Below are 215000 nucleotides of genomic sequence, written 5' to 3'. Positions count from 1 at the left end.
AGATTGTGGACATGTTGCGTGTGGTGTTTGCTCAGAAAAGTCCGTCCAGGAAGCACTTCTATGTAGAACATGTGGACAAATCTGCCATGCCCAATCGGAGAAAGTCTTCGAAATTCTTTTAAACACCATAATGTGGATAGAGAAAGAACTTTTAGATTAGTTACCAACTTAGAAGCATTTATTGTAAACTAAATAAAAATTCATCAGGTTTTGTTAGTCTAGATTTAAATTTAGAATTTTAGTTGCCTTTAAAACTACTTTTGGAGTACTAGATTAAGACTCTCGATCTATTTGAGAAATTCCTACAGATAGAAAAGAAATTAAGAAAATAGAAAAACACACAGAATAAACTAGTAATGAAAGAAAATATTCAATAATTAAAAGTCAATTAACAATAACAGTATAAATAATGAAACAAAAATTAAATAAATAAATAAGTCTAGTATCCCTCATGAATAATTTATTTACTAAGCCCAAAGGTATCCATATAACATAAATGTGATTTTTTAAATCTAGATTTGGCAGCATGGTAGAGTGGTGTTGATGTTTAAGCCGAACTTCTGGCAAGCAGCAGATAGTTTGTCAATCAGGGAGTGTAGCTGAATAACAGAGCGGATGTCCTGGCATCCTGCTCTTTGTAGCACTTCCTCTTTGGTTATCTTATCTTGCCACCTTATTTTAAAGATCCGACTCAGGCATCGGAGGTGGAAGACATTCAGCTTTTTTTCCTGCCATGAGTAGGTTGACCATGTTTCACTTCCGTACAGCAAGGTGCTCAACACACAGGTCCGGTAGACTAGGGCTTTAGTACTGCTAGTCAGCAATATGTTGTCCCAGACTCTTTGTCTGCAACCGTGTCATGGTGGCCATTTCCTTGGCTATCCTGTTGTTTATGTCTTTATCCAGTAGAGTGTTGTTGGATATGATGGAGCCAAGGCAACAAAAGTGATCAACCATTTCTAGTGGTTGGCCATTAATGCTTACTTGAGGTGCAGTGTTTGTGTGTTTGGACAAGTATCTTAGTCTTGCTTTGACTGATGTTTAAGCCTAACTTCTGGAAAGCAGCAATAGTTTGTCAACCAGTTTTGCAGTAGGAAAAAACTTTAATAAGTACATTTTAAAGTGTACATTCTAGATCCCAATCTAGTAGATATTAAGATTTTTTAAAATTTGTTTATCTATTGGATCTAGAATTCTAGACTATCTATAGTTGCATTAACTTTAGTTTAAATCTAATTAGATTTAAAAATAGATCAGTGGATCAGTAGTTTGAATAAAATAATTAGTAGATCTATTAGACTACAAACTAATGTGAATTAAGATGTAGACCTAGATGTTCTATTTTAAATTGAGATCTAATGAGCTACCGGTAGTTTAGATCTAGACCAGAGTCTAATTATAATACTGAAATGTAACCGTTCTAAGCTACACATATATTACAGAAATTGCGTCCTACACATTCTCAATTTAGTCATGCATGTTAATCAATGACTTAAACCCATTATTCATTAGAAAAAGGATGGACAGGCCAACAAGACCTGCACTCATGGTATCAGCTGCCAAAACAGAGCAAACTGTGACAACGGTTTTTTTTCTATACCCATATTTCCTTTTGGCTCGCTCCTTCACTTCTTGAAGTTGTACTGGCTCTGGCTCCTAGCCATCAGCAATGATTGCCAGAGACAGACGGGTACCAAAACTCTCATATTTCAGAATAGATAGAAGAGTGCCATCTTTGAAATTTCATCTTAATTGACACACTTTAAATATATTGTAACATGTATCGTTTTCTATGCCTTCAATCATTATATATTCATATAAATATATTTTTTTTTATTTCTTTACATTAACATAAACCTATAAATTAAATAGGGGGAAAAAATGGATTCAATTTTTTTTTTTAATTTGTTGAATGCTGTTGTTTTTTGTTTGTTTTTGTTTGTATTGTAAGTTTTTGATGGCCCACACGTTGTAAACCCTATGATGGCCCACACACTGTTTACTCTACCATGGCCATCACACTGTTTACCCTATGATGGCCCGCACACTGTTTACCCTATGAAGGCCCACATTCTGGTGACCCTATAATGGCCCACACACTGGTAACCCTATGATGGCTCACACACTGTTAACCCTATGATGGTCAAACACTGTTTACCCTATGAAGGCCCACATTCTGGTTACCCTATAATGGCCCACACACTGGTAACCCTATGATGGCCAACACAATGTTTACCATATAATAGTCAAACACTGTTTACCCTATGATGGCCCACTCACTGATAACCTATGATGGCCCATACACTGTTTTTCCTGTGATGGACCACTCACTATTTCCTCTATGATGGCCCACACACTCTTTACCCTATGTTGGCCTACACATCGTTTACCCTATGATGGCTTACACACTCTTTACCCTATGTTGGCCTACACACTATTTACTCTATGATGGCCCACACACTCTTTACCCTATGTTGGCCTACACACTGTTTACCCTATGTTGGCCTACACACTGTTTACCCTTGATGGCTCACACACTGTTTACCCTATGATGACTCACAAACTGTTATCCCTCTGAAGGCCCACACACTGTTTACCCTATGATGGCCAACACTGTTTACCTTATGATGGCTCACACTGTTTTCCTTATGATGGCTCACACACTCTTTATCCTATGATGGCTCACTCACTATTTACCCTATGATGGCTCACACACTCTTTACTCTATGATTGCTCACCCCTCACACACTCTTTACTCTATGATGGCCTATACACTGTTAACCCGATGATGGCCCACTCACTGTTTACCCCATGATGGCCCACACACTCTTTACTCTATGATTGCCCATACACTGTTTACCGGATGATGGCCCACTCATTGTTTACCCCATGATGGCCCACACTGTTTACCTTATGATGGCTCACACACTCTTTCTCCTGTGATGGCTCACAAACTGTTATCCCTCTGAAGGCCCACACACTGTTTACCCTATGATGACCGACACACTATTTACCCTATGATGGCTTACAAACTGTTATCCCTCTGAAGGCTCACACACTGTTTACCTTATGATGGCCCACAATGTTTACCTTATGATGGCTCACACACTCTTTATCCTGTGATGGCTCACACAGTATTTACCCTATGATGGTACACACACTATTTACCCTATGATGGCTCACAAACTGTTATCCCTCTGAAGGCCCACACACTGTTTACCCTATGATGGCTCAAACACTATTTACCCTATGATGGCTCACAAACTGTTATCTCTCTGAAGGCCCACACACTGTTTACCCTATGATGGCTCAAACACTGTTTACCCTATGATGGCTAAAACACTGTTTACCCTATGAAGGCTCACAAACTGTTATCCCTCTGAATGCCCACACACTGTTTACACTATGATGGCTCACACACTATTTACCCACTGAATGCCCACACACTGTTAACCCTATGATGGCACACACACTATTTACCCTATGATGGTACACACACTATTTACCCTATGATGGTACACACACTATTTACCCTATGATGGTACTCACACTATTTACCCTATGATGGCTCACACACTATTTACCCTATGATGGCTCACACACTATTTACCCTCTGAATGCCCACACACTGTTTACCTTATGATGGCTCACACACTATTTACCCTCTGAATGCCCACACACTATTTACCCTATGATGGTACACACACTGTTTACCCTATGATGGCTCACACACTATTTACCCTATGATGGCCCACACACTATTTACCCTATGATGGCCCACACACTATTTACCCTATGATGGCTCACTCACTATTTACCCTATGATGGCTCACACACTATTTACCCTATGATGGCTCACACACTATTTACCCTATGATGGCTCACACACTATTTACCCTATGATGGCTCACACACTATTTACCCTATGGAGGCTCACACACTATTTACCCTATGATGGCTCACACACTATTTACCCTATGATGGCTCACACACTATTTACCCTACGATGGCTCACACACTATTTACCCTATGATGGCTCACACACTATTTACCCTATGATGGCCCACACACTATTTACCCTATGATGGCCCACACACTATTTACCCTATGATGGCTCACTCACCATTTACCCTATGATGGCTCACACACTATTTACCCTATGATGGCCCACACAATGTTTACCATATGATGACCGTTAAGATTATACTCAAAATCTTTCATCTGCCACCTTAAAATGTCATCTGTTGAATATCTTGGTTATCTATAATCTATGCACATTATGAGGTCATCTACTGATAACCCAAGATGTGTTACCAAATGTATAGATGAATGAGGAACTGACCATTTAAAGTATTACATTTACACATGCGTTGCGTGTGATTAACATAAATGGCTCTGTAAGTGTAGCATTCTTTAGTAAGCTATATCACCATGAAGGAAATGTCACTTTCCTTGACCCTTCTTTGTACTCTCGAAGAATGTTACACTCATTAAAAGAGTGCAGACTTCATATTTGTTTATTATTGTAAAAAAATGGTGATCGATCTGATTACAAACTCAAAGCTCACACCTTTTTGGACAGACATGCTAATAATTGTATTGGCGAGGTAAATCTAGGGAAGTGTATACATATATATATTGTTTGTTTCAATTTAGAGTGGCGACCTATAAAGGGAACTAATTCAGATTATACCATCACTTCAGTCAAAAACAATTTCTTTCCTTTGTTTGAGATACCAAACAAAATAATTAATTACCAAATAGTTTATTAACTAATTGGTTATTGTTTTAAATGGATTCTTGTGTTAGTATGTAAGCTTTGTAAAAGTGAGTGCACATCTCTTTACTCTAGAGAAAACGCAACCAAAAACAACAACCAACACCCTACCCAGACCAGGTCAGCTCTCAAACTAGCAAACTGACCACTGGCTAAACTTGTTACCCTCCCCCTTTCCTTTAAATAACCCATGTTAAGAACTTGACTCACAACAACTAAATAAACATACACACACTCTCGAGGTGCGGCGGCTAAGCGGTAAAGCCAGGTTCCGGGGTTTGAATCATGGTGAAGACTGGGATTTTAAATTTCAGGATCTTCGGGCGCCTCTGAGTCCACCCAGCTCTGATGGGTACCTGACGTTTGTTTGGGGAAAAGTAAAGACGGTTGGTCGTTGTGCAGGCCACATGACACCCTCGTTAACCGTAGGACACGGAATCAGATGAACTGCCGTAAAGACCTAAAGGTCTGTAAGGGGACCTTTACTTTTTTTACTTTTACATTCACTCTCAACATGTTACATACACCATGCTTAAGACCGTTCAAACATTTACAGAACACAAATACTGTGAGAATGTAGTAAGACAGACGTTTCACACTAACCTAATAATGAATACGGCGGGTAACAGTTACTCACAAAACCATGCACTAATTTTTTTTTTTTTTTTTTTTTTTGTATTTATTCATTTTATTCATGTATATTTTTCTTACATAAAATTATCAGTCACCATTTTTCAACCATAGCACAAAACAAAATACTTTACTAAAAAAAAAAAAGAGTAGCAATAAATAATAATGTAATGGTTCATTTGAAATGCGCTAAGGGATCAACTCACATACTTAGACAACGCGACAGCTGGAGGTCACTTACAAAGGCCGCGGGATACTCATTTGAGATCAAACGAAAATCCGATGCCAAGGACATCGGATTTCTCGGAAGTCCGCAAACAAAGTTTTTCAATAAGTGTAAGGCTTATCTCCTCGGGATGTGGTGGAATCTAAAAAATAAATACGCGGCAGCCATTCCATATACACGCTATAAATTACTTTTTTTATTGTTTTTTTATTATTATTATTTTGATCATGATTATAATTACTATTGGGATTATTGTAAATGTCAAAATATTGTAAACGCTTGCTTCTATCGTTTTTTGTCTCTTCTTCCTTTTTCTCTTTCTTTCTTTCTCTCTTTCCTCACCCTCTCTTTTTCTCTCTCTCTCTTTTTCCATCTCTATTTCTATCTCAATCTCTCTTTCAGTCTCTTTCTTTGTCTGTTTTCTCTCTTTCTTTCTCTTTTACTTTTTCTATATCACTATCCATCTTTTTTTTTTCTTTCTATTTTTCTCTATCCCTCTCTCATTATCAATCTCTTTTTAAGTCTCTTTCTTTCTCTCAGTTTTTTTTTTTTTTCATTTGTTCGTGTGTTTGTTCTATAATGATAGTTTTTTGTTTGTTTTTGTTTATTCGTGTGTTTGTTCACTATGGATTGCTGTATTTTGTTTGTGTGTTTAGTTGTTGTTTTGTATATCTTTATTCGTTTTTGTTCGCCTGTGATGTTTATTGTTTATTTTATTTTTAATTATCTGCACTTAACACGCACCATGCATATGTGCTAACAAAGTCAAAACAGATCCGGACCTAAATCTTTTTTCCCTACACTAGGCCACAAACTTTTCACTAAACGTAGACAGTTTTTCTCCACAAGATACGATCCATTCGCCACACTAAGACACGACACCTAAACTAACCACATGAGGCAAGCACCACATCAAGACGTTAGACGCATCCCCCCAAAAGCCCCTCCCAAAATTAGTGCTAGGACCACGGGTGGAGTGGGGGAGATGGGGAGCTAAAGTTTAATGGTCTGGTGGGACCTGGGATGAACCATAAGGGCTTTTTGTTAGCTCTGAGGGAGGCAGTGGAGCATAAAGACTATAGTCCAACAGCCCCAAATTAGTGCTAGGACCGCGGGAGGGTGTGGGGGAGCTCGGGAGTTAAAGAATAATGTCCTGCTGGGACGTGGGATAAAACATAAGGGGCTTTTACGTTAGCTCTGGGGGAGGGAGTGGAGAAACGGTAAGGGGGTCTAGTTTTAGCTATCCTAGAGTCAGCCCAAACTCTAAAGGGCAACTAGCCCATAGGTGCCATTTCTTTCTACAGGACAATGTCGCAGACAAACGATCTCGGTTTTTTTGTCTACCAATGTGTAAATGGTAATTTACATCTTGTAAAAAAACGAGGGTCAGAATTCTGGCCTAGTGAAGATCGATATTCATTTTAAAAAAAAAGCGTAAATCAAGTGTAGTTGTATCACTAGCTTGGATCAGTCATTTAATTTCATTTGTGGTAGATCTAGATTCTAGACTAACATGGCCTAATTAAATAGCTTTCCCACTTAAACATCTTAATAATGTAGTAGTTATTTCCTTTTTTTTTCTATTTTAAACGAAATTGACCATAGAAAATTATGATGCAATGAAATATCCACTCTCTCTCTCACTCTCTCAATCTATGTTTCTCTTTTTTCTCTCCCTCATTTTTCTCTTGCTTTCTTTATTTTACTTTCTCTCTTTCTCTATGGCTTTTTCTGTCTCTTTCTCTCTTTCCTCACCCCTCTCTTTTTCTTTCTCTCTCTTTCTCCTTAATACTTTTTGTCCATCTCTATTTCTATTTTATATTTCTATTCTCTATTTCTCTCTCGTCCTCAATCTCTCTTTCTGTCGCTCTATTCCTTTGTCTCTTTTTCTCTCTTTCTTTCTCTTTTACTTTTTCTATATGACTGTCTTTTTTTTCTTTCCTTGTCACTCTTGTTTATCTTTCTATTTTTCTATATTTCTCTCTCCCAGTATCAATCTCTTTTTCAGTCTCTTTCTTTCTCTTTTTTCTATCTCTCTCTTTCTTTCTTTTTCTATCTCTTTTTTTCTTTCTTTCTCTTTTTCTATCTCTTTCTTTCTTTCTCTTTTTCTATCTCTCTCTTTCTTTCTTTTTCTTTTTCTATCTCTTTCTTTCTTTTTCTTTTTCTATCTCTTTCTTTCTTTTTCTTTTTCTATCTCTCTCTTTCTTTCTTTTTCTATCTCTCTCTTTCTTTCTTTCTCTTTTTCTATCTCTCTCTTTCTTTCTTTCCTTTTTTCTATCTCTCTCTCTTTCTTTCTTTTTCTATCTCTCTCTTTTTTTCTTTCTCTTTTTCTATCTCTCTCTTTTTTCCTTTTTCTATCTCTCTCTTTTTTTTTTCTTTCTCTTTTTCTCTCTCTTTCTTTCTTTCTCTTTTTCTATCTCTCTCTTTCTTTCTCTTTTTCTATCTCTCTCTTTCTTTCTTTTTCTATCTCTCTCTTTCTTTCTCTTTTTCTATCTCTCTCTTTCTTTCTTTTTCTATCTCTCTCTTTCTTTCTTTCTTTTTCTATCTCTCTCTTTCTTTCTTTTTCTATCTCTCTCTTTCTTTCCCCTCTCTCTACTTCTCTTTTTTTTTTGTTTATATCTTTCTCTATTTTTCTTTCCCATTATCTCTTTTTCTTTTTTTTTCTTTCTCTTTCTCTCCTTCTCTTATGAAAAGAACAAAATCTCTACAGTTATTGATCATTATTGAGATTTATTTTCAGACATTTGTTCTGTTTATATTACAAATAATGTCTCTTTCTCTCTTTCCTCCCCCCTCTCTTTTTTTTTTCTCTCTCTCTCTCTAGGACAATGTCACAGACTAAGGATCTCCGTTTTTTTTCGGCCAATTGTGTAAATGACAACATACATCCTGTCAAAAAACGAGAGCCAGCATTTTCGCCAAATGAGGATCGATATTCTATTTGTTTTTAAATGCTTTAGTGTAGTTGTATCACTAGTTTGGATCAGTCATTTAATTTGTAATCGATCTAGACCAGGGGTTCTCAGCCTGTGGGTCGCGACCCCCTTGGGGGTCGATTGACCATTTGCCAGGGGTCGCCTAAGACCATCGAAAATATGGATTGATATTGTCTACTATTCTATTGCTGTATGTGTGTGTGTGTGGGGAGGGGGGTCGCGGCATAGTTTGGGGTTGTAAAAAGGGGTCGCCGAGCTTAAAAGGTTGAGAACCGCTGATCTAGACTAACATGGCTTATTCAATTAAAAAAAAGGTTCCCACCTATGGATTCAATAATGTAGTAGTTTTCTTTTCTTCTATCTTAAACGTAATAATTAATTATCATTCATGAATTGACTAATTAGTTATTTTTAGCGCTCCCGAAAGGGGAAAAAACGCTATTTTGTTTTATGTGGAATATTTGTCTGTCCGTCCGTCCCGTTTAGATCTCGTAAACTAGAAAAGATGGAAAATGCGACATCATAATATTTTAGACCATTCAAAGTTCTGATGGAACGGCTACTTTTTCTTTTCTGAAAGCGAAAAATCTAATTTTTTAAATCACTTATGCAAGCAGTTTTTTTTCATAAAAATACACCACTTTTACAACTATTCACTATTAATAGTAAAAAAACTCAATAGGCTCCTTAATAGTTATACGAAAACATATGCAAACGGTTTTAGATTTTGTCTTTTTTTTTATTTTACATTTTTATTTTATTATTGCTAAGTTAAGTAAGTTCTGTTATACAAACTACTTCATTTACAAAAAAAAAATGTTTACTTTGTTTAAGAGAAAAAAATCTATTTAGTATGCCTACAAGTTGGACATAATTAAAAACAACAATTAATAAGTAGATTTTCATATTATCGCGTGAACAGTACGGACATTTCAACACAAGAGAAACTGAACTAAACGATATTCTTTTTTTCGGAAATGTTTTTTTCTTTCGAGAAGAAAGATTGTCCCTTTACAAAAATATTAGAGCCATTACATGTTCATTATAAGACATTAGGCCAGGTTCACATTCACTTTTACCTATCCTTAGGTCTGTGGACCGCTGGGGCACCACACAAGATCCGTCAACCTTCTTTCTCCATTCTTCTCTGTCATTTGTCTTTGATAGAATTTCCTTCTGATGCTCTTTCTGAAAATATCCTTCCTGGGTGGTCCACTTCGGGGGCCGATTTTGAGTTTGTCTTTACACAAACTGTCTTTGTAACCTTGTTTTTAAATTGGTTCGTGCTTCAAGAAAAAGGTTCAAGTAAAAATTGTGCGAAATTTCAACTTTATCGAAAACTTTTTTACTAGACAGACAGGCAGACAGACCGGTTGTGTTTATATAAGCTTTGTAAAACTGGACCTTGATGGATTTTCACAAGCTTCACTAACGCTAGCATCACCTGATGGACTTGGTTGCTCTAGTATCACACAGGACTCAGCACCAGACTGTTCTGACTCCCATGAAGCGGATTTCTTGGAAGTCCGCCAACAATGTATTCCACTTAGCGTAAAGTTTATCTACTCGGGGAGTGGTGGGATTTAAAAATAAATACGAGGCAGACATTTCATAACTACTATACAATTTATTTTTCTTATTGTTATTTCAATTGTTATTTTGATCATAAGTATAGGTGTAATTATTGTAAATGTCAAAATATTTTATTTATAATCTGCTGTCGTTTTTTTTTTTTTAATTTTTTGTTTGTTTGTACGTTTTGCCCGTTCTATATCTAGATTTTAATATTTTGTTTATTGTTTGTTTGTTTGTTAACTATGATTGCTATTTTTTGTTTGTTTGTTTGTATGTTTTGCCCGTCTTTATCTAGATTTTAATATTTTGTTTATTGTTTGTTCACTATTGATTGCTATTTTTTGTTTGTTTGTTATTTTTTGTTTATCTTTATCTTTCAGCAACAAGCATATGTGCTAACACAGACGAAACAGCTCCGGACCTAATGTTTCCCTACACTAGGCCACAAACTATTCACTAAACGTAGACAGTTTTTCTCCACAAGATACGATCCATTCGCCACACTAAGACACGACGCCTAAACTAACCACATGAGGCAAGCACCACATCAACACGTTAGACGCATCCCCCCCAAAAGCCCCTCCCAACATTAGTGCTAGGACCACGGTTTGGGTGGGGGAGCTGGTGAGTTAAAGTTTAACGGCCTGGTGGGACCTGGGGATGAACCATATGGGCTTTTAAATGTTAGCCCCCGAGGGAGGCAGTGGAGACTTAATGATGATAGTCCAACAGCCCCAAATTAGTGCTAGGACCGCGGGAGGGTGTGGGGGAGCTCGGGAGTTAAAGAATGATGTCCTGCTGGGACGTGGGATAAAACATAAGGGGCTTTTACGCTAGCTCTGGGGGAGGCAGTGGAGAAACGGTAATGGGATTTAGTTTTAGCTATCCTAGAGTCAGCCCAAACTCTAATGAGCGACAATTTTAAACGAAATTGACCATGTAAAATTATGATGCAACGACATATTCACTCTCTCTCTCTCACTCTCTTAATCTATCTTTCTCTTTTTTCTCTCCCACGTTTTTTTCTCTTGTTTCCTTTATTTTACTTTCTCTCTTTCTCTATGGCTTTTTCTGTCTCTTTCTCTCTTTCCTCACCCCTCTCTTTTTCTTTCTCTCTCTTTCTCCTTAATACTTTTTGTCCATCTCTATTTCTATTTTATATTTCTATTCTCTATTTTTCTCTCGTCCTCAATCTCTCTTTCTGTCGCTCTATTCCTTTGTCTCTTTTTCTCTCTTTCTTTCTCTTTTACTTTTTCTATATGACTGTCTTTTTTTTCTTTCCTCGTCACTCTTGTTTCTCTTTCTATTTTTCTCTATTTCTCTCTCTCTCATTATCAATCTCTTTTTCTGTCTCTTTCTTTCTCTCCGTTTCTATTGTTTTTCTTTTTCTTTTTTTCTTTCGTTCTCTCTCTCTTTCTTTATTTCTTTTTCATTCTCTCTCTTTCTTTATTTCTTTGTCATTCTCTCTCTTTCTTTATTTCTTTGTCATTCTCTCTCTTTCTTTATTTCTTTGTCATTCTCTCTCTTTCTTTATTTCTTTGTCATTCTCTCTCTTTCTTTATTTCTTTGTCATTCTCTATCTTTCTTTATTTCTTTGTCATTCTCTCTATTTCTTTATTTCTTTGTCCTTCTCTCTCTTTCTTTATTTCTTTGTCATTCTCTCTATTTCTTTATTTCTTTGTCATTCTCTCTCTTTCTTTATTTCTTTGTCATTCTCTCTCTTTCTTTGTTTCTTTGTCATTCTCTCTATTTCTTTATTTCTTTGTCCTTCTCTGTCTTTCTTTATTTCTTTGTCATTCCCTCTATTTCTTTATTTCTTTGTCATTCTCTCTCTTTCTTTATTTCTTTGTCATTCTCTCTCTTTCTTTTTTTCTTTGTCCTTCTCTCTCTTTCTTTATTTCTTTGTCATTCTCATTCTTTCTTTATTTCTTTGTCATTCTCTCTCTTTCTTTATTTCTTTGTCATTCTCTCTATTTCTTTATTTCTTTGTCATTCTCTCTCTTTCTTTATTTCTTTGTCATTCTCTCTATTTCTTTATTTCTTTGTCATTCTCTCTCTTTCTTTATTTCTTTGTCATTCTCTCTCTTTCTTTATTTCTTTGTCATTCTCTCTCTCTCTTTATTTCTTTGTCAATCTCTCTCTCTCTTTATTTCTTTCTCATTCTCTCTCTCTCTTTATTTCTTTGTCATTCTCTCTCTTTCTTTATTTCTTTGTCATTCTCTCTCTTTCTTTATTTCTTTGTCATTCTCTCTCTTTCTTTTTTTCTATGTCTCTCTTTCTTTCCCCTCTCTCTACCTCTCTTTTTATCTCTTTCTCTCTTTTTCTTTCCCATTATCTCTTTCTCTTTTTTTTTCTTTCTCTTTCTCTCCTTCTCTTAATAAAAGAACAAAATCTCTACAGCTATTGATCATTATTGAGATTTATTTCCAGACATTTGTTCTGTTTATATTACAAAAAATGTCCATATTTGTCATTATGTTATCATTTACAGCATTAATTGAAATGTGTAGTAGACATAATCCAGAATATAGCGAGGAGATATGTACAAATCTACTATCACCTATATAGGCTATATATACACATCTACTGTCACCTATATGTCCATGCTGAACAAGATTATGTTTACCAGTGGCGTAGCTATGAATAGAAGAGCCTGGGGACTTGCCCTCTTCTTGGGGCCCCTGTATTAGAAATCATGGCATTAGATAAATCTACTTTATAGATATATAACTTAATAACATGTAACTCGGGTTACTCCCTGAGAGTAACCCCGCATGAACTGAGATAATTAATATGTGTGCAATATATGCAACAGGGTTATAACCAATTTAGAAACATGAATAGCAAGATTAAATAACTGGGCCTTGCACATAAAAACGCTGCAATAAATTGAAACACAAACACTCCTCTCCACCATGGCTACGCCCCTGATGTCTACCTCTCAGCTACTTTTTGACCGTGTCTCTGGCATCTAAAAAGTGCCAGACGGAGGCGAAGAGAAACGTGAATTGTCCGATGAGGAAGAGGCTGAATGACCAGCCGAGACTAAATTTAAATTTTGGAAGGTAGAGATGCATCAAACTGATTCCCTTACCAGCAACCACGCTCAACCCTACAAGTCCAACCACAGCTGAAACAAGACAAACATTTTTTTTTAAATATTTTTTTTTAAATACAATACGCCTCATATTTAACTTAAAAAAAAACAACAACTAATAAGTGTAAAGATTTTTGGATCATTTTAGGTCTTGAACCCGGACACTGTCAGCTGCTAAAACGTACGTACTTTTTTTACTTGGCCAGTGAAGATGGCAAACTTGGGCGACTATTTATTGCAAAGTTCATTATATGGACAGACTTAACACTAGACTTAAAGTTCTGATTAAGAACTACTAAGATCTAGTCCAGATCTACCACTAGATCTAAAATCTAGATGTAATCGTAATTAGATTTACGTCAAGGTATAAAGCGACGCTTATAAACTTCAATAATATTGAAGCAGCTTTAAAAATATTAAGTTATCGCATAATTACGGTAACAAGGCTCTCTACGCCTTGCTGGCTCTAGACCTTGATATAGCCTCCAGCCAAATTAAATTTTGTAAAATGTTTTCAGATGTTCCTTCAGAGTTGAAGATATTTTACTTCCTAGTCCAAACCTCCCGCAGGACGACGGGGGATGGGAGCGGGCAGGATTTGAACCCTCGACCATCGATAAATCCGAACGACAGTCCAGCGCACAAACCGCACGACCAGGCAGCCATTTACATTTATTTATTTGTTTTTCAATTAGATTGGTCAAACTAGAATTTTTCCCCGTGTGGCCTAAGCGCTGGTTAATTCTTTTTCAAGCGATAAACATCAACTGTTAATTCAGAGAGCCGTATTTGAGATCAGCTGTCCAGGTTCCTGTTTCCGGGTTCCACGACGGTTCGAGCTAGTAAAAAAGAAAATAAAATACTAATAGTTTTAAATCAATACAATTTATATTGTATAAGTAATAATTATGAATCTAAGGGAAAGTTGATTCTCGTTCGATATGCATGGTGACAATACAATACAATACGCAAAACTGAAGGGTTTCTTATCAGGGCTTTTGAAAGAGATGATTTAAACCTTTCAAGCCCTCAGTCAAATAGAGCATGATAATCATGTTGATGGCAATGATGATTGATTGACGGATGATGATTGATTGAGGGATGATGGATGATGATGACTATATTGTTGATGAATGATGATGATGACGATGATAATGATGATAAGGGGGATGCACAATGAAATTTCAATTTTTGTAATTTACAGATAAATAGAAAAGCTTTATGCATGACTTGATAGAACATATAGAGACATGAGTAACCATACACATTTTATGAGTGTAGCCTTTTGGGTTGCTATGAAAATGGCGGCCATCTTGAAAATAAACAATGTTTACAAAATTCTTAAAATATTCTAAAGTACTCAAATTTTTTTTAATTTTTTGATTGCACCTGATAGATATTTGAATCCCATAGGTAACTGGCTAATTTTGTTTTGAAAATTATTACTGGTTTAATTTTTATGAATTTTTTAAATTTTTATTTTTTTCCGACCCCATTTTTCATCTGAGGTCACATCATTATTTTTATTTTTTAATGAAATTTATTATACATATTGAAAATTTTTGCAGCCTATTACCTATGATATACTATCAATAAACTACATGTGAAAAATTATTAGTCTAACTTGTACAGAACTAAAGATTTTGAGATTCTTGTGGACAACATGCACTTAAAAATACATTTTGAGAAAAACGCATTTAAAGTTTTTAAAATGATCTAAAATATTTATTGTAACCATAAAAATGAAAAAAAAGGGAATATTTACATAAAACAACATAATAGATAATAAAAAAAACAAAAAACTATTCATTAAAATGGCCTGATTGATAGGTTGGACCTTCTAGAACCTCTGCCCGGTGCTCATGCTCAATTCTTCGTTTTTTCAAGTTTTTTCTCCTGGACACTAATGCGATTGATTTTCTTTTTCTAACAAGCTGTAGTTTGACATTTTGCTTTTTCTCACTAGAAGAAATGTTCTTTAGTGTCCAGGGAATGCCTAATATGTCAAAAACTGATCTGATGCCAACAGGTCCATTATTGAAGGCTAAAACAGCAAGGTATGTCGCAGCCCTTACTGTTTTTAATGATGCGAATTCTGTTTTGGGGCATCTTTGCCAAATAAGGGAATGAAAAGATTCATTGGCGTTTTGTGTTCCCATTCTAGAACATCTTTTTAACAGATCTGTGTCTGTTAGTCTTTTAATTATAGGAAATAACAGTTTACCTATTTCTGATGTGATGGTCTGGTTGTGTTTTTTATATAGTGCCTCTGATCTCTTAAAGTGACACCAAGATGTAGCGCCATCAGGACACAACCTGTGGTTATGATCTAGGTCTGAGCTCATCATATGAAAAAATGAGCCCATAACAGCCAGCTTCATTTTTTGAATGTCGGGAGCATTTTGGCGCAGAGCTTTGGAATAGTAATTTGTAATTTTTTCAATTTTTGGCTTTGTAAGCCTATAATTTAGTTCTTTTTTGTTAGACATTTTTAAATTGTTCAAAGCATTAAACATTCTTTTTGAGATGTGGTTAATGCAGTCCTCTTTTAAGATTTCTACATCATATCCTGAGTTGGTAATGGCAGATGAATGCGATTTACTATCGCCATCACACAGCATCGTGCCATAAACAAGTTTTCTGGATGCCACAGAGCGCGAAAAGATTTTGGATGCTGCTGCGGCCTCCATTGCATTTGCTGAGCCACTGAAGTTTTTTTGACACATATGCTTAGAGGCATCAAAGTTTAGTTCTGCAGAGTTTGAATCACAAACATGGCAATAATTTGATAGGACTTCGGTGTCGATGACGAGTCCAGTATCAAAATCAATAACTGTGCCAATTCCTGAATGAGATGAGTGGCCCCTTTTATGCCAAGTCCCATCGAAAGAAATTGTAATAACAGGACAGCCTGTTGAACTTATTCTTTCATCTGTAGTTAGAGGTTGTGAAATGTTTCTTCCATGCACAACAGCAGATGCCCTAATCATACATTCTTCACCAGCTTCAATTATAGCAGTATTGACTATGTTAGCTAGATTGTTATAAGTATTTCTGTGCATGCAGGGCATACTCATAAGTCCACAAAACCTATCAAATTTAGAATGCGAGATTCCAGATTCTTTTAATGCAGCGACAGCGCGGACATTAATATCCAGATGAACATCATTACTTTTTTTTGAGGTCCAGTCGGACCACAAATATGTTTCACAATTTAGGCATTTGATTTTAATCAAATGAGCCATGCCTTTTGATTGTGTGATGCACATAGTTAATTTGTTGTCAAAGCAATGTGGACAGCACAACAAGGAGACCATTGTGGTCAATTGCATTGAATTCATCATGACGTATATGAAATCTTCAGGCAGCCTCATATTGGTGTTATCAGCGTTAGTAACTGCAGTTAGGGATATTTTTCGCTCAGCTGCACTTGCAGGCTGTGTTGTTGCTGCTTCAGATCCAGCTGTATCCAAAACAGAGCTGCAAACAAATAAAAAATAAATTAGAGGGTCTTTAAAAAAAAATTCAATAGTATGAAAGTACACGTCACATCTATCACAACATGAAGATTATTTTAAATTTTATAATGCATTTTAGAAATCATATATTGTATTAATCATAAAAAGTAAAGAATGTATAGAGACATGTTACATGTAATGTAGATCTATATATGACAATATGTACTAGATCTAAAAAAACAACAACTAAGACCAAGACTTGAGTTGAAGTTGAAGTCCTACAATACTGTTCAATACATCATCATACATGATAATCTAATCTCTAGAGATTATCTAGTTCTAATGTGATCTATGCTCCTAATATAGACTAGATCTATAAAAGGATAGATCTCTATGTTTGCAATCATTTTCATGATATTTATTTAATGTCTATAGAATCTAGATTCTAGATCTAGATGTGATTCATTGGATAAACACGTTGACGTTGTCGAACTCAAAGAGCCAAGGTTTCATTATTTTATGTGTCAGCACACGCTTGTCTAGTAAATAAAAAAAAAAGCAAACTCTAGATCTAGACTTACCTTTGTAATTGTGCATTTGTCTTTGAAGCATGTCGTCCTCTGGGCTTACAGTAACGTTTTTTCTTTCCAAACATATAACCTTTTGTTGGCATTTCTGAGTTTCAATAATGAATCGATTGTTGATGTGAAGGAAGTTTACAGAAGAAGGACCGGTTCACGTCATGTGCGCATGCGTGCATACTTTGTTGTTACGGAAGCTTTTTCAGTGCGCATGCGTGTTTGTACAGTAACCAGAGAAGCTTTGATGGTGCGCATGCGTAAATATGGCTTTGTGGGTGTGTATATGAGGATATAGGGGAAAAAAAGAGGTAGTGACGTATTTTGAAAGTTTATTGCAGTACTATTTATTTATAGAATGAGAAACCATGCACATAATCGGAACTAGAAAAGTAGACCTTTGTATCGATACCATCTGTTAGGGATGAGAGCGTACATTAGCTTATCAACTATAGCTTACAAAATGTTGATTTTTCACCAAAACATCAAAATTTTGCTTATATATCTACATTTAAAATACAAAATTGATGTATAAAACGTATTTTTTTTAGTATTCTGATAGGGAATTCGTATTCTAGACATTTTAAACTATTAAAATCAATTAATTTTAAAATATCGATATTTTTGACCTAAATCTATGTTTTCTCAATGTGAATAATTAGCATAAGTGTAAACATTTAAATGCATGATAGTTACTGGTTTTAATGACACACAGTAAAAAAACAACAAAAAGAATGGGCTGCGCTGAAAACCAAACGTCAACAGCTAAAACGCACATTGCGAATAGGGCTAGCCACTGGGCCGGCCTTAGGCATAGGCAATTAGGCAGCCGATTGACAGGGTGCTCGCACAAATATTTTTTTTTGTCAGTGAGAGAAAATTACGAAACATGGATCAAATCTCAAGCATAACTCTCTTGCTCCATGCCTACTAGCCTAGCTCCATGTCTACTAGCCTAGCTCCACGTCTACTAGCCTAGCTCCATGTCTACTAGCCTAGCTCCATGTCTACTAGCCTATCTCCATGTATACTAGCCTAGCTCCATGCCTACTAGCCTAGCTCCATGCCTACTAGCCTAGCTCCATGTCTACTAGCCTAGCTCCATGCCTACTAGCCTAGATCCATGTCTACTAGCCTAGCTCCATGTCTACTAGCCTATCTCCATGTCTACTAACCTAGCTCCATGCCTACTAGCCTATCTCCATGTCTACTAGCCTATCTCCATGTCTACTAGCCTAGCTCCATGTCTACTAGCCTAGCTCCATGTCTACTAGCCTAGCTCCATGTCTACTAGCCTAGCTCCATGTCTACTAGCCTATCTCCACGTCTACTAGCCTAGCTCCATGTCTACTAGCCTAGCTCCATGTCTACTAGCCTAGCTCCATGTCTACTAGCCTAGCTCCATGTCTACTAGCCTATCTCCACGTCTACTAACCTAGCTCCATGCCTACTAGCCTATCTCCATGTCTACTAGCCTATCTCCATGTCTACTAGCCTAGCTCCATGTCTACTAGCCTAGCTCCATGTCTACTAGCCTAGCTCCATGTCTACTAGCCTAGCTCCATGTCTACTAGCCTATCTCCACGTCTACTAGCCTAGCTCCATGTCTACTAGCCTATCTCCATGTCTACTAGCCTAGCTCCATGTCTACTAGCCTAGCTACATGTCTACTAGCCTAGCTCCATGTCTACTAGCCTAGCTCCATGTCTACTAGCCTAGCTCCATGTCTACTAGCCTATCTCCATGTCTACTAACCTAGCTCCATGCCTACTAGCCTATCTCCATGTCTACTAGCCTAGCTCCATGTCTACTAGCCTATCTCCATGTCTACTAGCCTAGCTCCATGTCTACTAGCCTAGCTCCATGTCTACTAGCCTAGCTCCATGTCTACTAGCCTAGCTCCATGCCTACTAGCCTAGCTCCATGCCTACTAGCCTAGCTCCATGTCTACTAGCCTAGCTCCATGTCTACTAGCCTAGCTCCATGTCTACTAGCCTAGCTCCATGCCTACTAGCCTAGCTCCATGTCTAATAGCCTATCTCCATGCCCACTAGCTTAGCTCCATGCCTACTAGCCTAGCTCCATGCCTACTAGCCTAGCTCCATGTCTAATAGCCTAGCTCCATGCCTACTAGCCTAGCTCCATGTCTACTAGCCTAGCTCCATGTCTACTAGCCTAGCTCCATGTCTAAAAGCCTAGCTCCATGCCTACTAGCCTAGCTCCATGCCTACTAGCCTAGCTCCATGCCTACTAGCCTAGCTCCATGTCTACTAGCCTAGCTCCATGTCTACTAGCCTAGCTCCATGTCTAATAGCCTAGCTCCATGCCTACTAGCCTAGCTCCATGTCTACTAGCCTAGCTCCATGTCTACTAGCCTAGATCCATGTCTAATAGCCTAGCTCCATGCCTACTAGCCTAGCTCCATGCCTACTAGCCTAGCTCCATGCCTACTATCCTAGCTCCATGTCTACTAGCCTAGATCCATGTCTAATAGCCTAGCTCCATGCCTACTAGCCTAGCTCCATGCCTACTAGCCTAGCACCATGTCTACTAGCCTAGCTCAAGGTCTCTACTCCGGTTCAGAGTTTATTTGCGAATGTTTAGATCTATTTGTTTGACTGCATATGTTAGATGACCTTTGTTTCTTCCTTTTGGTGAAATGTCGAAAGGTTATTTCTAGTCACGTGATCATGAATCGTCAATGAAGCCTATTTATTTCTATAGGCACTATATGAATTGAACTCATTTCTGATTTAGATGTAGATACAGTACGGTTGATAATTTTTTGCGTATTTTTCAGTTGTAATTTTTTTTTCTATTTCTTTTTGGGCCTACCCTATTTGCTTCGTCTAACCCTAACCCTAACCTATTCGCTTCGTCTAAGCCAGCATAGGGCATCCAATTTTCTTATGCCGGTCCTGCTGGCCATTACAAAAAAAAAAACATGTAGAAAATGGACGTTTCATGCATCAAGGCAGTCCAATCCGCTGGTACACAGACTCTTGGTGAATATGCAAATTGATGTTTTGAAGTTAATATAAAGTTTGGTATAACTTTAAGGACATTTTTTAACATCGGTTTAGAAAAACCAAATTCTACTTTAGTATCATCCACTGTAGCTTCTTTGCGCCATGGTTGCTACGCCATATACTGTGGGCCAATAATGGTCGTGGGCCCGGGTTCATTGAACCCCATTCTCGCCATGAATACTACGCCACTGAGTAGCAGTAGTATCAATAGGCGTATCTGTAAGAACTACTTCACTAGGGAGGGTAGTTGCAGAGTACAAGTATGGTCAGTAGTCGTACATGTAGTGTAAGGGTAGGCAGACAAACGATCAGGGGCCGCAAAGAAAACAGACAATTTAGGACACATCTTTCATGCATCTTATCAACTGAGGTCCGTGCCTCATATTGATTAAATTTACTTTAAAATTACAATCAAGGGGAACTATTACTATAGATGTAAAGAGTCTAGCAAGGGAAGTAACAGGTATAATTTTTAACAGTACAATAAAACATTATAGCTCGACGTACAATGCAAGCGTTGTCAAATGGGGATATCAAAACTAGTTAATCATTAAAGTGTCAATTGCTACACAGCATGTGAGAAATATTGTTACAAGCAGTCGCGGCCCTAGAGAGTCGCCAGTGGGGCTACCGCGCCTAAAAGTGGATGGGAAGGGCTTTATTAAAGATTTCCTTGTCACCTTCAGCTCGCAATCCACATAAGGTCTCATGACCTAGAACTTGTTACTCGATATTTTAGAAGCCTTTTCGCATCTATATTTCAGTTCGGCTTCCATATTTACAAAATCCCATGACCTGTCCATTCTACGAGGCTATCATTTTTCAACAGTTCTCATTGACATCAATTAAAAACAAGTAGCCGGAAGCGACTAATTAACATACATGACGTGCGAGTTGTCTGTTACTTAAGCTACTATACTCTGTTGGTTAATTAAGTTACTCTGTCTGTTAATTAAGCTACTCTGTCGGTTAATTAAGTTCCTCTGTCGGTTAATTAAGCTACTCTGTTGGTTAATTAAGTTCCTCTGTTGGTTAATTAAGCTACTCTGTTGGTTAATCAAGTTACTCTGTCTGTTAATTAAGCTACTTTGTCGGTTAATTAAGTTCCTCTGTTGGTTAATTAAGCTACTCTGTTGGTAAATTAAGTTACTCTGTCGGTTAATTAAGCTACTCTGTTGGTAAATTAAGTTACTCTGTCTGTTAATTAAGCTACTCTGTCGGTTAATTAAGTTCCTCTGTCGGTTAATTAAGCTACTCTACTCTGTTGGTTAATTAAGTTACTCTGTCTGTTAATTAAGTTACTCTGTCAGTTAATTAAGCTACTCTACTCTGTTGGTTAATTAAGTTACTCTGTCTGTTAATTAAGTTACTCTGTCTGTTAATTAAGTTACTCTGTCTGTTAATTAAGTTACTCTGTCTGTTAATTAAGTTACTCTATCTGTTAATTAAGCTACTCTGTCTGTTAATTAAGTTACTCTGTCTGTTAATTAAGTTACTCTGTCTGTTAATTAAGTTACTCTATCTGTTAATTAAGCTACTCTGTCTGTTAATTAAGTTACTCTGTCTGTTAATTAAGTTACTCTGTCTGTTAATTAAGTTACTCTATCTGTTAATTAAGTTACTCTGTCTGTTAATTAAGTTACTCTATCTGTTAATTAAGTTACTCTGTCTGTTAATTAAGTTACTCTGTCTGTTAATTAAGTTACTCTGTCTGTTAATTAAGTTACTCTATCTGTTAATTAAGTTACTCTGTCTGTTAATTAAGTTACTCTGTCTGTTAATTAAGTTACTCTATCTGTTAATTAAGTTACTCTGTCTGTTAATTAAGTTACTCTGTCTGTTAATTAAGTTACTCTATCTGTTAATTAAGTTACTCTGTCTGTTAACAAGTGAATGCCATACGATGGTCAATGTGTGAAGTTTAATGATGTTTCAAAAGTAGTTAGCTAAATGAATAATTTATTAAATAATTTTGAAACTACGTAATATAGACGATAGTAAATGAATAAAATATTATACTTGGAATGGGGTATCTCTTAATGTGTAGAAATTCCTAGTACCATATACATTAACATTTACATGTACTTGACATTCACATTCAAGCAGTGGATGACTGAGTGTCAAAATCGGTCCTGGCATTTCTATGCAATTCGGCCCTCAAATTGTATATCATATGATGGGTATCCAATTCTAGGTCTACCTGTCCTCAAAATCATCATGTTAAGTTTGATAAGGTATCGATATGTATGCATACAATGAACTCTGTATCTTTATAAGAAATATAGACCTTATGTTGCTTTTTAATCGCTAAGTAGTTCTATGTAGGCCCTAAAAGGATGAAGCCTACTGGTAGCACTGTCTACCGATATACGCTATTACGTTATTTCGGAAAATGTGTTAAATTAAAATGGTAGCGTCTGTGAAAGATTTGCTTTTAAACACGACACTCAGGGGGCCTTTATAAGAGAATATTATAAAACCTTTAACAATTTCATACTAGCCATAGTGGCATCGATGCGGCCATTTCACAAGGTCATCTGAGTTAGCTAAAAGCTTCCAAACCAGGGGTCATGAGTCCGAATCTCGGTGAAGACAGAATTTTTAGATGTTTAGGGCGCTCAAGCTGGCCACATGACACGCAGCCTGTTACACTTTGGCCAAGGAAACAAATGACTTTCACCTCATCTGTCTATAGATCGCAAGGTCATATACTGCATTCACAATAACTTGAAAACCTAATTTAATCTGTCTGCATCTTCGAGCTGACTGCTACACAGACAATGGAACATTAGTTGTAGGCCTACTATTTTGAAGTTAATTTAATTTCCTAACGTTCAGTAAACACAATAGGTCACGATTGTTTTGTGTTTTAGCAAAGCTTCTTATTAGTTCAACTTATGTCTTATATCTGTGTCCTCTTATGGCGTTCATTCATAACGTTCGTGAATCTCTAGTACTTGCAGAAACATTAATAATTTTAACAACATTTTCGCACAGGATTCTAGCAATAGTCTCTTTAATCTGACTTATTCTCTGCTCCTTATTTTTCGATTCTTTTGCATTTTAATTCCAATAATCACATTTCTACACTTTTTAAGATTAATAATATTGATTTATGAAGGACTTCGTAGCGAAGCAAACTCGAGATCTGCCACAATACTATCAAACCGAAAAGAACTCATATAAGACTGGACATGTCTTCTATAGGACAGGGAACAGCGTTGTTGTTCCCCTTATAGATTCATCCAAATATATTCAAACTAACATCGATCTCTGTTAGAAATAATGACCTTGTTTACACAAGTCTAGTGTGTGTACGGAATTAATATAATAATAATAATAATAATGTTAATTGCCCATAAGCACATTTGTCTTTCAATTTGTGCATTACACCAAACAAAACATCATAATTATAAAAAAAATGTACATTCACACCAGACTTACTCATTAAATGTACAATGCTTTAGATGTAGTGTAAAAGATTTAGTTTTTTTTTTAAATCACAATACTTAAGGAGAATATTATCAATGCAGCCCTTTCGGTGGCCTGGTCGCTGGAATAATTGGATAACTGTCCACCGGGCATTTGACTGAGCACCCATATAGGCAGTCCGCCCCTGACATGAATCTTGTGTAGATTTGGTCTAATAAATTATTTGCTCTGAAGCGCGTGTCAATCAATGCAGGCTTAGATCTCGATTGTGTCTAAATGAAGATGAGTCGGGATATTTCTCACATGATCATGTCATCGATAAATAAAATAGGCTTTATGTCAACACGTGGTTTAATAGAGGTTAGTATAATAAAGGCCTGACGATCCATTGTAAAGTTAAGCAGTGTGATGCATTCTAAAAACGGTTCAACGATAGAAGCATAAAATTGATTTCAAATGAAAAGTATTTTAGCCTTGGTCAATTCATTCATGGTCTTCATGGATGCAAAAATTTTATTTACGTTAAGAAAATGCGTTTTGGCTTTAAAAAAATAGTCATTCGACTAGGCTACATTAGCCTATGTCAATTAACCTCTTTACTGCAGTTTTGTGTTTCATAACTTTTTCATTCGTATTGCACTTTTGGCTATGCCCAGTTCAATTGGACATCATGCGACAATTACTTCGAGAAGGAATGCATTAGCAAAGCAACACATGTAGTTTTTCTGGAACAAAAAAGAGACATACTTAATTATTGTCACAGGTTTTTTAGAGAAAGACTTGGGTTGAAGTTTGGTTAATCATGTTGTAGAATGTAGGGAGTTACAGTCATGTTCAATTAGAATTAGGACTCTGGGAGGCTAGAAGCCACTAGTTAAAACTAATTGTTGATGATTTTATTTCATCGTCATTAATATTATAGTGTCCAATATACTGTTTATATTTTTATTGTTTCCAATTCGGGTTTAAAGGAATAAATTCCAGAAAGATATATACACTGGGTCATTTACTATATTTTAATCGATTCTGACTAACAAATGTAACCTCATTTGCACCTTCTTGTGTGACTTAAGAGGCCAATCCTTGATACGCAGCTGCGATCGCAGGTTGGGCATATATGAGCACCAGACGATGTTGCATTTTCACCCTTCTTTCTGCTACTGTTGTGTATGACATCTGCAAACCGAGTGACACTTCCTTTATGCTCTCTCTCCATGTGGGTCTATCCAGTGCCACTTTTTTCCCAGCTGCTAGTGTCGATTTCGAAACGCTTCATGTCGCGTTTGCATACATCCGTCTACCCGGTCTACCGTAAAAGTAGGCGTCCAACGACTCTCCTGCCTTCTGTTAGATCACCATAAAGAATGTCCCCCAAATGTAACCAAGTCATGAATTTAACCATGACAAATATAAAGACAGAAGGCAAATTCAAAACGCCGATTCACGGACATATAACTTATTTATTGAAAATATAAATAAAATAAAGGCACGGTTCTGGAAAATAAAATGTCAAATATAAATTATTATCCAATAGAACAATATCCCATCGACTGAATAAAAGTTACATAAATAATTAAAGTCTATAAGGCTTGTTTTCAAGTTCGAAGATAGATAAAAAGTACAGTATTTCCCGTGGCTAATTAAAGTCTATACATCAACTTTAAAAGCTGAAGTCAAACTGCCTTAAACAAAGAAATAAGGTTCAGAGCTGCATGCCATAAAAATAAAAACATCTCACAAAGCAAACCACAACAATCCAGATGTAGACGACCTGAATTGACCCGCTTTTCCTTTATAGGTAACAGGAGACCCAGACTGACCAGAACTCAGTCTTGACAGTAGTGTTTGTCTTATACTAACGGCACTAAAGACAATAATTAAATTGAAGGGAAAAAAAAAATATTTGTAGATGGTATGATACTAGGGCTGTCCACGTTTCATCATTTCGTGTTGCTGTTTATCCCTGGTGTCTTGTCAATCATTATTTGCAAAAGGAAGTACAACATAATAGCTATAAGAAATGAAACATGTAAGAGCTTAAGCCGTCTTATGTTCACAAGTCTTGTAAAAACGTCGGTTTTAAATCAAATCAAATTACAGATGGCCAAAGTTAAAAGTTGAAATAGATGAGCACAAATTGGGAAGAGCTAAAATAGAGGTATGTAAAAACATCATGGAAAGTTTTTTTTTTTTTTTTTGGGTGGCTTAGAATGAAGCATTTTCTTTCTTTTCAGAATTGAGTCATAGGTCATACTTGTAAGCCTATACTGGAACTTAATTTTTACCAGTAGGAAGATGTATATATATATATATATATATATATAAAAAAACGTACCACGAATTTTACTAGCGATTTGATTTAAAACATCAACTTTGTTACAGAAAAGAGTTGTGCACACCAAAAGGACACAAACCATTATGTGAATCTCAGAGAAGTACCAAACACTGACGATTACCAACTTCTTCACAGGACACTACTGGCACAAGGAAGGAGATTAGGTACCATTATCGCTGATGGTAATTGCCTCTTCAGATCACTATCTCTCTACATATTTGGACATGAAGAGAACCATATTAAGATGAGGCAGTTAATTGTTAACTTCTTGAAAGACCACCTAAGTATATTCATGCCATATCTTGACACCGCAACACAAAATGTAAGTGATTCTGGGCGTTATTTAAAATTAAAAAAAAAAGCAAGTTAATAGACAGTTGTGTTACATTAATTAACAATAAACTTATTTTTTCAAAAGTACAAAAACGTTAGTAATCTATATATATGGATGAAAAACAAATCATATTTAAAAGTTAAATAAAAACCAAGTATAATTTTTTTTTAAAGTATTTATAAGTAAATACTTATGACCAGTTTTAAAACTAATTCAACTAAACTAAATATAAATAACAATTATTTTCGAAAAGATGAAACGAATACTCCGCACACTAGAAATAATAGGTTTTTCACAATAAAAATTAAAAAAAACAAATGTAAAATGACAGCTTGTGTGGAAAAAAATAAAATCGGCTAAACAGGCAAATCCAACGACCTCATACTTCAGAATACGGAGATTCATAAGTGTAATTATTCACTCTCTCTCTCTATGGTCTGCCTCAGTCGCAAAGCGACTATGGATCATCTCATGGAAATACCTGATGTCCCCCACACATCAGTTCTCCCCTCCTTACACAGCTGATGTATCCAAAAGGAATGGCAGTGCCGATACAGCGTCGCAGGTTCTACCAGGGTGTAACACTGGGTGCTGCCAACTGCCTTAGGTACACCAGCTCCCGATTCTTCCTCATGGTTGACTCCTGAAGCCTTTTCTAATTAAACTTTCGAAAAAAAAAATCAAACCGTGGCCTCAATTTGTTTTTTTTTTTTGTTTTTTATATTTTTTCCTCCTTTCCAACTTATACTGCCTCGTTTTACTACTTTCCTTGAATATTATATGCATATGTTTTTCTTCTCTTTAGGCCCAGGAGTACATTAAAAAGATGTCCTTACCTGGCGAATGGGGGACCAGCTGCGAGCTTTTTGTTGCGGCAACGATCATCCAAAGAACTATTTATATTTACACCCGACTCATGACAACCAAGGAATATCAATGGATTTGTATAGGGCCAGTATGTCCGTTGGGGAAGAAAATATTTGACAAAGAGGTGGCTAAAAGTATCTGCAAGTTCCTGACACTATGTCATAGTAATGGCAATCATTATGACGTCATCTGGCCTTGTAGTCAGTGCAACTGCTCATCTCGGCCACCACAACTTGAGGGCATTGAACTAAATGGTGAGTACAATAAAATTATATCCGTGCGACGATTAAAATAATTTGCTAAAGCGGGATTAACCAATAGGACTGAGTCTGCAATAGGGTTAACCAATAGGTCTATGTTAACTTATAAGTCAAAGTCTGCACCAGGAGTAATCGACTGTCCCTCAGAGAACACTGCACTTCATAGACTCAGTGCACGAACTCACTCCCCATTGATCTCAGACAGACAACCTGCTACATGTCAATGAACGTTGAATGGTGTAATACTGAGTTCTTACTTCCTGAAGTACTCTAGACACGTGACAAGACAAACACTATACGACTGACTCAAGTCCGTTCAGCAGACAACATGAAGTTTATTTTACTATAATAATAACAATATACTGCACTCCTTGTTAGTGCTACAAGTCAAGAAATAATAATCCTATCCGCATAACAGCGGTATCAAAAGTATCCAATACGTTAACAACAAATCACGTCCGCATCTCAGCGGGCAACACTGTGTAGAAATATAGATTAACTAATACATGTCTCAAAAGACCACTGGCAACAACTGCCCACAAGTTACTTTCTAACTGAAAATTACTACAGACTTTTCTAAGTCGCTACTGTCCATCCCGGACTAAAATATACTTGACCACTCGGTCCAAAGAATCACACTTGACTTCACTTGTCTGCTTGACTTGACTGACTGACCTCTAAGTCTAACTTAATTCATTCTACTTCCTGTTTTCTACATCAGGAATTCCACGTGTGTTAAACTATTAACATGACGTGAACTTTAGATCATGCAATGTCAACTAAGACTGTGACACTACACTACATTCAAGAAGAACATTAAGACCTACCTGTTTAGAAATTTTAGATTAGTTTGTCATTTTAGTTGTCGTGTTTGTTTTTTTATTGTTATCACAAAGCCTTGAGCCTACCTTTTTATTGTAATCAGCGCTCTGTAAAGTAAATTATTATTATTATTATTATTATTATTATTATTATTATTGTTATTATTATAATTATCATTGCTTTTTCTACTTGGTGTTTTCATTTACATATTCACAGGAACAGAGCAAGAGACAGTCAGTGAAATCTGCACAGAAGCCCAGGAAAAACCATACTGCCAAATGTTTTTATCAGCATACAAGCCCACAAGTGAGCCTGAAGACTTACAGAGTAAGTGTTTAGAATCTAATTAGATTCATGTTGTTGTGGCTCTAGTTTAAAGTCTAAAGATATCAATGTTTTGCGTAGTTTAAGTGTCAAAATAATTATAGCAAATATCTCACAATAGTTCAATTACCTGTGAAAAAATAATCCTAGTCCTTGCATTGCTTGGTTATGTCCTTTAAATAAAGGATTAACGTACCACATCTCGAAAGTTATCTTCTATGGACAACTTTTGATGGGTGCAAGAAACAACTTGGTGGTGGCCAACTGCAATATGTGGTATAATCAAAACGATTCTCAAAGCAACGAAAATCAATTTTTGACTAATGAAAACACAGAGCCCAGGAACGCAACTGGTGGAGAAAGATCAAGACAACACCAAAAACTATGGACAATGGAAATGCAGCCTAAGAAAAGCTAGCAAAACGAAATTCGGCTGGTTTCTCTGCTACCAAGGAAAATGTCACCTTTACCTGCGTTGCACGTGGATGAAACAGTCACCTCAGATAAAGGCTCTACAGTCACCTCAGATAAAGACTATACAATCACCTCAGATAAGGGCTCTACAGTCACCTCAGATAAAGACTATACAATCACCTCAGATAAGGGCTCTACAGTCACCTCAGATAAAGACTATACAATCACCTCAGATAAGGGCTCTACAGTCACCACAGATAAGGGCTCTACAGTCACCTCAGATAAAGACTATACAATCACCTCAGATAAGGGCTCTACAGTCACCTCAGATAAAGACTATACAATCACCTCAGATAAAAGCTCTACAGTCACCTCAGATAAAGACTATACAATCACCTCAGATAAGGGCTCTACAGTCACCTCAGATAAAGACTATACAATCACCTCAGATAAGGGCTCTACAGTCACCACAGATAAAGGCTCTACAGTCACCTCAGATAAAGACTATACAATCACCTCAGATAAAGGCTCTACAGTCACCTCAGATAAAGACTATACAATCACCTCAGATAAAGGCTCTACAATCACCTCAGATAAAGGCTCTACAGTCACCTCAGATAAGGGCTCTACAGTAACCTCAGATAAAGACTATACAATCACCTCAGATAAAGGCTCTACAATCACCACAGATAAAGGCTCTACAGTCACCTCAGATAAAGGCTCTACAGTCACCTCAGATAAAGGCTCTACAGTCACCTCAGATAAAGGCTCTACAGTCACCTCAGATAAAGGCTCTACAGTCACCTCAGATAAAGGCTCTACAGTCACCTCAGATAAAGGCTCTACAGTCACCTCAGATAAAAGCTCTACAGTCACCACAGATAAAGGCTCTACAGTCACCTCAGATAACGGCTCTACAATCACCTCAGATAAGGGCTCTACAATCACCTCAGATAAGGGCTCTACAGTCACCTCAGATAAGGGCTCTACAGTCACCTTAGATAAGGGCTCTATAGTCACCTCAGAAAAGGGTTCTACTGTTACCTCAGATTAGGGCTCTACAATTACCTTAGATCTGGACTCTACAGTCACCTCAGGTTAGGGCTCTACAGACACCTCAGGTAAAGGCTCTACAGTAACCTCAGATAAGGGCTCTACAATCACCTCAGATAAGGGCTCTACAATCACCTCAGATAAGGGCTCTACAGTCACCTCTGATAAGGGCTCTACAATCACCTCAGATAAGGGCTCTACAATCACCTCAGATAAGGGCTCTACAGTCACCTCAGATAAGGGCTCTACAATCACCTCAGATAAGGGCTCTACAGTCACCTCTGATAAGGGCTCTACAATCACCTCAGATAAGGGCTCTACAATCACCTCAGATAAGGGCTCTACAATCACCTCAGATAAGGGCTCTACAGTCACCTCTGATAAGGGCTCTACAATCACCTCAGATAAGGGCTCTACAGTCACCTCTGATAAGGGCTCTACAATCACCTCAGATAAGGGCTCTACAATCACCTCAGATAAGGGATTTACAGTCACCTCAGATAAGGGATTTACAGTCACCTCAGATAAGGGATTTACAATCACACGAAAACGTGCCCCCCAAAAAATATAAACAAGGTAGTTTATTCAGCCATCTTAACTCGAACTGTGACCTGTCTGCAAGGAGCCATTTTAACTCGAACTGTGACCTGTCTGCAAGGGCGTAACTCTTCATATGATGACATAAATGTAAAGGAGGATAGCCTAAATAAAAGTTGTATGAAGGAACATTGAATGATCCTAGCAATAATTATGCCTCTAGGTTTCTCGTTATTTATATTCTTTATATTATTAAACTCTCCCACCCGACCATTATGTTGGAACTAGCAGCGTTCTCCTAGACCTTCAGCTAGGTAGGGGAGAGATATACAAAGTGATAGAGAAATAACATGTTTTTAATTCTAGCGTGGTGAGAGGGTGAATGATTGAAGGTTGTGATATTATTTTTTTGAAATACAAGCTTCAAAAAGGCTGGCGTAACAGAACACCCTCTTCCCAACCAAGTTAGCAATTCACAGAAGAACTCAAGCTAAGTTTCGCCCTTTCTGGTATAAAGAAAAACAGCTGGCAGCAGATGGCTGCTGTAAATATAGCTGTTACAGAGGCACATGATAGAGCATCATGGCGTCGCGCTGTGAAAACTGGCGCACAGGTTGCTGAGGAAAAAAGAACAACGCTGGCAGAAGAAAAACGCCAGAAAAGAAAAGCAAGACAAACGACACTAGCTCCAGCTGGAATAACCTGCCCAGTGTGCAGCCGAACATTCCGGGCTCACATAGGTCTCACCAGCCACATGAGGAGGCATAAAACCCCAGTGCAAAGCCCTCAGCCCCCTGGATGACAAAGTGGTCATCATCGAACCACGATGGACGAACTATATATATATATATACAAATATAGCTGTTGGAGAGCTATCACAAAGTGTGCGGTACACATAGTTTAGAATATAGACTAAGGAAATTATTGAGGACCGACGCAGAGGATGGAAAGAAAACTTAAACAGACCTCCGGCGGACAACGGTTGGTCTGCACGTATGGCGGAAAAATATGTAGGTCGCAACTGCGTAGTCATGTAAAACACTTCATTCATCATTATTGCAGTCACTTCAGCACGAAATTAAACTAACCCTAACCCTAAACTAATACTATACGAAAAAAAAACTCTAAATATATGTTGTTGTTTTTTTTGGCACATGCAGCAGCGAAAATCCTTACCTGAAGAGAAAAGTCACACACTAACATCTATATTCTCAATTTCAGCTTGATCTAAGTTTGGGTGTGATAAAAATGAAGTGTACAAACTTTTTACCAGATTGACAGACAGACTAGCTTACAGATTGAGTTGATAGTACTTTTGTAAAAACTATACAGAACAGAATGTAAATAATACAATTTAAATTACAACATTTACTTCCATATTACTTTATCCACAGCTGTCAAGCGCCCTAAAGTGGACATCTTTCGACCACCGGTAATTAGTATTTTAAAACTATATGTAGATTATATCTACCACATTAGTAAATAATGTTACTGTTGTTGTACTGGTCGAGATATAGTGGTTTCCCAGACCTGGAGAGACGGAGGTCAGCTTGTCAAGGGAACATCAGCAAGTCAGTCAGGGGAGAATAGCAAGGCAGTCAGGGGAGATTAGCAAGTCAGTCAGGGGAGATTAGCAAGTCAGTCAGGGGAGAATAGCAAGGCAGTCAGGGGAGATTAGCAAGTCAGTCAGGGGAGATTAGCAAGTAAGGGGGAGGTCAGCAAGTCTGGAGCAGTAGAAAAGAATATTTGCACGTGGGTTCCTCTTCATACCCACAGCGGGGGCTCCGTGAGTTGAGGTTTGGCCTGAGCCATGCAAAAAATGAGCCAACGGGATAGTAGCAAGTCCTGAACTGTGCTTGAAAACCATGCTCATGCCCGGGTAGCCTCCACCACGGGGTAGGCGTGGTAATATCGCATCATGTGCTCCCAGACTCCGCGGGCTTTTTGGGACTTACTCCAGCATTTCAACCACTTTTCCATTTCTGTTTTTTATATTGTTGCGCATGCATTAACTGGAATAGTTAATCGCAACAAAATCGTTTTGTTTTAATAAGATAAACATTTCGTTTTCAATATAGTATTTTGTTCGATTATTTTAATTATGTATGTGTGTGTTTTGAAGAATTCGATTGATCACAGTAATATATGATTGTAATAAAAATGCTTATCATTTTTTTTTAAAGCTGCAAACGTATGCTAATCAAATTGAGAACATAACGAAGAAATCGTTTAGTGATGTGCTCTTTGAGGACATAAAAGACTACCGGCGACATATATATGAAAGCGACTGCAGAGCAGCAGAAATGGTAACTGCAAGATTTTATCTTCATCTTTTCTTTAACATATAACAGTGTATAAATTATCTGTATAGAATATCTGACTGTTTTATACTGTAATAATTAGTTAGGATTTGTTATAATGATAAAAGATTTATTCTTCTGATTTTTTTATTTTTTTTTACTATTTCAGAGGCAAGAGATTGAAAAGCTGAAACAGCAGGCCCTGGTTTCTGAAGCAATGATTAAAAGTCAGCAGAAGACAGCTAAAAAACAGAAAGAAAGTACAGCAAAGGTAAAGGCTAGGTTTGCAAATGTATCCTCACGTTTTGGAGAGCAATAAATAAAAAATATCTATCTATCTATCTATCTATCTATCTATCTATCTATCTATCTATCTATTTATCTATATATATATATATATATATATATATATATATATATATGTATATATATATATATATATATATATATATTTATCTATCTATCTATCTATCTATCTATCTATCTATCTATCTATCTTTTTATATCTATCTATCAATCTCGCTATCTATATTTCTATATCAATCTATCTATATTGCTATCTTTCTATATCTATTTTTCTATTTATCTATTTATCTATTTTCTACTATCTATCTATCTAATCTATCTCTCTCTCTCTATATATATATATCTAAATAATTTTTCTATATATATCTATCTATCTTCCTATTATCTATCTATCTTTCTATCTATCTATATTTATCTATATCTATTTATCTATTTTTCTATTTATCTATCTATCTATCTATCTATCTCTATCTATATCTATCTACATCTATCTATATCTATCTATATCTATCTATATCTATCTACATCTATCTATCTACATCTATCTACATCTATCTATATCTATCTATATCTATCTATATCTATCTACATCTATCTATATCTATCTATATCTATCTACATCTATCTATATCTATCTATATCTATCTATATCTTTCTATATCTATCTATCTATATCTATCTATATCTATCTATATCTATCTATATCTATCTATATCTATCTATATCTATCTATCTACATCTATCTATATCTATCTATATCTATCTATATCTATCTATATCTATCTACATCTATCTATATCTATCTACATCTATCTATATCTATCTATATCTATCTATATCTATCTATATCTGTCTATCAATCTTTCTATATCTATCTATATCTATCTATATCTATCTATATCTATCTATACCTATCTATATCTATCTATATCTATCTAAATCTATCTATATCTATCTACATCTATCTATATCTATCTATATCTATCTACATCTATCTATATCTATCTATATCTATCTATATCTATCTACATCTATTTAAGCTTTCTTTCCGTTTTCTGTGCCAGTCTTTAATAATGTCTTTTCTTTGAGTCAATGTTTGTCCCGCAGTCTTTGTTAGAGCTCTTTAACGGTCCCTTTCCTCTACGCCTGGTGGCAGAGTGGTAGAGCGCTTGTTTCCAAACCGTGTCCCATGTTAGAGTCCTAATGAACACTGGGATTAATAATTTCTGGATCTTTAGGGCGCCTCTGTGTCCACACATCTCTAATGGATACCTGACATTAGTTGTGGAAAAGTAAAGGTGGTTGGTGATTGTGCTGGCCACATGACATCCTCGTAAATTAACCGCAAGTCACAGAAACCGATGATCTTTACATCATCTGCCCCATGGCTCACAAAAGTCTGAAAGGGGAGTTTACATATACACACATCTTTTTTCTTTTCATTTTAATATAAGCGTTATTTAAAAAAAAACAATCTTCATATACATATATGTACATATATTTAAATATACCAAACGACATTTCTTTTTCAAAAATGATGCTTTTTGTTTTGTTTTTCTAAGTAGACATTCCATCTTCGTTTCAGTTGTACACATCCATGACATGTGTTGTTTGTCTCAAGCATTTCGACAGTGTCGAGAGACTACCATTCTTTTTAAGCTGCTGTCACATGGTTTGTGAAGCATGTAAGGATAAAGCTGATGATGAAACTATTGCGTGTCGCATCTGTGGAATCACAAGCGAGGCAAAGACCCTACAGGCTCACCAAATCTTGCTTGACGTTATAAGAGGACTCGAAAACCTAATTTTGCAATAATTTCAAAGCTGGATGGCTGCCCTGTCGTGTGGTTTAATAATAATAATCTTTATTGTCCGTAAGGAAATTTGTCTTACAATTTGTGCATTACACCAAACAAAAAACATTATAACTATAAGAAACCAAAGTGTACATTCACACCAGACTCACTCATAATTTACATGTGACAAAGTTTATACCAGATTGTTCCTATTTAATGATTTGATTGCCAGGGGAACAAAAGAGTGTTTGTTTGTCTTTGCTATCGGTGTCTTGTATCTCTTTTGTAGACACAGTTTAAAATATTTAGGATGGCATCGTCTACACCTTTACCCTTTTGGTAAGCAAATTGTAAAGGGTCTAACTTATTACAAAGATCATTCAGAAGAAACATTTTAATCAATTTTTCTAAACATTTAGACACAATGGAAGTAAGTGAAACAGGTCTATAGTCATTCATTTCATTCGGTTTGGAAACCTTTGGCACAGGTACAATTATAGATGACTTCCACACAGGTGGTATCTCATGGTTTAGTAATGAAGTAGAAAAAATATCTTGGAAAGGTTCAGCTAGTTGTTCAGCACATTCTTTTAAGATTCGCCCTTTTATTTCATCAGGTCAACCAGCTTTCATTGGGTTGACGTTTTTGAAAATGTTACAAACTTGCTCTTTATTAATCGCTAATTCTAAACAGTTGTTAACATTGACATCCTCAAGGGCTTTGAGTCTTAGATAATTAAAATCTTTCGTGTCGAAGCGACAATAGAAATCATTTAACTCGTTGGCCAATGTTTTTTCGTCTCTTGTAGCAAGATTATTTTTAATTTTGACTTGTGCTCCGCGCTGGACTGTCATTCAGTTTATAGATGGTCACTTATTTTATAGCATTACTGATAATCATTTAGTTCCTTATTAGTTTATAAGACATTTTCATTTTCTTTTCATCGGCTTTCTCTGACTTATTATACTCAGCTGGAGTTAGTGTCATTGGTATTGCTTTTCTTCTCTGTCGTTTTTTTTTACCAGCGTTGTTCTATTTTGATACTGAACAGTGTAGGTGCTAGGACACAGCCTTGTTTTACCCCGTTTGATACTTCGAAGGGCTCTGATGGTTCACCACTTTCTAGGACACGAGCCTTCATGCCATCATGAAATAGTCTCACCATGGTTATGAATTATCGTGGACAGCCATACTTTGACATGATCTTCCAGAGTCCTTCTCTGCTAACAGTGTCGAATGCCTTTGTTAAGTCGACATATATTGAAAAGAGGTCAGCATTTTGTTCTTGGCTTTTCTCCTGTAGCTGCCTTGCTGCAAAGATCATGTCAATGGTTTCACGCTCTTTTCTGAAGCCGCACTGGCTTTCTGGTAGTAGACCATATTCTATGTGTTGCATGAGTTGATTTAGTAGGATGCGGATAGTAGGATGCCTTCTCTGCTAACAGTGTCGAATGCCTTTTTACGTCAACATATATTGAAAAGAGGTCAGCATTTTGTTCTTGGCTTTTTTCCTGTAGCTGCCTTGCCGCAAAGATCATGTAAACATCAACATCGACATACATTAAAATATATTTGTGTACATTTCTTACATATGCATAAAGATTTTATAGTATAATTTATATTTTTTTATTTAACACAGTTTAACTCATGATTAACAAAAACCCATACATCAAATAATAAATAAAAATAAATTCATTATTTTGTAGTTTGTTACTGCTGTTGTTTTTTTGTTTTAAGTTAAAATCTTTTAGCGGCCATCGAAATGGGAATAGCTGCTATTAGTAGGGTATGATTTATCTGTCCCTCCCTTAGTCCACATATCAATCTTTTCCTTTTAGCTCGCCAAAAAAAATATTCTAGATCTGACATATTTATACGATCCGGCCCACACACTGTTTACCCTATGATGGCCCACACACTGGTTGCCCTATGATGACCCACACACTATTTACCCTATGATGGCCCACACACTGTTTGCCCTATGATGGCCCACACACTGTTTACCCTATGATGGCCCACACACTGGTTGCCCTATGATGGCCCACACACTGTTTACCCTATGATGGCCCACACAATGGTTGCCCTATGATGGCCCACACACTGTTTGCCCTATGATGGCCCACACACTGTTTACCCTATGATGGCCCACACACTGTTTGCCCTATGATGGCCCACACACTGTTTGCCCCATGATGGCCCACACACTGTTTGCCCTATGATGGCCCACACACTGTTTGCCTATGATGGCCCACACACATTTTGCCCTATGATGGCCCACACACTGTTTGCCCTATGATGGCCCACACACTGTTTGCCCTATGATGGCCCACACACTGTTTGCCATATGATGGCCCACACACTGTTTGCCCTATCATGGCCCACACACTGTTTGCCATATGATGGCCCACACACTGTTTGCCCTATGATGACCCACACACGATTTGCCCTATGATGGCCCACACACTGTTTACCCTATGATGGCCCACACACTTTTTGCCCTATTATGGCCCACACACTGTTTGCCCTATCATGGCCCACACACTGTTTACCCTATGATGGCCCACTCACTGTTTGTCCTATCATGGCCCACACACTGTTTGCCCTATCATGGTCCACACACTCTTTACCCCATGATCACCATTAAGATTATACTTGCCCTCAAAATCTTTCATCTGCCACCTCAAAATGTCATCTGTTGAACATCTTGTTATTTATAATCTGCCCACATCACTAGGTCCTCTGCTGATTTTTGTAATATCATGGGAACCTAACAATCTAATTAGAGTGTCTGAATCTTAAAGATCACTATATACACATCATGTTATATGTTGTAAAAACACTTAGTAAATATAAAGGACTTGGGTTTACTTTAAGTGTAGTGCGGTGTCCCAAATGTCAATAACTAAAATGCTAAAGTAACCAGAGATGTTATACCAAATGTATAAAGTAATGAGTAACTGACCATTTCAAGTATTACAGTTGCAGATGGGTTGCGTGTGATTAACATCCATTGCTCCGTAAGGTCCGGATCTTTAGTAAGCTATATCACCAAGAATGACATGTCACTGTGGTTGACCCTCCTTTATAATTTTTCAAATTATGTGAAACTCAATAAAAGATTTCAACCTTCATATTTATTTACAACATACATCGTTGACAAAACAACAATCATTTTTTATATAAAAAAAAACTAAGCTTAGGCCTATACGAAGAGTAGATGTATAAAATAGTTTGGATCAGTCATGTAATTTAATTTTTCTATAGATCTAGACCAGAAAAAAAAAAATCGGTGCAATTAATAATATTTTTACCAATTGTTTTTGTTTAGCGCTATTTCATGCTTTTAGCGTCCTCAATACGATTTGATCCTGTCACTTATCTGGACCAGCTGGGAAAATAGGGGGGTGGGGGAGGGATGAGAAAGAAATAGCTATAGGTGTGGATTTTACCTTAATTTTTTTTTTTAAAGAATTTTTTTTTTAAATGTGGATCGACCTGATTTCGAACTCGTAGCTCACGCCTTTTCGGGCAGACGTGCTAACCATTCTACTGGTGGGGTAAAACTAGGGAAGTGTAAAGTTATATATTGTTTGTTTCAATTTAGAGCGGTGACCTATAAAGGGGACTAATTCAGATAATACCACCACTTCAGTCAAAAACATTTTCTTTCCCTTGTTTGAGATACCAAACAAAATAATTAATTACCAAATAGTTTATTAATTCATAGGTTATTTTTTTAAATTGATTCTTGTGTTAGTATGTAAGCTTTGTAAAAATGAGTACACATCTCTTTACTCTAAAGAAAACACTACTAAAAAAAAATACAACCAACACCCTGCCCAGACCAGGTCAGCTCTCAAACTAGCAAACTGACCACTGGCTAAGCTTGTTACCCTCCCCCTTTCCTTTGAATAACCCATGTTAAGAACTTAACTCAAAACAAAAAAATAAACAAACATGCACACACTCTCGAGGTGCGGTGGTTGAGCGGTGAAGCGCTTGGCTACCAAACCGGGGTCCGGGGTTCGAATCCTGGTAAAGACTAAGATTTAGAATTTCATGATCTTCGGGCGCCACTGAGGCCACCCAACTATAATGGTTACCTGACTTTTGTTTGGTCGTTGTGCTGGCCACATGACACCCTCGTTAACCGTAGGACACGGAATCAGACGAACTGCCCTATAGACCTAAAGGTCTGTAAGGGGAACTTAACTTTTTACTTTTACACACACTCTCACATCTTACATACATTATGCTTAAGACAGTTCAAACGTTACAGAAAAACAAATACTGTGAAGATTTTGTATCATTTGATGTTTACATGTAGCTAAGACGTTTCACACTAAACTAATAATGAATACGGCGGGTAACAGTTACTCACAAAACCATGCACAAAACCTATTCCGCTAAGGGATCAACTCTTAAATAACATTAGGACACGTACATAAACTAAAAGACAGCTGGAGGTCACTCACAAAGGTAGAGGGATACACATTTGAGATCAAAAGAAAATCCGCTGCCAAGGACAGACGCAGACAGCGCAAAGAAATTAACTTCTAGATCTGATACGTGCAGAAAAAGCTATGTAAAAGACATCTGTTTTTCGTGGGTAACATCAAGGGTGCAGTCTAGTCTATAATCTCGATTTGAATCCTATTTCCGAGGTACTTGTAGTGTTCTTGCATCAGTTGCATTGCTGGGTCAAATTTGTCAAGCATCTCAACTAAGCCTAAAAAATGACCGATGTTTGGCGCATAAAGTTCTTTTGAGAAGGTACTGAACGATCGCTAGAATTGTTAAAACTGTGTGCCAATGCAGTTTCTCTTTTCTAATATGTTTCAGCATCAAGTTATCCATTGCGCTACCTTTGGACACTCTAAGAGTTTAATCCAGCCGCGCTGATACATACTATCAGTATGGATGGCTGCATGGCCGTGCGGTATGCGCGCTGGATTGTTTTTCGGCCTTCTCGACGCTCCCGGGTTTATAACCTGCTTAATGGCCTCCAATAGCTATTGTGCCAAACAACGTACTTGGAAAAACATAGTCTTTAGTCATTGTCAAAGAACAAAGTGCATGGTAGGAGGCTCTACAGTGACTTTCGTGGATCCCACACTTAATGAAAATAAGTACATGCGCGCTTTGTTTTATACACTGAAACATGGTTTTTCACACGGTCACCCGATGTATATGCACAGTAGCCTATTGGGGAAAAATGAAATACTTCATCGTCAAATTTTCTGGATGCTGATTGGCCAAATTAACCGTACGAGCTAGGCCACAGTACAAAACAAAGACTATTTCTCACACACCCTGGTCCCTTTTTGTCTAAAGGCCGACTAAAGTAAAAATATATTTACTATATACGTAACAATTCTTTTAAAACTGTAATGCGACATAACAGTAGGTTACTGTATGACTCTTTATTTATAAAAGATTTTGATTGGTTGCTTCAGACTAAGAGTTTTTTTTTATGCCAAAGTGAACTGTTAAACCAGCGGTTCTCAACCCTTTCAGCTCGGCGACCCCTTTTTAGAATATCCCACTCTGCCGCGACCCCTCCCCCCCCTATACACACACATACAGCAATAGAAGAATAGACAATAACAATCCTTATTTTTGATGGTCTTAGGCGACCCCTGGCAAATCGTCAATCGACCCCCAAGGGGGTCGCGACCCACAGGTTGAGAACCCCTGTAAACAGTAATAGCCGCTTAGAATGTACAGATCATAAGATGCTGTCTTTACCGAAATTGAACAATATTTAGAAATAAAAAAAATGTTGAGTTAAGACATTGTAATTGGTATCATATAGATGCCAGGAAATATTGATCATCATCGTCTTCAAACTCCATTAGATTGAGGGCTTGAGAGGCTCAAATCCTCTCTTGCAAAAAGCCCTGGACAGAAACCCTGCTGTCTTGCGTAGTGCATAAATGTCGCCATACAGGTCGAGAATTTTTGGGTTTCCCAGACCTGTCGAGACGGAGATCAGCAAGTCTGGGGTAGTCAAACAGAATATGAGGCACTGTTTCCTCTTCTTGCCCTCAGCAGGGGGCACCGTGAATCAAAATTTGGTCATAGCCGCGAGAAATATGAGCCAACAGGACAATCCTGCACTGTGCTATAATAGCTTGCTCAGGAGGAAATATTGCTAACAGTCCTAATTTATGAGAATTGGCCTGGTTTTCGAACCTGGCGGTGACATGGGAATCTCCTATCGCGATGCCCCCTCATGCGCGGGACCTGGGGGCGGTTGCCCCACTTGCCACCCCCTAAGGCCGCTTCTGCTTGAAAACACGCTTGCTCAGTTTGTTTCAGAAATAAATACTATTTATAAAGGGTTTAAAGAGGAAACATTCAAACTCGGAACTACATTACAGGCTAAGCACTTACCACACGACCAAACAGCCATGCATTTAAAGGTTAGACATGGTCTACTACAGTCTTCACCCATCCCCATTCTTTTATGTTGTCTTCCCATCGCTTTATCTGTCTACCTCTTCTTTTTTCCTGGTACTGTTCCCTGGAGGAAGGTCCTTGTGAGCACTGAGAACCTTGTGATACCATCAAAGACTTTTAATTTTGCGTTCCTTGACAGTGGTTAGCAGGTTATCGTGAGGGTCCAATCGCTGTATTAATCTTGTTTCTACTCTCTTCGTTTATGATGCAGTTTTCGTATGTTATACCTAGACTCTGAAACACCTCTTTTTTCCCCCTGGTTTACCTTTACCTATCCCCTAGTCTGTTGGACCATTGGGGCACCATGCAAGATTCGTCAACCGTCCTTCTCCATTTCTCTGTCTTTTGCCTTAGTTAGATGGTAAATCTCATCCACTCTTTTATGATGTCTGCCCATCGCTTTCTCTGTCTGCCTCTTCTTCTTTCTCCTGGAATAGTTCCCTTAAAATTGAGCTTACGAATAAGAAGTCAAACACAGTTGTTTGATTTTCAGTTATCTGCAATTTAATTTGTAGCCAAAAGATTTGCCAGATTGAAAAAGAAATTTAAAAAAATAAATTAAATTAAATGACAAAGGGCCTCAACTTAGCTTTTACTTCACATGAGAAATAAAATGAGTTATCTACCTTGTTTAATATTAAAAATAGAAAATACATTAAAAAAAAAAATTTAAAGCCAAAAAGCGTTAATCTTAGTCTTAGTCTTAATCTTAATCTTAGTATTAACCTTAGTCTTAACTCATGTCCTCGGCTCATCCTTAGCCTTAGTCATAGTCATATAGTCATGGTTATGGTTACAGTCTTAGTCCTAGTCTTTAGCCTTAACCTAAGTCTTGGTTTTTTTTTAATTGATTTCTTTTCATTTGTATGTTTTAGATACTAAAAAAAATAAAATTATCCTAAACTTAAAAAAAATGTATCAACACATAAGTACCACCAAACAACCTAGCACCGTTCAAATAAAATATTGTTGAAATGTGTTTTAGCATGCTTGAAAGAGCTTATCTTCTCTAATCAAATACATTATACACAAGTCGTTTAGGATAGTTCAATATGTTCTATCGACACAAATCTACAACAAACAGATATCTTTATTCAAAATAGAACAAAAATTTTAATTTGACAAAATAGAGAACAAATTATTTTATGATATATAAGTTAAAAAATATTTCTAAAAAAATACATCTTATAAAAGGTATTTACAAAGGTAGCCTTACATTAATTGTTAACTGAGAGGTTGGTATAAAGCTTATTTTTTTCAAATTCACGGCATAGTTAAAAAAATGTATTTTTTTGAGATTCATGAATGTTTGATATTTATCAGAAAAAAAAAATATCGCCAGCAGTACGCCACTGATAGGTACAAATTTTTTTTTTATCTGCGATTGCCCCCCCCCCCCCTTTCGCTTTGGATGAGATACGCCCATGCATGTACCCTTATAGCATAACTCTTGAAATGAAGAGTGAGAAAGAGAAGAGGGAATGTGTACGAATAAAAGAAGTGCAAATACACAGACAGACAGACAGAATAAAGGCTTATCTAAGCACTCATATATATATATATATATATATATATATATATATATATATATATATATATATATATATATATATATATATATATATATAATTTTAACCCTTTAACACCCATAGAGATAGTGGACTCGTGAAAATGTCGAGACATTGAAACATGCAAATATTAAGGTCACAAGAGAAGTGTAAACAGCAAGTATATTTATACATTAGCTTCTCGTAGCTTTCAGTTTCTACACAGAACAGAATGGGAAGAAAAAAAAAGACACACGTAGATTAAAATCTGTTCTTTTATTTTTGATACGAGAATTTTCAATTTGTATAAATAAATATAGAGAGAGGACGAGATTATTTCAGGGTTCAGAAGAACAAATCTTTTCAGTCTAGAAGTTTCAAGCTTCATGTCAAATCGAATGTGAATGTATTATTGCAGGGGTTTTCAACCTGTGGATCGCGCCCACCTTGGGGGTCGATTGACGATTTGCCAGGGGTCGCCTAAGACAATCGAAATACAGAATTATTTTTGTCTATTCTACTATTGCTGTATGTGTGTGTTGGGGGAAGGTGGTCGTGGCAGAGTGGGGGATTGTAAAAAGGGGTCGCCGAGCCTTAAAGGTTGAGAACCGCTGTATTATTGGATTTAAAAGTAAATTATTAATTAGTGTGTCTTCAATGATTTCATGATTTTCAATTGATGGATAAAAATGTTAAAATATCGTGTGTTGTTTTTTTTTCAACTACACAAAGATTCCCGGCATACAGTTGGGTGTTGCGTTATAGCTTATAGCTATTAAAAAATGGAAATACCTAATAAGCACCCAATATCATTCTTATCTTATCTTATCTTATATAATACAGACGTTACTTCAAAAAATAAGATGATTACGTCCTACGCGTCATGCATTTAGTCATGCATATTAACCAATGACTTCAATTCTGCCAAGTCACTGGTTTTCTAACTGTGATGCCATAGTAAGAGATGATCAATTCCGTTTAGATACATAATAGATATATATAGAGAGAGTGTAACAAGCTAACCATACATACATACGTATATATATATATACATACAAATATATATACATACATATAGAACAATTACTGATTGATAGGTGAGATCAGTTTGAAACATTAAGCAAATAAATTATCTATATCTATATCTGTATCTATATATATCTATGCATTATTAGGCAACAAGATGAATTAGTTGCCCTTGTTTCAAGATGCTAAACGGTTGAACAATCGAATCAAGATGGACGGTCTAATCTGAAAGAGGCAGCCTGGGAATGGCTTCCCCTTACATGACGCTGCATTCTTTCTTGGACGATGTCCCATCAGCGGCTTCCGAGAGGGGGTCTTGGATTTTGTCCCCCGTGTCGATGGTGTGGGGGTAGTGGTCGTCCATATCCCCGGGCGCTGGCAGGGTGCGACGGTCCGGTTGGCTTTTAAAATCGTCATTAGGGAAACCTGTGAAAACAAAATATATATTTGTTTTTTCGATGATTAGTGTTAGCCTCCAAGTGGGTCTGTAGGAGCAAATATATCATCACATAAGTATCAGAGGCGGCTTTAAGGGGTGGCGAATGGAGCAATCGCCCCCCCCCCCCCAACACCGGGTCCGCGCCCGTAAGCACATCATATTCGTGGCCTTGAAATGACACTCGCCCAAGGACATGGCTGCCTCTGCAAGTATTAATTATAAAATATCTAATGCAGGGCCGGATTTAGGGGTGGGTAGGCGAGCTACTGCGCTGGGGCCTCAAATTAATAAATCCGGCCCTGTTCACACGAGTCGACTTTTCAGCTTCAACTAACCTTTTAATCAACAATCAAGTCAGCTCTTTTTTTACCCGCCTTTGATTTCTTAAACAAATATTTATTACTTATAGTCCCTGGATCATAACATTTGGGCCCCCTTAAGATGACTATCAAAAAAGAAAGCTGAAAATGTATGGCCATATCCCAAGGTTCAAACTCCTTGAGGGAACAGTACCAGGCAAAAGCAGACGAGGCAGACAGAAAAAACGATGGGAGGACAACATCAAAGAAAAACATTCCACATGCTTTTAGGTTTAATTATGAAATAATATAGAAATTATACTTTGACTAAAATATATTTCTTCTTATAATTAATTGTTTAAAAAAAATTATTTTGATGTTCTTTGTTCGAGATCCCTATTTATGAGTTGTTATTTGTTATTCTCTAAGCATCGAAACAAAAACAAAACGTCTCTGATGTTACAAAATTAAATTGTTAGAGTCCCACTTCCTGTGCTTCATTGTAAAGTAGTTCCCACTCGTGTCTTTACCGCCGTTATAAGATGGATTAGAACAGAGGTTCTCGGACTTTTTACCCGGGGACTCCAACATAAGAATGAGCACGAAGAAGAAGAAAGAAGCGAGGAAGTTATTTAAATTGAATAAAAATTTTCATATTTATGCGGACCCCTTACACTCGTTTCACTGACGCCTGGGTGTCTGCGAACTAGTTTGAGAACCACTGGGTAGCCCATCAAAAGGGCTCGAGCTTGAATCTCGACTCGAGTAGAGTCGTGTTTTTTTGTGTTTTTTTTTTTTTTGGAGCGCCTAAAGACAGCACAGAAAACCTTCTCCCATATACCGCCCTCCCCCTTCCACTGGTCCACAAAGAGCTAGGACCATAGTGGTTTGGGCATGTTATAAGCATAAAAAATGTCGCTGTGTAAAAGTTATTTTATAAAAGTATTGTTAAGACCTTATCCTAATTAACCCGCCCGGTCTACCATTCAACTTAACGTACTTACGTACCGAGAAAAAAAAAGACACGCGAAACGTTGAACAAGTGTCCTTAACCCTTAAAGTGCTGAGCTGTTTTTACAATGAGCTTATACAAAATGGAATTACAAATTTATTGTTTAGAGGCTAAATTAGCACACGCATTTTAAGGGTTAAATGAAAATGTGTACTTGTGAAAATGTGGATTAGCAAGAGTACAAATTGAGATCCTATACAGTTGGGTCGTCTCTAACAAAGCCTACAAAGAAGTGAAGAAGCTGGTTTAGGTCAGTATGCAAGCGCAGAGGGGCATTCAGGGTATTTCCCTTTCAGACATTGCGATCTATAGGGCAGATGATGTAAAAGTCATTTGTTTCTGTGGCCTACAGTTAATGAGGGTGTCATGTAGCCAGCACAACGACCAACCGCCTTTACTATTCCCCAACTAATGTCAGGTACCCATTAGCTGTGTGGATTCAGAGGCGTCCAAATATATCGAAATTAAAAAATCTATCATCACCTAGATTCGAACTCGGCACCGCCGGTTTGGAAGCCAAGTGCTTTACCACTCAGCCACCGTGCCTCCTAAGTGTCTTAAACTATATGACCCTAGCAAACAATTTGTATTTGAAGTTTATAAAGCTTTTTTTGAGTCTGTTGTAATTCCTAGGAACATCACATTCTAGGTACTGAATTTAGTTTTCTTTTTATAAAAAAACAGCTTGATCTTGTCGGAAAAAAAGATGCAGACGTGTGAATGAGTGTTAGCAGACGATGAAATAAATGGTCAAGATTTTGCAATAAATACTAATTATGACATTTGGGCAAAACACCATTTAAAGGTAATATAAAAGGGAAAGAAATGTTGAATAACTTTTCAAAGTGTACGAGTCTCTCTTTTTTCGTGGTAGACTCCCTTTGAACACTTGCTGGAACCATTCATTTCATTTTATTATTTGAGACTCTCAGGGCCGGCCTTAGGCATGAGTAAACTAGGCAGCAGCCTAGGGCCTCCGATTAGTGGGGGCCTCTCACTGAATGAATTTTTTTTTTCAGAGAAAAAATTGCAAAACATGTATCTAATCTCAAACATAGCAGAGTTCTATGGCTCTATGTTTACTAGCCTAGTTCTAAGTCTCTATTATGATTCAAGGTTTATTCACTGATGTTTACATCTACTTTGTTAGACTACAAATGTTAGAAGACCTTTGTTTCTTAATAGAGTTCTCCTTTCAGAACTTGTGGTCTATTGGGCAGAATGATGTAAAGATCATTGTTTCTAGCTTTTGGTGAAATGTCAAAATGTTATTTCTAGTCTGGTGAAAATGGATCATAGATGAAGCACATTAGTTCTATCGTCGATATATGAATTTAACTTATGTGTTGATTTAGATATAGATACAGGTTTTTTTTTTATTCATTGAGTATTTTTCGGTCTTAATTTTATTTTCTTTTGGGGGGGGGCGGCCATATTCACTTCGCCTAAGGCTTCCAAATACCTAAGGCCGGCCCTGATACTCTTCGCTTCCACCGTAGAACTAGATCTAAGGAAAGTTAACTCCGACTTACGTTCTTTCCAGAATCCGAATAGAAATCCTGGTCCTGGTGGGTCTGGCTCAATGACTCTGAATAGACAATAGAAGTGAATTATGTATTTAATTGTTATTAAAAAAAATAGAATTTGTATAGTCTTATCTTCTTATATGATACAGACGTTACTTCAAAAAAAGAAGATGATTACGTCCTAAGCGTCATGCATTCAGTTATGCATATTAACCAACGACTTAAATTCTGCCAAGTCACTGGTTTTCCTGGCTAGCTCAGGCAACCCAATCCATGCTCTAATAGCACTAGGGAAGAAGGAGCATTTGTACAAATTTGTCCTAGAATATGGAACGAGGAATGTGCCTTTATCTGTGTGTCTTTCTGAGTATTTTTACAATTTTGCTTTTGTATTTGAAGATTATGGTTCAGTGTTTTATGTATAATTGCTACTTTACTTTTGAGTCTTCTCTCCTAAAGGCTTTCTAAATTTAGTGAGTTTACTAAAGGTGTTAGTCTATTCAAATGTGAATATTCGTTTGTTATGAATCTCACTGCTCTATTTTATGTCTGTTCCAGTTTCTTAATGTTTTCTTGAGTTGAGGGGTCTAACCCATCTATATTGATATTTGCGCTATGGTCCTGTGGGGGGGAGGGGGTACCTGGAAGAATTTGCTACTTACGGCAGCTCAGCAGACACAAATCAAGTCGAAGTAGTTAAAAGTTCACTTCTAAAATCTGTTTTCTTATTTAAAAAAATGTTTCAACACTACGAGCAAACTACAAGCAGTCACGTGCTAGCCGCGTCAGAGCTGCCAACTGTAAGATTTCAACAAATGCGAAAAAAAAAATTAAAATAAAACGTATAGTTGCTGACCCATCGAAATATGGATATTTTCTCGACTCAATGGGCCCCCCTTCTTATGGATTCCCCCCTGGGCTGTATCCCCACTTGCCCTCCGTTAAATCCAGCCCTATACTTAACTAAATCTATTTTTAAAGAAAAGGACAAAAATTGTGCTCTGAAGACTTCTTGAAAATTCTATTACTTCCTTGGGAGAGTTTACAGCACTCCCCCCCCCCCCTCCCTCCCTCTTACTCATGGAGGTGAGGCGACGCAGAAGTAAGCAGAAATTTTGAAAAACTATCGCCTGAACCTACGCAAGTAGATCTGGGTTTTTCTACACTCACCAAACTAGTTTAAATCTTCAAAAAAAAAAAGAATAATTGCCTAAGAATATAACGAGACAAAAAAAAATTGTTCTCGCGGGTAAAGAACAATTTATGAATTAGTTGACCTTATTTTTTCTTCAATAAGCATTCTCAATACTACAGTTAATACTTTAGTATTTCAAATGAATTCAAAATGTGTGTAAATCATATTAAGTATATAGTAATGATGTTACTGTAATAACAGCTATCAGATCAGTATTGATTAAAGTGGAGAATATGCTTGTTATGAGAACAATTTTTAACAATCTTCTTTTGCCCGTAGGGTTTTACTTTCCCGAACAGACTGTCGCCTTAATCTACCTGGAGAATCTACTCGAGCATAAAATGATTTAATTGATGTTTAATGTGATCTGGATATTTTTGCTATTACTTGATCATGTAGACGAGCCAGCGAGACTGAACTCTCCGACTAAGTACTCACGCAAATTATAATAATGGCGGTACGTTTTTAAAAAAAAATAATTTTAATGATTGCTTCCCTTTCAACGTCCAGTCCTATAACAAAGTGTGAGGGCAATCTCGAGCTTTCTCGTACGAGATGTTATTTGAAGCTTGAACTCTCATTGAAATAAATTTATTTTAGTTTGACAGTTGTGTACGCCTAATTGTATTTGAGGAACTACTTATCCTAGCGCTTTCACTAGCCCACTTACTCCTCGAAGCGCTCACCGGCCGTAACTACTTTTTAATCAATGACAGATGTCAAAACTACATTACAATTACTTACAGTTCGATTGCAAGGGACATAATTAACATTGTGAACAATTCCGTAAGGTAATTAAACAATTAGAATTAAGGATAACAAGTCCTCATTTAGTTCTTCTCTTTACAGAGTTTATTACTGAATAAGCTAGAATCCATTTCGATTTATATGATAATGATATTAGCTCAAAGTCCCTGTCTGTCGATGCCAGATCATCTAGAGCATAGAGTTGAAGTCGATGAAACAGTGAGTTGACTTTAATGACATGCTAAAACTAAGTTTGTTTTTTAGCGATGATTGCTGTCAACAAACACTACGCAAACATACAGAGATTTAAATACACTATTTAGAGCTATAACGCAGGATGTAAGCAATTACCATCAGATCCCATGTTAAATTACATGGTAGCTAAACGATTTGTGACTGAGCCTTAGTATATATAGAGTTCTATGTTGAAAAAATACAAAAAAACAATGCGATACTTTTGAAAGAAGAAGGGTCAAGATTGTGGGTACGAGGCTTTGACTTCGCAATTTTTAAATAAAATTAAAAATATGGTTCAGGATAACTCAGGAAGTCAAAGTGCCCAAGAGTTTGTTCCCTTGGAGATTTTTATCAGCAACGATGCCCGGAGGATAACGGAGATTGTGATTGACCTGATTATCAATTTCGTCATCGCGTCCATCGGAGTGGTCAGCAACACTCTGGTCATCATCGTATATGCCAAGCAAGGGTTCAGGGACAGCGTTGGCGTTTCGATGACCACTATCTCCGTCTGGGATTTGATCAAGTGCTTGGGCGGAGTGATGCAGAGGATGGCGGGGCCCATCAACCTGTGGAACCCGGTGTACGCCCTGACCTGGACAAACATCTGCCTCGTCGTTTTCAACTACCTGGTTTCCTTCTCCACCTACGTGACCAGCGTCCTGGCCGGGTACGTGGCGGTAGAGAGGTGCCTCTGTGTGGTGTTCCCCCTCCACATCAAGCGATACTTGACCACCAGGGTCTCCTGGCTCATTTGCATGCTCATATCCGTGGTGGTCTTTGGATGGTTCGCGGTCATCTTCGGCATCTACGATGTCCTCTGGGTCTGGGAACCCAGCTTCAACGCCACCATCGCCATCTACCGCTTCAGCAGCTTCTCCAGCCAGAACAGCGTTGTCCTCTTCGGCTTCTACAACCTCTCCGGAACAATCTGGCCCATCATCAGCCTTCTGGTCATCGTCTCGTCCGCGGGGGTCATCTCCAGTAAGTTAAGAGAGGCGTCAAAGTTCAGGCAAGAGCAGCAAAGAGATTACAGCAGCTCCAGCATAAAGCACGCCAAGCAGAGCGCGGGTAAAAAGCTTAGCACGAGAGACCAGAAAGTCATGAAGATGCTCCTGGTTATCATCGCCATGTTCGTCATCAACCTGAGCCCTCGGGTTGTCCACTACCTGGCCAAGTACATAGTGGAGGATTACTATTACTTAAAAAAGTACCATAACCTGGTGCACGTGGTCAGCTATGTCATCCTCTTCTTTGACTTTCTGAACGGCTCGGTCAATCTGGCGATCTTCCTGGTTATGAGCTCGTCCTTCAGAGCCACGTTCTTCCAGGTGATCATCCACTGCAGGTGTACGCCAAAGAAATCTGCTTACTGATGCCGGGAGGGTTTTCTCTGTTGAATGTTAGAACACTGTGAATCTCCAGACTGTTACTATTTGTTGACTAGCTGTTGTAAAGGTAGATTTAGTCTACTCCGTATGGGGGGATTTCTCGTTTACACTTTGAATTCAAAATGTTATCAAATAATGAAAAGTTCTTCATATTTATTAGTTATTAATATTTATTAATAGCGTTATGTTTAATATGATTATAAACTAAACCAAAAAGTTCAATGCCTGGTTGTCAAGAGCTGGGGGATTTTTAGATTTGTATATTTACAGGGAAGTAACTTCATAGTTTTTTTCTCCCTTTGTATTGTTACGATCTCTCTCTTATTCAGGCCTTCTGTAAACACTGCTAAACACAACACATCAACACATCAAGAACTTGACAACAAGGCTCCAAATAATCTGGTACTTTAATAAGGGTCAAATAAAACAGCCAATACGACACAATTGGCAACACAATCAACTACTACAACGTTAAACTGTATATCACTGTACTGAACTCATAAACTCTACTGTCTCTCCCTGGACTCGTACGTTTCACTGGAGGACTGCACCAGGACCGACTTCATGGCTGACTAACAGTCCCGGTCTCAACGTTCTCCGTCTTGAACTGCCGCTTTCTTACACACTGTGTCTCTGGTCTGCGCAGGCTTATGATCAGATGACCATAACACGGGCGCTATTCACGTGCAAAGTCCATGCCAGTACTGTCCCTTGCCTTTCAATATAGCACGCCAAACTGTATTACTGGCCTGTGTCACATATGTCAGCTGATCACACACAGTTAACCCTTTTGCGCCACGAATAGGGTTATAACAGTATTTAATAAATGATGTTCTTATGCCCATGTTTCTGTTTTAAATGTAAGACACTCAATAATTCAGGTAACTAATGTATCTAGATCTAAGATTCGGAAGATTAAGGATGCGTGCAGCGTTTCACATGTCTATGCAAACCCAGTTGAGACCTGCATATATTTTTCACATCTGATGCAGAAAAAGCCGTAGACACTTAGGGGCCAATTTCTCTTATCTATACATTTTCTGTGCCTCTCATCCACAAGGGCTTTTCTTTGGGTCTCAAATGTGTGTTACGCGGTTTTGTGACAGCTTTCCAACGGTCTCTTTCAGATGTCATTTGCTGCTAGCCAGTTTCCTCTATGCCGGTAAGGGTGGAATGGCGCCTTGGTTGATCTTTATAGCGCTTACGGGGGCTCGATACTTGACCACCGTTTTCGGAAGCGAAAGATAATTCTACGGGGCGTATCTATTCCACTGTTCTTTTAAATGACAATAAAATCAGATTTACATTTTGGAAAGTTAAACTTAAAGTAGCTTTCATAAGTCTGAATTTATTTTTTATAGCATGCAAATTATTTTGTATTACGTCAAGTCGCTGACGTGGTCAATTGTAGTCAAACTGAATTTCCATTTCATGGGACCATAAAAAAAATTATCTTATCTATCTTATCTCATTGGTAAATCAAATATCGTGTCGAATATAACACCAAAGATCAGGCACTATACTGACTGTGTGTCATAAAACTTTACGAATTGAAAAATGTTGCCACTGTTTACGTTGACTTTGTGCTGTGATTTTAAATATAAAGCCTTTTTTTTTTTCTTGTTTCATTAAGATTTTCAAAAAAATGTAAACAGTGCACTTTTTTTTTTCTTAGATTTTTTTTTGTAGACTTTTTTTTTATTCATATCACATAAATACATTTTCTATTTTCTAAGAATTGAAAACATTTGACATCATCATACTTTACTCTTTCTAATATCATCGACATCGTCATCTGTATATTCAATTTTATAGAGGGAGGTTGGGGGGGGGGGTGAAAGTGGGGGAGACGTCACAGTTCGCGTAACCAAATCCCTCCCACTTTTCCCGGTCTGTTCTTAACGGGCTGTAAAAGAGTAGCCGGTCCTTTCTTTGGACCTTGTCCAGCCATCTTATCTTTGGACGTCCCTTGATTTGTGCTCCCTCCACTGAGCCCCTTGAAGGATGACCTTTCACATCTAGTGACCACTATTATCCAAAGATGGACCATTTGCCGCCGAAACTTGAAGGGGGAAAATGATGTTTATCAAAAGCCATTCCAACACAATCAACTTATATATAACAACAATAATATTGTAATGACACGATATCATGGACGCGTTGAAGTTGGGGTTTAATCGGGTATTTCCGTAGTGACGCGACAGATCATTTAAAAAAGTGAGAACGGAACTAGAGAGCCAACGGACATGAAGCTGAAGAGACCGGCTTATATTTAGAGATGACGTGGACTGAGCTTTTATTCTTGAATAAAGTTATTGTTAAAGTTACTATCAAGAGTTAGTCAGTATCTACTTGACTTATTGTTCTGTGGGTGGTTGCTTATTCACGAACTCGCAGATGTCTACAATCAACTAGTCTACAGTATTGATCAACTGGACTACACCAACACGCACCAGCCATCAACAATATTTTGACTGTTTACAGGACATAACAGAATGAGACGAAGCATGTCCCGCAAGATGGAAATCGGAGCTAGAGAAACATGTCCTTGTGTGTGGTGTCAGTGGAGAATGGCGATCACGTCCTTCGAGGCTACATACTTAATATTAGAGGTCCGAACAAGATGGGCCCTTTTGTCCACAAGACAACAGCCCACTAAAGGACAAACTGTATGAAGAACTTACAAATACGAAAAAAAAAGATAAAATACTTAAAAAAACACAATGGTAAAGGCTTTTTTCTTATTCTATATGCTAGGACAAAATTTTACTAGTTCCCGGTCGTGCCTGAATCAGCCAGATAAATGAACGACTTTGTCTGTAACTAACACTCAGGACCAGCTTACAACACTATTCAAGGATGCCTAAACTAAAATGATAAAGTACTCCGAAAGACATAGAGATAAAAGCTTAGTTCTTATTCCATATGCCAGGGCAAATTCTTACTAGTGTTCAAGAGTTCAAACTCTAAACTCAGTTTGTATGGAAGATTAGTCGTATATGTTTCAGTATCTGTTTAACAAAGCCTGCCCCCTACCTACTATTAGAGTCCATTTTGACCTAATTATTGGCAAAAGGCAATGTTTAGTACTCACTCAGGCGTATTCAGCTTTTCGACCACATCCTTCTGCATGGGACCGCGTCTCCTTGGCAACAGCCTGTAAACATAAGCAAACACACTATTAGTAAGGTCAATATTCTATTTGCTGTAAACATCTAAAGAAAAAGTTGGCAACAATATTCAAGCCTACGCCAACATCTCTCACTTTTAATGTACGTAGTAGTTAGTTGATGCCACTTGTGTTGTTTTAAAGCAGTGGTTCCCAAACTTGTTTGTCGAGTAGACCCCTTGCCATGTTTTCTGATTTTCGGTAGACCCCCTGCTCAACTTGCACATTTTTGGAAATTCATTAACATTTTTTTTTTAAACAAATTTCTAACTGTAATGAGTTGAAACTACACAACTACGGATATTATGTTTCATTTACGAATTTGTTGTTCTCTGACGTAGTCTTTCCAACATTAAATATTAATTAATTAATTAATTAATATGCCTTAAGTATCATTGTAAAAGGTTTCGCAAAGAGCAGTTTTTTGTGTATTTCTTGAAGGAATGAATCCCAAAAAGTCACGACCTGCTTGGATGAAATCTATTATTGTAGACCCCCGTGGACATCTGATAGACCCCCAATTTATTTTTTTCACTTTCGTAGACCCCTTGGAGGTCTTTTTAGACCCCTGGGGGTCTATATAAACCACTTTGGGAATCACTGTTTTAGAGTCTATAATATTTAGTGAGATATTGATGTGATGTTGTTTTTTTTTTCCCATTGAAGTCTAATTATAATATATTGAGCACAAAATTTTATAAATGGAGCCAGCTCGCATGATCTTTATGATGAGTCCACTAATTCTGTACAATTACCCATAATGCAGAGTATAAAATTGAAATATGTTTTTGTAACCGGAAAAAAACGTGTTATCCTTGTTCAAACATTGGTTTAACTCTTTCTCTCCTAACTGACGATACCAGCGTTGATTCAACCAGAATGTGGTAAATAATTACGGAGAAAAAGAGTTAAGTTCCTTGTTTATGGATATTTTAATAGCCCGATCCTGTTTCAGTAACATTGTATGGATTCATCTGTGATTAGGATTTAAGTATGTCCAAGAGTAAAAGAGTTAAATACCCTGTCTCGAATAACGACGTGACGAATGTTCTAAAATCGTTGGTTTAGGTCGGCATAGATTAGTACGTGATAGACCTAGCAAACAGTATTGAAGAGCGAGTTGGTTATTATTACAAATTATGCGATTGGATAATCTGACATTTAGAGAAAACGTTATTTTTAATTGTGAACAATTTTCATCTTTCTGTGGACCCCCTACGGCGGTCTCGCGGACAGATTTTAAAAAGGACACCAAAGAAGACTAAAGCAATGAATGGGCGCTATTTGAAATTCTTTCCGTCAAATGGAACTTTTTATTCCTCAAAATGGGGACAATTTGAAATATTTTTTTCCAATTTTTTTTTCTATGTTCCAATCTCAATGTCAAATGTTTATTGACGAATACAGACTCCTCCTTATCTTATCTTATCTTATAAATGACTGGCATTCATGTAGTGAAGACTTTTATATACGTCCTACACAATGTGTAGAACTAACCTTATAATATGGCATTTATTTGTTTCACTACGACTAAGAGTGGTTTATTATCTTATCTTATATATTACAGACGTTACTTCACAAAAAAACCGACATAATTACGTCCTACGCATTTCAGGTGTCAATCTAGTCAAGCATGTTAACCAATGACTTAGGATGACTGCCTGGTCGTGAGGTTTGCGCGCTGGACTGTCGTTCGGATTTATCGACGGTCGAGGGTTCAAACCCTGCCCGCTCTCATCCCCCGTCGTCCTGCGGGAGGTTTGGACTAGGAAGTAAACTATCTTTAACTCTGAAGGAACATCCGAATTATGTAAAACAAACATGACTTAAACTCTGTTAAAACATAGTTTTTTGAAGGGGCTGATTCAGGCAACCCGTTCCATTCTTAAATGGCACTAGGGAAGGAGGAGCACTTAAACGAATTTGTTCTATCATAAGGAATAAGAAATTTGACTCTGAGTCTTTCTGGATATTTCATTGGGTTTTGTTTTTCTATATGTAAATTATGGTTTAGTGTTTTATGTATTAAATCTTCTTGCTTTTTATTCTTCTGTCTTCAAGTGTAAGTTTAGTTTACCTCACCCTAAGGTCAATGTTAATCAACAACCACAAAAAGGAGTGGCTCAACCAATGGGCAACAGGAAACACAGGCAGAGCCATGTACGAAGAAATGAATACGCCTAACAAACTGGACAGTATTAGCTTCCTCCCCCGCAAAGAATAATCTACAATCTTCCAACTAAGGACAGGACACACACCTCTGTTAAATTACCATCTCGATAAAATAAATCCCACACAACCCCCCTCCTCCCTTTATAGACACTTCGCCCACCATTATGAAACCGTAAACCATATCCTTTTTGAATGCCCCTTCCTAACCCTCCTTAGGCAGACCCTACTACCACTCCAGCCCAACTTAACCAACACCCTACGGCAGTGCTGAACAACTGAAGAAAACAGCACACTATTTTTTCCTTGGCAGTCTGCAAAAGAGCTCACAGCTCAGCAGCAAAAAGCTAACTAGAAGAAAAAGAAGAAGACTCTGTGTCTTTCTGAATTTTTCATTAGGTTTTGCTTTTCTATTAGTAAATTATGGTTTAGAGTTTTATGTATTATAGCTACTTTACTTTTTATGCTTCAGTCTTGAAGTGTCTCTAAGTTTAGTGATTTTACTAATGACGTTACTCTAATCAAATAGGAATATTCGTTTGTTTCAAATCTGACTGCTCTATTTTGTATTTGTTCTAGTTTCTTTATGTTTTCTTGAGTTGAGGGATCCCAAACAGAGGATGCATATTCTACTATTGGCCTAACTAAAGTTAAATAGCATTTGGGTTTTATGTTCTTGGTGTACAAAAAAAAATACTTTTAATAAACCCTAATTTTGCTTCAATTTTTAATAATTTCATCAATATGGGGAACCTATTATACTTTTTCATTTATTATAACACCCAGGGGCGGACTGGCTATATGGGCTTTCGGGCAAATGCCCGGTGGGCCGGTAACCAAATGGGCCTGTAGGGCCATCGAAAGACATCCTTTTAGGGCCAACTCACGTAGCGATCAAAAAGCAACATAAGGCCTATACTTCTTTTTAAAGATATAAAGTTCACTGTATGCATACGTACAGTTATCGATACATTATCAAATTGAACATAATGATTATGAGGACAGGTATGATTGGATGCCCATTAAATCATATGCAATTTGTGGGCCTCACTGTATAGAAAATGCCCGGGCCGATTTTGACACCCAGTCCGCCCCTGATAACACCTAGTTTCTTTTGAGGTTTTTATCTGTGTGACTAGTTTACCATGAATAATGGAAGTCTTTTTTTGTTTGTTTGTTTATTGATCTTGATTGGAAATTAGATGTGATGACAACTCTTGTCTCTAACAAATATATCACGTATCAATAGTTGTACCATGACTGACAAGCCTTTCTACTTGGTCACACATTAGTTCTGAAACCTGGTCACGTACTGCTAAGTGCTTGTATTTCAAAACATGTCCCTCGGTAATCAGCGTCTGTCAGATAGTCAGACTGTCACTAAATCTTGACCTCGATCAAAAGGAGAAAAATTTGAACGTCGTGGCAATTATAAACCAGGGGCGGAGACACGCATGTGGGCGCCATGGAAAAAAAAAATGTGGAAGAAAAATTTCGTTGATTGGATTTCTTCTTGTAGTTCCGAGGTTGTGACCCTCGATTGGTTTTCAATGAACTAGTCAACGCTGGGATTATTTCCGGTGCCAGCGGTCAGCGAATGTGTCTGGAATATGCGAGCTGTGTCTGGCTGTGAGACGGGATGTTAAAAAAAAAACTCCCAAGACTTTTTACCCTTCGCATGACGCTCCATAACTGACAAAACCACAGGCTTATCAAAGATGCATACTGTTAGACACTTAGTTTAGTTTAGAGACGCACCGAAATAGACGGACTTTGAACATTTCGGACATTTTGTGACGATTTTACGTACTGGGCTAGAGATTATTGTTGTAGACTTTTAGTGCAGTTACTTGTAGACTCTTGTAGGGATAACATCACCTTTAGAGACTGACTCGACTGTGGCCCATTCTGTATTTAAGTTCGTTACTGTGTTATATTGAGTCAGGACTTTGTTATTCTGTGGTAACCCGTTTGTGAGGATGTGTGTTGAATGTTCGTTCTGGCATCTGTAATACACTTCAACAGTACTGCCAAGCTTCTAAGGTTCTGATCATAGGTACTGTAGAATACTAGACAAACATTAACTTTCAATTCGCACATACAATCGTTACAAAAACACACATACATTGGAGACTTTGCTTTTTCTTGTAACAAGATTGACAAAAGGGAAATGAATGGAAGATTGCTGCTATTGTCACAATGAATTAGCACCGGTGATTCGGCGTTGTGAACTAACCATTGCAGCACCAGCTAATCTTAATGAAGTCCTCCGCATCAGAAGGTCTTGAGTTGAAAGTGTGTGTCTTTAAAAGACTTGATAACTGCTAATGTGGATGTCTCGTCATGAAGAGAATATTGTAGTCGGAAGAGTTATTATAATGGATGGGCTCAGTATGATTACATGATAATGAAATATTTGAACTTTAATAAATGAATTGTGGGATTTGTTAATTTTTATGTAGATCCAATATCACAGAAAAAAAAGTTCAATGGAAGATTGTTTTTTTCTATAGTATTTACTAGAACAGGCGAAACATAACAAAAATATTTTAAAAACTAAGCTTATCCAATGAGAAGAACTCCACATAAACAGCGATATATCTCAATACCATAAAACTCATTTCCTTTTTCGATATTACAAAATTAATTAATCACTAGTTTTTTTTATTCATGTTTTGTTAGGGACATTGAACAATTGTGCAAAGTTTTAACTTAATACGAGAATGTGAAGTGGGAGAAAGTTCAAAGTTCAAAGTTTGTACCATAAGAGTTGATATTCTGACATTGATGTGCTCATTGCTACACCAAATATAAGTCAATAAAATAATATGTAAACCATTTCCAAAAAAAGTTTTGTTCTAGGCAACGACGACCATTCTCAAGAGACCAGAAGTTCATTATAGTATTTTTCTGTTAGAGGTCGTGTGTCATGGGGTACTCGGAGAAGTGTGCCCTGCTCTGGAGATCCTTGGGCTAAGTATATCTTTAGTATTATTGTATTTTCTATAATGTATTATTTATAGAGATATAGCCTCAAATGATTTCCAGGCAGTATTTTTTTTTACCCTGATGTTCTGCATCCTGGGGTACTCCCAAACGTGACATATTTTTGTAGCCTTTCTCTGAGGGATTCAACCTGTATTGAATCATCAGATGGGCTTTACATATTTTTTATAGCCTTGTCTCTGAGGGATTCAACCTGTATTGAATCATCAGATGGGCTTTACCAAACGGATGTCTATAGGTGGGATTCTATGAAGCTTGTAGGCTCATAGGTTTCCCTGAAGCCTATAGTTCATCATGACCATTTTGTTGGTTTTTTTTTTGGCTAAAAGTGGCTAGTGTAAGCCTGAAGCCTGTAACCCTAGTGTAGCCAAAAGTGGTCGTGTTTCGACCTGAGGCATGTGACCTTCAGTTGGCTGTGTAAGCCGGAAGTTTGTAACCCCAGAATGGTCAAAAGTGGTCATGTGTTGACCTGAGGCCTGTGACCTTTATTTTTGATAACCAGAATGTGACGATAATGTAACATATGACTATATTTTTGAGTATCTTTTGTTTACTTTTTGTTGTGTCGGCCTGTGAGTTGATTTACACATTTATTTTACTTTGTAAATAAACTTTGTACATATGTTTAACAAAAAAAAAAAAAGTTCATTCATAGATCAATGCTTTAGAAGGGCTTGCGTTTGTGTGGATAAAATGAGAACAGAAAAAAAAAACAATAACTTAAAACACAAGAAGAGGAAATAGAGAAAGCGAGAGCTAAGAAAATAAGAGTGTATAAGAGAGAAAGAGAATAGAGGAGAGGAAATGACTAAGACGCTAAAAGAAATGAAATATACGATTTGCTCCTTCTGCATTATACCAACATTACCCTTGAGAATGCCTAGAAAAAGAATGCCTAGAAAGAGAATTCCTAGAAAGAGAATTCCTAGAAAGAGAATTCCTAGAAAGAGAATTCCTAGAAAGAGAAAACATAGAAGGAGAATACCTAGAAAGAGATTGCATAGAAAACGAATGTCTAGAAAAAGAATGTCTAGAAAGAGAATGCATAGAAAGAATGACCACAAAGAAAATAATTTAAAAAAATAATTATTAGAAAGAGACCAGAAGAGAATTTCTAGAAGGAAAATGAACAAAAAGAGAATGACAAAAGACTTAGACTTTAATGTAGCATATTTTTTTTTATTTTCCCAGAAAACGACCACAAAGACAATGACTAAATACAAAGAATGGTCACTTCAAAATGACCACATTGAGAATATGGTCATCTCCAACAATCCAAAGCCCTGACAAGACTTGCGTGCAGTCACAAAACCATCTCCGACATAAACGAATACCTTCTTCCTTACTCGATAGATAATTCGGTCAAGTTATGTTTCCCCATTCCTCTCCACACGATCACCACCCCCACCCCCCAGCACTGTCCACTGGAGTGACTTACTCTCTTTGCCCTCTCCCCCCCCCCCTCCCGCTGGAGTGACCCGATCTCCGACCAAAGCAACTCCGACGTGCCTAATGGGACTGTGTCCAGTGTTTACAGTGTCCATCCCAATCTGGCCTCGGGGTGGCTACTGTTGTGACGTCGGGAGCCCCAGTGTCCCGAGTCTCTTGTATGCTTAAATAATGTGATACAACTTACAGAGGCGGAGCCCTCGGTCGCTGGGTCACGGAGAAATCACAGAATCCCACACAGGGGAGGACGAATACTACATTTACTCGCGTTTAAATGTAAACACCAAGAAATAGGAAAGGAAGAATCTCAGAGGAAAACTTTGTGTAAACTCAACGAAAGAAAACAACAAACAACGCCAACACTATAAACCTGATCTTCTTATCTTATATAATACAGACGTTACTTCAAAAAAGAAGATGATTACGTCCTACGCGTCATGCACTTAGTCATGCGCATTAACCAATGACCTGAATTCTGCTAAGTCACTTGTTTTCCTGGCTAGCTCAGGCAACCCATTCCATGCTCTAATAGCGCTAGGGAAGAAGGAGCATTTGTACAAATTTGTCCTAGCATATGGGACGAGGAGTGTGCCTTTATCTTTGTGTCTTTCAGAGTATTTTATTAAATTTTGTTTTTGTATTTGAAGATTATGGTTCAGTGTTTTATGTATAATTGCTACTTTACTATTGAGTCTTCTTTTACACCACACTATTAACTCCCTTGCCCAGAGAATGTATTCTAACAAATTGACTACATACACATAAAAAGAAAAATATGGTCCAAAAATTGAAAAGAAACAAGCTGAATATAAAATATCTTTTTTTTTTTTCCAAAAAAGACAATACCTTCTTTATGCAACTTTGCGATAGTTTTTCTATTAAAGATTAATGAATGTTAGATTTAAACACACTTTTTACCCAGTCTTCCCCCTTGAACAACTCCTGGTTAAGGGAAGGTATAGAATAGTATAGATCTAGTACACCTTTTAATATTACGATGATACACATGTGGATTTAGAGTAATTTAGATTTAGAAGACAATGCGCACAATTTCCCTGAGCATTAATTTCTTAAATTTTCAATCAATACACTCTATACACCTGGTATATAGTGCGAAGCTTTTGTTATAAATTTATATGGGGAAAATGAAAATGTGCTACCATTTTACAGAACATATCAGCTATGCAGAGAATCAAGTTATATCTAGCATTGCCAGTATAACAGAAAACACTTAACAAAAAAAATAGAGGCAGTGTCTTCGATTTCAAAGATTAAAGATAAGAGCAGTGTTTCACATGTCAATGCAAACCCGATTGATTGCAAGCAGCTAATTTTTCCACATCTGATGCAGACAAAACCGTGGTCCCACAAGATGTGTGTTTGAGTTTTCTTTACTTCTTCTGCGTCTGTCTTCCGCAAGGGCTTTTCTTTGGGGCCTCACATACCTGTCCCGCGGTCCTGTCTCCAACTCTTTCAGAGGCCACCTGCTGCCAGCTACTTTCATCTATCCCACCAGGGCCGGCCCTAACAAATGCGGGGCCCCTCTGGGTAGGGATATCAAAATTAAGTTTTTGTATTAGAAAATACATTTGTCTTAGCCGTGTTTTTTTTTTTATCATGGCACCCCATAATGACGAATTTGTCTATTTTTCAAGAGATTGTTATGAGTTCTAAAGAGATTGTAATAATGTCAGGAGATTTCCAGGACTTTTTCGTATATTTTGCAATTACAAAAACAAATTTACAGGAGGCCCTGGAAAATTAGGAGGCCGCGGAAACCCTGATATTATAGATATATATATAAAAGTGGTCGCCCACTTTTACGGTATACCGATATATGCAAACACAACCTGAAGCTCTTCAAAATCGACACTAGCAGCTGTGGAAAGTGGCACTAGACAGATCCACATGGAGAGAGAGCATAAAGGAAGGGTTTCGTATTGCAGATGCCATACACGACAGAAGCAGAAAGAAGGGTGATAATGCAACGGGACCAGGTGATTCCATATGCCCAACCTGTGACCGCAGCTGTGTATGAAGAATTGGCCTCTTTAGTCACACAAGAAGTTGCAAAGGGAAAAGAGTGTCTCTCGAGACGTAAAATGCCATTTAATTTTAATAATTTACACCTAGAATTAGCGTGGGCCTATGAAACTGTGAGGGCCTCGACCGCATAGGTTGCAGAGGACTAAGGCCGGCCCTGTATGCCACTTAGGGCAAACTGGCACCTTAGTTTATTTTTATACCTTTTACGGGAGGCTACTCTGTTAAGCTCGCCAAAAAAAAAATTGGATGAAGTTACTAGACACCACTTACATAGAATCGAATATGGGAAGACACATTAATTGTCATCAGAAATTCAAAATGAGTTCATAAACTTGATGGGTAATAAAGTTAGGGGATCATTTGTTGGGAAAGTCAAGCAAGTTTGTCACTTTTCTCTGATGCTTGATTCCACCCCCAGATGTTTCTCATCAAGAACAAGTATCCCTAATAGTTCGTTACTTGGATATTGATAATTTCGAAATAAAAGAGTCATTCGTTGCTTACTTTGAAATTTGGAAACCTGATGGAAAACATTCTCAAGATTTTTTTCTGAAAACTTTTAAAGACATTGGACTGGACTTTGATCTGTGCAGAGGTCAAACGTATGATAACGCAGCCACAATGAGTGGCCGTCTGTCTCTTAGACATAAATCCAAAGGCAACATTTCTGAACTTTGATAATCATTCTCTCAACCTGGCAGCTCTTAATTCTGCTGAGATAGATCCAGCAATTGTCATCTTTTTTTTTGGAACTGTACATGAATTGTTCAACTTTTTTCCAATTCACCCCAGAGATGGGCCAAATTGAAAGAAGCTGGAGCCGAGAGTTTTAAAAAAGGAGAGTAAAACAAGGTGGTCCGCAAGAGAAGCTACGTCGGCAGTTTCCTAGCATCTCGACAAATCATCAAGCTGTTGGAGAAACTTTCTGAATCAACAACTGAAAGAAGCAATGCACAGACTCTTCATGCAGTGGAAAATTATGAATGTTTTGCTTATCTAGAATTCTGGTCAAATCTACTACGCCAAATCAACCTAGTTCAGAAGAAACTACAAAAGTCAGGACTGCACATACGGGAAGCTGATGATGAAATTAAAACCCTTTCATGCTCACTGCAAAATGATGAGAAACTGACGAAACTGATCACCCAATCCATCGAAAGATTAATAGAAAGTAGTGAATGCTATGCATTTCCTGTAATCAAACTAACCAGAAGAAAGAAAAGACTTGATGGTAAGTTGAGTTCTGATGTAGGACTATCAATAGAACTGCAATTCAAACGTGTTGCAACAGAAGTGGTTGACAGATTTCATATGGAGATGAAGGACATATTTCAAAGCCTGGAAAACCATGTGGACACCTCTGGGTTTCTTGTAGAACCAAGACACCTCTTGCAGTCTATAGATGATGACACGCTGATGAAAAACCGTGTTACTTTTTCCTGTTTGATGAAATACAGGCAAATCGCTTGTTCACTGATGTCATTGATGCACGAGCACTTTTCATCAACAAGTCCCACAATCATCCAATTAACATCTTGAGGTAGCTGGCTTTATATGGTAATGATGTGTGCTCAAACCTTGCAACCTCCATTCGAATACTTCAAACTCAGGCCACTACCATTGCGTTAAGTGAGAGATCATTCTCAAAGCTCAAGTTAGTCAAAAACTATCTCAGGAGTACAATGACGCAAGAAAGGCTTAGCATGGCTTTAAATGTCAGTGGAGTCACAAATACTAGACAGTATCGATGTAGATGGTGTTATAGATGCCTTTGCTTCACAGAAAGCACGACGTGAAGCGATATGAATGGACCTCATTCACCAATCGTAAATAAACAACATTTAGCCACGTGATAATATTGATAAAACAATGAAAAAAAACGTATCACGTGACAGCCTTTGTGGATTGCGTAATTTGTATAGAAGAGATAGAGAACCACGTGGCTAAATGTTGTTTGTTTACTACTGGTGAATGAGGTGCATTGAGATTTGTCACTTGTGCATTAGTTCGCCAATAAACAACGATACTATTCATCAAAAGAGTCTGAATGATTATTTCTTGTTAATTTTACTGCTAGACTGTACCAATTTGAATGTAGGGTTGTATATTTAATATGTACATTACCTCAAGTCATGATGTTCAATGTGTAAATGCAAGGGGCCCCAATGAGCAGTCCCCCTTGATCCCCTAAATTTCTAGCTAAGCTTTTGTGTGGTATGTAGTAAGATGGTTTAGGTACTGTGCCTATTTCTTTGGTTAGTTCAATGACATTATCTAGGTGACAGAGTAGATGAATATGTAGGTTTTATTAATTCGTTTTTCTTATTGAGATCTCGTGTTTCGGAGTTACAATGGAAGTGAACAATCCAGCAGACGTGGCATTTCGTCAGTTGGAACAAAGACCTACATTCCAACACGCGCGCACACAGACACATACATCAAACACACTTATGGAGGCAGTGACATTTGGACCAATTCTGACAACTTATTAACCCGAGTTATGAGCCTCGTAGTTTATGCTCCATGCATAAATAGACAATGAGGTCAGGAATATGGGCGTTGACAAAATGGAGGATCCTTTTTTATTCTGTCGGCTTTATTTATTTATTTTCAATAGACCTCATTCACCAATCGTAAACAAACAACATTTAGTGATAATATTGATAAAACAATGAAAAGTATCACGTGACCGCCTTTATGGATTAAATATTTTGTATAGAAGATATAGAAAATCACGTGGCTAAATGTTGTTTGTTTACGATTGGTGAATGAGGTCCATTCTGTTCGCTAGTCTGGAGATGAATGAACTATGTGGCTACGCGGTCTTAGAGGTGACCTACTTATTTTGATTCCAATAATGCAGACAAAACCGTTATCGTCATCATCTGTCTCATCATCATCTGTCTCATCATCTGTCTCATCATCATGTCTCATCATCATCTGTCTCATCATCATCTGTCTCATCATCATCTGTCTCATCATCATCTGTCTCATCATCATCTGCCCCATCATCATTTGTCTCATCATCATCTGTCTCATCATCATCTGTTTCATCATCATCTGTCTCATCATCATCTGTCCTCATCATCCTCTGTCTCATCACCATCTGTCTCATCATCATCTGTTTCATCATCATCTGTCTCATCACCATCTGTCTCATCACCATCTGTCTCATCACCATCTGTCTTATCATCATCTGTCTCATCATCATCTGTCCTCATCATCCTCTGTCTCATCATCTTCTGTCCTCATCATCATCTGTCTCATCACCATCTGTCTCATCACCATCTGTCTCATCATCATCTGTCTCATCATCATCTGTCTCATCATCATCTGTCTCATCACCATCTGTCTCATCACCATCTGTCTCATCACCATCTGTCTTATCATCATCTGTCTCATCATCATCTGTCCTCATCATCCTCTGTCTCATCATCTTCTGTCCTCATCATCATCTGTCTCATCACCATCTGTCTCATCACCATCTGTCTCATCATCATCTGTCTCATCATCATCTGTCTCATCATCATCTGTCTCATCATCATCTGTCTCATCATCTTCTGTCTCATCATCATCTGTCTCATCATCATCTGTCTCATCACCATCTGTCTCATCACCATCTGTCTCATCACCATCTGTCTCATCATCATCTGTCTCATCATCATCTGTCTCGACTTTCGTCGTAAGGGTGCTGTGACAGCATAACTTGGTCCCTCCCCTTGTCCCGGTCAGCAGCAGTTCTAAGCAGGATATCAAGAGAGGGGCCAGTCCATTGTTTTATGTTGTCCAGCTTTTCTTCGGACGACCCTTTCTTCGTGCTCCCTCCACTGGACCTTGAAGAGTGACTTTTGACAGTGAGTTCATATCCTACAATATGACCAAACCAAATCTCATAGTCTCGTTTAGGCCTAAGTACATAGACGTCTAATTCAAAAAGCGCTATTTATGAGTGTATATGTGTTTTGTGTGGGAATGTTGTTCGTACTTGCATCTATATTGTTATTGTTACAGTTGTTACGCTGAGGTGGTCAATTGTAGTCGAACTGAATTTCAATTTAATTGGAACAATACAAATTATCTTATCTTATCCTATCTTAAAGAGCACCCTTTATTGTCATCAAAAATACAAGTTCAAACTTTTACCAGACAGACAGTTGATATAAGCTTTGTAAATATAATTGAAATCAGAAAATTGAACTATTAGATAAAATGCTTTATTTATAAACATCTACAGAATATATAAATGCTGTGACACATAGAACTATAAAATTAGCAAAGACAATGGCATATATAGGCCTAATAGTTTCGTCTACTAATAGAATCACCATAAACATGGTAGCGGCCGTATTATTGGTGAGAGACCGAGCGGGAAAATCCGATACCAAAGTTGCCAACTCATCAAAGAGGAAAAATATAGCGTCAGCAGTCATTGAAATGTTAAGTCCTCTGTTTACATTAAATACTGGCGAACGTGTTTGATATATTGATCGTTGACAGTTAATAGCAAACTCAAGAGTAGTAAAAAAAAAAAATTAAAATTGTAACCTGTATGATTAGGAGGGGGGGGGGAATTAGTCAAATCAATTAGGAATACACTATCAACGGCCTCACACGTTGATCACGTGACCCCCTGTTTGCGTTCACGACCGTGATCACGCTGGTAAAACAACCGGACAACCTTGATGGAATCTAACACTGCAGCGGCCGCCACCCCCCCCCACCCCACCCCCCACCCCCGCAACGTCAGCATTCAACTCAGTTACCCAACTCCCCGGGCGCCATGAGCGTATGCGCCAACATCACCAGAGCAAATAGTTCATCTACCCCCCCCCCCCACCTTCCATCAACTCTTCCACAATCTCCTGGTTACCACCGCCCCCCCCCATTTCCCTACACGCTTTAACTGAATTATTGATGAACTAATTTGTTGGCGCCCTAAGGTGGGCAATGAACAAAAGTAACGCGGCCAAAAGTGTAGCATTCAAACACAAAATGTGCCGCCCCTCCCCCCCCCCCCCCCCGTATTGGTTATCTCCCTTCTCCTGACAAGAGGCATGCAGAATAGTGGACCTGAGATAATGTCCGATAAGCGTTGGAACTAGAAACAAACCCCCGTGAAACCTTATGGCCTCTTAGCAGGATTCTGCACTCTTCTGGCAGAAAGTTTCTCTTCGGTCGAAGGTCATTCTGGGAGGTCCCCTTAGCGTGTTGCCATCCCACGGTCACTTTCCTGGGTCTAAGCGGCCGAAGCTCCTTAGGTCACATGTGGGGATCGTAAAATCAATCAGTCAACCAACTATCTAACTAATCTATCTATCTATCTATCTATCTATCTATCTATCTATCTATCTATCTATCTATCTATCTATCTATCTATCTATCTATTTATCTATCGATCTATCTATTTATCTATCTATCTATCTATCTATATTTCTATCTATCTATCTATCTATCTATCTATCTATCTATCTATCTATCTATATTATCTTATCTTATCTATCTATCTATCTATCTATCTATCTATCTATCTTATCTATCTATCTATCTATCTATCTATCTATCTATCTATCTATCTATCTATCTATCTATCTATCTATCTATCTATCTATCTTATTTATCTATCTATCTATCTATCTATCTATCTATCTATCTATCTATCTATCTATCTATCTATCTATCTATCTATCTGTCTGTCTGTCTGTCTGTCTGTCTATCTTATGTTCAACGAAGCTTGAAAGCTTTAAATCCAGTTTGCCGAGATGGAAATCTTTTAACATGCAGATCGTGAGATTCGCATTGACATATATTTTTGTCCAAATGTCTAGAAAGCTTAACAAATCTGTACAAGAAGGTCAACTGTGTAGAACAGAAGCTTGTCTGTTTTCTAGAAACCACAGAGATAATTCTCAACTAGGCTTTTAACACTTGTTGTAATAGATCTACTCTAGGTCTAGATGAAGTCTTGTCTTCTTCATAAATAATGGAGTTCGATTACAACCAAAAAACAACATATATTAAATTCTATAAAAATACTTGAGAAAACTGTTTATACTTGATACATAATATTTAATCCAAAAAATAAAGGGGCACAGTCCAAATGTCAACAGTTACTAAAGATGATGTCTCGCCATTAAAAGAGGAGTGAGTTGTTCTACATGTCCGTTAAAAATTATCCCATCATGCCTTATCTGTTTTATATCCCATAATTCCCTAGTTCCGTCTAAAAATAGTCTATTTAGTATATGTCATATAGTAAAAGTTCACTTTTCAGACTTTGTTGTCTATAGGGCAGATGATGTATAGGTCATCTGTTTCTGTGGCCTACGGTTAACGAGGGTGTCATGTGGCCAAGCACAACGACCAACCGCCTTTACTTTTATCTGTTTTATATCCCATAATTCCCTAGTTGCGTCCAAAAATAGTCTATTTATAGTCTCGTCAAATTCCCGATTAAAGTAAAACCTATAAACACACTGCAGTATTGGACCAAGCCCATCGTTACAGAAGGCCGGAACACTGACATGCTGCGTCACAACTAAACACTAAAATTCTGTATTTTTCTTAATACAATAATTATGGCCCGCCAACATTTTTCTTTTCATTTTGATGGCCCGCTGCTAAAAAACGTTTTGCCCACCACTGCTTTAGAGGCTTAATAGAGCTTGAGCTCTGGAGTTCAAATTCAGGTCGTTTAATTATTTTTTTTTTTTTTTTTTTTTTTTTTGTAAATGCATTAAAAAGCGAACACTGTTTCATTACATAGATATCTCCTGTTCCAGACAAGTGATCCTAGCGTATTGAGAAAGAGAAAAGCACGAAACTGCGCTAAACAAAAAAGAATTGGTACAAATATTTCTAATGGCACATATTTTTTTTTGCTAGTCTAGATCTATTAAACATTTAATTACATGACTGTTCCAAGCTAATTGATTCAAGTACACTTAATATGTATTTTTAGCGGCCACTGAAAGGGGAAAAGACGCTATTAGTTTTGTCTGGTCTGTCCGTCCGTCCGTCCCGTTTAGATCTCTTAAACAAAGTACCTTAGACCATTCAAAGTTCTGATGCAACGGCTACTTTTTCATTTTCTGAAAGCGAAAAATCTAATTTTCAAAATCATTTATGCAAGCAGTTTTTTTTCATAAAAATACACCATATTTACATCTATTCACTATTAATAGTAACAAGCATTAGAGGCTATTTAGTAAGGGAGATATTTACTTACCATATTTTTAGGACATTTATGCAAATAGTTTTAGATTTTTTGAAAAAAAAACTTTTTTTTTTTACAATTGTATTGCTAAGTTATATAAGTTCTGTCATAATAACTACTACATTTACAAAAAAAAAAATGTTTATTTTTTTTTATAAGAAAAAAATCTTTATAGTATGCATATAAGTGGAACATAAATTGAAATAACAAATAATAAGTAGTGTTTCATATTATCGAGTGAACAGCGAAACAGTTCTTTGCACATGACAAATTTAACAAAAGGAATTCTTGAGACTTTGAATAAGAGACTAATCCTTAAGAAAACAGTTAGATCATCATTGCAAGACATCAGTTAGGCCATGTTCGTACCTAACTTTCACTTTGACCTAACCCTTGATGTGCTGAACCGTTGGGGCACCACACAAGATCTGTCAACCTTCTTTCTCCTTTTTTCTCTGCCATTTCCCTTTGATAGAATTTCATTCTGACATTCTTTCTGAAAATATTGAAACCTGACTTTTTACCTGCCTGGGTGGACCACTTCGGGGGTCGATTTTGAGTTTGTGTTTGCACACAAACTGTCTTTGTAACCTTGTTTTAAAAATCATTCTTGTTTTCTTAATTGGTAATACTTTCAGTCTCAAGTCACCTTTTAATCACTCTGGGCTTGTTTGTATGGTAGGCATCAAGTGTAAGTGAAACACGAATCAACTTTCACATATGACACTCAACCATTTTTGGGGGGTTCAAATTCTTACAGTAGGTTGTAAATGAGAGATGATAGATGGCGATCAACACTTGTAGCAGACAACATCAACATTCCCATCATGTCGTGACATCTTAAAACCTATATATTATTTAAGACATTGACTCTGTTTTGTGTCATATAGTTAAAGTTCACTTTTCAGACCTTGTGATTTATTGGGCAGATGATGTTTAGGTCATCTGTTTCTGTGGCCTACGGTTAACGAGGGTGTCATGTGGCCAGCACATCGACCAACCTCCTATACTTTTTCCCCAACCAATGTCAGGTACCCATTTACTATATGTACCTTTGTCAGGGCCGGCCTTAGGCATAGGCAAACTAGGCAGCCGCCTAGGGCCTCCGGTTGGTAAATGGCCTCGCTCAGTGCTTTATTAATTTTAGAGAAGAAATAGCGAAACTAGGTATTGTTGGAGTACTCACGGTTATACAATAAATGCGTAATTTTTTTTTCTGTTTATTTCTTTTTTTTTTTTTTTAAAGGGGGGGTGGTAACCAAATTTACTTTGCCTAGGGCCTCCAATTATCTAAGACAGGCCCTGTCTTCGTCATGAGAAAGTATTGTTACATGATCGCAACATTTTTAGAATACTTGTATTTATATTCTTCTTCTCTTGTAGCAACGAATTAATCTACTGAAAACCAGCTTTCTTGCAATGTTCCATATAATCAAACATTCCCTGCCGTGTCCTAGTCCTGACATAGGCGACCTCATATGTCCGTCCACCACCTTATTTCCATTCAGCCTGGTCAACGTCTGCGACACACCAACTTCCTCCACGGCACTGCTCCACTCCATTCACTACATCTACGTCTGCTTCGCCCCCCCCCCCCCCAGCCCGCCTCCCATCTTAACGGCAGTGTTTCCAACTCCTCGCCTAGCGAGCTTCACAGTTTGTCTGTGTGCCAGAAACATCACACCGCTCACAGTGGCCAGATAAACCATAAAAAAAAAGAAGCCAAATTTGAAAAAAAAATATCTTTAAACAGGGGAAAAAAAAAGAATAAATCTCACGTAGAAGCCAATCATTGAAGTTGCCAGTTGTACCGCCGATATCTCCATAGCTGTGGTCGCCCCACTCAGCAGACTTCGATTTGTGTGTACGCTTATGCGTTCACAAAAAGAATTTCTACCCCCCCCACCACCCCCAAATCAAGCCGTTGTATGGCGCGAGAATGTCGTGTGTGGAGTTATACACGGCCAGACAAAAGTGATGAGATCTATGTGCCAGATTCTTTACAAAAGTGAGGACAAGATTAATTATTTGATCGCATATTGTAAGTATTTCCATACGTTTAAAACCAAGATTGTATATTTATTTTCTTTACATATTTTGTATTGCCTCTTAGGTATTTCATTATACTATCCTAGACACAGACCCATCCTAGCAACAGTCGGTATTGATTTGACTGTTGGGAGTTTACCGAAATCAAGGCTTTAGCTTTTTTATTTAGTTCCTTTAGTAACGATAGCCTCTGGTAGTGTTATAACTGCGGACTGTCGTTAATCGTCCGGCACTGACCACTGCCGTGATGCCCATTCCCTGTCGTTCAGAATAAACCGTCCTAACAGGGGCCGGCCTGAGGCATAGGCAAACTAGGCAGCCGCCTCGGACTTCCGGTTGGTGGGGGCCTAGGACTAAAAAATATTTTTTTTTAGAGAAAAAATATGTGAAACTTGTGCCCATAATATTATCTTGTAAAAAAAAGACGTTACTTCAAAAAATGAAGATGATTACGTCCTATGTCCCCAGGTCAATCTAGTCATTCGTGTCATATCAAGGCGTAAATTATTGTTGAACTCACTGGTTTTAAATACATTGCATAATTTTATTTTTTTTCGCTGTAAAGCACACAAATGACAATGACATCAGAGGTAACTGGCCTGACATTTCAAACGTGATGTTTAATTAAACATTAAATTAAATTATAGTTTTTATATATAGTGATACTGCCATGCTTATAGCATTCTCAGAGCGATACGGTCCTATCTCATTTGTGGACCAGTGGGAGGAGGGGGTATCTGGGAGAAGTTTTCCGTGCTGCCTTTAGACTCTCAGTAAGCACAACTCTGCTTTTTTAAAGTAACGTTTATATTTTATAAAGATAAGATAATGTTATGCCCCCCCCCCAAGCCAAGTTCAAGCGTACTAAGCCTCTCGGCCACGCATCCCACAGTGTAAACCAATCTCCTGAATGGTGCTTATGGTGCGTACCTGCACACGTTTCATCGCCCTGTTTAGACACAGAGCAACTTCCGCATAGGAATGACAGCTGAAAGAGTAATGTGGTATTTCTTTGTGTATTTCATTTGGTATTAAACTCGTGTCAGTGTTATTTTTCCCTTCCTTGCAATAGTCAATAAACTAAAACTAAAACAATAGCCCAAAATGGTTACCGGAAGTACAATCGGCTAATGAAATAAATAATAATTATAAAAAGTAAGGATGAGATCACGACTTGCAACAAATCGTCTGTTATATCTCTCCGCGACGCATCCTCGGTGAAAAAATAAATGAAGAGTAACTAAAATGTATTTCTCATCTTTCTACCCTCCCCCTTCGACGTAGAAGCAGCCAAGAGTAAGTATTATTGTCGCTGTAATCGTCCACATCTGTTCTCACTTCAGAGGTAATATAAGTGTCACGTGATCTGTTTGTCCTTGTCGCTGCTGTCAGCTGCCCGTGCCTGGGCATACGTAAATAAATGATTTGTTAATGAGGTCAACACTTCTCAGTCGTGAGTTCATCTGTATGCAGATGTAATAATTATTGTAATGGGAAGGTAACTCCATCGTGAGATTACGTGATTGCATTGTGGGAATTGTAGATATATTCGTTATTTATATCTGCGAATTTAGATATCCCGATGCACATTCTTTCATTAGACATTACCAAATGGTTACACATTAACACATCTCTCTACTGAGTCTATTCCTAGGCCTTGGTCTAAAACTCTTATTGAACTCTAAGATGATAAATCTTCTTTTCGCAAAGATAGTTTTATGCTTTAACACATATATATATATATTCTAATTATAGTCCATTCATTTCATATTTTTATCAAATTAACATTCAAATTTGTTTTCTAAAGCATTTTTAATACATTCGTTTGCTGTTCGCTAAAGCTGCGTAGCCGTGTTGAGATAGGCCTATATTCATTCATGAAAAAAGGTCACGCATGCGCAGCACAGAATGAACTCTATAAAAGCCAACTCTAGATTAGTGTAGATTTAGATCTATGTCTACCTCAAGATCTACTTTATACTTTAACACATGAACATACAAAATTCAGTCTATTCATCTCAAATTTTAATCAAATATATGTAGGCCTACAAGCAAATCTTTTAATTTGAAAAAATGGATTTAAGCCTTTTAGCTATTTTGATTTGATAGCTTCATTCATACAATTTTAACATTGACACATTCGATTTACTTATTATATTATTATTTCGTTTAATTGTTTACAAAACACTCTCAGTGACTATATCGACAGTAATGCGCAAATAAAGACCCGCGGGTCGCGGGTAAAATATGTCTAGTATATATATATATATATATATATATATATATATATTTAGAGAGAGAGAGATGTGGGATATCTGTAAAGTAATCTTTGTGGTAATGTGTTGGGACATACATCTAGATCAGTGTTTCCCAAACTGTGTTCTGTGGAACCCTAGATTTCCACGAGGCCTGAATAGGTGTTCCACGAAGGAGGCCCACTGAAGTAATTAGCTAGAGTAGGCCACCGTGTAAATTCATCTCTCTAAAAAAATTATCAAAGTGTTCCGCTAAATACTCAGAATGTGTAAAGTGTTCCACGAAGGTAAACGTTTTGGAAAACACTGGTCTAGATTATATAGATCTTGAATGACTTTCTAAACAGCAAAGATATATGACGCAGTATATATTTGTAGGATAAAATTCAAATAAGTTTCTTCCCTAGCGCTATTAGAGCATGGAATGGGTTGCCTGAGCTAGCCAGGAAAACCAGTGACTTGGCAGAATTTAAGTCATTGGTTAACATGCCTGACTAAATGCATGACGGGTAGGACGTAATCATCTTCTTTTTTGAAGTAACGTCTGTATTATATAAGTTAATATTTAATGAAAAAAAATACATATATGATTTTGTGAGATGTATCTTCAAAGCAAGCATAAAAAAAATGTTTATTTTGTAATTAAAAATTCCTCGTACGAATTAATCATACTCTTACTCTTAATGACTTATGAATGAAAGATTTTAAAATATGGAGCATTTTTTACCCAGCCCCAGTTTCACCACCCTACGAAACAATCCTGGTTAAGCGAATGTATAAATCATCATCATCATCAAACTCCATTAGAGTGAGGGCTTGAGAGGCTCAAATCCTCTCTTGCAAAAACCCTGGACAGAAACCCTGCTGTCTTGCGTAGTGCATAAATGTCGCCATAGAGGTCGAGAATTTTTGGTTTCCCAGACCTGTCGAGACGGAGGTCAGCAAGTCTGGGGCAGTCAAACAGAATATGAGACACGGTTTCCTCTCATTTACAAATCAGTGTATATAAAATTCCAATGATAGGCCTCTAGGTCCAGACTTTAAAAGATCATGCGTAGAATGTCCCTGAACTTCTTTTTTCTTATCTTATAAATTACAGACGTTACATCAAAAGAGAAGATAATTACGTCCTACTAATTTCATATGTCAATCTAGTCATGCAGATATATTTATTTATTTATTTAACTCGTTTTTGAATGCGGAAATAGTTCGAGATAAAGAATGTCCCAAAAAAAAAATTAATTTCGAAGATAATATTTCGAAAAAAATTAAACGGCCATACTAGAGTTTCCACGGCGTGATCAACTAGATAGTAAATTCTTTTCCCAAAAATATACATAATCTGTCAAATTTTTATTTAAGCCGTTAGAAAACCGGAGGCGCGGTGGCTGAGCGGTAAAGCGCTTGGCTTCCGTACCGGGGGTCCCGGTTTCGAATCCTTTTGAAGACTTGGATTTTTATTTCGGGATCCTTGGGCGCCCCTGAGTCCACCCAGCTCTAATGGGAACCTGACATTAGTTGGGGAAAAGTAAAGGCGGTTGGTCGTTGTGCTGGCCACCTGACACCCTCGTTAACCGTAGGCCAAAGAAACATCATCTGCCCTATAAACCAAAAGGTCTCAAAGGGGAACTTTACTTTTTTTACGTTAGAATACCATGCCAACCCGCTCAGGTTTGTGGGTGTTTGTTTTTGTTGTTGTTTTTGACACGATGAAGAATTCACAAGCTGAATAGAGGAAAAGTTGCTAAAAATTAAAGCATATCTTTCAAACCCTGCAGTCTATGGTGATGATGATATTAGATTATCTGTGTCTATGGCCGACAGTTAACGAGGGTGTCACGTGACCAGCACACTTTTCTACAACTAATGTCAGGTTAATAATTGTGTGGACTAATAGGGCGCCAAAAACTCTATCCTCACAGGGATTCGAGCCCCAGCCCCCCTTGATTGGAATGCCAAGCGCTGTACCACTCGGCCACCACGATTAGATCTCTTCGTTCTTTGCTACACAGCTGGACACTTGGACGCTAATCAGAATGTTCAGTTCAGGCCAAGTCCCACAACTGTGTAGGAGAGGTCATGTTGACCAGACAATTAAGCTTTTTTTTTTCATTGGCTGTGACGTGTCAAACGAACACTTTTTTTTTTCCTTCTCTATTTCAGTGTTTATCTAATTTAGGGGGGAAATTAGAAAATTTATGGGAGAGAGGTTAAAATGTTATTCTAAACAAATTAATTTGTTATTTTAAGCTAATTAAAATAATTTTCAAGGTGACATTGAACTAAAAAAAGAAAGATATCAGATGTTACAATCACATAATGGACATTAGCAAGTATTTATTGAAGGGCGAATTCCATCAAATACACCAGGGGATTGAGATTTTTAGAACAAAATGAATTGTGTACTTTATGATTTTTTTAATGAAAATTTTTTTTAAATTAAATTTAGACTGAGATTAAAAATTTGGTGTTCATTTCAAATTGAATTCGAGGATCAAAAAAAAAAATTAATAAAAGACGTATGCTTCATTTTAACCGTGAAGTGAAAATGTTTGTTTGTTTGTTTTACTTATTTTGGATGTTCCTTCAGAGTTGAAGATAATTACTTCCTAGTCCAAACCTCCCGCAGGACGGCGGGGGATGGGAGCGGGCAGGGTTTGAACGCGGGACCATCGATAAGTCCGAACGACAGTCCAGCGTGAAAACCGCACGACCAGGCAGCCATTCTCACAGGGATTCGAGCCCCAGCCCCCTTGATTGGAATGCCAAGCGCTATACCACTCGGCCACCACGATTAGATCTCTTCGTTCTTTACTACACAACTGGACACTAGGACGCTAATCAGAATCAAAATATCTAAAGGTAAAAAAAAGTAAATGTTCCCCTTTCAGACCTTGCGATCTATAAGGCAGATGATGTAAAGGTCACCCGTTGGGAGATCTATGGCAAACGATAAACAAATGGCGTCATGTGGACAGCACAGTGACCAACCGCTTCACTTTACCCAACCAATGACTGGCACCGATTAGCGTTTTGGTGGTTTCAGGACCCTTAAAATCACCGAAACTTGAACCAGGGATTCCACGTTTCGGAATCCAAGCGCTTTAGCGATTGGCCACCACGCCCCCCTCCATTAATATCCGAATACTAATAATAGTTCAAATATCCAATACGTTCCTGCATTCTGTACATGACCAAAGCTGTTGCCTAAGACCCTCGACCATAAATAATAATTACAAAATATATATATTAATAAATAATAATAATAATAATTTAAAAAAAAACATAGCCTATATTAAGCCTAGTATCAATTAGTTTCATAAGTCATGTAATGTCATTTATAATAGGTTTAGACTAACAATGATAAATCTGTGCGATTCGAAATATTTTTACCAATAGTTTTTCTTTAGCGCTATTTTATGTATTAAGCTTTCTCACTACCTTTCGCTATGATTCTATCACTTGTCTGGGCCAGTTGGGTAAATGGGGGACGGGTGGGGGGGGGGGGGTGAGAAAGAAGGCTGTATCTTGGCTATGTTACCGTGATCACTTTTTAAATGCATTTATAGGGCAAAAAAATTTGAACGACCTAAATTCGTACTCGAGGGCTACTGTCTGCTCAAACCAGTGTCGGGAAAGTGCTTATGAAACTAGAGGGCTTTATAGTTATCTATCTAATTCAACGTATAACCACCACATCAGTCAAGTACTATTTCTTTCCCTTGTTCGAGATACAGCAAACAAAATAAAAAAAAACAACTTTTCATTGATTCTATGACTCTATGACTTTGTCAGGTAAAAGAAGTAAATATGCAAAAATTTCAGCTTGATCCTAGTTAAGGTGTGGGAGAAATAACAGAACAAACTTTTTTACCACGCAGGCAAATAGACAAGAGTGAGCTGATATAAGCTTTGTAAAAAAAAAAAAAAAGATACAAAGAAAAAACATTTCTTAGTTGGGACAAATAAGTATAAATGCGACACCCGACTCGAGCAGAGTTGTGTTTACTGAGCGCCTAAAGGCAGCACGGAAAACCTTCTCCCAAATACCCCCCCCCCCAACTGGTCCATCCTTTAATGAGATTGGACCGTAGCGCTCTGAGCATGCTATAAGCATGAAAGAAGCGCTATATAAAATCTATATTGTTCCCCCTAGGGCCGTTAGAGTAAGTTTCTTTGCCAGAATTAGTCTGGAAAACCAATGATTGGGCAGAATCAAAGTCTCAACATGATTAGATTAACTCAATGATTAGCTCAGCTCTTTGAAGTTACTTCAGTAAGATACAATATAGTGCTAATCCAGTTTCGTGACTTATTGAAGTTTTCAAGTTGAGATTTCTGATGTAAAACAACTTCTGTGTGTTTCCCTCTCCTGTTGTTCTCTTAGGCGTCGGTAGCGTTTAATGAGCTGCATTTGGGGGAATTCCCGAACCGCATGCAGATGACTAGCGCATTAATACAACTAAACAACAGACAATTCACTCATACATGTATTCCTACGAGACGTTAAATAGACCTTTAGATATTTTGTGCCTAAGCCGGAACTGGCACGAGCGAACATATTTAGCACGCGATATCTTAATAATGTAACTGAACAATTTGCCAACGCTATCTTCTCGGAGAGAGAAAAAAAAAAGGGAATTAGGAATCGATTCTAGCTGTACTAAAGGAAACTAATATTTCTTTGTGTAATCGATTATGTCCGTGATAACAAATGTCGTGCAAAGGTATCAATAACCATAATGTGGTATCGAAAGTTGGTATCTTAAATTTTGTAACGTTTTTATCTATTTGGTGCTAATTTACTTTATTTTTTGTTTTTAATATGAACTTGTCTAGTCTAGTATTAATACGGTATATTTTGCACCTTCATTGTGGACATGTTGGCGAAGCCGTTTTCATTTCATTATCTCTTCCAAAAGAATGATACATATTCAAATTTTAATAGAGTAACAACTTTAGTGAAATCAATAAATTTAGAAAGCCTACAGGAAAGAAGACTCAAAAGTAAAGTAGGATTTATACATAAAACACTGAACCATAATCTTCAAATACGAAAACAAAATTTAATAAAATACTCTGAAAGACACAAAAATAAAGGCAAATTCCTCGTCCCATATGCTAGGACAAATCTGTACAAATACTCCTTCTTCCCTAGTGCTATTAGAGCATGGAATGGAAAAATGGTTGTTTAAATGTTTAGTAAAGTAAAGTTACCCCTTTCAGGGCTTGCGATCTATGGTGCAGATGATGTTAAGGTCATCTGTTTCTTTGTTGTTGAGCGGTAAAGCACCTGGCTTCCGAGCCGGGGATCCCGGGTTCGAATCCTAGTGAAGACTTGGAATTTTTAATTTCGGGATCTTCGGGCGCCTCTGAGTCCACCCAGCTCTAATGGGTACCTGACATTAGTTGGGGGAAAATAAAGGCGGTTGTTCTTTATGCTGGCCACAGGACACCCTCGTTAACCGTAGGCAACAGAAACAGATGACCTTTACATCATCTGCCCTATAGAGCACACGGTCTAAAATAGATGTTTAAAATAGATAACAAAATATGCAATTCGCAAACTTTGAATATATTTTTTTTTAGGGCGGGGGGGGGGGGGAGGGATGCATCTCGACAATTGTGTCTCAGAAAGCAATAGTTTGGGACAAGGCCGGCCTTAGTAATAGAGACTCTAGGCGAAGTGAAGTGACTAGGAAGGCCAAGGAGAAGCGAATATTAAAGCCCTAGGCGAAGTCAATTGGGTGATCCCAAATGAAATAGAAAAACAAAAAAAAAAATGAAAAATTAAGACCAAAAAAAACGCAATGATTTTTTTAAACCATCCTGTATCTATATCTAAAAATAAACAAATAGGTTAAATTCATAGAGCGCCAATTGCACGAATGGGTTTCATGGACAATCCAAGATCACGTGACTAGAAATGATGTTTCGAAATCTGACCAAAAAATAAGAAACAATAGTCTTCTAACATATGTAGTCTAACAAGAAGATCTAAACATTCGTAAATAAACATTGACTCATAGTAGAGACTTGGAGCTAGGCTGCTAGACTTCGAGCTAGGCTGCTAGACTTGGAACTAGGCTGCTAGACTTGGAGCTAGGCTGCTAGACTTGGAGCTAGGCTGCTAGACTTGGAGCTAGGCTGCTAGACTTGGAGCTAGGCTGCTAGACTTGGAGCTAGGCTGCTAGACTTGGAGCTAGGCTGCTAGACTTGGAGCTAGGCTGCTAGACTTGGAGCTAGGCTGCTAGACTTGGAGCTAGGCTGCTAGACTTGGAGCTAGGCTGGTGGACATAGAGTTTTGGCTTTGTTTGAGATTTGAGCCATGTTTCAATTTTTTTGTCTGTAAAAAATTCTTTGATTCCTGAGCCCGAACCCATCGGAGGCCCTAGTCGGACTACTAGTCTGCCTATGCCTAAGGCTGGCCCTGGTAGTGAAAAAGATCAATCTTAATATAAAAACCTATTTATTTAAAATTAAAATCAATCAAAATTTATTGCGCTTAAACGGCTCGCGCTAAAACGGACCGAGCAAAAACGTCGTTACATCTTCTTCTTCTTTCTCATTTTACATGTCTGAGAGTTCAGAGTTCAGGGTTCAGATAAGTAATCCAATAGCTAAGAAGAACCGCGCAATGGTTTCCAGATCAGGCAGTTCTCTTTATAGTTATTGTTCAATATGAGGGTTTTGGGGCCAGAGTCTTGTTCGGGCCTCTTGATGGAGCTTTGAGGGACATTGTCAGCATTTTTCTGGTGATGCATTGAAGGACATTGTCAGCATTTTTCTGGTGATGTATTGAAGGACATTATAAGCATTTTATGGTGATGTTCCACAAGGTCTGGTTTCCCTTATCCCGATTTTTAGCTTCCGGAACCTGGTTGTAAACCTGGTGGTGACACAGATGGGGGTAGTGCTGTGTGTTTTTAGCCTACCCAAATCGCCACAGTCCAGCGCAGGACGAGCGGTCAACCGTGACCAGTGACAGTACATGCCAGTTCGGCAAGGACCTATGTCGTAAATATTACGCACGCAAGTCATCAAGTGATCAACTGGAGTGGTCAAGAAGGTTCGAGTAGGCCAGTAGAGACACTATATAAGAGCGAGTGTGTCAGAATCACTTCACTTCACGTTACCTCACAATGTGACCAGTACGAGTGCAGAACCAGCACGGTGTGTGAAGTCAGTGCGGAGTAGAGACTAGGTTTTTGTAAAGACAGTGTTAATGTTGTTGCGATGTATTTTGAAATTAAACTGACTGATACTTTGGAGCCCTGAGTTGTGAGGTTCTTTAAGATCGTTGTGTCGTGTGGTGCAGTTTGAAGAGAGCCTGGATAGTAGGAGAGACGTAACAGTATGTTGTCCCATTCTGTTGTGTCCGGTTTTGAGTCGAAAAAAATGCGTTGGTCATCTCGAGATAGCTTATGATAGGCGTCCTTTTTTCTTGTAATTGCGATATGAGCGGGTCCGATTCTCCTTTGTTCTTCACGCTTTTATTTTCATCATTTCTTCTGGGTAGAGAGGGATTTTCCTTTGTTTGTTCGTACATTCATCTTTGGCCAGTATCAGGGGCGGACTGGGTGTGAACATCGGCCTGGCCGTTTCTATACAATCCGGCCCACAAATTAAATGCAACATGATGGGCATCCAATATTAGGCCTACCTGTCGCCAAGAGCATTGTGTAAAGTTTAAGTGTTAGGGTTAGGGTAAAGTTTAATAATGTATAAAAAAAAATAGCTATCTATATGAATAATATATTAGATAATTTTGAAACTATCCGATAATTGTCAATGAGAATATTATAAAATCTTAAAACAACATCAGGCATTCATGCGGGCCTTTCGGTGGCCTTACCAGCCTAATTGGGTACCGGCCCAACGGACATTTGCCCGATTACCTATATAGCCAGTCCGCACCCTGGCCAGTACGTCTGCAATTTCATTGTCTTCTAATTCAATGTGTGCTGGGATCCACTGAAGAGCAGTTTCCTTGCTGTTGATGTGAAGGTTTACAAGAGCTGTCCCCACGTTACTACTAATTATCTTTAGATGTTGATTATAATAAAACAATGTTGAGAGAATAAATATTGCGAACGGGATGATAAAATAAAGTGTCCCTTCTTCAGGTTTTCAAACATTGCCTCTCATTTCCGGTTGCGCCTTCTTTGCGTCAGAGAAATGTTGTCGTATGCTAATATTGTATCCTCCTGTGATAGAGAATTTTTTTCTTGGTCAGGAGAAACTGAGTAGACATAGCCTCTCTGCATTCCGAATCACCTCCCTCTCTGACCTTCTTCAACCTTACCCCTCTCCCCCCGTTCACCTCTTTATGCACATTTTATTTTCTACACACACACACACAAAGAGCTTGCGGATGGGGGTGAAAGGGCGAGCGCCTTTAACTTTCCCTGACCTTGACATTGTCATCGCCAGAGAGAATCGATATTTACCAGTAATCGATTATCATGTTGCAGACGGCCTTGGTCACGTGAGGCCGCCGAGTATGAGAGACACATAGATACATGGATGGATGTGTCTGTGTATCTATGGTGTAAGTAGAAGGCAACGATACCCGCCGATGAGAATTATGTAACCATTCGATTATTTGCGAGACTTACAATGACAACGTGTTACAATTAATCGCTTGTCGTATTCGTAGTTTGGCTTACCTTACCTCTTTTAAATCTATAAATTAAAACGTAAAACAAGAAAATATTAACATCTATTTAATCAGCAATTGAGGCCTTTATAAAGATTACTGTTCTCATTAGATCGCATCCGTCAGTCAATTATAATTGTAATAGATCTATTCCAGCATTAATAAATCTGTGCGATTAGAAATACTAATTGCTTTGTTTAGAGAAATTTCATGCTTTTAGATTAATCACTACGCCATGATCCTATCACTTGCCTGGACCAGTTGGAAAGGGGCAGAGGCGAGAAAGAAGGGGGGATATCAAGGTCGGAGCCTTTAAAACGTTTTTTTTTTTTAAAGTGAGCGACCTGAAATCGAACTCGAGTGCTAAGGCCACCATGCCAGGAAGCTGATAATGAAAGTAGGTTATATAAGCTATTTGCATTTTTTTGTTTCTTCAAACAATAAAGGGAACTAATTCAACCTTTACCACTTTTTAAGTCAAGGAAAATTTCTTTCCCTTGTTCGAGATACAAAACAAAATAAATAAATAATTACCAGTGGTTAGGGTCTAAACTTTGGCCTTGCATAGTAGGCAAAAGTCCAAAATAGAGAATAGGCATGACATTTGAGATTCTTTACATTTGGAACGCTTTTGGGATCCTTATTTCTCTATTAAACCCTCTCTCTCTATCTCTTTCACCTTGTCTCTCTCTCTCTCTCTCTCTCTATGAGTCTTATGTCTCTCTATGACTCTCATATCTATCCATGACTCTCTCCCTCTTTTCAGTGTATCTTGTTGGGAACATTTTGACATGTAAATACTGACTTTTTCATAACTTGTATATATCATTAGAAAAAAACAAAACAGAACCAACATGACTATTTCTACATAATATTTACATGAAACCTAACACCACTAATTTGTTACATTAACTATTTCCATACCGACCGAACAGAATTTGACCATTTACTGCACAATACCACTGACAGAGCACAGTAGGCATGGAGTTTTGGGAGCCCTTGACACAACTCTATCACGTCTGCTGAATTTCATTAGCCGCTTCCTTCTTCTCTCCCCTAGAACTCATTACTGACACAAAATGTCATTAACTCTTTTATTTGTTACATTCATTTACTTTGGAGACTCCGTTGTCATAAATTATGTTTTCAATTAGTTTAGTGTTTGTTTTAACCCATTCATCACTAATTTACTTCGATGTACGCCATACTTATGTTTAGTGTTGGTTTTAACCCATTCATCACTAAGTTACTTCGATGCAGGCCATACTTATGTTTAGTGTTTGTTTTAACCCATTCATCCCTAATTTACTTCGATGTAGGCCATACTTAGTGTTGGTTTTAACCCATTCGTCACTAATTTACTTCGATGTAGGCCATACTTAGTGTTGGTTTTAACCCATTCGTCACTAATTTACTTCGATGTAGGCCATACTTATGTTTAGTGTTGGTTTTAACCCATTCATCACTAATAATACTCATGTTGTAGTTGTGTAGAGTAGTTTAAAGCAGTTTTTAGTGTTTTCAGCCATCATTTTAAAAAATACACTACCGAGGACAGAACGACAGATGTAGGCAAAAAGAAAATCTAGATCTAATACCGGCGGACAATTGTTATGTCTGCTTAGGTTACGGCAAAATATGTAGGTCACAGCTAGGAAATACTTCACTCTACATTAATCATTTATTTAAAAAATGGTATCCTGTTGTGTTTTTCTTTTCAAATCTATATTAGGTTTCGAGAGAACGCCAAAGTATTTCGAAGAAAAAAATAATTATTTAAACAAGAAATAAAAATGATATTTTTCAAGTTGGGCTTACTTTGAATTTCAAAATAAAATATTATTACAAAAAACTAAGACGGGTGGTCAATAAAATGTATATTAAAATTAAACACCTAAAACTAAAACTGACAGCTGCAGAGTGAATACATTAAGAGTGTTATATGAAAGGATTCAGTAATAATCTATGGTCATACATTAAATCTAAAAAACAAAAATGGAATAAACAGGAGTAGCCCCACTAAAGCGAGAAGATAATATAACACGTAATGATAATGACATTAATGCATACATTCAAAATGAATACTTTGCATCAGCATTCTCAGCCCCCGAAGACAAAATAGTTTTTTATAATTTAAATCAAGTTGCAAAAATTGTTATGATATAAATGTACGAAAAAAGGGAATCCGAAAACTATTAGCCAACATAACACCAAACGAAATACCTGGACCTGATGGTATTCCAGTCAGATTATTCCGAGAGCTAACCAAAAATACTAGTACCAATATTCAAAATATAGGAAAAAAAGATAATTTGAAAAGAGTAGATAGTATAGCTTCATGGTTCTGTTGCATAGTGACTGAGCTCTGGGCCACTTTGTCTAACGTTAAGGAGAGGTGTATCTAGGTCAACCCTTAGGTAGAAAAAAGTCGAGACCCTTAAATTAGACAGCTAATTGAACTCCTTCTATTAGACTGCAAATCGAGGCCCTTCAATTAGACAGCTAATTGAACTCCTTCTATTAGACTGCAAATCGAGACCCTTCAATTAGACAGCTAATTGAAACCCTTCTATTAGACTGCAAATCGAGACACTTCAATTAGACAGCTAATTGAAACCCTTCTATTAGACTGCAAATCGAGACACTTCAATGAGACAGCTAATTGAACTCCTTCTATTAGACTGCAAATCGAGACACTTCAATGAGACAGCTAATTGAAACCCTACTATTAGACTGCAAATCGAGACCCTTCAATTAGACAGCTAATTGAAACCCTTCTATTAGACTGCAAATCGAGACCCTTCAATTAGACAGCTAATTGAACTCCTTTTAGACTGCAAATCGAGACACTTCAATGAGACAGCTAATTGAACTCCTTCTATTAGACTGCAAATCGAGACCCTTCAATTAGACAGCTAATTGAACTCCTTCTATTAGACTGCAAATCGAGACACTTCAATGAGACAGCTAATTGAAACCCTTCTATTAGACTGCAAATCGAGACCCTTCAATTAGACTGCATATCGAGACCCTTCAATTAGACAGCTAATTGAACTCCTTCTATTAGACTGCTAATCGAGACACTTCAATGAGACAGCTAATTGAAACCCTTCTATTAGACTGCAAATCGAGACCCTTCAATTAGACTGCATATCGAGACCCTTCAATTAGACAGCTAATTGAACTCCTTCTATTAGACTGCTAATCGAGACACTTCAATGAGACAGCTAATTGAAACCCTTCTATTAGACTGCAAATCGAGACCCTTCAATTAGACAGCTAATTGAAACCCTTCTATTAGACTGCAAATCGAGACCCTTCAATTAGACAGCTAATTGAACTCCTTCTATTAGACTGCAAATCGAGACCCTTCAATTAGACTGCATATCGAGACCCTTCAATTAGACAGCTAATTGAACTCCTTCTATTAGACTGCTAATCGAGGCCCTTCAATTAGACAGCTAATTGAAACCCTTCTATTAGACTGCTAATCGAGGCCCTTCAATTAGACAGCTAACTGAACTCCTTCTATTAGACTGCAAATCGAGACCCTTCAATTACGTAGACAAGTAGATTTATACCATATATGTCACATGACTCTTTTTGAAATATGAAATTAAAGACTAAGAAAAAATAAAAGATCTTGATCTTTTCACACTTTTTTCTTACAAAATCACCAAGAGTTTTGAACCGATAGCAGTAGTTTGAGATTACCGAATGTATCTGGTAATGAACTAAACTCGACTTGACCCTAGGGGTATGGACTATGTCACGTGTCAGAAATCATTACGAGAAGAAAAAAAAGACCCGACACTCACGGTGGCACCTTCATTCAATATGTATGTTTTGTCTCGATACATAACCAACGGCCGAGATTCAACAATGGTTCTAAGACGAATGCTAGTCGGTGCTTCAATTCGGACGTTGAATATTAACAATCTGATTGAGTTACGCACTTTAAAAAAAAAACTCTCCAATGCCATCAAGTTCAAGTTATATTCGCGATGGAAACATGTGTTAGCCACTAACATATTCATGGCCCCTTAGAAGAGCCTCATAGACTCTATGGTAAATTATTTTTCATGGCCTGATAGAATATATGTTAACTCTTTCTCTCCTAACCGACGATACAAACATTGATTCCATCAGAATGTGGTAAGTAATTACGGAGAGAAAGAGTTAAACTGTTTTTCATGACCCCTAGAAGAATCTCACATAATCTATGGTAGACGCCTTTTCATGGCCCCTAGAAGAATCTCACATAATCTATGGTAGACGCCTTCTCATGGCCCCTAGAAATACCCCACAGACTATTGTAAACTATTTTTCATAGCCCCCTAGAAAAACCCTAATAGAATCTCTTGTAAACGGTTTTTCATGGCCCCCCTAGAAGAGCGTCATAGACTCTATGGTAGTGAGGCCTCTACAAGTTAACATTTTGCAAGTATAATTATATGTATCTAAATATTTAGGTTTATTTTAATAATTCAAATCCCGGTGGCTGAGTGGTTAAACGCATGGCTTCCGAACCTGGGGGCCTGGGTTCGAATCTCGGTGAAAACTGGGAATTTTTAACTTCGATATTTTTAGGGCACTCCTAACTCTAATGGGTACCTGACTTTAGTTGGGGGGGAAAGTAAAGGCGGTTGGTCGTTGTGCTGGCCACATGACACCCTGCTCGTTAACGGTAGCTCTAAGAAACGGAATACGTGAACACCATTTGCCTTATAGACCACTTGGTCTGAAAGGAAAACTTTTAATAAACCAAAATTTATTCTCAAGCTATTCGCTTAGTAGTAGAGTAGAAATGTATACATGATCTTTTGTAAATCAGAATAACGCTTATAAGGGGTGTTATGTGGGTGTGTATGTTTGTGTTTCAAATATGATGATGAAGAAAGAGAGTATTAATTGATAGTCTTGTAGAATGATGCAAGACAAGCGGCTCTGTCATAAGCTATACTAAGAATGGGAGACTACTCCAGAATGCCAGAGTGTAATGGACGTGTTTTTTAGCGGCCCCTGTAAGGGGAAAAGCCGCTATTAGGTTTGTGCAAAATGTCCGTCCGTCACACTCAGATCTCGAAAACTAAAAGAGAAATGAAAAATATTATTTCACCATGCGATGCGGCTTGAAAAGTTTAGGTGCAACGGCAACTTTTGGTTTTCTAAAAGCAAACCGTTTAGTTTATAAAATTAATTATGCAAGCGATTTTTTTCATAAAAATACACCAATTCTAAAACCATTACGTAAATGGAAGGAAGGCAATGTTACAATATGTTAACAAAGAAAGACAAACATTTGTGTTTTTTCAGTATCACAAAGTCGAATATATTTATAAAATGTACAAGAAATATTCAAAACAAATGTAAAATATTTGTTAAAAGTGTTTTTTCTGGTCAACTAGTTGCTAAAATTAAAAGAAAAAATTTATGTTTTGTTTATAAAGGCCTAGAGCCTTGAGAGCCGCATTTTGCAACCACTGCTTTAATCCATCGGACGTGTGGTGGCTGAGTGGTAAAGCGCTTGTCTTCTAAAACGGAGGTACCGGGTTGGAATCCTGGTGAAGAGTAGGAGTAAAATTTCGGGATCTTTGGGTGCTTCTGAGCCCACCCAACTCTAATGGGTACCTGACTTAAGTTTGGGGAAAATTAAAAGCGGTTGGTCGTTGTGCTGGCCACATGACACCCTCGTTAACCGTAGGCCACAGGAACAGATGACCTTTACATCATCTGTCCTATAGACCACAAGGTCTGAAAGGGGAACTTTTACGTTTACACTAAACATCTAGGGGAAGAACAAGGGAGCTAAAGCGCCGCGACCATTGCTTTTAAGCCAGCGGTTCTCAACCTTTTTTGCTCGGCGACCCCTTATTATAATCCCCCCACCCATACAGCAATAGAAGAATAGACAATAACAATCCATATTTTCGATGGTCTTAGGCGACCCCTGGCAAATCGTCAATCGCCCCCCAAGGGGGGTCGCGACCCACAAGTTGAGAACCCCTGCTTTAAGCCATCAGTTAAATGGATAATAAGGATGTATGCGCATAGCACAAAACGTAGGTGAAATATCTCAGGCCTCCCCCCTCCCAGAATCTAAACTAAATACAGACTCGTCGGGGTACTTTGACGTCTGCTACTTTATAGAGAAATTTTTTACGAGATTTTGAAAAAGAATGGCGGTCTGTTGGGGTTTGGGAACGGCGGCTTAGAGAGTCCTGCTTTTGTTTTATTTTAAGAGAGAGAGAGAGAGAGAGAGAGAGAGAAAGAGAGCTCTGAATGTAAAGTATTTGTTGATCCAGGCGACAAACGCGTGTATTGCGTCATCTCTCTGTATAGCCTCGTTCTCAAGCTTTTTACGAAATCGGAAAAGAGGCTTACGCGATTAGACCAGGGGAGAAAAGGGCGGTGTCTATTTGCCGGAAGTAAGTCTGGGGGAAAATGCTAAATGAGAGCTTACACATGTTGAAATGTTGACCATAGATTCTGAGAGGCTCTGCTTGGGGCCATGGAAAAACCTTTTCCACAGAGTCTATGAGGCTTTTCTAGGGGGCCATGAATAACTGTTTACCATAGATTCTTTGAGGCTCTTCTAGGGTGCCAAGAAAATAGTTTATCATATCGTCTATGGGGTACTACTAAAGGCCATGAAAAAGAGTTTACCATAGAGTCTATGAGACTTTTCTAGGGGTCATTGAATATAATTTACCTTATAATCTATGTGGTATCACTAGACGCGTTGAAAATTCGTTTACCATAGATTCTATGAGGCTCTGCAAGGGGGTCCTAAAAACGTGTTTTTACCAGAGAGTTTATGAGGTACAGCTAGGGGCTACAAAAAGGAGTTTACTAGAGAGTCTATAGAGTTTAGGGGCCACAAACAGACAGACGTAGAAGTCAATGTCTACAAGAGAAACTCTAAGGCAACATACGGCGTTACCAGCATTTCATTTAATTGTTTCTGAGACCGCCAATTATCATTGCAGAGCTTGGTTGGAAAATAGATGTAGCAGGGTCAGGTTTGAGCCAGTGGTGTCCCTGGCAAGGATTTTTTTTGGTGAGGCTTCTTCCATTTTTCCAAGACTTTCATAAAATTCACTTAATTAATATTTGCACATCGAAAAGCTTGGCAAGGTTACGTGAACGTTCCTTGTTCTTTGTGTGTGTGTTTGTACTCAATTTTGTTCATAAAGTATAGTATTGAGCTTATAGAGCTCTTTTGTTTTTTCCATTGTGGTGAGGCTGTAAAGTCTGCACTGACGTCACTTTCTCCCTGAGGTTAAGATTAAGGTCTCCTCTTACGTTCTTCTTACATCCCCCCTACACACCATTCAGAATTGTCCGCCCATTATGCATGTTCCTTGAGTTTCCTGCCGGATATCCGGCTTAGGGCATGGCCCAATTCTTTTCTATACATGTAGGTGGTAGATTTTTTTTTTCCTTTGACACCGTTTAAATTGTCCACCATTTTGTCTCGCACTGCTCTGTCTAATCTCGCTACGTCTCGCGTTTTGGGCAGCCTTGACGAGATCTGGCACGAGAATAATCAACAAGGGCATTAATCTTGCTAAATTCACAGAAAGGGAGCGAAGAAGAAATAAGGAAAAAAAAAAGGTCGAAGATTTAAGAATCGATTTAGAATCGATTCGAACTTGAGATTTTAATGGAGCCCAGCAAGGGGAGGAAATAAGAACGTTAACTCTGCTAACGCTGGAAGCGGTTCTCGTTCGTTAGAGCTCAGACTAGACGCCATGCAAAGTAATCAATGGAAGGCGTGATAAAGTTATTGTCCACCCAAGACATGGTTTTATATAACGGTGTTTGGTCATTTAAAACAGTACCAACAGATTAAGTTGGACCACTAAATGAAGAATTCATCACATGAAGCACCACCTATAGTGTACAAAACATGCAAATGCAGAATTTATCCTTAATATATAACTAGAACTAAATGTCCATTTGCCATTGTGTCTGTCTTGTAAAATTAAACTTGTTAGAAGATATTTTAGAAGATTTTTCCTTGCTTCCATTAGACCCCCAACACCATCCCTTTTTTCTTGGTTTGTTGAACCCCCACCATCGTCACCCTATTGTTTCGAAATAAAACAAAAATAGATAAGGCTTTCGCCTCCCTTGAATATTGTTAGCAGCTATTATGCATTTTTAGAAGAGCTGGCATACGTTAACAAAAATGTTCTATATCTTTAACTTTTCATTAAATTTTTTTCTGTACACGTATCCATTTATATTCACTTATCATTGGGGATAAAATTATCGCCAGACCAGACAATTTGTAAAGAATGCTCAATCTTAGATGATATTTAGTCATCTATACTCCTTATGAGCTCACTGTAATACTGTTTAGCCTCAGTCCTGGGTTGACGATAAGTTAACATCAGGAAATCGTACCGGTCTGTCCAATTGTGGAGCTCCCAACGTGAAGTCCAGGAACATTGTTGATTAGCCCAGCTTTGGGTGTTGGACATATAAACATCAGATCAATAGGAGTTCAGGCTGATCTCTCAGCTGGTCAACCCAACAACATCATTAACTAGGAATAACTTTGAATCTTCGATCCTTGTAATGAACATGAAAAACTGATATTATCTCGATTATACTCCTATATCTGCGACTACAAGATAACAGAGCCTGTATACACAAGCCTTCCCCACAGTTTCAGAATGACCGAGTCCTGACAACACACCGTCCATAAAAACTTTTGTGTGTGTATGTGTCCCAGAGCTGTTGGACTTTACTAGTAACAAGAACTATGAGCAATTTCTGAAAAATTTTATTACATTTGTTGTGATACCCTAAAATTCCTTTTTATTTTCGCAATGTATCCTTTGGAAAATAAAGTGGAAGAAAAAGAAGAAGAAAAAAAATAGAAATAAATTGCATATCCTGCCATATCATATATATCTAGATTAGATCCAAATATATATCTACAATAATCTAGATCTACTCAACCTGGACATCCACATTGCCTTCGATCGCCAATTAGGCGAATTCCAAAATGAATAGATCTATATTATCATTAAAATCACTGAATTGACTGAAAAAAAGGGGAAAAAAATCTTAAAAAGTAACCAGAGATGTGTTGCTTAGTAAGATTTGGAAAAGTTAATATTTTAATTAAATTAATTTCAAATTTAATGAAAGATTTAAAGAAATCCGATTCATTTAATAAAATGAAGATGTTCTTGCAGTTCATGACTCTACAATCGATTCACTAAAAGATTGTCCTTCAACTGAGGCAGCAGCAGCCAAGGTTTTCACCTCCCTACAGTTAAATCAATGCGATGACCTTTACACCTCCCTACAGTTAAATCAATGCGATGACCTTTACATCTCCCTACTGTTAAATCAATGCAATGACCTTTACACCTCCCTACTGTTAAATCAATGCAATGACCTTTACACCTCCCTACAGTTAAATCAATGAAATGACCTTTACACCTCCCTACAGTTAAATCAATGCATTGACCTTTACACCTCCCTACAGTTAAATCAATGCAATGACCTTTACACCTCCCTACAGTTAAATCATTGCAATGACCTTTACACCTCCCTACAGTTAAATCAATGCAATGACCTTTACATCTCCCTACAGTTAAATCAATGCAATGACCTTTACACCTCCCTACAGTTAAATCAATGCAATGACCTTTACATCTCCCTACAGTTAAATCAATGCAATGACCTTTACACCTCCCTACAGTTAAATCATTGCAATGACCTTTACACCTCCCTACAGTTAAATCAATGCAATGACCTTTACATCTCCCTACAGTTAAATCAATGCAATGACCTTTACACCTCCCTACAGTTAAATCAATGCAATGACCTTTACATCTCCCTACAGTTAAATCAATGCAATGACCTTTACACCTCCCTACAGTTAAATCAATGCAATGACCTTTACATCTCCCTACAGTTAAATCAATGCAATGACCTTTACACCTCCCTACAGTTAAATCAATGCAATGACCTTTACATCTCCCTACAGTTAAATCAATGCAATGACCTTTACACCTCCCTACAGTTAAATCAATGCAATGACCTTTACACCTCCCTACAGTTAAATCAATGCGATGACCTTTACATCTCCCTACTGTTAAATCAATGCGATGACCTTTACACCTCCCTACTGTTAAATCAATGCAATGACCTTTACATCTCCCTACTGTTAAATCAATGCAATGACCTTTACATCTCCCTACTGTTAAATCAATGCAATGACCTTTACATCTCCCTACTGTTAAATCAATGCAATGACCTTTACATCTCCCTACTGTTAAGTCAATGTAATGACCTTTACATCTACCAACCTCTAATATACAGAACACATTTACAAGATTCGGCAAATGGAGACATCTGAATGTGACGGACGGGCAGGCAGACAGCACAATCACAATTATCGTCTTTTTACCTACCGGAGCTCCCCACAAAAAAAAATGTGTTAAACCAGGTCCAAATGCCGACAAAGACAAAGCCCAAAGACACACTCTCTGTGATTGGACGGTGGCTAATAAACTTTTTACTTACTCAGCATTTCAGCTCAAGAAAGACGTAGCGACGTTTTTAACTGCAAGAAAATTGATTGGGAGTCAGAATATTTTCTGCTGGCAAAGGAAGGAAGAGCTCATTTTCTGATTTGTTTGTAGGGTTGCTGTTCGAATCCTGACAAAATACTAAGCGCAGTAACTCTGTATACACGGAAGAATATTCTTAGCGTATTTGGGGAAAAAATACAATCAAGGGATAAATGAGTAAATGTTGTAGAAAGCAGGAAAAACCGTCACGCACACCCTCTCTCAGACACACACACACACCTCACACACACACACAATTATACGAACCCTAATGAGTGTTTGGAATTTTTCGGTACATCAAATATTACGCAAAATGCAGGGGCCTCCGAAGAGGTCAAGCCCAATCGTCGTTGTAGGCCTGGACACTGACGTATGGTCAGTTGAGATCTGTGACCTTGCATTGAGCTAATGGTCTTAACTACGTCGCAAGTCAGTGTTCAGGCTTATTATAACATACATTATGTAAGGATTTAAACAATTTAAATTCTACAATCAACTATTGTTGTTTTTCTTTAATAGGGTGTTAAAGGCGTGACTAATCTCTTCTCTTGCAAATAAGAGTAAAAAGAAAAGATACATTTAAGGGCATACAACAAAGACAAAAAAGAAAAGTTAAAGATAAGGGCATACAAGACAAAAAAGAAAATTTTAGGATAAGGGCATACAAGACAAAAAAGAAAATTTAAAGATAAGGGCATACAAGACAAAAAGAACATTTTAGGATAAGGGCATACAGAACAAAAAAGAAAAGTTAAAGATAAGGGCATACAAGACAAAAAAAGAACAGTTAAAGATAAGAACATACAAGACAAAAAAGAAAATTTAAAAATAAGGGCATATAAGACAAAAAAAGAACAGTTAAAGATAAGGGCATATAACTTGTAAGGGCAGGTGACAAAGAAAAAGGTAAAGATAATTACATATTTAATATATAATATAAGGTATAGAAAAAGTTAAATGTAAAAGTCAGATTGATAGTCTTAAAGCAAGACAAACATTACAAATATTTATTTTAAAAAACGCATAGATCTAATACACTCTATAATATCCCAATGATAGGCCTTTAGATCTAGACCTAGAAAACGATGCGCAAAATTTTCCTGAACATTAATTTATTAAACTGTTAAATCAATAAGCCCTTACATTCGGAAATTCCCGAAAGCGATAGCCCTCTCAAGAACACGATAGCCCTTTCAAGAACACGATAGCCCTTTCAAGAACGCGATAGCCCTTCCAAGAACGCGATAGTCCTTCCAAGAACGCCATAGCTCCTTTCAAAATCCTTTTGGATCTAGATCTATGTCTAGATTTCTAGCCAATTTTATTTTTTTTTAATTTTATTTGAAAAATGATAACGGTTAAACTATAGTTTTCCCAGTTTGGCCAAACGAGCATGTAATTCTTTTCTCAGCGATACACATCAATTTTTAAATTTCTAGAAAAAATCGTCAGAGCCGTTTTCGATATCGGCATTCAGGTTTCTTCGCCCTCCATGAAGTCGTGACTCGAATAGAGGTATTGAAATAACATAAGCGTTCTAGATGAACGTTGAATAAAAAGATCCAAATAGAAAGATTTTGATGGGACTAGCGGTAGAAAAATATCATTGTGACATTCATATCGGAAGGATTAAGGTTATAGGTCAAAGTTCAAAGGGATAGGTTACAGGTTAAAATTTACAAAGAACGTCATTATGTCTTTGTAAAATGTTTTACATGTTTCGGATGTTCCTTCAGAGTTGAAGATAATTACTTCCTAGTCCAAACCTCCCGCAGGACGACGGGGGATGGGGGCGGGCAGGGTTTGAACCCGGGACCATCGATAAATCTGAACGACAGTCCAGCGTGCAAACCGCACGACCAGGCACGAGGACACAAAACACCAAAAACTTGAAGCTCCAGGATGACCTCAGAACAAAAACATTCAAAAAGCAATACAATCACTACAAGTCTCTCGCATTCAACCTCAGACGAGAACGTCCGGTCAGTACACTGACCCTTGTCGTAACCGCTGGACATCAGACGAGATGACCATTAGTGCTGGGAGACTCAGGTCTGGGACCTCAATCTCCGCGCGGTTTCTTGTTTTCATTATTTCAGACAAAAATAAAACAGCTTGATGTCTACTTACCCCGTCCTCTGGACTCACACACTCCACACACATACACTTAAACATCGCCCACACACTCCACACACATACACTTAAACATCACCCACACACTCATCACATATACACTTAAACATCGCCCACACAACTCCACACACATAGACTTAAACATCACTTACACACTCCTCACATATACACTTAAATATTACCCACACACTTCTCACATATACACTTAAACATCACCCACACACTCCTCACATATACACTTAAACACCACCCACGAACTCCTCAGACATACACTTAAACATCACCCACGAACTCCTCAGACATACACTTAAACATCACCCACACACTCCACACACATACACTTAAACATCGCCCACACACTCCTCACATATACACTTAAACATCACCCACACACTCCTCACATATACACTTAAACATCACCCACGAACTCCTCAGACATACACTTAAACATCACCCACGAACTCCTCAGACATACACTTAAACATCACCCACACACTCCTCAGACATACACTAAAACATCACCCACACACTCCTCACATATAAACTTAAACATCACCCACACACTCCTCACATATAAACTTAAACATCGCCCACGAACTCCTCAAACATACACTTAAACATCACCCACGAACTCCTCAGACATACACTAAAACATCACCCACACACTCCACACACATACACTTAAACATCGCCCACACACTCCTCACATATACATTTAAACATCGCCCACACACTCCTCACATATACACTTAAACATCACCCACACACTCCTCAGACATACACTAAAACATCACTCACACACTCCTCAGACATACACTAAAACATCACCCACACACTCCTCACATATACACTTAAACATCGCCCACGAACTCCTCAGACATACACTTAAACATCGCCCACGAACTCCTCAGACATACACTTAAACATCGCCCACGAACTCCTCAGACATACACTTAAACATCGCCCACACGCTCCTCACATATACACACAAACATCAACAACAATTGTTAGCACCCCTAAGTCTCTTATACACGACCATCTGTACAATCAGGCGAGGGGAAACAACCTTACGTGGTTTTTCACGTCTGTTCTGTTAAGAGTACTGTTGACCCGTTTGAATTCCCCTTCCAACACTAGCGTTTCAAACCCAATCGCATAATCAACTAACATCTCTATTACAAAGCTTGCATCAGCTGGGAGGCGATTGGCTTCTGGGTCCCGGGCTCGAATCCTGGAGCAGACTGGGATTTTATTTTTATTTTGGGATCTTTGGGCGCCCCTGAGTCGGTCGTTGTGCTTGGCCATATGTCCACCTCGTTAACCGTGGCCATAGGAACAGATGACCATTTTCACCATCTGCCCTATAGATCGCAAGGTCTGAAAGCAGAACTTTACTTTATATCAGCTCACTCTGTCAGTCTGATACAAATCTTGTACACGCTCTTCCACGTTTTCCGGATCAAGTTGAAACTTTATGCACAATTATTCAATGTTGACGACAACACATGGAACAATCGAAGAATTAACCAATGTGTCAACTATCTACTCTTTACTCGTTATCAATGTTAATTTTGTTTCAGAAAAGGGAACTTCATCTTGAAGTATTGAGATATCATGCAGTAATTCTGCGGTACTTCCCCTTGTATAAACCCTTTTTTTAAATCCTGTTTTTTTTGTTGTATATTTGCTTACTTAAAAGTGTTCTCACTTTTGACTGATAGCAATTGTAGAGTTTACCTTCCCCTCTCTCATTTTCCCAAACAGACGGGGCCCAGACGGGGCCCACTTTGTACCGCATTGAGAAAAGTCCTTAGCTTTTTTTTTTGTTTTTTTTTTGTTGTTTTTTTTTTGTTTTTTGATCAAATCTCTTGGTGGAGCAAATGTAATAAGAACTACTTGACAGGAAATTGAATGTGAATTGAATTGAATTGGTTGAATTTAACCAAGACATCAATTATTCACTCGGAAATCGATGGTTGCAGAGGTCGTGAAACTCCAGTTACTATAGAACAAAACTAAAGATCTAGAAGCTTCTATGACGTAAACTCTGGTCCCTTTTTTAAGACTTAAAGTTCAGATTCCAAAGCACACACAATTCTCAAAGGCGATCTGCACCCGTTAAACCAAAAGTTTCACCAGATCTGGGAGAAGTGGTCGTCTCCTTTCCATTAAGGCGAAAACAAAAAGGATTTCAGAACTCCTGTATCCCACTTTTTGTCAGGGTGCTGCAAGGTCATTTGTAGTCACCAAGAAGTATACAGGAACCTAAACCATAAAGCGATGGTCATGTATGTGTGATTTGGTAATAAAATGGTATATGTGTGGTGTGGGAATGTTGTTCGTGTCTACATCTATATTGTCAATGTGGTAGTCGACTACTGTAGTCAAACTGAATCTCTATCGGTTTGGACCATTAGAATCATCTCATCTTATCTTAAAAGAGGACAGAATTTCAATCATTTTATTTCATGGTCTATTCCAGCGGTTCTCAACCTTATAGGCTCAGCGACCCCTTTTTATAATCCCCCACTGTGCTGCCACCCCCTCCCCCACACACACACACATACAGCAGTAGAAGAAAAGGCAGAATACAATCCATATTTTCGATGGTTTTAGGCGACCCCTGGCGAATCGTCATTCGACCCTCCAAGGGGTCGCCACCCACAGGTTGAGAATCCCTGGTCTATTCCAATGGTGCACAACTTGTTCAGCCAGGAGTCGTACATTAATAACAGATAAAGTTGTGTCACGGACCACATCTTCCGTGCAAGTTGGGCAAAAGTTTGAAGGGCCGAATAGCGCCCGCATAAGTTTTCGAATACGGTCCTCGTGACGTAGATTTGGATTCACTGTTATAACCTTTATAAAGTAACCCCATCTTAACGTCTAATTGCGCCTGAATTTCTAAATCTCCAGAGCAGACCATGAAATCAGACCTTCATCGTTACTGAGAGGACCGAAGAAGTAATTATTATAGTAACCACAGAGCCCTATCGTTTAAAAAGGTACCCTTTAATACCTATGATCTATGGCTGACAATTAACGAGGGTGTCATGTGGCCAGCACAACGAACTTCCGCTTTTTCCTACCCCCAGTATGAAGGGACCCACTAAAGTGGGGGGTACACTTAGGGAGGTCCTAAAATCCCAAATTTCATAATCGTAGTTACGAACCGAGATTTAAACTCGAGACCACTCGTTGCATAGGAGGCCGAGCGGTAAAGCGCTTGGCTACTGAGCCGGGGGTCCCGGGTTCGAATCCTGGTGAAGACTGGGATTTTTAATATCGGGATCTTTGGGCGCCTCTGAGTCCACCCAGCTTTAATGGGTACCTGACAATAGTTGGGGAAAAGTAAAGGCGGTTGGTCGTTGTGCTGGCCACATAACACCCTCGTAAACCGTAGGTCACAGAATAAGATGACCTTTACATCATCTGCCCTAAAGACCACAAGGTCTGAAAGGGGAACTTTACTTTTTTACTCGTTGCATAAGCAAAGCGCTTTAACACTTAGCCACCGCGCCCATCGCCATAATTACATAAGAGAACGAAGGCGTTGTGCTAACCACAGAATCCCATCTTTTCTAATATACACTAGTACGAAACCGTCCATTCACAGTAACCGGCCATCAAAAAGACTCGTGCGGACAGACCTAGCAAGACCGGAAACCCTTATTAACAGCGCGAGATCTATTAACGTCACTATTTGCATGATATAATAGTTTCGAACAATTAGACTTGTGAGGGGCGGAACGGAAAAACGCAAGGGGAGACAAAACCTACGAACAATCAGCTTTGTTCGGTTGATGAAGTCTCATCAATTGTTTCCCCTTAGTTTCCATGGTGACCACCAATAAGGTCAAAACATTATGAATCAGGCGCGAAAATGCCAACTCGGGGAAACCCTGGTGTTATATTACCGGAAATGCCACTTTTGTGTTGTTTTTAGCGGCACGGTTGTGGTCCTATGTCCAAGTGTTGTCACAGCAAATGAGAGTTGGGGGGGAAGGGCGCAGGCATTCGCCATCCCCAAATTATTCTGCATCTGTGTAAGAGCGTAGTGTGTAGCTCCAGACGGGTGCACGGTCGTGTGCTATGCGCATCAGAGTGTCGTCATGAACGCCCTGAGGTCGAAACCTGCTGTCAACCTTGGATTTTCAAAAGATTTGGGCAATGACGAAAGAATTATCCTCATTTTGTTTTGTTGGACACGTTTTGCATGCCCCCTTCAGAATAGTCAATTATAACATCCAAACCTCACGGGGGGGGGGGGGGTGATAACAAGGGGGAGGGGAGAAGTTCGAACGCGGGTTCATCGAGACGTTGGTCCAAAGCGCGTACCACTCAACCAGGCAGCCATCTTGTATTATGGGTGTAGCAACTACGATTTTTACCTCGGCTGCAACACTTTAAAACTGAATCTGTAATTAAGATTATCTTCTAACAGCCGTTTTCCATCAGTTCATCAAGTCATACTATGCAGACAGCGACGCAGTCCAAAAACAATGAATAATAGCCTCCATGAATTCCAGCACAAATAGTTTAATTTATGATGAAATATGACTACTCCTTTAAGTTCTAGTGTTTGAACAATAGTGCACCTTAAATTCACTTTTTTAAAACAATTATGTTTTATTTTACAACTTCAATATATTGTTGTAACTCTAAGGCAGGCACTCAACGGAAGGCAGGAGGTAACACTAAACTAGGTATTTATCTACAGTACAAACAGGCATGGACCTCAGTCGTCAGGTCTCAGAGTGTCCTATCTCAAGTGACACCAGTCCTTTGCTACCTAACTACCAATACAGACCACCGACACACTTCCCAGTGCCGCCCCAGGTCTTCAACACAGTTCATAGATAGCACACAGACTTCCATCACTTTAGCCGGATCCACAACAGTCCTTCATCAGGTCTAAACATGTCTTCTACTAGTTGTATTGAATGGATCACTGATGCGCACCATCAGTGTGGCTCGGGAACGGAGATACAACAATATAAACATCTACATTTAACATTCTAATAAAATCTACTCTATCACTCCCACTTATGCCACTTTCTAGTTTCTGCTTTTAAATAATCAAAGTCGCTGGTCAACTTCTTGTGAGACCCGCATTATACATATTAATTAGCTAAATCATTAGACTATTTATTTTGATTGAATTCCCCTTGTACCATTTAATACTAATATTTCTGTGTGCCAAAATGTTTTGGGCCACTGCACCATGTCACAGAGGGCATCGTACTGTTTAATCACGAATCTAGCCAGTACTTTAAGCTATGACGTAAAATTAATTATCATTTCTGGAGAAATTCGGACACTGGTAAATCAAATCAGGTGGAATAGGTAAGTTTGTCTTAAAAGATATTGTCAAGGGTGGGCGAAGTGCCGGGAAACAGAGACTCGAACCCATGCCTAATGTTGCCCTACTTGAAACATTCTTTTGAATATCTTTACTTCTTTAAAATGTCTAATATTATCCTTTAATCCTTTATCAAGAAAGAGACCGTACTGTGGATATGAATATCTCTTTGAGGCGGTCACTGGTCCAGTGCATGATGATTGGTAGAAGAGAAAAATAAGCTTTAAAAAAAAAGGGGGGGGGAAGGCTGGTTATCTAAGGGGAAGAAGTCCACATTTCTAGCTATATATCTCAACAATGTAGATGTTATTGCCCTTTTAGTATTAAAGTATTTACCAATAATGAATTCACTAATTTGTTAATTACTAATTGATTCATGTTTTGTTTGGTACAATAAATGAATACGGTTTCAACTGGGTCCGATAAATAAGGCGTACACTTATCTAAAGGGACAAAACCCCACATATTTAGCCATGTAATTAAATACTGAAGGATTAATTTCCCTTTTTGATATCAAACACAATAATAAATTATCAGTAATAAATTGAGTAATTGGTCAATTATTTTATTGATTCGTATATTGTCTTCGGCAATAAATAATTGTGCAATGATTCAACTTGATCCGAGAATGGGTATAGCAGAAATAACTTTTTATCAGACAGAATAACATATAGACAGACAGACAGAAAATCAGACAGACGAACAGAGTGAGTTGATATGAGCTTTGTAAAAAAAAAAATCGAACCGATTGATGAGATGTCACAGTGGAAACAAGAAACTGATAGAACAAAATAAAAGATGTTCGCTATTAAGCTCTGTAATTCTCTTTTCATTGAGTTAAGAGCTTAAGAACTTCGAGCTATGTAGAGAATAAACTACCAGTGTATAGAGATTTCAAGCAGGACCAATATTGGCACACTTCAGAGAGCAAACAGAAACCTGGCCAGTTGTATTGTTTTATTTATTGGTAGTCATGGCTTAAGATTATTTACATTCGTCTTAAACATGGCCGCGCTGAAAACGTGCCAGTTAACTCGTTCTCTCCTAACTGACGATACCAACGTTGATTCCACTAGAATGAGGTAAATAATTACGGAGAGAAAGAGTTAAAACCTTCTTCGTAATTCAGAGACTCCCAATCGTTTTCTATTGGTCCCCAAACGTTGGCGTAGCTTGGATGGGTGGAGGTGGATCCAAATTTGAAAACCCCCCGCCCCCCCTCAAAAGGGGGCCCCAAATAAGTGGGAAGCGTGGTCGAGGGGCTAAGTGCGCTTGAGCTTGGCTTGTCTTGGCTACCTAGAAGGGGGCTCGAGGTTCGACACCCTACTCGGGCCGAGTTACGTTTACTGAGCGCCTTAAGGCAGCACGGAAAACCAACTCCTAGATACCCCCTCCCCCCCCCCCCACTGGTCCACAAATGAGATGCTATAAGCATGAATTTAGCGCTATATAAAAGCTACAATATTAAAATTAAAAAATATGTGTCCAATATTTTTATATAAAATAATATACCATTATCTCATGTCATGATGTGGAATGTCAAAATGCAGGAGCCCCAAAAGACATCAAGCCATACGGGCCCCCCAAATGCCTAGCTACGTCACTGTCCCCATATGATTTGACTCTTCGTTTACACCATTGGTTCATAAGTTTGTTATTTGAAAGCGAGACTGGTTACTTACACATTGTACACGTGGCAAAGAGCAGAGGCGTAGCTATGGTGGAGGGGGAGGAGGGGGAGAATATGAATCCCACTTAGGGGGCCCCCGAATGAGTGTTTTTTTTTTTACATTCAATATTAAATATTTCACAAAATGCAAGGCCCCCAAATGATGTAGAATTCCTAGCTACGTCACTGGCTAAGGGGGAAGTAAGATCGACCTGACCAATTCATACTATCCGAACAGACATGAAGGCCTGAGTAGGGGTGGCCGTGCGTAACTGGACCTAGGCAAGTAACCGAGGCCGGACGACTATGGGCGATCAAGTGTGACTAGTGAATGAGCGTACGAGAAAGTACAGTTGTGAATCCACAGCATTCTGGGATAGCCCGTGATCACCTGAACAAACTGACGACTAGGCTTGTCGTGTTTTATGATCAAAAGGTGTTTTGTTAAACACATATCGTTGGCCACCTACAGTTGCTTAGCTACTACAGGGAGAAGATAAAAGTCTGGGTATCACCTATAGCCAGAACGATGCCGCCAACATAACAGACCCCTCTCCAACACATCTGATGTGTCCCAAAAGAACGGTAGGATCACAACAGTTATTGGGCTTCGCGCTGACCTGCTGACCACTGCCCAAAATAAAACGCAAACTGTAAATTTGTGGCTATATCAAAAGGTCCTCAGAGCTCGCAAAGACCTTCCTTCAAGGAACAGTACCTGGAAAAAAAAAGAGACAGAAAAAGCGATGGGAAGACAACATAAAGGAAAGGAAGTCCTTCCAAGGCAAAAGACATGAGTGGAGAATGACGGTCGACAGATCATGTGCGGTGCCCCAAAGGTGAAGGAGTTTTGTTATTAAAATTTGGATTTTAAAACCTATTTTGCACCTCTAATAATAAGTCCGAAGGTTAATGAGGAATGCAGTATTTCCCCCCTGGCTACGCAGCCCCACCTGTGACCTATTCGTATCTCTAATGAATCACATAAAATGTATGGATATATTTTGCAAAGCCGAAATATGAATATTGATTACTGTATTTTTGCGCATATACCCCGCATACGCGTATAAACCACACACGAGTATATATCCCGCACATAATACCAATAAACATCGTACAACCCGCACTATATATGCCCCGCATGTGAAGATTTTACTGTCAACATTTTTTCGCTTATTGGAAGAAGACAATGAATATGATACAAGTTTCGATGGTCTCACTAACTATAGTGAGGACAGTGACATTTAGTGAGACTGGCGATTGATTGCGGATGTATTGCATGCATTTTTGGTCTCTAATTTTAGACATTACCGGTATCGGCTAATTTGTTAAGATGCTTACTTACTTATCACAACTGATTACTGGTGTAATAAAGATTCTCTGTCGGTTTGTTTTCTTGAGGTTCAGAATGAGATGTTCATAAAACTTTCTAGTTTTCATTTAACAACCACACAGTGAACTATAGGAGGTTTAAACACCCCCTCCGGTATATCCATAATTATCCTTTCAGACCTTGGAGATCTATGAGGCAGATGGTGTACAAGCAAAGTGACCCAACGAGGGTGTCATGTGGTCAGCACAATGACCAACTCATTTACGACTTTACAATTCCCCAACTAATGTCAGTTGCCTACTAGATCTAGGTGTCCTTATAATCCTGAAAATAAAAATTCCAGTTTTCTGTAGGATTCGAATCCTGACCCTTCTGTTTTGGAACCCAAGCGCTTTTATCACTCAGCCACCTGGCCTCCATATACACATGTACAATTCTAATATCAAATGTAAAGCATTGTGCCATTATTATTTAAAAAAAAATAAACATTAACTTATTAGAACAGAAGGGACAGCATTTGAAGTGTAAAAGTACAGAAGTGACAGCATTGCAAGGACACATTTTGTACAAATACTCCTTCTTCCCTAGAGCTATTTGAGTATGGGATATGGATTGCCTGAGCTAGCCAGGAAAACCAGTGACTTGGCAGAATTTAGGTCATTGGTTAATATGCATGACTAAATGCATGACGCGTAGGACGTAATCATCTTTTTTGAAGTAACGTCTGTATCATATAAGATAAGATCTTTGGACTCGAAGACCAGCCTTATTATTATTGTTATATAATAACAGTAGCCTAGATTTCTTTTTGGTCTTAGTAGTGTATCTCGTGGCCTTTGTAACATGTCTCCAAATGTCTTATATAAAATAAGAAGAAGTGCAAATGTACAGAAGTGACAGCATTAGAAGTGCATAAGTAAGAAAAAGTTTTGTCTGGAATGTCTGTCCGTCCGTCTCATTTAGATCTCTTAAATTTTACAAAACAATTAGATCAATTAGATAGTCATTATAATATGACGTCAGTTAGGCAGGTTCACATTTAACTGCACATTCACTTTCACCTATCCTTTGGTCTGCTGAACCGCTGGGGCACCACACAAGATCTGCCAACCTTCTTTCTCCATTCTTTTCTGTCATTTGACTTTGGTAGAATTTCGTTCTGACGTTATTTCTGAAAATATTGAAACCTGCCTTTTTACCTGCCTGGGTGGACCACTTCGGCGGCCGATTTTGAGTTTGTGTTTCCACACAAACTGTCTTTGTAACCTTGTTTTTAACATTTTCAATAGGAAGTAGAAAAAAAGATCAGCTAAACTAATGTACGTGTTTACCACAGCAGGAAAAAAAAAATCTCCCACAGCATTTTTTGTTGAAATTTCCCCCCCCCCTCTCCCTCGCCCTCAGAAATTAAAAAGCTGCCTCCGACACTATGCAGGCTTATGTCCGTCCTCGGGGGCATATTAAACAGAGCGACCCGTGTGTCTAATATGGCGCAGATATATGAGGACGTCTGCTACTTGGTTTACGTTGTATCGATTTATTTGCATAGACTGCTTACCAGGTGTGTTGTAACTGTCACCTTCCGCTGAAGGACTACTTGTTAGTGGAACTACTTTTTTAAAAATTAAAACTTATTTTATATTAGAGACGTTGCTTCAACAAAGAGTATAATTACGGCCTACACATTTCATGTGCCAATCTAGTCATGCATGCTAATCAATGACTTAAACTCTGCGAAGTCGTTGGTTTTCCTGGCTGATGCAGGCAACCCATTCCATTCTCTAATGGCACTAGGGACGAAGGAGCACTTGTGCGAATTTGTTCTAGTATACGGAATATGACATTTTTATTATTCGTTCTGAGTATCAATTTGAAATTGAAAGGTTTGATTTTATTTTATTTACAAGAAAGGAAGGCTGCCTGGTCGTGTGGTGTGCGCTCTGGACTGTCGTTCGTTGGTTTCCAAGATCCAAAACCAAAAATAAAGATTTTACTTTCTAGACAGTTTAGTTCAGATATCAGTGCGCATGTGCTGCGACCTATTTTCGTATCCACTGCCAAGCCTCGATTTGAAAACTTCCATTGTTTCGACCATTCACTGAAGCAATGGATTTTCTACAACAGAAACATGAAATATATCCACAAAGTTTGTCAATTACGTTTTTGAAAGATCGAAAAAAAAACAACACATTCCCTCCAGCCCCAAGCAAAAAAAAATGATAACGCATTAACAAGAAAAACATTCTAAAAATACTTTTATTAAACAGTAATTGTATCAATTAGTTTGGATCGAGTATAATAACCTAGACATGTACATCTATGTGATAAAAATATTTTTACCTATTGTTTGTTTTTTTACCTTGTAGCTTTCTTAATGCGCTATGATCCTATCCCTTGTCTGAAGGGGGGAGGGAAGAAGTATCTTTGTGAATGTTTACATGATCGTTTTTTAAATGCATAAAAAAAAGTTCATTCAGGGGTCAAGATTTCTCAAGGGGAGTAATTCAACTTATACCGCCCCATCTGTCAAGTACGACTTCTTTTCCTTGTTCAAGATACCAAACAAAATCATTAATTACTAATAGGTAATTAACATATTGGTTAATTCTTTTTGTTGATTCGTGTGTTGTCTGGTAAAAGAAATAATTATGCCAATTTCAGCTTAATCTGAATTTGTGTGTGTGTGAGAAATAACGTGTGAAAAACTTTTTTGCCCGACAGACAGACAGACAGACAAAGTTGATAAAAGCTTTGTAAAAAAAGATGTTGGTTTTTTTTTTAATCGTATTTGACCTTGGGGCTTAATGTTTATAGTTTTTTTTCTTGTTTTTTTTTCTTTCTTCATTTGTTTTCGTTAAATCCCGCGAGACATCAGCCGAGCTGCGAGAGAAATGGAGATGTATCAAATGATCAGTCATGTGAAACGTCTCATTCCGACAGATAATGGGCCATGATCTGAATGGAGTTCGTATCATTGTTCAGGAGGCTGTCAGATTGGCACAGTCACCACGGGCCTACAGAAGTGTCTGCTGACTTTGATTTCATCTTTACATTTCAAAGTGATATAATAAATCATAGCCGAAATGAAAGTCAGGGGGCAAAAAAAGAGAAATGGATTTTGTATTTCTCCAAGTATTTTTCTTGAATTAGGAAAACCTGACAGAAAAGCTTGTGGTAAACGTTAACTGGAAATAAACTAATTAAAAAAAATAATTGTCTACAAATGGTTTGATAAAAATGGCTTCTATAATAATCTTCTTGTGTCTCTTTTAATGCAAAATGGCTTCACTTATCTTCTTATCTTATATAATATAGACGTTACTTCAAAAAAGAAGATGATTAACCAATGACTTAAATGCTGCCAAGTCACTGGTTTTCCTGGCTAGCTCAGGCAACCCATTCCATGCTCTAATAGCACTAGGGAAGAAGGAGTATTTGTACAAATTTGTCCTAGCATATGGGACGAGGAATGTGCCTTTATCTTTGTGTCTTTCAGAGTATTTTATTAAATTTTGTTTTTGTATTTGAAGATTATGGTTCAGTGTTTTATGTATAATTGCTACTTTACTTTTGAGTCTTCTGTCCTGAAGGCTTTCTAAATTTAGTGATTTTACTAAAGGTGTTACTCTGCTTAAGTGTGAATATTCGTTTGTTATGAATCTCACTGCTCTAGTTTGTGTCTATTCCAGTTTCTTAATGTTTTCTCGAGTTGAGGGGTCCCCAAGCGGAGGATGCATATTCTATTATTGGCCTAACTTTGATAATGATGTCGTCTGCATCAAAAACCTAGATTAACTCACTCTGTCTGTCTCTGGTTAAAAGTTTCAACACGTTATGTCTCCCACACCCATTTTAAGATCAAGCGGAAGTTTTGCACAATTATTCAGTGGCGAAGACAATACATGAATCAATAGAAAGAAATTAGCCAATTAGTCAATTAATTACTGGCAATTAATTATTTTGTTTGAGACCGACATTCAGTATTCAGATATATGGCTAAATATCTGGGGTTTTGTCCTCTTAAAAAAATTGTACACGCTATTTCTCCCACAGCTATTCTCGGATTAAATTAAAATTTTAAATGAGTATGTTTTGTACCTTTCAAAACATGAATCGATTAGGGCATTAACCAATTAGTCAAATAATTATTAGTAATCAATTTTTATACACATCTAGGCGCATCCATTATATTCCAGACAGAATTATTTTTAATTATCTTGTTCGAAATCGAAAAAAGTGAAAAAATTCTATATTATTGAGAAAAAGAGAAGTAACTGTGGATTTATTCCCAATAGATAAGCTTTGTTTTGTTGTTGTTTTTTTAAAGTATTTTTTAATATTTTGCACGTTCTTGTATTGGCAAACTGACAAGGATCCTGAACTAAACGGAGAGTTTGAAAAAAAAAATCTAAATAACTGTCTACAAAGGTTTTTGAAAAAATGAAAGAGCCGGCCAAGTCATTGGTTTTCCTGGCTGACTTAAATAAACCCATTCTATGCTCTAAAAGCACTGGGGAAGAAGATGCATTTGTACAGATTTGTTCTTGCATATAGAGCAAGGATTGCGACTCTATCTCTGTGTCTTTCTGAGTATTTTATTAGGTTTTGTTTTTGTATTTGAAGATTATGGTTTAATGTATTATGTAGAATTACTACTTTAAATTCTTCTATCCTGAAGAATCTCTACAATTTAGCGGTTTTACTAAAGGTGTTACTCTAGTCAAATGTGAGTATTCGTTTGTTATGAATCTCACTGATCTTTTTTTTTTCTATGTCTGCTCCAGTTTCTTAATGTTTGTTGTTTGTTTTACATGTTTCGGATATTCCTTCAGAGTTTAAGATAGTTAACTTCCTAGTCCAAACCTCCCGCAAGACGACGGAGGATGGAAGCGGGCAGGATTTGAACTTTGAACCCGGAGCCATCGATAAATCCAAACGAGAGTCCAGCGCGCCAACCGCACGACCAGGCAGACATCTATGTTTTCTTGAGTCGAGGGCTCACAATAAGAGGATGCATATTCTATTCGCATATCACTTGAATACAGCTACCATCTCGAATACAGCTACCATCTCGAATACAGCTACCATCTCGAATACAGCTACCATCTCTTGAAGAGCTTTTACATGAAAGATGCCTTTCAAAAACACTCTCGATTCTTAAGGACAACCTGCACCCATTAAACCACTGTTACATAAGATCTGAACGAAGTGGTCGTCTCCTTTCCATTAGGACTAAAACAGAAAGATTTAAAAACTCCTTTATCCCACTTTCGGTCAGAGTGTTACAAGATCAGCTGTCGTCATCGAGAAGTACATAGAAGTCAATTTCATAAAGCGCTGGTTGTGAATGTGTATGTGTTTCGTGTGTGAATGTTGTTCGAATTTTTCATCTATACTGTAATTGTACAGTAGTTACGCTGATGTTGTCAGTTGTAGTCATACTGAATTTCCATTTGATTGGATCAATACAAATTATCGTATCTTATCTTATCTTATTGGCCTAACCAAGGTTAAATAAGGTACAAGCATACAGCCCTCAACAATGGGTTCAAAGCTTAAGCCGTTGAATTACCAGATGATTGGATGTCAGGTACCTGCGTTACTGGGGCGGGGATCACTGCACCGTTCCTCTGACACACTCACACACACACGTCTTCACAACATGTTAATCTGACAAACACACCCAGAGACACACACATCCACACGACCATCCACTAGGAGTGAACAAAACCCCAATCTGGTCCAACATTAAGATTACATGAGCTCAATAGAACCTCATTACATCTGTATGCACACATCAAAACAATGTCTCAAAGACCACTGGGTATCGATTAGTTTTGCCTTTAGGAAAAAATAAAAAACTCTGAATCCATCAAGCATTAACGACGGAAGAAATATAAAAAAAAAACAACAGAAGAAATTATTTTAAAAAAATGTCTGGATTTGAAGATTAGATTTTAAAATATTGAGGAAACGAAAAAAAAAAAAAAACTTTTTTTTTTTAAATCTGAATTATTTTTTTCCCCCTTCTTACAAGCCTATCTTTATTTGTTTGTTTGTTACCATGGAGACTAATGGTGAGATTTTTTTCTATTGAAAATAATGGGAATTTTGAAGCCTGGAAGAGATGTTTATAATTTTCATGGAATGGTAAGGTTACGTCCCCTTCAAGTTTTCGCTTTTCTATTTTGTTGTGTTGAAACTAACTTGAAAAGAGCATGACAGACAAAGAGAGAGAGAGAGATAGAGAGAGAGAGAGAGAGACAAGGAAACAGAAATAAAGAAAAAAAAAGAATAAATTGTCAGAGTGACAGAAAGAGAGAGAGAGGAAGAAATACACACATTTAAAAAAAAGACACTAAAGAATAAAGTGAAAGAAAGACAGAGATAGATACATAGATATATTACATGGTCTAAAAAATAGACAGACAGGCATAATAAAATTTATTGTATTTCTAATTCATAACGACGAAGACCAATATTTTTCAAGCATATTTTTATTTTTATTGGGTCAATTTCAAATTTCTTCATTCTCAAGAAGGTATTTGCTTGTTGAACTAACTTTACGCGTTAGATAATTACAGCTTCAAGATGTAACCAGGGGATTGCAGGAGTTGAACTTCATATAACCACATTAACGATCATGAGCACTAACCACTCTACCAGTTTCGCAGAAAAACAGATATTTAAGTATATGCCAAGTCTGGTATTTGGTCCATTCATAATTGACCCTTAAAAGATCAACTTTTTCGCGATGTATTTCTTTTTGTTCCATCAGTAAACCAGGAGAGCCTTGTGCCAGGGGCGTAGCTAGGAATTTTCCAACATTTGGGGGCCTGGGGGGGGGGGGGCTCGACCTCTTAAGGGGTCCCCGTATTTTACATAATATTTAATATTTAATGTAAAAAGCACTCATTTGGGGCCCCCCTCTAGTGGGGGCCCGTGGGGACTTTCAAATTCTCCCCCCTCCTTCCCCCACCCTAGCTACGCCACTGCCTTGTGCATTACTCTATTGGTAAGAGGAACATTGTCCATAATCTCCATATACCAAACGTCGTTATATAGTAGCGCAGTCTGTTTCTTGTATTGGTCTAGTCGGTCTAGTGACTCTAGTCACATGAACACCCTGACATAACTGTTAAGATAGATATATAGTTCGTCCATCGTGGTTCGATGATGACCACTTTGTCATCCAGGGGGGGCTGAGGGCTTTGCACTGGGGTTTTATGCCTCCTCATGTGGCTGGTGAGGCCTATGTGAGCCCGGAATGTTCGGCCGCACACTGGGCAGGTTATTCCAGCTGGAACTAGTGTCGTTTGTCTTGCTTTTCTTTTCTGGCGTTTTTCTTCTGCCAGCGTTGATCTTTTTTCCTCAGCAACCTGTGCGCCAGTTTTCACAGCGTGACGCCATGATGCTCTGTCATGTGCCTCTGTCTCCCAGGTGCCTGGGTCTATGCTGAACGCCTTCAGAGAAGCTTTGAGGGTGTCCCTGAAGCGCTTCATATGACCACCTTGCGAGCGCTTTCCTTCGCTTAGTTGGCCATACAAGAGTCGTTTAGGGATGCGGTGGTCTTCCATTCTGTAGACGTGACCTGCCCATCGCAGCTGGGACTGCATCAGGATTGTGTGGATGCTTTGCAGACACGCTCTTCGAAGCGCTTCTGTATCTGGTATTTTGTCTTGCCATTTGATATTAAGAATTTTTCTGAGACATGTCATGTGGAAGTGGTTCAGTTTCTTTGTATGTTTGCTGTACACTGTCCATGTTTCTGAGGCATAGAGCAATGTAGGGAGCAATGTTAAGATAGATACTTGAAATAAAATAACACTTTTATTCAATAAAACAAATACTAAGCATCCTCTTTAACCAGCCGTCGTGGCTCATTGAATAGTGTCCCCTACGAATGGGCATAACTCTTCCTACCATATACCTAAAAGGGGGGATAATCTACAATATTATGTGAGTCAATTAAAGGGGCGTAACATTCCATCAACAATTACAACGAGAACGAGGAAGAAGAAGACATTGCATCGATTTTGGTAAGTTTGAACTTTCTATTACGGTAGTTAAAAAATTACCATAAGTCCGTTAGCAGGAAACTGTTCGGTGAGGTCAAAGTTCATGATGGGCGTGGTCATCTTTTACTCTACTTTTAAGCTTAAAGTTCCTGTGGGTGTGGTCACCTATTAATCGGCATTCGGTTCAAGCTTTCAGGTGGGTGTGGTTACCAATTACTCGTAATTTAGCGAAAACTTCACGGGGGCGTGGTCACCAATAAATCAAAATCTAGTTCAAAGTTCATGGCTGGAAATTTGAAATGAGATAATGGCGTAATGTTTAAACAGATTTTGGACACTCATTTGCCCCCCCCCCCTTTCTCAAGTGGGGGCCCGGGGGGGGGAGATTTTCTAATTTGGACCCCCATTCACCACCCTAGCTACGCCACTGGTTCAGTACTCTTCATTTCTACACCTTAGTTTTTCTACCATTGAGGTCACATTGTCCTAGTTCTATTTATCAACCGATCTCTCATTTATTTCCTAGAGTTTGTTATTACAAAAACGAACCTGGTCGAGTTTTGAAAAACCTCAACATTTGTCGACCAATAACGACCCTATTTCCTGGCCATCCCCTAGCCTATCCCTACAAAAACTATCCGCGTCTTTATCCTCCCTCCAAACATTGTCTCTGGGGTCTTCTAACTTATTGGACCTTGGCAAATATTTGCACTGTTTATGTTGACAGACATCTTGTGTTTCCAGTCAGAGAGAGAATTGAAAGAGAGAGAGAGGGGAATAGAAGGAGGGCTGAACCCAGCTGAGTAAAAGGAGGAAGAGGAGTATCTAGTTCTTCGTCCGCAGAGGGCGAGGTGGGAGGGGGGGGGGTGGGGAGGGAATTTTCAGCTATGACTTATCGATTTTATCTTGTCAGTTATTCCCTACCTAATTATAAACAAATGAACAAATATCTTAACATGTATTTATATGTCAGTTGGTTATTTCAGAATAAAACGTCTTGAAGTTCAAAGGTTATGACCTGCTATCAACAATAAGGTCCTGTACAGTGTATGATTCAAGTAGGAATATATTATATTTCTCTATTATAGATATGGTATACACAGTTCAATAAGAACTAGACTGTAAAAACTAAGTTTGTTTCGACATATATTAAATAAGATTTAAGTCCACAGTCATTTAAATCAAATCTGTATTATATACGATAAGATAAGAATATGTCTTAAGACTGTATTAAATATCAGTAAGTCTGGATATGTATTATATAGGACTAGGTTGACTTTATTAAGTAATCATAACACAGTCTCTAAGTGACTAGGTTGACTGTATTTAGTAATCATAACACTGTCTCTAAGTGACTAAGTTGACTGTATTTAGTCATCATAACACAGTCTCTAAGTGACTAGCTTGACTGTATTTAGTCATCATAACACAGTCTCTAAGTGACTAGGATGACTGTATTTAGTCATCATAACACAGTCTCTAAGTGACTAAGTTGACTGTATTTAGTCATCATAACACAGTCTCTAAGTGACTAGCTTGACTGTATTTAGTCATCATAACACAGTCTCTAAGTGACTAGGATGACTGTATTTAGTCATCATAACACAGTCTCTAAGTGACTAAGTTGACTGTATTTAGTCATCATAACACAGTCTCTAAGTGACTAGGATGACTGTATTTATTCATCATAACACAGTCTCTAAGTGACTAAGTTGACTGTATTTAGTCATCATAACACAGTCTCTAAGTGACTAAGTTGACTGTATTTAGTCATCATAACACAGTCTCTAAGTGACTAGCTTGACTGTATTTAGTCATCATAACACAGTCTCTAAGTGACTAGGATGACTGTATTTAGTCATCATAACACAGTCTCTAAGTGACTAGGATGACTGTATTTAGTCATCATAACACAGTCTCTAAGTGACTAAGTTGACTGTATTTAGTCATCATAACACAGTCTCTAAGTGACTAAGTTGACTGTATTTAGTCATCATAACACAGTCTCTAAGTGACTAGGATGACTGTATTTATTCATCATAACACAGTCTCTAAGTGACTAAGTTGACTGTATTTAGTAATCATAACACAGTCTCTAAGTGGCAGGTTTCAGTAAGTGACTAAGTACAACTTCACAACTGGTTGAATGGTCGTGCGGGCTGCGTGCTGGACTGTCGTTCGGTCATGTCGATGGTCCAGGGTTCAAACCCTACCCAGTTCCATTCCCCGTCGTCCTGCGGGAGGTTTGGACTAGGAAGTAAACTATTTTCAACTCTGAAGGAACATCAGAAACATTTTACAAAATGAAAATTTCTGAAATTTTTCTTTTGGTAAACCAAAAAAACTTTCTTTTTCGAGCTTATATCAAGTCATTCTGTCTGTCTTGAAAACTCTTATGAACGTCATTTTTCCCAGTTCCCATTCTCGGATCAAGTTGAATCTTTGCACAATTATTCGTACTTCTGTTTTATATGGAAAATGTACAGTTTCGTGCTAAATCGGAAGCAGTAATAATCACGCACAGTCGCAACCCGACAAGTAAGAAGAAAACTAGGTCGCTCACTAACAATTTTAAACTAACAATAGACCAATAAAACCTTTTATTTTTATGCGAACTTGCATACATATTATCTTGTAAAATACAGACGTTACTTCAAAAAAGAAGATGATGACGCCCTACGCATGTCTCTAGGTCATGCCTCTTAATTAATTCTGACAAGTCGTTGTTTTCCTGGCTGACTCAGGCAACCCATTCAATGTTATAATAGCACTAGGGAAGAAGGAACACTTGTACACATTTGTTCTAGCACATGGAACAAGGAATGTGCCTTTATCTTTGTGTCTTACTGAGTATTTTATTAGGTTTTGTATTTGAAGATTATGGTTCAGTGTTTTATGACTAGACCATAACTGCGCAGTGATTTCCAAAATCAGGGAGCTCTCCATATAGTTTTCTTTCTGTCGGGGAGTTTTTGGGGCCAGTGTCTTGTTCGGGCCACTTGGCAAAGTTTGCAGTTTTGAAGGATATGGTCAACATTCTCTGGTGACACTCCACATGGGCAGATTTAACTGGTACCAATTTTGAGCTTCCGGAACATGCGTTGTCTCATTCTGTAGCGTTTGTTATGTGTTACCCTAATCAAATGTGAGAATTTGATTAATGTGAAGCTCCAGTGGTTAACACGTCGCCCTTTCACCATTGAGGCTGTGTTCGAACTCAGACTAAGCAACTTTCTTTTTCTTCCTTTTTTATTAATTAACTCTTTCTCTCCGTAATTATTTACCATATTCTGGTGGAATCAACGCTGGTATCGTCAGTTAGGAGAGAAAGAGTTAAGAAGGCGGCACAGAAATCTTTACCCAGACCCCCACCCCTCCCTCCCTGGTCCACAAAAAGTGGTTGGATGACAGCACACTGGGCATGCGCTAAGCCAGTTAAATGAAAAAATGTACTAAATCGGGTTAATCTGCGGTGGGCGACCCGTGGCTATCGCACATAGTCGCACCGCGTTAACTCTTTCTCTCCGTAATTATTTACCATATTCTGGTGGAATCAACGTTGGTATCGTCGGTTAGCAGAGAAAGAGTTAAAAAAAAAAGATTAATTTTGCCAGTGTATGCTTTTTCGGACCATAAACCTATATAGTGTTACCTGCATTTTGGTTCAATTTTGAGTTTTTAAAAATGATTATAATATTGTTACGAATCTCACTATCCAGGCTCTCTGCAAATTGTACCATACACCCCCAACTTAAAGAACTTGACAACTCAGGGCTCCAAAATAACGACAAAATGACCGAAGCGTGGACAAAGTGACCAAAGCCTGTGCAAGATAACCAAAGCGTGGGCAAGATGACCAAATCGTGGACAAGATGACCAAAGCGTAGGACAAGATGACCTAAGTTGACCTAACAAGCAAGCTTAAAATTAAATTTCTTCCAAAAACTGAGCAACTAGGCGAAACTTTTGTGTCATTCTGACCCCCATTATGACATTTGATAACAAAAAAAAAATCGCTCTCAAGATTGCTAGCATAGTGTAGTTGCAGCATATGGTCTGAAACGCCACTATACCAATAGCTTCTACATATGAGTTCTTATCTTTTGTCATTTAGTGTTGTATGGTACACCAAGGGTTTTATGTTAGTGTTTTTTTTTTTTTGGGAGGGGGGGGGGTCATTTCTGCACTGAGACCCATGACGATGCGTTATCTGCCATTCTGACTGGCACAATGGAAATCGAGAAATCCTCCGAAATTTAAAGAGAAAATAAAAGGAAAAGGGGGGTGGGGGAGTAATTTCACATCTATAGGTCTAGGGCATCGGCCTTTCAGCTGACCTGGTCAATACTGCGAGACGCCTGCCTTGCAGAACTTATCAAAAGAATAGAAAAAAAAAATCGTTGTTACATTAGTAATGGACTTCCGGCAACCCCGAAATTCGATTGAAGGTCTGCTTGAGTGTGGACGAATTCGAATATATTTTTTTTGTTAGGGGCGTTTCCTACGTTCTCTGAATTATTGGATTTGATAAAAGCGTGTGGGTATCGATTTCGCCCAAGACATATTCTGTCAACGATGAATGTTAGGTTCATGTTTTAAAATCTTAAAGAGAGATTCGCCACATGTGAACAGTTTAACTTATAAAAGAAGCTAAACCTAAGCAATAAGTTACATAAGTTAAACTTAACTATATGTGCAACAGAAAACAGGCTAAATAATAATGTTTAGAAATCTTAAAAAAAAAAAAATACAAAGCTAATGGGAAGGACAAATAATGTTTAATTACTGCCACATCTTTCAATACTGGGAAGCGTGGTCGAGAGGCTAAGTACGCTCTAACTTGGCTTGGCCTGACTACCTATGAAGACTTGCACTGAAAAACCTTCTCACTGATACCCCTACCCTCCCCACCCCACTGGTCCAAAAATGACATTGGACCATACCGCTCTGAGCATGAAAGTAGCGCTATATAAAAGCTATAATTTAATCCTAATGTTTTCTACTGCAATATATTCTCCTTCCGTTTCTATATGTAATAAAATTAGGTAATTACGAATAACTATTTGACTTGACAAAGCTTTTTATCAACTCACTGTGTCTGGTCTTTCTGCTACAATGTTCTTACAAATAATTTTTTTCTCATACCAACGCTTGGATCAAGTTGGAATTTTGCTGAATTATTCATATTCGATGACAATACACGAATAAATAAATAGATAAACCAATTAGTTAATCAATAATCGGTAGTTAATTAATTTAGTTTTAAATAGAAAAGGGAGCTTATTCCTGCATTATTGAGATAAATGGTAGTGGATTGGTGGTTCCTTCCCTTAGATCAGCTTTTGTTTTTTTTTTTAATTTGTAAAAAAATAGTCTTCTTGTTTATATATATATATATATATATATATATATATATATATATATATATATATATATTTGCTGGCAACTCCAAAATAAAGTCAATCGGGTATTTAGTGTTTTTATTCAACCTTCACCTAATGAGGTCTATGATTAGCATAGAATACTCTCTAACACTAAAGCTAAAGGATGCGTTTGGGGAGGGACAGTAGCGTACAATGTAGACTTTTTATTCACAAAATGGCGTCATCATAAATTGTGCAGCGTGACGTTCAGTACACAAAGCTTTCAAACCGATACTTTGATGGTGTGTTAACCCTTGTTGTCGTTTTTTTAAAGCAGTCATTGATTTATGCAGGTTCTTTTTATTTTATGATCCAGAACTGTTTATTACTGGCTGTTTTAATGTTTGGTCGTTGGGCGTTTATACACAAACATCAACACCATAACGACATCATATTTGATGACCTTTAAAGATTGTGAATGGTGGTGTTTTATAATATGACAAATACACACACTCGCACACCAACAATAGGATAATGGTATTGATCAATCGACTTCATTTCAAAGTATAAACGCTAGACTACTATTGTTCGATTGTGGGTGCTGGCAAAGTAATACTGGCTGGTATGTCAAGGAGACTGTTCAGTAGCAAAGTACTTTGTTCTTTTCTAGTTGGCCTCCTTCAGACGTAATATATATTTAATAAATTCTGTACACTTTATAGAATAACCTTCGAAGTAGGCATTATATTCTTTTCTTTCAAAGTGTTCTCACACATATATTATTTCTCTCTCTCTCTCTCTGTCTGAGTTATTTGATATATTCACGCACACAATTTCATTGTTTCTCCCTCTCTCTCCATTTCTCTGCCTCTCTCTCTTACTTTCTCTCTACCTTCTTTCCCTCTCTACCTTCCTCTCTGTCTCTCTCCTATGCTCTATATCTCTACCTTTCTATCTCTCTGTCTCTCTATCTTTTTCTCTCAATTTAAGTTATCCTAACACATTTTCAAGAGTTGTTTGTAAATGAGAAGATGTTTATCATGACATTTATTTTGTAAGATACTTGTAGGTATATCTTTCGTACGCAGTGTCCGGAGACTGAACTAACAACAATTCCAGGAACTGTTTGCGAACGTGACATACTGGGATGTTTATTACATAAAATAACTCCAACTTTCATTATATATAAATATTACTTATATAACTTCACTTGTAACATGGTCTTACCATCAAGTCCAATTACTTGCTTTCACCAAACTTATTTTATGAACTCATTAAAGACTAATATATTAGTTACATGACTTCCAGCAGACCACGAACGAGAATTCAATAAACTGACCAGAAACTTGTTACAACAACTGACTAGAAAACTTAATTGACTAACTGTAACACTATGGTTTGGTTGAGAATCACGAGAAATGTAAAATATATTGTTTCATGTGAAATAGGGGACTTCGCAAGGTTTATCAAAGGGTTTACTGGTCACGTGATTGGACAGACCACATGATGAGGAACCGCATGATAAAAAAGAGTCTGCGCCATGTTCTGAGAAGAGACAGACGTGTTAGGTCTGTGGTTTAGAATGTTTTATAATTACTTATTGTTTATTCATATTGGAATTATAAATGCTTGTAAAACATATTGGTGAACTTATTCATGTCATTGATGGCTGAGATTGGCTTCTGCTTAGCTATTATTTTATTCAATAAATGTGAGTCTGCAACATTTGAGTTAATGCTAATGTATATGTCTTGTGGTCGAAGTACACAGCAAGCTTAATAAGAATACACTACAAAGTCATGAAGATATAAGTATTGAATTAATAAGAAGAAGAACATTACATGGGAAGCGTGGTCGAGAGGCCAAGTGCGCTTGAACTTGGCTTGTCTTGGTTACCTAGAAGGGGGCTCGAGGTTCGACACCCGACTCTGGCAGAGTTGCGTTTACTGAGCGCCTAAAGTCCTAAAGGCAGCACGGAAAACCAACTCCTAGATACCCCCTCCCCCCACCGGTCCACAAATGAGATTGGACCAAAGCGCTCTGAGCATGCTATAAGCATGAAAGTAGCGCTATATAAAAGCAATAATAATAATACCAGAAGAGGTATTTATATCCCACTAATCCAGTAACACCAATGGCATTTGTGTGTTACACTGACTCTCAAGTTCTCCTAGGGCCCTACTTCCGGTCTTACCAAACTCATGGTCACTATTGACATTTTCCAGCTCTGTAGTCACAAAATAAAGAGTAATAATGTTGGATAAGTTTCCGTGACAGTTCTCTACAGTTCAGTCCTATCTTATCTTATCTTATATAGACATTACTTCAAAAACGAAGATGATTACGTCCTACACGTCATGCATTCAGTCATGCATATTAACCAATGACTCAAATTCTGCCAAGTCACTGGTTTTCCTGTCTAGCTCTGGCAACCCATCCCATGCTCTAATAGCACTAGAGAAGAAGGATTATTGGTACAGATTTGTCCTAGCATATGAGACCAGAAATGTGCCTTTATCTTTGTGTCTTTCTGAGTATTTTATTAAATTTTGTTTTTGTATTTCAAGATTTATGATTCGGTGTTTTATGTATAATTGCTACTTTACTTTTGAGTCTTCTGTCCTGAAGGTTTTCTAAATTTAGTGATTTTACTAAAGGTGTTACTCTAGTCAAATGTGAATATTCGTTTGTTATGGAGCGGCGGTCCTGTCACATAAAGTGTCTGTCACGATAAAGAAATATATATATACATAGGAGGAGACAGAGGAGCGAAAAAGTCCGAAGCTCGACACCACGAAAAACGGTGTAACCCCAATTTGGGCCCTCGGAATTATATATATAGTTCGTCCATCGTGGTTCGATGATGACCACTTTGTCATCCAGGGGGCTAAGGGCTTTGCACTGGGGTTCTATTCCTCCTCATGTGGCTGGTGAGACCTAGGTGAGACCTCGGAATTAGGATCCACTCAAAAAACAATGATAGTCTCATAAGACTGAATCTCCTTTCCAAATTAATTCAAAGCATTTCTTAAACGCAGGGCTATCTGAATGCTCAAAATGTCAACCTAGTTCAACACTGACCTAACCGATGTCTTCATAGGACATTCATCCTTACCCCCCCCCCCCCTTTAACTTTCTGACCTATCAATCGGTTCACGAAACGAGAAGCCAGACAAACGATCACACACACACGCACACACGACTATCACAAACGCAATCGAGCGTGGAGTTATTAGTCTGTTCACTTGATCGGCTATTGACAGGTTGATTGATTTCTCTCTCCCCTTCACCGAGCCGCAATGAAAGCGAGGCTCTACTTCGTTTGGCCTCTTTGTGAGGGAACTCCACGTTCGTACAGCACGAGCGACGTTTTTATTGGCTCCTTGTGTGTCATGGCGTCAGGAGGGTACAAAGTGCTGGGACATCCACATTGAAGGCAGGATCACACTACTAGGGTACAAAGTGCTGGGACATCCACATTGAAAGCAGGATCACACTACTAGGGTACAAAGTGCTGGGACATCCACATTAAAGGCAGGATCACACTACTAGGGTACAAAGTGCTGGGACATCCACATTGAAGGCAGGATCACACTACTAGGGTACAAAGTGCTGGGACATCAACATTGAAGACAGGATCACACTACTAGGGTACAAAGTGCTGGGACATCTACATTAAAGGCAGGATCACAATACTAGGGTACAAAGTGCTGGGACATCCACATTGAAGGCAGGATCACACTACTAGGGTACAAAGTGCTGGGACATCCACATTGAAGGCAGGATCACACTACTAGAGTACAAAGTGCTGGAACATCCACATTGATGGCAGGATCACACCAATATGGTACAAAATGCTGTGACATCCACATTGAAGGCAGGATCACACTACTAGGGTACAAAGTGCTGGAACATCCACATTGAAGGCAGGATCACACTAATATGGTACAAAGTGCTGTGACATCCACATTGAAGGTAGGATCACACTAGTAGGATACAAAGTGCTGGTGTATCAATATTAATGGTATGATCACACTAGTAGGGTACAAAGTGCTGGGACATCCACATTTAAGGCAGGATCACTCTACTAGTGTAAAAAGTGCTGGGACATCCACATTGAAGGCAGGATCACACTACTAGGGTACAAAGTGCTGGGACATCCACATTGAAGGCAGGATCACACTACTAGGGTACAAAGTGCTGGGACATCCACATTAAAGGCAGGATCACACTACTAGGGTACAAAGTGCTGGGACATCCACATTAAAGGCAGGATCACACTACTAGGGTACAAAGTGCTGGGAAATCCACATTAAAGGCAGGATCACACTACTAGGGTACAAAGTGCTGGGACATCCACATTGAAGGCAGGATCACACTACTAGGGTACAAAGTGCTGGGACATCCACATTAAAGGCAGGATCACACTACTAGGGTACAAAGTGCTGGGACATCCACATTAAAGGCAGGATCACACTACTAGGGTACAAAGTGCTGGGAAATCCACATTAAAGGCAGGATCACACTACTAGGGTACAAAGTGCTGGGACATCCACATTGAAGACAGGATCACACTACTAGGGTACAAAGTGCTGGGACATCCACATTAAAGGCAATATCACACTACTAGGGTACAAAGTGTTGGGACATCCACATTAAAGGCAATATCACACTACTAGGGTACAAAGTGTTGGGACATCCACATTAAAGGCAGGATCACACTACTAGGGTACAAAGTGCTGGGACATCCACATTAAAGGCAATATCACACTACTAGGGTACAAAGTGTTGGGACATCCACATTAAAGGCAATATCACACTACTAGGGTACAAAGTGCTGGGACATCCACATTAAAGGCAATATCACACTACTAGGGTACAAAGTGCTAGGACATCCACATTAAAGGCAGGATCACACTACTAGGGTACAAAGTGCTGGGACATCCACATTAAAGGCAGGATCACACTACTAGGGTACAAAGTGCTGGGACATCCACATTAAAGGCAGGATCACACTACTAGGGTACAAAGTGCTGGGATATCCACATTAAAGGCAGGATCACACTACTAGGGTACAAAGTGCTGGGACATCCACATTAAAGGCAGGATCACACTACTAGGGTATAAATGGATTGGATATCCACATTGAAGGCAGGATCACACTACTAGGGTACAAAGTGCTGGGACATCCACATTGAAAGCAGGATCACACTACTAGAGTACAAAGTGCTGGGACATCCGCATTCAAGGCAGGATCACACTACTAGGGTACAAAGTGCTGGGAGATCCACATTAAAGGCAGGATCACACTACTAGGGTACAAAGTGCTGGGAAATCCACATTAAAGGCAGGATCACACTACTAGGGTATAAATGGATTGGATATCCACATTGAAGGCAGGATCACACTCCTAGGGTACAAAGTGCTGGGACATCCACATTGAAGGCAGGATCACACTAATAGGGTACAAAGTGCTGGGACATCCACATTAAAGGCAGGATCACACTACTAGGGTACAAAGTGCTGGGACATCCACATTGAAGGCAGGATCACACTACTAGGGTACAAAGTGCTGGGACATCCACATTGAAGGCAGGATCACACTATGTCTAGCTGTTTTATTTGGGGAAATATGTTTTTTTTAGACCTGACATTATAAACTTAATCATCGAGGGAATGACAAGCCCAATTCCAATGAAACGTAATGCCAATTTAACTCTTCAATAAAAATAAGTATATGTTTTGAATAATTAGGGCCACACAATAACCTAGCAGGGCTTAAAGAGTGAAGATACCAGGCCAGATATCATTAAAGACTGGACATTTTTATTAATATGGAAGTTTTTAAACTAGAAATCTGACTAGGTACTTGCTTCATCACTATTTCGTATTACGTTGTTCTTGAGTTAGTTCCCCTTTTTTACACTCATCACATTGTATTCGGTTTCTTGATATTTGCCATCACTAAATGTAGGTAATACGCTCTTTGTAAACTGTAGCGAGATCGTCTCTCGAGACGTAAAATCGTAAAATGGCACAGATACTGTAGCGCATTACGTCCCATGATACGATATGCAACGTCTCACGTGACAAAAGAGGCCTATCCCTGAGACCTTACTGCGGTCACAGGTTGAACATCTGTAATCACCAGACGCTGAAACATATCCTCTTTTCTTAGTATTATGCTCAAATAACACCAACGACTGACTTGTGTGGGAAAGCTTATTTTGGTAAGCGGTGTTTCAAATGGGGGTGACACTAACCCCAACGACGCCTCTGAACTAACACTCTACCATACACACATTCTACATTTTGCTTGACATTGACTGGCCATTGTGCGAACTGGCCGGCGATTTGGCCAGCTAGTTCGTGAGATGGCCAGGCACAGGAATCTTCAGCAGCTTCAGAACATCGAATATTGGCCAGAGATTACCTGGCACTTCGCGAAATGGCCAGCAAAAGTAGCATTAACACTTCTTCTTCTTCGTTCTCATTGTTATGTTGGAGTGTTCAGATGACTAGACCAATACATGAGATGAACTGCGCAGTGGTTTCCAAATCAGGGAGCTCTCCATATAGTTTTCTTTCTATTGGGGTGATTTGGGGCCAATGTCTTATACGGGCCTCTTGGTAAAGAGAGCAAGTTTTGGAGGACGTGGTCGGCATTCTCTGGTGATACTCCACATGGGCAGATTTCACTGGTTCCAATTTTGAGCTTCCGGTACATGTGTTATTAACACTTAATTTCAAGTACATCAGATATTGGCCACACGCCGCGGCCACAATGTTAAACAAGCAAAAAACAAAAAAAAATAAAAAAGGAAAAATCATTCCCTAAAATTAAATATATATATGTACACATATGTAAGCAAGATCATATAGCTGAAATACAACACCGTAGTAAAGAATCAACTGTTAAAATAAAATAAAATCATCCGAATTTCTATAGCCCTGTATCTTCTTCCGCAGCTGTAATCTTATCTAAATTGTTTGCAGTAATTTTATCACGAAAAATGATAACGCCAAATTGGATAAAGACAGGGGTGGGAAGGTTGCATGCAGGACTCAGGAACTGGGGACTGCTAATAAAAAAGAGATAATAGACAGCAATAATTTTTTAAAAAGCACGCAGACACGCACAGACACAGTTGAAAGAGAGGTGATATCACAGACACAACCACAGTGTAAGTGTGTCAGGACACACCGACACATGCACAGCCACATGTTCTCAATCACAGTGAAAGTGTGTCAGGACACACCGACACGTGTACAGTCACAGACTCTCAACCAGAGTGTAGGTGTGTCAGGACACACCGACACATGCACAACCACATACTCTCAGCCAGAGTGAACGTGTGTCATGACACATCGACACAGACACCACAGAAATTTCCATCGAAATGCAAGTGTGTTAGAACACAAGACTCTCAATCACAGTGAAAGTGTGTCAGGACACACCGGCACAGATACAATCGGCCCCTAGACATAAAGACCACCACAGTATCTCTGATATCTTGTAAGCTGTTAGATAAAGAAAAACTAGACGGGTCGCATCTTGTAATGATGTAGCGGAGAAAGGAAAAAAAAATGGCTGTAAGGAAGGGAAGACTGTAGACAGATGCGAACTGCCCAGAGATTTATTCGTTGGTCCAATGCTAATAGGGCGGAATGGTCAAGTACGTACGTCATCTGTGGGAATTATTCCTAGCAGTTTCTGGAAAACCGGGAGAGAGAGAGAGATTTGTTCTTGTCATTTGTCTTGGTCTGGAATTTCCATAAAGTTTTTTTTTCCAGGAATACGTTTAGCATTCCAAATGTAGAGGTCTCTGCAAAAATCTCTCTCTCTCTAAATGGGAGGAAACAATAGCGAGGTCATAACACTTACAGGAAACATAACAAAAAGATGTATCACCTATAACTGCTATACATTATAATCATTTGTGGCGAGTTAAAGACATTTTTGTCATGTCCGTCTTCGCATTATCTTTAAGTAATAAGTGAGTACCAGAATGTATTGTTTTGGAAATTTTTGTCAGAAAGTTTTGTTAGAAGTGATTTGAGACGTAAAAACAGGAAATTGTTTCGTAGCGTGATTTTTCTCCATATTTTTTACAAATTCAAACCGGAAATGGATAACATTTAGCAAGGTTTAAATATATATATATATATATTATATTAAGATAAGATTATCAGCGGGGCACAGATAAGATAATCAGTGGGGCAAAGATAAGATAATCAGCGGGACAAAGATAAGATAACCAGTGGGACAAAGATAAGATAATTAGAGACACTAAGATAAGACAATCAGCGGGACAAAGATAAGATTATCAGCGGGACAAAGATAAGATAATTAGAGACACTAAGATAAGATAAGATAATCAGCGGGACAAAGATAAGATAATCAGCGGGAAAACGATACAAAAGTGACAGCTTCGTTAATTGCGGGCCACAGAAACATGACCTTTACATCACTGATCGCAATGTCATTGACTATACATCTACCATAATTAGCAGCTCTGGAGTTCAAAGGTTATCAAGGAAGGGAGGTGAAGGCTGTATTGCTATGTCCCATGTTTCGCCATACTTCCGATGTTCTGAAACTCTACATCATATTCTTTATACATGTCATGTTTATGCAGGTCAATAACCGCTTTAAATTCTAAGTTGGGGAGAAAATGCAAAATGATTTTTTTTTCTAGTCCCTCCCCCTCCAATCAAACAAGTCCGCACCCTGGAACGGCATACCCCAAGTACAGACACGCGCGGATATGCGATGGTGTTTACGCACAATCACGTATGCAAATTTTGAGAAGCTAAGATTTAGATAGTTAAACAGTTGGTAAAACTCTATTGGGTTGTGTCCCTTGCGTATCCGTGGTAAATTCACACTAAACAGTCTAGAAATTTGGAAGGTCAAGGTTAAAGTGGAGGTCAAGGTTAAAGTGTTTTCGAGAGGGACAGATGGTCAAGCGGAGAAAAAAAGTAAGGGAATAAATAGCTAATTAGGGTGTTAGGTTATACTTGCGGAAGGGGGGAGGCTGACACGAAAACACAAGCGCGACTCTCAGAGCTACGCTGTTGGTAGCTTGTTAATAGAGCGAGACCTACTAGATAGTCATTGGTATTGTTTCTCAAATGGAAGGGTGTGTTTGTTTTACGGCGATGTTTCTTTCCTATGGCGATTTTTTTTTCCTATGGCAATGTTTCTTTCCTATGGCAATGTTTCTTTCCTATGGCAATGTTTATTTCCTATGGCGATGTTTCTTTCCTATTACAATGTTTATTTCTTATGGCAATGTTTATTTCCTATGGCGATGTTTCTTTCCTATTACAATGTTTATTTCTTAAGGCGATGTTTCTTTCCAATGGCAATGTTTATTTCCTATGGCAATGTTTCTTTCCTATGGCAATGTTTCTTTCCTATGGCAATGTTTCTTTCCTATGGCAGTGTTTCTTTCTTAAGGCGATGTTTCTTTCCTATGGCGATATGTTTCTTTCCTATGGCGTTGTTTCTTTCCTATGGCAGTGTTTATTTCTTAAGGCGATGTTTCTTTCCTATGGCGATATGTTTCTTTCCTATGGCGATATGTTTCTTTCCTATGGCAATGTTTCTTTCCTATGGCGATATGTTTCTTTCCTATGGCAATGTTTATTTCCTATGGCGATATGTTTCTTTCCTATGGCGATATGTTTCTTTCCTATGGCGATGTTTCTTTCCTATGGCGATGTTTATTTCCTATGGCGATGTTTATTTCCTATGGCGATGTTTATTTCCTATGGCGATGTTTATTTCCTATGGCAATGTTTATTTCCTATTGCAATGTTTATTTCCTATGGCAATGTTTATTTCCTATTGCAATGTTTATTTCCTATGGCAATGTTTATTTCCTATTGCAATGTTTCTTTCCTATGGCAATGTTTCTTTCCTATGGCGATGTGTTTCTTTCCTATGGCAATGTTTCTTTTCTATGGCAATGTTTATTTCCTATGGCAATGTTTCTTTTCTATGGCAATGTTTCTTTTCTATGGCAATGTTTATTTCCTATGGCAATGTTTCTTTCCTATGGCGATGTTTATTTCCTATGGCAATGTTTCTTTCCTATGGCAATGTTTCTTTCCTATGGCAATGTTTCTTTCCTATGGCAATGTTTATTTCCTATGGCAATGTTTCTTTCCTATGGCAATGTTTCTTTCCTATGGCAATGTTTCTTTCCTATGGCGATTTTTCTTTCCTATGGCAATGTTTATTTCCTATGGCAATGTTTATTTCCTATGGCAATGTTTCTTTCCTATGGCAATGTTTCTTTCCTATGGCAATGTTTATTTCCTATGGCAATGTTTCTTTCCTATGGCAATGTTTCTTTTCTATGGCAATGTTTATTTCCTATGGCAATGTTTCTTTCCTATGGCAATGTTTCTTTCCTATGGCGATGTTTATTTACAATGAAGTTTCTCTTCTTTTAGGGATGTGTTTCTTTCCTATGTCGATTGTTATCTTATTTGGTGGTGAATTGTTTTTCGGGATAATTGAGTAGCTGTTTTTTTTTCTTTAAATCCAGACAGTGTGTTTTTTGAACTGACGATTACAGGAATCTCTCTGGTACTGTCTCCTTTAAAATTATATATCTTTAAATTATATATCTAGAATCAAGAGAGAATACTTTCAAATTTCATGTATATATTTTACATTTAGAAGGTCTATGTAATTGACAATGTGATTGCTCAGGGCTTTGACAACCCGCTTTTATGGCCTGGTTGGCCAGAATTTAAAAAATAATATCATAAATAAATATAAAAAATTGTGTCAATATTGAGTTCGAATTCGTCTTTGAGATTACTGAATCGACTTTCCCCAGAAACAGACTTAAGTTATTTTTTTTTTGTGCGGTTTTAAATTACTGACAAAAAATGCGATACCTTTAGTTTCATTTAGCCAAAGCTTGATATGTTTTGTAAGTGGAAGATGTTTGTGTAGAAAATATTTTTGTTTAAATTCAAATTTCTATTAGGATTTTGTGATTGCTTCTCGATTCGTAGAAGGACTTAGCTGTGAATCTGTGCTACCTCTACACGATAAATATGTTATGTGCTACCTTTGAAAGATGATTGTGTTATGTGCTACCTTTTAAAGATGATTGTGTTATGTGCTACATTTGAAAGATGATTGTGCTATGTGCTACCTCTGAAAGATGATTGTGCTATGTGCTACCTTTGAAAGATGATTGTGCTATGTGCTACCTCTGAAAGATAATTGTGTTATGTGCTACCTTTGAAAGATGATTGTGTTATATGCTACCTTTGAAAGATGATTGTGTTATGTGCTACCTTTGAAAGATGATTGTGCTATGTGTTACTTTTGAAAGGTGATTGTGTTATGTGCTACCTTTGAAAGATGATTGTGTTATGTGCTACCTTTGAAAGGTGATTGTGTTATGTGCTACCTTTGAAAGATGATTGTGTTATGTGCTATCCCTGAAAGATAATTGTGTTATGTGCTACCTTTGAAAGATGGTTGTGTTATGTGCTACCTTTGAAAGGTGATTGTGTTATGTGCTACCTTTGAAAGATGGTTGTGTTATGTGCTACCTTTGAAAGGTGATTTTGTTATGTGCTACCTTTGAAAGATGATTGTGTTATGTGCTACCCCTGCCTGATGGTTGTTATATGCTACCTCTGAAGGATAAATGATATATCTCGCTTTCTCTCTGCTTTCTATCTCTTTTTCTCTCTCTTTCTCTCTTTCTTCTTTTCTCTCTCTTTATTTTTTCTTCGTCTCTCTCTTTCTTTCTTTCTCCTATTCTCTCTCTCTCTTTTTTTTCTCTTTATCTCTATCGTTATCTTTTTAGCTCTCTTTATCTTTTTTTCTCCCTTTTCCTCTTTCTATTTTTTTTTCTTTCTCTTTCTCTATATTTCTCTTATTCTCTATTTCCGTTTTTCTCTTTCTCTCTCTATTTTTTTAGCTATTTGCAATATTTTTTCAGCCAAAGGTTATTTCCTTTCCGACCTGCGTGTCACGGACCTCATCACCGTTTCACATCGAGTCAATGAACTGATCAGCGGTTTCACTTCTTAGTGTGGGCAGGACTTTTTGGAGGCCGGATATCACAGGCTGGATATGGCCCTAAGGGGTATAGATTAGGTCCAACTGTATTATATTATCCCCCCCAAAAATGCTACGCCATTTTTCCACCACCGATCATCACTGGGCTAGACAAGACGGTTTCAAAGGTAGCACATTAGTAACAGGAGGAACAAAATTACTTTAATTGTTCCGTTGCTAACTGATTTGTGACTTAATTTCGTTCCGTGTTTCTTTTTTCCATGGCTTCCTGTTCTAAATATAGCCTTTTTTGAAAATCAATGCGCTAATAGAGTGCGAGCTGTTTCTTGACGGGCAACTCGAGTCTCTTGATGACCAGGAAGTTAGCTGTTAGACAAATAAACTAATTACGGCACGTCCTTGAAGCATCCATCTCCATTAGGCACATTTAGGATCTAATCTTCTCAAAGAACAAAAGGAGAGAATTAGGAGGGGGGGGGGGGGTAAAAAGGTGTTTACATTGCCGCTAGCAGCTTCATCATTAGTGTTGGAAGTTCTAGCTTGGTGTTCAAGTTTCTGTTCCATGATTGTGTTTACGTATTGAGTTTCAGTGTTCAAATTTTGTGTTCAAATTTTGTGTTCAAATTTTGTGTTCAAAATCTTTGTTTCGGTACTTACAGATATACCATTTTTCATCCATTTTCTCATGGAGCTAATTTATTCTGAAAAGACACGAAAAACCGACATCACTGAAAAGAAAAATAACGCTGTGTTGTAATCAGATATCCCAGCATTTAGCAATGCCAGAGCTAAGACGGCTTAAAAACGGTAATTACAGATTGGGCTCCTTTATAATTATCTCTTTGAGAAAGAAAAGCAATTACTCCCCACGCATTGACTCCAATTTGTCCAAAAATTTAAGGGCGGAAAAAAGAAATTCCCTACAAAGCAATCCTTCTGATTTCTTTTCTCTCTTTTTCATGACACCCCCCCCCCCCAGAAAAAAAAAAGATAATATAAGACACGCGCCTTGAAATCTTTCTCAACGGGTTTAAAGTTAAACTCAGCTAACACGTATTCTGCACATCTTGTAAACACCCAGGCAGCCAACAGATTAATAATTAACCTCACCCCCGTCTCCAGATGTCTGCTGATTAAAAGGAATATGGTGTCTTGAATTAGAGCAAGAAGTTGACCGTAAGCAGACGGTATCGTGTTGCTGGCATTGACGTCACGAGGACAAAAAAAAACACAAAAAATCCGTTTTATGAACTTCGCTTCCGGTCCACCGGAACATGTATAATTTTCTGTATGCAGTAATGAGCGTAGGGTTTGAAATGCACGGAAATGGGGTTGCCATATTGGGTGAACAGTTCGAGGTTCAATTATAACTAGCATTCTGAGATTGAACGGGATAACATTCATAGCTGATATAGTACACAACAGAATAGTTCGTGTGTTTTTTAATGATGGCTGACTGATTATAGAGCCCATTTAAAGTGTCTAGAGATACGGTCTTTAACCTAGACGTACTGTGCCATCCTATCATATATAAGTAACTTTATAGAGTCTTTATAGTGTCTTTATTGCAGGCATGTCAAACTCATTAAGGTGTATGGGCCACATAAATAACTTATTATGACCTGAGGGGCCGCATCAAAAATTTAGTTGCAAAACAGCCTACTAGTTTTATGTAAGTTAGAAACAATACAATAGGATACTATGATTAATAGCATACCTGTCCCTTAGTTAAATTTGTAGTACTATTGGCTAATTAAAAAATACTTTGATTACGCATTATTTTCTTTGTCCTGATGCTTGACATCTTTTCTGGGATACAAGTTTATTAATGTCATGTTGAAGTTTGTTTGTCACTGTTGTGACCATTTTGTCTTTATTTTAAAGTTTCAAATTCAAGTCTTGCAGGTGACCAGTGAGATCAACTGCTAATTCCAAATCCTGAACCCATTCGCCTGTTTGGAAATGTTCAACAGGTTCACCTTTCATGTTCAAAAACAACACAATTTCCTGAAGCAGTGCAAAAAATCTCTTCAATACTTTATGACATTAGAGCCAGCGGACTTCTGTTTAGTTGGGAACACAATCAAATTCGTGTCCTATGTCATCCAGAAACATTGAAAATTGGCGATAATTTAAACCACGGGCACGAATAAAACTGAGAGCGACTGAAACCGGTCTTATGACATGTTGGAACTGTAATTGCTATGCGCAGAATGTTTCTTGGTGATTGATGCACTGAAAATGAGCAAATTTAAAATCATCATCAGTCTCTCTTATTTTTGCAAGTAACTTTGCATCAAAACCATTTCATTTCATGGTTGGTACGCCATCCGTTGTTGGACTAGCTAGCTTTACCTAAGATAAATTGTAATGCAATATCACCTCCTATTATTTCTCAATAACATCCTCGCTTGTTGTGGCGTTAAGCATAGCACAGAACGCAAGTAGCTTCTCATGTATCTCAAAAGTCCTGTCATAGGCCCTTATGAATTTGCCGACTGTGCTATACCCGTTATATTAGTTGACTCATAGAGAGCCAATGAAAATATTCAAAATCAACTATTCTTTAATTGCCCACGCAAGCTGACTGACATGTCATTTATTCTATCTGCCACAGTGGCACTAGTTAACGCTGGTCTTTTGAATGCTTTCACCTTTTCTGGACAAATTACTTCGGCTTAAACGAGAAATTCCTTCATAAAATCACATTCACTGAATGATTTGCTCTGGCTTGCACTTAAATTTGACAAAATGTAGCTGGCTTTCACGCAGACTCACTCTCGTTGTTCAGTTTAAGAAATACTGTTTCAATTCAAGTAGCTTGTCATCTCTTATTTTCCAACGTAATAGTTTAACATTATTTTTATAATTTTTAAGATGGCCAAGCTGCCGCATGGAAAGTGGTTGCGGGCCGAACGCCGTGTTTGACATGCATGCTTTATAGTGTCTTTCTAGTGTCTATTTTTTGTGAATGCGTAGCAAGGAGACACATGACATGTTTAGGCCAGGGACATGTTTAGGCTAGGGACATGTTGTTTAGGCGAGTGTCATGTTCCCAAATCATTTTTGAGACATGTTCCCAACTTGTTTTAGACACATGTCACGCTCCCAAGTCATTTTGGACAAATGTTCCCAAAATGTTTTAGAGACAGGTTCCCAACTTGTTTTGGACTAATGTTCCCAAAATGTTTTAGAGACAGGTTCCCAACTTGTTTTGGACAAATGTTCCCAAATTGTTTTAGAGACAGGTTCCCAACTTGTTTTGGACAAATGTTCCCAAAATGTTTGGACAAATGTTCCCAAAATGTTTTAGAGACAGGTTCCCAAACTGTTTTGGACAAATGTTCCCAAAATGTTTTAGAGACAGGTTCCCAAACTGTTTTGGACACATGTTCCCATCATTTTTTTTTTTTGAAACATATTTCCAACTAGCTGTTGATATTTTTTCTCCTGGTCAGGTTGGAGGCATGTTTCCAAAATGCTATAGAAAATTATTTTTTTCAGAAATATTTGGACCCCAGACAACTTAGCCAAAACCTTTAAATTCTTAAGAAAATCCCAAAATTCTATGAGATTACATCATAAGAAATTTAATTTAAAAAATCAATATTAATACTTTTGTTAGAAATTTTAATCTGAGATACGCTGCACTGAAATACCCCCTCTTTCAACGCCCCCCCCCCCCACGGGCTACACACACACATACGCGACCGCCCCCAATCAACTGCTCCTCTGACGGCTAATTGGCAGTGTGTTTATACATTATGGATCTACTTCCTTCCCACGTGATTGAGGCAGCCAATGAAAACACTGCAACGGACTCATGAATAATGTACGCCGGGGCCGTGCGTGTTGCGAAGAGAAGCGTTTCACGGTCGCGCGGCTAAACGGGTGATTAAAAGAAGCGGCCGGGGCATTGATGCAGGCGACGTGCGAGGTGACCTTTGACCTTTTCTTAGATTTTTGAAAATGTCATTGACAAAGAATGAAAATAAAAAAAAATTGAAGTTATGAAGTCTGTGTACGAACATTTGCTCTAGTTATGACAGAAAAGCCCCAAGGTCTATTGCATGTCTCAAAATGTATTTCGAAGATCATTTAGATATTGATGGATTAACTAGTGATTTTCGTGATTTTATTAAGTACGTATCTTGAAGGAAGAACCAAGGGTTATGGGGTCGAATCCAAGCACTATTACTTCTTACAGGTGGCTGCCTGGTCGTGTGGTTTGCGCTTCGAACTGCCATTTCGATGGTCCTGAGTTTGAATTGTAAAGCAAGAGGAATGACCGAAAGAAAAAAAAAACACCGCAAAATATAAAAAATAAACGTGTTTTTTTTAATGGGAAAAACTCCACATTTACAGCAATATATCTCAATAACAGGTAGAATTAATTTCCTATTTTCTATATCAAACTAATAATTAATTACGATTGTTTTAACCCTATTCTCGACGCAATAGGGTTAACTGTGTGTGATCAGCTGACATATGTGACACAGGCCAGTAATATTCAGTTAAGTGTGCTTAAGGGCAAGGGACAGTACTGGCATGAACTTTGCACGTGAATAGGACCCGGGATATGGTCATCGTAAGCCTGCGTGGACCAGAGACACAGAGTGTGTAAGGCAGTGCAGTTCAAGACAGGACAGCGAGTAGACCAGGACTGTTAGTCTGCCATGAAGTCGGTCCTGGTGGAGTCCTGAAGTGAATGTACGAGTCCAGAAGAGATAAAGGCAGTAGAGTTTATTAGTTTAGTACGGTGATGTACAGTATAGCATTTTTAGTGTTGATGTATTGCCAATTGTGTCATATTGGCTGTTTTAATTGACCATTATTAAAGCACCAGATTATTTGGAGCCTTATTGTCAGGTTCTTGTGTTGATGTGTTGTGTGTTTAGCAGTGTTTACAGAGGGCCTGATTAGAAGCGAGAATGGTAACACTAATAAATAATTAAACTAATTTGTTATTTTTGTTTAAAAATTATTTATGTTTTTTTAGGTACAATAAATGATTGTTTAAAGTTTCAACTTGATCTGAGAATGAGAGTGGGAAAAAATAACGTGTAGAATTATCTGACGGGATAAAACCCCACACATTTAGCCATATAGTTTAATACTGAAGGATTAATTTCCCTTGATGCTATCAAACAAAGTAACTAATGACCAGTATTCAATTGACTAATTGATTAATTTTTAGTATTGATTCCTGATTTCGTTAGATACAAGAAATAATTTTGTAAAGTTTCAACTTGATCCTAGAATGGATGTGGGATAAACTTTTTTACAAGACGGACAGACAGACAGGCAGACAGAGTGATCTGGTATAAGCTTAGTAAAAACAAAATAAACAAATCTCATATTTTTGTGGGTAAGGTTGAAGTGGGGTAAAATACAGTTAGTCTATCCTCACCCGACCTGTAAAGATCGTTCCCTTTTTTGTGTTTCGGATTGTGAAAGATCTTCCTCTATTTCATGTTCCGGATTGTGAAAGATCTTCCTCTACTTCATTTTCCGGAATGTGAAAGATCTTCCTCTATTTCATGTTCCGGATTTTAAAAGATCTTCCTCTACTTCATGTTCCGGAATGTGAAAGATCTTCCTCTATTTCATGTTCTGGATTGTAAAAGATCTTCCTCTATTTCATGTTCCGGAATGTGAAAGATCTTTCTCTATTTCATGTTCCGGATTGTAAAAGATCTTCCTCTTTTTCATGTTCCGGATTGTTAAAGATCTTCCTCTATTTCATGTTCCGGATTGTGAAAGATCTTCCTCTATTTCATGTTCCGGATTGTTAAAGATCTAACCCTATTTCGTGTGCTGGCTTCTAAAAGATCTTTCTTCTACTATGTTGTGATGTGTTGTATGTATTCTACTTTCTAAAAGGTTGCGAACAAATGGTCAAACATATAAGTATATTATTTTATTTTCAATATCTCTTAACTCCAAATACCTTGAAAAGTCTCATGTGAAAATGTATATTATATGTAGAGTTACTGACTAGCAAATTAAAATCGAAATATTTCACTAATAACTAATATATAAAGCTGAAAATTAAGCGTATGTATGTATGTATGTATGTCCCAAATAAAAATCAAAACCATTTAACCAATCTTGATCAAACTTGGCATAAATGTTCCTCCTTAAATCACGGCGAGACCGTAGTGTATGTTTAGTGTTCCTCCCACAACCAGAAGGCCATAAAAATAGATAAAAATTTACCTAATTGTATCTCTATTAAGGAACGAAACTGTGGAACTAATCGGGTAAACCCGTTTTCACAGTATTTTACAATTGATATGAATATGTCTTCTGAACGGGTAAACCCAATGTGGCAAATAAAAAAAAATGCGAAACATTCCCCATGCTTGACATAGATATAAATTCAATCCAGTAGATCAGTAATATCCAAACTAAGGCCCGCAGGCCTCGGGTCATATCCGGCTAGTATATTATATATCATAAAAATCAATGAACCATTTAGAAAAAATAAATTCAGCGCAAGCTCGAATCGAAATGTTAAAAAATGAGGTTTACGAAAAGGTTCTTCTTCGGGGGGACACTTTGTTGTGCCTATATTGAGAACCACTGCCAGGAATCGACTAAATAGCTAGAGTATTGATTCGTTTCTGTCTGAACTCAACCAACAATAGGAGGATAATACCAAAAAAAAATCTGAAGATTTTAACATCTGTTGCAGTAGCTCTGTGGCATCATAAAGGGGGGGGGGGGAAGGGGGGAGAGAAAAAAGAGAAAGAGACTTAGAGAATGACTGGAGCTGAAACAGTGAAAAGAGAGAAAGAATGAGAGAGACTAGACAGACAGAGAGAGAGGAGGGTGATATTAAGGCTCAGAGTGAAAGATATACATTGAAAGGACAGGGAAATAAACAAAATGTGAGAGAGAGAGACAGAAAAATAGAGACAGACAGACAGAGAGAGAGACAGAAAAAAATGAGACAGACAGACAGAGAGAGAGACAGAAAGAAAGAGACAGACACACAGAGAAAGAAAGATAGATATAGACACAAAGGGGAACTGATGCAGACACAGAAAGAAAAGACTCTCTAAGATATATATATATATATATATATATATATATATATAGAGAGAGAGAGAGAGAGGGATAGAGAGACGCGGAAAAAGAGACATAGGCAGCGACAGAAAGAAATACAACAGAGACACAGAGAGAAAGATAAGAAAAATAAAGAGACAGAAAGACAGAAAGAGAAAGAAGAGAGAGAGAGACAGATAGAGAGACAATGAGAGAGAGACAGAGAGAGAGAGAGACAAAGAGAGAGACAGGGAAAGAGACAGAGAGAGAGAGAGACAGAGAGAGATAGAGAAAAAGAGAAAGCATGAAAGAAACAGAGAGAGAGAGAGACAGAGAAAGAGAGTCAGAGAGAGAGAGACAGAGAGAGATAGAGAAAAAGAGAAAGCAATAAAGAGACAGAGAGAGAAAGAGAGAGAGGCAGAGAGACAGAGAGAGAAAGAGAGAGAGACAGAGAGAGAGAGAGACAGAGAGAGAGGCAGAGAGAGAGAGACAGATAGAGAGGCAGAGAGAGGTAGGGAGAAAGAGAAAGCAAGAAAGAGACAGATAGAGAAAGAGATACAGAGACAGAGAGACAGAAAGTGAGACAGAGAAATGTGTAATCAATGTGAGCGAGAGTGTTAAATGACACCTGACATCATGATGACAAATAAATGTGAAAACATTGGTCTGCGGAATGTGTTATCTTATAATTAAATCAACACAGGACAGGGGAGCTGGACAGAGTCCTACATAACTACAGAGGATAGCCACATGGCAGTCAGAAAACTCTTCCACTCATAGTGTCCAGATGTCTTTTTCCTACTCTTTGTGACTTGGTCAGCAGCCGACATTTCAAAGATGAAACAAGGCTAATATAAAAAGTACTTTTGAAAACAAAAAAGGCTTATAAAATTGAAGTTGTATCAATCAGTGAGGATCAGTTACGCTATTAAGTCTGTAATAGATCTTTATATGGCTTCTTCTGTCTCGGAAGACAATGGATGCGCCCAGATGAGTCACTGGCTTTGGTTACGTCTTGGGACGGAGGCGGAACCTGGAGTGACTGATCAAGCCAATTTTGGGAGCGGCAGAGTTTGCCACAGGGTTATGGATCTGGACCAGCAACAATATATATGTGCGATAAGAATTAATTTTATTAATTGTTTTTGTTTAGCGCTTATTTCAATGCTATTAACTTTCTCAATACACTATGATCTTATCACTTGCCTGGACTAGTTGGGATAATGGGTGGGGGGGGGGGAGGGATGAGAAGGATGATGACATATAGTAGTGACTATACTGTAATCACTTTTTAAAAGCATCTATATAATAAAGAGTGAGAGTTATCTATTGTTAGTTTCAAACTAACTTTTAGGCGGCGACGTTTGAAGGTGACTAATTAAGCTTGTATTACCACTTCAATCAAGTACTATTTCTTTCCCTTGTTTGACACACCAACAAAATAATTAATTACCTTTAGTTAGTTATTTAATTGCTATTTTTTTTCTATAGTTGGTGTTTTGTGTGTGTGTGTAGTTAGGTAAAAGAAATTATTTCAGCTTAATCCTAGATTGGGTGTGGGAGAAATAACGTGTACAAACTTTTTACCAGACAGACAGACAGACAGAGTGACTTGATATAAGCTTTGTAAAATTAGTTAATTATGTTATCTTATATAATACAGACGTTACTATAAAAAAAAAAGATGATTACGTCCTACACGTCATGCATTCAGTCATGCATATTAACCAATGACTTAAATTCTGCCAAATCACTGGTTTTCCTGGCTAGCTCAGGTAACCCATTCCATGCTCTAATAGCATTAGGGAAGAAGGAGTATTTGTACAAATTTGTCCTAGCATATGGGACGAGGAATGTGCCTTTAGTTCAGTTACTAACTAAACAAACAGATGTTGACAAATTATAAGACATTTTCTCGCACAATGAGATTCGAACATTGCCGTTCGCCTCAGGGTTATACTGTGTGGCGTTTCATTATAGAAAGACTAAGAGCCCCCCACCCACATAATATGGCGGTGAATGGTGATATATGATGGTGAATGCATTATGGATCTGATTCCTTCCAATGTGACTGAGGCAGACAATGAAAACACTGAATTGCGTTAAATAATGATGGATGGTGGTGAATTGTGGTGAATAACGATGGATGGTGGTGAAGTGTGGTGAATAATGATGAATGGTGATAAAAAGAGCTGGATGGTGATACATGATGATGGATTAGGCGAATTAGGTTAACTGGTTCAATGTTGTTTTTTTTCCCATACATACCACTTCTAGTACACAGTCCCAAAATGATTCTATTCCTAACTTTGTGCTGATAATAAACTAAATCGTATTCACGATAGTTTCTAATTGTCTTCTTATCTTCTTATATAATACAGACGTTACTTCAAAAAAGAAGATGATTACGTCCTACGCGTCATGCATTTAGTCATGCATATTAACCAATGACTTAAATTCTGCCAAGTCACTGGTTTTCCTGGCTAGCTCAGGCAACCCATTCCATGCTCTAATAGCACTAGGGAAGAAGGAGTATTTGTACAAATTTGTCCTAGCATATGGGACGAGGAATGTGCCTTTATCTTTGTGTCTTTCAGAGTATTTTATTAAATTTTGTTTTTGTATTTGAAGATTATGGTTCAGTGTTTTATGTATTATTGCTACTTTACTTTTGAGCCTTCTGTCCTGAAGGCTTTCTAAATTTAGTGATTTTACTAAAGGTGTTACTCTAGTCAAATGTGAATATTCGTTTGTTATGAATCGCACTGCTCTATTTTGTGTCTGTTCTAGTTTCTTAATGTTTTCTTGAGTTGAGGGGTCCCAAACAGAGGATGCATATTCTATTATTGGCCTAACCAAGGTTAAATAACATTTTAGTTTTATGTTCTTATTTGATTTATAGAAATTTCTTTTAATAAATCCTAATGCTTTGTTTGATTTTTTTGTAGTTTCATCAATATGTGGATTCCATGACAGTTTTTCATTTATTATAACACCTAGGTATTTTGCGTTTTTAGTCTGTGTTACTGGTTTGCCATGAATAAGATAAGTGGAATTAATTTGTTTTAGTTTTTTTGTTACTCTTAACAACTGACATTTTTCTGGGTGGAAAGACATGCTCCAATTTGATTCCCATTTCTGTAATTCATCTAATTCTCTTTGTAAAATATCTGTGTCTTGTGTTGTTTTTATTGTTCTATATATTATGCAATCGTCTGCAAATAATCTGACTTTTGTTCCTGAAGTAATGCAATTTGGTAAATCATTTTTGTAAATTAAAAATAGTAGTGGACCCAAGACTGTTCCTTGAGGTACACCTGAGTTTACTGTTATCGGTGTTGATTTAGAGCCATTTATTATTACAGTTTGTTCTCTCCCTATCAGAAAGTCTTTAATCCACTGATGCAGTGGACCATTAATGCCGAAATATTTTAATTTTTTAAGCAAACTATGGTGGTGAACTTTGTCAAAAGCCTTAGAAAAATCTAGTAAGATAGCATCTATTTGTTCACTATTATCTAAACCTTTTGACTCTATATCTTATATATAGTAATCCAGATTATAGATAGCCAGACATATCTTTATTAAATTCTGACCTTTCATTCTTTCAGAAGACGTTTATTGTAGGTTCTTCCTGGAGTTAGTGGAAAAAATTGTAGAATCCCTGACATTGCCTTAAGGTGGTCTGGGAGAGCACTGTGAGCTCCCCTAGTGCAGGGGGAAGCCCCGCCGTCAAGCACTATTTCTGGTTTTGAAAACCAACAAAATGCATATTCTGAGGTATCTACAGTGCATTATCCTGCTATTAAAAAGTGCTATTTCAAAAACCTTATGTGCTATTCTTACTGACTTACATCCCGCGTCGTTCAGCGCATTGGGCGGCAAGCTTCTTCCAAAAAAATCTGTCACTGTCAATATCTGAAGCCACTTCCCACCTGCTCTGAGGACCTCCATGAAAGTGTGGCGCCACATTATTCTAGGATGTCCCTGTTTGCGCTTTCATCGTAAAGGCCTCCATGTCATCGCAACTCTTATTATGCGTACTTCATTTTGTCGGAGAACATGTCCCGCAAACCTCATGCGACGCTCTGTCACAACTTTACTAAAGGGTCGCCTCCCAGTTCGGCATAGGATTTCCTTGATTGAGACCCGATCTCTCTAACTGACTCCCAAAATCCGTCTTAGCCATCTTTGTTGAGCCACATTTAGTCAATTTCAATTACGGCAGATGGCTTTTCACTGCACTTTATTAATGGAGCCCAGCCACTGGTAGAAATTTGTAATCTTTTGCTTTATCGTGGCCAACGAGCTAGTAATTCTTTTGACAACAATATACATCCACTGTTAAATTTCAAAAAAAATGGTTCAATGTGTTTTGAAGATCCGAGTCCAGGCTTTTACGCCTATCCACACAGGAGGTCTTAGGATTTAGTTTTTAGTAGAGGAACTGTACAAAGTAGAGACGACTGTTTTAAATTTCTGAAACTCCCCGGTTCGAAACTCGTTAGGGCGCCAGCGGTTTCGATAGTCTTCTATATGTTTCAGGTGGCGTCCGTTAAATATTCAGTCTAGGAATATTCAAAAGTTTTCAGATGAGCATTCATATTCTTAGTGTTTATAGCTAACAACAATCCGATTTTAAATAAACGCAGGGGAACTGTTACTGATTATATAAGGAAACTGTTGTTGTTTGTACAGGGGAACTGTTGTTTGTACAGGGGAACTGTTGTTGATTGTACAGGGGAACTGTTGCTGATTATACAGGAAACCTGTTGCTATTTATTGATTGTACAGGGTTTTTTTTATTACACAGAGGAACTGTTGTTGATTGCACAGGGGAACTGTTGTTGATTGTACAGGGGAACTATTGTTGATTGTACAGGGGAACTATTGTTGATTGTACAGGGGAACTATTGTTGATTATACAGGGGACCTATTGTTGATTGTACATGGGAACTATTGTTGATTTACAGGGGAACTATTGTTTATTTACAGGGGAACTATTGTTGATTGTACAGGGGAACTATTGTTTATTTACAGGGGAACTATTGTTGATTGTACAGGGGAACTGTTTGTTGATTGTACAGGGGAACTGTTTGTTGATTGTACAGGGGAACTATTGTTGATTGTACAGGGGAACTATTGTTGATTGTACAGGGGAACTGTTTGTTGATTGTACAGGGGAACTGTTTGTTGATTGTACAGGGGAACTATTGTTGGTTGTACAGGGGAACTATTGTTGGTTGTACATGGGAACTATTGTTGGTTGTACAGGGGAACTATTGTTGATTGTACAGGGGAACTATTGTTGATTGTACAGCGGAACTTACTAATTATACAGACGAGGTGTTACAGATTGTTCAGAAATGTCGAACACACGGGCAAATCGTTGTGGGGTGTAAGGGTATCATTTCCAGCTCTCTTTCATCAATAAGTCAATGCATCTTAAACCTGCTGACATGCAATTTATCCCTTCCTTTTCTTCTGTCTATCTCCTTCTCTTCTCTGTCTATCCGTAGCTCTCTCTCTCTCTCTCTCTCTCTCTCTCTCTTTTCCTATTGTTCAATCCAGTAAAAGGCTGATGCAATGATTAAGCTTTCAACTCTAACGCATATAGAAACACAGAGATTCTCCCTCCCCCACGCCCCACAACCAAACTCTTCCCAGCCTTCCTGCTATCCCGTCATTCCTTCAGTAATTCAACTTACAGCAGACGAGAAAGAGGAGGAGGGGGGGGGGGTGTATGTGAGGGGTGGGATGGGATGGGGGGGGGGGGGGGAAGTAACAAATCAATACCAGGCCTGGCAGATATGATTGGTGAAGGAAAGGGAACAAACTCAAATAAGAAAGGAAGCGAAAAAAAATAAAAATAAACCAACAACTCGCTTGTCCATATTAGCTCACTAATATTTCTCATCTCTCTCTCTCTCTTTTTCCCCCACACACACATAACACATATAGTCACACGTATGTCCAGTTACGATACCAAAAAAAGAAAGGGGTAAATTGGATCTATCAATGAACTGAAACATCTGCCGAGGATAGGCAATTCTTATTTTCTCTGTTTTGGAGAATTCCGATTGTGAACGTTTGGCGCCATTTTGAAAAGAGATCTGAATCACTGCGTGTGCTCGTCCGTGCGTATCAGTGTTTCCAGCGCTGTGTTTTTTCTACAAGATTTGTGTGTTATTTTTTCTTCTTCCACTCGTCTGTATTACGTCACGCGGGTATTGATTATGAATTTTTAAAAATATTTCAGTTATAATGGTGATTCTGTCGTCGAGTCATGAGAGGAGGGCAGCATTTCACGCAACTACGCAACCCCAGTGATATACAGGTTTGACCACGTCCAGCGCAGACAACGGTGGTCAGTTTAGGTTCTCTTTCTGTCGTATACGTCTCTCCATGGGAGTGGATTTCCTCTTGGTCTCAAAGATGTGTCCCTAGTCCTCTGTAAGTAATCTCCAGCTGCCAGATGTTCTTTTCTAATCAGTTAAAGCAAGCTGGTCTTAAAATAAAAAATGTTCCTCTTTCAGACCTTGTGGTCTATAGGGCAGATGATGTAAAGGTCATCTGTTTCTGTAGCCTACCCTAACGAGGGTGTCATGTGTCCAGCAAAAAGACCAACCGCCTTTACTTTTCCCCAACTAACGTCAGGTACCCATTAGAGCTGGTTGGACTCAGAGGCGCCCGAAGATCCCGAAATTAAAAAATCCCAGTCTTCACCAGGATTCGAACTCCGGTTCCCTGTTCGGAAGCCAAGCGCTTTACCGCTCAGCCACCGCGCCTCCTTCACTGGTCTTAAAAGGGTTTAAAATGTAAGGGTTGGTGAGGAAAAAAAAAGGATTGCTTTTGGCATACGGTCGCACCCCACACCCGGCAAAGCTGGCGAACCCTAAGCCGTCCCTCTACGCTGTCCGTACCGACATTCGCCGATCTTTCCCTCGTTTGTTCATTAAGGAAAACACGTTTACGAATTTTTAGTAACATTAATAATAATAATAATTTGATCTCTAAGGATATTCGTCTTTATTACAAATACTCGCCACAAGTTGTTCTCGAGTCTACTGATCACTTATTGTATTAGTATAGGCCTATTTTGACAAGCTGCTACTATTATCACCATTTATCAATTTCTATCAGTTTATCAATATTTATCAATTTATCCACACTTTTCAATTTATCAATATTTATCTATTTATCAATTTTTACCAGTTCAAAACATCATCAATTCATCAATATCCATCAATTTATTTTAATATTTATCATTTATTAATATTTATTAATTTATCAATATTTATCAATATTTTTCAATGTTCCTCTGTATTTTTAAATGTTTCGCATTAATTATTACTGTAGACCTTTTTTGAAACCATATATGGAACATACAACCAAAAAAATGACTCCAAGTGACGTCCATGTACCAAGAATCAGAACATATAGTACAAAAAAGGGAGAAGACATTTTAAATAAACAAAAGTAGTATAACAAAGTTAAAGAACTCAAATTTCTCCACACTAAAAGAAAAAAAAATATATTAATTAAAAAATAACAGGAGAAAATTTTTAATTATACATTTTTATTTTTATCTTTAATCCCACTAGATTTTTTAAAAATCTTAATATTAAATTACTGTCGAAATGGCAATGTAAAACATGTCAAGGATGAGGTTCTAACAGGGGTGAGTTTATCTGGAATATACTGAAAGCCCCAAATGCTAAATGATTCTAGGAACATTATAAGGAAAACCTCAATGGAAAGGGGCCGTGGTGGCCGAGTGCTAAAGCTACCGAACCTTGGGGTCCCGGGTTCAAACGTCAGTAAAGACTGTTGTTTTTTTTTTTATTTCGGGATATTCATGGCACTCCGAGTCCAAACGTGACCTCCGTGCCGATCCAAACAACCCAAACCTGGCATTAGTTGGGGAGAGTAAAGCTGTTGGTCGTCATTGTGTTTGCTACAAGACACTCTCATAATATATGCTTAATAATGTGTGGTTACTGCTTCAAATAGTGCAGCGGTTCTCAACCTTTTAGGCTCGGCGACCCCTTTTTACAACCCCCCCCCCAACTCTGCGGCGACCCCCCCCCCCCCACCCTCCGCACACACACACACAGCAATAGAAGAATGGACAAAAACAATCCATTTTTTTCGATTGTGTTCGGCGACCCCTGGCAAATCGTCATTCGACCCCCAAAGGGGTCGCGACCCACAGGTTGAGAACCCCTGATATAGTGGGAATAACGCCAAACCTGCAGTAAAAAGTTACTGTTTCATTAAGCTGCTGGCGATAATGAAGCTATATAAATCGTGCTTGAAGTATGTACCAACAATCTGTCCATAGTTATGCTCTATGTCTTTTGTCGTATGTCAAGGGGCTTTGTTCAATGTTTGACATGTTTCCGATGTTTCTTCAGAGTTGAATCAAATCAACTTCCTAGTCCAAACCTCTCTCAGGGCGACGGGGATGGGAGCGGACAAGGTTTGAACCCCGGACCATAGAGACGACCAATCGACAGTATATCTCACGACCAGGCAGCCATCCCTGTTTTATTATAATTTTCGAACTGATAACTTGATTTCCTGTGTCATTTGAATGATACAATCTTATTCGAATGGTTTCACTTTCATGATTTTTACCTTACCTTTACCTTTACCTATCCCTTAGTCTGTTGGACCGTTGGGGCACCAGGCAAGATTTGTCGACCGTCTTTCTCCATTCCTCCCTTTTTTTTTTTGCCTTGTTTAGAACCTCTCTCAATGGCAGGCCCGTCCATTCTTTAATGTTGTCCTCCCATCGCTTTTTCTGTCTGCCTCTTCTTCTGTTTCCTGGCACTGTTTCCTGAAGGAAGGTCTTTGCGAGCCCCGTAGATCTTGTAATGTGGCCAAAGGTTTTAAGCTTTCGTCTTTTCACAAAAGTTAGTTGGGAAATCAATTTGTTATGATAATGTTGATAAGTATTACTTCAAAATTAAAAAAAAAAAAAAAAACTTGTAGTGCCGATGCTGGTTATTGCGTTACAAAGTATGTTTATATCCTTCCATACAATTGCTATTTTGATATCTTTTGAAATCAATACAAATCGATATAAAATAATGCTATTAGATCAGCTTATTTCACACTTGTGAAGACAGGCAATACAGACATGCACTTTTACACAAAAGGGCACGCACGCACACACACACACATCATGTACTCTACAGATGTTCCATACATATGTTCCTTACATAAGTTACTTATATAATATTTCTTCATAACAATTTTCACGCTCAGATTCGAAAGTACACGCTTTCCTATACGCTTATTTCAAAACAATATTTCGGCCGCCTTTCACAAAGTGATCGGCACAGTGGTCAGTGACATGCAGCCCAAAGCGTTCAACAGGATGACGGGTCGGGGTGTATGGGTTCAAAGTCAGAAACCACTGCGAGTCAATAGCGCACATCACCCGGTGTCTCCAGAGCGTTTCATGAGGGGACAATACATCAGGTCACTTAACTTGTTTTTGGTTTGGTTGGAAGTATACCCTGAAGCTATCAGAGGTGTTGAGTTTTCAATATGTCGGTAGGAACCTCGCCCTACCCCCCTTTTCCCCATTTTCGTAGAGAATTTTATCTTTTAATTTTTTTTTTTCTAGTTGATATTCCTAACCTTGAACATGTTAAGTACGCTTCTGTCCGACATCTTTATGGGGACATGAGAGGCGGGGGAAGAGGAAGCCTGGAAATCGTTTCCTTGCCAACTTTAAGCGCTCGCTAACACTGCTCGAGTCAAAAGTCGAATTTAAAATTTCTAGTCAATCTCGGGATTTGAACACTAGCCCTCTCAGCTAGCCAAGCCGTTTATTCTACTAACCCACACAGCTGATATATATTCCTTTTGTTTTTTCCTTACGATTTCTAAGCAACTTATCGACATTTTACGTTATGTTACCTCCCCTTTTATTTCTTCTCTGCCAACTAGAGTTAATGGATTTTCATTATTAAGAGACATTTTTATGCACATTTCACGCACCGCAAATGAGTTTTAGATTAAATCTCACTATTTTTGTATATCCTTCACTTTTTTCTTATAGTTATTATAATGAAGTACATAAAATATATGTTTGATGTAGAACCGTAATTTAATGTTAGAAACCTTTCTGTGGTTAACGAAGATGACAACTTCTACGGTGTTTTACAAATATGATTTTTTTTTTCTGTTATAAAATAAATGACCTTACCTTTGATGACTGTCAACTTTATATTTCAAATGTTTGTTTCATGTTTTTTTGTTTATTTAAAAATAAATTAATTTGATTTTAAAAAATGTATTTCCACAGAAAGTTGTCACCCTTAACAAAGATAAATAGCTGTATAGGCAAGTGAAGTGGAGTGGGTCAAGGTCGAATCAAGCCATGAACAACACTACTCTGCTAGCGGACTCCGCAGATGTGAAGGAAATGGCGGCCACGCTGGACAAGGCCATGGTATGGTTCACCTTCATCGCTGGCCTCCCCGGCAACATACTCATCTTCTTGACCATGCTGACCCTCCCCAGCTCGGTGTCCACCTTCCACTTCTGCCTTCTGTCTATCATGGACCTCCTGGCCCTCCTTCTGCAGCTCTTCCTTCGGCTGCTGGACTGGTACGAGGTGGTCAACACGACCAAAGGGGTCAACATCTGGTGGCGGACCTTCTTCAACTTCGTCTACTACACCAGCATCTACGCCAACTGGGTGCTGGTCTACATCGCCGTGGAGCGGCTGATCGCCACGCGGTACCCTGCCCAGATCTCCACGTACCTGACGCTCCCTAGGGCCAAGGCGAACGCAGTGCTGACAGTCATCCTCATCTACTGCTTCTCGGCCATCGTCACGATAAAGATGACGTACTTTGGTATAGCCTGGGCCGTGGTCTTCACCACATTCTACACCGGGTTCCCCCTGATGCTCATCCTCATCATCATCCTCCTCCTCCTCAACACCTTCAGAGAGAACCGCAAGATGAAAGAGAAGCTGATGAAGCTTCACGAGCACGAGCACAAGGGAGATAAGACCATGTCCAAGTCGCTGAGTGGGCTGTCCAGGCACAGCGCTCCGGTGGGCCACAACAAGTACGATCCGATCTTGTACCTCTCTGACGGCCAGGGCGCCGGCCACACCATGTCCAAATCTATGGGAGAGCTGTCCAAGCAGGGCATGGGACCCCACCACAAAGTCGACGTGATGAGCGCCTCTGCCCACGGCGCCGCTTACTCCCCGAGCTTCTGCTACACCAGCTCAACGCGGAAAATCGCCGTAAGCACCGTCACGCAGGAGCCGGAAGAACCCGCGGAGGTGATGGCGCAGAAAGCGAAAGAGAAGGCGCAAAGGGAGTCGAGCTACACCGTAATGCTCCTGAGCACCTCCCTCCTGTTCCTCCTCATGACCGTCCCCTACACCGTCATCCAGTTCATTTACGTCTCCTACGAGAAGGACTTCATTGAGGAGTACGATGAGTCTCAGGCCAAGATGTACCTCCTCATCATGATCGCCACCGGCCTCATGTACGTCCAGCACAGCCTCAAATTCTACGTCTTCTTCCTCTGCTCCTCATTCTTTCGACGCCATTTCCTCCAGGGCATCACCAGACTCGCCAAGAAAACAGAAGCCGCCGCTTCCACGTCGTCGAACCATAAACAGAGCGCGGACGAGTCGGACCAAAAGAAAGCCTTCCTATAAAGTGCGTGCTCCGGCCCTGAAATAGGATGTGAAACCAAAGTCAACTATCAGACTTATATTTGTTCGTCGCCTTTCTTTATAACTAGAAAGAAACATGTTCATATTGTCTGTCGCTTCAAACGGAATGTAATGATACAGCAATCATAGAGTCTATTGGTGATTCTAATGTGTGTGAGTATTTCATAAGTCTTTGGAAACGAGGCTAGAGTCTGCAAAGACATACTTCCCGTCTTTCATGTTTGTGGTGTTCAAACCGGATGTGACGCATTTTAAAATTGACGCTTTAAAAGTCACTCGGATAAAGGACAGACGGATTTATGAAAAGTTAAGTACTAAAGATGGGATTAAATTATAATTCTCGGATATTTTTATTCGTTGAGTCCTACCGTTATGACCACTGAGTTTTAATTTATTCAGAAAATTAGTCTGAGATGGATCAATTATTCTTATTAACTGACAACATCTTCAGGATGTTCAAATGACTTAAAGTCATCTTTCTGATTGCACAACAGAAATGTGCAGTGTGTAACATTACAAAGATGAGTTTGACTTAATGACTGTCGCTTACTGAGTAACTCAAGGTGGCTTACAGTCGACTGGGTGAAACTTGATCACAGGCAAATAAAACACAATGTGTTTGTAGAATAAAGGTCATCATGACACCATGTATAATAAAGGTCATCATGACACAATGTAAAAAAATCATCATGAGACAATGTAAAAGTCATCATGACAAATTTTAAAGGTCGTCATGACACCATTTAAAGGTCATCATGACACCATGTAAAGGTCATCATGACACACTGTAAAAGTCACCATGACACCATGTAAAGGTCATCACACTGCTCTCTATAAACATGCTCTTGGTCCAACCGAGACCACTAAGTAAGGCCTCAGCGCTGACCTGTGACGTTGCAGCCTTGTGGGCAGTGGAGCTGACGTTGCCACGTTGCGCAGACTTGTGATGTGGTAACAAGCTATTGGTCTCCACTGCCCACTGGTTGCGACGTTGCAGGTCTGTGTTCAGGCCTTCTGTGACGACAGGTGTCGGTTCAAGCCTTCAACTTTTTTTTTTTTTATCTGAACAAAACTTTTTGACGATGTAGTTTTATCATGCCTAAGTTTCCTTTTTTTTTTTTTAACAACTTTTCAAACGCTTTTACAAAAAAAAAAAAGTGAATCCTTTATTTCAGCGGTTCTCAACCTTATAAGCTCGGCGACCCCTTTTAAAACACCCCCCCCACACACACACACACACTCTTCCGCGACCCCCACCCACCCACACTTACACAGCAATAGAAGAATTGATAAAAAAGAATCCATTTATCGATGGTCTTAGGCGACCCCTGGCAAATGGTCAATCGACCCCCAAGGGGGTCGCGACCCACAGGTTGAGAACCCCTGCTTTATTTTTAAAAAAAATGCAGAACAAAGTATCTGCAACATTTGATGTAGCTACAGGTTTAATGGTTAGTCTAGTGTGCATGGTATATGATAGGGGCGTGTAGGAGGGCGCGCAGGGGAAGAAGCAGTGACTACACCCAGGGCCATAATAAGGGCGTAGGAAGCAATACCAAAGTGGGCAATGTAAATCAACGGCGTCCAATCGTTATACAAATACCTGACTGCGGGCCTCTTGACGTGGAAACGAGCTATTGGTCTCGACTGTACGCTCACTGCCACGTCATACGTCTGCAGTTAGACCTACTGTAACTGTCCAACCAGGGGCGGAATGGCTATATGGGCATTTGGGCAAATGCCCGGTGGGCCGGTACCCAAATGGGCCGGTAGGGCCACCAAAATGGCCTGATGGAAGTCACTATGGCACATATCAAGTTGTTAAAGGTTTTATTATATTCTTATTATGTTATTATTATTATTTTTATAAAAGGCCCTCTGAGCGTCGTGTTTAAAAAAAAATCTTTCACAGACATTGCAGTGTAATACTCTTTTAATCGAACACATTTTCCGAAAATAAAATGTAGAATGTAGACAGTGCTACTAGTAGGCTTCATCTTTTTAGGGCCTACATAATTGCTGATTTAAAAAGACGCTATATTGCTTATTAAGATATAGAATTCACTGTATATCGATACCTTATCAAACTTAACAATGATTTTTAAGAACCGATACACCTAGAAATGGATGCCCATCACATTTGTGGGCCGATTTTGACACCCAGTCCGCCCCTTGGGTCCAACCTTTTATTTCGGTCGGGCTCTACGAATTTCCAACGCATGTGTCAAAGAGCGTATCTCCTCAAAAATTAATTATCCAGTTGAAACAAGCCAGGACTGCTTCATTATTCACTGTACGCCGACGGCCAAAAGAAATGGATAATATACAGATCCTGTGGTCGGATACTGGTCTTTATTACAAACTATTATCATGCGTTTACAAAGCTTAAATCAACTCTGTCTCTCTGTCTGTCTGGTAAATTGTTTGAACATGTTTTATCTTCTATTTTCTATTCTCGGATCAGTTTTAAACTTTGCACAATTATTTATTGTACCTGACAAACCATGAATTGATCAAATAATGACCGATTAGTTAATTAATTATTAGTAATTAATTGTTTTTTTAAATTAAAATAAGGGAAATAAATGTTACTTATTGGGATATGTGGAGCTTATACAAGGATTTATTAATATGTCTACGTTTTGTAACTTTCTCCCAGTTCCCATTCTCAGATCAACTTGACATTTTACATAATTATTCATAGTCGATAATAATACACGAATCAATAAAAAAAAATTAACCAATTATTAAATCAATAAGTTGTTAATTAATTTTACTTTACGGACAGGGAGCTAAACCATGCCATCTTGTGACGAAAGGCAGAAATTAGTGGTTCTTCCCCTTGGATATGCTTTGTTTTTAAAAAAGATTTTTTTTTTTCTTTTTCTTGTTATCATTGTCTTCTTGTTCTAGCCTCTTCCTGTTGTTATGTTATGGTTTTTGTTTTATTATGGACTAGAAGGGAGGGAATTTTAAAGCTATAACAATACCCCGGGCGATAACAAACCTTTTTTTTTTCTTCCCCGCAGCAGACTATCCCAACACATCAGCACACAGATAACAACTTGGCACCAAGAGACGTCTGATTCAGTTATCGCCCCTTAGCGAAGTACTCTTCAGAACCCCCCAGACAACAAACATCATCTCTCACAATCTAAACTCAGACAAACAAGAGCTCGCATTTCCATATTTGGTATTCTCGTGTCTGCCCTAAGCATCATTTGGGTCGTATATTTATACTGTTAAATAAGATCTATAATTTAAAATTCAAATAACATTTCGTAACAAAACCAAAAAAAAGAAGGACAAAAAAAAAAGAAGGTCATGACCTCACTTCCGGCCTGGCAGTCTTCCCACATTTACATATAAAAGTATTTTCAGAAGTATATATGTATAGTATTAGTATATTTCCGTGGTTTCGTCAATTTCTACCTTTTAACATATACTTTCATCATGCAGTGGCGTTACTAGGCTCGATGTCATCCGGTGCGTCCCGCACCCCTCGCACCAACCTAGTGACGCCACTGTCTTCATGGGTTGGCGGAAGAAAAAAAAGTTTGAAGGTTTGAAAGGATATGTGGTGGCAGACTGGAAAGTCCCAAAAGTGGAGTATCGTGTTCATAACGCGGAATTCGTGGGTTCGATACCCATACTGGATAATTTTCTGTTTTGACGATCCCATCTGATCTAATCCGATTCGATCCGATCCAATACGAATCAAATCCAGATCTGAAAGAATCCATTCCAATCCGATTAGTTTAGATCCGACAAATCTTGATTCGATTGATCCGATCTTATTGGATCCTAATTCCATGAAATTCAATCCGTTCAGAGTTCAGAGTTCATCCGATTCGATCCAATCACACTCGATCCCAATTTATGTGACTATAAATTTAGGAATTGATTTTTTAAAATTATATTATTTTATATTTAATACTGTAAATGTCTTTATCCAGAGATATTTATTGACGGCACCAAGAAGGTAATTAATAACACACTATCTTTTTAATTTGATAAAATCAGGGGCAACTTCGACCGCTTATACCAGTATTGTATTATATACGATGTTTTAGACGATGTGTAGACACTGCAGTCCAGATATGGCATCGCATGATTAAAACCACCTGGCTTCATCTAGTGCAGGGGTTCTCAACCTGTGGGTCGCGACCCCCTTGGGGGTCGATTGACGATTTGCCAAGGGTCGCCAAAGACCATTGAAAAAAAATGGATTGGTATTGTCTATTCTTCTATTTCTCTGTGTGTGTGCGAAGGGGGAAGGGGGGTCGCGGCTAAGTGGGGGATTGGAAAAAGGGGTCGCCGAGCATAAAATGTTGAGAACCGCTGATCTAGTGAAATGTTTGAAGTTTGAATACATTTTTATAAGATATTTTATACTGACATTTAGCATGAAAGTAAAAGGTAATGCTAAAATGCATGCAAATTTTAATTACCTTTCCGATAACGTTTCAAAGGTTATTATTTAGCTTTTTGATCTAAATATTTTGTTGAAATGAGGGATGTTACTCTATGTTACAAGAAAATTTTTTTGATAAACAAAAAAAAAAATTAAAAAAAAGAGTTGCTACGAACATCCGATTAAGTCAATAATTTAAATAAGTTATCTTTCTCTGTCGGAAGACTTGGACACTTTCATTGTTTTGCGGCCCTTCATATTATGGGACATAACATTAGGAAGTGTAATTATATGTTAAATATTGAATTTAAAACCAGTACAAATCCTAAGTAAAGATTTTTTAAAAAAGTACAATTCCCTCTTTTATGAAGCTGAAGACCCTTTTAAAAGAGAGACGAAAGTTGTTACCATGTCCCTTTCCCCTCTCCTGAAAAAGAATCCTGATTACGGCGACCTTAAACCATGTATAAATCTACTAACAAAAATAGAGAAATCTAGTTTTGTGATAAATATCCAGACTTTAAAAGATTTAAAATACAGTAATCTAATTATTAAAAAAAATTGTAAGCATAATTTAATTTTAAGATGATTATATTTTCAAAAATTATAACGTTCAAACCAGAGTTTTCCCAGAGTGACCATTAGCTAATAAATATTTTCTTAAAGATGTACAAAAACTCTGGGAAATATTTAAGAGCCGTTTTCAAGACCCATGTCCACCCACCCAGGCAGGTTATAGGTTCCATCTATTAAGCTAGAATAGGAATAGTAAAAATAAGTCTGTACGAGACTGCACGAGAATACACGTTGGTCCACTTTCTAAAATACGTTTCTGACTGAGGATGTCTGGCCGAGAAGCTTAAAAAGTTTGGCTACATACTACGTGGCTCGAACCCGACACCCCACTTGAACAGAGTTGTGTTTACTCAGCACCTAAAGGCAGCACGGAAAGCCTTCTCCTTGATACCTCCCTCCCCCGTGCGATATGATCCTATCACTTGACTAGACCAGTTGGGAAAGGGGGAGGCAAGATGGGGATATCTTGGTGAATGTTTCCATGATCGTTTTTTAAAATGCATTAAAAAAATGTTCACCCAGAATCCAAGAGTCATCAATTGGGACTAATTCAACCTATACCACCACATCTGTTAAGTACAATTTCTTTCCCTTGTTCAAGAAACAAAACAAAATAATTAATAACCAATAGTTAATGAACTATATATTGTTGTTGTTGTTTTTTTTTAATTGATTCTTGTGTTGTCAGGTTAAAGAAATAAATTGTGCAAAATTTCAGGTTAATCCGAGATTGTATGTGAAAGAAATAACGTGTACACGTTTTTTACCAGACAGACAGACAGACAGAGTTGATAAAGGCTTTGTAAAAAACCAGTAAATAGACCTGTCCTAACTAAAAGTACTAAGGCGCCATGGGCAATAGACTGACAGGTCTCTGCACATAGATTGCATCCATCATTAGACAAGTTTGATCTGTCTTAAGAGTTAGGCCAAAGTCATGTAAACCTAGGCAAGCAAAAGCTCTCTCTCTCTCTCTCTCTCTCTCTCTCTCTCTCTCTCTCTCTCTTACCAGCATGAATGAACTAAGAGGTCTGTCTAGCGAGGGTCGCTGCTGATGTCTAAATTGTCAACGTCACCTCTACCTCACGGGCTAGTTCGTCGGTCAAGGCATACCGGCGACCAACGCCATTTTTCCTACATCTTGACAGCTCTGCCGAGCGGAACTCGCCATTTTTTTTAAACGGTCCCTTGAGGAACGGCGCCTGGATTTTTGACACGTCATGGGAGCTTTCTCACAAGCCCTTCACATTGCAACGGGGGGGGGGGGGCGCTCCCAAAGGAGTTTGGTTTTGCCACCCTTTAGCCAAGTCGTTTCCAGCCGGGTCTTACGTTAAAGCAGGGTAGCTTGCCCGGGACATCAGTAAGAACTAGTGTTGTTACAGGTGTATAGTGGTTCATTCACTAATCAATAAATTCACGAGGAAAAAAAATTAGGATTAATTATCTATGGTTATATATTTACTGTAGTGCTTTAAGATTATTTCCTTTTTTTAGAGCTTTATTTTCATGTATTGAATTAGTTCAATGGCTTGTAGAATATTAAACTACCAGTTTCGTTCAATGCTGATCACGACTGCAGAAATGTCTATATAGATATGTAAGGGTCATAACTCATTTAATTATTTTACGTATTCCTAATTCGGCTGCCTCCCCTGACAATAATGTGGATTTTAAATGTATGTATATAGATCGTCTCCTGTTTCTATAAGCTCTCATTTAAAATATGAGGCTAATTATGTCATCAATTTGACCGCAATCGTAAGTTATAGATGTGGGCTTGTTTATGTAAGTCTGATTATGTCATTTATGTTGCCTAATGCCTATAATGATCTGGTCTAGTGTGATACTCCTGTTACAACCACTATTTATTGTTTATACTTACTTTAGTAATGGTTTAAGTCACTCTCCATTGTATGATAATGTGACAATATCAATGTAAGTAGGTAATAACTTCGTTTAATTCATATTTTAATAGGTCAATACAAAGACACATAGGAAATTTATTTATAGTTTACATATTCATATTAAGGTTGTTACCAATTATATCAATGAACTAGAAATTGTAACAATATTAAGTCTAATTCTGCGACAGCGGTATGTGCCTGCCTACACTTAAAAGTTCTAATACTTTTTGAAATAGTGAAATTTTAAGGTCTGCCCTAATCTGCATAATTTTAAATTGACTTTTTAATATAAGGGATATACGTCTCAATGCTGACAACAAAGTGATAGATTTTGAATGTTTCCATTTATTTATTATTATTTAAAAAAAAAAATTGAAATTAAGTCATCTATACACTGGATGATAATGCAACCCATGGCCCCCCTCCCCCATTTTTCTGAAACACGCGGACGCACATACGACTCACATACGCAACTACACCAAAACCAAAGCTTTTCTTCATGTGTTTTGTTTGTATTGATTAACAATATTTTTAGCTTCTGGTTGATTGTATATGAATCCAAATAATGTTTATGTATTTTTATATTAAAAATTTATTTGGTGTTTTAAATTTTTGTTTAATATAATTTGTGATTTACCACACAGTAAGGTCTTGTGGAATTTCTGACCAAAAGTTAATCACAGTAGTGTGCCCTTTGTCTACTAAAAATCCGGCTTATGTTCTTTGAGCAATAAAACAAACAAAGTAAAAAAACAACAACACTTAAATGATTCTGGCGAAATGTGCAGTCAATGTAATGTACCAGTGAATGATTATGTATGTGCGTGTCTGTATACATGTGCGTTTTTGCGGGTACACCAGTACTCCTCAATAATTTAATGTATTAAATTTAAACTATTTCTGTTTGTAAACGGGTATAATGTTCTGTGATTAACAATTACTCACTAATTGTGATTTAGTTTCGTAACATGCTTTGTTCTTTCATTACTTTATATTTTTTGAAATGTTACATCGCTTTCTTTAAAGTGTCTGTTCACACAAAAAAAAATTAGAAATGTCTGGCCTGTTTGGAGCCAGATTTGGCTCCTTAACTTATTCAATCCTTTTGACTCCCAGCGGAGAATAGAGCCATAACGGTGCTTCGCCTTTGGACTCTTGTCAGTTACTCTCAGTTGGTTCCGTATCCATCCTGCCGTCTTCGCTTCATGTTCTTCTGATCACCCTCCACTATTTTTTTTTTCACAGCCTTTCTCTTCCCCATTTGAGTTCCAGCCCAGAGCCTGTTTTATTTGAGTTGCAGCCCAGAGCCTGTTTTATTTGAGTTCCAGCCCAGAGCCTGTTTTATTTGAGTTCCAGTCCAGAGCCTGTTTTATTTGAGTTCCAGCCCAGAGCCTGTTTTATTTGAGTTCCAGCCCAGAGCCTGTTTTATTTGAGTTCCAGTCCAGAGCCTGTTTTATTTGAGTTCCAGCCCAGAGCCTGTTTTATTTGAGTTCCAGCCCAGAGCCTGTTTTATTTGAGTTCCAGTCCAGAGCCTGTTTTATTTGAGTTCCAGCCCAGAGCCTGTTTTATTTGAGTTCCAGCCCAGAGCCTGTTTTATTTGAGTTCCAGCCCAGAGCCTGTTTTATTTGAGTTCCAGCCCAGAGCCTGTTTTATTTGAGTTCCAGCCCAGAGCCTGTTTTATTTGAGTTCCAGCCCAGAGCCTGTTTTATTTGAGTTCCAGCCCAGAGCCTGTTTTTTCAATATTTTCTGTTGGGTTCAACCCAGGCCCGTTGGTGTCTTTTTGATTGTTTGCACTATTGGCGTTGTGTCTGGGTTGTTTCTCAAACACAGTCCACGTGCTGTGCAGCTCTAGGTGCGGGTATTTCTTAAGGCACTTGGGGCATGATGTATCAAAAGAACTCTGAGAGGCAATGTCAAGAACAAATCGGTGTAAAGGTTACCCCAGGTCTCCATTCTATCACTTTCTCCACTCCTTTTCTGCATTCTTTCGCTTTCTCCACCCCTCGCCTGCATTCTATCACTTTCTACACCTCTCGTCTGCATTCTATCACTTTATCCACCCCTCGTCTGTATTCTATCACTTTCTCCACCCCTCGCCTTCATTCTATCACCATCTCCCATGGACAAGACTAATAGATCACATCAACAAGTTCGGTTTGATGGCGAGGAAGCGCCACAACAGCTTGCAAGTCAGAGGCGGCGCCTGGTTGCTGATTTTTTTTTTTTTTATCCAACCATGTTCCTGATCAAATTTGCTACTGCAGACACTCCACTAGTGTAATATTTATGTTGATTTCCTAAACAACTATTGCTTTGAATAAATACTGCTTTAGCATCACTGTTATAATGTAATATTTAATTTTTTTTTATTAATTAATACTATATTAACCGATTTACAAATTTAGTTTTTAAGAACAAAAAATGTATGATTTAAAATAGGTGATAACATTGAGCCCTAGCTGTGTAATATTGAACACTGAATTCATGACTGTGAGTGTTATTTTGCCACATTCTGTCTGTTTAATGTGAACTTGCATCTTAAAAACCGGTATTTCGCTTGTTTTATTGTGTGTACATACATACGCATATGTGTTTTGTTGTTATAGCGTCGGACATTACAAAAATACAGTGTTTCTCTATTTATGTCTATTCGCCAATAAAATGTTCAAATCTTGTGCTTATGAAACAGCTTCTATGCTGCTTTTGATTGGTTTGGAGAATAAGCCGCCACTTATGACAGATACACGCAATAACCGATTGTAACATGTAACAAGGGGCGGTACCTTTCTCCCTTCAGCTGACATTTCAGGTGACATCGTTAAGTGACATCTAAGATGACATGTTTAGTGACAAACCAAATGTTATCACATCGCCACCATCTCGGCCCACACAGAGACAGCCCCCCCCCCCTAAAATAATAGCACCCTTACATTCAATGTTGTTGGGTTTTTTTTCTTTATCACCCCTATACACACACTTTACCGCTCAGGTCATCTTTTTTTTTTTTTTTTGTGGCAACCAACAGAAACTTACTAACTTGAGAAGATATAAAATTCACAATACATACGAATTACAATGACATATTCCGTGATCAAGAATATAATTGGAAATCAGAGAATGATCAGCCTGAATCACTGCCCTGGCATTATAATCATTGTAGTATTTAATTGGGAAAGTCTTGACATAATTTAGCTTCGCTAGCCTTTGAATAAATTTACTTACAATAATTTTTGAATAATTTAATTAGGATAGCCTTTGTGTTATTTATGTAGGATAAGTGCCTGAGTAATGTAAGTAAGGTTAGTCCTTACCTTCTACAGATGGGATAAGTCTTTGTTGCAGATAGCGTGAACTTTATATAAATTTCTATTCAAAAATTGTTTTATAAAATTGAGATTTAGCAGCCATAGACTAGCTATCCCTCTAGTATTCTACAGGCAAAGGTTCCCATAATCATATTGGAGTTCGCCACAATATAGAAATAAATAAATAAAACCTAACCATTGAAAACGTTATGGGTCAGTGAAATGACCTCTCGTCACGATAAGAACTAGGACTAGTCTTACAAATTACAAATCTTTCAGATTTTATAATCCGCCGTTGCAAATTTGTCTGTATGGTAAGCTTTTTGTTTTAAATGGACTTTTCATGTTTCATGTGTGGTGTATGTGTATAGCCATGATGTTTGAACTGTATAAAAAGATAAAGTTTTATACTTTTTGATGTTATGTTCAAAGTTGTCGTTCGCTTTACATTGGCGTATCCGGGAATGGGTGCAACAGGTGCCTCTTTCTCACTTTCATTCAATGTGCCATATTATATATAATGATATTTTGAGGTGTAATATTATGTTTCTTAATTTTATAAACAATGCCCCCTCCCCTCTACCTTCTGATATTTTATGAATCTGTAAATAAATGCTACCCCAACACTGTTTTTTTTTTCCTCTGAGTTTTCTGAATGTTTCCGCCCCTGCACGCAAGGTTTACGTAGTGTTCAGACTTTGTTCTGCTTCTAGTGGGTTTAAATCCTAGCTGACGTGCTCACCAAAAAGTGTGTGTGTGTGTGTGTTCGTGCGTTATAATTTCACTCAGTGTGTCCGTGACGTCACTTCCTCCCTGCCCGCTTCCTGCCATTCGTTAACAAAATGGAGCTTACAGACTGCTGGGTACATTATATCATAAAAGAGTTCAGGTGTGGTATGAAGTTAATTTAAGTCTTGTTGAAAACCGATCAGCAGTGCTTTTCTTCCCCCCTCCCCCCCCCCATCCCTTTTTCAAAAGTTCCAATCAAGAGCTACGCCACTGGACAGCTAAGAGGATAAAGCAGTTAAACTGTGAATGAGGATTATATATTACGTTTCCCTTTCGAAACGTTCGATCTATGGTGTAGATAGTGTCAAACGCCTCTTCTTTTATAGCGTACGGCGTAGGAGGGTGCCGGGTGGCTAGAACAAGCTTGAGGCTTCAACATGTTCCACTGGAACTATGAGTCTGAAATATGCTCCATTGGAACTATGAGGCTAAAACATGTTCCATTGGAACTATGAGACTTAAACATGTTTCATTGGAACTATGAGGCTTAAACATGTTCCATTGGAACTATGAGTCTTAAACATGTTCTAGTGGAACTATGAGTCTTAAACATGTTCTAGTGGAACTATGAGTCTTAAACATGTTCTAGTGGAACTATGAGACTTAAACATGTTCCATTGGAACTATGAGTCTTAAACATGTTCTAGTGGAACTATGAGTCTTAAACATGTTCTAGTGGAACTATGAGTCTTAAACATGTTCTAGTGGAACTATGAGTCTTAAACATGTTCCACTGGAACTATGAGTCTGAAATATGCTCCATTGGAACTATGAGGCTAAAACATGTTCCATTGGAACTATGAGGCTTAAACATGTTCCATTGGAACTATGAGTCTTAAACATGTTCTAGTGGAACTATGAGTCTTAAACATGTTCTAGTGGAACTATGAGTCTTAAACATGTTCTAGTGGAACTATGAGTCTTAAACATGTTCCACTGGAACTATGAGACTTAAACATGTTCCATCGGAACTATGAGTCTTAAACATGTTCTAGTGGAACTATGAGTCTTAAACATGTTCTAGTGGAACTATGAGTCTTAAACATGTTCTAGTGGAACTATGAGTCTTAAACATGTTCCACTGGAACTATGAGACTTAAACATGTTCCATTGGAACTATGAGGCTTAAACATGTTCCATTGGAACTATGAGGCTTAAACATGTTCTAGTGGAACTATGAGTCTTAAACATGTTCTAGTGGAACTATGAGTCTTAAACATGTTCCATTGGAACTATGAGTCTTAAACATGTTCTAGTGGAACTATGAGTCTTAAACATGTTCTAGTGGAACTATGAGGCTGAAACATGTTCCTTTGAAATTCTGAGGCTAAAACATGTTCTAGTGGAACTATGAGTCTTAAACATGTTCTAGTGGAACTATGAGTCTTAAACATGTTCCATTGGAACTATGAGTCTTAAACATGTTCTAGTGGAACTATGAGTCTTAAACATGTTCTAGTGGAACTATGAGGCTGAAACATGTTCCCTTGAAATTCTGAGGCTAAAACATGTTCTAGTGGAACTATGAGTCTTAAACATGTTCCATTGAAACTATGAGGCTTAAACATGTTCTAGTGGAACTATGAGTCTTAAACATGTTCTAGTGGAACTATGAGTCTTAAACATGTTCCACTGGAACTATGAGACTTAAACATGTTCCATTGGAACTATGAGTCTTAAACATGTTCTAGTGGAACTATGAGTCTTAAACATGTTCTAGTGGAACTATGAGTCTTAAACATGTTCTAGTGGAACTATGAGTCTTAAACATGTTCCACTGGAACTATGAGACTTAAACATGTTCCATTGGAACTATGAGGCTTAAACATGTTCTAGTGGAACTATGAGTCTTAAACATGTTCTAGTGGAACTATGAGTCTTAAACATGTTCCATTGAAACTATGAGTCTTAAACATGTTCTAGTGGAACTATGAGTCTTAAACATGTTCCATTGGAACTATGAGTCTTAAACATGTTCTAGTGGAACTATGAGGCTGAAACATGTTCCATTGGAACTATGAGGCTGAAACATGTTCCATTGGAACTATGAGGCTAAAACATGTTCTAGTGGAACTATGAGGCTGAAACATGTTCCATTGGAACTATGAGGCTAAAACATGTTCTAGTGGAACTATGAGGCTGAAACATGTTCCACTGGAACTATGAGACCTAAAAATGTTCCACTGGAACTATGAGATTTAAACATTGTCTAGTGGTACAATGGTCTAAAATATTTTGGCCCAAAACAATAGTCGCTATAAACATTGATAAAGGCTGATAAACTAAAGGACATCCATATATAGTTCAGTGCTTCAAATTTTGACCTGATTAATATCACCGCAAAATTAACCCTTGTTTTCATCGCCATTGCTTTTACCCATTGCTCCTGTATATTCCTGCTCTCTATAAAGCTGAACCAAATGCTGATCATAAAGCTATTGTACTATGTTAGATTTATTGCTAAGTGTTGTTATTTAATGTTTTGTATGAATAAATATTTATATATATATATTATCTATATTTGTTTTATATTTTATTAAACTCTATGTTCTTTTTTTTAGTTTGAAAAAAAATGTTGTTTTAAAAATTATGTCTCCCAATAAAACAATTTGATTAAGATTTTGTTGTGCTCATTTTTATGTGTGTTCATAGTGTACGTGTTGTGTTGTGTGTGTGTGTGTGTGCGTGCGTGCTTGTGTGTGTGTGTGTGTTTTATGCCTAAGTCTTTATCTGTGCTAGATGCTGAACCGGTATGATTGTAGACATTTGATGTCAGAATGTCTTCAAAAGAACTCAAGTTCGACCTCTATGTAAAACAGACGCAAGGTGTTTGTTATAAGTCTCAAATAAGAAATAACTAAATCAAATTCACATCTAACTAGCAATAGACAATTTGGAAAGCTTCTAAATTAATAAACAATTCAAAGAAAGACAATTGTGTATAAAGTTCTTGCTGTACATTATATGAAACAAATTCTTGACATAGATTTCATGAGCGATAGTTTACAAATTAAATGTAAACTTTGACAAAGGCTGAAAGATACCAGGAGATAGGACAAAATACATGCACGATTTTTAGTAACAATAGCTATTAAGCAGGTAATATAAGGAGCTAGTGCTAGCATAATGTAACTGCTTCATTAAACTCTGATGACATATTAAAATGGTGTACTCTAGCTATGTCTAGTAGAAACCCATAATCCGTAATGAGAGTCTATGAATGATACGGCAATAACACAATGGTAATTTAATTCTATAAGAGAAGGTTGTCCAAATGATAAAATAAGAGAATGATAACTACGAGATGAGATAAGAGAAATGAGTCTCAATATAACTAGGCAATAAGACAGTGATAAATAATTGTGATGTCTCAATAATAAGAAAGTAGGACAACTGTATATAAGTTTAAGATAAGAGAAGGTGGACTTGTCGATGAGATAACTTGAGATAAAGATATGATAAGAGAAAGTAGTTTGAATGATAAGACAATGGTAAAGAAAGAATAAGAGAAGTTTTATTTTATAACATTTATTATACAACATGCAGTGGAAGAAGCTGAAATGTAATAGGCGTTAGTGGGTTAAAGTTACGTCCATCGTGTGATATTTTAACCCTTTCCCACATCTTTTAAAGTCTAAGACATGAGCTATGACTGATTGTGATGTGTCAAACTTTAATGGTGGGGTCCAATTTGGAGCAATTAGTAAAATCGGCCTAAGGCCGGCCCTGGTCTGAAAGATAAGATGAAAAGACAATGGGGGAGTCTAGATTGAATAAGTCTGAACATGTGTGGCCTTCACTGACCTTGGTTTATCGCGAGTCCAACAGTTTCTAGCGGCGCAGCATCTTCCCTTGAAGAAGTTGACGATTAGGTCGCCGTACCTCCACAGCATGAATGTCAGCAGGCCCAACATCAAAGCACCAAGGAGGCTGGCGAGGATAATCCAAGGCAAGTTGGTGTCCTGCAAGAATTTGTCCCATCCATTCAAAAGATGAATTTAATTTTCACTCTAATTATTCATTACCTTTTTTAAATCATAAACATTTTATTTTTGTTTGGCTCTCGCAGAAATGTTTCAGCTCGTCCACATACTCAATAAAAACAACTTCTTATGGTTTGGGCAAAGGAGATTTGTGAAATGAGGCTCTATCAAGGTATATTTTCTTTCTGTCTCTATTTTCCCATTTCTTTATAAATTTTTATAAATGGTGAAGTCGATTTCCTCAATATTAAGCTAAACGTCAATATAAATTAAAATCATTGCACCAGATACTCATAATTAATAATTATAATAGTCGAACAGCTAACAGCATATCAACCGAGCTAGCCTGATGTATGGCGAGCTAGCCAGGAAAACCAGTGGCTTGGTAGAATTTAAGTCATTGGTTAATATGCATGACTAAATGCATGACGCGTAGGACGTAATCTTCTTTTTTTGAAGTAACGTCTGTATTATACAAGATAAGATAAGTTGATATACTGTTATCTGTTAGAATGAAATGCTTTTAGCTGTAAAGCTGATAAGCTGTTAAACTAATAAGCTGTTAGCTGTTAACAGCATGTTAATACCATATCAGTTGAACAACTTATCAGCTTAACAGCATATCAGTTTACTGCTAACAGTATATCTGTTTAACTACTAACAGAATATCAGTTTAACCGCTAACAGCATATCAGTTAAACCACTAACAGAATATCAGTTTAACTGCTAACAGCATTTCTGTTTAACCACTAACAGAATATCAGTTTAACTGCTAACAGCATATCTGTTTAACCAATAACAGAATATCAGTTTAACTGCTAACAGCATATCTGTTTAACCAATAACAGAATATCAGTTTGTTTAACTGCTAACAACATATCTGTTTAACCAGTAACAACATAATACATAAAGTGCCAGCAGCACAATAGTTTTAATTGATGACAGCTTAATGAAACTGATGTAACGTGTCAGACAGTGAATGAAAGAATGACGACTCCCTAACGACTATTTCTATACTAATTGAATGATGTAAGTAGTCAAAGAAAAATACCTCTTTCTTCTGGATCTTGGTGGTTGTCGAGGCGGCTGTAGTATGGGTTGTGTTGGGGGCTTTGGTTGACGGCGTGGTTGTCCTTGTCGTAGTGGTTGGACATGGCTGCAGAAAATGTTGAGCACATATGACTGTCTCATATTTGTATTGGTTTTAAAAAACTTAGGACGTAACAGTTTTGGTGTTTTACTGAATGTAAAAAAGTAAAGTTACTCTTTCTGAACTTTTCGATTTATAGGGGAGATGATGTCAAGGTCATTTAATTCTGTATCCCGAGGGTGTTTTGTGGCCAACCCAAGGACCAACCCGTCTTTACATTTTCTCAACTCATATGTCAGGTGTCCATTAGAGCAGGTTCAGTCATAATAAAACCCAGTCTTCACCTGGATTCACAAAAGTTTAGATCTACTAGTTAGACTACAGATGTTAGCAGATCATTGTTTCTTGCTTTTGGTGAAATGTCAAAATGTTATTTTCTAGTCACATGACCATGTTTTTCGTGGTTCCATCTCTATTTTGTTATTGTTATTGTAGAAATGCTGAGGTGGAAAACTGTAGTCAAACTGAACTTCCATTTGTTGGGACCAACCACTAAAATTATCTTATCTTATCTTATAAGTCATTTGAAAGAAGAATAAACTAAGTAATTGAATTACGAAACTACATTAAGTAGCAGCTACCTTCTGTTTTTACAAAACTACATTAAGTAGCAGTTACTGTCTGTTTTTACGAAACTACATTAAGTAGCAGACGTCTGTTTTTACGAAACTACATTAAGTAGCAGCTACCTTCTGTTTTTACGAAACTACATTAAGTAGCAGCTACCGTCTGTTTTTACGAAACTACATTAAGTAGCAGCTATATTCTGTTTTATATTCTACTTAAACCTACTTGGAGAATGTTGCGTCTCTGCCAATGTACAGAAGATATTTACTATATAGTGATGACTAGGTTCCGCAAGGTTGTCATTGCCGGAAGTGGTAATGGATGTAAGCACTCCACTACCTATAAAATGCTTCTTAATGGCATGCGTCTTAAATAGCTTCTGACAACCAGGCCTAGACCTGGCCTTCACGTGTGGCTCAGATATTGAGTCCAGCGGAACTGTTCTCGCTAACAGGAGAAGGGGCAAAGGCGATAACTGGCGCCTTAACCAGTACGCTTCAGGCAGGAGGGGCTTGTTAGCCATGGCTGGCTACCCACCTAGAGAAGGAAAACTCTGAATCCAAACCTCTGTTGCCTTGCAGCTTTACCTAATCATGGGAAAGGCTTCGTGAGTCATCCCTGGGGAAAAATCAGGAGCCGGCGACCTTTTGGCAGCTTGCAGCATCCAGTGCTACACCCTGGCAGAACCTGCGACGCCACTAACCCCAAACTGTATTGGCACTGATGTTTCTTTTGATGCATCAGCTGCGTGGAGAGGGGGGGGAACTGATGTGTGGGCGACATTGTTCTCACCACAGCTAATGCCCAGGCATTCATCTCATTTCCATGAGATGATCCATAGTCGCTTAGTGACTGAAGGAGGCCATAGATAGTTAGTTAATGATAACTAGCTTTTTCAACAATCAACTTACAGTGAATCTTACACTAATGACGGTAGGGTTGATACTCTTAAGAGGCCCTGGAGTCTGACCTCTGTCATATGCATAGGCGTTGAATGTTATGACCGTGCCCGCTGGTTCAGGATTTTGAACGATGACCTCCCCACCGGTTCCGACGCTGACACTGCCACCAGACCCTCTATTAGAAAAAAATCAATAAAAATGCAAAATATAAAAAATATCCCTTAAAAAAAAAACAACAAAGCATATCTAAGGGAAATAAATACAATTATGTCTCTCAATAATGTAGGAGATATTTCCCATATTTGATGTCGAACAAAATAAATAATTACCTGTAATGAAATGACAGATTGGTTATTGATTCATATTTTTAGGTACAATAAATAATTGTTTAAATTTCAGCTTATATAAGATAAGATAAGATCAGAAAATGGGTGTGGGAGAAATGGCGTGTACAAACTTTGTAAAAGACAGACAGAGAAACAGAGTGATTAAATATAAGCTTTGTAGAAAACGTTTTAGTGTCTCAAGCAATTCTAATACAAATTTTATTTTGGCTTTACAATTATCTACTAGAATATATATCATGTATCATATATATCATGTATCATGTATCATATATATCATGTATCAAGTATATCATGTATCATGTATATCATTATCATGTATCATATATATCATGTATCATATATATCATGTATCATATATATCATGTATCATATATATCATGTATCATATATATCATGTATCATATATATCATGTATCATGTATCATATATATCATGTATCATGTATCATATATATCATGTATCATATATATCATGTATCATGTATCATATATATCATGTATCATATATATCATGTATCATGTGTCATATATATCATATATCATATATATCATGTATCATATATGACATGTATCATGTATCATATATGTCATGTATCATATATTGTATATATCATGTATCATATATATATATATATATATATATATATATATATATATATATATATATATATATATATATATATATATATATATATATATATATATATATATATATATATATATATATATATATATATATATATATATATCATGTATCATATATATCATTTATCATGTATCATGTATCACATATAGATCTATCATGTATCATATATATCATGTATTGTGCATCATGTATCATATATATCATGTATTATGTATCATGTATCATATATAGATCTATCATGTATCATATATATCATGTATCATATATATCATGTACCATATATATCATGTATCATATATATCATTATCATGTATCATATATATCATGTATCATATATATCATTATCATGTATCACATATAGATCTATCATGTATCATATATATCATGTATCATGTATAATATGTATCATGTATCATATATATCATGTATCATGTATCATATATATCATGTATCATATATCATATATATAATGTATCATATATATCATGTATCATATATATCATATATCATGTATCATATATATCATATATCATGTATCATATATATCATATATCATGTATCATATATATCATATATCATGTATCATATATATCATATATCATGTATCATATATATCATATATCATGTATCATATATATCATATATCATGTATCATATATATCATATATCATGTATCATATATATCATATATCATGTATCATATATATCAATTTTGAGCTTACTGATAGTAGATGACGTTATTCTGCTCTCGTGCACTATCTTTGTCAGTGGCCTGGATAGTTCCCAGTTTGGTTCCTGTTATCATGAAAACAAAAAAAAGCAAAAACATTATTATCATAAATACCTTTCATTAGAACATTTTACTGGCTAACATAATCAATCGTACAGTGTGTAGAACAGGGGTTCTTAACCTGTGGGTCGCGACCCCCTTTGGGGGGTCGATTGACGATTTGCCAGGGGTCGCCAATGACCATCGAAAAAATGGATTGTTTTGTCTAATCTTCTATTGCTGTGTATGTGAGCAAAAAGGGGGGGGGGGTCGCGGCAGAGTTGGGGATTGTAAAAAAGGGGTCGCCGATCTTAAAAGGTTGAGAACCGCTGGTGTAGAACAAGGTGAAAGCCTCAAATGGATCCAAAAATGTTTGGTTACGAGAATATAGATTAGGAGTACACGCAAAATGAACAAATGAAAGACAAAATCTAGAAGATTGCTGAGCCGAGGCTCGTCATAGAAGGCTTAACCACTGACCTGCGACGTCACAACCGGTGGGCTATACGGACCAGTAGCTCATCGTACAGGCCTGCGTCGTGGCAACACGCTATTCGTCTAAACTGCCCACAGATTGCGACGTTGCAAGTCAGTGTATAGGCCTTCTACGACGATTGTTTTATTAGCAGTTGTTTTATAAGCCAATGCTTTATAAGCCATAGTTCCAAAAGCCATTGTTCTGTAAGCCATTGTCCTGTAAGATAGTTATAAGCCATTTTTCTATAAGCTATTGTTCCAGATGTTACAAAGTTTCTTTGACTGCATTCTCTGGTATTTACAATTCATTCGATGGACGAGTTTTACTTTTTCGCCCAATGAAATGCTTAGCCATCTACTTCCGAGTCTTCTGACAGGAACTCGTCCTGGAATCTGGGTCAACATTGAACTTCCGGGTGAAAGGTAATCAGTTTGTTCCCAGCCCCTACTCATTCAGCGCATACCCTTGTATATGTTGTTTACCTTTAGCTGTGCACTCTGTGGTGGCATAGGTGTAAAAGTGGTTGACGAACACGGGAGGGTTGTCGTTGCAGTCGACAAAGGTCACGCTGACATCAGCGGTGGCGTTAAGCTTTCCTTTATCTGAGACCTAGATTTAGACATAAGTATAATATTAGTCATTAAAAGTAGTCATGAAAAAAAAAAATCTCCTGGCTGCACTTTTAAATAATAAAGAAATATAGTTCTCTTAAGGCGTATTGAAACAGTTACAAAAAGACGCGCCCTCTGTCTAAACATACAATGAGCTACTGACCTGGACTTTAAAGATCTGGTTAGGTGGCATCAGGGCAGGGGGGTCCACATCGTAGTCAATGAGCGTCTTCAGGTGTCCGGAATCAGGATCGATGCCAAAATAGCCGTTACCATTATACATGTCCGGCCTGAGTGACCATCGCTGTACGTCCTGGGTGTCCTCGTCAGTAACTTGGTAGCCAGGGTCAATCTCTCTCTGTTCAAATACAGATGTTATAATGGTTCTAGTTTATTTAACACACCCGATCAGACATGCATGTGGTTACGAAGCTTGTATCAACTCACTCTGTCTCACTGTCTGTCTGTCTGTCTGTCTGGTACAAAATTTGATGACGTTATTTCTCCCACTTCCTATTCTTAGATCGAGTTCAAACTTTGCGCAATTATTTATTGTTTCTAACAAAACATGAATCAATCAAAAAGTAACCAACTATTCGTTGGTTTTGTTTGTTATTGAAAAGGAGAAATAAATCTTATGGTATTAAGATATGTGACTGTAAATATGGAGTTCTTCCCCTTAGATACCCTTTATATTTACGAAAGTGTTTGTTTTTTTAGTCTGCTTGTTTCGAAGATGTAAATACGATTTGCCAGACACTAAATCAGCGTGGATAACGCAAATAAAGCACTCAGCGTTTTATGTGTAGAAAGCAGCCCCAATGACGTATCGCGAGTGAGATGCGGGTCGATGCCACTTTTTGTTCTGGATACGCGGTGGATGAGTGGTGAAGCGTTCTACTACCAAACGGAGCGGTAAGGAGTTCAAATACTAAGATTTTTTTAAGGGGCCTAACTGAGTCCTATCATCTCTAATGGGTACTTGACATTATCTTATATATCATAGACGTTATTTCAAAACAGAAGATAATTACCTACCGCACGAATCCCTGCGTCAGTCTAATAATAATATTAATAAATGGCTGCTTGGTCTGGACTGTCGTTCGGATTTATCGATGGTCCCAGGTTCAAACCCTGCCCGCTCCCATCCCCCGTCGTCCTGCCGGAGGTTTGGATTAGGAAGTAAATTATCTTCAACTCTAAAGGAACATCCGAAGCATGTCAAACATTTTACAAACATAAATGACGTCCAGTCTGCTAACTGGGGAGGTGAATGCGGTCGGTAGTTAAGCAATATGACCTGATGATAACCACTGCCTGGTCGTGCGCTGGACAGTCTTTCAGTCATCTCGACTGGTAGAGGTCGTCAAGAAGACCACCTGAGTTGATAATATATAAGGCTTGTGTTCGAGTCCGAAGATTAGTGAGGAAAACAGTATTTCCCGTGGCTGCGCAGCCCCAGCTGTGACCTACATATTTTGCCACATCCAGGGCAAGCATAACCATTGTCCGCAGGTGGTCAATTTAGATTTTCTTTTCGTCGTCTGCGTTTGTCCTCGGCAGCAGATTTTTTGGGGGGTCTCAAATGTGTATCCCGCGGCCTTGTAAGTGACCTCCAGCTGTCTCGTTCTGAGGCCGCATGCAGCCAGGTGCTCTCTTCTATTTCAGCCAAGGAAAGTTGACGCCTAAGCTGGTCTTTGAAGCATTTCCGCGGGGCTCCTCTGAGTTGATAATAATGGAAGCGAAGTTATGGGATAAGCGTATACCATCCAACTGTTTCCTAAATGAATGAAAAGTTGACTATTGGCCACTAAGAATTCTGTGGGTTAGAACATATTTCTTGTTCTTTCACGGCATTAAACGAGCAGATCACTTGTGTTGCAAGAAACAGTCCGTGTAGATAAATAACACGACAAAAGACTCGAAGGGAAAAAAAACGCCTGGGAGAGAGAATCGTATCAAGGGAAGTAATCAACATAATAAAATGTGTATAGAATAAAACAGAGTTACTGAACCTTACTGACTTGGAGGGAAAAAAAAAATTATTTGAAAATTTGACTCACGTAGTAAAAAAGATCGTTTGATACAGACTACACTATTTTTAACTCTTTCTCTCCGTAATTATTTACCACATTCTGGTATGAATCAACGTTAATATCGTCAGTTAGGAGAGAAAGAGTTAATATAGTGAAAACAACTGTGTAATAATTAAAATATTTCTTAATGTTGTGTCTGTTCTGTTTATGTGAATGTTTCTGCTGTGTTGTTTTAATTTGAGAAAGGAGTACTTGCAATCTCAACAAATTTTAAAGAGGATCAATAAAGCAGTCTTAATCATCACGTCTGAAGGCTTCAGACATTGCCAGTGACAGATCATTATGGAGACAGCTTGCCGCCCAATGCGCCGAACGGCGCGGGAGGACCTAAGTCTAAGTAAGTAATCATCACGTCTTTAAAAATACAATACAGTTACATTTGAACTTTGACATTTATTCTTCTGTAAGTCAAAAAGAATCGTGACTGCAGGCCTCAACACTAACCTGCTACGTCTCAACCTGTGGGAAGTGCCCAGTGAATACAAATAGATCGTTGCTACGACGCAGCTCTTTACGACGTAGCAACAAGCTATTTGTCTCCACTGCCCACAAATTACCATGCCGCAGGTCAGTGTTGAGAGCAGTTGAGGCCCTACTTTAAACGTTTGGTCTCGGTTCAAGCTAAGTCGTGTTGGATGAATTGCAGAAGTGAGAACCACTGAGGGATGAACTGGAGATGAGGGGCAGCTTTAACTCTATCTCTCCGTAATTATTTTTCCACGTTTTGCAAGGAATTCTTCATTTCGCTCATTACTATTTCACTCCCCCTGTTATGATTGGGCTTCAATAGCTTTGTTGTTTGGTATCAGAAAATTTGTTGCTCTGTTGCTGAGCTACAGAGCTAGGCAGGCCTTAGAGTGGAACCCCCAGGGAACAAGACGCAGAGGAAGACCAAAAAGAACATGGCGACGCAGTGTACTTGAAGAAGCAGAGAAGACCGGGAAAAGCTGGGACACCATCAAAAAGCTAGCAAGAGACCGTGGAGAGTGGCGTGTTTTTGTCGAGGCCCTATGTTCCATGAGGAACTCAAAGGAGTGATGATAGAAAATTTGGTATAGAATTAAAGGGGAGTGCATGTTCTTTTTAAATAATTCAAAGTCAAGTTTTTAAAAAGTAAACATTAATTTAATTTAAATGAGGTCAAAATCAACGATGGTATCGTCGATTAGGAGAGAAAGAGTTTATTAGGCTGCTTCCCATTACGTCATAACGTGGTTAATATGTTCATTCCTTTCACCTGATTATTAAATGTTGTTTTATTTCGTGTATATCTGCCATTTCTTCTTTTAAACAAGTCTCTCTGGGAACACGGTGGCATGTTGGACATCGCACAGTCTTCACTAGGTTTTGACCTCGAGATCCCTCAGTTCGAAAGCCAAGCATTTGACCACTAGGCCACCACGCGACTAATACATCACTGGACAATTCCAAATAACCTGAACGCGTTATTTGTTTTCTATAAACATATTAAAACTTTAAGTCAACCCATGGAACTTTTTAAACTAGAGCTACTCACCAGTCCTTCGCAGACTTCAATAGAAGAGTGGGCAGGGGTTATCTGGGGTGGTTCATTGACGTCAGTCACCTGGAGAAAGAGAACATGCAAAGGTGTAATGAACATAAAATGTATACATTTTTATAAAGCTTATATCAACTCTGTCTGTCTGTCTGTCTGTATGTCTGTCTGTCTGTTTGTATGGTAAAAAAAAATGTGAACATGTTATTTCTCCCACCTCTCTTTTCTGATTTTTTACTCGAATCGGTTAAAAAAATCATCACCTTTGGTCTTATCCTTATGAAAGTCAACTATTAGTTATAGGTTTATCCAAATAACTGAGCCGCTGTGGCTGAGTGGTAAAACGCTAGGCTTCTATACCATAGTCCAGGGTTTGAATCCTGGTGAAGACTGGGATTTTTTTTTTAGGTCGCCTCTTAGTCAACGCAGCTGACATTAGTTGGGGAAAAGTAAAGGTGGTTTGCCGTTGTGATTGCCATATGACACCCTCGTTAACCGTGGGCTGCAGAAACAGATGACCTACAGACCTCAAGGTCAGAAAGGAAATTTAAAAAGAAAAATCAAAATAACATCAGCATAGATTACCATCATAGATTACCATCATAGATTACCATCATAGATTACCATCATAGGCAACCATCATAGGCAACCATTTCGCTACGCAGACTTAAGCCGATCCAAGTTTTGACTTGTATCAACATACACAAACAGTATTAAGCAATGCTTCAATACTGCGAGAAGAAATTGTGACTCTGGGGCTACATGGTGAATACAATAATGAATTTAGAAACACAAGGTTTAGTGACGCGACATCCAAGCGAGTAGCCACGGATCTTTGAGTTACAGAGCGAAATTTTTCTTCTATGCATTGGATGAAATAATTAGCTTGGGTATTCTGGGTTTTATTAGAAATCAAATTCTTTTTTGAAAATGAATGAAAACGAATAAATATTTCATCCACCTTGAGTTTCAATTGGTATGGAGGTGAAGAACAAAATCCATCAGTTGCTTGTATGGTCAAGTCAGTCTCTCTACGAGAAGCATCTTCGTAGTTCAGCTTAGATGCCACATCAATTCTGGGGTTGGATCCTGTCATAAAGAATGTGCACAAACAGGTCAAAATTTAATTAAATAGACTAAAATATTAAAAAATATTCAATTACTATAAAGCTATATTTAGTATTTAAGTTTCTTCTATAGAAGTGAACTTTGACCTATGATTCATAGCTGCTTTGCTATATGTATCAAATTTCCGAAATCATTGAATCCTTTTCTCGTGGAATTATTTTAGAGAGCTCAACTGTCTCCCCAAATCACATGACATATGCGCAGGGCCGGATTTAAAAGAGAGCAGGCAGGGCTATTGCCAAGGAGACTCCACAAGAAAGTGGCCCACCCCACAATAGAAAAAAAAATACACATTTCGACGGGTCAGCAAGTTAACGCTGTGTGTATTTTTGTATTTTCTTTTCACATAGTGGTTTTTTGTTTTGTTTTGTTTTGTTTTCGGAAAGGAAAAATAGAAGACGAGGCACTAACCGTCAATTTTAAACTGAGCCAGTGCTGCTGGGTTGGTACTTGTAACTGTGTATGTGATGGGGTCACCGTTACCATCATGAAAGTCCATTGTGAACGGTGTCCACTGACCATCTTCTGGTATTTGGACTACGGCGTTCAAGTTTCTGGCCGTCGGTGCAACATTTGGATCTGGGATATTTTTTATATACAATAGTGTTATTGAAATAATTAGATGAGAATTAAAATTAGGTGAGAATTAAAGATAGATGAGAATTAAAGTTAGGTCAGAAATATGATTAGGTGAAAATGAGATGAGAATAAGATGAGAATCAGGTGAGAATTAGAATCAGGTGAGAATTAGAATCAGGTGAGAATTAGAATCAGGTGAGAATTAGAATCAGGTGAGAATTAGGTGAGAATTAGAATCAGGTGAGAATTAGATGAGAATTAGGTGAGAATTAGAATCAGGTGAGAATTAGGTGAGAATTAGAATCAGGTGAGAATTAGGTGAGAATTAGAATCAGGTGAGAATTAGGTGAGAATTAGAATCAGGTGAGAATTAGAATCAGGTGAGATTTAGAATCAGGTGAGAATAAGAATCAGGTGAGAATTAGAATCAGGTTAGAATTAGAATCAGGTGAGAATTAGAATCAGGTGAGAATTAGAATCAGGTGAGAATTAGGTGAGAATTAGAATCAGGTGAGAATTAGAATCAGGTGAGAATTAGGTGAGAATTAGAATCAGGTGAGATTTAGAATCAAGTGAGAATTAGGTGAGAATTAGAATCAGGTGAGATTTAGAATCAGGTGAGAATTAGGTGAGAATTAGAATCAGGTGAGATTTAGATGAGAATTAAAATCAGGCGAGATTTAGGTAAGAATTAGAATGAGGTGAGAATGAGAATTAGGTGAGATTTAGGTGAGATTTAGAATTAGGTGAGATTTAGAATTAGATGAGATGTAGACTTAGGTGAGATTTAGGTGAGATTTAGAATTAGGTGAGATTTAGGTGAGATTTAGAATTAGGTGAGATTTAGGTAAGAATTAGAATGAGGTAAGAATTAGAATCAGGTGAGATTTAGGTGAGAATTAGAATCAGGTGAGATTTAGGTAAGAATTAGAATGAGGTGAGAATGAGAATTAGGTGAGATTTAGGTGAAATTTAGAATTAGGTGAGATTTAGAATTAGATGAGATGTAGAATTAGGTGAGATTTAGAATTAGGTGAGATTTAGAATTAGGTGAGATTTAGAATCAGGTGAGAATTAGGTGAGAATTAGGTGAGAATTAGAATCAGGTGAGAATTAGAATCAGGTGAGATTTAGATGAGAATTAAAATCAGGCGAGATTTAGGTAAGAATTAGAATGAGGTGAGAATGAGAATTAGGTGAGATTTAGGTGAGATTTAGAATTAGGTGACATTTAGAATTAGATGAGATGTAGAATTAGGTGAGATTTAGGTGAGATTTAGAATTAGGTGAGATTTAGAATTAGGTGAGATTTAGGTGAGATTTAGAATTAGGTGAGATTTAGAATTAGGTGAGATTTAAATGAGATTTAAAATTAGGTGAGATTTAGATTTAGGTAAGATTTAGGTGAGATTTAGAATTAGGTGAGATTTAGGTGAGATTTCGAATTAGGTGAGATTCAGAATTGGTTGAGATTTAGGTGAGATTTAGAATTAGGTGAGATTTAAATGAGATTTAGAATTAGGTGAGATTTAGAATTAGGTAAGATTTAGGTGAGATTTAGAATTAGGTGAGATTTAGGTGAGATTTAGAATTAGGTGAGAATTAGAATTAAGTGACCTTGTTGAATTAAGAAACTTTATTTATCAGTGCTTCCTTGTTCTGTCCTTTCTGATTCTCCAAGATATTGGTCTTGTCAGACACTCAACTAACGAATAAACTTCATTGGTTTTGTGCACCTTTTCTTTTACTTTTAAATCAACAATCGCTGTCCAATTCGATTCACAGATCTCACTAATTAGCCATTGGCTGGTTTCTCCTTCTTAATGTATATTGTTAATCTGATTAGGAATTCAGCTGCGAGATATCAGATTTCTAGATTCATGATAAGCCCATAAAAGGCATAATGGGTAGGCGCTGTAACTAAACACCTTTTTTAAAAAACTATTAATACCTACACACTCACTAATTCTGAAAAACACGTAAAGACATATATAATCACCGAGAGAGACACACACATATACACACATAGACATAGACAGACAGACATGTATAACCACTGAGAGACACACACATATACACACAGACAGAAACAGACAGACAGAGAGAGACACAGAGACACACATAGATATAAAGAGACACACACACATACACACATAGGGATAAACATACACATAGGCACACATAAACACAAATGATAGATGGATTTACAGAGAGCACACACGTTGACACACAAACACACATAGTCACATACACACATACACACACTGGAACACATTAGGACACTGCCATTCGCACAGTCAAACCCAAAATTATACCTACTATTTATTTTCCCATCAATCACCAGCGGCCCGACTGTGTGGTGTCCATCGGTCATGGTGACCTCAAAGGTGACATCGTTCCTGCACTCAGTCCTCATGTCCACTCTGGTCTTGATCTCCCCAGTCACTGGACATAAAAAAAAACAACGCACGTATAAAAGAAAAGGGGGTTCAATGGACCTCATTCACCAATCGTAAACAAACAACATTTAGCCACGTGATTCTCTATCTCTTCTATACAAATTACGTATTATCACAAGGCTAAATTTTGTTTGTTTACGATTGGTGAAAGAGGTCCATTCAGACATAAGATTTACGGTAAACACTCACACAAAGAAATGTCTATTATTGTTCAGTGCGGATGTGATTTAAAAAAACTCAGAGTGCAGAGAGGAGGACAGACGGGTATAAAAGAGGAGAGAGGGAGAGAGAGGGGGGAGGTAAAAAGACAGAGATAGAAAGATGGCACCGGAGAAAACACGTGACTCGCTGCAGCCACTAGCAGAAGTCTACCTCTGACAAGCTCGGACAAGGAAGTAGATTATTTTTAACTCCAAAACATGTAAAATATCCGGAACATGTAAAATATCCGGAACATGTAGAGCTTCCGAAACATGTGAAACATCGGAAACATGTGAAACATCCCGAAACATGTGAACCATCCGAAACATGTGAACCATCCCAAAACATGTGAACCATCCCAAAACATGTGAACCATCCCAAAACATGTGAACCATCCGAATCATGTGAAACATCCTGAAACATGTGAACCATCCGAAACATGTGAAACATCCGAAACATGTGAAACATCCGAAACATGTGAACCATCCCGAAACATTTGAACCATCCCGAAACATGTGAACAATCCGAATCATGTGAAATATCCGAATCATATGAACCATCCAAATCATGTGAAACATCCGAAACATGTGAACCATCCAAAACATGTGAAACATCCCGAAACACGTGAATCATCCGAATCACGTGAACCATCCCAAAACATGTGAACCATCCCGAAACATGTGAACCATCCCGAAACATGTGAACCATCCGAATCATGTGAAACATCCTGAAACATGTGAACCATCCGAAACATGTGAAACATCCGAAACATGTGAACCATCCGAAACATGTGAACCATCCCGAAACATTTGAACCATCCCGAAACATATGAAATATCCGAATCATGTGAACCATCCAAATCATGTGAAACATCCGAAACATGTGAACCATCCAAAACATGTGAAACATCCCGAAACACGTGAATCATCCGAATCACGTGAACCATCCCGAAACATGTGAACCATCCCGAAACATGTGAACCATCCGAATCATGTGAACCATCACGAAACATGTGAGCCATCCGAATCATGCGAACCACCCGAACCATGTGAACCATTCCGAAACATGTGAACCATCCGAACCATATGAACCATCCGAACCATGTGAACCATCCCGAAACATGTGAACCATCCCGAAACATGTGAACGATCCGAAACATGTGAAACATCCGAAAAATGTGAACCATCCGAAACATGTGAACCATCCCGAAACATGTGAAACATCAGAATCATGTGAAACATCCCGAAACATGTGAACCATCTGAAACATGTGAACCATCTCGAAACATGTGAACCATCTGAATCATGTGAAACATCCGAAAAATGTGAACCATCCGAAACATGCGAACCATCCAAAACATGTGAAACATCCGAAACATGTGAACCATCTGAATCATGTGAACCATCCCGAAACATGTAAACCATCTGAATCATGTGAACCATCCAGAATCATGTGAACCATCCGAATCATGTGAACCATCCGAAACATGTGAACCATCCAAAACATGTGAAACATCCGAAACATGTGAACCATCCCGAATCATGTGAACCATCCGAAACATGTGAACCATCCCGAAACATGTGAACCATCCGAAACATGTGAACCATCCCGAATCATGTGAACCATCCGAATCATGTGAAACATCCGAAACATGTAAACCATCCCGAAACATGTGAACCACCCGAATCACGTGAACCATCCTAAACATGTGAACCAACCGAAACATGTGAACCATCCGAATCATGTGAACAATCCGAATCATGTGAACCATCCGAAACATGTGAACCATCCGAATCATGTGAACCATCCGAAACATGTGAACCATCCGAATCATGTGAACCATCCGAAACCGTTTAAAAAAAAAAAAGTGCTACAACCGTGTCGTACACCAAGTGTGACTTACCAGGGTCGATCTGGTAGTTGGAAGCGGACGACGTCGGTGTGACCTTGAGAGAGTACTTGACATCGTCCCCATCGTCATCGTGACTGTCCACGTGGTAGATGGTGGACCCTGCGGGCGTGCTCGAGGGAATTCCAATGGATACTGCGAGACATAAAAAAAACAAAAAAAACACCATTAATGTGAATCCTGCTTCCATGGTAACCAAAACAGTCTCAAAAATTGTTGTTACATATTTATAAAGTAAAGTTCCCCTTTCAGACCTTCATGATGTAAAGGTCATCTGTGTCATGTGGCCAGCACAAAGACCAACCGCCTTTAGTTTTTCACCAACTAACGTCAGGTACCCATTAGAGCTGGGTAGACTCTGAGGCGCCAAAAGATCCCAAAATTAAAAATCCCAGTCTTCATCAGGATTCGAACCCGGGACCCTTGGTTCGGAAACCAAGCGCTTAATCGCTCAGCCACCTCGAATCCCTTATACATTTATAATTGTTAATATTTGAGTTGAATCCCTTTTCATTACGTTGAATTTCATTTCATCATATAACAAGTGAACTTCAATTCAGCAAGTGTTGCACAAACTTCTTCCGTTAGCGGAACACTTAGATTATATTTTTTTTAGGTTAAATTATTACTTACTTTTTTTTTAAACAATAATAAGTAATAATAAAAAAATATAACCATATTGGCATTATTAAATATATTTAAATATTTAGTTTTATTCTGTAGAAGATTACATTTCCAAAAAAAACCACAAAAGACAAAACCGTAATTCCATGTTTTCACAACACTTAAGGTTAACATTGTTCAGAAATTGTTCAAACTTGACGATCTTTAGATTGACTATAGTCTTCTGTTGTAGACACACGTTCGTACACGATCGAAGTCCTTGACATTGGGATTCTTTCAAACACATGTACCGGAAGCTCAAAATTGGAACCAGTGAAATCTGCCCATGTGGAGTATCACCAGAGAATGCCGACCACGTCCTCCAAAACTTGCTCTCTTTACCATAAGAGGCCCGTATAAGACATTGGCCCCAAAGCACCCCAATAGAAAGGAAACTATATGGAGAGTTCCCTGATTTGGAAACCACTGTTCATCTCATGTATTGGTCTAGTCATCTGAACACTCCAACATAACAATGAGAACGAAGAAGAACAAGAAGGGATTCTTTCAAAAGAATCTTTAGTTTCTATGGAAGCCCAAAGTTTCCATGAAAAGTAATAGACTTTGTTATTGTTTTTGTTTGTACATGACTTTGTCTTGTAACAGTTTTTATGTACAGCAAAGTGTACTTTTGTACTTAGAACCGGAACATGTAGAGCTTCCGAAACATGTGAAACATCCGAAACATGTGAACCATCCTGAAACATGTGAACCATCCAAAACATGTACTTAGAACATCGCAGAGAATGCTCCTGTACATCACTCGGTCATTAGTCATTACCACGTTGTGTACAAGTCATGTGGCCCGTGCCTTTGTACACAGGATGAAAGGAAAATAACTACTTTGACTGTAACCGCTTTTTCCCCCTCTTGTTTTGGGCTCAGCCTTCCCTAGGGGCTAGTGACCTCCCTATTAGGCTTTTTTAATTATATAAATCAGATTTTATTTCTATAAATTAACATATATTATTTGATACTAATGATAATATAGATACATATATTTAAAAAAAAACAACACCACTTTCTTATGAACAACAAGAAACATTTCAAAGACCTATATTCCAGCACTTTCGGTATATTTGTGGATTAGTCTGCAGCCAGCGTTCCTTAAGAAAGGTCAAGGTTAATGTCATAATATTTTTTTCCCTTCCCTTCGTTTGACAGTTTTTTAATTGCCTCCCTTGAGACCTGGAACATTATTTCCGATTGTTCCCCTTTTTAAATTGAGTGGAATGACAGACATACGCGATAACAAATTAAGTAAACCGAAGTATTTAGTGATCACACAGTACATAAAATTGTAGTCACATTGCCGTGACACGTATAATACAGAAGTCTTTTTCAATGTGCATCATCAAGTCTGCTAGCTTGTCTTCTGTCCAATTTAAACAGTTATAACATCTATGACATCCGCTAATCGCAAGCTGATAATTCGTCTTCTTCCTTCTTCTTCATATATAATACAGACGTTACTTCAAAAAAGAAGATGATTACGTCTTACGCGTCATGCATTTAGTCATGCATATTAGCCAATGACTTAAATTCTGCCAAATCACTGGTTTTCCTGGCTAGCTCAGGCAACCCATTCCATGCTCTAATAACACTAGGGAAGAAGGAGTATTTGTACACATTTGTCCTAGCATATGGGACGAAAAATGCTCGTTTATCTTTGTCTTTGAGTATTTTATTAAATTTAATTTTTGTATTTAAAGATTATGGTTCAGTGTTTTATGTATAATTGCTACTTTACTTTTGAGTCTTCTGTCCTGAAGGCTTTCTAAGTTTAGTGATTTTACTAAAGGTGTTACTCTAGTTAAATGGGAATATTCGTATATATATATATATTTAAGTCATTGGTTAATATGCATGACTAACGTCTGTATTATATAAGATAAGATAAGATAAAATACATAGCGATGTTGTTATAAACTTTGCTTCGCTTACAAGGAATTCATACATTATTTTTTTTTTTTATTTTCTGCATTCGTTCGGGAGTGAACCCCCTTGTCAGTTTATTAGTTAAAAAACGTCAATTGTTCGTGTAACTGCACTGTAACTCATAGTCAGGCCTAGGGGGAACATTTGTGCTCCGAGGAACACTTTTTGAGAAACACTGGCTTAATCTTGCGTTTTACCGAGCCAAGAGAATGATAAGTAGATCGAATACTGACCTTTCAGTTTGTTAGGGTCGAAATGTGGGGGAGAGTTGGGGACGACCCTGACCTCTATGACCTCTGTCGCCACTTCGTTATTGAGGTCGCTGCAGGCTATGGTCAGAAGGTAGGAGGGCGCCGCGTGGAAATCAAGGGTGCCCACTCCAGCTCTGTATTGAAGAACTTCGTCTGAAAACACAGCACAATGGAAGTACAAACAAGCGTTTTATCTTTATCTGTAAACAATAGAATATAAATAAGTAAAGATTTTCATAAACATAAATAACTTAATTTGTAAAACTGGGAGGGGAGGGGGGTGATGCAATATATAACTTACTAAACAAAACTGAAAACGAGGTGGCTGAGCTGTAAAGCATTTAGCTTCCAAACAGGAGTCCCGGGCTAGAACCCTGGTGATAACCGGGAATTTTAATTTTGAAATCTTTGGGAGCCTCTGAGTTCATCTGTTTCTCTGGCCAACGCACAAGGACCAACCGCCTTAACTTTCCCCAACCAAAGTCGGTACCCATTAGAGTTGGGTGGACTCAGGGGCGCCCTCAAAATCCCAAAATTGAAAATCCCAAAATTAAAAAATCCCAGCTTTCTCGGAGATTTAAGCCCAGGACCACAGATTTGGAGGCCAGGCGCTTAACTACTCAGCCATCGCACCCCCTAAACTCAACAAGAAAAAACGAAAAACTGTTTTTCTAGCCACACAATTTCATCGTAAACCAGTAGAACTCTAACGGAACTTTATGGTTAAATCACAGAACCCCAGGCTTTGATTCAATCATCTAAACTACGAAAGCCCAGACTATCTCATCGCAAATTTTATCCTTCATACTGTTATAACCTTGCTATGCACACCGCCATCCAAGATAGTGCAGAAAGTGCGCACTATTAGTGACTAGACTAGGAACGATTTCCGCCCAAGTCTAGAACCAATATGAAGATGCTGTGCTCAAGGCAGATGTCCTATGTGTTTCTCATGTCTCCATGTAAATAAACATCTATGCCTCTTTGAGTTGCCTCCCTTAATGGTCTAGTTGTTTTCACAGATGCCACTGTGATCGAATCCTACCTCCTCTCGTTGAGTCACCTATAATCCCACTTCGACATGCGTAGAACGTAATCATCTTCTTTTTTGAAGTAACGTCTGTATTATATAAGATAAGATAAGACACCAATGTAATCACTTAAGGGAGGCAACTCAACGAGGCATAGATGTTTATTTACATTGAGGAAAGAAGGAGTAGACTCGTTGGTAAAGAAGTTGCGTGGTCAAGACTGTGGCTGCACAAACAGTGGTGACGGAGACGCTGGGGATTTGAGCGCCGTCTGTGTCTGTGTTGTGGGCAAGTCTTGTGGTTGTGACTTTCAAGACGAGAAGCGTGACAACGATTGCTGCGACAATCTTAACGGGATGTACCGAATCGAAAGGAAAGAGACACATGATGAATCTTAAGTCTGTTATGTGCCTGTGTGGATAACACGAGTCTGCCGTCTGTGACTCCCACCGATCGACCTCCACCTGAACTGTCAAACTTGCACTGCACTGTTTCTTTTCGGGACGAAAAGTGCTAAGAAGGGAGGAGTGTTATAACCTTGCCATGCCCGTCGCCATCCAAGACAGTGTAGGAGGTGCGCACTATTAGTGACTAGACTAGGAAGGATGTTGACATTACAGGAGGGGAGAACGATTTCCGCCCAAGTCTAGAGTCGAGATGAAGATGCGTGCTCAAGGCAGATAACCTATGTGTTTGTCATGTCTCAACGTAAATAAACTATGCCTCGTTGAGTTGCCTCCCTTCAGTGATTACAATCGTAAGAATGGGGGACAGTATTACTTTGCCATGTCCAATAATTAGCACTTAGATTCCTCACTACTTTCAAATGCATCAAAATTTAATTATTTAAAATCGAAAATATATTTTTTTTAAAAATATTTTCAATGCCATTACATCTTTTCAAATTATCAAATTATCAAACCAACTTTCTAATTGAGTATTCTTAAAACCAATTCTGTATTTGATATGGGGAAAATATGCTGGTCGCTAATGGATTTGCGTGGTTACGTCAGACACTGCACTCATCCTTAATCTTCGAAATCTAAGACATTCCCATTTTTTAATGTTTTTTTGTTCTTTGTGTTTTTTTTTTTTTTTTTTTTTTGTGTTGTTTTTTTTTTTTGTTGTGTTTTTTTTTTTTGTTTTTTTTTAATGTTTTTTTTTTGTGTTGTGGTTTTTTTTTTGTTTTTTTTGTGTTGTTTTTTTTTTTGTTGTGGTTTTTTTTTTTGTTTTTTTTTAATGTTTTTTTTGTGTTGTGGTTTTTTTTTTTTGTTTTTTTTTTGTTTTTTTTTGTGTTTTTTTTTTTTTTTTTTGTGTTGTGTTGTTTTTTTTTTTGTGTTTTTTTTTTTTTTTTTTTAATGTTTTTTTTTTGTGTTGTGTTTTTTTTTTTGTGTTTTTTTTTTTGTTTTTTTTTTAATGTTTTTTTTTTGTGTTGTGTTGTTTTTTTTTTGTGTTTTTTTTTTTTTCTGGCTCAAAAAACCCATGACAAATATCTTTGTCGAAAACTGAAAAGAAAACTGATTACAATTTTGTTTTTGTTAGCTATAAATTTAATTATTTGTTTTTTTTTAATTAAGAAATATGCTAATGTAATATCTGATGGACTTAAGGCTTCCTATTGAAAGACACACACACGCACGCACGCGAGCACAATCTTGACGGAGCAAAAGTAACACTTACTTGGCGGTGAGCTCAGAACTTCGAAGCACTGACTACAGGGGCCACTAGGACTCACGGACAGGACAGAGGATGTGGTCTTGTCTCCGTCGGGGTCGTGACAATCTATTTTTGACAGGACCTCGTTGACAGTTGTCCACTCCTTGACCGTAACCACCTTTGTGAAGTCCGTAATCTCAGGCTGGACAAAGACAATGGATATTTGAAAAACCATTAGGACAAAGTTGTTTATCTATTATCTTATCTTATCTTATATAATACAGACGTTACTTCAAAAAAGAATATGATTACGTCCTACGCAATCTGTGTTGGCCAACACACAAATATAAACACCAACTAAGCAAGGTTAATATTATTATGTTAGAAATGAACGAGTAGTCATTCTCTGGCGCTGCCAGGGTCGAGTTTCGTTAAAGGGAAACAAAATTCATCGTAGTCCCTTTATCAGTTTCCACTGAGGAATTTTCTGGTGATGTGGCAGGTCTGCAGCAGTACCGCCCTCTGACAGGCAACGAGGATGTTCCTAGGAATGCCAAGCGCCTTAAAGGTTTCTGTGAGGTCAGTTGTTATTATCCCCTCAGTTAATATAACAATGGGGTATATTGTTATTTTGGACAATTTTCATAGACGCTTAATCTCCAAGCCTAGGTTCCCCAATTTTCTTTGTTTTTCTATCTCAGTTTTTTTCTTAAATTATGAGACAATGGTACGGCGATATCGATAATGGTAGCGTTTTTTATTCTTTTTTATCAAATACCAAAGCAAAATTTAATAAAATGCTCAGAAAGACACAAAACTAAAGGCACATTCGTCGTCCCATATGCTAGGACAAATTTGTACAAATACTCCTTCTTCTCTAGTGCTATTAGAATGGGTTGCCTGAGGTAGCCAGGAAAACCAGTGGCTTGGCAGAATTTAAGTCATTGGTTAATATACATGACTGAATGCATGACGCGTAGGACGTAATCATCTTTTTTGATGTGACGTCTGTATTATATAAGCTGCAAGATGTAACATAAGATCCGGGCGATTGAAATCTACGGTTTTGTCGGTATGAATTGGCTTATCCCAGTACAGCAGATGTTCAGTAGACTCGAGAACCTCTTGTGGCGAGTATTTATATTAAGGAGGATTGTCCTTACCGATCAAATTGTGCCTCAGATCTAAGTGTTGGTATATTAACTTTGCAACTTGGTTATGGCGACCTAGGTAGGCTGATTCTGATAGGGCTGGACATCCTGGCATAATAAGTTCAATCGACTCGCCCACATTTCCACATTTTCGGCATGTGTCGATAACATTGAGTTTCAGGATATTATTATTATTATGTTAGAAATGAACGAGTAGTCATTCTCTGGCGCTGCCAGGGTCGAGTTTCGCTAAAGAGAAACAAAATTCATCGTAGTCCCTTTAACAGTTTCCACTCACATATCTAGGTAGTATAGTGTCAAATGACGCCTCACTTTTAAGGGAAGTTGATAACCGTCTGGTCGGGGCCAGTAGCGCTTTTGGACGCCTTCAGGCGAGAGTTTGGCGGAACAGATCGCTCCGCCTGCCTACAAAAATCAGTGTCTACCAGGCGGTGGTTCTCAAAACCCTTCTGTATGGCTCTAAGACATTGACAATATACAAGAAACATCTAAGACTTCTTGAGCGCTTCCACCAAAGATGCTTGCGCTCCATCATGGACATACGGTGGCAAGACCGCACTACAAACAGCGATGTCCTTGCGAACGCCGGTATGGACAGTATAGAGGGACTTCATTTGGTCCGACAGTTGCGCTGGGCAGGGCACGTATCCCGTATGGGAGACGAACGTATGCCAAAGGCAGTCTTTTTTGGTGAGCTAAAAGGTGGTCGACGTGACTGAGGCGCCCCACGGAAACGCTTCAAAGACCAACTTAGGCGTCAACTTTCCTCACTCACGAAGGCCGCGGGATACACATTGGAGACCAAAAGAAAATCTGCTGCCGAGGACAAACGCAGACGGCGAAAAGAAAATCTAAATCGACCGCCTGCGGACAATGGTTATGCTTGCCCTGGATGTGGCAAAATATGTAGGTCACAGCTGGGACTCGAAGACAAGCCTTATTATTATTAATCAATCCCTAAACACCTAATATGAACCAGTTTCAGTCACAACAAATAAATTATTGAAATATTTTCACTCCACCCACCACATTATATTGGTTTCCATGGTCAATGCAAATATTTGCTACTTTTAGCAACAGCAGTCGAGCATTTGGATACTCTTTGATAAATCTGTGATTGTTCTGTTTCTATATTTAGAAGTGTATACGAGTGCCGTTGTTATATTTGGAAGTGTGTGTGTGCTCGTATTCTATAATTTAGAAGTGTATAAGTCTTCTGATTCTATATTTGGAAGTGTGTATTTAACGAGCATAATAAAAAAAAATACTTTAAAAAAAAAAATATGAAGTGTATTAATTAGTTTGTATCGGTCGTGTAATTAAAAATATAGACCAGTGGTTCCCATAATTTTTTGTCTCATAGACCCCTTACAATGTTTTTCAGTTTTCGGTAGACCCCCTGCATATTTTGGAAAATTCATCCATTTCGAATGTGTTTTTCTCACTAACTTCTAGAAAGAAAGAACGGGGTATGTAGGTGATCGCTTTTTTTTTAAATGTATTTTTTTTAAAAGGGAACGACCTGACTTCGAACTTATTGGCTTAAGCCTTCTCAGGTATACGTGGTAAACATTCTGATAGCTAAGAGTTTATGGTTTCTTTCTATGTCAAGTTTGTGTTCACCTCGCCTCAGACGACAACCTAATATAAAGGGGACTTATTCAGCTTATACCACCACTTCAGTCCAGTACTATTTCTTTCCCTTGTTTGAGATACCAAACACAATAATTTATTACTAATAGTTAATAAGCTAATTGTTGTTGTTTTTTTTTTTTTAAATTGATTCTTGTGTTGTCAGGTAAAAGAAATAATTGTGCAAAATTTCAGCTTGATCCGAGATTGGGTGTAGGAAAAATAACGTGTACAAGCTTTGGACCAAACGTGCAGACAGACAGACTGCGTTGATATAAGCTTTGTAAAAGAGAATGAACCATAACTTACAAAGCATTATAGGTTAGCAAAGGGGATGCACTGGACAAGGGTATTTCAAGGGAGCATACTATTGGTGGTTCACGATAGAAATCTTTGCCCTGAATCTTTACAATGTCGCCAATTTGTAGAAAATTATTTGGACAGAAATGTCCAATATGTTGTTGATCCTGTGGATTGGGGGTGCCGGACATTGGTACAGATAGAGGTGTCGGTCTCACAAATATGGAACATTAATACAGTACACTTTTAAACGTTTCACAAAACAGCCTAATGTCAATTTTGTAAAGCTTAACGTGACCAATGGTTACCATTAACTCTTTCTCTCCGTAATTATTAACCACATTCTGGTGGAATCAACGTTGGTATCGTCAGTTAGGAGAGAAAGAGTTAAGGCTAGGGAATAACAGTATTTCGCATCATAACGCAAGCCCAGTTGCGACCTATATATTTAGACACAAGTTATACAGACTAGGAGGATAGCGGTCATCTACACCGGCCTACTATACAATATGGTTATGTGTAAAGTTGTCTTCTCGGTGGGTAGGACACGCCGCATCCCTAAGCGACTCCTGTATGGCCAATTAATGGAAGGAAAGCGCTCGCAAGGTGGACAAAGAAAACGCTTTAGGGACACCCTCAAAGCTTCTCTAAAAGCATTCAGCGTAAACCCAGCCACCTGGGAGACAGAAGCACATGACAGAGTATCAGGGCATCGCGCTGTGAAAACTGGCGCACAGGTTGCTGAGGAAAAGAGAACAGCGCCGGAAGAAGAAAAGCGCCAGAGGAGAAAAGCAAGGCCAATGACACTAGCTCCAGCTGGAATAACCTGCCCTGTGTGCAGCCGAACATTCCGGGCTCACATAGGTCTCACCAGCCACATGAGGAGGTACAAAACCCCAGTTCATAGCCCTAACCCCCTCTGGATGACAAAAGTGGTCATCATCGAACCACGATGGACAAACTATATCAGTCTTCTCAGTGCATGCTCATTATGGAGCAGGAGCAAAAAAGGGGGGGAGGGGGTGGAAGGGCCACCTGTAGTGCACCCTGATATACATGACCGTAGTAGGGTGTTCTATTGGTCACTTCTTGGTTATGTGGCCTAATATGTATGTCACAGCTGGGTCTGCGTCGCCACGGGAAATACTGCACACCTCAATAATCTTCGAATTTGAAGACATGCCCTTTTATTAGTTGTCACCTCTCATAGAAATATATGGCTTATAAATTTGTTGGCACATGTTGTGTGCACTATTTGTTAACGTGAAAGCAGTGATATAATAGATGTTGGTTAATGATGATTATGAATAGACTAAAACAGTTTTATTTTAACTTTTATTGTTTCACGAATTTTTTTTTCTTGGTGTTTGACTATAAAAATAAATTACAGATTTAAAAATTTAGTTTAATCCTTTTTTTTTTTCATTAACTAACAATATACTTAATATATAAATATAGAACTTATTTATTTCCATTACCGTAATCACGCTTAAATTTTATTTTTTAGATACAAGCTACGTCCCTTGATTATTTTCCTTACAATGATATGCAAACTCTGAAAAAAATTCTCCCTTATGTATAAACCGCACTCACTACACAGTTTAGGTCAATGGTTCTCAAACCTAAACCGTACCGCATTCACTACACAGTTTTAGGTCAGTGGTTCACAAACTGTGGCACGTAGGTCCAAAGTGTGCGCGAGACCACCATAGTAGTGGATTCGCAGAAACAGGGCCGGCCTTAGGGCACTGCAACCTATGCGCTCCTGGAACTCTCCGGAAATTGCAAAATGTAAGAAAAATCATGAAAATCTGAAATTATTAAAATATCCTGAAAACTCAAAATATGTTCTGAAAAATAGAAAAAATTGTAATTTTGGGGTGTCATTCAATATGGAAAAGGCTAATCCTACTCGCAAATGAAAAAAAAAAAGGCATTGTCAGCTTTCATTTTATAAAAATATTAGGACGAATTTTAACCAAAACAGTAAGTTCCAATACCTAATTTACTGTAATAGTCATCGGCGTTTATATATAGATCTAAATCTATCTCGACTTCATAAAAAAAAAAATCAAAAGCGATATTTTGCTAGTTGATAGTAAATCTAAAATCGTTAATAGACACATTAAATCAACAGGAGCTTCAATAAACACAATGATTTTATTAGTCTCTATTTATGTTCTTTACTCCAGCCACTTGTTCTCTAAACTGACCCCCTTTTACACACAGTCCTGACACACTGCTGTTCACTCAACCATGTACACTCAAGGTCCACTGGTCATTTCCTACACAGGCACACACACACTGCACTACCAGCCACTCAAAACACATACACTTACTATCACACCTATTTGATAGTTTATTCGTGCAGTAATCTCGGGACCAAAAGAGTAGATAGAATTAGACAGGAACTACGTCATGTTTAGAGACGCTATCTTATCTTATATAATGCAGACGTTACTTCAAAAAAGAAGATGATTACGTCCTACGCGTCATGCATTTAGTCATGCATATTAACCAATGACTTAAATTCAGCCAAGTCACTGGTTTTCCTGGCTAGCTCAGGCAACCCATTCCATGCTCTAATAGCACTAGGGAAGAAGGAGTGTTTGTACAAATTTGTCCTAGCATATGGGACGAGGAATGTGCCTTTATGTGCTACAAAGAGTGACAACAGACACGCCTAGAGTAGAAGATTCGCCGACCATTTCCCTGTAGCAATTAAACGTCCCAAACCTTTACTAAAGCACTTTTACAAATACTCCTTCTTCCCGAGTGCTATTTGAGCATGGAATGGGTTGCCTGAGCCAGCCAGGAAAACCAATGACTTGGCAGAGTTTAAGTCATCGTTTAGCATGATTAGATTGACCTCGGAACACGCGTAGGACGTAGTCATCTTCTTTTTTTTAAATTAAAGTCTGTATTTTATAAGATAAGATAAATGTGACGTCAGACGCTATTTACAGGACTGGATAACGCCTTAGTAAGCCTTTGAAATGTTTATTTACAGGGGAAAATGGCCGTGGAGTCTTCTACTCAAAGCGTCTCTATTGTCACCCGTTCGAGCGTCTCTATTACGTATTTCCTGTCTGATTTTACCCACTCTTTTGAGTTGATACAAGCTTTATAAAGCTAGAACGTAGTTTTTTTTTTTTTTTTTTTTTTTTTGGGGGGGGGGGGGTTGCCTTTTGAATATCAAATTTATTATATCTCTCTATCTTTGTGTTGTGAATGAGCGAACAAAAGGTTTGAACTTACCGTGGCTAACGACCGATGAAGAGAGCAGCCGACACAAATCCACAGACTTAAAGCCCACATTGAATATGTATTTCAGAAGGTCACAGAAATCCCCAAAAAATGAACCACGAATTTTCAAAGAGTATCTGGAACTTAGAGAAGTTAGAATCCTAGATACCATCAAAACAATACAATTCACACTCACGAGCTTTATCTCTCGGCCACCGGTCACGAAAAAAATAAAGAAACTAAAAAAAAAAAAAAGGTAAAGAATACTTTAAAACAAAGCTAAGTTTATCTAAGGGAAAGAACTAAATATTTACAACTATACCTCTCAATGATATATTAATCATTTCCCTTTTTTATCAACGAAAACATTAACCATTTAAATAATATACTAATTGGTAAATTTCTAAATTAGTTCATGTTTTGTTAGGTACACTAAATGATTGTGTAAAGTCTCCACTTGTTACGAGAAAGGGTGTGGAAGAAATATCATAATATATACGGGGACAAAACCACACATGTTTAGCTTGAAGTATGAATGTCCTTGTTGATATCAGACAAAATAATTCAATACCACTATTTATTGACTAACTGGTCATTTTTTATCGATTCATGTTTGGTTAGGCACTATAAATAAATGTGTAAAATCTCAAATTGATTTGAGGATAGGTGTGAAAGAAATAACGTGCTCAAAATTTTTTATCTGACAGACAGACAAACAGACAGAGTTGATAAAACTTTTGTTTTTTTGAAATAAACTATTTTAGATTAACTCTTCTGGATAGGAAATATAATAACTATATTTTTAACATATCTGTAAACTAACGCATTTAGTAGGCAAATATTGATTAATATGAAAGTACATTTCGTATGTGATAAATTGATTCTACAATAACATGTTGAATTTGTTTGTGGTTGCAGTTCATGCATTCTCTTAAATCAACCAGCGTCCTTTAAAACAATAAGTTCATATTGATTTCTACTTCGGCATATTCGAAACGCCTTTAATTATTTAAATAATATCCACTTTTAAGACCAATAATCTTATCTCATTTATCCTGATAATATCCTAGCAGTTAATTTGTTGGTAAAACAAAAACACAAAGATATTCTGTTATATAATATAGGTTTAGTATTGCAGATACGAAACAAAAATGGTAACAAATGATCTAGAAATTACAGATTAGAATTTTATTCCTGTACTTTATCACCACTTCTAGACACGTATTGGAATTTTCAGATTTGTTAAATCCCAAAGTGAGCACAGCTATTCGAACACATACAAAAATAAACATAACATTGAAACAAACGAATTAATTATTAAACAATTCTGAATTCGCTTAGATCTAACATATATATCCTTAGAATGGTGTATAAAACACTGTCCTTCTATCATGTAATCTCTGAAATCAACTTGTCTTTCAGTTAGATATAAACATGAACATTTTATATTAGGGTAAGTGTAGAACACTCTACAGTGAGACACAGACAGATACACTCATTCAAGATAAGCCTGGCACCATTCAATGTGGGTGAGGTGCAGTCTAGTTACGATCCCTCCCAGCATTCCATAGCAGTGTGTCGCACGGAGGAAGTGAAAAGGGGGCCACAAATAGTAGATGGAAGTACATTGTAGGAATTGAAAACATTGTAGATATCGTAAAGTCAACATATCAATATAACAATCGAAATTTTAAAGAATACCTTAAAAAAAAAATAAAGCTTATATTAAAGTGAAGGGAAAGAACCGTAAACAAAAATGTCTGCCATCTCTCAATATTGCAAGATTTATCTCTCATTTTTCTATATAAAACAAAATTATTTTATTACCACTTATTGATTAACTAGCTGGAAAATTTTAACTTGGTCCGAGAACGGAAATTGTGTGAAAAAAAAGTATTAAAGAATCCACCCAGACAGACAGACAGAGAGACTGTGTGAGTTAATATAAACTTTGTATATAGAAATGAGCAAATGTAACACCCTCCCCCCCTCTTTTATGTTGAGCAAACAGGACGTCACGTGTGATCATAGATGAATAACTACATGACATAAATGAAATCTCAACGAAAGTCCTCCTATACCAGACGAGACCTAACGTCGTAGTGATCCTGAAGACTGACCTGCAACGAAGCGTACCGGCGGTCAGTGGTGACCAATAGCTTGTTGCCAAGTAGTGCAGACTGTGAAAGGTCAACGAGCTTTTGGTCTTCGTAGGTTGCGATTTTACAGGCCAGTGTCCAGGCCTTCAATGACTATCCGGTCCCGAACCAGGGCTACACTAGGAGGCGAGGCAAACATAAAGAGAGGGGGGGGAGGCTTTGACGCCTGTTGTGCATCTTGTATACGTATTTAAAGGTTTAGGCATGTAGGGAGAGGCAGGTCAACCTCAAACACCCAATTCTCAGGGGCCAAAATATTTCTGACGTGGGTCCTGCCCTCTACTGCCAAGTCCGTTTACTTTTCATTTTAATACACTTACTGATAGTGACGATTATTAGGGTATATTCCATGTTGGTCCATTATACATGAAAAACTGTGCGTGCATAATTTCGAACAAGTAAGGTAGATAACACTGTCGTGCAGGGGCAGATAACACTGTCAAAACAGGGGCAGATAACATTGTCACTTAGGAGGTAGATAAGTCCATTTGTTTTGACGGCAGTTGTCGAAGAGAATAAATAGAGCAGCCCAACTTCTGTCATCTGATCGATAAAAGGATTGATCGAACTCTATCGCACATACCTGACCTAGGTATAAGCTGTATCATTATATAGCCGTAAGAGAGATATTAACTTAAGGTTTGCTATTTAAATATTTGTAGAGATTAGTTTACATGACCCTTACATGACCCCAAACAATACCCCTACATGGTCACTTCATGACCCTATTCACTAATTGACCCCTTCATGACCCCTACTTGACCCCTGCTAAAACAATGATAATAAGGCCAGAAATAATAATAATAAAAATAATATTAATGGTATTAATGATATTATTTGTAGAGATTAGTTTACATGACCCCAACATGACCCAATACATGGCCCTTTCATGACCCCTACATGGCCCTACTCACGTAATGACCCCTACCTGATCCCTGCTAAAACAATGAAAATAAGGCCAGAAAGTTCTAATATTAATGACAATTGGATATAATTAGTTTCAATCTAAATTTACCCTTCTAACTATTACCCCTTTTTTACCCTTAGAGTCACTAAATTCGCAATCAGATCTTTTGAAATGTTAATATTTAATGGTTTAAATCTGGTTTAATCTGTTTCTATTGACGAGGGAGTCAGGTGGCCAGCACAACGACCAGCCGCCTTTACTTTTCCTCAACTAATGTCAGGTACCCGATAGAGTTGGGTGTACTCAGGGGCGTCCTTAAGATCCCGGAATTAAACATTCCAGTTTTCATCAAGATTCGAACCCAGCACCCCCGGTTCGGAAGCCAAGCGCTTTACCACTCAGCCACCGCGCCAAAGACCTTTTTATCTGCCCTGTAGATCGCAAAGTCCGAAAGAGAAATTTACTATTTACTTACTTTTTTGTAAGGAGCCCTATTAGAGTGTCACATTTGGCCACATTACAAGATCTACGGGGCTCGCAAAGACCTTCCTTCAGGGAACAGTGCCAGGTAAAAGAAGAAGAGGCAGACAGAAAAAGCGATGGGAGGACAACATTAAAGAATGGACGGGCCTGCCATTGAGAGAGGTTCTTAACAAGGCATTTCTAGTTTTCATTTATCTATAAAGCATTGGCAATATCCTGTATGTGCGTGTCTATAAAAAAGACATGAATTCAAACATTAACTTGCCACAGATCGATGCTCATTTGGAATGGTTGAATGACTCTACTGGTAATTCAACCATATGATGTATATAGGTGGAGGGGGGTGGCAGGGAGGGATGAGAGTCTGGAGGTCAATGTTTGCTCACAGATCGTGACACTTTACGTAGGACGTAGGGTCTATATGTTTTGTGTACAAGACCTTCTACCGAGTAAGAAATATTCTAAAATTTAGAATTACAGGATTGAAACATAATTGGTAAGTAGCCTACATAACATAAGTATCAAAATTTATAATCAGATAATTAATGTGCATTTTGCTGAGATTAACATATTTCTCAAATTTATAAATTTATATTTATAATAAAAGTAATTAGAATATAGCTCAATTCAAACAAACATTTCATTTTTAAATTTCATTTAAAAATTACGCATGGTAACAAAACATATCTACCTCATATGACTAGCAAAATCTTTGTTAAATTATCTGAAAATGATAAATAAATTAATTTAAGATTTTAGTTACTTTACATTAACAATGTTTGTTTGTTAGTTGTTAGTTGTTGACATAACGTAAAAGAAAGGACATTCATGGACAGTCATTGAAGAAATTCTATTTAAGGCAAAAGATGGAGAACAATGGAGAAAGTCGGGCAACAGATCTTATGTGGTGCCCCAACGGTTCAACAGACTAATGAATAGCTGAAAAAGAAGCAATTATACATTAAACGCTGAACCATAATCTTCAAATACAAAAACAAAATTTAATAAAATACTCAGAAAGACACAAGGATAAATGCAAATTTGTACCAATGCTCTTTCTTCCCTATCGCTATTAGAGCATGGAATGGGTTGCCTGAGCTAGCCAGGAAAACCTGTGACTTGGCAGAATTTAAGTCATTGGTTAATATGCATGACTAAATGCATGACGCGTAGGACGTAATCGGCTTCTTTTTTTAAATAACGTCTGTATCATATAAGATAAGATAAGATAAAGAAGATAAGATAAGATAAGATAAATGAAGGGGTGAGGCCCATAGCTTAGATGGTTGCGTTTGTTTTATTTCATTTGATGTTGCGATTTTGTTGTGGATTGATCTGATAGTAGCGGTTTTGTCGTGAATTTTTCTCTCAAAAAGTGTAGGAAGTGTAGTGCTGGAATCGAAGAGAGAGAGTCCGAATCGTAGTGTTTCTATGTTAAAATGTCAGTTAGGTCTACATCTATTATAATAGCATCTAGACTCTAGATCGAGACCTAAATATATGTAGACCTGCAAGCAAATGTTTTTATTTTAAAAAAATGGATTTAGGTCGATTAGCTATTTTAATAGCTACATTCATAATATTTTTACATTCACGCATTCGCTTTACTTATTTCGTTTAATTGTTTTCAAAACACTACCAGTGACTATATCGACAGTGATACGCAGGGGCGGACTGGCTATGTGGGCATTTGGGCCGGTACCCAATAGGGCCGGTAGGTCGCAGAAAAGGCCGCATGAATGTCAGTAAATTGTTTTAGGGTTTTATAACATTCTCTTTAAAAGCAACTTTGAGCGTTATGATTTTATAACATCTTATACGCTTAAGAGTCTAATAGTAATCTTTGTCGTCAATACCCTACATACGTATACTGAGCTTTTAGTAGAAGTCCATACCGTCAACATACTAAACGATAAACAAGAAACTTAAGGCCTTTATTTCTTATAGAGATCGACGTTAGTGTGAAAATATTCGAATGAACCTATAAAGCAGCGGTTCTCAACCTTTTTAAGCTCGGCGACCCCTTTTTACAATCCCCTACTCTGCCGCGACCCCCCCCCCCAACACACACATACAGAAATAGAAGAGAAGACAATAACAATCCATATTTTCGATGGTCTTAGGCGACCCCTGGCAAATCGTCAATCGACCCCCAAGGGCGTCTCGACCCACAGGTTGAGAACCCCTGCTATAAAGGGACCAAAAACAACGTTACAAGTCCTATAGATGACATATCCTGTCACATACGAGTTCTTATTGGTTTGATGGAGTTGTCACGTGATCTCGAGTTAGCCCCGCTACGAAATCATTCACAAATCAGAATTGTATTGAACAGTGTAGCAATGCGTTGATTGGAATCAAAATGCAAAAGAATAGAAAAAGAAGGAGCAGAAACTAAGTCAGATAAAAAGCAACTATTGTTGGAATCCTGTGTAAAAAATGTAGTAAAATTATGTGTTTTCTTACAAGCACTAGAGACTCACCAACGTTATTATGACACCATTTATGAATGAACAGGCTTAACGCCATAAGACGAGATCTAGACTTAAGTCTTTAAGGTGTTGTTATAATACGAAACAATATTGACAGCTTTTGTTTTACTGAACGTAAAGCTGTTAAGAGAGGAGGAGCCTAATCATGGAATTGAGATGCTACAGAAGGATCCTCGGAATCACGTTCAAAGACCGCATCACAAACCAAGAGATTAGAGACAGGGTTACTGCTGCGATTGGACCCCATGATGACCTACTAACTATAGTGAAAAAAAAGCAAGCTCAAAATCTATGACCACATTACAAGTTCTTCGGGGCTCGCAAAGACCTTCCTTCAGGGAAAAGTACCAGGAAAAAGAAGAAGAGGCAAACAGAGAAAGCGATGGGAGGACAACATAAAAGAATGGACGGGCCTGCCATTGAAAGAGGAGGTTCTAAACAAGGCAAAAGAAAGGGAGGAATGGAGAAAGACGGTCAACGAGTCTTGCTTGGTGCCCCAACGGTCCAACAGACTAAGGTATAGGTAAAGGTAAAGGCTATTGAATTACCTTCTAACAAATGGACTTCATGTTTTGTGTGTGTGTAGCCAGCTCTAAGATGCAGACAGTCAAACTAGGTTTCCAAGTTATTGAGAAGTAGTATATAACCTTGTGAGTAAAGATCTCTTTTCAGACCGTAAATGATGTTAAAGGTCATCTGTTTCTTTCGCCAACGGTTAACGAGCAGGTGTCATGTGGCCAGCACAACGACCAACCGCCTTTACTTTCCTTAAGACCCCTGGTTCAGAAGTCAAGCGTTTAACCCCTCAGCCACTGCACCCCGATGACCTTGTGAGATCTACAGTTAAATAACTAACGAATATTCACATTTGACTAGAGTAACACCTTTAGTAAAATCACTAAATTTAGAAAGCCTTCAGGACAGAAGACTCAAAAGTAAAGTAGCAACTATACATAAAACACTGAACCATAATCTTCAAATACAAAAACAAAATTTAATAAAATACTCTGAAAGACACAAAGATAAAGGCACTTTCCTCGTCCCATATGCTAGGACAAATGTGTACAAATGCTCCTTCTTCCCTAGTGCTATTAGAGCATGGAATGGGTTGCCTGAGCCAGCAAGGAAAACCAGTGATTTGGCAGAATTTAAGTCATTGGTTAATATGCATGACTAAATGCAAGACTTGGCAGAATTTAAGTCATTGGTTAATATGCATGACTAAATGCATGACGCGTAGGACGTAATCATCTTCTTTTTTTTTTTGAAGTAACGTCTGTATTATATAAGATAAGATAAGATACGAATAATGGATGACGAGTTGTATTTGTATATTGAAGTCCATATGCTTGAGAAAATTTCGAGGATTGAAACTGAATCATATAAACTATATCTTTATTGATGGGGGACCTTCACCTTGAATGTGAATGTCAAGTATATGCATATGTTAATGTATATGGTAGCAGGGAGTTTTTCACATTAAGAGATTTCCCATTTCAAGTGTTATACTTTATTCATTTAGTAATTGAGCTTATTAAATTAAATTCTTACAGATCCATCTACTAAATTATTCATATAGCTATAACTACTTTCGATACACAATTAAACTTTATACAATGCTCTTGAGGAAAGATGTATTTGGATGTCAAACATACGGTATAGAATTTGTGGGTCGGATTGTATAGAAATGCTCGTGACGATTTTGATACTCATTCCGCCCCTGGTGATACGCAAATTAAGGGTCGCGGGTGATATATGGCCAGCATATCCACTAAACTGAAAGTCTACAGTGCTGTGGTCCTCCCGTCACTCCTATCTGCATTAGAGTCCTGGACACTATAATCCCGTCACACCAAAAAGCTAAACTCCTTCCACCTATGCTGTCTAAGGAGTATCCATAAGGTGCGTTGGTCCGACCACATACCAGACACAGAAATCTTAAGACTGTCCAACATGACCCTAACCCAGTAAAAAGGTCCCAACTTCGATGGGCGGGACATGTAGTCCACATGCCAGACAAACGCCTTCCCAAACAACTTCTGTATGGGGAGTTGTGTGCAGGAAAGCGCTCCCAGGGAGGCCAATACAAGCGCTACGAAGACACTCTCAAGAGCTCCTTCAAGGAATGCGATATCGACATTCACAGCTGGGAAGCACTAGCTCTCGATCGCTCCTCGTTGCGTGAAGCTATGAGTCTCGGAGTCTCAAGATATGAAGCTAGAAGAGTGGCCAGGGAGAAAAAGCGCCGAACCAACAAAAAGCTGAGAGAAGAAGAAGGCTTATCTGCAACTGACCAAACCTACCCATGCCACGTATGCGGCCGGCTTTTTAAAGCGAGGATTGGACTTTGCAGTCATCTTCGATTTCATAGGAAATGAGAAATGTGCTCATCTTCGACTACGAAGGAGGAGCTATATGGCTAGTCTATTTTATTTGCCTCTGTGTTGCATCGGTGTCAAAATTATAACAACAAATTTAAAATTAAACTATATAACTAGATCTAGATCTAATTCTGTCTTTACTGGGGTGTCAAACATGGGATCCAGAGCGCACTCTATTGGTCAAAGCTAAAGGCACTACAAGCGGAGAATATTGCTTGGAATGTGATGAGTATAAACCGTCGAGGAATAATCTTTGTGGCGACAACTATGCACTGAACGGCTCTGGGATTTCTAGATCTCATTAAATAGGAACATTGTCAACTAAAGGCTGGTCATTTTGGTGATAATTATGGATTAAGTCAGCCAGGAAAACCGATAACTTGGAAGAGTTTAGGTTATTGATAAACATGCGTGACTAGATTGACCTAGGGACATGAGTAGGAAGAAATCATCTTTTTTTTTTAAAGTAGCACCTGTATTTCTTTAAGGTAATACCTTCTTTAGTCTTCTCGATATCTGCAGTGTTCATTTAAATCAGCGGTTCTCAACCTTTTATGCTCGGCGACCCCTTTTGAGAATCTCCCACTCTGACGCGACCCCCCACCCCCACCCCCCGCATACACACACAGCAATAGAAGAATAGACAAAAAACAATCCATTTTTCCATTCTTTGGCGACCCCTGGCAAATCGTCAATCGATCCCCAAGGGGGGGTCGCGATCCACAGGTTGAGAACCCCTGATTTAAATGGAAGGAGAGAGATCTAATTGGGCAGCCATTTTTTTTTTAAACTTTGGTTATTTTTTTAGCAAAGAACGATATCTGTGATTGATAGTAACTCCAGTACATAGTTTGATAAGTACAGCTATACCGCTAATTCATTACGTAAATGCAGCCAAGTCACAAACATCGAAAAAAGGGGGGAGGTGGTTTGAACTGTTGGGATAGAGAACAATGGAGTAGCTATTAATTTAGCGGAGGCTCAGAAGAAATGCAGATGCAATGGCTGCTGGGATAGCAGAGCAACATAGGACCTTCACATCGCAACCGTTTATTTTCAGCGCTGATGAAGAATATGTGAAACATTTTATTCACTAATTATATAATCTTAATTTACTTTTTTTTATTCAGAATATTTTTTTTTAATTAAAAGAATGTTTAGATTCTCAAACAATTCAGACGTGAATTTTTCTTATACTTATAATATATTTTAATAATCTCTATCTAGGTGATTTACTATTTGTTTAATTTTTATGCAGTCTTTATTATAAGGATAATGTAGATCAGTGATGCCCAACCAAATAATAATAATAATAATAATAATAATAATAAATAATCTTTATTGATACTTATTTCTAGAGGAGTGATTTTTTACGTTTTTTACCCACGTTTTGGAGGGCCGGATGGAACCACTTTGAGGGCCGGATCTGGCCAGCTGTCCATACTTTGATCTGATGTAGATGGTATAGTACAGTGGTCGGCAAACTCGTCATCCGAAAGAGCCAAATTTTAAAAATTCACAGTACTGAAGGTTATTCAAAGCGTCACATTTGTTTTATTTTGAACATACCCAGGTTACAGTTTGAAATAAAAGTAAATATAGAAGTGAAGCTAGGTGCTGAAACAAATGATCTTCTTCTTCTTCTTCGTTCTCATTGTTGGAGTGGCTGAACTCCAACATAGATGAGGTTGCGTGTCAATGTGTTATGCGCCAGGAGGTCCATTGACTCCGACTTCAGCCTGCTTTTCTTTCTGGGTGTGCTCCCATAGCCTTTGATCATCCAAGATCATCTGCAAGGCAGCAGGTGTTTATTTTCGGAGTTTTCTCTCCTAGATGAACTGCTATCCCTAGCTAACGAGTTTCATCTACCCGGGTTTAGAATTAGAGCGCCCTATACTCGCTTTTTGCAATCATTTCCCTGGATTTCTGAGATGTTTTTAGTATATATTCTAACCACTGGAATACTTCACCTCATCCTCCATGATTGCAAACCAGTTGGTGCGCGGCTGTTTATTTGCTATTCACTGCTAACCATTATAGCTAAGGGTCTTTCCCTATCCGCCACCTGGGGACGCGCTTGGTAGAAGGTGGTAGCTCCCCCAAGAAACAAATGATGATACATACATATTAAACATAAATGAATAGCAGCACCAGGGACCAAGTTTTTAAATGAGAGAAAGTAGTGAATTAAATGCGACGAAAATAAGGGACTGCGCCGACCAAGGCTCGAACCCGTGACCCTGGAATCGACAACACCGAATAGCGAGGTTAAGTTCGCTTACTGAGTTATCGCGTTATCGGTTATACTGCCATCTCGATGGAGCCAACTGCAATGTAGCCTGTGTATGTCGCTTTCTCCTGTAAGAACTGTGTGCTGACAGGCCAGCCTCGCAGGGAGAGTGCGAGCGCCCGAAGACTAACCAACAAAGTCTTGACCAAATCGACGTTTGTCTTGATATCAGTATCAGCAAGAGAGGCGCTGGTGGTGGGGCAGCAGATGGACTTATGCACATAGGTCGTTGTCCACGTGCCCCACAGACATGTCTATCAGACACGCTTGAAGATTATGCCGTGTTTGACAATCTGACCTCCTGGTCAGTGCCGGTCTTAGGCCACTGCAACCTATGCGGTCGCAGTGGGCCCCGCGCTTTCATAGGCCCCGCGCTAATTCTAGGTGCAATTATTACATTGCAGAATATATACGAAGAAGTCATGGAAATCTCCGGAATTTATTAAAATCTCATGAAAACTCATAAAAATCTCCTGAAAAATAGTCAAAATTGTCATTTGTGGGTGTCATTCATTGCGGAAAACGCCAATACGGCCCTGCTTCTGGTGGCCTACGGTACATCGAGAAAGCCTGCTGGAGCAAAGTGTAAGAGCACCTGCCATGGCATCAAGTGCTATGCTACTTGCCACGTGGCTGCGATCGTCGGCGACTGACAGGAAGGCCAGGCGACGTACTCGACGTCTTCTCAACCAAAAAAAGACCAACTGGTGCAGGAGAAAGCGACATTCACAGGTTGCAACGCAGATGGCTCCATCGAGATGGCAGCATAACCCCACTGCCTGGCCCACTGATAGACCCCCAACATGCGTCGATAAACCTCCACAGCCCATGTCGTGAGGTAGATTTTTCCCCGGACGGACAAATCTGAGAAGGGAGCAATGTAGTTACTCCAGTGGCGGACTGAAAGGGTTAATGTATATGCGGCCTAATGACACACACGACTCAGGCCAATAACACAGGTCAAGGGCTGTTGAATAAGGGGACAGTACTGCTAGTGCACGTAAGTATGACCAGTGCTGTGGTCATGTGACAGATAGCCTTCACGGTCGAGAGACAATGTGTATAGAAAGGACACATGAGTCGAGGACAGCAAAGCAGCAAGGGCTGTGTTGTACATTTGAGTCCTCGAGAATGTAGCTGTACGAGCTAGACTGACCTGTAATGTTAAGTTAGGCAGTTCTGTAGTGTAACAAAGCATTTGAAGTTAGTGTAGCCAATTGTGTCGAATTGGCTGTTGATGTGATCTGTAAATAAACCGCCACATTGTTTATTGAAGCTCTTGTTGTCAAGTTCTTGTATTAGATGTGTTGTGATGTTTAGCAGTGTTTACAGAAGGCCTGATAGAGAGAGTCGTAACAATATATAGATATTCATCCAATTGCACACTAAATCAGCACAGGGACCCCCAATTCTGAGATCCATAATTCTTTTTTTTTTAAATCCACCAACTGCATTTCAAAGCTGCCAGTATTAAAGGGCGAAAATATATTTCTGATAACTTGGTATTCAGTTGTTTTTAAACCGTCACTGACATCGCTTTTCTGTTTTTAAAGACTTCGGACATACTGGACAGTGTTAAAGTCATAATTAGTTTCTTGACAATATTTCAATAGATATGGAAAATCTTTGGGAAAAAAATGGTGCTAGTTGTTTTCGAATGAATGTAATTCTATCAAGGGAAAAACATGTTTCTTTTTCATAGTAATTTATTATTTAGCTAAAAGATAGAATAAGAATGGACGGGCCTACCATTGAAAGAGGTTCTATCCAAGGCAAAAAACAGAAAGGAATGGAGAAAGGCGGTTGACAAATCTTGTGTGGTGCCCCAACGGTCCAACAGACTAAGAGATAGGTGATGGCGATATAGATAGTTTACTCTGAAAGACACAAAGATAAAGACACATTCCTCGTCCCATATGCTAGGACAAATTTGTACAAATGCCCCTTCTTCCCTAGTGCTATTAGAGAATGGAATGGGTTGCCTGAGCTAGCCAGGAAAACCAGTGATTTGGCAGAATTTAAGTCATTGGTTAATATGCATGACAAAATGCAAGACGCGTAGAAAGTAATCATCTTCTTTTTTGAAGTAACGTCTGTATTATATAAGATAAGATAAGATAAGATAGTTTAGATAAGATAAGATTGTTTAGATAAGATAAGATAGTTTCGATAAGATAAGATAAGATAGTTTACATAAGATACGATAAGATAATATAGGTTAGATAAGATAAAATAGTTTAGATAAGATAAGATAAGATAGTTTACACAAGATAAGATAGGTTAGGTAAGATAAGATAGTTTAGATAAGATAAGATAGTTTAGATAAGATAAGATAGTTCAGATAAGATACGATAAGATAAGATAGGTTAGTTAAGATAAGATAGTTTAGATAAGATAAAATAAGATAGGTTAGATAAGATAGTTTAGATAAGTTAAGATAGTTTAGATAGATAGGTTAGATAAGATAAGATAAGATAGTTTAGATAAGATAAGTTAGTTTAGAAAGATAAGATAAGATAGTTTAGATAAGATAAGTTAGTTTAGAAAAGATAAGATAAGATAGTTTAGATTAGAATATCCAACATCAAATAAAATATTGGGATCCATAAGTCCTTCTTTTAGCTCCGCACAGTGAACACAATGCAACCATAAGTATCTTTCAAAATGTGGCGGGAAATCCATTTCTTACACGTCATTCTTGTCCGTCTGTAAGAATCGAGAGAATTTTTTTCAATTTCTTGTTTTTCCATTCACTCATCTACAACATTTGCTGTATCTTCTCCCACGCGTTTGTCCTCTAAGTGGAAATTGTAAATAAAATAAATGACAAATGGACGAGCTCTCATCCAAATCACAAAAAAGATGACGCTTACTATAAGCTATCCCGACAAGACCAACGTCTAATCTTTCGACTCAGGACCGGATACAACAGAATGCGACATGTACCGGAAGCTCAAAATTGGAACTAGCGAAATCTGCCCATGTGGAGTATCACCAGAGAATGCCGACCACGTCCTCCAAAACTGCTCTCTTTACCATAAGAGGCCCGTATAAGACACCAGCCCCAAATCACCCCAATAGAAATAAAACTATATGGAGAGCTCCCTGATTTGGAAAGCACTGCGGAGTTCATCTCATGTATTGGTCTAGTCATCTGAACACTCCAACATAACAATGAGAACGAAGAAGAAGAAGAGTGGAAATGATCCTAGAAATTCCCTTTAGAGGAACTAATCAATCACACATGGGATACACTTGCCCGCATCGTCTTTCACCCCCCCTCCTCCCCCATCCGGTCCTGCTACCGACCGAATACTGGGAAAACAATAAATTAAAAAAAAAAAACGAATTGAAAGTATTTCGGCGCACGGTTATTCGACAGAGATAATGATAAGCACTTTTGTAAGAGACTATCCATCTTTCTAAAAATGTATCTCTTTTTCGTCGGTAGGTATTTAAAAAAAAAAAAAAAAAATTTCTCTTACAAGGAAAGTGAATAAATAATATTCCCTGACTACAATAAACTTTTTGAGGAAGGGGTAAGGAGCCCAAGAGCCCCTTGAGGCTCGAGAGCCGCAGTTTGCGTCCACTGGTATAGAAAATGAATGTAATTATTCAATTAAATTATGTTCAAAATCAATCTTAATTACCGTTTTGTCGGTTGATATATTTCTCATACGAAATATCATGGCAAATATCTATGAATAGCTCAAATATCTTACTGAAATAGTAACAAAACCTCTGAAGAAGGTGACATTATTATTATTATAGCTTTTACAGAGCACTACTTTCATGCTTATAGCATGCTCAGAGCGCTTTTGGTCCAATCTCATTTGTGGACCAGTGGGGGGGTAGGGGGTATCTAGGAGTTGGTTGCTGCCTTTGGGCGCTCAGTAAACACAACTCTGCCCGAATGTCGAGCCTCGATCCCCCTTCTAGGTAGCCAAGCCAAGCCAAATTCAAGCGCACTTGGCCTCTCGACCACGCTTCCCACATTATTATAGCTTTTATATAGCGCTACTTTCATGCTTATAGCATGCTCAGAGCGCTTTAGTCCAATCTCATTGGTATTAACCTGAATAATGTACCACTTGCAACATTAACTCCTCTGTATTTGCCTGACTTTTCATAGCTCTTGTAGATTCTAACGAACACCAAATAAGAAGCTTCAGCGGCAGCGGCTGCTACGTTTTTCTTATGCTATTTGTCTACTGGACCAAGTCTGGCTTCGTTCACTAAGTTTACGTCTAAAATATTGGTTGTCAGTGTCGTCAAAGCTCGTATATCGGATACCAAAAGGACGTTTCAGTTTGTGCGGCTTCATAGCTTCAACCAGCTCGTTATTAATGATGCATTGATTCTTCTCCATTCCAGCTGAATCCATTCTAAAGTAAGGCCATACCGTTAAAAAAATCTTATATTTTCTTTGTGTAACATTCGATCTATTTTGAGTGGTTGTTCCGTAGTGACAATACTGCCTTTAATAACAAGGGCTATAACACAATGATAAACTACTAATTTTAAAAGATACTGCTTTTAATTACTGTCAAGACGAGCGCAGATCTTCACCACCTGGTTGTATGCGCTCTGGACTGTAGTCTCGTGGGTCTAGGGTTCTAATCCTGCCCGCCGTCTCTAGGGAGTTATGAGCTAAGATATAATCATCTTCAAGTCGGATGAAACGTTCAAAAACACAAAACCAAAACAATATCTATTATTCTGTAATGTAACGTTATGCCACAGCGTTTGATGCACAGGTGTGCAGACTCAAATACATGGCCGAAGGCCGAGCACACCGGGAACCCCCCGCCATTTTCCTATAGCTAACCGTGCAGAACAAAACATTGGTGTAACGCGCCTGAATTATCAACAGGGTCGAGTAAGCTCTTTTACAACCTCACATGAAAACTTCTAAAGTCATGATTAACTCTTTCTCTCCGTAATTATTTCCTCGTTTCGTTAGTATTATTCGTTTTGCTCTTTTGTATTCCACTTTCCTGTTATGATTAAACTTTAATAACTTTTTTTGTTTGTTATCAGAAAATGTTATATTTTGGTATTAAAATGTAAGGAAAAGGCACGTTCTTTGTACAAAAGACAAATTCTAGTTTATCAATCCAAAAATCAATTTAGTTTAATGGGGTCGAATCAACGTTGGCATCGTCGATGAGGAGAAAAAAGTCAAACTTCCTTTACTTTAACGTCTACGACAGAGATTGAAATTTGCATGGCAGGAAATAGCATCAGCCATCCATACCCCTTGGTAGCTGTGTTAATACTATCAAGATATAGATCTAGATATAGCATTAGCCATCAGTACATCTTGGTAGCAGTGTTAATACTATCAAGATCTAGATCTAGATATAGCATTAGCTATCAGTACATCTTGGTAGCAGTGTTAATACTATCAAGATATAAATCTAGATATAGCATTAGCTATCAGTACATCTTGGTAGCCGTGTTAATACTATCAAGATATAAATCTAGATATAGCATTAGCCATTCATACATCTTGGTAGCAGTGTTAATACTATCAAGATATAGTTCTAGATATAGCATTAGCCATTCATACATCTTGGTAGCCGTGTTAATACTATCAGGATATGGATCTAGAATGAGTTGGACTTTACTATTTTTACTAGTAAAAAAAGAGCCTTACCTTACAAAGGAAATAATCCAAGACTGGTTTAATAGCCCCATGTTTTTCTAATAATCCAAATGTCCCCGTAATCCGAAATCTTAAGCGAATAAAATTATCCAAATATGTCATCATATAAAAAAGAAATGTGTGTGCACAATGGATGAAATAAAAACACGTCTGCTTTGACCAAAAGTAGGTCAAACTATATTCCTTGACCAGGAGCTGGAAGTCCAAATGTTTCACGTGGAAATCAAGATCAAAGTACAATAACTCTTCCAAAAATTGACGGAAGTGTAAGATTATGGGTTTGACCGAGACCAATCGAAAACGATGGTCTCAGTTCGACGATCTACAGGATGGCTGCCTGGTCGTGCGGTTTGCACGCTGGACTGTCGTTCAAATTCATCGATGGTCCCGGGTTCAAACCCTACCCGCTCCCATCCCCCGTCGTCCTGCGGGAGGTTTGGACTAGGAAGTAAACTATCTTCAACTCTGAAGGAACATCCGAAACATGTAAAACATTTTACAAACATTTTACAGCAGTGTTTCCCAAACTTTTGATAATTTATTTTAATTTCATTTATGTAGTGGCCTTTTAGTTAATTATTCCAGTAGTTCGTGCAACACTTATTCAGGCTTCGCGGAACACTTGTAGGGTTCCGCGAAGCACAGTTTGGGAAACACTTGTCTACAACGTTGGACTCAAAATGTTTCGAGCCTAATAATGAAGCTTGTGGTTTAATTAATTAATTAATTAATTAATTTTGTGGCTGCTTTTTAACAGTCCAGCCTCGGAATTGGCTAAGCATGATGGGAAACATTCTCGATCGTTCTGCGCCGCCTTACGGAGTGTTATTTACGCAGTGGCGTAGCTAGCCATGTGCGAGTGGTGCGGGCCGCTCGGGGTATCAAGTGCGGAGGGGCATCAAAACTAAGGATACATTTTCTCAATAAAATCAACGCATTGTACATACATGAACAAAGACAAACTCCTGGATAGCTGCCTGGTCGTGCGGTTTGCGCGCTGGACTGTCGTTCAGATTTATCGATGGTCCAGGGTTCAAACCCTGCCCGCTCCCATCCCCCGTCGTCCTGCGGGAGGTTTGGACTAGGAAGTAATTATCTTCAACTCTGAAGGAACATCCGAAACATGTAAAACATTTTACATTTTACAATTCGAAATGGTGACTAGAAATTAATTTACTTTGCTATTTTTGTTAATCTCCTATATTCTTTCTTAAATTCAACGTAAGCTGCCTAACAGGATAAATCAGTTTACTAGATTCGTTTAAATCTCTGAAGGCAACGCATTTTTACACGCCCACTTTCTTCTGGGGCAGATTTTGTTGCTCCATTCTTCAGTAAGCTGGTTTCATCTAGCCCTAGAGGAGGGGTCGGCAACCTTTTGAGTCGAAAGAGCCAAAAATTACAATTTACAAAATTTTAAATTTTTAAAGAGCCACAAAGTTTTTCTTATGAAAAAAAAAAGGTGTATTATTTATAAGTAGTGTTTTTTCACAACAAATTAGATAATATATATATAGCATTATTACATAATTATTTTTTTTTATTTCGGTAACAACTAAAACAGTTAAACATCTGCTTAAACACTAACTTGAACTTCAATAACAAACAATTGAGCAAACACATATGGTGAGAGCATCGGCTTTGCATGGTTTTAGAGAGTATGGATACATTTGGCTCAAAAGCAAGTGATAGGACAAAAGAAAGTTGAATATCTAACAACTGTAAATATGTTAGATTTGAAGACATTTTAAATATTCTGCCTTGCTTTTGATTTTTTATGAAGATTTCTGGTTTGTGTTTTAAATCACGACACAGCTCTTCAGATGCACGTAGGAAGCAGTCTTTGACGTACTCACCATCTGTAAATGGTTTGCTTTTTTTGTGCAATTTTGTGTGGTACTGCAAAGAAGCCAGATTAGCATTACTTGTAGATTGCTTCTATCTTTGAGAAGATAATTCGCTTCTAACTCATTTACTTGAAACAACAAACTTAAACGTCACAGTCAAAGCACGTGGTGAAGTCGCCAATTCATCTAGCGTCGAAAGCGACTTGAAAGCTACATAGAAACATCCTTCGATGGCGTCATTAGAGAGCTTCTGACTGACTGAGAACAGATTCAGAACTATTTAAAAATGTTTTGATAAAATAAATAATATTTGCGTATGGAACTAAAGAGCCGCAGCTTCACACCCAAAGAGCCGCATGTGGCTCGCGATCCGCAGGTTGCCGACCCCGGCCCTAGAGCTTATTAATAAATGCCTTAGACTCTAAAATAGCAGAATCTGGCACTTAATGGGCATCGCGAACAAGTAGAAGATGAATAAAAAAGATAATATCTAGGTCAGTTCTTGAGGGTTTCTGAAATTACTATCCAAGTGTTTTACAGTATAATTGCTACTTTACTTTTGAGTTTTCTGTGTTGAAGGCATTCTAAATTTAGTGATTTAACTAAAGGTGTTACTCTAGTCAAATGTGAATATTCGTTTGTTATGAATCTCACCAAAAGCCAAAGCCAAAATGTCCACTTCCGCCTTGAGTAGCATTGGAGATAGACCAAAAATGTTGATCAGAATAATCATCTTAATCATGGATTTAATTCAATTGTTCAATTATTAAATTTAGTGGTAGGTATAATTAAAATATGGCCGACAAAAGCTGAACACTAAAGAAGGTTAATATTTTATTGTTTTTATATTCCATTATGCCTCATTAAAAACTAGTTTTAACAAATATGCATAAATTGTTGTCAACAAGAGATTGTTGTAGTATTCTGTCTGTGGCATTTTACGTCTCGAGAGACGATCTTTTCCCTTTGCAACTTCTTGTGTGACTAAAGAGGCCAATCCTTGATACACAGCTTCGATCACAGGTTGGGCATATAAAATCACCAGGCGCCATTGCATTTTCACCCTTCTTTCTACTTCTGTTGTGTATGACATCTGCAATCTGTGACCCTTCCTTTATGCTCTCTCTCCATGTGGATCTGTCCAGTGCCACCTCTTCCCAGTTGCCAGTGTCGATTTTGAAGAGCTTCATGTGTGGTATTGTATACATTAAAAACTAATCTTGTCTCTTTTTATCCTTACACCCTAAATAAATAAGATAACTTGGCATTGTTGGCACTATTATTGTAAATTTAAATATTTGTAGACTTTAGATGATATGCATTTAAAGAAATATTTGTCCTCAATTTCAACTTGATCCGAGATTGGGTTGGGGGGGGGGGGGAATAACGTGTACATACTCTTTACCAGACAAACAGAGAGATAGACAGACAACACAGTGAGTTGATATAATGTATGTAAAAAAAAATGATTCAAGTGTTGCGCTAAATTCTCCGAATGTGCAAAGTGCCCCATTAGGGCACCAGAGAAACAAGAAGTAAAACATGACCGAATTATTAATATCAAGTATAAAATACAAGTTTTATATTACCAGCGGCCCGCGGGTCTTAATTTGCGTATCACTGTCGATATAGTCACAGAGAATGTTTTGGAAACAATTAAACGAAATAATAATGTTAATAGAAAGCGAATGCCTGAATGTACAAATAGTATGTATGGAGCTATCAAAATAGCTAATCGACCTAAATCCATTTTTTTAAATTAAAACATTTGCTTGTAGGCCTACATATATTCAGATCTATATCTCTAGTCTAGATACTATAATAATAGATTTAGACCTACTATTATAAGAATGAATTTAAGGGCTCAAGAAGCTTATTAATTATTGTTTGTTAGTATATTTAATAACCCCCCATACAGAGCCTCACGTAGCCTGTCTTACCATATTGTTTTACAGCAGCGGTTCTCAACCTTTTAAGCTCGGCGACCCCTTTTTTACGATTCCTCACTTAGCTGCGACCCCTCCGGGCCCCCCCCCCCCAACATACACATACAGAAATAGAAGAGTAGACAATAACAATCCATATTTTCGATGGTCTTAGGCGACCCCTGGCAAATCGTCAATCGACCCCCAAATGGGTCGCGACCCACAGGTTGAGAACCCCTGTTTTACAGGATGGTTAGAGTGTCGGCGTTCGTGTGTGGTGTCCCGCATGGTTGGCCCTTGGGCGACATCGAGAATTATGTATACAGACTGTGCAAATGGGTTTACCCGATTCGTTAAGCTTCGTTCTTTAAGACTAAGACTAAGACTGCTTCATTTAATCCGTATGGAAATTTCTTGTGATTATTAACAGGGATAATTTAATTTCTTTTAGGGACGCGGTTGTGGAAGGGACATTAAACATTCACTACGCTCTTCACCATGATCTAAGGAATTTTTATGATACGTTTTATCAAGATTGGTCAAACGGTTTTAATTTCTATGCGGACATACATACATACAGACATACATACATACATACATACATACATACATGCATGCATACATACATACATACATACATACATACATACATACATACATACATACATACATACATACACACATGCATACATACATACATACATACATACATACATACATACATACATACATACATACATACATACATACATACAATCATACATATAGGGACGGACTGGGTGTCAGTATAGGCCCGGGCATTTCCGTAGGCCTACAATCCAGCCTACAATTGCATATCATATGATGGGCATCTAATTATAACCAACTGACCTCAAAATCATTATGGTACGTTTTGATAATGTATCGATAACTGTGCTCATGAATACAGTGAACTCTATATCTTTAAATAAACATAGAACTTATGTTGCTTTTTAATCGCTCAGTGTTTAGGTCTTAAAACGATTGAACCTACATTGTCATTGTGGCATCCATGCGGTACTTTCGGTGGCCCTACAGGCCCATTTGGGTACCGGCCTACCGAGCACTTGCCCGAATGCCCATATAGCCATTCCGCCCCTGAATGCATACATACATACATACATACATACATACATACATACATACATACATTATGATACATACATACATACATACATACATACATACATACATACATACATTATGATACATACATACATTATGATACATACATACATACATACATACATACATACATACATACATACATACATACATACATACATACATACATGCACGTGGGAAGCGTGGTCGAGAGGCTAAGCACTTGGCTAGGCTTGGCTACCTAGAAGGGGGCTCGAGGTTCGACACCCGACTCGGGCAGAGTTGTGTTTACTGAGCGCCTAAAGGCAGCACGGAAAACCAACTCTAGATACCCCCTCCCCCCCCCCCCCACTGGTCCATAAATGAGATTGGACCAAAAGCGCTCTGGGCATGCTATAAGCCTGAAAGTAGCGCTATATAAAAGCTATAATAATAATGCATACATACATACATGATACATGCATACATATACGGTATACCTTACATTCGATTTTATATATTAGATTGGTATATTTATTCATAATGTTCTCTTTCCTACGAGAGATGTTGTTTAAAGAGGACCATGTACAAAACCTACAAACAATTGCTATATATATTTTTTATTTTTCATTTATTAACATATTCAAAATGATGTATACCTAACAGACTACAATAAAACATATCGCTGAAAACCGAATGCAGTGGTGATGATGACGTCATCGATGTCAGTGCAGTTACATGACCAGACAAAGTCTTTTGTGCTCTACGACGACTTCCGGATCCTGTACGTTGGCGGGCTGAAAACTGAATATAGTGGTAATGACGTCATCGATGTCAGTGCAGTTACATGACCAGACAATGTCTTTTGTGCTTTCCGACGACTTCCGGATCCTGTACGTTGGCGGGCTCCTCTACGGGGTCGATGGTGTGCGGATAGTGTTCCTCCATATCGCCGGGGGTAGGAAGTCGCCTTCTGTCTGGTTGATATTTGAAGTCGTCGTTTGGGTAACCTAAGACAAGCAGGCGATGAGAACAAATAGGAAATAAAAAATGCTGATAAATGATACATTTAAACCTGCCAACACCCCCAGAGGCTGCCTAAGTTGATGGCGAGAGGGGTAATTTTCCTAAGCCCCTCATTTTTCTTTGGGGGGGGGGGATCAATAGAATATTTTGTCACCGTCATACCCTGACCATTCGTTACAGAAGGCTTCAACACTGACCTGTGACGTCGCAACATGTGGGCAGAAGAGACCAATAGCTCGTATCCACGTCGGTTGAGTTTGTGGCATTCCATGACGATTGGTCTTGGTGAGAAAATTGTACAAATATTCGTTACACTCGCCCAGGGCCCCCGCGCACATCATAGGCCGCCTCCGCTTCTGCCAAAATGTTTATAAAATCCTCAATCTTTATAGATCTTAATCAACTCGCAATCTTAACCCCTGAACCCATCAATAAAGACCGATAAGCAAACTATTAATATCAAATTGGAATCAATTTTTGAAAGTAATATTTTCACATCAATACAAATTTCAATAATTGCTTGTGTTCGATGATCTTTATGTCTTAATCACAATTCAACGTAGGCTAAAAAATAAATTAAAATTGAAACGAATAGTTAATCAAATCATTACGTTCTTTCCAGAAGCCAAAGAGAAACCCTGGTCCAGGTGGTTCAGCCGGCTCTTGGATCTCATCATATCTGGGAAACAGTTTATACACGATTTGTTCAAAGTCGTGTCAATGTGCCATCAACTTCTTTAGTTTTCATGTGTTGATATAAATAGAAGTTATACATACAAATATAGTGAAAGTGAACGAGAAATATGAAAGAGTGATGGAGAGAAAGAGAGATGGAGAGAAAGAGAGATGCAGAGAAAAAGAGATGGAGAGAATGAGAGATACAGAGAAAGAGAGATGGAGAGAAAGAGAGATGGAGAGTAAGAAAGATACAGAGAAAGAGAGATACAGAGAAAGAGAGATGCAGAGAAAAAGAGACAGAGAGAATGAGATATACAGAGAAAGAGATACAGAGAAAGAGAGATGGAGAGAAAGAGAGATACAGAGAAAGAGAGATGCAGATAAAAAGAGATGCAGAGAAAGAGAGATGCAGAGAAAGAGAGATACAGAGAAAGAGAGATACAGAGAAAGATGGAGAGAAAGAGATAGAAAGAGAGATGGAGAGAAAGATGGAGAGAAAGAGAGATAGAGAGATGGAGAGAAAGAGAGATAGAAAGAGAGATGGAGAGAAAGAGAGATAGAGAGATGGAGAGAAAGAGAGATGGAGAGAAAGAGAGATATAGAGATGGAGAGAAAAAGAGATAGAAAGAGAGATGGAGAGAAAGATGGAGAGAAAGAGAGATAGAGAGATGGAGAGAAAGATGGAGAGAAAGAGAGATGGGGAGAAAGAGAGATGGAGAGAAAGAGAGGAGAGATGGAATGATAGAAAGAGAAAGAAAGAGGCAGAGAGGGAAAGAGAGGTGGTAAGAGAGAAGGAGAAAGAAAGAGAAAAAAATAAGAGAAAGAAATATGGAAAGAGAGAGAGAGAGAAAGTAGAAGTAAAAGAAGTGAAGAAGCAAAACTTGAGGTACAACAATAGAATAGAGAAGAAAAAGATGTTAAAAAAAGATGTAGAAAATATTATCTCTAATCTTTAGTGTTTGCTGTGCCAGGACTTAGATGTAAACAATAGTATGATTGAAGGCTTACATAGATTCAACTACTGCTGGAGTCTGTGACTTGATCTTCACAACCCTATCAAAGACCAAAAAAAAATTGATGTCAAACTTTTGTAACTTTATACACATGAAGGCAACGCTAGAGAAAGTAAAGTCAGACCTTGCGACTTACAGGGCAGATGCTGTAAAGTTTATCTGTTTCTGTGACCTATGGATACCTATAGGACAATGTGGCCAGCACAACCGCCCCTACTTTTTATTAATGTAATGTAAGGTCAGGTACTTATTGGAGCCGTGTGAACTCAGAAATGCGGACAATGTCTAAATAGCTTAAATTCGCAGGTTGTCTTTCACTTGGATTGAGACTCGTCTACCAGAGTTCCAGAATTCTACATTTACAGTTTATATTTGATATTAACACAATATGAAATCCTCGCTCACCTATGTATTCTTTATCTAAAGAAGATTCTATTGTGCACGACTTCTGTCCCTTGGTGTATAAACTACAATACTTTCTTGTTTACGATGATTCCCTCCCTTTGCTAGTAAAATACTGTCCA

General features: G+C 38.1%; 6 protein-coding genes across 9 annotated transcripts in view; 3 read left to right on the top strand and 3 right to left on the bottom strand.

Moving 5' to 3' along the window:
* Positions 1-4141, top strand: part of LOC106067608 (uncharacterized) — a 22116-nt gene extending 17975 nt beyond the window's left edge. Inside the window, exon 13 of the mRNA XM_056014896.1 lies at positions 1-4141. This exon is cut by the window's left edge and continues 71 nt beyond it. Within this exon, the coding sequence (XP_055870871.1) occupies positions 1-160 (160 nt within the window). The 3' untranslated portion in view covers positions 161-4141.
* Positions 4142-14948: 10807 nt separating this feature from the next.
* On the bottom strand, positions 14949-17919 carry LOC129923770 (uncharacterized). The gene is made up of 2 exons (XM_056016389.1): positions 17281-17919; positions 14949-16721 (listed from the first exon to the last, which is right to left on the bottom strand). Exons 1-2 carry the CDS (start codon positions 17370-17372, stop codon positions 15044-15046), a joined length of 1770 nt encoding a protein of 589 aa, XP_055872364.1. The 5' UTR covers positions 17373-17919; the 3' UTR covers positions 14949-15043.
* Positions 17920-31932: 14013 nt separating this feature from the next.
* On the top strand, positions 31933-36406 carry LOC129923722 (uncharacterized). The gene is made up of 5 exons (XM_056016183.1): positions 31933-31939; positions 32079-32116; positions 32868-32990; positions 33154-33255; positions 34876-36406. The coding sequence occupies exons 1-5, from the start codon at positions 31933-31935 to the stop codon at positions 35104-35106; spliced, it is 501 nt and encodes a 166-aa protein (XP_055872158.1). The 3' UTR covers positions 35107-36406.
* Positions 36407-43169: 6763 nt separating this feature from the next.
* LOC106074432 (protocadherin-like protein) lies at positions 43170-192008 on the bottom strand. The gene is made up of 18 exons (XM_056015951.1): positions 191855-192008; positions 190519-190745; positions 184181-184358; positions 181452-181622; positions 178612-178752; positions 176368-176493; positions 173881-174048; positions 173303-173430; positions 172342-172410; positions 168893-169087; positions 168601-168727; positions 167594-167666; positions 165889-166054; positions 164312-164416; positions 163082-163239; positions 54063-54125; positions 47405-47460; positions 43170-44548 (listed from the first exon to the last, which is right to left on the bottom strand). The coding sequence occupies exons 2-18, from the start codon at positions 190576-190578 to the stop codon at positions 44379-44381; spliced, it is 2154 nt and encodes a 717-aa protein (XP_055871926.1). The 5' UTR covers positions 190579-190745; positions 191855-192008; the 3' UTR covers positions 43170-44378.
* LOC106074434 (uncharacterized) lies at positions 71673-152515 on the top strand. Of its 2 annotated transcripts, XM_056015953.1 has the most exons (3): positions 71673-72061; positions 142830-143023; positions 146892-152515. In XM_056015953.1, exon 3 carries the CDS (start codon positions 146967-146969, stop codon positions 148269-148271), a length of 1305 nt encoding a protein of 434 aa, XP_055871928.1. In that variant the 5' UTR covers positions 71673-72061; positions 142830-143023; positions 146892-146966; the 3' UTR covers positions 148272-152515. The 2 variants fall into 2 exon arrangements, with proteins under 2 accessions (XP_055871928.1, XP_055871927.1); XM_056015952.1 differs by lacking the exon at positions 142830-143023.
* A 20363-nt stretch (positions 192009-212371) lies between the features above and the next one.
* The window catches only part of LOC106074433 (protocadherin-11 X-linked-like), a 24904-nt gene continuing 22275 nt past the window's right edge, over positions 212372-215000 (bottom strand). For 2 of the 3 annotated variants that reach the window (XM_056016522.1, XM_056016524.1), the window contains 2 exons: positions 214472-214516; positions 212372-212769 (listed from right to left, as the gene is read on the bottom strand). In XM_056016522.1, coding sequence (XP_055872497.1) covers positions 212523-212769; positions 214472-214516 — 292 coding nt within the window. In that variant the 3' untranslated portion in view covers positions 212372-212522. Of the gene's footprint in view, positions 212770-213396; positions 213465-214471; positions 214517-215000 lie in introns of all 3 variants that reach the window. The other variant, XM_056016523.1, reaches the window with a different exon arrangement.

This window comes from Biomphalaria glabrata, chromosome 17 (assembly GCF_947242115.1).
Source record: "Biomphalaria glabrata chromosome 17, xgBioGlab47.1, whole genome shotgun sequence".
In the NCBI taxonomy this organism is placed as follows: domain Eukaryota; kingdom Metazoa; phylum Mollusca; class Gastropoda; family Planorbidae; genus Biomphalaria; species Biomphalaria glabrata.
Note: the sequence above shows the minus strand (reverse complement) of the source record. Positions and strands in the feature narration are given on the sequence as shown.

Coding starts and splice junctions, on each gene's coding strand:
- LOC129923770 (XM_056016389.1), bottom strand. CDS start 17,372: ATGCCAACAAAAGGTTATATGTTTGGAAAGAAAAAACGTTACTGTAAG. Junction 16,722..17,280: donor ACAAATGCACAATTACAAAG/GTAAGTCTAGAT, acceptor ATTTGTTTGCAG/CTCTGTTTTGGATACAGCTG.
- LOC129923722 (XM_056016183.1), top strand. Junction 32,991..33,153: donor ACTGCAGAGCAGCAGAAATG/GTAACTGCAAGA, acceptor TTACTATTTCAG/AGGCAAGAGATTGAAAAGCT. Junction 33,256..34,875: donor AGAAAGAAAGTACAGCAAAG/GTAAAGGCTAGG, acceptor TCTTCGTTTCAG/TTGTACACATCCATGACATG.
- LOC106074434 (XM_056015952.1), top strand. CDS start 146,967: ATGAACAACACTACTCTGCTAGCGGACTCCGCAGATGTGAAGGAAATG.
- LOC106074432 (XM_056015951.1), bottom strand. CDS start 190,578: ATGTGGGCTTTAAGTCTGTGGATTTGTGTCGGCTGCTCTCTTCATCGG. Junction 173,431..173,880: donor GGCTCAGTTTAAAATTGACG/GTTAGTGCCTCG, acceptor TCTTTATGACAG/GATCCAACCCCAGAATTGAT. Junction 44,549..47,404: donor ATTCGGATTCTGGAAAGAAC/GTAAGTCGGAGT, acceptor TTGTTTTCACAG/GTTTCCCTAATGACGATTTT.